The sequence below is a fragment of the Doryrhamphus excisus genome, linkage group LG12, assembly GCF_037039965.1.
Source record: "Doryrhamphus excisus strain RoL-2023G ecotype Guam linkage group LG12, RoL_Dexc_Guam_v1.1, whole genome shotgun sequence".
Taxonomy (NCBI): domain Eukaryota; kingdom Metazoa; phylum Chordata; class Actinopteri; order Syngnathiformes; family Syngnathidae; genus Doryrhamphus; species Doryrhamphus excisus.
Window position 1 is genome coordinate 16,759,833 of NC_136368.1, and position 286,432 is coordinate 17,046,264.

Here is a 286,432-nt window from a genome sequence, read left to right on the forward strand (position 1 = left end):
AGTGTTGAAAGTATGACATATAATGAATTTTTTTAAGTCCCAGAAACTTTTTGTTAAACTTAGTTGAAGTCTCCTAGCTCTTAATACCCGTGACAATGGCTCACATCATTATGTAATTAAGATATAATTTATTGTCATGTGTACAGTAAGTAAATAAGCTTTATGAAACTGTATGTTTACATTAACGACCATTCCAGGGTGCACCCTGCCTCTTGCCTGAAGTCAACTGGGATAGGCTCCAGCATACGGTGACCCTAATAAGGATAGGATGTATAGAAAGATGGATGTTTACATTACACATTCCATTTTTAAATATATTGATGACTAATATATTTTGACTAATCTTTCTCAGATTTCAGACCCAATGGCCTCATGCATGCTGTACATTTTTAATATTTCCATTCCTAAAAATACACCTTGTCTTAACTACTAATTTCTTAAATATACAATACATGTGTACAGGAAATGGCTCACACACTATGTACTGTACTGTAAACATTTTCACTCACTACGCTCTCCTAAGAATCTCTCCAAAGAAAAAAGTGAAATCTGATTGCTTACCTTATAATAATAATAATAATAATAATAATAATAATAATAATAATAATAATAATAATAATAATAATAATTAATAATAATATAGTTAGGCCAGTGAAAGGTCAACCCTCACCATGTGTCTTGTTTTACGTGAGAGGAGCCTCCCACATATAGCGCTAGTATCGATGCAGGGTAGATGCTAGGCAAAGTGCCCGTTGGAAGGGAATACATAGCGATGAGGACCTCTGGCCTCAGTTCGCCCACCTCCCTTAAGCTTTCCATCCCTCACTCCAGCATGAAGTCTTGTGTGAAACTTGTCACTCTTGTAAACACGCTCCACAGTTTCTTGTGTCACGAAATGTATGCAGCAGCAGAATTTGCTCCACGCTTGCTACTCTTATCACCCAAGGGACATATCAGAGTAATTGGGGAGGATTAACTGTTTAAAAGGTCAACAGAGTGCCTTTGCCAGCTGTCTTTTATATCACCTGTTGTATTTTTTTTTCCATGATTGAACAGACTTGAATGAATGAATGCAATAATGACTGCAAGCTGCAAAATATCCACACTTTGATATAAGAACACTTCCAGGGTCTTGAAGATGCAAAGCTCCTGTTACTGCCCTAATTTACAGAGCCCCTCGTGCTCCGTGTTGCATTCAACACCCAGTGTAACTGTAGACCTCTTTCACAACCCAACAGTAATCCTACTCTTTAGCAGAGTCATTAAATCTAAAATAAATATCAGCGAACTATATTTAACACCTTTTACCACTATTTTTGGAGCTGTGATTAGTAGCGCTTTTGCCTGTGTGCAGGCAACTGTTTAGAAATGTTTGGAATTCAGAAAACGCTATAACATTAATTAATTTTACATTGACACCCTTATTTCTTATATATCAAACATTGACAAAGTATACGCTGACAACATTGAAAAATTTCAAATAAACCCTATTTCAATTTTTCTGAATGTATTTCAACTGTAAAAAACTATCAGTTTTTCTAATGTTGTGCTTTCAGTTTAATGCATTGCACACATCCATTAATGGAATTTCTTGTAAATTCATTGTGCAAACATATATACCATGAATGGTGTTTGTGATATTTGAAAATCTACCCATCCCTCTGACAGATGTGACAGGTCACTGTATTTGTTTGTGGTCAGAGTATAGCATATCATCTGGAGACAGGAGGTTTCCAAAATCTGCCCTCTCTCGGCCTCTTTGGAGGAACATATATTCTTCAACACTGTCAGTGTTGTCCCTGGAGAGACACTTTTTGTGGTCTTGAACCCTGGATGACCTGGGGCCACAAGTTTGGAGGGGTCAGGTTAACCCCTCTGTGAAAACAAACACTAACAGTGAGGAATATTGTAAACATATCGAGGAGTGGACATCAACTTTGTCTCCGAACTGATAGTGGCAGAATGGAGTCATTAATCATTCGATGGCTTCCCAGAGGTGACTGTCAGTTTTAAAGTAGGAATAGTGATTCCTCATCGCTAAGTGAAAAAGCAAACAGAGAGGAGACGGGAAGAATAAATCACTCAAGAGGCTAAGACAGGGAGCATTCAACAGCTTGCCATCTGGCCGTTATCATGTCCTGGGTTTATTTTATTGCTTTTCATTACTTTCCGTAGACCCAGGAGAGATTTAAACAAACAAGCTATCAGTCTGGCCTCACGCTCTTCTGCTGCTAGTTTAAGTAGTCACAATGTGCATCATGAACGCAGGCCCCTAAATGATAAAGCCAATTCCGTTGTGTGAGCCGAAAGAGTTCGACTCCTGGTCCCTATGACAATAACAATTATGATCATTGTAAAGACATTCATCTCTCCTTCGAGGACTAGCTTCACTGCAGCTACAACGCCTGCTGCTCATGGTGCCCTTTGTGTTTCATCATCCTGAGCATCTTTAGCTCCCCTAAACGACCGCATTAGTCTATTTTATCTGCACCCCTGCTTCCTTCCTCTGCATCTGGGGTCCAGCCCAAGTCCATGTGCAACTGTTTTTATGCACATATTACAATAAGAAATGTTTTATTAGCTGCATAACTCAAACTGTCAGAACATCAAGAAGGCAGGCTCTGCCGATGTAGCTAATAATTGATGCAATCAGGTAACTGCTAACTGATCATCACCATTGATTATGATTTGTGTGATTGAATGATTTCACATGAATTAATGCTGCAGAATTGATGTCGATTTGTACGTCCCACTTTAAGTTAAATATAATGTTTCACCAAAGACAAGCTGATCAGAGGATCAGAGTGTCATCACCTTCAGACCAACGGCCAGACAAGAAACGTATCGTATCTATTTATTTACTTTATCTATACTGTACAGACTGAATTTGAAACACCTAAATGCAACAGTCTGGACAGCAGTGACGCATACAAGCATATTCAAAAGTCAAATTGCATGCTGAGGATGACAAATTCATACATGTTGGCAGGTCTGCACTAATATTGAAAGTCCTAACTGCTTCTCACGCCCCAACTGACAGTTCACCGAAGCCCCCCCGGGAGGCCCGCTCTACTATTTGAGAAGCGCTGAGCTAAGGCGACAATATGTCCATTGCGTGTGTGTAAACCTCAATTTGTCCATTTACCCAACATGAATTGATGTAACAACATGATGTCAGTGCTAAAAGGAGGCACTGTGTGTGTGTGTGTGTGTGTGTGTGTGTGTGTGTGTGTGTGTGGCTTGAGCAGGATTAACTTCTACAGTGAACTGGGTGGACACAAGTTAGTAGTACATAATTGTAAATTATTGCTGGAATTCCAACAGGCAAGCAGTGTAGATTATGTAGACGCGGCTTCTCTGAGCTAGCTGGGGCGATGCAGTGGTTTGCAGAGCAGGGGAGTCTGCTTCTCCCAGTAGATGTTTCAGTGGGAGCCAGAGGTAGCTCTAACGTTTGTCTAATGACCAGGTTAAAGGTGACTTCAATTCCCTCAGTTCTATCGGTCATTTTGTCTTGCTCTGTGTTGTGTTTGTTTTCTTTAGTTTCTGTTTTGGACTTATTTTGTATCCCAGTTTCCTCATTTGCACAATTTCCAGGGGCTTACTTTGTGTTCTGAGTGGGTGAGAGACCGCAATTTAGTTCAGCTTTTCGCTGCTTCATTACTTGTGTTAGATGTGTTTGTTAAAACCAAAAATTGTAATGATTTCCACTGCTTCACTATTTTTTACCCTTACCCTTTCACCTCCAAATATTTATATATACTGTGTAAACAGTATTTAAAATTTAACCAGGTTCCATACATGCCAGCTCTTTTAATGTTACACAACAAGAATCACGTCCAATAACAGGGTCTCCAGCTGTCTTGGACTACTCTAATAGCCCCTAACATCCTTCTTGCCTGTTCTCTCACTCTCACTTCCTCACCTGTCAGAGGTGGAATGTCGCTGGCGAATGCAATGCCCCAGAGTCCCACCATCAACAGATGTAGTGACGCTCAGTCGAAATGTTTCAAACTAACGAAGAACAAACAAGCAGTTACAAACAGTGCAGGACAGCCTGACACGGAATCTTAGCAGCGCCTATGAGTGTGGACTGCCATGACTGAAGTGTTTTTCATATATCTGTACTGAACAAGTTAATCGTGTCATTTAATCTTAATATCATCCATCCATCACATTTCTCAAAGGCCTATGTCAGCACACTTTTTGATGTGAATAATCATCAAATAAAATATAAATGTAATCATCAATGAAATTATTTTCAAACTACTGCCACACTGAGAAATATACTGTATTTCAGAGGATCCATTTATTCATTCATTCATTTTCTACCGCTTATCCTCACAAGGGTCGCGGGGGTGCTGGAGCCTATCCCAGCTGTCTTCGGGCGAGAGGCAGGGTACACCCTGGACTGTTCGCCAGCCAATCACAGGGCACATATAGACAAACAACCATTCACACTCACATTCATACCTATGGAAAATTTGGAGTCACCAATTAACCTAGCATGTTTTTGGAATGTGGGAGGAAACCGGAGTACCCGGAGAAAACCCACGCATGCACGGGGAGAACATGCAAACTCCACACGGAGATGGCCGAGGGTGGAATTGAACCCTGGTCTCCTAGCTGTGAGGTCTGCACGCTAACCACTCGACCGCCGTGCAGCCCTCGGAGGGTCCAAATATTAGAAATAGTACTCAATATAATGCATAGGAGTGATTCTGGGTGCCTTCACTTCAAGGGGCATGACCATAATCATATAAAAATGTATTGCAAATACACAGGGGAAACAGTTTGAAATATATATATATATATATATAACATGATCTGATGTCAATTTCAGCCCATTTTGCTGCATCCGAAACATGTGTAAGTAAGGGCATTCTAAACATTTTTAAAGCAGCTGACTGAGCACAAGTAAGCCCGTCTTGCATCATTACTAAAGATGGTAGAATCTAAAAATGTTCCCCGATGAAAAGACATTTTGTGGATCTCACTCCACTTGACGTCTGCTCTCTGCTGGGCCGTGGCTCTCATCCAGCTCTCAGCAGGAAAGGAAGTGGCTCTCTGGGCCATTGCTCAATTCGCCATCTACTGGGCGGAAGTCAACTCTCAATGAGGCTGCCAGCCCAAGAGGTCATGCTGTCAGAGCACACTAGAGTTCACATCCTCTCATTAGATTGCAATACCCTCAGCATCCCTAAGTGGAAAATGAATAGCTGAGTCATGGAAATAGCGCCCCTCATGAAGGTTTATGGTGGGCTTGGGCACATGGCATCGGGTGGGTTGAATATGTCTGTTGTCATTTTACTCTCTGCTTACTCACACCACGTTTGTCTGTGTCATTTATCAGTTTACAACATGTGTTGAAGACATAAAGATTCTCAGCTGCTGAGGCGTGATGGGGGCTCTCAGCTTCCCTCAAGGAACACAGGCCAAGTTATTGGTTGAGACCTCAATGTCAAATAATGAGTATAGAGTATATTATATCTTCAGATACTGACTGACTTGTAGATTGTACAAAATTCAGATATGTATCATTTGGACATTCAAACAGGACAAAACTCATCAACAAGCTATAAACTTTATTTGTTGAAGTAGTTATACAGAGTTGCTACATCACATCTGCCATCTTGTTAGACTGTCGTTTATTATTTTTTACCAAAAGCGGTTCAGAAAAGCAACTCCTAAAGGAAACAAAGGCATACAGTATGTACACATTACAAACATATCAAAATCAGTTTTTACAACAAGTTTTTGGTAGCAACCAATTCTTTCTATTGGTGTGCCATAGTGCAAACTGCATTGTACAGATTATTACGTCCACATTCATACGTACTGATAATCTATTTCTATCTTTAACACTGCATTCCTTGTGCCTTCAGTTCAAGTTCTTTGACGCTGTAAATAGGATTTTACGACCACAATACATGTGAGTGATGATCACATGATGTTCTTCTAGACCTGGGGTCGGCAACCCGCGGCTCTCCATCTACCTTGTTGTGGCTCCTTTCGTAAAGCTTGAATACTTACTAAGGGAAAATGCACAAAAATAACGGACTTTCTGCAAGACCATAAATGCATCATGGCTGAGTTCTGATGATGGTGATTGGATGAGTGCGAGGAAGTGAGAGGAAGATGCTGTTTGTCCGGTTGTGTTCTTTGAGTATTTTCCCACCAGCCGTAAGCTAACCATTATAACCATCTATATATGCTTGCTATGTGGCGAGAAAAGACATTTTCAGAACGCCCATTTTCTAAAAAGCAGCTAATAAAGGTTGCCGACCCCTGTTCTAGATGGTAAATAAATGAGCCAGAAAGCTCTTTGGCTTTGAGGAGCATTTGGACTCCTTAAGTTGAGTATTTTTAGGTGGGTGAAAGGGAGAAACAGTATTAAGCACAGACCATTGAGTCGAAGAACTGATCGTTTCTGTCTACATTCATGTGTGTGTATTTTTGCATCCTCCATTAAGCCTGTGTGGCTAACATTTCACCGGAAAAGAAAAAAAAGGAGCTACAGTATGACACATGTCAAAGCTTATTGGGACCTCTAGTGTGGTTCTATTGCACTGTGTTCTGCAGGAAAGTACTGGAATTGGTGTTTAGATCAAAAAGTCTGTAGTGAAGGCCCCTAAATCCTGCCTCCCTTATCAGGCTCGAAGTGGGGGCTCAAGAGCACCCACAACGGTCCACCACCATGGAGGGGATCTTGCCGTAGATGATCTGCTCTTTGCGATTAAAGTAGAGCATGTTGATGGGCGACATCTTGGTAGGGGTGCAGCATGGGCCCGCGTTCCCTCTGGGGTTGGCTTTGTTCACAAGGTGGGTGTGCGGGTACTTCTGCAAATGCATGTACTCACACTCCCCTGAGCAGTAATTGGCCTTGTAACGCTTTGGCGCGATAATCCAGTCCCAGCCAAAGTCTTCAAAGTCTACTGTGAGTGGATAACGGCAGCATCTGGACTCTGGAGAGTTTTCATCACAGTCCAGGCCGGAGTCTCTTTTCATGCGTTTGGGGCCTTCTGAGAGCTTCACCTCCATGAACGGTTGCTGCAATGAGAGTGTGTGTGTGCGCTTGTAAATAGTTCACACAAAGCAGGTCACCAACAACATCTGGCTAATATGCTGAAGTCTGATGCCGACCGCTTCTGTCAGCTGGTGTGCCAACATGGCATAATAATATTATGAAACTTTGATTTCAAGAAATTAAATCAAAGGACGCTTGGTTGAACTCGGCTCTTGAACGCTCTAATTGCCTCAAAGCATGTTCTTCGTGTCTGAGCTGCCATTGATAGTTGCAGTGTACGGGTGCGGGTTCAATTAGTCTGATTTGCACAACCACACACAAAACTTTAAGGAATGTGGTTCTGTTGAACTTATTACCGATGAAATCAAGCATGCAACTGATTTTGGCATTAGCCCAGATGTCCACTAAGTGTTTTTTTGAGTAACAACTTTCAAAAGTGCATGAATGTTTAATCACCCGCTGACTGTGCAGAGTGTCTCTGCATCCTGAAACCTTAAGAACAGAAACCCAACATGGATTGTGAGTCGCTTTTGACCGGGTCACCGATTGTCTGCTGTAAGTTTTTTTTATTGATCAATGAGCAGGCACACAGATTCTTGGCAAAATTGTTGTAAATGTCTTCTAATTGAGGTCGCACATTGAATCTTAGCTAGATAGCTCGATAGACTATTGAGATAAAAAGTGTGAGACATAGATAGATATGATTTTAAGACATGCATATAAAATAAACCTCATAAATTAAATGTATCAGTGTCATAATCCTTAAGTATCTGACTTCCTGTTCCCACCAACTCAACACTACAGCTACAGTATGTTCATCAATTCCGATATTTCCACTCATATGTGACCTCTATCTGATTTTTCCATGTCAGTGTGAACAGTAAATACGACATACATCATCGAAAGGCATGGTTTATCATGCAAGACTTGGATAAAGGTGTTCACCGATGTTCTTCTCATATGAAAATTACTTTAAAAATGGCAGATTTCGTCAATATCTCACCACTCCTGCTTCCGATATCTACCCACATGCTCGCAACAAGTTGCCTACGAACTGCCATAGCCAAAATTATTGCCCTCTTTCTTCTTAATCTCCTACATGGAATCATTTGGTTGTGAAAATATTGACTCCCATTGCATAAAATCCTTGAAGTTGCCCCGAACCTCTAACGATACAGGAGAGCATGCTAGTGATGCGCATATTGATACCGAAATATCGATACTTCCGACTGCTCTAAAGTCGATTCTCAAATCAAAATATTGATACTTTTGATACTTTCAGATATATGATTTTGTCCTTTTGTTTTTTTATGATGTTGTGTATTAGCTTGGCTAACAACTAGCTACCTCAATATACTTCAATGTTTAAAATAAACCAACTAGAGAAGTACTCAGATAGACCTCCGCTAGCCCCACCCCTCCCCCCCGTATATTTGGATCAGTCTTTGATATTAGAAGAACCTGTTGGAAAATTGTGCTGTATTTTTTTTTTTTTTGCAAGTGCTGTGACCATTTTTTGTGACGTTACATGCCCAAATATGGTCCCATTTCGCAATGTTAAAGAATCCTTCAAATTATTCCCGGTGATCCCGATCACCCCCAAAATTGTATCACTTCTTCCATAGCCCATTTCCAACAATTCTTGAAAATTTTATTCAACTCCATTCAGAACATTTCATGTTATTTTGAACGACAAAACAGATAAACGCTGACGAAAACATAACCTCTGTACTGAGTTTACGCTGCTCTAGGTGATGGTAATATATGATTATGTCTTCATTCTTTGTGTTTATGATTTGGGGATGGGATTGGAAATGAAAACAGCGATATCGCGCATCACTAAGAGCACACCCTGCAGAAATATTTACTTTTATAAATTCGTAAACACATGAAAATATGTGTGACATCGTTCTTTTGTGCATGCACATCCCTTTCCGTGTTTGCATTCACATTAACAAGTTACATACATAAATGACCACATAATGAATCAGATTTAAACCAAAAATCCATCATACTATGTGGCTGGAATGTCAGTTTTTTTATTCACCTATTGGACAGTTATTATTGAAATTCTGCCTGGCTGGGCAAATGTCTCAGCCTATAAGGATTCTGGGTATTTAACACAAAATGACTACTCCAATGAAAGACTCTCCCCTACCATGCAAGCTTGTTTGATGTAAAATGACATTTCTCTCAGATACATATAGAAAGATCGCTCACCAGTCCTTCTACTCCTGGCTCAGCGGATGTCACGGCCAAATCATTCCCTCTGTTGTCAAAGGCGTTTATCTCGATGCCCCAGTTGGTCTCCGGCTGACGCAGCCACACGGTCAGCACTTGTTTGACGTCTATACTTTGCCAAGAACTAACTCCAGCATTCACGTCGATCTTCAAGGAGCGGATCCTTATGTGTCTGTTGCCGTCTGAAACCGGCATCAGTCTGGAGATTTGCAGGAACACTGTGGTAGCCTCGTCAGCGGGACGCAGGTGGACCCATAGCTGAGCCCGGAATATACGGCTGGCTTGAAACTTTTGGGTGAAGGAGAAGAAGCAGCATTTTGGTTCTCCTTTTACTTGGACGACAGTCGAAGCTGGAGGGAGAGAGGAAGGAAAGGAAAAAATGTCAGATACATCTCAGATAACGCGGCTCTGTGCGTAACGACCATGCGTAAAGCCCGTGGTCATCCATTCGGAAATCTTATTTCTAAATGAGCCTTTATTCCTTTATTAAATACTTATTTAAGAGCATCGCGTCGTTAACTCGATAAAATAATTCACAAGTTGTCAAAAAATATAAGCTCATCCGTGCGTAAATCGGCTGCCATGCAATTTAAGCGTCAACAAACAGAGCAAAAACAATTACGTTCAGTAGCCATCATCATTATAGTCTCAGTGACTGCATGCTCGTCGTCCTCCTCCATCACCACATCCTTGTTATCGTCTCCCAGTACGTCGTACTGGTCGAGAAGCTGCTGCAGCGGCGGCGCTTTAGGCAGAAGCTGCTTCACAACATCTCGGCTAATGTTTGGAGCCTCTTTCATTCGCAGTTTGCTCAGAATCTGAGATTTGATGGCGTTCAGCCGCATGGTTTTGATTTGCTGGCGGACGTCGCAGGTGGAGCACTGCTCGGAGTCCTCCGGACTGGTGCTGGAAGGCTGCGGGTGCGTCTCTCGGTCGCTCAGGGCGACTGCAGCCAAAAAACACACCAGCAAAGTCAAACACAGGGGTAATTGAGACAGACGCATTGTCTCCAACGTGTGGGAAAAGTTTCAAAAGGATCCCGCGGTGAGGGTTGGACCAAGTGTTTGGAGTTAATGTCCCACGCTGATCACACGTTATTAGTGCGCACGTTTTTATAGTCCAACTTTAGCCTGTTTTGTGGCGTCCAAAAATATGATTGGTTGGGCAGGCAACAATGACTTTTAACCGTGAAAACGTTTCCCCCCTCTGTCAAACCATAAAGGGATTGGGAGCATGTGCTTAAACGTGTCCGCAGATGCAGACTGTGGATAGATTTACTTTCTGCACAAGGATTGTGCAACCGGAGGAACAAACTTGACCTATTATCTATGATCTTGGTCTATGTGCCATGAAGACACGCTTTTGATCACGTCACAGAATGCTTCAAGTTCACATGTTAGCCCCTGCAGACCTACAGATACTTGTTACAACTGGACATTGTTAGTAAGAAAACACAAACCTTGCATGGATCAAAAAACGTTGGCCAACAAAAACATTGATTCATTCAATTTCTACCGCTTATCCTCACGAGGCTTGCACAGGGCATGCTGGAGCCTATCCCAGCTGTCTTCAAGCGAGAGTCGGGGTACACCCTGGACTGGTGGCCAGCCAATCACAGGCACATATAGACAACCATTCACACTCACATTCATACCTATGGACAATTTGGAGTCGCCAATTAACCTAGCATGTTTTTGGAATGTGGGAGGAAACCGGAGTACCCGGAGAAAACCCATGTATGCACGAGGAGAACATGCAAACGCCACACAGAGATGGCTGAGGGTGGAATTGAACGCGGGTCTTGAAGCTGTGAGGTCTGTGCGCTAACCACTGGACTGCCGTGCAGCCCCAACAAAAACATGTTTATATATTGTTGTAACAATGTATAAATATATGCAATATTTGAACAACAACAACAAGTTTTAAAGCTTTTTACTCAACAATCACGACACATTAGGGATGTTCCGATCAGGATTTGATGCTGCTGATACAATAATCCATGAGTGAAATCGTCCGGTACCAATACCGATCACATACATGCAGTGTAAATGTTTAAATGTATTACTGGCTATGTTTTTTTTCTGTGACAGTTTGCCCGCCTCAGAGCTCCTATCATACAAAGTGCAATCTGAGTAAATCCGGTGTAAACTGCTTTTCTGCCATTTTGATTTGAAAAACTATATTGTATTGAAGCACCGAATTCAAAACAATTCCTAAGGGTCCCAGATTCAGACCAAATATAAAAATAATTTAACCGTATATGACAAAATAGCACATTAAAAAGGCATAAGACAGTCAAAAGTGATGATTTTAACTGCGGCAAAGCATGCTGGGAAGTGCTTATCTGCCCATTCCACAGATGGAAACTTTTCCAGGTAACACATCTCATGGATTGTGATTTTTTCCCCTTGTGTTGATATAAAATACTGTAGCTTTTGCCGGACATTAAAACAATAATGAAGAGGTGAATGTTCAACAATCACTTAATTGGTAAGGAACTACGCCAAAACATCCATAGTCGTATATCTGCTAGACATTTCTAGCAGGAATGAATGGACACATTTCCCCCACTATGATGTAAAAAAGGCCATGTTGGCTTTGAGTTTGAGTCAAAACTGTCTGATAATCATAATTTTATTTTTTCTTTTCTCGCTGATCTGGTGAGCAATAACAATATTATATAAGAAAACAATATTGTCTTAAGTTTGAGTCTGTATGTGCAAATGAAACAAGTGAAATTACATTAAATTATTGGTTCACGTGGGGGGGAGTGGTAGTGGGTTTCCAGAAGGCTTATTTATGGGGGCCCAAAATGTGGCAATGCCCCCACCTGCTTCATACAGCTTGCATTATTGTATTATTACTTCAATGCAACCTGCATGAAGGCTCAGCTCTCAGATGCATAATACACGAGTGCCCTCTATCGGATTTCAATTGTAATAACATTAAATATGCACTATAAACAATCCCACGATGGCTACACAACACTTACATTTACTATATGTCATAACCCCACTTAGCAATTTGAAATTGCACAAACATTTCAATAATCACAATAAAACACAGAGCAAGTACTTAAGCAAACACATACAATTGATTGGGCCACCCTTAGCAGCAACAACTGCAATCAAGTTTTAATTTTCCTTTTTCTTCAGCCATTCCGAGGTGGACTTGCTGATGTGTTTTAGATCGTTGTGATCATTATCCTCCTGCAGAATCCAAGTTTCAGCTTGAGGTCACAAACAGATGGCCGGATATTGTCCTTCAGGATAACAGAATTCATGGTTCCATTTGTCACAGCAAGTCTTCCAGGTTCTGAAGCAGCAAAACAGTCTCAGGTCATCATGCTACCACCACCATATTTTACTGTTGGTATGATTTTTTTTTCTGAAATGTTGAAATAAAAATACCAGTGGGATATTATCTTTGCACCGTGATGAACATCGTTTTTTAACATTCTGGGTCATAATCAATGTGATTCAGTGAAATAAGCCCGTCTCCAGAGAGAAAGAGACTGTTTACGTCCAATTATGCTAGAACAAATGCTAAAGCTTCAACTCCTGTGTACTGCAGTATTGTAATAGTCCGCTAGATGGCGGTGCTGCTGCGTGTGCCGTTACTGGCAGGTAGGGTACTGAGCGATACTGCAAATTTTGGTATCAATTTGGTATCAATACGTCGATTTCAAGATGTTTAAATGATTTTTGCTTTTATTCTGTTGCAAGATTGAGCAAAATAAGTATTAAGTAAAATTATTAAAATATTTTAAATCCGTAATTTATTACCTGAGTTTATAAATAGGTGTATACAATATACAGTATTTCAACAGCATAACAAACATATATAGTAGTGTATATTTGTGAAACTGAAGACGTTACTATTATCGAGACATTATCGACATTTGGGTCTTACTGTCAGGGCGCCGCCTGCACACGCGTGTTGAGTTCAAGTGCTCTGCTGGGTTGTGTTGATGTTCGGTGAGGAGCGACGTGTGTGTGTGTGTGTGGTGGAGCTTCTCATCTTTGCTCTGTCGTCTCTTTCGTTCGTGTTTTCCCGCCCCCGGTGGTGAGTATGGCTTCGTGATTTTTCCAATCCGGCGAGCTCAATCTGCTGTTAAGGATTAATTTTGTTGATGTTTATGGTTCATAGCAAGTCAAGTTCACGCCACTGCTTTTGTGTCTGAAGGAGGCGACGAGAAGACTTTACATCACTCTGTAGGACATGAGGATTATTACTCTTTGAAGGACCTTGGGTTATTCATTCTCACAGGAATGGAGAAAAAACTTCAAAGTATGTGTGAGTATGTGTTTACCCAAATCAATACATACTGCTGTTTTGTAGTTTAATTGCTAGTGTTTACTACAGTGAAGAAAGGTTATGCTAGCATCACAACCATGCTGTGTGTTTTTTTTTCCCCGCCCATCTCATGTATCATTCAGTACATGTGATGTGAAGATAGAACATCTTTGTGAATGAAGGACTTAGCCAAAAAAAGGAGCCCTCAGCATGACTCGGCTGTTGTAGTGGAGCAGATGGGAGAAGCAGCTTTTACAATCCAACAGCAGCAGTAGTGCATGACTCCAGACGTCCTTGTGTCATGCAAGCTAAAATAGGCCAAAGGATTGAGTCATAAAACACTCGATGTGCACAAGAGCAGGGTGGCTTTTCAAAAATCACCCTGAGCCGCCCGGCAGCCTTTAAAGCTCGGGTCACGCAGCTGCCACGGCCACAAATGATTGCGTTCTTTCATCAACTCCTCGCCATCTGGTATTTTTAGGCTGGTTGATGTCAAATAATTCAACGTCGTCCTCCCTTTTTCTTTCTGTGCAGCCCAAGAAAGGAGAGACCTGCACTCTGTATCACATACGGACCCACACAGGAATGGGCTTACCCACTAAATTACCCTCTGCTATTGTGTAATACCTCCATATGTGGATACTTCGCCATGGGTGAAAGTGGGAGTGGATGACAGGACCCCTTAGGATGAACCTAAACTGCTTTTAGAAACCAAAACCAAAGACCAGCACCCACCCCACAGTAAATCTATGCACCATCCTCCAGAGTATGGGGTGTGTCAAATCCAAGAGGAGCACCCCTGTGGACCAAAATGTGAAGGAGGACGGTAAAGTCGGGAGGACAAAAGGAGAGAAGGCATACCTGCTTCATTCTGAGGTGGGCTCACCTCAGGTCAACCCAGCGTTGCTGGAGTACGCCCAGAAGCTCTCCGAGGACATCATGACTCGGGCTGTGCAGCAGTGGGTGGAAGTGGACCGCCGCTACATTGACATCCCTTACATTGAGTGTGACGTACCGTAAGGATCATAAGGACCTCAAAGCCTGAAAGCACAGGCGGATGTTATCCTTTTCATCGTTTTTTGTTCTTACCTGGATTAGCAAAAATCACTGAAACTTCCATGAAGCAATTCAACCTGATTCAATTGGTGAGAATCTGGATAAACGTGTAGATATGGGAATTTATTTTCACTTTCTTACGTCCGCAATAGCTGTTAGTCCCTGCCCACTATTTGAAGTCATATTGCCCCGCCTGAACTCATTACTCATGATGTTTTTTATGAATATGCAAATTTATTATAATTAGTGTGGTTCTGTGGATTAATTGTTGCAGCTCTAGTATAATACACAGTACGCATTTTTCCAAACATGTCCAGACTTTAGGGACATCCTTCAGTTCAGAATGAAAATATTCTAACTACTACAACTACTACTACTTTAGGACCTGATTACTGTATTTTCTGGACTATAAGTCGCATTTTTTGCGGATAATCTATTTTACAAACTCATTCATTCAACTTTTTCCTCACGAGGGTCACAGGGGATGCTGGAGCCTATCCCAGCTGTCTATGGGCGAGAGGCGGGGTACACCCTGGACTGGTCGCCAGCCAATCACAGGGCACATATAGACAAACAACCATTCACACTCACATTCATACCTATGGACAATTTGGAGTCGCTAATTAACCTAGCATGTTTTTGGAATGTGGGAGGAAACCGGAGTACCCGGAGAAAACCCACGCATGCACGGGGAGAACATGCAAACTCCACACAGAGATGGCTGAGGGTGGAATTGAACTCCGGTCTCCTAGCTGTGAGGTCTGCGCAATAGTTATTCAGCAACACAAAAAATAAACATAAACAGCAAAGGTGTCCAGTGTTTATGTAACAAACAGTTTTGTCATTAATATGTCACTCTGGAGTATAAGTCGCAGGAACAGCCAACCTATGAAAAAAAGTGCGACTTATAGTCCGGAAAATACTGTACATGTGGGCGGATTCTAGAAACTGGCCTCTCAACAAGACATGGATCCCACCCATGTTTTGGGATTAAGTGCATCAAAGTCGGAGCCTCTGTGAAGCAGAATGACCAGTGTTTGATACCAACTTCCGAAATGAGATTTCCTACACTCAATATTATATGAATATTTGAGAATGGATTTCTAATCATATCCATGGAATGGATTTATATTGCTCTTCATGGTTCTGTTCAGTTCATGTATTTGTATTTACCAAAGTGTTGATGTCATGATGATTTTAAAAGGCTAAAAAGGCAGGACATCAATTACAAGTTAAACTTGCCCCACCGGGGCCACACCGGCCCCATTTCATTTACACACTGCTGTTAAATAATAAAAATGGTAGTTGGGACTTATCTCCTTTATGTTGCCGTAGCTTAGACGCTTGTAGGTGTCATCATGTTGCAATTGAAAACCTGCAACCTTCTAGCTTTGGATCAACCACTGTTCCATCATGGGAACGGCACTGCAGGCAGACCAACAATAACGATGGGACCAGTGCACTAATCCTTGTGGACTGGGTAATCCTAAACATATTGCCAACAAACTAAAGATTAAACTGTTTTTTTTATGCTTGAGAAGCTTGCTGGGAAGTGTTGCACCACAGCGAGGCTGAGGCAAGTGAAGTCATTTCATTTCAAATGATGTAGGCTAAAAAATGCTGTAGTATACCTTCCCACCTACAGTATGTAATAAAGTATGTCACACTTAAATGTTTCAAATCATCAAAGAAATGCAAATATTAGTCAATGACAACACAACTGAACACAAAATGCAGTTTTTAAATTCATCTTTTTATTAAGGGAGGAAAAAAAAAATCAAACATCCATGGCCCTGTGTGATTGTACCCCTGTTAAAACATAACTGAGATTGATTGACATCTATCTGTCTGGTAAAGGTTATTAGGCCATTTCTAAAGGTGTGGGACTCCAGCAAACCACAGTGAGAGCAATTATCCACAAATGCCAAAAAAACATGAACAAAAATTACCTTAAGAGCGCAGCAACGACTCATCCAAGAGGTCACAAAAGACCCCACAACATCCAAAGAACTGCAGGCCTCACTTTCCTCAGTTAAGATCAGTGTTCATGAAAGCCATCACAAGGAGGACACCAGGCAAAAACGGCGATGGGAGATGTTCTAAGACCAAAAAACCACTGCTGAACATAATCAACATTAAGGCTCCTCTCAAATTTGCCACAAAACATCTTGATGACCCCCCGACCCCCAGGGAAAATACTCTGTGGTGTAACAAGGCAAAAGCTGAACATTATGGAGGGTGTGTGTCCCATTACTTAATGTGAAAACATTTGAAATGAAAACATGCTACATCATACCAAGAGTAAAATATGGTGGTGGTAGTGTGATGGTCTGGAGTTGTTTTGCTGCTTTAGGACCTGGAAGACTTGCTGTGAGAAATGTGATGATAAACTGTCTACCACAAATTCATCCACATCTCTCTTAAGATACTCATTGCAAGCTAATCAATACTTGATTGCAGTTGTTGCTGTGTAACTCAACCAGTTACTAGGTTTAAGGGGCAATCTTTCTTCCTTAATAATAAAAGATAATCTAAAAACTGATTTTTTTTTATGCTCAATTGTGTTGCCACTGACTAATATTTACATTTCTTTGATGATCTGAAACATTTAAGTGTGACAAACATTTCCCACCATTGTCCACACTGGAGTTTACTGTAAAATGCAAGTGACAGTGACTATACAACGTCTCATTTAACTACATTTTCTCTCATGATCACTTCTCACTTTCCAACACAATAAGCCATAAAAGCCCAGCCAGAGAGGCGCCACTTACTAGCACTTGTGGTTAGAATGATAAATCAGAATGATAAATCAGAATGATACAGTGTTTGCACAGTGTCCTGTCCATGACACAGGCTTTTTGCATTCTGCAATGCAGTTTAATGATGTGCACATAAAATGACCGTAAATCATTTATGACACGCTGTGAACTACACAGTTCATCTCCATGTAGGACAAAGGGAAGGATTTATAGTGGAGCGATTGTTTCAAGATTTTTTAGTAACTATCAGCATGCAGGTTTTGACAACAGGAGTACTGTTATGTGTACTATGATGCTTTATAGGTCACCTGGTCCACTCTATGAACATGAACTCGCCTAAACAACTCGACTGTAGTCGGCAACTGTATGTGACGTCGTGGAAGAACATTGGGATTTTTATATACATTTATCGAGGAGGGGTGACTTGATATATAAACTGTACTTTATTAATACTGTGATAGAAATTTAAAAGTAAAGTTAAAGATTACCTTCAAGATTTATCTTCGTGTAAAGTCATAAAATGCTGTATATGAGCAGTTTCTTCCAAAGGAGACCTATTATTCTCATTTTTCAGGCCTTTGTATCGAGTTGTGGACTCCTACGCACAATAAGCAGTATAGAAAGCTTTCTAGATCTTCAAGATTCTGCACCTATTCCAGTTGTTTTTCTTTGGATTTTGTGCTTCCATTGAAAACGATCTGTGCTAATTGGTTGGTCACATTCCCAAGTGCCTAGGAGGACTTCTAGTGTTGTGCCGCTAGCTGCGAATAATAAACGGAAAATTATCTTTTTAAAATGAAAATATCCGCTTTTCACATACATATGTGTTGGATCCTGAATCCGATCCGGAAGATCTGAAGTTTCTCAAGAAAAAAAAGACGTTACTTCAGGATTATAACCATTACTGTGCTCTAATAAATATAGTTCTGCTGTATGCTTGATTTTAATGTCATTAATTCTGTTTAAAAAACAAAAATAACAAACAAAATCTTTCTGTTGTTCTTTATGGCAGGTCCCGGAAGGACAGCTTACAGAGGACTTTCTTAATAGAAATGAATAGAAAGACTGAAAATAAACAAGTCAAAAATATGACACACTCACTCTCCCTTGCTAGTACACGCATGCTAGTAATAAATGCAAGTCAAAAGAAAAGTAAATTAATAAAATTGCTCCTCCCGCCAGCTGATTAATGATAAGGCGCCCTCGGCAAGGCTTGCTGAGAGATGGGAAGAGCGAGGAGGAGCAGGAGTCCTTCAGTACAACATTGTGTGTTAAGCCCGTTAAGAAGAATTTTGACAGAAATTTGATTGCATGTCAGGGGTGTCATGAATTCTTGTTTACATTAAAAGAACAGCTCACTTGATGCTTAAAGTGCGTTACCATGATGCAGTGATAAATGGTGATGGGTAATTGAATAGTGTTTCTCTCTTCAAAAAGGAACCCATAATGGAGCCAAATAAAGTTGCAAGATGCAGCATTTTGACAAAAAAAGGTGAGAAACACGACTGAATTCGATAAATAACTCAAACAAAACAAGAAGATGGTGTCTCACTGCCACATCTTGTTTTTGGAAACACATTTCTATGCATGTAGAATTGTTTTATGCATGTAAAACCATGATTATGAAACTATAAAAATGTGTTTTGTGTTGAGAGTCAATGTTGATGACATCACATATTGCATCATACATTTGTTTTATCACAAAAAACTGTATTATCCTTCGCTTCTGATTGCCCTGTTCTCATGAGACAATGTTCCCTAAACGACAAATATCATCGCATTTTAACCGTGTGACACCCCTACATGTTTGTGTTAATCGAGGTTAAGATTTAATATGAATTTTTGTGCAACCCTAACGTGTATGAGGGAAGGTGCTGGTTGATATCAAAAAGACATATCCATCTCTCCAAGCGAGGAGAAACACTGGTCCACAGTCTGGTCACACACCTCCTCCAGAGTTGATGGATTCCATTTGGGATTCTGGTCCTTGTCAACCAGAACTAGAGGAAACGTATATGAACTTAATGAGCATCTCAATGATATAGCACAAACATGAATTATTAGTACTATTCATGTAACATCGGTTAGGTTTGCATTACAATTCTACATGGTGTTTTATTGATCCAACTTACGAGCTCGTACGCCCTCATAGAAGTCACGGCCATGCTGCAGAGCAAAACAATGGAATTAGCTGGCATCTTCTTTACGCCTCAAAGTATGAGAAATTATAGCAACATTGCAGCACTTGACTTTTTTATGTAAACATGTATGGATACAAACAGTTCAAATCTGATGTATTATTTGAAATAGAAAGTAATGTTTGTAACATGCTGATGTGGAGGTCTTTACCACACAGGCCTGGCTCAAGCGATACTCCATGACAAACACATCCTGCAGGCTGAGAGTAGCACCGGTCTGCAGCTGCTTGAAGGTTATTTTCAGGGAAGTGGGAGACATCCGGGATAATTCCTGCAGGAGCACACACACACACACACACGGAAAAACAAAGCTAATTTGATGCATTTCCCTCAAAATAATGTTGCGTAATGAAAACTGTGATGCTACTATATGCATATTACAGATAAACACACAAAATAAGTCAAAACCTTGGTTAGTGTATGTCCTGGTTAGTGTTTTTTGGTAAAAGTCAAAAATGTATTGTGCCACATGTGATCATTTGTTATTGTGGGATGTTTTTTATCAATTGTAAAGTGCTTTTGGATTATTAATTCAGTGTGATAATGAAAACAAAGCATGTGCAGGGGCGGGGCCTATAATCTGAGGTATTTGTATAATCTCTTCTGGCTTAGACCTCAGTGGATGATGCAAATGGATATTAGGTGAAAAACAGAATTAGGGAAATTAGTTTTACTGAAGCTGCTTTGTAAAAAGGCAGCCACTAAACACGGGGGGCTTGTGATCAAGACGGCACAAGACCAGGACAAGACTAACCCCATTAAGTACTTAACTGAGGCAACGGCTAATTACTAACATATGCTGACTTGGCCTGGCTCTGTTCCAGCCCCAGAGGTTTACCAGATGGTGAGAAAACAGAAAACAGGAAAATGTATGGACACCTCCCCCTTTATATAGTATGACCGATGATGATCATTTAATGGCCAAACAGGAATACAATAAAAACTCATGTACCTCAATTTGTTTCTTTGCAAAGTCTGAGCCGTCTGCCTTCAGGTTCTGCATGATGCCCTCCACACTGCTTGAGCTAAACAGCCTGTGGGGATGAAAAGAACAGCGCTGATATGTCAGCTAATGTAAACAATTTTAATTACAGTGATACCTCGGTTAGAGTACAGCCCAGTTAGCGTGTTTTTTATTCATTTATTTCTTATCTTCAATAGGCTGGAGCTTATCCCAGCTGTCTTTGGGGCAAGACCCTGGAAGGGTCGCCAGCCAATCACAGGGCACATATAGACAAACAACCATTCACACTCACATTCATACCTATGGACAATTTGGAGTGGCCAATTAACCTAGCATGTTTTTGGAATGTGGGAGGAACCTGGAGTCCGCATGCATGCACAGGGAGAACATGCAAACTCCATACCGCCCGAGCAGGGAGTCGAACCCGGGTCTCCTAGCTGTGCGCTAAAATTCTGTACACTTATAGAACGTACTGTGTTGTATTATTATTAGTTTGTGGCAACTCCAGTGAATATTTCTGCAGGTTGCAAACAAACCCACGCATGCAAACTCCACACAGAGATGGCCGAGGGTGGAATTGAACTTATTTCTCCTAGCTGTGAGGACTGCATGCTAACCACTCGTCCACCGTGCAGCGCTTTGTTAATTATTCATTCATTCATTTTCTACTGCTTTTTCCTCACGAGGGTCGCGGGGGGTGCTGGAGCCTATCCCAGGTGTCTTCGGGCGAGAGGCGGGGTACACCCTGGACTGGTCGCCAGCCAATCACAGGGCACATATAGACAAACAACCATTCACACTCACATTCATACCTATGGACAATTTGGAGTCGCGGGGAGAACATGCAAACTCCACACAGAGATGGCCGAGGGTGGAATTGAACCCTGGTCTCTTAGCTGTGAGGTCTGCGCGCTAACCACTAGACCGCCGTGCAGCGCTTTGTTAATTACATTTACATAATTTCAGTTAGTGTATATCTCGATTAGCCGGATTGATAATGGCATGGGTAAATAAACATACATGTGCAAGACTTTTAACCATATATGTCAAGGCATGTCTGAGCTGTACTTTTCCTCAGATTTCAGTCTGCAGAGAGCATTCTCCGCATATCTTCCCTGGCACAGAGAAATCTATGACGTCATTGGACCTTTTGGAAGGAATTAATAAATACCAACTAAGGTTCCATTGTATTTTGACAGTATGATAGCATCTATTTGAAACAACTGAAGGTAGAACTGCATCATTACCTGTCAATATCAGACATGTGCTTCTCCAAGACAAACGGTTTGTCAGAATCAAAGCTGCTCTGAGAAAGGACAAAAGCACAAACACCCAAGTCAAACAACACAGTATATCCAAATGAAAAGCATTTGTGTGTCTGCTGGTTTTTTACTTCCTTCTGGAAGGAGTCTAACACTCGGGAAATATTCTCAGTAGAGGCCGACTTTAAGTCCACTAGCTCCTTCTCCAAGTCAGATATCTATTGCAGCAAAAGGAGAGTTGAATGCAAAAAAAATGCACTCATTAATAACATCAATGTGACCACTATAGTGATGATTTCTGTAGAATTTATATTACTTTATAAAAACAAACAAACAAAAAAAAAGCCATATTCCGAATGTAAACAAATCAGAGTTTGACTGTATCTTACAATGTTTTGAGCAGACAACCTCATGTCAAACATTTAGTTCAACAAACAACGACAAACAACCATTCACACTCACATTCATACCTATGGACAATTTGGAGTCACCAATTAACCTAGCATGTTTTTGGAATGTGGGAGGAAACCGGAGTACCCGGAGAAAACCCACACAAGCACAGGGAGAACATGCAAACTCGGAACGTGGAATTGAACTCGACTCTCCTAGCTGTGTGGCCCACGAACAAACCACTTATCCACCGTGCAGCCACTTTCCTTCATGTCAACGTCAATTACGTGACAATTACCTTCTTAGACTCTACAAAGTGAGTGGCAATTCCGGCTCTCTGCACATCGCGACCTTTGAGACGGAAGCCAGTCAAGGCCAGAAAGAGTCCCAATTTTCCTCGAAGCCTGGGGAGAAAATAACCACCTCCCACATCAGGGAACAAACCTGTCACGGTAAAAATGAGAGTTAAGAAGCCGCAGCACATAATGAACATCAATGAACTCCACACTATGGCAGCAGGTAGACTAGCAAACACAATAGAATCCGATCCAAGATGCATGAATGACTGCTTTACATACACTATTGTTAGAACTCCTTTCCTCGAGGCTGATTTCCCTTAAACATGTGACGCAAACAAATGAAATGTTTTCTCGTTATTGTCTGTCAACACAATCCGCATCTCTAATCTCTGAAATGAAGTCTGTGTTTTTGTGAATGTTACCATTTGAGTATTTGACAGGAACAGAAGCTTTAAGGGTCACGGTGGATGTGGCATGATGCTCAGTGAACGGCAGAGAGCAGGATTAGATGAGCTGACCTGATTCACATCTGAAAACGTATTAAGTGTGGCAGATTATGGCAGGGCGGTTAAATCTGTTGAGGTTGTCACAGAGATATTAACACTTTAGTAAAGTGCAAAATAGTGTGACGGGTCATTGGAAGGTTATACATTACATTCGGAATTTTGCCCTTTCTGATGAGTGATAAGATGTGTTGCCATAGCAACAATAGAGCATGATTAGGACTTCATTGTGTAATGTAAACGTCTTCCTTCACTTTCTCCACTTTTTGTTATGACAGACCCAGCCTCCACAGTGCCTGTTGTTTATGTACGTATGTATGTACGTACGTACGTAGGTATTTGTGTGTCCCTGTTTTATGTTATTAAGTCCTGTGGGCGGAGTTAGTTTGCACCTGGGCAATGTCCCAAGAGTACATAAATGGCGCAGCTTTCGCAGCCTCAGTCTCTATCTCGTCCATCATCAGACTAGCACCTTTGTCTTAGTTTATTTTTACATCCTCCAACGCACAGACCAGGGGCGTCACTAGGTTCTAAGAATGGGGGGGGGGGGCTTAGCCCCCTGGAGATGCACAGGATATGAATGAATGTAGTAGACATAAAAAAAATAATAAAAAAACAAAAAAAAAAACAAACAAGAACCGGGATATAACTTTCCCACTTTTGGAAAGATTTAGTAGAGATACTCAATAGTTTTAGGCCACCATTAAATTTACATAAGTACACACAATCTACACTGAAAAACCGCTGCTCAAGCGCTGCGATTAATTATATAATAATAATTATCATATTAATAATTAGCCTATTATTATTACTATCATTATTTTTCTTCTGATTATTACTACTACTAGTGGGCTAGTATTAGCCTGCTTATTGGCTTGCTTATTGGCCTGCTTTTGCCCTATTATATGAAATTTGTCAGAGTTTTTTTTTTTGTAAAAAAATAAAATAAAAAATTCAATAAAAATATCAATTATTTAGGGGGGCTTAAGAACATTTTAATTAATTTTAATTCTAAAATAGGCCTAATGATGCCACTGGTGCAGACGCACTGACATACACAACCAATAATTGAGGTTGGTTTTCTGTTACTTTAAGTAACACATTGCTGATCCTTTAATATCAATATGGTTCTGACTTCAACATAAAACAATATCCCTGAAAGTTTGAAGAGCTCTTCTGAGTACTACCACCAGCATTGCGGCTTACCAATAGCAGTTTCTGGCATGGCAAACAGTGTTCTCTCAGTGGCCACTCGAAAACGTCCATGAACTGACAGACCAACTCCCTGCAGGCAGAGGATGACAAAATAATGACAACATTCCAAGGGAAGGCTAAACATGTTGGAAAGTTGGAATTTTAAAACCTCTGGTGTAAATAATGCTAACATTCCTCACACCAAAGTAAGCCAAGAACCTTGAAGTACCCTGCCAAAACAAGTCCTAGTCAAATTCACACACAAGCGTGTTCTGTCAACGGTATTTGTCGCCACCTAGTGGGCTCAAGGCGTTACTACTGTTTTCAATGGCATCTGGTGCCCCCATGCCAAAGCAAGCCTCACAAAAAAAAAAGATAAAAGTGTGCATTTCACCAACAATAATACTTGGCTACATTCTACCCCGTTGCGGAGCCTGTGTCACTTCAACTACAGCGTCATCTTCCTGAATCCCTGACATCACTTCCTGTCCAAGTCCGGAAGATTACAATAAATATTGTAACACACACAAACGCTGGTGTTATTTGCTCTGATTAAAACGACTATATTGAGTGATATGATTGTAAAAGAGACTATAGGGGTGCTATTTCATGTCTAGAGGGCTTCAATAATATTAAAAATCACATGTAGAAGGTCACAAACAGGTTTTCTAAACTTAAACTACAAAAATATTAAAAATACAAAAATATTTGACTTATAGCGATACATAGCTTATGTATCGCTGTCAGGGAAGAGGGAAGCACACATTATTGATTATTATAATGATATAAAAATCATATTTGCAACACATTCAGGCCATTTGTACCATGCACCCTAAGATCAGTAACAATTGATGGATTTTCCTGATAACAATCATGAAATTTAGTCAAATTCCCACCTCTAGCAGGTATGTCCTTATGTTTAATATCTTAATAGATATTTTGTCATCTGATATTCTCCAATTAAAGCAATATGACTTACCCCTCCCATTGTTATCCCATCAATTAAGGCAATAAATGGTTTCCTGCATGTTCCTGAAAACATCACATGGGTGTTAATGCAAATAAAACGTTTATTCGATTTGTGGGAAAGTGCAGGGGATTTAACATAAATACACATCTGTGTCTAGTGTTCATATAAAACGTACCTATCGCGTTATTCAGCATGTATTCCTCGCGGAAAAAGACCTTTGTAAGTGGATCTCCAGCTTTCCCAGCTTCGGTTATTGCTGAAAAGAAGTATTAAAAATGTTAGTGATTATATAACTAGAATTACCTGTAGAGTGAGCATTTACCTCTGATGTCTCCACCAGCACAAAAGGCTTTACCACCAGCTCCTTTGATAATTATCAAGTCGGTTTCGCTGTCACTTTCCCATTTCTGCAAGACACACAGGAGTTCATTTGGTAAAAATGCTGTAAAAAACATTTTTATTATATCAATTGTATTATTAGTTCCTTGCTTTAATGACACCAGTCCAGACATCAACCAGCATATCAATGTTTTTACAATTTAATTAGTCATTCAATAGGTCAGTCATCATTAAGATTTGGACACACTTTCATATTTAATAACATGAGTAAAGTGTGTCCAAACTTTTGACTGGTAGTGTATGTTTGAAGACGGGCTGGTATGTTCATTAATAGGTAAATTTTTGTCTGGTTTTTATTTGCTGTTGGAACACCGAGTCTTCTTTGGTGATTTGCCTGGAGTTATTATTATACCCTGGAACAGCCATTGCCGGTTTTCCTGAATGACAATGGGTTACGTTTCTCAGGGTCTTGTTCTTGTTCACATGTGAGGCACAGATTTATTGTGAGGCGTCTACAGTAATCCGGTCGCGGTGAAGAAAGCTCTGTACTATAAGCCAAAGCTCTCAATTTACCAGTCCATCTACATTCATACCCTCAATCTTTGGGTAGTAACCAAAACAAGCTTCCTCAAGGTGGTCTGCTTAGAAATGGACTGAGGATTGTAGTCATTCGGAACGGGGTCATAGTTTACATCATTTGGTCTGCATACCAAAACTGTTACATGATTAAAACATCCAAAATTATGTCTAAGAAACACACATACACAATTCCTAGGTGAATAACTAGGAATACCTTGAGTTGAGGGTAAATCAGTCGGATCATGGACATGTTGAGGGCATTTAGGACTTTCGGTCTGTTCATGGTGATCACACCAGCTCTGTTCACCTTCTCCAGGAGGACTTCTGGCTCCACATGACTGGACATCTGGTCCAAAATAACATTGAGAAGGCATCTGGTCATTTCTTTTCATGTATAAAAACAGCACCATGTATCATGTATCACTGTAGTACATAGACATCTTCTAACACTTCACTGGAATACTACAAAGCACTCATTTATTGCAGAAGTATTCCCTCACCATGTGTCCTTGAATTCGATGCAGTCTGCAGATAGTTCTCTGTCTGAAAGAAGCAAAAATTGTTTTGTTATGCACATGCTTTTATTTTATGATTTCCATAAAACTCATATAAACAAGAAACAAAATCGTGACGGTACCAGACAGAATATATATACCTGAGTGTAGACGTAAGTTTTGTTAATAACATGACTACAGATTGACTCCCTGGACCAAAGGATAACAACGCGTTTGTTCTTCGGGTCCGTTTATCTCCCCCCCTGTTCACTTCCTGATGGAGGCGTCCACTTACTCCTAATTGGTCAGTGTTATAGACGTCACGGGCAACGCAGTACAACAACCCAGGATATTCCGAACAACTAAAATTTAAAATGTATTTATGTTATATTTTAAATATATATTAACTGTCCTGTCTTCGTTGTCACTTCTATTATCTGTTTTTCAATAAGGTTATGGGGGAAAAATTATTTTATCTGCCATATGTCCTACAGTGACATCTACTGGACATAAGATGGCACAGCACGAGAACAGGAGGGGAAAAAAGCACAAAAATGCCAAAAAAAATTACATCTATCCACCAATTTCCATACTCATTTGTATCCTCATTCGGGTCACGTGTAAGCTGGAGCCTATCCCAGCTGAGTTTGGGGGTACATTCTGGATTGGGGGCTACCCAGGAAGGAGAGTAAATTTTCTCCCATCCAGTTGGTGGCGGTAATGCGCTTCTAAGCTGGTTTGCAAAGCGCCAGCAATAACAAGACGAATGAAGCCGTGTTCCAGCAGCATTAGCTTAGTCGGGGACTGATGACGTTGGTTCCATTCCTTGCCCTTGTGTCTACGTAAGTTCAGAGTTCTTGTTTTTTTACAGTATAGATATTAAAACGTTATCGGCGGACGCCCATCAGTCATTACTACGATTGGACGTAAATAATCCTGTGACTTTTCGCCATTCGTGGGTAAACATTGGTAAGTCTGTTGTTTATTCAGTTGAACCTTACCTTTTACTGCAAGCTTTTTTCGTTTGATGGTAATTCACTGGGACATATTCAGAGCATATGGAATAATGGCTATAATAAGTGAAAACAGAGTGGTTGTTAAGCGTTAAATGAAGCATGGACCACAATGTTTATTTTACTGCACTGCTACTGAGATGAACCTATGCCAAGTCTGTCCATTGGTGTACATACAAACACACAAGTACTCAGTATTAGGATAGATTCCTTTATATTTTGAATATAACTATGGCAATTTTTGTCATTCTAATCGTGATATGAAAAGCCCATCTCTACTTGACAAAATTGCAGGACATGGTGTTAATAGACAAGTAAACATTTTAACATAATTAATTCATGTGCACAATGGATCTATGAAGGTGCAGTTTTGTGTTAATCCATACATTTTTATTAAACTTTGAACTTGTATGTTTGCGAATGGGTCCTTACTGTCTTGTGTTCGAATCTAACAGATACCGAACAAAAAACTGCAAGGAACCGGAGGATGGCGACAGTAAGTTCAATGTGATGGATGATGTGACTATGATTAAATATCGGATGCAATGCAAGTGGTTCATTAAGTGGTAGATATATTAATAGAAGGCGGTAGATAGTTGCTATATCTTACACATGTGAGTACACTCCACATATTTCAGCAATCACTTTTATTTGATTGAAGTATATTTTCCTCAAAATGACAATGCTATGGAAATTAAACACGGATATACTAGCAGTATAGGGTGACTGTGTATTTACTTAAAAACAGTCAACACGCCATTATTGTCTAAATAGCTAGACTGAAAAGTTTTCATTACAGATCTGTTTGCTTGAATACAGTCCGTCATGGGGGGGGGGGGGGGGGGCAAGCTAATTGTCACTAAATTGTCACTAAATCCCAAAGCAAGGTTGATTAAATTGCTAAACTATTGCAAATGATGTGTACGACCGATTATTTAAAACAATATACATTAACAATGTGATTGTGACTGGTCTCCACATTACACACAGGTCTGTGCCAGGGCTGCTGATAACAAAGAACAAGATGCTGTAGCTTCAACAGAGCAACAGGTGGCAATCACACTCCATTCAAAGGAGCTTGATGCGGATTTCAACAAGATATCAATATTTGTAGATATAAGGGGTGTACTCACTTTTGTGAGGTATACATACAGACGAAGAACACAAGCATTTATTAGCTCAACAATATCAAAATGCTTCCATTTTGCAGAATCAGAAAACAACTCAGCTTTTTTGTGTGAGAATGATTGTTAGCGAAACATATGGTCATGGAAAGGAATGGTTCACAATGTGTATATTTGAAGCTAACAAAGTTTTTGCAATTATGTGCTCAGGTGCTGTACAGCAGAACCAGACTGGCTACATATCTCCCTGGGCTTCAGGCTCTGGTGCATCATATTGCCAGAACCAAGGGCTTGTCTATTACTGGATGCCATAGCTCAGCTGTTCGCCATGTAGCAACAGTCCCTTCCATAAGTGGTACGCAATTACTAGCCCTTGTTACAAAATCTAAATCAGGTTAAGAATTATTGTTGCGGCTGTCTTCTTTTTCAGAACCACTTCCATCGTGGCTGGATGAGACCATGGTGCCATCTGGTGTCAAAAACCAGGTCTCCCTTCTGCCCGGTAATGTAGGTTTTGACTGTAATCTGGAAAAAAATTCCGAGGACAAGATGAGACTCACAAAAAGGACGGTTCCTGATCTTCTGTCTGCCTCACCAAACTGTGAACGATGTTTATCCAGGCTGCCTATGAATGAGTTTTTTGTAAGTCAAATATACAAACGCACTCATGGTTATTCAATCCACATTTTAATTATATATATTTTTTAAATGCAGAAACTTTCAACAGATAATCAAATAAACATTTAGCCAATTTAATCTGTATAAGAATATAAATTATAGTATTGTAATATTACTGTAGATGTGTTGCACAACACCTGCTTAGTCATGGTTTCAAAACCACTAAAATTGTGAGTCATACCGTTTCTATGTTATAAGAGAAAGTGGAGGTCCAGCGTGGCCACTGCATGGAAATACTTTGCATCACATCCTGTGTTATTCCTTGCAGTTGGAATTGGGCTTCAATGTGTTGCCAAAAGTTCATAGCGGCCTCATTTGCATTGAGCTGTGCCGGTACAGCCGCAATGTTGTCGCCGTTGTCGGTTGACATTCACGTCGGGAGTCACCAAATGTGAAAAAAGTTGTGATTCAGTATGAGAAATGATTTGAGGATAAGTGGGATAAACTGTTCATTTTCGACTCAACAACGAGCAACAACCGCTTAACATTGCAGTTTGTGGAAAAGTGTGACATTCACTATGAAATATTAACGTTACATTTTTTTTAATTAATTATGTCGCAACTTGATTGTATTTATTTGCATGTTTTGCCTTTTTTAGCTAAGAAAATATTCTGTTGTGACTTGTTTTGCAGGTATAGCCACGGTAGACTGCATTTTAATTATTTACTATTTATTTAGAAATATTTACATTTATTTTAAATTCATGTTCATTGGCTCCCAGTCTCATTCCGTGTGAATTTTAAAATCCTGGTGCTCACTTTTAGAGCCTTGCACGGCCAGGCCCCTGTCTACATACGAGACTTGTTGCGCCCCTATACCCCCTCTCGGAGGCTGAGATCGTCAGATCAAAATTTACTCATGGTCCCTCGTAGTCGTTTTAGGACCCGAGGAGACCTATCTTTTCAGGTTGTTGCGCCGAGGCTCTGGAATGACCTTCCACCCTCCCTGCGTTCGCTTGACTCTGTCGATGCATTTAAGAGTAACCTTAAAACTCACTTGTTTTTGCAGGCATACCCAGCTCAGTAGATTTAGGGTATTATGACCATCATATATTTATTTAGTCTATTTTATTGTATACTGTTTTTATGTACTGTTTTATGTCTATTTTTATTGTACATTGTTTTATTGTTTTATTGTATTTTTTATGTGTATTTTAACCCTGTGTTTTGCCTTTTGTGAAGCACTTTGTGACTTTTGTCTGAGAAAGGTGCTATATAAATAAAACTTACTTACTTACTTACTTACTTACTTACTTCCACTTCCATTGTGTTATATTATTTGGTTTAATATTGACTTTTTTTGTATTTTTAATAACGTTAGTTCACAACAACACATTTTAGAGCAGTAATTACAATACCCTGAAACTGTAATGTTTGCCCAACATTTTCATACTGTCAGAAATTCATACCAGCCTATGCCTACTCATCACTTAACATTGCATATGTGCATGTCCATGTGTACTTCTATACACAGAAAGAAGATGACTCAGCAGTCAATCAGAATGACAGTGGAGCAGCAAACAGTGGAGTAGCCAAATCATGTGTGGAGTGCGTCATACAGCCATGCCCTGATAAACTACAGCAAGGTAATTCACTGAACAAAAGCGAGTAAATGGTAAGTAAACAGTACATCATGTGACCCTGACAGTGTGTTTTGGTACATTCGATCTTGTAATGTTATTTAAAGCACCACTGAAGAAATGTAATTACTGTAGAAAATGTGATTTCTTCACAATGTGTCACCCAGATCTCCAATGCCTGTTTCCTGAGGCCCCAAGCTCTCAAGTGACCGTGGTCACAGTGACTCAAAAGACACAGAATGATATGACATCATGGTCTTCCGCTGTTGAGGAAGAGAGAGAGCAGATGCTTGACAAGGTTAGCTAGCCGACTAAGATTCTCTTACTGGTTTTTAAATGTTTAGCTTAACGGCCTTGCACCTTCTTATTTATCTGATCTGCTTTTACCATATCAACCCCCGCGGACCCTGTGTGTGTCTAGTATGGAGGGTGGGAGGGAGGGGCTTTCTTCGTAATTGTTTTTCCTTTTAATTGTGGTAATTGTTCTTAATTCTGTTAAGCACTTTGTGTTGTATGTCTTTGCAGGAAAAGGGCTCTACAAATAAAGTTGATTTGATTTGACTTAACACAGTGCTGATGGTTCACAGATCTCATGGTTATTAAACTGAATCTGTGTTTCTACTATGACGACTACTGTCGAATATTCTTAAATACTGGGTTTTTTTATATTCCAATTTTATTCCACTACAGTTACCGCCTCACTCATCCATTTAGTCATTATCTTTATTATAAAGTATTATTGTTCCTCTCTAGTTTGTAGATGGAGCAAAGGACATCTGCTTCATCCTGCAGAGAGAAGGATTCTGGGCTGACTTCATCGAGCCTTCCTCTGGCTTGCCGGTAAGGCCAAAGATAAACTTCCTTCAAAAGAACAGTCTTTGATGAGATTTCTTTACCAGGCACGAGATGTTCAGGGACCATGTCAGAACTCGAGTGATGTACAACAGTGTTTTTGTGACAATGGCAGTGCAACATTTTTATATTGAAATGACCTCTTTATTTACTCCGCAGTTCTTTGGATCTTACACCAACAACACATTCTTCGAGACCGACGACAGGTACCATCTTCTGGGTTTTCAGATTGAAGATCTTGGTTGCTGTAGAGTTATTCGACATCATTTGTGGGGGACGCATGCCTTTGTGGGGACAATATTTACCAATGCACCACCCAGCAGTTTATCATGAATAAATGCAGCAGACACATAATCATAGTTTGGTTCATTTTGAACATTATATAAATAAATAATAAACATAATAAGTAGGCACAGGTCAGGCCTTGCCATTAAAATGTTGCATAAAAAAAACAAGATCCTCAATCTTAGCAGGATTTATGTATAAAATTGAGGCAATGCTATGAAAAAAATACAGCAAGTTAAATCCCTGCTGTTAATAAACTCTTTACCATCTCATGTATTTTCTATTGTATTTTTTTCAGTTTCTCATTTTTTCTGGTCACACATCCAGCTGGGAAGAAAGTTTAGTAAATAATCGGGGTTGTCATCCCTAAAGATGTTTAGTCGGAGTAAAAAAAAAAAAAAAACCTACAAACCTCCACCTTGCATGTTTTTATGCATCTATTCACAACTTTTGAGTTTATACATACTTGGGCGTTAACAAATCGGTTCTTCCTCTCTTCTTCTCTCTCTCAGACGTACACGGTCTTTCTAATTTAGAGTAGATGTTACAGAATAAATGCTTGTGAAATGCCTTATTTTGTGTTGCACAACAGTGAGTCGTAACTTCTAGTCAGTCCTTCGCAATTCTTTCACTTTCCATTAAATTGGCGTTTGTGGTTCGTGTTATTCATTTAGCAAACAATCATAATTGCATGTGTTAAGTTTATGAGACTCACAACAGTCAGCAAGTAAACTGGATAGTTTCCTATTTTAGGATGTGAACCGAAGTGATGGCACTTTTGAAGGTAAAGGTTGCCGTCCCCATTTTTTTTCTTTTTTTTATTTTGTTTTTGAAACTCTTTGTAGCTGCAATCAATCTTACTCTTGTATGGATATGTATTATGACTCAAAATAATCCCCTAAAAATCACATTTTAAACTTCTTTATAAATTATTCTCTTGCTTCAAAGGCACTTATTTGGCCGGTTTTTAAGAAGTTCAGCTACGCCCACATAGGAGGCTAAATATGGTTGTTCTTTGACTTCCTGTTTAGGAACACATCTTGGTGAAGATTACAGCATCTGTAATGAAAATACGTTGGATTAATATACGATAACACTACATTGATTGTAGTAAAATACTACAACTGTTTAGATAAATTAAGTGTTATTACTTCACAAATTCTGATAATTTTTGTGAATTAAATAGCCATAAAGTTGTGTAACAAGCTTTGGGCACTTTAACACACTTTTAGTTGATTCATACTTCCTGCAACTGAGTCTTCAGTGTAGCAGTCAGCCACAGAGGGAAAAGACCACACGCCTCTTCCTGATTCTTGTAAGTCAGACTTTGTAGTTTTTCTTTCGTTTAACCAATTTTTAAAAATGTAATTGGTAATTGATCATTTTACATTTTTTACTTACTTTATTCATAAAATCACTTCTTGAACAACTATGATGAAAACAAAAGCTCTCTGTTCTCTATAGAGGAAGTTAACATGCAGAGAGTAAAGTAAAAAAAAAATGTTGTGGCAATGAAGACTGAATACTTTTTTACTCAAAAGATTTAAGCATCGGGATGCTACTCCAATACCATAGTAAAATAACAACATAATTATTTTCTCTGTACATTAGAAACCTAGCCAAATATATGCTTGTCTGTTATTGTCAGTAATCCATTCCAGAACCAAATACTTTAAAAATAAAAGTGTCTTACAATTATATATTATATTAGTTTTTCATGCATTCAATGCAATACAAAGTGCATATATATTTTACCTTGAAGAGGTTCCACTGTATTCACAAATAATACCTTTTCATGACATAAAAGCAGCACTATAACTGTAAACTGACATGCAAATAGAACAGAACAAGAAATGTGTTTTATTCCCGTCGACTTCTCCATCGGTGTCATAGCTGTCAATTTCACTTTGGTCGAGAGGATGTGGGTCACAAACAAACATAGACAAGATGTTGAGTGTGCGCTAGTAATTCTATCAAGTCATGATAAGAATAAAAGAGATCCAACGCCGGCCGCCTCAGTGGTCACTTGGTAATTCTCATTATTTATCTGTGTATTTAAAAGAACTCATTTAAATGTATAGTCATCAATACATGTATAGTCTCTGTGTGGAAAAAGTGATTGCCCGCCTGTAATAACAAAACAAACTGAGATTAATTGAGATCTATCACTTTGGAAGCGGTTATAATGGCATTTCTAAAGCTTTGGGACTCCAGCAAACCACAGTGAGAGCCATTATCCACAAATGGCGAAAACATGGAACAGTGGTGAACCTTCCCAGGAGTGGCCAGCCAGAGAAAATTACCCCAAGAGCGCAGCAACGACTCACCCAAGAGGTCACAAAAGACCCCACAACAGTATCCAAAGAACTCACTGAGGCCTCAATTGAAGGTCACAGTTAAGATCGGTGTTCTTGACTCCACCATAAAGCCTGTTTAATGCCTTTTGTATCGGCGAGGTCCGCGTCACTCCGTGCGGGTGAATGATGTCATTTTTGCACCCACACCCCTTTAAGTAGCCCCTGTCATGTGAGAAATTTTCGCTCCGTGCTCCTCCAAATTTGATGGCAGACAAGCAGGAGATCCTGTAAGGGCTTATATATTTTTAATTTAGTTGTAATTAGTCAATGTAAATTGGGTGATATGTTCTCTTGTAAGTTAAAGGCAATGCTATTTGATTTCTTCCGTAAGCTTATATAAATCGCTGATGGAGGGCTGACAGTGAAATTATCGATACCAGCCACATTTTTTGTTCACATTAGGCAGGACCAATAAGTTCCAAGTTCTTATGTTTATCTTTCTTACTTTTGTCAGGACATGTGTCGTCATTTCTCATTATTCCTGCTGTTCTTCCTCCTGTCATTGGCTCCAAATGGTAAGTTAAAACATCTTGCCATTAGGAAAAATTGAAAATAGAATTTGGAAAAAAATGTGAAAATTTTAAAATAGCCATACTTAAAGATTTAACAATTTACTGTCTTTCAATTACACAAAACAAACATTTTTTTCATATTTTATGACTCGCTGCATATATTGTAATTTGGTCCTCCATTGTCATGGAAAAGCGAGTATTTGTGCCGTGCATGTGTAATGAGGTGGTTTATTTCACAAGTGCGGCTGCACGGCGAACAAGTGATTAGCGCGCAGGCCTCACAGCTAGGAGACCCGAGTTCAATTCCACACATCTCTGTGTAGAGATTGCATGTTCCCCCCCGTGCATGTGCGGGTTTTCTCCGGGTACTCCGATTTCCTCCCACATTCCAAAAACATGCTAGGTTAATTGGTCACTCCAAATTGTCCATAGGTATGAATGTGAGTGTGAATGGTTGTTTGTCTATATGTGCCCTGTGATTGGCTGGCCACCAGTTCAGGGTGTACCCCGCTTCTCGCAACAAAGACAGCTGGGATAGGCTCCAGCACCCCCTGTGACCCTCGTGATGAATGAATGAATTTCTAGGTGCAGTCAATGAGTTCTCAATTGTGTTATTCTTTGTAGGATGGTGTCAAAAAGAAGAGGTTTGCTCCAAGTCCATAATAAACTCCTGCAGCGACTGTATCAGATCTGGACCATACTGTGCTTGGTGCCAACAGCTGGTATGTTTCTCAGCACCATCCTGTTTCATTTCATTATCTTTCATTATCTCTGATGAGATCACAAGATTTTGACCATTTATTTAAATAACCATGTGGAAACTTTGAAAGCACAATTTTTTCTTAGTTTTTGCTAAAACTTAGTTAAAAACCTTTTTAAAATTCCCATCCAATTCTTTTTTGCATACTTTCCATCAAGAATTTCACCAAGGCAGGTGAACAGGAATCAGCACGCTGCGAAACCCGAGCGAAGTTGATGGAAAGAGGTTGCGCTGAAGAAGAAATGATCTACCCTCGCAGCGTCCAACAAACGGAGAAGAATGAACCTTTATCCAAATCGTTCAACATGCAAGAGCCTGTTCAGCTGAGTCCGCAGATGATCAGTCTAAAATTGCGACCCGGTGAGTTTGATTTCATATTCTCCAACCAAATAAGAAATAATTCACATTTGATTGCATGATGTTGTAGTACTTTTTGCACAACATGCTGTTCTCTAACACGGAACAACAAAATTAGCAACACTTCACGTGTATTTATTTTGCTTCTGTGTTCACAGGGGATCCAACCACATTCAGGGTTTCATTTAAAAGAGTTCAAGGTTATCCAGTTGACCTTTACTACCTGATGGACTTGTCTTTCTCCATGAGAGATGACTTAGAAAATGTTAAAGAATTGGGGCAAGATCTTTTTTCAGCGCTGAATAAAATTACAGAACATGCCCAAATTGGTAATGTATTACAATTTTTATATTACATTTAAATTTTTAAAACAGCGATTGGGACTAATTTCATGAATCTAACTGCAGGGTTTGGTGCCTTTGTTGATAAGACTGTCCTTCCATACACAAACACCAATAAGAACAAACTACAGAAGCCATGTGATGACAATTACGAGTGTCAAGCGGCGTTTGGCTATCGTCATGTGCTTAGTATGACACCAAGGAGCGATGAGTTCAAAAAAGTGGTGACGGAGCAGTCCATTTCTGGAAACTTGGATTCTCCTGAGGGGAGTCTTGATGCCATGATGCAGGCTACCGTTTGCGGGGTAAGGGTTCAAACATTAAATATGAATATATAGCGCATACAGTACTCATTCATTCATTTTCTACTGCTTTTTCCTCACGAGGGTTGCTGGGGGTGCTGGAGCCTATCCCAGCTGTCTTTGGGTGAGAGGCGGGGTACACCCTGGACTGGTCGCCAGCCAATCACAGGGCACATATAGACAAACAACCATTCACACTCACATTCATACCTATGGACAATTTGGAGTCGCCAATTAACATTGGGTTCATTGGGTAGATGATCTGCGTCATGTATGCCAGGTTTGATAGAGGAGTACTCCCCTGTCCTCTTCTCAGGCTTTGGAATGCCTTCCTGGTTTTAGTCAGGCAGAGCTTGATTACAAGTATTTTTCACAACAAACTACTGAAATGTAACTTTTTGCTGAAGATAGGAGAGGCAAACTGATAGGACATCAATCATTTTTATTTGAAACTCTAAATAGGGGCGGCACGGCGGTCTAGTGGTTAGCGCGCAGACCTCACAGCTAGGAGACCAGGGTTCATTTCCACCCGGGTTTTCTCCAGGTACTCCGGTTTCCTCCCACATTCCAAAAACATGCTAGGTTAATTGGCGACTCCAAATTGTCCATAGGTATGAATGTGAGTGTGAATGGTTGTTTGTCTATATGTGCCCTGTGATTGGCTGGCCACCAGTCCAGGGTGTACCCCGCCTCTCGCCTCAATACAGCTGGGATAGGCTCCAGCACCCCCTGCACCCTCGTGAGGATAAGCGGTAGAAAATGAATGAATGAATTCTAAATCGGCCTGCATGTTGGTCGTGTGGTTAGCTCACAGGCCACACAGCTAGGAGACCCGGGTTCAATTCCACCCTAGGCCATCTCTGTGTGGAGTTTGCATGTTCTCCCCGTGCATGCGTGGGTTTTCTCCGGGTACTCCGGTTTCCTCCCACATTCCAAAAACATGCTAGGTTAATTAGCCACTCCAAATTGTCCATAGGTATGAATGTGAGTTTGAATGGTTGTTTGTCTATATGTGCCCTGTGATTGGCTGGCGACCAGTCCAGGGTGTACCCCAACTCTCGCCCGAAGACAGCTGGGATAGGCTCCAGCACATCTGCGACCCTCGTGAGGACAAGCGTTAGAAAATGAATGAATGAGTAATTGTAAATCCCATTTTGTTTATTAGAATAAAATAGGTTGGAGGAACAGCAGCACTCGACTGCTCGTGCTGGCAACGGACGACGGATTCCATATGGCTGGAGATGGAAAATTGGCCGGAATCCTGGAACCAAATGATGAGCAATGTCACATGACAAACAACCTCTACACCAAGAGCAATCAGATGGTATGTGCGAGTACACAAGCAGTACTCCACTATTGATTCTGTGGGAGAGTACTTTATGAAGGAATTCACATAAAGTATACAAACTCCACATGCTTCTCACAATATTTAGAAATTGATATTTGAATTACAGTTACATTACATATGTTTTAATAGTTTTCATGTACAGGACTACCCATCTGTTGGACAACTAGCCATGCAGTTGGAAGAAAACAATATTCAACCAATATTTGCTGTGACAAATGATGTGAAAAATATGTACAAGGTAGGACTTTTTATATCACATATTGTTACCATTGCATATGTATATACTGTACTACTACGGTATTTACAATGTTTTTATTTTAATTCCAGCAACTCTCTAAAATGATTCCAAAATCAGAAGTGGGAGTTCTGTCACATGATTCAAAAAATGTGGTTGAGTTGATCGAAAGTGCATACAATGTAAGTTTTCAACTGTTGCTATTTTCTTTATTTTATTTGTGTATCATAAATTCACCCCCAAAAATAACTGTATTCCAGAGATTGTCATCCAAAGTTACGCTAACCCATGATAATCTCCCTGAAAACGTAAGAATTGTCTATACTCCACGATGTGAACATGCGAGGCAAGAAGGGGACAACAAAGGAGTTTGTGACAATGTTCGTGTGGGAGAAGAGGTTAGTTCATGCTCAAATTCTAAAATATGGTCATTTTTGGTCCATGGACATATAGTTTTATATACAATGTGTGCACAATCATGAGGCAAGTTTACGAGGAAGGAGCTACACAGTAGCAGGTGATGCATATAGTACCTGGGCCTTCCCCTTACGAAAAGAAAATATATTTATCAATATATTACTTTAAATATATTGTATTATATTATAATATATTATTTTTCCATTATATATGTACATTATATATTATAAATACATGGAATAATATATTTTTGTACGTTATACAATATATTACATATTCATGTAATATATGGCAATATATTGCAGAATATACAAATGATTGCCGCTTTCAATATATTGAAATATATTAAATCCAAATATATAATATATGAGTTTATATATCCCAAATTATATGCAATTTTATATATGTAAAAATATAGTCCTTTTTTGGTCTTGATCGCAAGATATTTTTATATGTATCAATATATACACATATATGATCTATGCATATATTGCAATATATTGGAAAATATAAACATAAGATCCCATATATGGAAATATATTTCCTAATACATTGCATTATATTTGCCAATATACTGCAATATATATTTTTCCATAAGGGTCACTACGGACGGAACAGTTCAGTCATATTATTATTCATAGTATTTTATTATTTGAATGACCCAAAAAAAAACATTTTTCCACAGATTTCTTTTGACGTGACTGTAACAGCGGACACATGCATGGAGAATAAGTCATTCTCCATCAGACCGCTTGGTATTAAAGACACATTGACCGTGAAATTATCTACAAACTGTGACTGCCAATGTAAAAATCCCCCGGAAAGTCAACACACGCATTGCACGGGCAAGGGAAGAATAAGATGTGGTATTTGCAGGTGAGTTTTATATCATATCTCTTCCTCTCTCTCGAAACCCATAGTTGCAGTTTCCATATATATTTAAAAATAGTTTTAATATATAAAAAATATAAAAAAATCATTATGGACTGAACCACTGTCTCTCCCATTTATTTGGATTGCGGAATACAATAACAGTAATCACCAAAAATGTAATGTTGATTTAAATGTGATTTTAAAGTGTTTTAGCTGCCATGGGGTTTATTTGTTAATATATTAATGCAATATACTAAGTTCTATGTGAAGTATTTCCATGATGCCTCATATTAACTCACTTTAAACTCACTTTAACTCAAGATCTCAGTGTATAGACTGGTCATATATTTTATCTCGTTTCATATTATCTGCATACTGTATTTGTTTATAACTCTGGGAAAAACTGTTGATTTTGTTAATACTTGTTGTTTATATTGTTTATTTTTCTATATTGTGTATTTTGTACTGCTGGATTTCCCCACTGAGGGACGAATAAAGGCATATCTTATCTTATCTTATCTTATTTGACAAGTTTGTTATGTCCCAGTCAGTGTGGACGTATTTTCCGCACTATAAGGTGCACTTAAAAGCCTTTAATTTTCTCAAAAATCAATGATACACCTTTTAATTCGGTGAGACTTGTGTGCACTGAGTTTAAAAAACTTATAAAAATGTTGCAACTTGGGTAAGTACTCCGCTTGATTGACTGTCTGACCATTTCTCGCTGACACAGGGATGTAAATACGTACGCTGGCAGAGATAGACCAATCAGAGAACATCATCTACTATGTACTAAAACATAGTAACAAATTAAAATATCACACACACAAAATAACAAACCAGAACAAAACCCATTGTCCTAACATAATGGCTGCATTACAGCCTTTAGTTAGAGTACGTTATTGGAATTTTAACACCTTCTGTCATTCTTATGAAGTTGCAGTCAAGGCTTTGTGGGTCAGTTCTGTGAGTGCTCCATCGGCAACAGAGAGGAGCACACCCTGAGAGCCTCCTGTCTGAGGGAGAGTGGCATTGAATGTGAGAATCGAGGGGATTGCGTGTGTGGACGATGCCTGTGCCACACCACGGCAAGTGGTAGCAGTTACCATGGTGAATTCTGTGAGTGTGACGACGAACATTGTGAAAAGTTCCAGAATAAATTATGTGGAGGTAATGTTTCTTCCTTCTAAGTAATATGCATTGCTTTATTGTCTGTATAGTGTCACTTTTAGTTTATGACAACACAAATTATTTTTTATTTTCTTTAACATAGCAGAATATTTTTTGTTGTTGCTGTTTGGATGCTATTGACTGAGACTTTCAATGTGCAATTTTTTTTTTAATCTTATTACAGTATGAGCCCTATTATTCCCAAATCACATACTCTAAATGTACTAAATGTATTTATCTGACGTACCACTTCCTGTTCATTTCCAGGAAATGGCAAGTGCAACTGCGGCACATGTAAATGCTACCCAGGCTTTGATGGCTCAGCGTGTCAATGTACTGTATCAGAGGAAGGGTGTCGTACCCCGAACAACACCATTTGCTACGGCAGAGGGAATTGCAAGTGTAACCGTTGTGAGTGTAAAGACGGATACCAGCGTCCACATTGTCAGACGTGTCTTGGTTGTCCCGACCCTTGTCAAACCAAACTGTAAGGAATGATGATCATTCTGATTTTTTTGTTACATTTGATTGATCTCAAACATTCATGTGAGTTGAGTTATATTTTCTGTTTTGTTTTTTTTTTTTTTTTTTCAGAAACTGCATTGAATGCCTTGGCTTTGACTTGGGTCCCTTGAAAAAAAACTGCAGTGTGGTATGCGGAGACAGCGTTTGGCATGAGATGGTAGATCAGTTCACCATTTCAAGTAAACAGTGCCAGCAAAAGGACACAGAAGGTTGTTGGATTCATTTCAAACTGGATCAGCTGGTTGGAGAGGACAACTACAAGGCTGAAATTCTAAAACAGAGAGGTAAGATTCTATGCTATATTAACGAAATTTTAAATGAAAATATGAAATTTTATAAGAGAGGACCAACATATTACCATAATCACGAGTCATTGTCACAAAAAAAGTCAATGGATCATTGTAACTATTAATAAAAAAAAACTTGTTTTCCCTATTTACTGTATATGGCCACACAGCTAGGAGACCCGGGTTCGATTTCCCTCCTCGGGTATCTCTGTGTGGAGTTTGCATGATCTCCCCATGCGTGTGTGGGTTTTCATTGGTGACTCCAAATTGTCCATAGTTATGTCTATATGTGCCCTCTGATTGGCTGGCAACCAGTCCAGGGTGTACCCCGTCTCTCGCCCAAAGACAGCTGGGATAGGCTCCAGCAGGCGCACGACCCTCGTGAGGATAAGTAGTACCCGGAGAAAACCCACACACACACAGGGAGAACATCCAAACTCCACACAGAGATGTGTTCAGGACCTGAACCCATGTAATTATGGAAATATGGGCCATTATTGTATTCAAAAATAATATACAGTTAGAGATTCCACAGTTTTTGCATGTTTAATGCCAGCACCCACTTGTCCCACGTTGTTCAACGGTCCTGGAAAGTACCATCTAAGGTTCTCCCAGGCTGGACGGGTAGACAGAAAAATTATTTTTCTAAACTTTAATATAATGTGATCATACAAGGAGATATTCCAAGCATTATTTGTTATCAAAATAAATACTTTAATGTCTGCTTGTCACCTTCACATTCTTATATCACTTTTAATTTGAAAGCATGTTATCCATCAATTTGTTAAATATATTAAAAAAAACCATGGGCAATTTTATTCCTATATGTTGACAGTTACAAGTGGCCCTCGATGAAAACAAGTTTGACACCCCCTGCCATAATGTCATTGTTGGCAACTCCGCCCGCCCCCTATACAGTAGTACATCTATCTAATACCAGATGTAAATCTTTTTTTCCCAGACTGCCCAGAACCACCCAGCATCTTGGCTATCATTGGGGGTTCCATCGCATCAGTGGCTCTTATCGGCATCTTGTTGTTGTTGCTTATCAAGTTACTCATTTACATGAAGGATCTGAAAGAGTTCAGGAAGTTTGAAAATGAAAAGAAGAAATCCAAGTGGGCAAACGTAAGATAACATCCACGACTTGTACTTCTCTCTTGTAATGCAGTTATATTAAGTTATATTATGTTTTAAGAGGGGGGGGATTTTTTTCATGTTTCATTTCAAAACTGCATTTTATGTTCAGTTGTGTTGTCAAACGTTAACAAATATTCCAATTTGTCACATTTCCACTTGTCTTCATCACTTGGCCTTGTTTCTTAACAGGCAGACAATCCGCTGTTCCAGAATGCCACCACAACTGTGACCAATCCAACCTTCACTGGAGAATAAGTGCTTTTGCAGTACTGCTTACTCTGATCTAACGCAAAAGCAACATCAAAATTACAACCATAAAATAGTATTTTTTGTTGTTGTTGTTACACAGTCTGAAATGTCCTTAATGTAATTTCTTTTAATAATAATGAAAGATTCCCTACTTTATTAGGCTGAAAAGAAATAATTTGTTGTTTATCGAGTTAACCAGGCAAATTTGTAGTTTGCAATAGATTATGGAGAAATCTGTAGTAAATATAGTAAATTATTGCTCTATTTTATCATTGGAAATTGTAATATATAACATCCCAACCATTTTGTATTGGGGATTGTATGTTGTTAAAAAAAACACATTGTGATGCTCATTCTTTTACTGTAATTGCAAATATTAGCTTAAGGTCTTCAAGGAACATTAGCTCTACATTGCCTACTAATTACATTTTGCCATTTATCCTTGGATATGTATGTAATGTCTGTGTGTATATGTATATGTCGCTGATGGTGGGAAAAAAGAGAAGATTAAGATTATATGTAACCCATGTTAAGTACATTGCAATAAAGTAATAAAAAATTTTTATTTTTATTTTAGCCACCGAATAATAGTGTATAAATGTGCTTTGTTTTTGTTTTTCTATCCCCAAATGTCTAACTCATAGTGATCATTCACATCCGGATGATGGCGGTATTGCGCAAGTCATAGTTTGCATCTGCCGTAAAGCGACAAAGAAGACGTAAATGAAATCCCTTTGACTTCCGGTAAACTGGCTATAAACCGAGGACTATCATCGTTCATCGTATAAGTTGGCTATGTTTTGATTCATTCATACAACAATGTGCGTATTGAGCAGTGAGGGCAGTGGATCCATGGTGGTCGTTGGAGAATGGATCTGAGACTCAACACAGACAACAAGCAATCTGCGTTCTTTATTGTTGGTCCTGCGCTCATCTTTTCTGTCATCTTTGCTCATCTAGTGAGTTGCCATGGGACGTGCAAACACCGTGTCCCTCTTCCGGAAGAGGTAAGATTATTTAACCCCTCCCTTGTGTTATTAGTAAGTATACTTACATCAAATGTCCAGGCTGGAACGTGGAAATCGCCGCCTACAGTGGGGTAAATAGTATTTGATATTTTGCTGATTTTGAACTTTAAACCCTTACGGAGATATGGACAGTGCATTTTTTTCTGATAGCTTTATTTAAACAGAGAAAGAGACAGAATGTACAAGATTCATTAGGGAGAAACAGCCAATCAGAATGTGTACATCTCTTGGTTTGACAGTAGGCGTTATCTCCATGATACTGCAAAAACATGTAAATGACTTTTTTGTTACTTAAAATTGAATGATTTTTCAGAGGAAGACGCGTACACATACACACACACGCTCAGCATGTTCAGAGTCATGTGCTTGTTTGAAAGAAATAATGCTTTTTTATATCATAATAGATTCATTCATTGTTATGTTCTGCTTTAAATAAACTTCCAATCGGCTTTCTGTTTTTCCTGGGAAGTCCGAGGCTGATTGGGATGATGTTGTTGGGCTCAGCCAGGGGCCCTCTTCCATATGGTCTTTTAACAAAAACGAAAAAAACACAGGAAAGGCAGCCTCAAAAGGCAGAATGAGAGAATAAAGTTTCCCATATAAAACCAATGTATGTCAAAATACCAGATAACTTTCAATGCTAACCAAGGTTCCACCTTAATTGAAAATTATCCACTGAGAAATTGAGTAGCCATGCTCTAAAGTTGTTTTTTTTGTGTGTGTCTTGTTTAGGTTGTCCATCATGTATATTTGAAGCCTGAACGTTTGACGAAAAGAAGCTCTGATGACCTTCATCTGAAGATCAAAATAATCTACGACTACAGTGTGGACCAGTGAGTACTGAACTACTACTTTTACAAAATACTGTATGTACAGTATTTTACATTTTCTGCAGGTAAAACTATATTTATTCTCTATGAAATGCGTTTTGTGTTTATATTTTTTGGAGCTGTCTGGACTGATTTATTGGATTTGCATTATTTCATATGGGAGAAACTATTTTGGGTTTTGTGTGACCTTCTGAAACAGATGAATGATTATAACCAAGGTTCCACTGTACATAATTGAACAAAACTAAGCCAGCAATTCCCTTTTCCCCCCTACAGGCTCCCTGCAGACAAGAGAAGACTTGTAAAGGTAAGTTTTCCAGTTTGTTTGAGTAAATTTTATGGCAGGTAAAAACCCCACCCACAAGCTCCTTGTTATAATTATGAGATAAAGAAAAACTGCACTGGAATTTTGCCCAGCACCCAAATTCCTTATTTAGACTTAAACACGCCTTTCTCTTTACTCTGCATTCTAAAGATATAAAAGGTAAAACAGCTTTGTTTGCATACTGTGCATATTAGTTGATGGAAGCAGTTATTAGTTATTAGTTAATGATACAATTATAGTTGGAAAAGTAACAACCAGTGCCATTGTGTTTTTCCTCAGGGTAACCTGTTTCCCCAGGCAATTGACTACTTGCAGAAAGCGTTATTTGTGAGGCAAAGGGTTGGGCCTATTCTGCTCAGCAGGTATGTAACCTATCCACTCAGGAACTTATCCTCATGAGGGTCGTGGGGGGACTGGAGCCTATCCCAGCTGTCTTTGGGCAAGAGGCGGGGAACACCCTGGACTGGCCGCCAGCCAATCACAGGGCACATATAGACAAACAACCATTCACACTCACATTCATACGTATGGACAATGTAATCGCTAATTAACCTAGCATGTTTTTGGAATGTGGGCGGAAGCCAGAGTACCTGGAGAAAACCCACTATGCACGGAGAGAACATGCAAACTCCATACAGAGATGCTCGAGGGTGGAATCGAACTTGGGTCTCCTAGCTGTGTGGCCTGCGCGCTAACCACTTGTTAACAAATAAACAAGCAAAACAAACAAAAACAAAACATATTTTGACAGCTTGTGTGTTTGATCACTCCCTTATCAAACTTAATGCCAATCGACTTTTCTTGCATCTTTGTTACATGCTTTACTGTCATACTACTATAGCTAGAGTTATCCGCCTAGCACAGGGGTGGGCAAACTTTTTGACTCGCGGGCCGCATTGATATGACAAAATTTACGAGGGGGGGCAGACTATATATTTTACACGTAACAGTCCACCTGGTATTATTGTATCTGTGAAATTGTCATGCAATCTGCTATTATTTATTATTTTATATTTATATTTAAATATTTAAAAAATAATAAAACATTATAATAATTACAATAAAATTAAAATAATAATTATTATATTATTATTATGTAAAATATGCAAATATGACAATAATATTATATATAATTAATATAATAATTAGCATTAATATAATAATTATAAAAATCATAATAGTTCTAATAATTATTATAATAATCTAATAATCTAATAATAATAATAATTATTATTATTATTATTATTATGTGCTTGTGTCCCTTTTTTCAGGAGCACTTTGTAAACAACAGACCATGTCAAAAAAACGAAATTGATAAAACCATCAAAAGGTTGGCTCAGGCCATGATGCCAGGTTGTATGTTGAGTTTAAATGAAATACTTGGGATTGGGCGGGCCGTATTCAAACACTTGGCGGGCCGGATGTGGCCCCCGGGCCGTAGTTTGCCCATCCCTGGCCTAGCATCTAGTCTTCAAGGCATGTGGGGAAGTTGAGGACCACTGGTAATGGGATAATATCCGATGTTTATTTGATTCAAATGTGTTGTTGACTCACTGGATGTGTATTACAGACAATGTGCAACTAACCAGTATTTGAAGAGGAGGGACGACCCCCATCGCTACTGTCAGAATGCCTGTGCAGATGTCACCCGTTGTGGCCCTGTCATTATACCCCAACACCACTTGCAGGTCAGAAAATTTTTTTTTTTTTTTTATTGGTTCCCGACTTTTTTTTTCTTTATTTTTCAATTTCTGTGCCAAATATCTTGCATTTATGTTTACTTTTAAAAACACTACTTCTTGTCCGTCACTTGTAATGTGTACCATGTGGATAATCAGTACACAGCTGCACTGAAATGAAGGCAAAAAAATCAGAATACAAATAATGTACCGTTACACCCCTTACACACATACAGTATCTCACAAATGTGAACACATCCCTCACATTTCTGAAAATATTGTATTATCTCATTTCATAGGACAACACTAAATAATTTTGATGAAATGTAAAGTAGTCAGTGTACAGCTTGGATAACTGTATTTGCTGTCCTTTGCTGGCAACAAAGGTACAGTTCTGATAAACCGTCTCAGAGCCCCTCTACCTTGGTTTCCAGCACACATTCATTCATTTATTTTCTACCGCTTGTCCTCACGAGAGGCGGGGTACACCCTGGACTGGTCGCCAGCCAATCACAGGGCACATATAGACAACCAACCTCCAGCACCCATATCAGCTGCATATTATCCACAAAAAGTCAGGTTCATGTGTTCCAAATGTATGCAATCAGATTGAAAAGGACATATTGCACATCTGAGTTTCTGGAGATTGCCTTCTCACAAATAATTTAGTGTGGATTATAAGTACAAAATCAGTTAAGCAGTACAAAAATTCACAATATAAAAAAAATAAACAACCCAAGTATTAACAAATCAACAGTTTTACCCAGAGTTATATACAACTACAGTATGCAGATAATATGAAACTAGATATATATGACCAGTCTGTACACTATAAGATCTTGCTAGTGTGTTAATATGAGGCATTATAGAAGTACTTCACATAGAACTTAATATATTGTTCTATGTTCCATATTATATATACACCTTACCTCATTCTTTTCTTGTGTGTTACCCTTTTAGCAATGCAAGATGTGCAGTGAGTCGGGGAAGTCCTGCGGACCCTCGGGCCCCCCGGATGGCCCAGGTGTGGAGGGTTTTGACTTTGTACTCTATGTGAGCAGTGTCATCACTGAACGTTGTGGACAGGAAAACATTGTTGCTTATGCAGCTTACTGCCAACTGGAGTCAGTACTGGACAGGTAGGGATAAGATACATTCACAATAGTGACACACACAATATTTGAGTTATAAATAATAAATATCCAGATGTGAGAGCCAGAAAAAAGAGTACTGTACTCTTATTATGTTTTTGTTTTTTGTTAAGACCTGTTGCAGGTTATGCCAACCTGTGTCCCACCATGATCACCTCACAGCCGCAGGAGTTTGATGGAATGCTGTCCACCGTCAAACATGAGATAATTCATGCTTTGGTCAGTACATCATCATTCTTTCAGCTCTCAAAGTGAGCTTATATAAATAGAAATATATATATATATATGTATATATAATGCAAGGCTGTACGGCAGACGAGTGGTTAGTGCATAGGCCACACAGCTAGGAGACCCAAGTTCAATTCCACTCTCAGACATCTCTGTGTGGAGTTTGCATGTTCTCCCCGTGCATGCGTGGGTTTTCTCCGGGTACTCCGGTTTCTTCCCACATTCCAAAAACATGCTAGGTTAATTGGCGACTCCAAATTGTCCATAGGTATGAATGTGAGTGTGAATGGTTGTTTGTCTATATGTGCCCTGTGATTGGCTGGCCACCAGTCCAGGGTGTACCCCGCCTCTCTCGCCTGAAAACAGCTGGGATAAAATTAATTTGGGCAGCACAATGATTCCATTGATATGGTCCTTAATGAGCGATCTGTCCATCAGGGTTTTTCTGCAGGTCTTTTTGCCTTCTACCGTGACGATGACGGCAAACCTTTGACTCCTCGCTTTGCCAGTGGCCTGCCTGCGTTCAATGAGAGGTGATTTTCTTTTTTTTTTTTAACTTTTATTGAGGCAAATGTCTTTCTAAATTTGAATAGAAAATCAGTTGAATTATCAGATGAATGTATATATGTAATGTACAGAAAAACATGGTCTCTGCACCTAAAGGGAGTGAAAATATATTTGTTCTCTGGCTGCATGGTGGACAAGTGGTTAGCATGATCTCTGCTTGGACATCTCTGTGTGGAGATGCATGGGTTTGCCACTCCAAATTGTCCATAGGTATGAATGTGAGTGTGAATGGTTGTTTGTCTATATGTGCTCTGTGATTGGCTGGCGACCAATCCAGGGTGTACCCTGCCTTTTGCCCGAAGTCAGCTGGGATAGGCTCCTGCATACCCCCTAATACGACCCTAATGAGGATAAGCGGTATATAAGATGGATGTATGCATATTTAACCCTGTCACTTATATTCATGTGCTATTGTAACAGCCAGGGTCTTTACCAGTGGAGTAAGGCGGTTATCAACAGTGTCAGCAGACTGTGGGACATCAGAGGTGGTGTGATAGTACGACATCAAGTACATCTACTTGTGACACCACATGTTGTGGTAAGTAGCCGTCTCTTTTTGGTGCTGCTTTTGCTACCCAGCAGAATGCAGGCTTAGTTGTTTTCTTTTCTGCCATCTTGGGATGACCTTCCGAGACAACCCAGGAATAACAAATAAAAGCACATACTTGAGACACACATTCAAAAGTTTTTTTTGGACTATCAAATAAAGCTTTGGTTATATTTACGGACATATTTTTTTATATATACGAACGTGCCAAATGTTTTTCTTTATTTTCATAACTATTACATTGTAGATCCTCAAAACTATGATTGAATTAATGTGGAATAAATAATTTCTGCTCAATGTTATGTTATCTTATTGGTGCTAGGAGGAGGCAAGGAAGCATTTCAATTGTCCCATTTTAGAGGGAATGGAGTTGGAGAACCAAGGGGGAATAGGAACTGAACTCAATCACTGGGAAAAGAGACTGCTGGAGGTAAGTACACTTCATTTCATTCTTAATTTAAGTATATAAGCCATTTAATGTTTTATTGTATGTTGTCTTTTATCTTGTATTTTATATTGATGTTTTTTATCTTCTGTACAGCGACCTTGGGTGTCCTGAAAGGCGCTTTTAAATAAAATGTATTATTATTATTATTTGGCCTTGTTTAAGAAGTTTGTCTTTTTTTTGTCTATCCCCAATCAGAATGAGGCGATGACGGGCTCTCACACCCAGAACAGGGTATTTTCCAGAATGACACTGGCTATCATGGAAGACACGGGATGGTACCGGGCCAACTACAGCCTGGCGCAGGCACTCAAGTGGGGTCGTGGACTCGGTTGTGATTTTGTCATGAAGAGCTGCAAGTTCTGGATGGATAAACAGAGACAGAGGTTGCAATACTTAATAATATTGACAATAATAAGAAGAAGAAAGCGGAACCTCTATTTTCATTATTAACTCATTCCAAACGATCAAACAAAAATCTAAGTCAAATCAATCAGTCGCAGACACACAGAAATATGTATTTGTTGTTGCAGAAGACATGCAGTGATGCCTTACTGCGACACAGTGCGAGCTTCTCCTTTGCAGCTAATGTGCAGACAGGACCAGCTAGCTGTGGCTGTTTGCAACCTGCAGAAATATTCACTGGAGTTGCCACAAGAGTACCAGGTACAGAATCAACAACAAACTAATAATAATACAACACAGTATGTTCTATAAGTGTACAGAATTTTAGCGCACAGCTAGGAGACCCGGGTTCGAGTTTGCATGTTCTCTCTGTGCATGCATGGGTACTCCGGGTTCCTCCCACATTCCAAAAACATGCTAGGTTAATTGGTGACTCCAAATTGTCCATAGGTATGAATGTGAGTGTGAATGGTTGTTTGTCTATATGTGCCCTGTGATTGGCTGGAGACCAGTCCAGGGTGTACCCCGCCTCTCTCGCCCGAAGACACCTCTCATCCATCATGATGGATGAAAATTGTTAGTTTATCTAAATAAGAAAATAAAACAATTATCAAATTGTTAGGATATTATTGAAATAGATACATATGTATGTAGTGTTTTCTGATTTTGTAATTTTCGTAATTACTCAGCTTTTATAAAACGCCTCCATCTTTACTAATATTGTTTTCTGACAGTACTTCGAACAGATTCCAAATGTGGCTGCTGACCAGCTGACATTTTTTGGGGGCGCTGTGGAGATTGCTGATTTCTGTCCTTTCAGTCAGGAGTTCAGCTGGCATGTGAGTGGAGAGTATCAGAGGAACTCTAACTGCAGGGTGTCAGAAAACCAGCCAGGTAATTTTCATTATTATATATTTCAGTTTGCTTGTTTGTCTATCTGTGTATTTCTCTCAGCGGATCACGGAGATCATGTTTAATTATGTTTGCAGAATGTTCCCCTTATCTGTTGTTGTTATTCATGCTTATTCAGACTGGTGGAGGAATTATGCAGCGGAGCAGTACGGACCAGACTCTGTGTGTTTGTATCAGAAGTCAGCCTTTGTAATGGAGCAGTGCACCAGGAAGATCGCATACCCCGACTGGGGTTCTGGCTGCTACAAGGTACGATCAACAAAGCACTGTTCAATGATAGCTTGTTTAATGACTTATTAAATGTTTACATTTGGATTATTGTCAATATTACCAGTGAGGAAAAGGTTAAGAATGCATTGTTTCAGACTGAAAATGTAACCATTATTTTTATATTTGATGTAAAATTTGTTATATTAATAAAAATTCCAGAAAGAGCAATTCAGTCTGCACTCTGCTGAATAGATTTTTGAGACCAGAAAAAAAATTGAAATTCTTTGGATTTTCATTAATTCATTCATTCATTTTCTACCGCTTTTCCTCATGAGGGTCGCGGGGGTGCTGGAGCCTATCCCAGCTGTCTTTGGGCGAGAGGCGGGGTACACCCTGGACTCGTGGCCAGCCAATCACAGGGCACATATAGACAAACAACTTCTTTGGAATTTGCACTGCAATTTTGTGCTTCATTCTTGTTTACATTATCCCCCCAAAATGTGACTTCAATCTGTTTGTATTGTGAAGCCAATATGCCCGGGCATGCCCATAAAAAACGGCACATGGGTGTGTGTGTTTACGGATGTAAAAATGGCCTTCGAGTTTTTGGCAATTTAAAGGATTTTGAGCAAATAAATCTTTTGAATAACTCAACCCACACGGACATAATTAAGATGCTATAAAAATTGTTTGACTGGAATCTATCCACAGTGTCCCAACTCAAAAAGAATCACTATCCATTCTTCAAAATGCATGGATGCTTTTTTGAGTGCACCGTTTGGCCTTATCATAACCAAGACAGTGTATGAAAAACGATTCAGTTTTCATTGAATATCAAATTGTATGAAAATTGAGGTTCCACTGCACAATTACTCTGTGTATGAAATTCAAATTCAGTACATGTGATTAATGTTTATTTTGTATTCACGTATTTCTTATTCATTTTCTACCACAGGTGTTGTGCACATCACAGGGTCTGAAAGTGTACGTTCAGGAACATTCCTTCCTGTGTCTTCGTCGAGGTCAGTTGCTGAGCGTGAGTGTGCAAGTCAACGACTGGGTGTACAACGGTGTCCTCATCTGCCCCGCCTGCACTGACGTCTGTGATGACTGCCCTGTCCCCCATGAGGTCTCAACCATAAACACCTCCAGGATTAAGGCCATTGGTCTGTATTCCAGACACAACCATTGGGTGTTGTTTATAGTCTTAAGTAAATGAAAATATGACTAGTATGATATGAAGTAAGCTGAACTCTCTTTTCACATACATTTTCACAGGATAGGATACTGTCCAATGGACCAGCCAGGACAAACAGTATAGTCTGTATATATATATATATCAATGTTATTTTGTTTTGTTTCAGATCCATGCTCCAGGTATGAAGATATCACTGTCACTGTCGAGCTCCAGCTCACCCTTGCTGCTGGATTGCTGTTCTGCCTATTCAACTAACAGATCTCAGAGATAGCCAACTGCACATTAAGTGAAGTTTAATTTTCTTAGCAATGTTTTTTTTCCCCATTGGGCAACTTTTTTTGTGTATGTAATACAATATTATTTATTTGAAATGCACTCAGATAAGATTGTTTTTAATGAAGTGTCGTATCCCGGAGCAGCTGGATCTTGCTAAAGGGCACTTTGGCAGAACTCAGGAAACATGAAAGTGTGCCCCCCCCTCCTCTCCCACAACCGTCCTAAGTTTATGGGCCAGAAATGTTTGGTGCTACAGCCCCAATGTTCTTTACTGCTTGTTTATTTGACTTAAATATAAAAATAAGTAGGGATTAGTGTGTGTGTGTGTGTACAGGTGTGCATGTGTTTGTGTACATGTCGTTTTGACGATCTAGATCAGTGTCAATGATTTGATATTAATATATTTGAGTAACTAGGTTTGCTTGGTATGAAAGGATGGGAGCAGACCATCTGAATGAGGTTTAGATGACAAGGAAGGTCATACTACATTATTGAAAGATGCTATTTGCGCTTCATTGGTTTAGCTTTTTGTACATTTTAATATATGAGATAAATTAATTGTGAAGCACTTCCGTAAGGGTAATTGATCGCACAGTGCTGTATGTTTTTGCTGGATGCATTACATGGCATAAAGAACCGATAAATACACTGGTAGTGATTAACACATCAGTGGGCAATGGGAATGCACCCCTAAACCAGCTCAGTGATGTTTTCGTCCATTTATTTCATATTTGACATGGTATTTTACCAGCGAAATTGATTTGTTTTTTAATGTCTCTTTTGTTACATGTATAGTAGAATAAATGCAGCTTGATTGACGGCTACTTGTCTCCTTGTTTCCTTTCTACCCAAAATGATAACAATTTATGGTATGAGCGTCTTTGCATTTAATCTCCCTCTAAAAACTGGGTTATAACAGGGAGAGCCACATCACTTGAGCTGTTTACATCCATACGTTTAAATACATAGTCTACAAAAAAACATTCAAAACAACTCAAAATGATGTAGTACACATGCCAGGCCTGTGTGTGGCGCTGTAGTCCTACAACAGAAATAACTGGGGAATAGGGAAACACTACGCATGCGTTTTGTGCAAACAGATGAAGACAACAAAAACCAAAACAATAATTCAATATTTTTTGTGGTGTGGAGATGGCGTCAACGTTTTTTTTTCCAAGAAGTTCCTTAAGAATTTTAGAAAAAAAACTCCCATTTAAATCTTGAGTGGAGTCACATGCCGAAATATCTTCATCGCCAGTAGGTGGCACGCTGGAAAGAGATAAGGGGATGAGTTCAAAACAGTGTAGGAAACAAAATATAGAATTACAAACAAAATAAAATGTAATTGATAAATATATCAAGAAACACAGATACAATAAACAATGCAAGAAAACATGACATATTCCTAGTGGGGTGTAGTACCACGGTATATCAGAAGATGGCGGTGATGTACATCACATTGTTTACGAGGCGCTAATAAACCACTGAAGAAGAAGAAAACGCCGAAGAAGAAAACACGTGTTTTGATCGATACGGGTTAGAGTTCGGTTAACTGCAGCATGGGGAAAGTTTCGGTGAAAAGGAGGACTATGAAGGGTCGGAAGAAGGGTCCATGTATTCCGAAAGAAAGTACAGACAAGGATGTGCCTAATGCCGGTGAAGCGAACACGGACGGTGAGGAGGAAGGCAGCGATGACGAACGGAGACGCCAAAAGCTGCTGGAATCTATCAGCTCTTTGGGCAGCAAGAAGAAGAAAAAACTGTTTGAGCGATCCGAGGCGAGCGCCCAAATGTCCGAGTTTACGGTCATCGCGGAGGGAGAGGGCGTCAAAGTTAATATGTCGGATTTGATCAAGTCATTGGACCAAGTCCCCAATGTCTCAGTGAAGGCCAAAAAGCAGCTGAAGAACCTACAGCAAAGCAGGAAAGCCATTACTTGTCCTCTGAGCAAGGAGGAAAGTGAGAGGATCCAGAGGGATGTGGCGTTCCAGAAAGCTGCAACAGAGGTCAGCAACTGGCAAAGTCTGATCCAACAGAACCAAAGGTCAGAGCAGCTCATCTTTCCTCTGAATCAAGAACCCTTCGGCCCTAAACCCCTGGAGACCTTAGCCTCAGGCTGGAAGGCCCAAACTCCACTTGAGCAGGAGGTATTTTCTCTCCTGTCTGCCAACAAGCAACCCATCAACGATCCCCGTTTGACCCGATCTGAGGAGGCTTCGATGACTGCGACGACTCTGTTGGAAGCCAAGATGCGGCGTGCTGAGCTGCAAAAGACCAGGGTCCTGCAATCCTACTATGAGGCCAAAGCTCGTCGAGAGAAAAAGATCAAGAGCAAGAAATACCACAAAGTTGTCAACAAAGCAAAGCGCAAAGATTTCATGAAGAGCTTTGATGAGCTTGTGAAAAAAGACCCAGCTTCTGCTTTGGAGCAAATGGACAAAATGGAGCTTGCCAGGATGCAGGAAAGGATGTCGTTAAAGCATCAAAACAGTGGAAAGTGGGCCATGTCGAAGGCCATCATGGGGAAATACGACAAGGAAGCCCGTAAAGCCATGCAGCAGCAGCTGGAAATCAACAAAGATTTGACTCAAAAACGAGTGCCATCTTTGAACGACGAAGAAGAGATAGCAGAAGACACCGAAATTGTGCCTGATTTTGTAAACGAGGCAGTGCAAGGAGCAGATCCTTCAAATCCCTGGATGAGAGGAAAGCTCTTTGAAGATCCTGCAGATAAAGAGATGCACGATGTCCAAGCAGAGGAGACTGCAGCTGCCATCAATGCAGAAGAAGAAGAAGAGGAAAACGAAGTGGTGGAAACCGAAGAAGAATCACTGCTTCGAGAATTTGATACGCGGCGAAAGATACGGCGGGCTGGTGAAGATGTTCAGGTTGGATTTGGGGATGCGGCTGGAGAAGCAGGTGCTCTTGAGCAAGAGGATGCGCAACGGTTAGAGTTCACTCAACTCTACAAGGAAAAAGTGCGTGTTTGTCAGGAGGCTGAAGTCAATGGCAGCCAGTCGGACACGTCTGCTCAGCTGCAGGAAGGACTTCTGCGTATCCAGACATTGGAGGACATAGACCTTCTCAGTCAAGTGGATTTAGTTGCTGATGAAGCACCTGATGAGCCTCAGAAGTCCTTGGAAGGACCTGACCAGCTTCCTGACACGAACAAAGCACAGAAAACCCGAAAACGGAAAAGGGGGATCCAATTGAAAGAAGTTATGACGAAAGACACGCATGCCATTCAGATACCCCTCGCTCCAACTGCCACATCCACTGAAGACTCAGAAGAAACGTGTGGTCAGATGGGGCTCATTAAAGAGGCTTTTGCTGGAGATGATGTCATCTCAGATTTCCTTAAGGCGAAGAAGAAGCAGGAGGATGAGGGAAAGCCAAAGGTGGTGAGTTTGGCGCTGCCCGGATGGGGGGAATGGGGTGGGGAGGGCCTGAAAGTGTCCCGCAGAAAGCACAAGAAATTCACAATTAAAACCAAGCCGCCCCCTCCCAGGAAAGATCGCAACCACCTTAATGTCATCATCTCCGAGAAGAGAAACAGCGCCATCAGCCTTCACCAGGTGAATTCCCAGCCGTTTCCTTTCAATAGTCTTGCTCAGTTCGAAAGCACCCTGTGCACTCCCGTGGGCCGCACGTGGAACACCGAGCAGACTGTCAAGAAGCTCACCAAGCCCAAGGTCATCACCCGCCTCGGCTCCTTTATTGAGCCCATGGCCAAGGAGCAGTTGATGAAAGTCAAAAGGAGAAGCCGGAACTATGTCATGAAAAAGTAACAGCTAGTGTGATGATAGTACAGGTACATACAACGAATGTACAGCAGCAGGATATTGTAATACCGTAAGATATAATCATCCTGAAGATGTGCTTTGTTTGTGTGTGATTTAGAATGTTTGAATTTTTACTTCATATTATCATTCACCATGAACATACTTTGTATGTTTAAGTAACTCCTTTCCTAGTGCAGGAAATACATGTTTTGCCACACCAGTGTGTTTTTTTTAAAGGACGAATCCTCAAAATTGAAGTACAAAGCAATTACATATAAAGATACTGTACTGTGGCTTACTGAATAAATCTTACAACAGTTGCATTCTGATTTGCATGATTTTTTTCATTTTATACCGTTTGTGGTCGTCGGGGATTCTATTGAATAACTCAATTTGTTGTGTATTTTTAATTCACTTTTTGACCAGTGGGTGGCGGTCTTGAACCAATAATGTGTTTGCTATAAAGGACTGCAAAAGAGTGTGGAAAGCTTTGGATACGGAGTTAAATATGGGAACCCCAATCAGAATCCGTGGTGATTTTTCAACTTAACACGCACATAATGTATGAACAATGTTTGAAATTAAATGGATATTTCAATACTTCGGCGACATGAGTATTGTGGATGTGCTAATACGAAAAAACAATATCGGATAGCTACTTTCACTAAACAAGTTGCGTCACTTCCGTGTTTGCTGTCTCCATTTTGGGTCACAAGTAACATTTCGTAGAAGAAGAAAAAACATCATGTGACCTGTCATAACTCTGTTCAACATGGCTACCACCGTCTCTGCTTTTCATCGAACTAGGCATGGATCAAAATTGGGTGCCCAATTCGATCAAGACGGCAACCTTGTTCAGGTAAAATCTTTTACACCGCAGTTACGCTTGTGTATTAATAATATGTCGGTAAGGCTGTGGGTTAATTCTGCCTTTATTAGCGAAAATAAATTCAACACTCTTGGAAGTGATGTTCTTCAACGCAACGTTTGTATTGACGATTGTGCCAAAAGAAATGAAGGTATTTTGTTTATTTTCATGAGTTATGAGTTCACTTTGACTACATTAATATATTGTATATATTTCAGTTTTAATTAAAACATGTTTACAACGAACATATACAAAATTATCTTGCTAGGATAACTGGCACAAGTTCTATTGTCTAGTGCCGGGGTCTCAACCTTGATTTTATTGGGCGCCATGGATGGGTGAGGCTCAGATACATGCATACTATGTATTTTGAGCCCACTAGACTCTAAAATATTGCTAAGTACACATTGGATATAATGGTATGTTTATGTGTATTGAAAATGTCTTAAAAATAGGGTAAAAACCACTGGTCTACTATCGTCTTCTAGGTGGAGGCTCGGGAAGATGAAGAGCAAGGCATCAAGCTGGCGGAGATCCTTGAGCTGCTTTTGGCTGCAGGATATTTCAGAGCCCGCATTAAAGGACTGTCACCTTTTGATAAGGTACAGTGGTTTAGGTCTGGGGCCAATTGAAATGGTTTAGACTAACTCATCCTCCCTTTTTATTCATCTTGTGTTCACTGGTTGTGCAGGTGGTTGGCGGGATGACCTGGTGCATCACCACATGTAACTATGACATTGACATTGATCTTCTTTTTCAAGAAAACTCAACAATTGGCCAGAAAATGTAAGTGGTTTCCTCTCTGACTCTGTATGCTTTTAAAAGCGTGTACAGTGGAACTTCGGTTAGCGAACACAGATTTTTTTGTTGAATATTGACAATGCAAATTTTGTCTTCATTTACGTATGTTTCCCAGTTTGCGTACAATATGCATGTTTTATCATGTTATTAAAACATCCCTGGTAGCCTGTGAGCATGCTCTTAACTGGAAAGTCATTGTCAAAATACAACATTTCTGCTCACATTTTGACCCTTAAATACGCTTTTATGCTTCCCTGCTCTCAGGTACGCATTTTGTTACATTTTACCAATGTGACGTTCAAGTTCAAGGTCTGCATGATGTGTGGCTCAAAAAAAAAATCCTTGCACTGTAGCAGCACTAGTACGTTATCTCCTGTGTGTGTATACAACTAGTTTCGGATTGACTGACTGTTGTCACTCATTGATTATGTCCACCAACTACAAACACACTCTCTTAGACGTGCGCCAATGCACAAGCTGATGCTTTGGTTTATTATTTTTTTGTTTGCCATTGCTGTAATGAACACTAACCTTCTACTATTCCTGTTTACAGTGCATTGACTGAGAAAATTGTGTCTGTTTTACCAAAAATGAAGTGTCCTCATCACCTGGAGCCCCATCAAATCCAAGGCCTTGATTTTATCCACGTGTTTCCAGTAGTACAGGTATTTCAAATGACCAGAATTCCAATTCAAGAACATCTGAGGTTCTCAGAGCATGGCAAGATGGAGCACTTTTTCATTTGACATGTATATTTATAAGTCCTATGTATGAGAGTGCATGCAGTTACATGTTATTGTTGTTTGTGATGAGCTTTTGCTTTTTTTGTAGTGGCTGGTGAAGCGAGCCATAGAGACCAGAGAGCAAATGGGCGACTACGTGAGAGCTTACTCCATATCTCAGTTCCAGAAAACGTACAGCCTTCCAGAGGTACCGTTCTGTTGGAGTGACATCTGAATGCTCAAAGTGTTTTCAACATATTCCCTTTTTCAATGTGTTTTTTATATCATCATATCATGATATATGCTAATGTCCCAACCCTAATGCGTATATAAAATATGTAATACATTAATTATCTACTTGGGGATGGGTGGAGTAGCCAACAAAACAACTGTACTCATTTAACAATTTTACTAAAGAAAAATATTTGTGATGTTACACGTATCGGTTGATATCAGAATTTGAAATTGTGAGTTGGACAATATCGGCAAAAAAGCCGATATCGGACATCCTTAATCTTAACATGTTTTATCAAACTTTTTGTTATAGAATGACGACGTTTGCCAAAGAGCCAAAGTAGTGGGAGCAGTCTTTGATTTGCTGGTGAGCTGCCAAGTCCAGGGGCCAACTTTAAATTTGAATGTGTCAATGTGTCAGTTCAACAGCAGTATATATTTTTTTCCAGGAAGTATACAAACCACAGAGAAAGTACAGAAGACAGAAGGATGCCGGAGAACTACTGGATGAAGAGTCCAAGGTTCACTCCACATTACTGGAATATGGCAGGTAACATTTGGCTTTTGAGAAACGAACATTTTTATTCCTCATGATTTATTGATTTTGAGTTGATGTTTTATTTTGGCCCTGTGATTGACTGGCGACCAGTCCAGGGTGTACTCCGCCTCTCACCCAGAGTCAGCTGGGATAGGCTCCAGCATACCCCTCCTTTACCCTTGTTTTGTTTGATCTTAATGTATAATAATAATAATGCTGATTCACTTACTTTCTTCCAGGCGACATGGATTCAGCAAACAATCCAAACAAGACAAGGTCAGTTGTTAGCAATTATAGTAATGATAATACAGTTAATTTAAAGATTGTACAATGTCATGTATCTCTGATAAAATGCCAAGTTGTGCAAGAAAATGAGACCAAGTTGAATCATTTCAGGACCCTTTTGACTTTTTAATGTGATCTGTAACATATATCATGCAACTTGATTGGAAAAACACACTGTAGTATTTTGGGTGCTAAGGTAAAGCGTGGAGTGATCTGAAGGAAGAGTGGGGAAAATTGCTGTGCGGATCGAAAAACTTGTATATTGTGTCATCATATCCAAAAGTTGCTTCATATGGACTAAAATGGGACTGAATCTCAATTGTAATTATGGACATGCATTTTTTTTTTAGCTGGATGACAAAAAAGCTATCCTGGCTAAGGACCCTGTGACAGAGGTGTCGGAGGAAGAAGCTCTGTGGGCAGCAGAGGAGGTATGACAATAAAATGTATAACTTTATATATAAGTCAATGTATGATGGAACTCTCAATGCTGTAGTTTGTGTACTAATCCGTATAGTAATTCACTGTTATGTAGACCAGAGATTTCCAACCACCATGCCATGGCAATTATTTTATTATGTACCTCCTATAGAGGTATCTTTGATCATTTATCTGTCCTGCGTATCCACCTGTTGTTCTAATGCAAACTATTTGTCTATACCTATATGATATTTTTTGTTGTGAAAAAGCCATATCTAGATACCGCTAATAATTTGTGGATATTAGGGCAATGTATTCGAATTTTTACTTGCAAATTGTTAGTGTCATTATTAATGGGCATGCTAGTTGCACCTTGAGATTGAACTCTCTTCCTGATGAGTGTATTCTGTACTTGGTTTTATATTTTGCTTATGTATTATTATTCTTTGTTGTTCCTTCTTTTTTTTTTAGAAACGAATCAAAAGCCTAATCACCAGGATGGCTGCCATGGCTGATGAAGAGGTAGACCCCTTCTTTTTTTATGTGTTGATCTATTTAAATATAGTTTATTTCGCTGATTTACAGTTTATACACTTGCAAATGAATTACATTTGTGATGAGCGTTGAATATTAATATTTATAGCAAAAATGAGCTAAAACATACAAAGGCCATGGAGGGTGAAGATGTGGAGCCCTCTGAATTGGTTTTCTTGGAAATTGTAAAGCATTTGTATTTAGATGTCTGGTACCTTTTTAAGTATTTTTAATTTTAAAGAGTTGTAGTATAATGTCCTTAGCTGGCCCATCCCTTCTATTAAGTACTTTTTCTCGATTGACACATGCAGAATTTACTGTATGTACTTGCAGGTAGTGAACAGAAAGCAGGACGGTAAGAGGTTATGCGAGCCTGAGCTATAGGGGATTTTTGGGGATTTAGGGGATTTTTATCACAACACAACAAAATTTCCAATAAAACTACAGTACATGTTTTAATATTGATACATTTTGGGTTTTTAACAAGCATGTATGTATTGTATCTTTCAGGGCCAACTGACTGCAAGCACAGTGGGGCATATAGTTGGACAACAGTCTGAGGAGATCAAACTCATCGCTTCTGCATATGCCGAGAAGGTACGTGACTGTGCCGCCAATCTGTCCATAAGCAAGTACAGTGGAACCTTGCTTAGCATCATTAATTTGTTCCAGAAGGTCTGAGACTAACTGAAATGGACTTTAACTGAATTCATTTTCCCATAAGAAATAATGTAAATCTAGGGATAGGCTCCAGCATACCCCCTCGACCCTAGTTAGGATAAGCGGCATTGAAAATGGATGGAAGGACAACCTTTAAACTGAGAGACAACATCAAATATCTTTACAGTATTGGTATTGGGTTCAGGGTACTCCTAAATATCTTCAAGGTTAGCAGCTCTGAAGTGGTATTGGACTGTACACTGACATTGTTGTCTTTCTGGGTTCATCCAGCACTTGGAGGTGTCCTCAGAGGACTTTACAGAACGCTATGGCCCGTTGCAGCAGCACCTCAGAGCTGTTGCCTCTCTTAAAAAACAAATACAGCAGAAGATTGACCAACTTGGTGAGGTTAGTATCACTTTACCTTAATTGGGGTAGCCGTCACTTTCATCTTCATTACAAGAAATGGAGCCTAGCGTATTGTTCAGGAGACATGAATGCATTAATCATGGTTGGGCTGATAACAATTTATTTACTTATATTCTGAAATGAGTTCAATCTTACATTATTGTAATCACCAGAATAACACACAATAAAACACAATAAAATAGTCCTTGACAAATTTAAATTCCGTAATGTATGTAATATGTAATAGCTGTCAGGTTGTTAAAAATGTGGTGTCTGTTTTTGTTGAACAATAATAGTTTTGTCTTTGGTTAATAGCTACAAGCCAATCTTGCAGAAGTAAAGAGAGGTTGCAACGAGGCCAAGAGAAAACTGCTTGAGGTAAGAAAGATTAACCACCTTTACAAAAAATGAATAGCACTTTTTTCACTTTTCTGATATTTTTAGAGTTTTTTTACGAGTTCTACTGATGTCAGTGCGATCAGGGGCTGCACATTTGCCTGTATTCAGTAAACATAAACCTAAGTATCCGGAAGTCCTCGGGAGCACTTGGGAATGTGACCAATCACAGTGGAGTGGGTGTACCTAGAGGAGGGCCGTTGTTAGAGTAAATGAAACCAACTGTTTGGGTCGGAAGCAAGCTGCCACAGGCCAAGCAGAAGCGATAGTAATTCTGCACTTGATCAAACATTCTTAAAATTTGTCAGCACAAAACACGATCGCTGCATAAGACTTCAAAACGTGTTGTTAGAATCCACTGGACTACTTCCTGAATCTGCACTCAAAAGCATCATGGGAACTCTGGGTCTTTTAGCCTTATGGCTAAGAACCAGGGTTCAAAGTGTGTAAAAAATAAAAACATGATGCTTTTAACAGTTGAATGTTAATTTGCAGTTATGTAAGACAATTGTAAAATTGTCCATTATAGTAGATTAGCTTTATCTTTATGCTAAAATAAATGTAGAATTACTACAGGTTCTGCTTGGACACGAACACCCCGGCAGCGCCAGCGAGTGACGCTGGGAATACTAAGTGCAGGCAGGACTGAAAGGCTTATAGTGTGTGTAAAGCACTTAACGTGCGTCTCCACATCTGCCTCGCACACCGCCACTTCCATATTATGTCTGTTATCATTCACAGTAGCTATGGCATAGCGCACAGTCTGATAATTTAATCTTGAGATCTTGTGACACTCCTACTTTTTATATTTACATTTTTCTTTTATGTGTCCTCCCAGGCAACAGAGCAATCCGAGAGAATGAAGAATGAACTGATGACTTTAGAGGACATGGAAGGTCAAGCTGACAGCAGGTTGTTGATTGCGGATGATTACCTCTCTGACAAACACAGACACAAAGTCTATACTGTAGTTGCTACTTGCCAGTTACATTTGATAATATGCAAATGTAAAGTGTAGCCAAATGTCATGTTAACACTCCTCCTAAATTTGCAGTACACATGCATGCTGGGGGTAAAGAGGATCAGGCTTATGAGCGACATGGGCAAAAAACAGCATTTTGTTTTGATTGCATTTCATCAATAAATGTATTTGAGATTTCTTCATTTGTTAGTTACCACAGAGGCTACATTGTATTTTTTTACAGTAAAGTACAGTAAATATATTGTTCTGCTTAACAGCATGTTGGAGAAGCTAAGGGGTCTGGTAACAATGAATGAAAGCTTGAAGGTACAAGAACAGGAGTTCCGTACCCACTGCAGAGTAAGTCCACATACTTCGCTATTGACCCATATTCTGGACATGTGTGGCTTAGTTTGGGAAAGAATTGAGTTCATATTGTTTTTTTGTCCGGATGCTATATCCAGGATGAGATGACGCTTCTGCAACAGAACATTGAAGAATTGAGGACAGCATCTGGGCAGGGTACAGAGGAGGACAAGGTATGCAGTGGAGGATGTGGGGGGTGTTTATATTGGAGAGCTAATACAGAGCATGCCTTTAATTTGATATTATATAATGATAATCAAATCTACTTCCATCTTTATCATCCATTTATCTTCTTATCTAGGAAAGAAACCAACTGATACACAAGCAATATAACACAGACCAAGAGAAACTACAAAAGATCCGCCTGCTCATGGTAAGTAGAAATAGCAAATTGCCAGAAATTGCTGGGTAAGTTGGCCGCACGGTGCCACCCAAAGTCAGCTGGGATAGGCTCCAGCATACCACTGCAACCCTAATGAGGTAAGTGGTATAGAAAATGTATGGATAAATGTTCAAGTATTTTTTTTTTTTTAAACATACGCATCTCACTTTTAGTGAGCGTGGGGGTAAAATGGCTCTTTTGATAGTAAAGGTTGCAAACCCCTGCTTTATGTGACAGAACCATCAAAATGCCCACTGATTGCATCAAATCAAATGGTCTTATTTTCAGTGCATCATGCAACCCCACACCGCTTAACGTCTCCATGTTTAGGCTCGGAGGAATCGTGAGATTGCCATATTGCAGAGAAAAATTGATGAAGTACCAAGCCGGGCAGAACTAACACAGTACCAGAAGAGATTTGTTGAACTCTATAGCCAAGGTAGGTCCTCCTCAACAGTCAAAACGATTATTTTCAACTGATGACAGAATAAGCTGAAGGAATATTTATCTGAATTTGTTTCTTTCAGTCTCTGCAACACACAAAGAGACCAAACAGTTCTTCACGTTGTATAATACCTTAGATGACAAAAAGGTTTACCTCGAGAAAGAGGTAAGTATGTATGTACAAGTAAGATGGTACAAGTTATTTTTGTTTGTTTTCCACATCTCTGTCCCATTTCACAAATTATAAAGTTATATTTTTCCATTGTAGGTTAATTTGCTGAATTCCATTCATGACAACTTCCAACAGTAAGTAACACGTCGTTCGTCTATGACAGGGGTCAGCAACCCATGGCTCCAGAGTCGCATGTGGCTCCTCAGCCTCTTTGTTGTGGCTCCCTTTGCAATGCTCAAATATTTTTTAACACAGAGTGAGGAAATTGCACGTTCTTAGAAAAGTTAGAAAAGTCCAACTTTGTGTGAGACCATGAATGCATCCTGGCTGAGTTCTGACTGGTGATTGGATGAGCACAAGGACAAGCAGACATGATGCTATTCAGTTCTCTCTCACACAGGTAAACATGAAGAAAAAAAGTTTTAAAAAGCACATTTCATGTTAGAGTTAGTAAGACCTAAAAACGTATATTTTGTGGCTCCGGGCTATTTTTCTTTAGTGGGCAAGGGGGTAAAATGGCTCTTTTCATCGTAAAGGTTGCCGACCCCTGGTCTATGATCATACATGAACTTACAGTATGTTCTCAATGCAAGTTTGAAGGAAGTAATTTGACTGTAGAAGTTGCTTCCATCAGACTGCACGGTGGTTGAGTGGTGAGCGCGCAGAAGACCCGAGTTCAATTCCACCCTCGGCCATCTGTGTGTGGAGTTTGCATGTTCTCCCCATGCACGCGTGGGTTTTCTCCCACATTCCAAAAACATGCTAGGTTAATTGGCGACTCCAAATTGTCCATACGTATGAATGTGAGTGTGAATGGTTGTTTGTCTATATGTGCCCTGTGATTGGCTGGCCACCAGTCCAGGGTGTACCCCGCCTCTCGCCCCAAGACTGCTGGGATAGGTTCCAGCACCCCTGCATCCCTTATGAGGATGAGCGGTAGAAAATGAATGAATGAAGTTTTTGGATTAAAAAATTAATAAATTGTGAATATGCAGGGATCCACTGTAGAAATACAATATACTGTACATGTATTTTTTTTGTCCAGGGCCATGTCATCCTCATCAGATAAGGAGCAGTTCCTCAGGCAATTGGAGCAGATTGTGGAGGGACTCAAACAGAGTCGCATCAAGGTAAGCATACTCCAAATAGGTGCAAGTGTTCGATACTATATGTGTGCTTCCTGCATGCAGATGGAAAAGAAGAAACAAGAGAACAAAATGAGAAGAGATCAGCTGAACGACGAGTACCTGGAGTTGCTCGACAAACAGAGACTTTATTTCAAAACTGTCAAAGATTTTAAAGAGGTAATGGGTAAATACACTTTAAAGGGGACATATTATGAAAAACCCACTTGATTGCTTACAGTTATTTTGCTTGTCTTGTCCGTGCCCACCTAAAAAGTGCATAATTACCCAAGCTGTCCATGCCAGAAAATGTCTATATTATATTGACCCTACTATGACCCGATTAAATAACATCACCTCCACACAGAGGTCCAGTGGGTCTGTTTTCTGGTAGGACAAGGACAGCCCCTGAAAACAACACAAACGTACTATTTAGCAAGTATACATAGTATGTCTCCTTTAAGGTTGACGAAAGCAGAACAATCTGTCCATGCAATGTGTGCTGAATTCCATTTTTGTTTCTCCAGGAATGTCGAAAGAATGAAATGCTGCTGTCCAAGCTGAGAGCTAAAGGAGCATCTTAACTGTAAAGGGGTTGTTTCCAGCACAAATACTGTATGTAATCTGTTTAGAGATTATTTAAAGTAATAATCTCCCATGCTGTTTGTTTTCATCTGTGCCATATGCTAAATGAAAAGCATCTTACAGTTGTCTTACCAGTGTCACAACCACGGTGGTCGTAGCCACAGATTTGCTCAAGAAGTCAGGTAAAATGAAAAAAAAATTGTTAGGTCCTGTATCAACTTGTAGACTTATATTTGTGAATATGATCGCTCACTATTATTGTCATTTTCAGCTTAACCATTTTTTGCTTATTTTTGTTATTTCTTCAAATCCTCTAATTGCTTCACAGAATGCTAATTTCATATTTTCATGAGGCTTCTATGTCTTCACCTATGATTCGCATCATTAATTAATTATAATTAAATAACTGTTCAAATGTGATTTGAGATTGGATGTCAATCAAAATTATTGTGACAAGTGTAAAAAGAAGTTAACCTCAATAAAAATATGACACAACACTGTACCATATCAGATGCTGCTGCTGATGCTGTCACTAAATGGTTAGCTGGTCCAAGGCCTATTTAGCACCTGGTTCCTTGGTTGTAAGCATCTATCATATGTGTATCTGTGCTTCCAATTCCCTGGGCACTTTGAGGACACGCGAGTAGGTAACACTACCTATGTAGTGAGGAGAGTCAGAGTCACTTGATCCTCACTCCAAGCAGGAGCACTCACCTGCTCAGGTGTCATTTGCACCGAACAAGAGGCCAGAGAAAGAAGAACACATGGGGTAAGGGGCATCTTTTTTGTCAGTTTTAGAAAATGTACAATTCAATTTGGACTGCGTCATGATGACGAAGAGCTTTGCTGACATCAGTAAGTTTGGACTTAACTCATCCTTCATTATTTTATTTTTTTACCCAATCTCCATCGCTACCTATCCATATCTGATTTCTGTTTTTGCAGGTTCCGCAACCAACACCGGTGTGAATGAAACCCCAACATCCTCAACAGTAAGACTACGTAATGATGGTGTTATATAAATGAGCTGTGTGACACATTTTAGTTTTATCATTGATAATTGAGATGAGCTAAAGCAGGGGTCACCAATGCGGTGCCCAGGACCACATGAGGCACCTGCAAGCCTCACAAGACAAAATGTTGGCGACCCCTGAATTGGAGTTTCTTAAAACTGAATAAGAATATACATATTGTTACATATTACATATTGTTATTAGCAATTGTAGTAGTTGTATTATTAGCCAACAACACTTTTACACTTCAAAAAGCTCAACAGACAAGTGATGAGAATTCCAGCTCTTTTGGACAGATGGTTCTCAAAGGAGCTGGTTCTTTAGATTTTCATGTTACTTCAATTAATTTATGACCAAAAAATAATGTACAAAACATATATTCTATTATAATGCGTGTCCATGACTTAGAATATATATTTGTTTTATTATACTGGAAGAGTGCTACAAAATTGTACAAAACAAATTTGACAAAAATATAATATACTTGTATACAGTGAAGAAAATAAGTATTTGAACACCCTGCTATTTTGCTATTTCTCCCACTTAGAAATCATGGAGGGGTCTGAAATTTTCATCGTAGGTGCATGTCCACTGTGAGAGAGATAAACTAAAAAGAAAAATCCAGAAATCACAATGCATGATTTTTTAACAATTTATTTGTGTGATACAGCTGCTAATAAGTATTTGAACACCTGAGAAAATGAATGTTAATATTTGGTACAGTAGCCTTTGTTTGCTATTACAGAGGTCAAACGTTTCCTGTAGTTTTTCACCAGGTTTGCACACACTGCAGGAGGGATCTTGGCCCACTCCTCCACACAGATCTTCTCTAGATCAGTCAGGTTTCTGGGCTGTCGCTGAGAAACACGGAGTTTGAGCTCCCTCCAAAGATTTTCGATTGGGTTCAGGTCTGGAGACTGGCTGGGCCATGCTAGAACCTTGATATGCTTCTTACGGAGCCACTCCTTGGTTTTCCTGGCTGTGTGCTTCGGGTCGTTGTCGTGTTGGAAGACCCAGCCACGACCCATCTTCAATGCTCTGACAGAGGGAAGGAGGTTGTTCCCCAAAATCTCACAATACACGGCCCCAGTCATCCTCTCTTTAATGCAGTGCACTCGTCCTGTCCCATGTGCAGAAAAACACCCCCAAAGCATGATGCTACCACCCCCATGCTTCACAGTAGGGATGGTGTTCTTCGGATTGTACTCTTCATTCTTCTTCCTCCAAACACGCTTATTGGAATTATGACCAAAAAGTTCTATTTTGGTCTCATCTGACCATAAAACTTTCTCCCATGACTCCTCTGTATCATCCAAATGGTCATATGCAAACTTAAGACGGGCCTTGACATGTGCTGGTTTAAGCAGGGGAACCTTTCGTGCCATGCATGATTTCACATCATGACGTCTTAGTGTATTACCTACAGTAACCTTGGAAACGGTGGTCCCAGCTCTTTTCAGGTCATTGACCAAGTCCTGTCGTGTAGTTCTGGGCTGATTCCTCACCTTTCTTAGAATCATTGAGACCCCACGAGGTGATATCTTGCATGGGGCTCCACTCCGATTGAGATTGACCGTCATGTTTAGCTTCTTCCATTTTCTAATGATAGCTCCAACAGTGGACCTTTTTTCACCAAGCTGCTTGGTAATTGCTCCGTAGCCCTTTCCAGCCTTGTGGAGGTGTACAATTTTGTCTCTGGTGTCTTTGGACAGCTCTTTGGTCTTCGCCATGTTACAAGTTAAAGTCTTACTGATTGTATGGGGTGGACAGGTGTCTTTATGCAGCTAACGACCTCAAACAGGTGCATCTGATTCAGGATGATACATGGAGTGCAGGTGGACTTCTAATGGGCAGACTAACAGGTCTTTCAGGGTCAGAATTCTAGATGATACACAGGTGTTCAAATACTTATTAGCAGCTGTATCACACAAATAAATTGTTAAAAAATCATGCATTGTGATTTCTGGATTTTTCTTTTTAGTTTATCTCTCTCACAGTGGACATGCACCTACGATGAAAATTTCAGACCCCTCCATGATTTCTAAGTGGGAGAAATAGCAAAATAGCAGGGTGTTCAAATACTTATTTTCTTCACTGTATATAATATACCATGTGTGATATATTAAGTATTAATTATATTGTTAAATAGTCCACAAGTACGATCTTTCAGCTTTTTGTTTTTCCTCTTAGGAATTTAAGGTAGAAGCACCTGAACAACCAGACTCCTCCAGGATCGAAGTGGTCTCTGTGACAGAGGAAGACCTCCCCACTGTTGAGACCCCAAACACAATAAACGTCAGCCCCCTGGGTAGCTTAAATGCTGACTCACCTTCTGAGAACAATTTGAGCAAACCCGCAGATTCCCAGACTTTAACTGCATGTAGTCCAACCATGCCAGTCACCAAGATTCAGCCATTTATGATTGGTAAGTCCTAACCCAGTAACACACTCAGTGTTTGTTCTAGTATTACCATGCTTTGATTACGACTAGTGAACGTAATTATAGGGAATATAACAGTGTTGTTGTCAACAGATGATGATTTGGACAGTAAATGGAAGACAAGACTGCTGGCTCATCGCATGGAGTTGATAATTGCTACATGTATCATCCTGGTGGTCACACTTGTTCTTGGTATTGGCCTTGGGGGTGAGTGTTCTACTTCTTTTATTGTGACATTTTCAATAATGTTGTTTTGCACCGTACACAACTTGAAATTTATGCAATGTTTTATGAAAATAACCCCCTGTGTGTGTATGTCTATAGTGGGTCTCAGCTGTGTGGGGAAGTTTCGTTGCGGCTTTTCCTCCCAATGCATTAGAAGCTCGGCACAGTGTGACGGAGAGGTGAACTGTGGCAATGGGGAGGACGAGCTTGGCTGTGGTGAGAAACAATCATGTTGGCTTTCTATTCTTATCTTATACTTATCTTGACATATCTACTCCTTATGTCAATGGCTTTGTGTCTGCTTCTACTTCTACGTATTTGTGTATATTTACATGTTTTTGGTTATTAGTCGTCAGTCTAGGGGAAAATTTCACCTCAAAAACGCGTTTGTCCAGTACCTTCCATGTTGTTCATTTTGACATAGTGTATTAACAAATTGGACGTAAAATCACACAGTAGGGAAAAAAAGTGATTACAGTACAGGTTCCAGACCCGACCGGCAAAAGTGAGACAAGACTTAGTTAAGAAGTGGAACTCCGTTTTTGCCCGATGTCTTTCTTATGAGTCAAGAACACTGACCTTAACTGAGGAAAGCGAGGCCTGGAGTTCTTTGAATGTTGTTGTGGGGTCTTTCGTGACCTCTTGGATAAGTCGTTGCTGCGCTCTTGGGCTAATTTTGGTTGGCCGGGAGTCCTGGGAACATTTGTGCATAACAGCTCTCACTGTGGGAATGGCTTTATAAGCTTTTCCAGATTCAATGAATCTTGGTTAAGTTGGGATTCAAGTGTTATGATTGTTATGATTCTGAGTGAAAATCACTTTTTCACACACTCTGTGATGGTTGTGAACTGAGTACACAATTCTCATAAATTTCTGTGCATGCACTCTGTTGACGGATGACTCGAGTGAATCGAATACCCGATCGACTTCAGTATACAAGAGCCAGTCATAGGATTCATTAATATTACCCTTCCCTCTCCTCCAAAGCAACCAAATGACCTTTGATCAAAGTTATCAACATTTGCAGTTGAAAATAGGCAAAAAAAAAAAATTTTACATTTGTTTTACAAGCGGATCCATTTCCTTTTGTTCTACACCACACGTGACAACACTAAGTGAATATTATTGATCATAAATCTGGTTTTACTTAACCGGTTTAACTCAAATTAACTCATCTCTGCGTTCTTGACCCATGTGAGATCACTTAGTTTGCACTGACTCTTCCATGTGATGCCCCTCTCCACCATATTACAGTGTAGATGGTATTTTACCTAAGGTTTTACATATTAATAACTGTCTGCTTTTTGTGTCAGTGCGTCTCAGTGGGCGGAGTTCAGTCCTGCAGGTCCAGAGAGGGGGTGTGTGGAGGACAGTCTGCTCCGAGGACTGGAACAATTGGCTCGGAGCGTCGGCCTGCAAACAGCTGGGATACACGAGGTGTTGTCCTCACTGGTCCCATTGTGGGGGTCACAGTGTTGTTCTGCTGTAGCGTGGTGCTTTCAAGATCTCCTTTTGTATAAGTTGTAAAATTTGGAGATCAAACAAACAAAAGGTTTTTGAAAAATATGCCATTTTCAGATTTGACTAAATCTTGAGACTTGAGCTCAGTGACTATGTAAACAATTTACCCTTCAAGGGATGCTTTGATTTTCTGTGTGTAATGCTTGTGACGCTACAGAAAGATTAACACATATAAAAATGTTATCCTACTGGAAATTGTACAATACTCTATCACACACAGACGTCCTGTATCATTTTATTCGACCTCGCCTTGTTGCCTTTTTTTGTACCGAATCACTATAAAACAACAATTTCCCGCGTTATCAAAAACGCATTCTGATTTTGGTTCATTTCAGTAGTATGATTAGATTGTGTTTTTCGTGTCTTTGGCAGTTATGTGGAGTCGTTCTTCATCCCACTGACCACCATTGAGGAGCGCCTTCAGCACCATTTGGTGTCCATCAACCTGAGCCAATCACAGATCATAAAGCTACAAAATGCTCCAATATTCAGGTAAACATCAAATAGTCATTTCAGTCAAACCTAGGTTTTCATATGCCCCAGTTTTTGTCAGTGATTAATTGTTTTTTTGTTGAAAATCATTAGTGTTGCTTGTAACTGGTTTATTTAAGCTAGCTTTCAGTCGTGTCATTGGGATACACCTATTTTGACTGAAGCCCTCTAAAAATAACTAACAACTTTGCATCGTATGATATACATTGCTGTGATCAAACATTAACACGTACACTGATGATAACATGTAATAGTTGCAGTATCTTGCCGTATTTTGATGATTTTATACTCCGCCTAACGCCCGAAGTCAGATGGAATAGGCTCCAGCATACCCCGCGACCCTCGTGAGAATAAGCGGTAGCAAATGAATGAATGAATACTTATGCTAGTTCCTTCAACATCAATAACAGCAGCGACAACACTTACGATGTCCGTTCTCCTTGGGATGGCTGTATGTTCCAGCACATGACGTGTGCTCCAGTCCTCAGGTAAAAAAATGCGGACGGCAAACCAGCACTTTGTTGAGTTTTTGTAGCGAAATTGAGAGTTAGGTATCCACTCTTTCGTATGTGAATGGCGCCGAGACTAGCAATTAGCGACGCCTCGTGTTAGCCCGCGAGATAAAAATAGTTTTTCAGCTGCTACAATAATAATATCGTTGTAACTTGGTTAATATATAAATAAGTATGAGTAAATGGAACACTGTTGGCGTTTTTTGTGAGGGCTTTAGCGTCAAAATATGTATTTCCCATGTCGCCCGTTGCTAGCTAGCTCATATAAACCCGTTTCCACGTGCTAGAACGTGTGCATGTTTCACATAAGGATTATGAATTATGGGCAAATTTCCCCCAGAAAAGTGTCTAAACAAAACATGTTACAGATTCATTGGATTTACATTTATTCCTATAGGAAAAATGCCTCCGTTTTTTTACATTTCAGTTTGCATTGAACCTTTTGGAATTAATTAACAAAAACTGAGGTACCACTGTATATGTATAAAAGTATGGTGACAATACATGATATTCTGAAATCCTAACGAAAAGAAGACAAAGCGAACATTAAAAATGACAGTTTCCTGAGTCCGAACCCTTTTTATCTTCTAACCGAATCATGATTGTGTTTTCATTTTTGTTATTGTTGTACTTCTAGATGGCACCTTTATAATGAATCTTGGGATAACTTTGTCAAACACATGTGTCTGACCATAATCATTTATGGTAATAAAATTACAGATTTATGGTAATATTCTTGATACACCTCCTGTATCCTTTTGTGTCCTGGTAACGGTTTTCATAATCTGTCACTGAGCTCTACTGATATCGCCTGCTTGTATGTCTTGTGTCCCCTCAGTAAAAGCCAATGTACCTCAGGAAAAGTGACAACACTGAAATGTCTGGGTGAGTAAACTGCTGGTTTTGTTTTAGGATTTTAGATTTTCAGGAAAGAAAGCATACTCATTTATGGCCAGAAGAATCACAGTGACATGTGTGTTAGCAACACAATGGATCCGATGCGGCTTTGTGCCCATTTGGGGCCGCTTCGTCATTGTCTTGAAGGACCCATATTCTAATGGAGAAGGGCAGAAACCGTGTTTTCTGCTCAATATGTGTACTTTATGATCTTGAGTTTTATAACCTAGAAATTCCATCTAACCTTTCTAACCAATTCTGTCCATAGAGTGTGGCTTCAGACCAAAGTACACAACACGTATTGTCGGGGGAAACCTCTCCCGGCCTGGCCAGTTCCCCTGGCAGGTTAGCCTCCATTTCAGCAGTGAGCATCTCTGTGGCGGCTCCATCATAACGTCACTCTGGATTCTCACTGCAGCACACTGTGTGTTTGGGTGAGTGGTACATGTAGCTTTATCTATTGGATAAATGTATTCTACCTGGGCCTGTCTCTTGTCTCTCACTGTGAAATGCATCACCGGGGTTGTGGTTGAGTCTTCTAACATGACACTGACACAAAATATACAGCCAAGGCAACAAAGGGGTGCTTCATGAAGAAGCACAAGATGGCATGGCAGTCACTGGATTTAATCCCATAGAAACAATCTCTGGAAAAATTCCCAACCCTTGCAGAGATGTGTGTTTGTTGTTGATACTAGTTGAAATAAATTATTATTATTATTTGAAAAGGTTTAATATAGTTTATATTATATATGATGTGCTATACATATCACTATTGACAGTTACTATGGTACCCATTATGTCATTATATGGTCATATCACCTCGTACTTCGGTACATGATTTAAAAAAAAAAAAAAACTATATTAGGAAAGCAGGAAGTGAACAAATGTAACAGTTACTGATTGTAAAAGTACCAGATGGAGGGGTAGGATTTAATAAGCTTTGCTTCTTCCTACTCCTTTTGGACATGTGGAACTGTGAACTGATTATGTGATGCATTCAATTGTAATCTGGTGCATATTCAAATGAAATAAAACCATTACCATATATTGTTTTTGTTTTAATGTTGACCTGTCCTCTTATTAGGTTTACAGACCCTTCTATGTGGACAGTCCATGTGGGACGGACGGAGCAGCCAGTCCATGGTGCCCAGTCTCTTGCAGTGGAGCAGATTATATTCCACACTCGATATCGCCCCAAAGGCCTGGATTATGATATCGCACTCATGAAACTCGCCAAGCCCCTTGTTTTTAATGGTAGGGATTTTTTGTTGATGGCTGTGTTGGGTTAATAGGAGTGAATGTAAGTGTGAGTGGTCACAGCATTGACCCCTGCAGAATGCCATAACTAAAGAAATCATCCTATTTTAGGATTTGTGGAGCCAATCTGCCTGCCTAATTATGGGGAGGAATTTGAGGAAGGCACAATGTGCTGGATCTCTGGATGGGGGGCAACTGAGGATGAAGGTGAGAATCAACTCATCAAACATATTCACTATCGGCATGAACTAATTTGGAAGTGTTCTTTGGCTTTTACAGGAGAGACCAGCGTCTTTTTACGCTCTGCAATGGTGCCCATTCTTTCCACAAAGACCTGCAACCAGCCTGAGGTTTACCAGGGCCTGATCTCACCGTGGATGGTCTGTGCAGGATACCTGGAGGGCGGAACTGACTCCTGTCAGGTGATATTTTTAGTATTACTATATTATTTTACACCATAGTACTTCTGCAAAATGCATTTGTATAAAGTGTTGACAATATGAACTAAAGTTATAGTTATCCAAAGGCTATATTGATTTTTATTGTCCTGTTTTTGGTGTTTGTAGTTAGTTTTGTCTGTACAATAAGGGTTTGAGCTGGAAGTATTTCCTCAGGGGGACAGCGGGGGGCCTCTGGCCTGTGAGGGCGCCTCTGTATGGAAGCTGGTTGGTGCAACGAGTTGGGGTATTGGCTGTGCTATCAGGAACAAGCCAGGCGTTTACACCAGGATCACACACTCGCTTAGCTGGCTCAGGCAACAGATGGAGGTCAGTGCATGTTTTTGGTCGTGTACCTACGGTATCTCACAAAAGTGAGTACACCCCTCACATCTCAGCAACCTTCTTTTGTCATGTGACAATACAATAGGAAGGAAATGCAGATATACTTTAACTGTAGTCCGTGTAAAACCATTATTGTCTAAATACTATAGCATCGCAATAGCAATACAGGTGAGTAGCAGGATATGTCGTTGCTCTTGGTTGCATGAGTGCTCCTGGGGAGCTGCAGTTCATTGAGGGAAACATTGTGAACATTGGGAAACCTTTCCAAGTTGATCATGAGCACACACCCTCAACGTGAAGTTGATATCGTGAGCACCTGATGGGCATCCTTAAGCAGAAGCAGCATAAAAAAAATACATATTGTCAATGACAACACAACTGAACACAAAATGCAGTTTTTAAATGAAACTTAAACCTAATAACTGGTTGCTGGAATGTGAGGGTGTACTTGTAACTGCTGCTAGATACTGTATAGTATAATATGCATTGACTCAAGTTCATATTGCCCATCGGAACATTAGCGAGAAAGGTAGTTATCGTAATAAAACAAAACAAGGCAAGGCAGCGCAGCTGAAGATATTTTCATCTTGTTTTTCAGAGGGAAGGAAGTCTTAACTCAACCCTCAACTAAGACAACTGAATTCCTTGTTAATGCAGACGGCCACATTGTTAGGAGACAGAAGGAAATGATGCACCAAGGAGTTAAGAGATTGTTTATTCCAAAATAGAAAGCTCTAAGGCAAACCATACAAAGAGAAAAAAATGAATGCTTCATAAAAAGCAAGACAGATATGAGAGAGAACATCTCAGGTTTTTTTGTAACACATTTCGGGAAACTCTCTCAAGTTCTCAAAAATGTATACGAACCAAATTACTGCGACTATTGACAGACAACTGTTGCACAGCACCACCATTCAAAAAAAAGAAGAGGTGCCACAGTTTGTGCAGTAACTGAGCGATTAAACATTTGAAATGTTTCACGGTGTGTAGTGGCAGGGGGGGCGGGACTAACAAGTGACAACTCGAGTCGTAGTGCATGCCAATGAAAAGGGAGCCCAACAGTCAAGTCGGACTGTTTAATGTGGTCACATCTATGTGTACATAAATAAAAGACTGCGTGCTCAATGTAATAATTCCGTGTGTCTTTTTGTGGCCCTTCTCAAGTGAAGAAGACCCTTGTGATTGCATGATCAGCGTAGTGTTTTGGATTGTGCATTTTATATTTGAAAACATCCAGGATACCATTGTAAAATGTTTAAATTACATAATGTATGGTATACACAATGTGGGTAAACTCCTCCATTAAAAAAAAAAAACCAAGACACAGATACTGGAGTCATGTTAGAGACTCAGGTACTGAAAAGAATACAAAGTCAAATTCTTGGTGATTCTTCCGCAATTTAGCATATTTTAACCATTTTGTTTTGTGCTTCTTGGCAACAAGTCTTTAAAAAACACATGTAAGGCCTTGTTAGTATTCTAAGATTAAAACCAATTTAAATAATTTCATTCCTTTTCTTTTTTTTTAGAAAACTTCAAAGAACCCTGGAAAACAGGGTTATTAGCTTTATGAATATGTACATAAATATCCCTTACAAAACAGAACAAAATAATGAAACAAAAAAACACTATTTTCATATGTATGTATATAAAAATAAGCATCTCATTTTTTATTTTAAATCTCCCCCAAAGCTCTGTTCAGCTTGCAGAGTCCACATGAGAGGAGCCAGTCATAAGAGTGCACAGATCTACTCAAAACACAAGCATGCAAAAAGAGACAAACCCTTACAGATACAACCTTAAAATGTTGTCATCCAAACTTACAATCAGCTCAGGATTGGCAACAGGGGTCAAGAAAAAACAATATTAATTATGTCAATATTTATTCATGTAGCATACAAACTTGCTTCGGGTGTTTTAACACTTTTTCTTCTGGTGAATTTTTTTAGCTTAAATATACAAAAAAAGTGCACTCTCCTACATCAACTAAAAAAAAAAAACTGAAATTAAACTCTGATGTACACACGCGCAGCATAAATTGGCATTCAGCAAAGTTGGATTTTAGGACGCGGCAAATCTCATGTGTCCTGTGTTGTGCTCTCTATAAACCTAACGTGTCTGTCTGTACATGACAACGACAGCCAGGAAACCCATGTGGAGACTTATACTACATGTCTTGGACACGTACTGTGTACAGTATGTATTTGTGAGAGGGGAGTGTCCTTTACTGCAACGAATCGCTGTTGTCGAGGCCCAGTCCAGCCATATCTGCATCATCGTCATCATCGCCGCTATCGCCGGACTCGTCTTCGCTATGGCCTCCGAGCATCACTTGCTGGACTGCCAGCGTGGCGCCGTCTGATGTCAGGCTCTGCAGACCCTCGACATTCATTGTCACCAATGTACCTGGCAACCGGAGAGGGGAATTAATGAGCTTTTTTCAATTAAACATTCATTCATTTTCTACCGCTTGTCCTCATGAGGGTCGCGGGGGGCAAGAGGCAGGGTACACCCCGGACTGGTGGCCAGCCAATCACAGGGCACATATAGACAAACAACCATTCACACTCACATTCATACCTATGAACAATTGCCAATTAACCTAGCATGTTTTTGGAATGTGGGAGGAAACCGGAGTACCCGGAGAAAACCCACGCATGCACTCCACACAGATGGCCGAGTGTGGAATTGAACCCTGTGAGGTCTGTGCGCTAACCACTTGACCGCCATACAGCTCTCAATTAAACATGTCCAGCCATAAAATGTGTTGGGACTAATCAAATTCGCATTAAGCTAATAAAACTGCATATGAGGAAGAAAATGATACAAAATTGATTATTTAGGATTAAAAAAAAAAACATGCAGTGGAGTGACACTTTGGGTGGAATGAGGATGATTCCACCCAAAGCCCCCCCAAGACATTTAAAAACGTTTGGATGCATGCATAGAAAATCAATGTATCTATCAATTTTCTATGCTGCTTATCCTCATTAGGGTCGGTGAGGTATGCTGGAGCCTATCCCAGCTAACTTCATGGCATCGAAAATTTTCAGTCAAAATTGACATGCATTATTACCATGCTTTTACTGGACCCAAAAACAAATGTGGTGGGCTGAATGTGGCCCCTGGGCCTTTAGTTTGACACCTGTGCCCTCAACCATTTCTTGCCAGCTCATCATGCCTGAACTGTGCTAATAAAAACTGTGCTGCATACCATCTGGCATTGTAACTTGCTGCGGAGTGCCTCCCCCTGAGGCAATGGAGTCAGGCCAGAAACGCTGAAGTGGTCGGTTCTGTGGAGTCTTCTTTTTTGTTTTAGGTGTTTCAGAGGAACTAGCATCCAACATGGGCTGCAGAATCCGCCTTCGAGCGTTTATAAACCTGCAAAAGCAAAAAGGAAGGATAGCTTTCGAGTAGCTCTTCTCTCATTAATATGCACAATGTTTACTTTTTCCTCCCAGAAGAACATTCCTAATACTCCCACGGGAAAAACATAACTCCGTATGTAACCGATAGACTGCTGCCTGCAGGGTGCCAACCTTGACACCTATTCCAAGCATCCTGCCCTCTTCCTACTTTGAAAAGCCTAAATGTATGCTTTGGGTTCCTGACAATTCGTCTTCATCTTCGGCTTTCTAGTGGAAGGTTGGAGGTTTTGTGCCAAAATTAATTCCCTCCACCTTGACTGAGGGCGTACTCACACTAGGCCAAGTGTACCCTGCCTGGGCCCACCAGCACATTTGGCTCATGTGAGGGCACTCATTCGCGTCCAGGTGCTCCTCGGAAACGAGTGGAAAAGGTAGGAGATTCCATGCACACACATGACAGTAATGTCATCGCTTCTCACGGATTAATAATAAAAAATAGACACCATTCATAATAGAAACAATAGAAATACTCCAAGAGTATAAGACTTATTTGTGACTAAATAATCCATTGTGATTCCTGACACTGACATTTGCTGTGGTGTGTGTGTGTGTGTGTGTGTTATTTTAGCAGTTTATAAACTGAGTTACTGTGAGGTAAACACATGACAAGACAGCAAGCCAATAAAGTGTTGTGCAGTCAAAACAAGCAGAGCAAAGAGAAGATCAGCAGATCAACTTGACTCACCAATTATTGACCTGTAGGAGTGTCAGATTTGTTTGACTGGCTATCTGTTTCTTTTCATCCTCTGTCGGATACGGATGCTGCACAAGGGGAAGGATGATACTTTGTTGTTTTTGTTTTGAGCAGTTCGACATTTACAGACTTGATGCAACACAGACTCACCCCAATGTGCTGAAAAAGCCACGAGCGCATGACATTCGTGGCTTGTTTGGGTAAAACCCCACGCTTGTTTTTTGTTGAGCTGTCCTCGTGATTGAAGAGATTCAAGTCCTGGTGAAACCGCAGCTGAAGCTGGGGAGACAGACGCTAAATTAGCCAAAACAAATAAAAACAACATTCCACTCATTTTCTATCATTTTCTATAGCGCTTGCCAATATGGATACAGAGCTAACATTTCAACTTCCATGGCATTCATTCAAATATATCATGCAACGTACCCCTGGGATCAATACTGGGACCACAACTGTTCACCCTATATACTGTATCAATGTAAAGTCACAAAAGACTTAAGGCTAATATTCTCAGCAGACAATACTACAGCATTTTGTTTTCGGGAAAGCACACAAGCGCTAATAAAAAAGGTCACAGATTAAATGGCTATACTAAAAGGATGGTTTGATAAAAGCAGACCTACACAACACTAAAATAACAAGTATATGAAGTATCACATTGTCTGTACTCAATCATCATCCAACAATGTTTCTCTCAACTATTTTTTTTTCATCAATTATTACATTCATTATTTTATAATGAAGGTTATGCAACTTATTGTAAGTCTACATTTTGTACTGCCTTATTTTGTTATTTCAGAACTAGTAAAGGGTACACAATGAATACTAGAAGTGAACAAATGTCTTAGCAATTGCTCTGCATTTTCCTACTCCTTGACTGTGTAATTGTGATAGTATATGATGTTATTCCAATGTAGCATGCTAACTCCATACAGAGATGTTCAAGCGTAGATTCCCACCCTTGACGTCTTGTCCATAAAGCTACTAATACTACTACTACTACTACTACCACCGTAGTTAGCCACCAAGCGACCTATATTTATTATTTTTTGCTAGCACTGCAAACTGAGAGCCAGTCAAATATGAGAAAGTCATCTACGTACCTGATTGTTTTGGACACGTAATGACCCTGGAGAAATGGCTTGTGTTACGACTTGGCCCTGAGGAGTTACGACTGTAACAGGCTGATACACCGTGCCGCCTGTGATGAACGCACAAATGCACATAATAAATACCAGATTGTGTACAAGCGTGAGCAAGGAAAGCTTCATCACCTTTTCTACATGGCTATATTCCAACTAGGAGAGTACCTGTAGGTGGGGTAGTATGCCATGAAGACATACCTGCGACCACCTGGGTGGGATTGACTGCTGTGACGGTGACATTTCCTTGCTGCAGGGCTGAAGCTGGCACCACAATTTGACCATGAGGACTTCCCGAGATGGAGCTCGGGGCCTACGTACATAAAGAAGGCATGAGATGTTTCCTCTTTTGATCACTTCGGCGTGACCTTTAGTAGACACATGTGTATCTGACCTGTGATTTGGTTGGTGAGAAACTCGGGGCCTGGGCTTGAACGGGTGAGTATGGGCTGCCAGGCTCTCCACTCAACAGGGTCTCACTGTTCATTTTAGTTTTGAGGCAGGCAATGTATCGGCTGCAGAAGTCCTTACAAAGGTCACTCACCTTCTCTAGCTCCAGCAGGTGGATTCGCAATACCTGGATGGCTTTTACCATCTGCAGGGCACAAAAAAAACGTTTTTAATCACACGTTTCGAAAGAAAACACAGCATCAAAGCTAGAGAGGCAAAGCGATCATCAGACTAACAGGAGGTGGTCTTCAGGTGACGTACAAGTTTCCATTCCTAGACTGATGCAAGTCAGATCTTATACTTAAACACATCTAAAAGGGTATGTGTAGTTGTGTTTTGTGATATCCTACTGTCTGTGAACATGACATGTGTGGCTGCTCGCAGAGAGGATGCGCTGTTCGGATTAGTCTTGTGTTCATGGACCGAAAATTATTTTTTCAAATACAGTGACAGATGATGAGGACAAAAGGTCTAAATTGGAGAAATAATGTGAATTTCTATCAATCCATTTTCTACTGCTTATCCTATCCCAGCCTATCCCAGCTGAGTGGTGAAGAATCTACAAACTCATCATTGATGAACCGATGTATCTCACCAAGTTATCAAGTTCTGGGTCTTCACTGAAAAAGGGCTTCCCTTCCTTCTCTTGACAGCGGACAAAGTTCTCAATGTCGACATCGAAGCTCGCCGAGGTGATGCAGTCAGAACTAAGCGTCGACAGCTCACACTTCTCAAACAGCAGAGCCAACAGAGGGAAAAGGGGATGTCTGGGAATGTCACAAAACACACTTAGTAGTAGTCTTAGGAGTGGAACAATGCATGAAACAGGTCTAAAATTCATAGAAATGACGAATGGATGGGATAAATTCAGATTTAAAGTTACTTATTAGATCATATCAAAATATGTAATTTAATTTTACAGTTTTTTTTACTAAATAAGACATCCGACTTGCAAGTCATGTTGCCAGTTTGTATGTTAAAAGTTGAAATGCAACGCATGTGGCCCCCGGGCTGTAGTTTGCCCACCCCTGTCATATCTGGATGACACGGCTGTCTTCCGGTTCCCGGCGTCAATCAAAATTCCACTGTATGTCCATTACCGATACACCCTTTACACCAGTAACTCTACTGGTGAGAAAAGCACGTGGATCAGCATCTACTGAATGCGAGTGGGCAGCACATCAGATATACAAGTCTCAAGCAATTTAAGTAACAACCCAAAGTTAAGAGTCATATATTGAGGATAGTTTGTCTCTGTCAATCTTAAGGCAATGAAAACATACTTTTCTATTTTCATACAGTCACAGATAAAACTCAAAAGCAGGGAACAGAGACTCAGTTCTACCTATATATGGAGGCTTTGTCCACATCCATGGGCGTCTGTGGCTCTGTGAGAGTCGGGCTGGGTGCCTCTGCCAACATCCCCTCAAACTTCTCCTCTGAATCACTCTCTACCTTGGCGACACCTTGCATCTGCAGGAAAAATTTAAATAAAACATGGAAATCAAAGCACGGGAAAAAAAATACAACACTGGAGTAGCAAACACTGAAAAGATGAAAAAAAATAAAGGCGGAGCTAGCTCATCATTAACACATCATGTGAAGGCCCAAGGGAAGCCAGAGGGCAAAGACACAAACTAACAGAGGCTTTCTTCATGATGACACCATCTGGCAACTACAGACTAAATATTTGAAAATAATCGAAATTGGTTGAAAAATACGACCACTGTGAACCAAAATGTCTTGACAGGGGAAGATGTGGGACTTGGCAACAATCTGACAATGAATTATTGTTGTGACAAGATTAAAATGTGTCAAGATTTTCTGAGAAAACAAACTAAAAATCTGTGAATGTGTAGTAATTTGCCGACCTCCATCTATCGCCAACTTTGCAACAATCTGGCAATGAATTATTGTTGTGACAAGATTAAAATGTGTCAAGATTTTCCTGAGAAAACAAACTAAAAATCTGTAAATGTGTAGTAATTTGCCGACCTCCATCTATCACCAGTTTTGCAACAATCTGGCAATGAATTATTGTTGTGACAAGATTAAAATGTGTCAAGATTTTCCGAGAAAACAAACTAAAAATCTGTGAATGTGTAGTAATTTGCCGACCTCCATCTATCGCCAACTTTGCAACAATCTGGCAATGAATTATTGTTGTGACAAGATTAAAATGTGTCAAGATTTTCTGAGAAAACAAACTAAAAATCTGTAAATGTGTAGTAATTTGCCGACCTCCATCTATCGCCAACTTTGCAACAATCTGGCAATGAATTATTGTTGTGACAAGATTAAAATGTGTCAAGATTTTCTGAGAAAACAAACTCAAAATCTGTGAATGTGTAGTAATTTGGCGACCTCCATCTATCGCCAACTTTGCAACAATCTGGCAATGAATTATTGTTGTGACAAGATTTTCTGAGAAAACAAACTAAAAATCTGTAAATGTGTAGTAATTTGCCGACCTCCATCTATCGCCAACTTTGCAACAATCTGGCAATGAATTATTGTTGTGACAAGATTAAAATGTGTCAAGATTTTCTGAGAAAACAAACTAAAAATCTGTAAATGTGTAGTAATTTGCCGACCTCCATCTATCGCCAACTTTGCAACAATCTGGCAATGAATTATTGTTGTGACAAGATTAAAATGTGACATTTTTTTCTGAGAAAACAAACTAAAAATCTATGAATCTGTAGTAATTTGCCGACCTCCATCTATCGAATAATCCAAAATAACTATATATACACACACAGCACATGTACATAAAAATACACGTGCATACACAAAAAAAAAACAAATACAAGATGGCAACTAAAAAGTTACAGTATCATGCTGACTTTCCATTTCATTTTTTTTCCACAGTCATTAACTGTTAAACTAGCTTTAAATTTAAATGGAGTAGAATCTCTAATATCAAATGCCTCTTAAGTAACATAAGGACCCCGGGGCTGAACTGTCATGCCACGCAAATGTGAACACCAAAAGAAGACATCACGCAATTATTCTCCACAGAGAAAAACAACTGTGCAACATGATTGGGTGATCAAGAATTACAGAACCCTCACGAAATCCTAGTCATGGCAGATGCTTTGGGGTGGGGGCTGTCATGTCTTAGCAAATAGACAAGTGCGAGAGTTGCCCCTAAACCTTCAACTACTCAAATGAACAGTCTATATATCCCATTGGGAGCCCCTACCAGGGAGAAGTGTTATATATGTAGGTACAGATACATCCCAAAACACTAGAATATCATAAAAAAGGTTCAATGGTGGGCTTCCTTATCCTCCAACTCTCTGAACTTCATTTCCAAAAGACATACAAAATTGACTTTCATCTGCTTCTGACATTCTCTGGTCAACCAGAAATGTGCCATTTGTGTCCCATGTGTCTATTGGTCTCCAACCTCAGTTGACTTACTGGGAAGCGCCCCCAAATTCTTGAATGGATTTTGCTTCACAATCCCCTCAAGGCCGCGGGTATTCCTTTTCCTTCCACTGAACTTTCTATGAATATGCTTCGACACAGCACTCTGAACAAACGGCTTCTTAAGAAATGACTTGACCCTTCTTGTGGAGGGTGGATGTAGTTTTTCGACATCTCAAGTCAGCAGTTTCCCTCATGATTGTGTAGCCTACTGACCCAAACTGAAACCAAACATAGCTTTTGAGATAATCAGCTGATTACGGCGTGACACCATGATTTTAACATTAAACTTTTTCACAATACTAACATTTTCTGAGACACTGGAATTGTTTTTTTTTTTTTTTTTTTTACTCTGTCATCAAACAGGAACTAAAAACTTAAAATATTTCACTCTGCGTAATGAATCTATATTATAGAATATGGGTTTCACGAATGAGGAAATTCTGGACTAATTTTTCCACAGACTTTGAACCCTGCAGCATAAACAAAGATGCAGCTAATTTATGCCTAAAAGAACCACAGTTCCCATGATGCTCAGAACGCAGATTCAAGAAGTAGTTAACTGAACTCGTGAAATGGACGCTAAAGTTTGATCAAATGCAGAATTATTACAGCTTCTGGTTGAACTGCAGCGGGGAAAAAAGCGTTTCTCGCATTGGAACTGACGAGTGATGTTGGGAACACCGAGTAGGTAGCATTGCAAGGTTTGTGCATTGCAGTGTGTCTTTCTGTGTAAATATCCCATGTTACAACATGGACCCGTGTAGTCTATATACAAGTGTGGCATACAGTATAAATGTATTAACATTTCTTTAAAAAAAATAAAATTGCATGTTAGCTTTGTTTAGCATGCTAATGTTGTGTTCACCATATGGGTTAAGGTTTGTAGCTTTTTATAAAAGACTCAGAATTTATATTGTCTTATCATAACACATCTAAAAATACAATGATATATGCCGAGGTTCATATCGCCCAACATTAATCTGAAGTATCAAAATATCTCTCCTTTAAGCGTTTGTGGCAATCGAGGATTTTATGCAATGGGAGTCAATATTTTCGTCATCTGTTCCAAGGGGCACGCGGGTGGATGTTAGAGGCAGACTGATGAGCTCCTTCACTAACACAGTTGACCTGACAGTTCAGACTGCATTAGCATTGGATATATATTGTATTTACATTTACATGCAAAACATAATGTGAGAAATTATTCTTGTGTCAGAAATACCTTATTACACATTAAATACATTTGCCACACTTTCTCACCCACCTGCTGCTGCTCCCCCTTGGAGTATTTGTCAATGGAAACCGAATGGGCTGCCATCACCTTTACTGCAGATGCTGAAAGCACTGAGGCATTATAGATTGTGCTAACAGGCGGGCAACCTAAACAAAAACACACAATTTTAAGTTTATCAGCCATGATAAAGTTGCAAAGAATGTGCCCAGAGAACAGGGATTTTCAAACTTTTTGGGACCACAAAAGGCATCAATTAGTTTGACCTCCAACAATGATCTGGATGTCCCCGTCAACGTTGTTACTCCACCAATGCTAAATAAATAGCTAGTCAAAGAGTGTTGTTCTGCTGGAGAATTGAAAATCACACCTCAACCTCTGCCAAAGAGCTATAAAAGCCTGAAATCACTGCCAGAAGGGCCGACAACGTATCCTCAGTAAAATGAGCGATTTACGTACCTGCCCAGAGTTTTAAATTCATTAAAAGTAATTTAAGTGAGCATTATTGGCTCAGGATGTGTATTGGCCTAGTGACTCCTACTCATAGTTATTCACTGTTTAATAACCATAAACTAATTCATCTATTGTTATGAGAATCCTTTCTTTAGAAAAATATTGCATATATATATGACTGCACGTTATTCATTTTTTTATATTTATTCTAAAATGACAATGATCTTACTTGTAGAAAAAGACGTCAACAAATGTTGAATGTGCTGTGTGAGTGTAGATCGATTGTTTACTAATCAACACAAAAGGTCACACAAATATGACCACATTCATTGACTTAACGACATTTGCTTAACATGCGAGTCGTCGTGGGTTCCATAAAAAGCCATAAAATCCTGACATCCTTTCCTATAGCGGCCAAGCAGCTTACTCTTTGCGTTACCCTGGAACTTGTTCTAACACACCCACTGGGAGGTTAGCTTGTAGCCTCGTATCGGCTACAGCTACACGGATGTCTTTTGTGGCGGTAAAGGGTGATTCCAAACGACGCAAAAGCCTGTCGTGTATATTTATCTTTGTTATTTTCCATACCAACATTAGCATACAGTAGCGGGGTGACGTTATGTCACAATGCTGCCTGTCGCCTGCAAACATGTCACACATTAGGCTACGGTAAAAAGCCGCGGAGCCGAACCGTAGCTAACATTAGCAAAGGGAGCTAACTGTTATTTTGAAGAGTGCTAGCGTGTTGCTGCAACGAAGCCTAAAGGCAAACCGCCATGTTTATCATGTAAAGAATCACAGCCCAAACCAACTCTTCTAACAAAATAGACAATAGTGCGGGTCGTATGTATGAGAGACCTTACGGGCCGATACATAATGCGGGGGAAATAGGTTTGGAGTTTCCACTGTTGGTTTAATCAGTCATAATGTGTGTCAGTGATCATTTTATCTATCTGTATGTAATAAAGCAGCATCGTAAGTTTAATCGAAAACGTTCAGACGTGAGTCAGTCATTCATGAGACAGCTGCCCTCTTATTCCCTCCCCTCCACGCTAGCAAACAGCTGTCGGGCCTCGTTTGTAGCGTTAGCCTTGTGCTTTTCCACAACCCTCATCTACCCCCTAACGGCGACATATTCCCCCCTTCTTCCCCTTGTACACACAATATATTTTCATGGTGCTCTGTCGCTTGCCTCGCTTATCAAACATTCGCTACCCCGGCGAGGTCCGCGTTTCTCGCCCCGGGCCATTTTAACGTGCGGCTCAGATTGTTTGATTGATAGGGACGGAAAAAGAGGGATTTTGAGTGACAGCTTACCTGAGTGCCAATCTTCGTCACACTGACAAGCGGCTGCAGCAATCGGGACCCGCAGTTGTCGCGATGCGTCATCGCGTACGGGCACGCAGGGACGTTTGGCGCATTAATATTTATAAGGTGGGCGGACAATGACGTTGTGCAGAACGCTGTTCATTTATATCCGGCGAATGACGGCGAATTGGTGTAACGTAGTTGTTTTCGATCTATTTTGAGCTTGGATTTGTATATTTCCGTCGACACAAAAACACATAAGACATGCTAGCGGATAACGCAGCGCATGGAAGCAGAGACACGACAGTCATCTTAACCGCCACATCGACTCAGTCCTTTTAAATATCACATATGGAGGCAGAGTACCTTATCCAAATTCAGATTAATACACATGCTGTACATGTAGCAATCCTATTATTATACTATAAAAGTTAATTTGACCTTCTTTAACCTTTTCAAAACACATGTCCAATAGTACATTTTTTCAGTACTTTCAGTACAAATTGCTGTTCTCTATCATGAAGCTGAACAGCAAAATTCTCAAGTGTGCCAATCAATTTATTTATATAGCCTCAAATCACAAGGCATCTCATGGCACTTTACACATGGAGGTCACGTTCATCAATGAAAATCAGAGAACCAACTGAAACCTCGCATGAGAAAGCGCTTGGTGACCAAGGCAAGGGGGGGGAAAACTCTGGGGAAAGAAATCTTGCACAGAACACAGACTCTGTGGGGGCGGCCTTCTGTCTCCACAGTGTGTGAGTGTGAAAGTACACTTCCTGGTTCACTTACAATTGGTATTTCAAATCCGCTTCGTGTCATTTGCATCACCTAAAAATTTATCAACACAAAGTTCACCTGTGAAAGATAATAGTACATTAAGAATTTTACATGGAAAGTCCTAACTTTTTGTGAGTAGGGGACCATAGAGTACTCAAACAGAACTGATGCATAACAATCAAACTCTTGCGCAAGCTGCTATTCCACACAAAACACATTCCCCAATGACAGACTCAGCAACACCTAACTCCAAACACAAAAGAAACGCATATAAATGCATATTCATGACAATACTTTTTTATCTGGCATTTTATTTTTTTTATGTGTTAATACATTTATAGCTTTTTAACAGATACTGATCATGTGGTAATAGGTTCACACAATCATCTTTTATATTTATTCAATGGTCGTACCCAGCTTTGTTCTTCTAGTGTCGGGGTGATAATCTTCCAGAAGAAGGTTGAGGCAGACGGAATTTGGACATCTCTACATCCAGGTCTGCAAAGGTGTAGAGGGTGTAGTCATGGTGTTGTTTATTCTTGTAAGTGCTGTTATCAAAAGCCTCTTCAGGTTCAGGAGGTGCCACGGATGCAGCTTCTGCAGGAGGCAAAGAATGTATATGAGTGTTATATAAGTATTACAGATATTTCCATACTGTTGTGTCACAAACTGCAATCAAATAATGAAATGTCCTTCTCTGATATGCTTGCTATGGAAGGGAATCTGAAGGGAGCAATCATTTACACATTCACACATTCTGACAAAGGTGTTTTATGGTGGGGTATTTCCTGTGGTGGCAGGCTGCATTACCCCAAAAAGTGTGAAGCCATGCGAGTGACAAGTCATGCTTAAGAGAGTGGTGTTTTGATGTAAATAAGTTGTCAGAATCCCCATTTGTAAAACAATATACACAATAAACTGCAACACGTCTTGTAAACATTTAAAAAGTTTTTCATTAGTCAGTCCTGTGCTTTATAGTGAGTCACCTTGACGAGGAGTTACAATAAAGAAAAGAAAATGTCATAGAAAATGGAGCGAGGGTTGTTTCGATGAGCTCCAGGCCCTCCAAATTAAAAACCATTGAAAGAAGCTGAAAGTTGCATCATGAAGACAGCTGAGAAGAAAACATGCACAAATGACACCAGCAATTTTGATCAGAAATGAGAAATAATGACTGAATGCTTGAAAAGATGACAAGGTACATGACCCGATCTGACCTTTAACTTCAACCAAACCATCGTGTGAACATAATATCGATTTAAAGGGATGCGTACCTTTTAAGTCAATATTGTTCTTGTTCACATGGAATAATAACCCCTGACTGTTAGAGATAATATCCCATAAGAATAAAGTAGATGAGGTATTGCAGTTAGGTCAAAAATTATTTGGAAAAGATAGTTTTATGACTTTGCCTCTGTACACTCCCACAACTGTATAAAAAATAAAAATAAAGCATTCGTCTTCCACTTGTTTGTTTGTCAAGATGACAAAAGTGGAATTACAGCGAGTTACTTTGGAGTATAAGACCAAAATTTCAGGAGAATATTGACTGTGATTCATGCCAGTCGAAATATTTAGACATCATGTTGTTTTTTTGTCAGCAGTACCCAACTGAGACAAGACGGCAGCGTCATCGTTTTCAGAAAGTAGTGTATTGCTTGTACACAATGTTGGCAGATTTTTTCACTCTAGAAGCCGTTTACAAAAAATACGGGGGAACCAAGAAGTCTGTTGCCATGAGGATGAAAGGCTGAAATTATAAAATACTTCACCGTTTCAACCTGAAAGCATTCCCATGTGGATGTGAAAGTTATATTAGAGTTTTATTATATGGGATTATCCCTTAAGAAAATATATATTAGCTTTTGTCATTCACACTGAAACCACTTTTGTGGGACAAACCTGTGTCTGTGTTGCATTTACATAACAATGCGGCTTCCTGGGATCAGATTACAGACGTGAGGACGAATACAGTACTTGCTTTCGACTGGTCTGTCCTGGGTGTTAAACTTCACATGTTTGTGCTGGCAAATCAGGAGCGGTAACCCTTTTCCACACTGCCAACATTGTGATACTCGGAAAATTTGGATGTTGATTTGATTCCGCCGTTCCATGCTGATGCTTTTGACACCGATCAGCCTCAACGCTAAACGATGCAACAGGGGGCACCTTCACTGGTAGTATGAAAGGTGCTATTGACTGGGATTTTCATCCAAGCATTCACAATTGGGATTATAATTACAATTAACTGTTACATTAACTGCAATTCATTGTGGTGGTGATGAAAGGCATGTCACTGTCCAAATAATTCTGGACCTAACACTGAGTCCTGATTAACACATTTACAGTACACCAAATACATGAGAGAAAGGCTAAGAAGATTAATATGGTTGAAAGATCCACAAAGAGTAAAAGGTATAGATTTAGTAGATTGGGTGTTGTAGTGTGTACCCTCAGGTGGTTCAACTGGGGTGTCAGTCTGTAGCGCTTCTCTCACAGGGTCCAACAGCTCACTGGTACTCTGTATTGGAGCGGAGACTTCCAAGGTGGAGGCTGCATCATCACTAACTGCTCCAGGAGGGCCAGCATCATTCACAGGTGATGTAGCAGTTCCGCTGGTGGCTTCAGCTTCAGCTTCAGCGGTTCCTTTAAGGACTACTTCATCTCCTACAAGGGGGTCTACAGTATTTGCAGAGGCTTCAGCACATACAGGCTCAATGGTCTCCACAAGGGCATCACTAGTGGGTTCCTGTTCTGGAAATGCAGCCTCAGTGACAGCTTTGATTGTAGATTCTTTTGCATCAATTGGCAGAGTGGGTGATGCTACATCCTCAGTTAGTTCTGAAGGAGAACCTGCCTGAGTTTTTGGTAATTCTTTTCTCTTGAATGCATCTTCAGACAAGTCTTGATTCAGCTTTAGCTCTTCCAAAGGACTAATATCCTCTGTGGTACTTCTGGATGGTTCTTCATGTGCAGCATCAGTTGGCAATGACACTTTAATGGCCTCTGGAAAACCCCACCTCTTACTTTCATTAGCCCCTTCCTTCACTTTTGATGTGGCTTGTTGGAATTTTGCTTGTGTTTTCTCTGGGAATTCTGGCACCGCTTTCACAGAGGTTCCAGTTTCGATGTTTTTAGACTCTGAGTCTGAGTCTGAGTCAGAATCAGAGTCGGAATCAGAATCAGAGTCTTCACTGGACGATGAGGAGGGACTAGCTTCAGTGGAGGGCATCTCGGTGGATGCTGCCTGATCTACTTCATCTACCACCGGTGGAACTGTAACCACAGCAGCATGCAAAGAAGGAACCGAATCTGAAAAAACCTCCTGCTTTGGAAGAGCTGGTTCAAAATGAGTAATGACAGGCAATGTGTCCACTCCAGGTGTAATTGACGCTGTTATACCTAGATGCTGTGTTGGAACAACTGCGTGGTTTGAAACCCTAACTGGGAAGGCAACCTCTGTCTTGTATGCTAGTAGGGTTCCTCTTTCATCTGGACCATGCGGTGCTGAGGAAGATGATAAATGCGACAACTGTGGTTAAAAAAAAATAATAATGTGGTCACTAATAAACGCAAGTATAATACACATTGTTTTCATATTTGTACTTGCAGCACTTTACTGTAGTGGTAGTACAAATTGCAAACTATAAAAGTTTGTTTCATTTAAAAACAGTGGGCACAGATCCAAAACTGACAGCATGTAGCATTATATTTCTTAAGAAAATGAAAGTTTTCTTATGTTGTCTGAATATTATTTGCATTTATATTTATTTAATGGACATATATTTAAAGATGCTGTAATGAAGGAGTCTTGAAAACAACAAGTTGCTCAGGCTGTACAAAAAAAAAAAACAGTGTGCAGTCAAACTGGTGAAACGCCATGGAAAACACAGTGGGAATGCCCATAAAAATGTTCATTTTTGACACTCACAAAATAAACCCTGGATTATTCTGTTATGTTAAGGCGCCACTGTACGCTACTCCAACTCGCTACTCTGTTCCAAAACCCCTTGCAAGGCTTGCCATTGATGTTCTCCTCCAATTTCAGATCAACATTTGCAAGACAAAACTTTCATGTGGACAAGCCCTTAGTATTTGTTGTGGGTGTGGATTAGACTGAAATCCAACAAATCTAATTATTGATCCTATCAACCCTTTTTTTCCATGTTGGTTTCTAAGACAGCATCATGAAATAAATGGCCATTAATTAAATAAAATACCATTATACCAAAACTCTGTGAGGAAAAGTTGCAAAAAATAAAAATAAAACAAACTGACAGATGCGACAATCAGACAACATAATTTAAACAGATTTTACTTTCTTGCTTAAAGTTGTCTTACTCTTTTCTGCAGTCTTTTTGGGCTCTCCAGTCTGCGTGGTGCACAAAGCCCCAGTGTGGCTTTTTAGGATTCCCCAGGTCTCCAACTGGGAATAAAAACGTAAAATGGGCAAATAACAAAATGTTGTTAGAATCATTACTTTACCAAAATCATGTTTTCCCTTCTAGAGCAGCATCAAGCAAAGAGGCACACCTGCTGCAGCAGAAAGACACCACACTGTTGCTCTTCCTTGTTTTGTACGCTATATAGTGTAAATGGTACCATGCAAGTGGTACCTACGTATCAAGGTGGAGTATTCCTATTCTAGTTTTGGAGCATAGTCCATGGCATCATACAATTTTCATAACTGACCATGTCCACGTTAAAAAAAAAATGCTTATTTTTCTGTGTGTCGGCCTCTTGTCCACGTTTTTGTCTTTAAAAACAGAGCTTTTGGACAATTCAGGCCAGACTGTGTGTGGATGGGTAATATGGAGCTTTTTTTGTTTGTGTTTTAAGAAATGTGTGATACTATCTCATGTTTTTATAACTTATTTAATAGACCAGGGAGCTATTGACTTAGGGGTGTTTCATTTTGTGCAGTAGTAAACATGCGTGTATGTGTGCCTTCTAACAACATAGCCATTTTAATTCATGATGTTACCTGGGCTCCATGTAAGTGTGCGGTGATATTGAAGATAATGTACAGCCTTTGTATAACTGATATATCTCTATGAAGAGATTTGTGACCTAGCAGTTGTGGTTGCTTTTTTCAGGCTTCTGATTGGCCAAAATGAGCATGACACCCGGTGTTTTTATTTGGTGCGTACAGAATAAGGTATGTTAACAAGTAGTTACAGTACAATGCGTCTACTGCACTGTTTATAGTTTGTTTGTTTGTTGGCAAGTACAACACAGTCCTGGTATTTGTAACGCGAATCATCATTAACGCCATTATTACCGATTACCTCTTTTGACCACCACAATCAATCAACAGGACGTTTTTTGCACACGGATTTATATACTAGTATGTTGCCCTATGACCTCCATGAATATTACTTAATCTAGACCGTCACATTTTAGTGGACATGGCTTTGAACATTGATTCAAAGAAGTACTATAACACCAGTCACTGCCACGATTTATAAGCATACAGTTTAAAAGCATAATTTATAAACATGCAGTTTTTCAAGACAGCCGAGAGGGAAATACCTTAAGTGTCCGGAGTCGTCGAAAGAGGAGCAAGGAGGTCGCCATTTTCTTCTTCTTCTTCTTTGGTGTGACAGACTTGACACGACAATAGCAAACTGCTGCCGACCGCAGTCCTTTAGTGGTACTGCACCTTATCCAGATCCATCGATATGTTCCAGTCGAGTTGGAAGAAATACTGTCGTTTCATTGCTCACTAAATTCCGTTTAAAATATAGTCTCACCCAATCCAGGCAGTTCTTTGTACAGCCTCATCCTCTCTTTCATATACCGTTCACACTATAGAATTCCAATGCTGTTGACATTTTCTGTGGTAAATTATAGTATTTTGCCCTTCTTTGGCAGCACGCTCCTGTGTAAATAGTTCCCTTAAACGTCCTGTATTTAGCCTATCCGATGCTGTAGGTCATGGCCCCAATTGGAAAAAAAAATATTATTTTTGTACAATCTGGTATTTTAACAACATATAACATATTCTTGCTGGTGGTGGTACAAAATATTCTTTGGTGTCAAAATTCATAGCAATCAAAGCCAGTTACTCCCGGTCTCTTCAATGTCCGTATTTATTTATTATTCAATGTACACATTTAATGACATCCAGCATGAGGGACATTTGAGTATGGGTAGACACACAGCACAATGCCACAGGGGAAACTATATATATCTTTCAATGGAGCCAAAAGCTATGCCTCTACCCCAAATGTGTTGTAGCAAAAAAAGAGAATGTAAACCGTTCAAGATGGACCTGATGTACATTGTATTTTCCCCGATCGAAAAAGAACAGTTCTAGTGAATCAATAAAGGCCCAAAAGTGATTTGACATTAATTCTTATGATGACTGCATGTTAACTTCGGACTGCAACTGTATGTTTATGACTCAACATGACTGAAATCATGACAGATAGCACATTTAAAAGTTGAAAATAAGTAAAGGATTGCTCAACTTAGTAAGTCTTTTGCTTCACTATAATAGAAGGTGGTTATAATAACCTACACTATAAAATAAGATATAGAAGACTCAGCTAACCATTTCACTTGCATATTTTTACCGCAAAAGACATTGTTTTCTCATCCCCTACAAACACGTTACACATTCCGTTCTTCTCACAAGGAAAGAGATTAAGATTTTGCCACTTTCGATAGTAAACAGACAACGTTCCTCTATAGAGCATACATTTGCAGGGATTTGTCCAGTTTGGTGAGAAGGAGATGATATTCATTTATGGAAAACTTCGTCAAATGTGGGTTCTGAAAAACACAAAGCCATAATTCATTTAATGTAGGAACACATTCAAATATTACAACTATAACAATGTCAAGTAGAGCAATAGTTTTGTCATTTGTACAGCATTTTTGTCATCTGTATCTCATTGTATTAAAAATAATAGATATAATAATGGGGGGAAAATAATATTTAAGTAACATTAGATCACTGTATTCAATCTCAATTGTAAAGTACAATTTAGTGCAATGAAAGTGGCTGTGGTTTGATTGCATGCATGTGTATATTGATTGTCTTACCTGGGAACTTTAACTCTGGGAAAGATGTGAGGTCCCCTCCTCCATAAAGCCTCTGGAGCTTGGCTATCTCCTGTTCTAGGGCCCTCTGGTACTCTGCATCACCATCAACTGACTCTGTGGTAATTCTACAGGAGGATGCACAAGATCAGGAAACTAAAAGGTAAGATGAACTCAACTCTTAAGCCTTTTTTGCACTTGCACGCCTTTTGTCCCCGCAGTGGTATGCATATTTTGCATGCCAATAAATAAATTGGTCATAACCACGTGTGAAGTATAAACTGTGTGGTGCTGAATGTCAGTGCTCAAAGAAAATTATGTTCAAAATTTGTGTTGTGCTTAACTTTCGTGAACTACACAAACGGCAATGGTACCACATTCCATGCCTAACTTCAGAACATTTATATTCAAGGTCAGTGGTTTCATATTCATACACTGGTTGAATATACAGTAGCCCAGTCAGGAATTCATAGTTCATATCATTCAAAATTCAGTTCAGAAGTTCAGAACCCTGATTAGCACCCCAACCACATTGGACTTCATGACACTTACTGGTTTTCTGTTGAATACTGACGTATGGAGTCCAGGAAGAGCCGCTGAATCGGGTCCATTTGAGCTAGGAATCACAGGCAGATACAAAATCATGGATTTACTCTTTCACCATTATGGACCTGAATTAAACTTGCTTTTAACAATCCAAATACAACATAGCCCTCATGTAAAACCCAGCAACAAGTAAAGACAATAGGTGGCTTCAGAACAAGAGACCAGATCAGTGCCATAAGATAAGGACAGCTACTGACAATGGTTGCATGTAGTACAATATAACATATCGTTAAGATCTGTACACTGATCTTAGATCGTTAGACGTAAAGTAAAAACTGCATGCCCAAAGTATCAACTTCAAGGAAGAGATGTGTTAGGAAGGTCAAGGAAAATTTACACACACACACACACAACAATGACAAACAACTGCAGTGTCTTCAAAAAGAGGTAATACGTTTGTGCAATTAGCAGGCAGATATCAGAAAAAAGCCAGAAAACAAGACAGTGTGTCAATACATTAATTAAATACTGTGCAGTCAATACATGCATTAATCAATGAATTGACATATACTGTGTCTGTAACAAAAATTCTTTTGAGGAAAACACAAAAAAATGAATGCCAAGACCTTTAAAAGGGAAGAAATGTGCAACCCTTTCTTACAGTTGTTTCTGTTAAAAAGATAGGGATGAGAATGCCAACTGGTAAACTACAGGATCCACAAAGGGAAAAGAGAAGGATTGTGAGGGAGTCGGGTTAGGAGGTTTTTGTGTATACCCGCATGTGGTTCACCTGGTTTCTCTTCCTGCAGCTTCTCTCCTACATCTTCATGTATAACGGGAGCAAGCTCCAACAGCTCCACTGTGTCATGTTCAGGTGCGGAGACATCAGCTGCAGCTTCGGCAGCCACAGACTCAGCTACAGGTGAAGCACCTTCTTCCACTGCAGCTTCTACAGTGATTGCTTCAACAACGGGTTCTGCAGCAGCTTCCAAGGGGGAATCAGCTACAATTTGAGGAGCGAGCTCTGCCACATCATTCACCAGGGTTTCTTCAATAATAGACTCTGCAACTTTATCCATAAGCTCCTCTACAATTCCGGTAACAGGCTCTGATACATTCACAGGAGTATCTCCGACAACAGGCTCTACATCAGCTTCAGCCTTGACAGCAGCGTCTATAATGACAGCTTCAATAACAGGGTCCGCAGCAGCTTCCACAGGGGAAGCTTCAGCCCGAGGCTCAGCTGCAACTTCAGCAACAGGCTCGGCCACATCTTTCACAGGGGCATCTTCAACAACAGGTGCTGCTGCAGCTTCTACCACGGCGTCTGCAACTACAGGTGGGGCTGCAGCTTCAACAGTGACCGCTTCAATGACAAGGTCTGCAGGAGCATCCGTGGGAGCAGCTTTAGCCACATCTGCAACTTCGGCAACAGGCTCACCCACAGGGATGGCTGCAACGGCAGGCTCTGCACCTGCTTCTGCAGGGGTAACCTCAACCACAATCTCGGTCCTAGCAGCTTCTACAGGGGAAGGTTCAATCTTCGGTTCTGTGGAAGCTTCCATCTGGGCAACAGTTGGCACAGGCTCGGCTGCAGATTCCACATTTATAGTTTCAGCCATAGTTTGCAAAGGGGTAGCTTCAGGTAGAGGATCAACTGCTGATCCAACATTAGCTTCTGAGGGAACAGCCTTGGGCAAATCTTGCACAACTTTGACAGTTGGTTTGGGACCCACTTCAGATAGTGGAGCAGCAACATTTTCGATGGCTGTTTTATCTTCAGCTGCTGCCTCAATTACAGGTTGGACTTCAGGAACAACTGCAGGGACAGGCTCAATAACTGGTCCATGCACAGGTGCAGTACCAGCTGCTGATGCAGGAACTGCTTCAGCAACACGGTTGGCGGCCTTCTCAGGTGTAAGAGTGTAGAGTGAAGGATGTGCTGATGAACTGACTGCTGGTGCAGAAACATCTTTCTTGGGAAACTCAAAGGGCTTGTGCTGAACAAGCTTCTCTATATCGAAGTATGTTTTAACCTGTTTTTTGTCTAGGGTGGAGAAGCCAAGCAAACAAGGTAAAATATTCTCATTAATAAATTCAGAATGAGAAAAATGTCCACCATATTGCAAATTGAACCAAAAGTAAAACATAACCCATACGAACATCTGATACTGAACAAGCAGAATTGCATTTGACAAATTGTACTTGACAAAGTACAGTGAGTACATTATTTACTTAGCACAGCCAACAATATGCATGGAGAAAAGCTACTTAACATAGTTACAAGTTTACAGTGGGGAAAATAAGTATTTGATCCTCAGCTGCTTTAGTAAATGTATCACCGTACAAAGATATGAACAGTCCAGATTTTTTTAAGGTAGGTTTCTTGTAGCAGAGACAACTGTTTTTTTGTAGTTCATCACCAGGGTTGCACACAACTCAGGAGGGATTTTGGTCAACGAAATAGCCCCCAAAGCTGAATGTTTCCACTTCTATGATTGACAGTTGGGATGGTGTTGTTGGGAGTCATACTCAGCATTTCTCTGCTGCCATACACGTTGATCAAGTTGATGCCGAAGAGGTCAAGATTGGTCTTATGTGACCATCTCAGATTCTCCCAAACCTTGTGTGAATCGTTCAGGTGTTGATTGTCAAACTTCAGACGGGCCAGTACACGCGTACTGTAATAGCTCAGTAATAGCTCAGTCCTTTTGTTGGTTCCTGTGCTCCCAACTTCATTGACATCATTAACCAGCTCCTTCCTTGTAATTCTGGGCCTGTACCTTGACTTTCTCACAATCATCCATACCCCACCAGATGAACTTTTGCATGGAGATCCAGAGCAAAGGTGGTTGAATGTTATGCTGTATTTCGTTAATTTCCACATAATAGTGGTCTCTGTCTTGCAAAGCATCTTGTTGGTCGTCTTGATGGTCTTTGAGTCCATTCCAATCTTGTCATTGAGGTCCCTTGATAGTTCTTTGGTGCTGCTCACGATGGTGGAGAGGTTTGAGTGGATGAGATTGTGTCTGTGACAGGTGTCTTTTCTCCCCAAAATTACATTTTGAGTACAAAAACTAATGTATGTACGATCTGTGGGGTCAGAATGCACTTAACACTCTATACAGGTTCTGCACAGTTCATATCTTTGCAAAGGGATCAAACTCATTTTCCTCACTGCACATCAAATTCGAAGAAACTCTATCTGTGTATAGGCATCATTTTGAAATTTTTTTCATCATCAGGATCACTGGAAAATGTCGATGTAAATGAAAATATCTACAGTATCCAAAATTGAACAACTTTCATGATTTACATTGTGTTGTTTTTTGTCAAAGCTGTTGAGTTGTGGAGGCAGCAGAGGCTTATATCAGCCATTAAATATTGTGGAAATGTTTAGTCTCAGAATGGTCTGATGTTAATACATTAGTACGCAAGTTAGTACTGATTTAATACTCCTTCACTTTTTCAACATGGAAGGAAAAATTACATTTGATTTTGGAAAGCTCTAACTCATCATGCAGAAAAAGTGAAGTTGATTGATTGGATGGTGCAGGAATAATTTTTTTTTATGTCTCTCAAACAGATGACACTTTCAACACAGAGCAACTCATGTGAGCATCAGGTCTAGTTGTCTTAGCTGTCCATAAGTCTAATGCGGAATTTAAAAAGAGGTCATTAAACCTACCAGAGTTCTTTTTTGATGACTTTTTTGAGCCCCCGTACTTTGTGCTATAAGCTGCAGCGCTTGGTGCTCTACAGAGGGTACTCCAGCTCTCTGCCTGAAAACACTGAAAATACAGGTATGTAGGTAAGCAGGTAACACGGATAAAAGGATTTAGCTGTACATGTATTTTTCAGTACTTTTTTTTTTTTTAAATTTTCAGTCGTTTGGTACAGAAGCATACTTTTTTTTAGCTTTGAAAAAAATTATAAATATCAAAAGGGGCTATGTTGTCTGTTGTAATTTATTCCACTCTCGGCACGCCCATTTTGCTGTGATAGGTCGCACTCCTGAGGACTTCAGGACCACTGCCAAACCCCACTTTCGTAATAGCAGTTGATAATAAATGAATAAACCCTTTGGAGAAAACTTGAAAAGTGGTTAGGATGAACTACAGTTTGGAAACCCCTGCTTCACCGTGTATGAACTTGAAAAGTGGTAATGTAGGTCCACGTTTACTGAGTGCAGACAATTTTGACACATCGCTATTGTAAACACAGAAATAAAAACTTTTTTTTTGTCAGAGTACCACCGATTGTGGTGGAAAAGGCTATTAGCAACTCCAGACATTGGTAAACCTGTAACTAGGTAAGACGCTCCCTGTACACACCATAATGCTACATGTAGAACCACTTAAAATAAACACAATTAAATAAAATTGCTACTTACAGCTTGCACTTCTAACTCTTCAACATAACCAAGTAATGTTGGAAAGCCATCGAGCTTCAGCAACAGTTTGGCGGATAGTCCAGCTCTGCCCACGTTCACAAAACAGTCCAATATTTTGCTCCAACCACTTCTGTGTGATGTTTGCCTCTTTAGACAAGTTCAAACCTGAACAAATATTTCCTATTTCCTAGCGTTTGTTCCTGCTCTGTGCTAGCAAGGTGAAATCAGAGCAGTGAAACAGTGAAGCAGAGCGGGGAGGCCAGGCCTCCAGCTTGTACCCGGAAACACCTACATGAGGAAGTCTGGCTCACTGTGACGTCACAGTGAGTTAGAAAAAAACTCTCTGAACACTTCCAAGTGCAAACCTCATTATCTGAAACTTTGGCATAGTTTAACACGACAATGCAACATTCTCACAACATTTATAGGTCAGAAAAGTGGAAAAACGCACAATAAGACCCCTTTAAATAATTTACGACTACTATCTCTAGATTATCAATCATCTTGGGAATCACCCATGTGTTCGTCATTCTTTTTATTGCTGCTACTTCGAACTCCCAAGGGGAAATGTAATTAAATTGGATATAGTTCAGCAAGGCTGAACAAACTCTCGCAGTCTTAACACGAACAGGAACAGAGAACTTATGCAAGCCGTCAGGCTGAGAAAATGAATGAATTGAATTACCTTCACACATCGAAGTCCTCCTATTCTCAGCAGCGAAGCAGCCATTTTCACACACGTTAGCTGTGAAATCAACAAAATTAAATAAATAAATTAATAAAAACAACAGCAACGTTCGAGTCTATCGATAGTTTCCACTCGCAATTAAAGCCGACCGATGACGACAAATTCTGTCCTAAATAGACCATGGCGGTTACCAAGGATTTGTTGTTGACGGTCAGCCAATTTATGTAACACCCCCTTTTCTAACAAACGCAGCGTGTTATTATATCTTTGATACTGTACCTTGGCGTTTCTTGTTAACTGTGGTCGTGGATAATGAGGAATGTGCACACTGGGTGGAATTTGTTTTGTTTTTTTAGGTCTGTGGACATTCTGTACCTTCCCTTCGGTGGGCTGTGAGGGGGCGTGTCCAGTTGGGTCAAAAAGGGTGACGTAGATTTTGTGCGACGGTGTCGCGTGCAAGCTGTCGCAAAAACAGGCAAGCATGGCTGCAATTGGCATTTGTAAACAATGGTTATTTCTTTCGTGTGACACAAAGTTAATAGCCGCTCACATACAGCAGGACAGGTGAGAAATGTTTCCAAAAGCTTGCATGTGGGTGTCTTCTGATTCTTGTCGAAATCACGGTGGCATTTCCGGGTGTCAACCAATTCAATTCTGGCAAGAAGAGTCGTCAAAAATGTAACTTCCTTTTTCGTCTACATATAAAACAGTAAAGTTTGTCTCTTGTGTTGGTTTTAACCAGCTCATTTTATTGGAAACTTTCGAGTGGATCGATCCAAACCCAACTGTATCGATGTTCATGGTGGATCGATACCGGTTTGATTCTGATTAATTAATGCAATTGACTCGATTTACCTCAAGCATGATTTTGCACAATATTGCATGTAACAAATGAGTCAGTTTGGTCTGTACGGTATCATTTAATGAAATTTATGACTCACTATCCTTGCATTTTATTGGATTCAACTAATAAATAACCCGCCATGGTGCCAAAGAAAGTTGCCAGCACTTTGATAAAGACGATGAGAAACATTATTGAATTTGATGTTGCCAGGAACATATAAACAATAGGTTCAATTTATTTGTCATTTAGAATTATTTAGCATATTATTGTGATTTAATTTTCTGCTAAACAATAACCTTGGCATCCCTGTGTTTACAAAAGGAAGGTATCCTCCAATTTGAATACATTGTTCTAACCCTAACCCTTCTTATTTACATCTACGTTTATGTCCTCACATGGTTATGTTTATAATTTATCATCTGCATTCATTAGTCTTTAATTTGAATTTGTGGATCAGTTTGGAGTCTTCTATTGTTTTCTGTTATGGAAATGTATGAAATGTAACGAGCCTGCCAATTAATTGGCTTCTTTGTTGCAGGGAGCCATTTGTGTTTGACTGTAGCACTGGTGAGAAAAAGCAAAAACATCCAAAGAGTGACAACAGGTAAAATGGAGAGATGATAAAATGTCTTTTATGTCAACAGTAATAGAATTTGAATATTTATATTGTAGCAATAACTCTCTTTCCATTTCTTTTATCCACAGTCTGGCAGAGGAAACAGAAAGTGATAAAGTGCTGGCATTTACCATTTCACCATCTGGAAAACTGCTGGCACTGACAGATGACTCCAAACGACTGGTCCTCTTTCGGTGTGAGCATTCGTGGCAGTGTGTCAGCACCAGGTACGACTCTGGGTTCTAGCATCCAATAACAGCTATTTGCTAAACAGACACTTGTCGTGTTTTTGTGTTTATGTACGCACTTAATGTAATGTACGTAATGGATTACAAGCACAATGACAAAGAGAATGCTCAGAAAGGGTAGAAAGTTATTATGTTAGATTGCATAATTGTCCATGATGCACGTCCGCTGTAGAAGAGAGGAACAATGTTGTGGAAGAGACACGGAGTCAGTAAAAACTCCACTTCCATCACTGTCATAGGAATGGAACTATTTCATACACTGAATATCTCCTATAGAAAATGATTCGAGGCATGTGTGTGTTTTCCAGGTGGTTGGTGAGGAGGGGAACATCCCTGGTGTTTACCTCGGCAGAAGACGAGGTGCTTGTTGCTGATAAATCAGGCGACGTGTACTCCTTCTCAGTCGTGGACCAGGAGAGAGAGGGCGAGCTGAAGATGGGACACCTATCCATGGTCTTAGCTGTTGTAAGGAACAGCAGAAACACTGGGAAAAATGAGTATAAAATTAGTATGAGGGGGCGGCACGGCGGTTGAGTGGTTAGCGCGCAGACCAGGGTTCAATTCCACCCTCGGCCATCTCTGTGTGGAGTTTGCATGTTCTCCCCGTGCATGCGTGGGTTTTCTCCGGGTACTCCGGTTTCCTCCCACATTCCAAAAACATGCTCGGTTAATTGGTGACTCCAAATTGTCCATAGGTATGAATGTGAGTGTGAATGGTTGTTTGTCTATATGTGCCCTGTGATTGGCTGGCGACCAGTCCAGGGTGTACCCCGCCTCTTGCCCGAAGACAGCTGGGATAGGCTCCAGCACCCCCGCGACCCTAGTATGAGGGTTGAGCAGTGAGTAATAATAGCAGTGCCTTTAGTGCTTTGTTGTTCTTGATTTAGAACACAAACAATAAAACAACAGCAACGGCGACTCGCAAACTTAATTGTTCTGTTACTTGTTAAAGACCCATTTATTGATTAAGTGTGTGTTGCCAGATACTGTCAAAGTGTTTTTCTGATGGATATTTTTTTCTCGTTTTTTTTCCAGACCCTGTCCCTGAATGATAAGTACATCATCACCGCTGACCGAGATGAAAAAATAAGAGTGAGCCACCTCAGTTCTCCATACAACATCCAGTCTTTCTGTCTAGGACATCAACAGTAAGTCATTTATTGAATTGTTACTCTTTTTTTTTTCGTGGATGCATCGCTGTTTCTGCACCAAATGTGCCACTTGGGAAAATTCTCATGATGCAGTCTCTTTCTGTGGGGTGATGTGGAATCGTAACTCGTCTATTTTATTCACTAAAAACTGCACATTAACAAGAAAAATGCTAATGAGAAAGTTAGCTCGTATTCATCCGCAGCTTCCTCGCCTTTATGGTCATGCTCTTCAGGCTCCTTGCAAGCACTTCCGCCCGCCCGGGTGGCTGGGTGGTGTGCAGGGACTGCGGTTACACTGGCAGGAGTGAAGCACAAGAAAATGGAACTGTACTGGTCTAAGCATGGATCCCTGTGGGACACCATGGCTAACTTCTACACGTAATACATGGTCCTGATAGATAGATAGATACAAATTGGAAGACATCCGCTTCTGCATGCTACACTAGCCTGCCCCCTCCCCTCCAAATGTTCTTGATGTAGGTTTTTAATTTATTTTTTCCTTATTTTTCCTATAATTGGATGTTTTTTTTTGATTTAGGTTTGTTAGCTCTCTTCTGGTCCCATCAGGCCATCCACACTGGTTGCTGTCAGGATCAGGGGTATGTTTGTATCTTTTTTTATTTATTAGAAACAGGACGTGTGTGTTTGCAGACATACCTATCAGACAAGACGTGAGTCCAAAAGAACAGGCTGGAGTTAATCAGGAGGAGGAGTTCTTACACAAGAACATACATAGAAACTGGAATGAATAGCTCAAGGCACAAAACCAACGTTTTTTTTGTACTTTTTAAAGTATGCTTGCAATTGTAGGATGGGACCATGAAGCTGTGGGATATTACGTCCGGGAAGAAGCTGCATAGTTGGGACCTGAAACAGCTTGAAGAGGGACTTGGCTCCCAGTCAGAGAACGTGAGGATAAGTACTGTATCTGTCAGGGGCAGCAGGCATGTCTAACGTCACATAGACGTAGGAATTAAACAATACACTGAAAAAACTGCGTATATCTGTATGTACTATTGATATGAATGTACTAATTTACATCCTAATCTATTCTCATGTGTTTTATAATAGAAGCTAACTGTTTGCCAAATAACCAGCTCTCCCGATGGGTGTCACGTAGCTGTACAGTGTGACAGGTGAGTGCATTCGTCTACGTAACCATGGCAATGACCGTAAGGGCTTGCAGTACTTCATCTCAGCACACTATGTGCACTATTCACATTTTTTCTGATGCTTGACGTTTCCGTGTCTTACCTCAGAGTATCAACAATTCAGTTTTTCAAGCTGGACCAGGATGATGAAGAGAAGAAATTTGTACCACACAGCAGGCTTTCCCTCCCCTTCTGTCCTTTGGATATGACCTTTGACCCACAAGGTCGGCTTTGGGTGCTGATGGATTCCTGTGAAACTCCGCTACAAGTGTATGAGCTTGAACATAGCTCTTGGAAGGTACCAACATGAAATAAATGCATCATTTTGCCTATTAAACAGGGAGTAGTCGGGGTGTCAAGATCTTGTGAGATGAAAACATAACAAGATTTCTCGTTACTTAAAGCAGAAGGCAACACATCATAATAATGTATTAAGTCAACATCATAATAAAATAACAATGCTACTGGATATCTTTAATGATGCTTATTAAGGGGCTACATTACTAAGGCTAAAGTGCCAAATTAAGGGAACTCATGAACTGCGTTGTGTTCTGTTCTCTGTCATCTTAGTGTGAAGCTGAAAGCCCTGAACTCAAACGTGTGTCCGAGGCCTTCAAGCCCCACTGGCAGAGTCTTGATGGTGAGTCAATAATCCGACAAATGTTTCCTTCTGTCATTATGAAGCTATAAACCAAATATGAACCAGGTTATTAAAGGTTGCATATTTGAGAAACAAAAAATCAGGAAGCAGGCTGCACGGTAGTCGAGTGGTTAGCGCGCAGGCCTCACAGTTGGGAGACCCGAGTTCGAAAAACATGTTAGTTAATTAGTGACTCCAAATTGTCCATAGGTATGAATGTGAGTGTGAATGGTAGGCTTTGTAGGCGGAATAGGTGTGTCCCATTATGTGCATTAATTAGCTGCCTCTTTTTTTAATATGTCTTTAGGATGTACAGAAAAGGGACGTGTGTTCATGTCTTACCTAAGGAATGTGGATTTTGGGCAAAATTAGAAAAAGAAGTTCAGTTCTCCAGGCTGCACGGCGGTCGGGTGGTTAGCGCACAGACCTCACAGTTAGGAGAACCGAGTTCAATTCCACCCTCGGACATCTCTGTGTGGAGTTTGCATGTTTTCCCTACAAAAAAGACACTTTATAGTTTTACATGCAGAAACAATTCCACATCACATTACCATGTGATTTAACTTGTGGATGACTCGGGCTTCCTATTTATTTTGTTCTGAATTATCAGTTATCATTAAACGGCGAGGAGCAATTACATTTCCATGTATGACTCTCTTGCCCGTATGCGTATCCGTGTGCATCTTATAGCGCTGTGCAATTATCTGTTTTTCTTACCCAATAGCTTCAACTCGGACCAGCAGCCGCTTTGAGCATCTGCACAAGGTGACTTTTGACAACATGACAGAATACCTGGAGAAGAAACAACACAGACTGGCGGCGCAGCAGCAGAAGAGGGGGAACATGGGACAGAAAGAGGATGGCAAGAAGAAGGCCAGGAAAGAAGCTCTGATGGATGTGTCGTCTACATGAAGTGACGATTTGAATGGAGTACTTATTTTACGTGCCATCATGTTGATTGGCTAACATATGTTGTTCATTTCTCAAACATTTGTTTTGATCTAAAAAATAAACTTAGAGCTGAATGGAGCGTCAATGTTTCAAAATCCACAATTCCGTTAAGACAAAACATGTTTGAAATTTAAGTCATTTTTATTATTTTTTTGTAGGAAAGAACAAAGTTGACTAAAATTCTGTACAATCTGTATAAAACACTTCAAATATTACAAAAAACAATGTAAGATATGTATCTAAATAAAGTTTGTTCACCTGTACAAATGAATGTTTCCCTAAAAAAAAAAAAAAAGGTGTCCACTGAGTTCATCAGTAATTGGTAACATGTCGGAATTATTTCATCACTCAAGACTAAATATCGATGATTGTCCAAGATGTGAAGCAGTATTGCTGGTTCTTCCTCAGGCTCAAGTGCGTAGAAGACACTGACGGAAGGCTTTGGAAGGCCTGAAATCACCAACCATGTATGATGAATACATTGTTGTTGTTTTTTTTACTTGCAAATGTTGAAACCACAATGAACAAAGCAATTTCCATCGTGATGAGTTATTTCATTTTAGCTTATTTCATCCAATATTTTTATGTTGGTTTATATTGACTAAAAACATTTAATATATTGTTGATATTGTTCAATTTCCCATGCCTAAAATCTTTGACCTCTGTTTTACACAATCGCAATATTAGTTGATCTTCAGTCAAGTCAAGTCAAAAAAAGAAGTCAATTATGTTGCTATGGTATCATTATCGACAATACTAGCCATATTTACAGTGGTACCTCTGTTTTTGTTATTAATTCCTTCCACACTAATTTAAGTTTTGGCGAAAATTGTAGTGGAAAACCGAATCAACACCAAAATTTTCAACATCGCCCACCACCCTTACCATGACCTACCATTCCACAACTCTCATTTCTTCTTTCCTCCCATCGTCAGGTTTTCATTTTTCTTTTTCTGCACCTGGAAGGAGCATGCAAGGTTAAAGTCTGCGTGATAACACATCATTTGATCCAAAATCTTCCAACCTCATTCATGGCATCGTCGATCTGTTTGAGCTCTTCGTATCGATCTCTCGACTCTCGGAGGGGTTGAACCATTGCCTCTTCTATCTGGGGGAACAGCTGATGCACACAAATGCAGGTATGAGCGTGATCAAATATCGGTCCACTTGTGTCAGCATCATGGTCACTGAGACTGACTGCAAGTTAAATTCAGAAATAATAACATAAAATAAAGGTTATAAATTAATTTGTATTTGATTTGAGTATCTGATTCCAAAGCAAAAGGTGCTTGGTGGAGAATCTTTGGTTGGCAAGCACAGAGGTCAAAGGTCAGAGGTTTCCTGGAGTTGGTCACCAAGAGCTCCAAGGCACCGAGGCTCGTATTCACCATTTCTCTACCTCCTATCAGGTTCAGTCCACTTGATGCCAAAGAGCTCAGTTTGCTTTCCTTGGTGACAGTGCTCCCAACTCCCTTGACATTGTCAACCAGTTCCTCCCAGCTCTTTTGTTTTTTCTGTTTTTTTTAAACATTGTGTCTCTCTGTGCTCTACTAAACCTACAATATCTTATAAATTGTTCATATATTTGTAAGTGGGTTCAGTTACAAAATCAACAGGGATCAATGACCTATTTTCACCACTCTACATACTGTATGTCGAAGCGTAAATAGTGTACCTGTACCAAACCTGTACCTTTTGGACGAGAGTACTGAACTACAATTGTGAACAAATTGTGTGAGCAAGGCACCAAATCATTTCGAGATTTGTAACATGAGAAAAATATATCACCTTCATCACGGTCTCAAACATGGGAATGAGGACGAATTTGATGAAGCCAATCTGAGCTGTGGGTTTGGTAACCTTTTCTCTATCCATGAACGGAGCCACGGGAAGCCCTTCAGTCTTCTCTCTGTCGCTCTGAGCAGTGCAGAAGAACAACATGATCATTAAGAGAAAGATACATTCCAGTAATAAAACAACAGTATCACAGATTGATGTACAGTAAATATAAAAAACTATACTAGCTCGGTGTACCCCTCACCTGCATGAAGTACTCCTCCAGCAGACAGTCAACCCAGGGCTCAGCCACCTCCATGGGCCGCACTTCATTGGAAATGTCACAGCACTTTATTAGCACCATCTTCAGCTGCACAGTTCACAGTGTCAAAAGGTCAAAGGTTGTCCTGTGAGCGACTGTGTCATTTGTCAATAAGCATCATCTTCACTGGCAGAAACGCATCCCGTGCTGCTGATTAATGATTCATTCTTAAAATAAATAGTTCTGCTCTCACGCAAGTGACGTGCTCCTCATCTGTGTAGTCAAAGCTGTCCACTTTTTGCTTGAAGGACTCCAGGATCTCACCGTGTCGTGCCATATCTGTGGCCAGGATCAATGTAATAGTTCCCTGGCACACACAGATATTCATATGATATTTCCATATTTTAATAAGTTATACAGTTATCTGATGGTGGAGGCGGGGCCGGTAGCATACACAATGCAGAAGTGTGTAGTATACCATGGTAGAAATTGTATTTTTATATTTGTTTTAGTGGACTTTTCGTAAAAAGTTCAGTAAAAATCTTGTCTCATCTTGTTCTGGTAGATCCAATATCGAGTATTGTCTCATGTCTTGTGACACTCAGACCTATTTTTCATTGATATTCTGCGTTTGTCTGTCAAATGTTATGCTGTAGTCATTTATTAGGAGAGGAAGTCAGTTATTATGACAGCATGACAACAAAAAGTAACACGTATAGCTGACATTATTGCTGACCTGTCGAATCTGCTTGAAGGCTTCCGGATCAAAGTTTGAGAAAATGTTGCTGTCAGGTTGAGAGAAGATCTGGAAAGCCACAGCGCAGTGGTGATTCTCCAAAGGAGAGATGTCATTATAGCGAACAGCTAACTCGGTTCTGGCATTGATTTGGTAGCTAAAACACAGGAGAAAACAAAAAAACAGAGGAATGAACAAACATAGAGTGGATACCATGATGCAGTTTTAATAAAGGAGACATGAAATAAGGTTTCTACCATTCGTACCATGCTGGAATTGGGGGTGATTCCTTAACATTCACCCCGTTTGCTTGTCATACCAGTGATTAATTACAATGGGTGCATGGAAACATTTCATTACCAATATAAATAAATATTCTCATTCAACTTTTGGCCTTAATCATCTTTGGTTGTGTTATGATGGATGTCATATTATATGTAAAAAAAAAACTTATGCCATTCAAGCTGTGGCTGGGTAGTACCATTAGCATACCACCTCCAGATGCCAAGCTATATTACAGTATTTCTACATACATTTTATGCACAAACACAGCTTAGCGTAACTGAATAAAGCCAAAAGAAAAAAAAGTTGCCAAGATGCTTATTTCTATAAATACATTGTATTTCTGTGTGCCTTACGTGTTGTTATAACCAGGGTGGTCCAGATCATGACACACAGCAGCCGTCATGAGGATCAAAATGTCCACCTGAGTGAATTTCTCCTGAAAACAAACAAATATGCGCTTGTACATCTTTTCGTCTCACACCAAAACTAAAAGTCATCAGGATATATAGTTATGAAATATACATTGGTGTGGAGTGTGTGTTCCCTTCCTGTCTGTCACACTTAAATGTTTCAGATCATCCAAAATAATTATTATGACAATGACAACACAACTGAACACAGTAGATCTGGTATTATTCAAACTAAAGTATAGGATAAAATATATCACCTGTAGGCTGCAGAGGCAGATCATACTGTACATCATCTGGGTGACACAGAAGCAATGACGAAAGTTGTGGAAGGGGTTATTCCTGTAGTTGTCATGAATACAAAGCTATGAAGAAACACAAATAGGTTTGAGGTTTGAGTACCCTAACACAAGAAAAGTGCCATTCCATTCATGAAAGATAATAGCTCATTTTTGAAGGATGATAGTTGGGAGTGACCAGGATGGATAGGATCAGGAAGGAGTACATCAGAGGGACATTACATGTTAGAGGCCAGACTGAGATGGTTCAGACATGTCCAGAGGCGAGATAGTGAATATATTGGTAGAATGATGTTGTGTTTAGAGCTGCCAGGTAGGAGGCGTAGAAGAAGACCAAAGCGGAGGTTTATGGATGTAGTGAAGGAGGACATTAGGGTAGTTGGTGTGAGAGAGACAGATGCAGAAGACAGGGTTGGATGGAGGAGATTGGTTTGCTGTGGTGACCAAAGAAAGCCCAAAGAGAACGAAGAAGTTCAATTGGACCATGGGTAGTGTTTTCAGGTGACTCACCAGCCATCTCTTCAGTGTAATGGGGTTTATGTTGAAGTCTTTGACCAAACCCAGGTCATGGTACATATGTTCCAGACAGCTCAGCATCTGCAAGAGTAAAATAATATGTATTCAGCTTTCTGATCTCAAGCCCAAAAGGAGTAGGCTGAAGCAAAAGCTTATAAATGCCTACGCCTTTTTGCAAGATATAATCATGTCTTGTTTTCCCGTTATTATCATTGTAATATTATTATTGTTATTATCATTATCATTGTTATAATCTTTATCATTATGACCATCATTATAATCATCGTTAATGTTACCATTTCCATCATTATAGTTAATTTTTTTTTATTATTTAATTTTACAGACTTCATTGCTTCTTGTAGAGTGCTGTATCATTCCATCTGTTGTTTTCTGAAACCTGCAGTATTTGTGCTTTTATTGTCAATTTATTAGTTGTTTATGTACTTACCTTTATGTAGTTTACCTTTATGTTTCACATAACCCTTTCTTGCTTCGGTTGATTTTTTGTTTTTGAAAGTACAATCTCACATGCGACTGTATTTGTTTTAACATTTTGACAGTGTATTCACATGTAGGACCTAAAGTCCTATTAACTACAATTTAAATCAATTATCTACACAACAAAGAAGTAATGTTTCTTTCCATCTCTATATAGGTGAATTTAACATCTTGGAACATCAATGGGAGCCAAAGGGGAGCTTGAAGAGGACCTTTCAAAACCAGGATGTGCTTGTCTACATCAGTTGGCCACATGATGGCAGTGTTTACTTACCCTTCCCCCTTTCCTCAGCAGTTCAATGACCTGTTATACTTTGGTTGATTTGGAGCGCTTTCTTTCCACCAATAGGTTGGCGGTGTCATGCTACCTTGCCTGCAGATACTTTCGTTTTCAAGTGGATCCCTTGCCTTTCGTTCTGCACCAAAAGTGCTACCAAATCAAGGTGACTATCACTGATCACAAGTCTGATCTAACTTGAGTTGAAAGGGAGTGCCTGTGTGACTGTGCCACCCTGAACCCAGCATATTAATTTAACGTAGACTCCCAAGAGATGAGCGATCACAGAGTACTCAATACATGAACATTTAGGTTCATTAAGAGTCTGGGTGTCAACTTTGACATGCACATTATCTTTTGAAGCGTATCAGTAAGACATTACATTACTTCACTCACTACAAGGTCACTCCACATCCCTGACCTCATTCATACCTTTGACCTACATTTCACCCGTTGTCTCGCTTTTAGGCGTTTATGCAAGCTCCCTCTACATAATCCACTTTCCTCTATTATTTACAGTAACTTGTGTTCACCTGGCTGCAGGTTTGGAGGTGGGATTGTAACAAAGGTGATTGTGGAAACTAGTGCTTCTGTAGCCACACACAGAATCTTACACTGATGTTGTTACATCATACATGTACGCTGTACATGCTTTATCATCACTTATTTAGATATTACTGACGCACAATGAATAAGATGTCATTCTTTGATTTTTTTTCATTTGTAAAAAAACACTTTAAGACACTTTTTTAACAGCAAAATCTGTGATGGACATAGGACATTATTTTCTAAACAGGCTAAAACCAACTCATGTTGATGTGCAATAATAACACTAATACCGATATTAGTATTTAAAAAAATGGGTCACAGACCATTACCAAAAAACTAATGGTCCCCACGCTGCACTTTGGACACCCCAGATCTACAAGGTCTACATGGTCTTGGTATAAAAGTAAAGGGAAGACTTGAACAGTTACTGCAGATGTGAAAATGTGCATATCTTTGCTACTGGATAAATGTATATGAAGATGTTTTGAGTTTTAGCAGTAGAGGAATACCAGCAACATTGGAAGGCAAATGTTAGCTTTTACGCAATTATGACATGCTGGTGTGCTTGCTTGTTTTCCCACCATGTCCATGTGGTTTGAATTGCCTTCCTAAAATTGATTTTCATGAGCTTTTAAGCTGCAATTCTGCGGGTTACATAGATGTGTATATTGATGTGAAGTGTTGCACAGCGGTTACCACAGCAACACACATGCACCCTGTTTGCCACCGGTATTGCCGTCTGGCCATTTTAAAAGGTTAAGCATACAGTATGCGAGCATACATTGATAATCAATTTGAATTAAGCAGCACGTGACAGTCAGTTTCAAATGTTCAATAAATCAGATAAAACAATCTCACCTCATTGGGCTCCCACTGCCAAGCATCGAATGTAGGCAATCTAAGAGCTTCTACTGTCTCCTTAGATAAATGATACTACACACACACACACACACACACACACACAGGAGCAGAAAGGAGGGGACACAGGAAGAGAAGAAACGGGAGATGAGGTGGGGTCAGTAAAGAAATCTTACCTCATTGGCCTCCCAGAGCCAGACGTCAAAGGCAGGTTTTTTGAGGGCATCTATGGTCTGTTGTGACAGCATGTACTGCAGACAACAGAGCTCCCAGTTAACCCTGATCACCTCTGCCTGGCCTGGGGGCACAGCACTACAAAACACTCAATGATTTCATGTCGCCATCAAGTGAGGGTGTGACTTGTGAGACTGCATGGATCACATTGATTGTACCAGAAGTTTTTCATTCTTATCTCTTTCTTTTGTTTCTTTGTTTTTTCCTTTTAATTGTGGTAATTGTTTTAATTCTGTAAAGCACTTTGTGTTGCATGTCTTTGCAGGAAAAGTGCTATACAAATAAAGTTGATTTGATTTGATTTGAGTATCTTGTTTTACAATTTCTCACAGGTGAATGTGAATGCATCACTCGAATTTCAGTAAATTCCACTAAGTAACCCTGACAAGGCACACCTGGTGAAGTGAAAACCATTTCCCGGTGACGACCTCATGAAGCTCATTGAGAGAACACCAAAACAAAAAGAAAAGGTGGCTACTTTGAGGAATGCAAAATATAAGACAGTTATTTCTCACTTTTTTTGGTAAGTACATATTTCCATATGTGTTCATTCATAGTTTTGATGCCTTCAATGAGAATCTACAATGTAAATAGTCATGAAAATAAAGAAAACACAGTGTCCAAAAATATGGCCTGTACTGTACAGACAGTTAGAATTGGCCCTGTAAGTGCAGTCATGTCTGCAATGTGGCCCTTCCTGAAAAAGATTTTGACAACCCTGCTATGAAGTACAGCCAAGTTTCACCTCTATTTGGATTTTATATGCTATGCAGTGATTTCATAATATAATTCTGTCTGCATGATGCAGAAGCAGGTCAACCTCTCAAAACAGAACATGAAACGGTGACTACCACTTGGCCGAGAGATACAATAACCCTATTCACTGAAGCACTAAGTAAATAATTTTAGCGTCACGTAGCATAATAGCATATTTCCATAGCAGGCTTTGAACTGAGCTGATTATCTTTACTCCTTTAGTCAAATCTATATTTGATCCCTTGCTGATTTGGTCATTTCCCCTTTTACAAAGATAAACAGTCCATGATTTGTATGCCAGGTACACAATAGCAAAGGGACAGGATGTGCAGAAAAATAGAATAAATGAGTATTTGATCCCAAAATAAAGAACAACATGTCTTAGTATTGGATGGAGAAACCTTTGTTGGCAAGCACAGAGGTCAGACATTTGCTTTAGATTGCACACATCTGAGGAGGGATTTCGGTCATAGAAACAGTTCTAATGCAGAATGTTTCCACTTCAAAGCAAAGTGTGTTAATTAATGCTTTTCTTGGTAACTGTGTTACCAAACAATCTTGAAAACATTAACCAGATTGTCCCTTCAAATTACAGGCTTCTCACAAACCGTGAGGAGAGCTCTTGCACAGAGCTCCAGAGCAAGGGCTGTTATGTTGTATTTATGCCATCCATTTATGAAGTACTAGTGGCCTCTTTCTCAGCAAGCCTCTGTCTTGTCTTGTAGTCCAGGCTTGTGCGGGTCTACAAACATGTTCCTGAGATACTTTGACAGCTCTCGTGGACCTACCCGTGGTAGAGAGACTGTTTTTGTCTTCCATCCACATAAGCTGAGTCAAAAGGGACAAGACTGATTTCTGTGCTTCAAGAGCCGGTCTGACTTAAAATGTTAGTTGGATCATATACTTATTTCCCTGAATTAAATACAAATAAACACATTTCTGGAGGTGATTACCAGGAATGGTAATATTAATAACGTGATTAACTCAATACAGAGCACATCCATCCATTTTCTATACTGCTTATCCTCACTAGGGTTGCGGGCATGCTGGAGCCTATCCCAGTTGTCTTCGGGCGAGACGCGGGGTACAGCCTGGACTGGTCGTCAATAGAGAGCCCATTTTTGAAAATGTTATTTGTATTTTAGTGGGGTTTCGTTTTTTTGAGCTATGGTCTTCAACTTTTGACATCTATGCCATTATCACTTGAAGTTATTGTATTTCATTTTTTAGATTATGGAGGTAATGAAGGACAGCTTAAACTCCTTTATCACCCATTCTCCTTTTGTCTTGGCGGAAGTCACAAGTAAATGTGCAAGCAATGTCAGTTTCTTATTCCTACTTTATGTAGCTGTGCTACATTATGTTTTTGCTATGAGCTCGCTCTTATCACTTTCAATAAAAGTGCTTTCAACTTGACTCCACTTGCAAACAAACAGTGAATAAACAGAGTAGGCGGGAGCTTACCTTGGGATAAGAGGGTACATCCCTGCGAGGAGTTAGCTTCTTAATGTCTTCCAAGAAGTTACTACAGAATCAACATACAGGGGACACACATAGATATTAACAACAAAACTGGTAAGAGATTATAACAATTTAATTATTGAAATGCAATGCGATGCACAGCATCTTTCTGCATCGTCACTGGTGATTTCCTCAGAGCTGTGGAGGAGGCAACCAGGATGGTGACGAGTGATGTGAGAACCGACTTAAAAGGTGCAAGCAAGGCGGAAACAATACAAGATTTCATTATGGGGACCGTGAGGTCTTTGGTGAATAAAACAAATGAGCTGGCTACACTGCAGAAAATGCAGTGGGAGTACCAAGCACATGGCATCACATGCTGCGTCTGTATCAGGTCCTAAGAGATGTAAACACAGATGGAGATCATGCAATTTAATTCTTGGTAAATAGAAGGGCCTGAGGCTAACTACTTATCATTGCAGCAAATTCCTCATCAGTGTTAGCTGCCGTTACCTTTACTTTTACCATATACCATATACTACAGTGTTTCTATCAGTTCCCACGGTGGCAAACATAGTGGTTGGTATATGTAAAGCAGGCTTTCTGTGTGAAAGCGTTCACACTTGACCAAACAAAGCGCATTACCGCTCCAAACGCACCATGGTCTGTTTGAACTGTGTGAAGACAGCCTGAGTTTGTGATCTTTTGCCAGAACAGAGTGACAAATGTTTTGTGGTTACCTGTTGCTTCTGGATGCCATCTCCTCCCGGAGCTTCTTGATGTCATTGCGACATTTCTCTATCTCCACCACCTTCATTCCTTCCACTGGAGACAGACACAGGAGGTCACTGAGCATCATGAAGAAGTTGCTTTGCAGATTCATTACCTTAGTTACAGTGTAAACTGAATTTTCATAATTTGTTCCAAAAGCTCCAAAAACCCAAGAGGTAATTTATCCCATGAGAAATACCGTAGATCTAATTAATCACTTCCAGACACCCAATAATGTTACAAAAAATGCATTTTATGGAGATGTATAATTTTCATAGAGAAAACAGTATGAAGCATTGACAACTGGATGGAACTTGTTGATATGGACTTTCCGTACATCCTGGCAAGATTGAATTCAAGAGTTTCCCACCTTTTCAAATATTTGTGGCACTTGCAACTTTCTCTGGCCCCATAGTCAGTTATTTAGCACTCAAAAATGCATGGACAGTAAGTAGGCAACATGTAGAGGGCTTTGTTTGGGCACTTCCATTTTACAGAAAAACATAGTACAGGCCAAACGATTAAGTTTGTTAAATGCAATATTGTACAAAAATGGACAAAATTATATCTAATTTTGGCTAATGTGTCATGATATGCTAATGCTGAGTGTGGTTTAACGAGAGAAGAGGAGGTTATAGTACCGAAACAAGGCATTAAACAAAAGTGCTAGAGGCTCCAATACCCAAATAAATCATACAGCATCCATGTACTTCTCAATCTCATATGGCAGAGCAGAGGTAAGCTCCAACATCTCTTCAAGCTCGCATTCGCAAAAAGGTGACCATAGCGACCAAAGTGATGAGAGGATAGATTTGTGTGTGGGTGCCACATTGTTGCCATAGTGACCAGGTATCTAGGCAATGGCTTTTGCATCAGAGCTGAAAACTACAGCCATTTGAGTCTGGATAAGTATACCATCAAAACATATTTTGTGTGATGAGTGAAAATGACAATAAAGGGAGTCTATCTATCTATCAATTTTTAGCCAGCAGGTAGCTGACAAAAAGTACATCCTCACTTCAGTTCCTTATACCCCTACTGTGCCATCGTTTTTCAGATATTCACACAAAATGAATGCGATTCCTGTTGTGACCTAGTAAAACCCCTGAAAGGTTGAAGGTAACTCTTTGAAAACTGCACTGTAGAATGTTGAATAATTGGAAGTTCATAGTTCTTTAAATCATCATGATGTACCTTTTACCTTGATGGAAATTACCGTATATCAATTCAGTACTGACCATAATCACAGCAAAGAGAGAAGGTCTGGGCTGACGACGATTTTGTGACGGCTATGCAAGACACCCAAACCGCTATTGGCAGCAGCTCCTCCATCAAACTAATGTTGTGCAATTTTAACCATTTTTTACTGCATGCATTTCACAAATAAACACCGATCTGTGGTGCCAATATCATTATCGGCAGAAAAAATGTCACTGCTATAATTTAATATACTGGTATAATTTTCATACAAATATCGGCCCACAGCGGACATTCTATTCTAACTAATCAGGGTTCAATGTTCAAAAAGTTCTAATAGGTTAGCAGACCACATAATCTATGTAGTTCCAACTTATCTAGTACACCACATCATAAAATGTCTTCACAGCCAGCACTGCAATAAAGTACTTACATCATAATACTTTTGTAATAGTGAATAATAATAGTAATAAATGGCTTATTGAGGCCGCACAGTGCCCTCGTGGTTGGCATGTTGACCTCACTCAGGAGCTGGAGTTCAAACCTCTCAGCATCCGTGTGTGGAGTTTGCATGTTTTCTCTGTTGCATGTGGTTGGGTTTTCCTCCCCCATTCCAAAAATATGCATATTAGATTAATTGAGTACTCAATTGTCTATAGATGCGAATGTGAGTGTGAACGGTTTGAACAGGGAGAACATTCAAACTCCACACAGAGATGTCCGAGGGTGGAATTGAACTCGGTTCTCCTAGCTGTGAGGTCTGCGCGCTAACCACCCGACCGCCGTGCAGCCCGGGAAACTGAACTTCTTTTTCAAATTTTGCCCAAAATCCACATTCCTTAGGTAAGACATGAACACACATCCCTTTTCTGTACTTCTAAAGATATAAAAACAGCTAAAACAAAAAAAGGCAGCTAATTAATGCACATAATGGGACACACCTATACTGCCTACAAAGCCTGTTATTAAATTATTAATTGGATTTTTGGAATTAATTAATAATAAACACTAAAGTACAAACGTATAAGAAAAATACTTACACTCTACCCGCTTCTCAAGCATCGCAAGACGGTTAGTGACTTCAGTCTTCAGCTCATTGATCTTGAAAGCCCTGCAATCACATAAAGTTGATTACAAAGCGCAAACAAAATGCACAAAATTCACATTACATTCATCTGATTCTATCACTGCAGTTTATGTGACACACATTGAGGCTGCATGTTTGTTTGTGCAGTATTCTTTAGTCTGATGCCCTGTTGCATTGCAGCAGCCAACTCTCTCCCGTCAACATCAAGTGTTCTTGTTACTTGTACTTGACAATTTTAACAACAGCGATACCCTGTCAAAATCTCAGTACGTTTGACTGGAGAAAATAAAAATGACTGTTTAGGATCAGAAAAAAGGTCAACTCTGCCATAAAAAACACATACACACACACAAATCATCTGCTTACCTTGAAAATTGCTCAGCAACTTGCGTTAGTACATTCTGGAACAGTTCTTCTTTGTCTGAAGCAAGAAAGATCAACATAATACATTTTAATAGTACTGCACATCAAAAGTACCAGTAAACCTTGTAAATTTCCCCACTGAGGGACGAATAAAGGTATATCTAATAGAAATCATACTCACTATAATTTAGACTTAGATGAATGAATAAATTTTTTGGAGTTAATCAATCAAAGCAATAGATGTCAAAACTATTGCGTGAAAGATGTTGGCCCCATCCGATTTCAGATGAATATGGACCATATGACAGTTGGAGAAGCCTCACGGGAATGGGAACAGGCCAAACCCACTAACAAAGGCCTCCCATTGGCTAACGGGCAAGTGTTCATAGTACAAAGTTCAACAGTGCTGAACAATAATCAGCTACGAGAAATTGTAAAAGAAAAAATAAAGTGAAGCGATATTGTCACCTGATCATGGCTTGTACTTTGTGCATTTCTACATTTTGCTTTGGAACCAAGGTCAGGGTGGTGAAGAGTTGTGTTGTTAAAAAAGAAAAACATCAAATGCATGCAGAGGCGGCATACAACATTCGACAAGTTGGTCTATGAAAAGAATACAACTGTAGTTAAATGTCATATTTCTCTGCCTTGATTTCTAAGCCCATGGGTGACCCAGCCTTTTGTTTTGTTCAGACAGCAATTCCACTCTGAAATTATTCCTATGAATATGATCAATATGAAACATTAACATACAGCCTATATTGCACTGTATAAGAATGAACTACAACCAGTGTTGGTGAAATTACCCTTTAATAAGTAATTATAGGTATGAGTTACTTTAATAAGTGAATTAGTAACAGACTGACTCCTATATAAATGGAATTAGTTGCAATTGAAAGTAATTGTCACATTTTTGAAATACCTTTAACTATCTGGTGTGTGCCATTGGGGGCTTACCAAATCTGTTCACAATAGAACGATGCTTGTGTTTTGTGCACTGGGAACGACACATAAATAATGTGAATGTCGTAAAACCAAAACTCACCAGCAAGCTGTCCTCCAGTCATAGGCACTACTCGGTATGGTGACCTTTTAACACATACAAACAGTGTGAAAAGTCCATGCCTGTACAAACTATATCTACTAATTTGGGAATACGGTGCTCAACAGGCCTCTGGTAATTTTCCTTATCAGATGATAGGCCTCTGGTAATTTTCCCTTTAAAGGAAAATTACCAGAGGCCTGTTACCTAATAGTTTTCACTTTTTGTTTTGTTTTGGTTCCTGCTGTATTTTGTCTTCCATGACTCATTGTAACATGGTCCACACCTGGTCCCATCATCAGTACACCTGTGTCTTGCCCTTGCCCCTGTTTTTATATGATTTGGTTTGCAAAAGATTTTCATAAAAATGATTATTTGACATAAAGAGACAAATACAAGTTACAAGGTGGAGCTATTAATGCTTCACTTAGGCCAAAAGGAACTTATGTACTGCCTGGCAGTTATGTCAAGTAAAGAGTTTGATTGGTATAGTGTATTCGACCGCCGCGTTTGGCACAAAAGTGGTTTGAATTTCAGAATTTCAGTCAGGGTCAACGTATGGCAATATATATATATATATATATATATAAAAACCTTATAATATGATCTTAAGGCATGAAAAAAGGTTGAACCTTTCTGTGTTGTGTGGCATAGTCGGGTCAATAGACACCATGGCTCCAGAAGAATCCAGCAGAGACAGGTTTGTGTTCCTGTGAAGAGACACAAAAACTGTTTTACTGGAAGCCCGATGTAGGTCTTTGAGATCATGACAACCCACATCACCCCAGAGAGAAATCTTCAAAAGTGGACTAAATAGGTATATACATTGTCTTGCTTTTTAGTTAACCAGCAATGCACCTGCCTCCTATTCTTATGAAAGAATGTAATGATATGCATTGTTTACTTGGTGTCACATCCTGAAGGAAGCATAGGTCCTCTACATTTCTGCATGAAATCACATCAGAGATAAAGGAAAAGCCAGTGACAGTATGGATAGCCTCTTTGGATTTGAAAGGCATTTGCAGGTGAACCTATAGATGAACACTTGTGAACACTCGTGTGGCACCTTCACCTTTTTGATATAGCCCAATTTAGCAAAGCTTTGTCATGTTTATTAGATATTCTTAGGCAGTGTAGCATTGCTGCTACATGATATGTTTTTTAACCTAGAGTTTGAAACAAACAAACTACAAAAAGAAATGTGAAACTGCTAGCATAGTTTAAAGATAGATACAAAATTGTATTATGTGCAAAAAAATAAAATTAATTTGGAATTGAAAATGAAATTACCTTGGCACACCCAGGGCTGTACAAAACAACTCCTTGATGTCACATGGGCTGCAGAATCTACTGAATACCACCTATGTGGGGGATACACAAAATAATCAATTATATAAAGGAATGAAAGCAAACATTGGGGATATAATAGCTAGTGAATGTATCAAAGTCATACTATCGTCCTTCTACAGGACTCAAAGTATTAAACTTAACTAAAATCACCAAATAAAATCACAGCCAAAGAATAGGTCACAATAAAAATAATACAAAAATGTTGGTGATTAAATGCTTCCATAAATAGTTTGTGAATCATAAACAATATCTCAGGTAGAATTGATTCTATGGCGATGATATTTGGCCAATACTGTCCAAGTGTGTGCAGGAGAAGAGTGGCGTTTAAAAAAGAATGAAAAGCAAAAAGCACTTCTGGAGTCTGGCACTGGCAGTCAGTCCAGGTGAATGTGACAGGCATGGGTGGTCATTGCTTGACAGTCAAGATTGGATGAGGCATCACACCAGCTGCTGACTTGGGGCAAGAGAGATCAAACACCCTGGACTCAAGTGATCAATACCAACATGATGGGATTCATATTGTTCAGTTCTCTATGTTTATGTTGTGTTGTTCATATTATTATACTGTTGATATTATGTTTACACTTTATGTCCAGGCCAATACTTGCATACAACTGAGATAACAAATCCTTTTGGTATCGTTTTTTTTCTGCCAATAATGATATCAACGCACAATAGTTTTACCCTTGGATTGTAATAATCCGATTTGCATTGACTGTAAAGTGTGAAGTTTTGCTCCATCTGAATAGTTGATTGATGATGATAGTTGTTTACTACCTCACTGCACACTATGCCAAACAGGAAACAGACAACTGAAATAAGACTGTAAAACAGCAAACGAGGTGAATACTAAGGAAAACCAAAGTCCAACCTGTCACACAGAACATGACATAAAGTACTTGGTATGTGACGGGGTAGAAAGGTGTCTTCTTTAAGTACTTTTAATCTAATATAACACCAAGGAGGATCACACAGAGCCATGTAGTACAAACCGTATATAAACAGTATTTATGAAATGCATCCAGTGGTATCACAGTAATAGAAGTATAATATGTTCATTACACTACATGACTTTAACAGCAAACTGCTGCCAATGTTAGAATCGGTAATGAAGGGCTGGACACCACACTGCGATTCAAATGTCGCTTCCTGACGATATTGTGTTTTTTCCTGAAATAATGAATAAATAATCACTGTTTCGTGGTTGAATATGGCCTATTGTTGGTCAAAAATATGTATCTGTAATATTATGAGACTTACATTATATTACAGTACCTATCACACTGCATAGAGATTGGCTATTACTGTACTGGCCCTGTATTTACTGTATAGGATTGATACCAAAATCAGCAGTATCGCCCACCCTACTTACCAACTGACCCATTAACAAGGGAGAGGTGAACCCCAGACTGGTCACCAGTTAATCATAGGGCACATATAGATAAAAACATACACCCTCACATGCACACCTATGGACAATTTAGTCTTCAGTTTGCCTAACATGCATATTTTTGGAATGTGGGAGGAAATCAGAGTATCTGTAAAAAAAAAACCCACACAAGCATGGAGATGGACATGCAAACTTCTCAGAGCGATGTTCTAAAGGAGATACCAACCCAGATCTCCAGATTGTGCTAACCACACTGTCACCGTGCTGCCCCGCAACCGAGCCATTGTAATGCAAATAGATCTTCATTGCACAATGTTCTTTCAATTATTAAACACAATTCAATATTAATATCACAAGCGCCATGACATTTTGACCAGAATTTTAATGGCTGCTGGAAGGGACCACGTGGCTAAGCGATTATCAATTGTTAGAATAATATCAGGTGTCTGCAGTGCTTATATAACTGCAAACTTGGAGCTGTAGTCAAAGCATTAACACATTAACAGTCTATCACACACTTGTTTATTAAGTTAGTTAATACACAGGATTTGATGAAAAACGTCCTGTGAGCCAATAGATGGTAGTGGATCTTGAGAGTGGCGTGGGAACTGTATCTCAGCAATGGGAATGACATAAACCAATGAGCGGAAAGTAAATTGTGTGTAATTCTTGTGTGTATATGTAGGTTTTCTTTTGAAAACTGCTTTCTGTACATCTTAGTCCCATTTCTGAGCTTGGCTATATAAACCTGGATCTTGGAAGTCAGATTCAGCAGAGCATAAAAATAACTATTGCACTTAGCTTGTTGCTGATTCTAGTTCTAGCTGGTGCTACAAGTGAAACAATAAAGAAGAAAGAAACAATTACATTCTTAGCCACTGTACCTCATTTAGGGACATTAGTTTAAATGCAGCCAGCACTGACCGCATTGGTTTTTAATGGTAGCCTCTACATGTTGTATTTGTCATCCTCAATACTTGAAGCATAGGTACAGTACATTCAAATTGCTTAATTAACAGAAAGTACACTGTACCTTTTTTAGAAGAGGAAATGCTGAGAGATAAACACTCTTGGTGGAATCCATAAATAAGACCAAACACAATAAATGCATAAAGCACATTATATGGCCTTTTATGAGCTGCCATTGCCCTCCATTGGTTTATAATGCAAACAAGGCACTGGCTGTGCTCACAGCACTTGTGTCTGGTCAATGGATTTCTGGATTGCAAACCTTGTATATCCATATCTTATGTGTCAATGCTCTCTGGGTCATAATAAAAAATCAAGAGCAGGTATGGCATGCAATTCCATAAAATTCAAGTGTTTTGTTTGTTTTTGTGTCCTGCTGAATTGTTTTGAGCTGTTCAAACTTTTTCCACCTACAGGCGAATCGAGATATACAGTATTTATATATTTACATGTACATTTTTTTCTGTTATATGTCCTACCTATGAACAGTTTAGTGCAGGGGTGTCAAAAGTGCAGCACACGGGCCATTTCTGGCTCGCATCTTATTTTTTTATTGGCCCTTGGCATATTCTAAAAATAAATTGCATGAATTATTCACCAGATGCACAGTGGACGAGTGGTCAGCGTGCAGGCCACGCAGCTACGAGACCTGAGTACGATTCCCCGTTTGGGCATCTCTGTGTGGAGTTTGCCGACCACACAGAATTGCCCCAATGGAGATTCAAATCCTTGATCACCTGACTGTAAGGCCAACATGCTCACCACTAGTCCACTGTATAATCATGATTAGCAAATTAGAAGGAAATCATTCAATGAGCTTGATTTTTTATTTTAAGTCAAAAGTGCTGGTATCAATTTTGGTATTGGAGTGGCGATACTAGAATATGTACTTAGTATTGACCAATACCAAAATATGCAGTATCGCAGACTGAAAAATCCAAAGCATGCAGAGAATCTAATGTAAATATGTTAAAAGATTATGTGACAGCGTATTATCAATATTTAAACCTTTACTCATTACTTTTTGCTTTTTTTTACCAATGTTTGCTCATTTTTATTTTAGAGTGAAGTATAAGTATAGTTTGTAAGTCAGCTGGGATAGGCTCCTGCATACCCCTGCTATCCTATTGAGGATAAGCGGCATAGAAAATGAAGGGATGTTTGATACAAACAACTTAAACACTGTATGTGATGTGTCGCATTTAAATATCACAATGATACCAAACATCAGTTTTGGGCCCGCTGTGGTGTAGTGGTTAGTGTTCTGGACTTTGGAGCGGACACCTTGGGTTTGAACTTCCACTAAACATCATTGGTCATCATCTTTGGTATTCGGCAGGAAGGGCATCCGGTTTTTAAACGCTCAAGCCAAAATCAGTATGCAGAGTAAAAAGATCCGCTGTGGTGTCTCCATAATCAGGAAAAAGCCAAAAGAAACAAACAAACAAATACCAGACCTCTGTCTCTGTTCATAGATGACTTCAATTATTCTTAAAATAAACTGTATCACATATTACAGACGTCTTGACCAAATCTATAAATTGCTGAGTGAAACTGTAAATTTTGACCAATTTGTCAAATAATATTTGTAGTATTTACTCGGTGCAGTAATAACAACAACAAAATATGAAATTAATCACTTACAACACCAATATCCAGTCTGCCAATGTTACACTAAACATAAATTGGAAAAACTAAGTAGCCTAATGTGTTAGGTGTTTTTTTATTTTGTCATATCTAGAATACAAAATATATTTTATATTATGTATATTTTATGTATAAATAAACCATATTATACCATGTTAATTTTGGGTTTGCGTTTTGTATTTTTGTAATTCATTACTAATGATGATACAGCTGTGTAATTGGTCTACATGAAGATTGGCTTGTTTTAATCAATATGTCATTGATTGTTACACACTGTTATTTCTTTAAACACATTTTTTGTGATACAGTATTTTAGTTCACACACGTTTTTGTATTTTCTGGACGTATTTTGTCATTTATGAGCACAATAGGTTTCTATGGCAGCCGCGCGTGCTATTGGTCAACTACATGGAACGATTGCTTCGTGATTGGCTTGTTTTACTTCTTCTTTTCATACCTTCTGGATCCTGCCGTCCACGTCCAGGTATATGACCCTGTAGGACGACGAAGCGGAGCCCATGATAGCGTCGCTCCTCAGCGGCGTTGGTGGGTCGCCCCTCGGTCTTTGCTTGGGAGTCTTCGGTCCTCGCCGACGCAGCGCTTTGACTCTGTTGAGGTGACAGTGGAGTTTAGTTTGCCGACATGTGGAACGCAAACAGTTTTAGTTGTCCGCCTCTTTTCCCCTGACTCTCTGCTCTTGTCATCTAACCGCTTCTCATAAAGCTTGACCAGGCGCGTCACCGCCTCCCTCATTTACTACAGACCTCTTGCGCGCTCCCGAACGTGAGCCCGTGCTGCAAACAACAACACATGTGACATTGTATGCGGCACGTGCGCTATACCAGTACTTCGGTTTTCGTTATTAATCCGTTCCAAAGGGTTCGTCGAAAGCTGAATTTTTTCCCCGTAAGAAATAATGCAAATTCCAGACAGACAAAAATAATAACACCACACACATTTGACATAGAATTTATATTAGGTTTATATTAAAAACAATGTGAAATATATATAAATGACGAATGACACGAATAATTGAGCATTTAGGGACTGCTAGCTAGAGGGCACCAACATTCAATTTGCTAGCATTATATCCTGCCTCTTCCTGCTAGCAGACATAACACGCATGCGCACCAGTTAGTTTGTTGTCAGCTAATAATAGCAAACTGGCAAAGTTTAGCTACTGATATTAGCTAGCATTGAATGTATAGTCGTCCCTTGGCACACAATATTGCGACTTCACTGTATTGCACTGTATGTTTTTTTCAAAATACATTAATTCAATCCCAGCCATTTTAGATGATTATGATTTTTAGCTATGTAAACATGGAACCTACCAAAAGAAATATGACTAATCTTTCATCAGAAAATATTTTTTTCCATTCTTCAGTAATTAGGAGTAGAACATAGGTAAGTTAAAGGAAAGGTTTTTGTATAAGATAAATTTCAAGCATCACTTTCACTTTGATACAAACTTTTGTGACAGCTCCAATATCTAAACAACTGCACCACAACATAAACAATACAAGAACGGTTGTTTAAAACCACAATAACACTATATAAATGAACTATTTACATTTTTCACATTTGAAACACAGTTTACTGTGTGTGTGCACGAGTTAAAAGTTTCCCAACAATACGTAACCTTCTGCAGCTACACTCCTCCATGCTCTTCAGCACAGCGTAAGTGATGAACTCGGAGATCAGGAACATAAAGAAAGGTAGGAAAGAAGAAGAAAGAAGAAGGTACGAGGCAGTACATTAAAGAGTATTGAATGAGGCTAAACTGCTCAAGGGAGTACAGGAGTGGTGGGAAGAAGAATTGAGTACAATTTCAAAGACTGGAGTGGTCTTAAGCCACCAAGAGAAGATCAGGAGAGCTGGAAAGACTATTGGGAAAAACTTTTAAATGTAGAAAATTCAAGGGTAGTAGTTGTGGATGAAGTCCAGACCCATGGTGTATCAGCAACAGAAAGGTACAAGTCGCACTAAAGAAAATGAACAGTAAGACAGGACCAGACAGAATATCCTTGGATATGCCTGAGTGGGAATCAGGGGTTGACAAGCTGAGGGATTTTATGCAGAAAATATCTGGAAAAAATATGAGAGGAATGAAGAAATGGTGCTATCATGCCTATCAACGAAGAGAATGGTGAAAGCCAAGCCGGTGCAAACTACAGTGCAACACAGAATCACTTTTTCACACAGGGCCATGTAGGTTTGGATTTTTAAGATTTTCTCTTAATAATAAAAAATAAAGCTCAAATCATAAAATCTCTTGACAGTCCAAATACGTCTAGACTGAACTGTCTGTATTTTAATTCTAGTCTGTCTGTGTCACTGAGTGGGATTCTCTTGCTATTTAGGATGACACCTGCCAACTCCAGCTGAGCCTGAAGTCCACTTCTGGCCATTACTTGATTTATTCAGTCTTAGTAGTGCACTGAAAGCTATCAAAAATACAGTCCTCACAACGGTTATGCGAGTTTCAATCGAGGGGAGTGAACAAAATGTGGGCAAGATTGTAGAGTTTTCATTTTTTTATTATCGACTGCCTGTAAAATGACCAAAAAGGCACACAGTTTCAACAGAAGGCCCACCACTAACATGCATTAAATACAGCTAAGAAACACACTTGTCTCAGTGCTACCACCATTGAAGGCAATTATCCCAAAATTTAACATTCATGTAAGATATTAAAAATAGACATACAGTACCTATCGTCATACAACACTTAAGTTTCATTAAAAGTGTTGTCCGGTTTTCATTTGTTTTAATTCAATAATGTCCATATATAATGGAGACAAATACATATATAGTGCTTTATTCTACAAAGTGACAAATAGGGGTTTTCTTAATGACAATCAAAACTCTTTGGTGAACTTCTTTATACTCTTTTACACATATTCTACATAAAACCTCCAACAACATTTGGGGGCTTGACAGCCTTAGTTCTTACTAGGGTTGGGCGATATGGACCATAGCATATATCACTATATTTTTAGTCTATATAGTGTTATGACAATATAAAATAATCTAAAATTTTAATTCGGGAAAATTAAAAAGGAGATTCAGCTGACGTTTATCGCCAATTCAACTTGTTTCAGTTGGGAGGGGATTGTTCAGTGTTTATAATGATTTTGTCCTCATGACAGCCTTTCATTCACGGTCATCAACTTCAACTTGCTTACGTACATCACTTATACCGTAATTTTTCTTATCATTGATAGAATCTATACTGGTATAGAATATCGCCCAACCCTAGCTCGTACATAGAGTATTTTGACATACCCAAGTACAAAAGAGTTGAACAAATAAAATGTCAGAAACTCCTCTACTCCTCAATCATGCGGGGTGCAACAAGGCTCCATTTTAGGTCCCTTTACTGACTTTCCTGTGTGTTCATTTGGGGATATTGTGCTTAACAGCTTTAGTTCGTACATACTTGTACAACCCCTGTTGCCGTGTGGAACATTTAAATGAATTCAAATGACAGTGAACTGAGATTTGTTTCACTCCAGTCATGTAAAGCAGATACAGTGCATCCAGAAAGTTTTCAAAGCATTTCATTTTTTCACTTTTTTTTTTCCTTCAAAAAGGCAAAAATGTTTCTGTACTCTCCCCAGTCTGATGCCTGGAAACAATCCCGACCAGTGGAGGTTCTAGCGATGGGTCACATAGGCAATTGCCCAGGGCTGGATGTAAGGGGTAAAGAAAAAATAATGTAAAAAATTGTACCATGTATTTGTGGTCAGGGTCATTTCCTCCATATGTGTGGCAAATGGGATACTCGCGTCCCCATTCTGCTCAGACGTGATCATGTGGGGGTGAGTTGACCGCTGGGCCTACCCCAAGGAGGATCAGTGTAAACAGGATGCGCCTAAGCTCAATTTTTAGCATTCAGCAAAGTACATGTTTAATACGTTTGCAAAAACCATGGGTTATTATGTGTTAATGGAAATAAAATTGGAATAAGGCTGTGACATAAAATGGAGTGCTTCGAGTACTGTCTGGATACACCATAAAAACAGGTGACTGATCTGCCATTGAGGCTTTATCTTCATCAAAATAAACACAAATGTTAAAACCTTGTTTAACACTGGTCCCACAGGCACGACAATGAAAAAAAAACACAATAAAACATGTTTTGGTGCCGCCTTGTTTTCTCACAATTATAGTCTATAACTCATTCATTGTACTCTAGTTAGATGAGGTATATAAAGGTCAATGCCAGTAAACATTTGTCACAAAATATGAACAGATTTTTGCCAATTTTAAGTAGGCCACTGCTTGGTTTCATTTTCGAAGAAATCTCAAAGCAAATCAGAGTAGGCAATTTCTGGATAAACAGTGTGTGAATGCTGAAGGGCTGCAAGTCAACTGAAATGCTGTGCAGACAATATGGAATTACAGACAAAGTGGGGAATTTTAATATTGTTAGCATGAATGGTTTGAAAAATTAGAAAAAAACAATAATTTTCAGATGTCTAAATAGATGTCCGAATGAGCTGAATGGTTTGGTGTTGTAATCGTTTGAGAAATGTGGAAGAAGTAATACTTCTCAAACTCAAAGGGGATTTGTGGATTTTGCATCCTGGATGAGCAGAGTAGATTGAAAGATAAATAAGTTAATTTTGGTGCATAATAACATGAAATATATATCTTCAGCATTCACACAATAATGTAAAACTACACGGCTGCTCCCAAAGATTTTGTGCAAATGCAGCCAAAAATTATGAATCTCTATTTTTCAAGGCATATCATCGGAGTGTTCATTTCGGTCAAATGTATTCGGTATTTACATATTTTTCCCTGACTAGAGTTCCCTTGGAGGCAGATCTCATGCACTGTTCTTTAGAACAGATCAGGAACGTAATGAAAATCAGAACACTGACTAACTCACGTCGAGAGAACCAATAAATATAAAGGATTTTTTAAACATACGGCACTTTGTTGAAAATTTGTGCAAAATTTAAATGTGCTAAGAAGTCTAACCCTTTGGGTCGCAAATGCCATGTCAAAAAAAGCGCTCAACCACATATGATGACGCCGAATTAAGTGCTCACTGTTTAGTACTAGGATGAAAACTGTGTTGTCAACATAAAGGGGCCGACTTAAAAAAGGTGTTACAATGTATTCCTTACTTTCCAATTTGATAAGGTGTGGGTTGTTCTTTCAGTGATGACAGTTACAGTATAATCACTTTCATAGAAATAGAATTAAAATTAAAAAACAATTGTTTTAATTATTTCTAGACTTTCAAAAACATTTTTTTAGAAGCAGTAGCCTTGTACTAAAAGAAATCTGAGATTTTGAAATCTCTCTCTTTTGTGTGTATTCTAAAAGGTATAAAAACATAAAGAGACAGCTCATTACTGCATGTATTGGGACACATCTAAGCTGCCTACAAAGACGGCTATTTAAAACACCAACAAGGAGTTATGGTTTTATATACACGCTGTACCCATGTAGTGACATGGTACATTCACTCATGATAATTCTTACAGTACTTTGCCGTATTTTGGTCCTTTTTTAGGCATTATCGGAACTTCCTTCCGAGGAAGGAAATGCCTACACATCGTGACATCTACAAAATGTATCCTTACCTTTTTGGTAGTGGTCTGAGGCACTTGTGAGCAAGGCGGCGAGTAGATGGCCAATGTGGTATAGTGAATTGTCTACTATGTGTCGGTAACATAGTTTGATTGACGTAACAATGTAAATAATAACATCACTGTAGCTTGGTTAACATGCATGTCATATTATATGTTAATTAAGCATTGATGGTTGTTTTTTCAGAAGGCTTTATAGTAATGAGCTGTCTCTTTTTATCTATCTTTAGAACACACAGAAAAGATTAAGACGTCTGTGTTCATGTCTCACATAAGGAGCGTGGATGATGGACAAAGTGTCCTTTAACTGCTCGGAAAACATAACAACCAAGGCTTTTAAACACTGTCCCGAAAAAAGGCAATTATGCTCGTTTTCGCTGCATCTGCAAGATCAATGTAGATGACCTTGTAAGTAAAAAAATTGAGTGCTACTGTAAAATGCCTCTGTGTGTTTGTTTGTTTGTTTTCCACATACACGCAGTTAAGTGCTTAAGGTTTGAATTGTTTTCCGTTTTTCTAAAATTGGTTTTATTGAGCTTTCAGCCGACATTCTCTGTTGCCGTGGATGTATCGTACGTGTTCATCGATCCAAGCACTGTATAGCAGTTACTACAATAAGCAACCCAGCTACACCCTGTACTGTACTGTGATGTACTGCAGTGACTGTACTGACATCTGGTGGTTTTAAAAGGTTAAATGGTCAATACACATGCAGCACAGTTCTGTGAAATTACAGCAAAAAAAGTGAATTTCATAAAAAAAAATAACAACCAAAATGTTTCAATGCTTTGTCCAAAATGGATAATCTCAATTTGTAGTAATGTTGTGAAAATGCCAAATATGTTACCTTATAATTTCAAATTTACAAGTAAACGTAATTTTACATTGAATCCCCAGACTGAAATGAAGTGCTGTTCTGGGTGACTTCAACATAACAAGTGGTGTACGTATTGTATTGTTTTGTTTTGTCAGTTGTTTACAGCCGGTACATGCGCTTTTGTGTTTGGGTACTTCTGTGTTGAGGCAGTGCAATCAGTGGTCAGTGCTCCTTCAACCTGTGAAGTAGAGAAAAACATTAACATCACACTGATAAAGTGTGTCATCTAGTTTTACAGTCGGGAGAACTTTGAGAGAACGTACAATAAAAATCACTATAAGGGAGCAATTATACTGACATGAAATATGCTGAGTAAAGATCATGCTTTTTTATGTACAAATATTTATTTAGCCGACGTGACAATATTGCTGCACAAAGAGTTCATCTTCCAGTTATTGCAAGACAACAAAAGATTCCCTCAGTTGCAAATATTCTTTTCCGAATAATTCAAGTTGTTTGTTGAATTATTCCTGTAACGCATGTGAAGTAAGTACATTCAGGGATGAACTACCTCACCAAAGTTACAGTTACAGGTACAGTTAATTTTCAAACAAAATGATTAGCTTTCATGGAAACAGCTGAAATATGTTTTATTAAAATAGCAAAAACTGCTGGCAGGTAATTCTCCGAAAAAAATCTCATTTTAAAAAATGACTGTAAATTCGGATGCATAAGTCGCTACTTTAACGTTGAAACCAGCGGTGCAGCTAATTTATAATCTATCTAATACTAATTGTTGAAATATTGTTCCGCTTTTATGACTCGCTGCATGTGAAAAGCTACTTACACCATCAAATGGTTGTCTAAGATTGACTCTGACTCCTTGTAAGTCATGCTGTCAGCTTGTATTTTCACCATAAATACTTGAATCTAAATGTGGATCTGATAGGAAACCTGCTGAGTGAAGTGACAAACCAAAGATGGAGTAGGCTATAACTCACTCTACAGAAGAGATTGGTCGGGATTTCGCTGAGGATAACTCCTTCATCACAAGCCTTAGCAAAAGCTGCAAAGTAGCCAGAAGAAAAATATGAGGTTATTTCACTTTAAACGTGTAGATGACTAAACAAGACAATGTAAATAAACAGCCTGACTCATCTCAGTGGATGAGAGGATAATTCCTCTCATCAATGCTGTCTTCACACAGTTAGCAACATGCCACACCAGAGAATATAAACCACTGGACTGTGATAATAATGGCTTGGATTTACAGTGGTGTGAAAAAGTGTTTGCCACCTTGCTTTCTTTTTTTTTTTTGCATATTTGTCACACTCGAATGTTTCAGATCATCAAGCATATTTAAATATTGGCCACTGACAATACAACTGAACACTGCAGTTTTTTAATTAAACTTTTTTATTATTAAGAAGGAAATACCAAAACCTACAAAGCTCTGTATAGAAAAAGTGACTGCCCACCATTAAAACATAACTGTGGTTTATCACACCCAAGTTCAATTTCTTTAGCCACACACCAGGCCTCTGCCATACCTGTTCTCGATCAAAAAAAAATCACTTAAATAGGATCTGTCTGACAAAGTGAAGTCAACCAAAAGATCCTTAAAATCCAGTCATCATGCCGAGGTCTAAAGAAATTCAGGAACAAATGAGAAAGAAAGTACCGTAATTGAGATCTATTGGTCTGGAAAAGGTGATAAAACCATTTCTAAAGCTTTGGGACTTCAGCCAACCACAGTGAGAGAGTGGCATTATCAGCAAATGTCAAAAACATAGAAAAGTGATGAACCTTCCCAGGGGTGAGCGACCAAACAAAATGACCCCAAGAGCACAGCGACGACTCCTCCAAGATGTCATAAAAGACCAAACAACGACATCCAAAGAATTGCAGTCGTCACTTGCCTTAGTTAAATTCTGTGTTCATAACTCCACCATAAGAAAGACGCTGGGCAAAAGTGGCCTGCATGGCAGAGTTCCAAGATGAAAAAGACTCATCTCAATGTTGATGATCCCCAAGACCTTTGGGAAAACACTCTGTGTTCTGAGGATACAAAACCTGAAAAGTAACGCCACCCACATTTTAGAAAAAGAGCCTCACACCAACAGTAAAATATGGTGGTGGCAGTATGATACTCTGGGGCTGCTTTGCTGCTTCAGGACCTGGAAAACCTGCTGTGATAAATGGAACTATGAATTGTGCTGTCTACAAAAAAATCCTCAAGGAGGATGTCCAGCCATCTGTTTGCGACCTCAATCTGAAACAAACTTAGGTTTTACAGCAGGACGATGATCCAAAACACACCATCAAGTGCACCTCTGAATGGCTGAAGAAAAACAAAATGGTCAGGATTGACCTTAAAAAGGCGGTCGATGCTGGAAAACCCTCCAATGTGGCTGAATGACAACAATTCTGAAAAGATGAGTGGACCTCCACAGCACTGTAAAAAGGCTAATTACAAGTTATCGCAACCCCTTGACTGCAGCTGACTGCGAACGGTGGACCTAAGGCAATCACTTTGACTTTTTTCCTACCTTAAGCAGGTTAATTATCCATTATATACATATAGTATACACAGCCATAATAAAAAAATAACATTAATGAAAGCAATGTGAAGACTTCACCTACAAAACTACTAATATTAATGTCTATATAGTTAAATAACCTACCAGTAAAGCAAGAAAGTCAGCAGTCATAAGCATGTAGAACACCTGATCCCAACCGCCTGCAGATAACACCCCAGCCAGCAGGGGTCCCATTGCTGCACCTGGAGACAAATCCACAAACAATCAATAATTGTGATGAAGGCAACATTATCATATTCAAACCAATGTTTGAATTATTTATCCTTTTCTACTTTTGTGGTTCTATGTTAAACAGTAAATGTTTACTACTAAAGTAACGTCAGAGTGTCCCGTTGAGCAGGGGTCACACATGCATTTCACACTTCTGTTTGATGAATTTCAAAAGATTTAAACTTTTCAAAGTTTACAAGCTGTGTAATGTTTTGCAGAATGTTTTCACTCCTGGAAGAGAAGGCAATATGGTTCTTTTGATGGTAAAGGCTGCCAACCCCCAACTTCATGTTTTGTGGTTTTTCTGTCACCCTCATTTACGTAAAAATTTGCAAAGCAACTAGCCATATTTATTTTAAAAGGATTCAAACCAACTTAATGATACTGACCAACAGACCCCGTCCCATCAATAATGGCAGTGACCGTTGACAATGCTCTGGCATTGCCTTTGAGACTCTTGTGGGTTCCCTAATAGAGAAAGGAGAGAGAGAGAGAGAGAGAGAGGGTTGTTTAACAAGCACATTATTGATTTTTTTTCCCTCTAAATAATAAAATCATTTCAGTCTTTTGTATAAACAATAGTTTTGATTGTGAACACTGAACTCGTAGCTTAACAATGAATTCAGCTTGCTCAGCTCCGGAGCTGAGCTCATGAGCTCCCACTGGTGGCCTGGGAGCATGTTAGCCATTAGCCAATGAACTGCTCTGCTGGGAATAAATGCATTATTGTATATTGGGGATATTATTGTATATTTTGGGATATCATTTGGATATTTCTTAGCTACCTTATGAGTGTTAAGTTGCTGTGTGATGATTTTATCCTTATACTGTAATCTACGATGACACCATGAGTCAGACTTATATTGAGTAATGACCTCCTGCGATGTAATAATTACATTAAACATTAATAATAAAATGTCATATTAGCATTATGACCACATACAACAACAATCTATTTTTCCTAAAACATCTAGATCAACCCCAACCCACTATAGTCAATATTGACTCCTCCAACAAGAAAACGTACAAAAAGTTCATGAGCATTATTATTAACCCGGAATGTACTATAATCAATACTGAATTAGAAACTCACCAAATCCGCAGACACAGCAGTCGTGATGAGTGCATAAGGGCCATTAACAAGACCTCCACATACTAAAAGCACTCCTGTAAAACACAAATTGCATATAACTATGAATGTTATGTCTTAGGTAAGTAATACGTTGTTTATCGTGGTTAAGTGGTTCCAGACCCAACCGGGACAAGTCAGTTCCGCCAAGTAGGATTCCTTATTTATTAATGGAATATTATTGTCGTTAGAGCAGAGAAAAACCTGTTTACAACCTTCTCTGCATGTTTTATTTTTTTTTTTTTACATGTCTTGTAGACATGAAATAACACCTCAAAACTCACTGTTGGACTCATATTACCCAATAAACATAAGAATAAATAAGTTATTTAAGACATAAATAATGTTAAAGCTCATTGCCGTTGCTATGGATGTGTTCCCGAGAGGAGCAGAGTGAGCACTGGACAGGAAGTGACATCGGGTGTTCACAGTTGCGTTTCATCTTGCTGTGGGTTACGGTCACAACCGTAGCCTGTAGTTCCAGCGATGTAGTGATTTTGTGCCTCACTGAACATTACAGCAACATTACTGACACCACAGGACTAGTGTAGAATAAATACTACTTCACACCTTTGAATGCGTCTTTCGAATGCCTTGTATTTGCATCTTAGTTTATTCATGCCAGACAATGCTTACTTTATGCCACATAGGAACTTATGGTAATAAATGTCATACTTGGACATGTATGGTGCTATCACAACAAAAAAAAAAGTTCTTGCTCTTACCAATGGTTGGTCCATGACCAAGCTCGCTGATCATCGAGAAGCCATATAGCTGTGATAGAAAAAAAAACACGACAGACAAAGTGAAATCCAATTTTAACATTTGAAATATTATTACTTGACTGGATTTTGAACATTAGAAAAGTCATCCATTTTAATTTCTGACAGTCTGACAATATAATTCAAAACCCTAACCCATTATCCACCCCCACACTAGGCAATCTAGATTGGAGCCAGTGGCAGAGAAAGAAAACGTACTGTAGGAGCAGCAAGCAGCAACATGACTGCACAGGTGGTGGCTCTCTTCCCGAGTTTATCAGAGATTACTCCGGCAAATATTCCTCCTGCACAAGACACAAGATGCTCAGGCACACACAGATATCACGAAAATGAACACAGTCACATTACATTGCTACATTTGAATTTTAAAACAGTGATGACCAGTGAGGAGAACTGCTTGTATTGATGATTCCGGCTATACATAATTATGTCCGTACAAATATACAGTCCTGATCAAAATTTTAAGATCAGCTAATGAACAACATATTTCACTTTAATGCTTGCTTGCCATAAATTGTTTACAAAATGTTTTTCGTCTCTCCCTCATTTCTTCTTTTTGCATTTTGAAGCTCTACTTCGAGATACAGTATGAGACAGGCATCTGACCATTTCTGAGCCTGTTGACATCATAATATGCTAATTAGATGAGTGAATTTACTCTCATCACAAACTTTGGGTCATTATGATTATTTTTCCTCATTTACAGTGTGCCTTTATATGCTACCATTTTCAAGCTACAATCTTTTAAATAATGGTATAAAAACTGAAACATTTCTAAAGGGTTAAGCATTTGATCAGGAGTGTATATGTCAAAACATATGCATATCTTGTAGGTCTTAACACATAGAAGAGACAAGACTGGAAATCACACACACTAGACACTATTTCCCTTCCCTTCAGATTAAGACAAAACATACCAATGATGCCTCCCACGTCAAACAGGGTGGAAAGATCTCCAGCCTTCTTGGCATCCAGGTGAGCTGGCAAACACAAAAAGTTAAAATCCAATATACTGTAGGCTCCAAATGGGAAAATCAGTACTGTGTTTTAGTAGGAATTCACCTGCTTTAGTGATGTAGAGAGGTAGCCAGAAGAGGAAGGTATAGCTGACCAGCTTTGCAAAAAGTAGACAAAGAGAAAACTCAATGACACCCTGCAGAGAAAGACAACAAATTAGTCAAATGAAATCAACATAGTTGTTGAATTTGAATGTGTACAAAATTACTTTCTTCCAAATTAGTATTTTCATGCTCAGTATCAATGCAGTTCAATAAATATGCACAAGTTCACTTGGTGAGGTGACCAACGATAATAGATCCAACAGTACCATGCAACACATCAGGATGGGTCTGTATGTATGCATGCATAACTGACTGGTATACGTAGGGCTCCCATGAAGCTGATGGCAGACGGCTCAGACTCACTCCTCACCACCACTACTGGCTGCACGAGCACACGTGAGCCTTCCTTTGGCAACAAAAGTTCTGTGCCACAACTCTGAAGGAGAGAATGAAAATACATAGACACAGGCGGGGAAAACCGCAAATGAAATGAAGAACAGATACCCTGAATGTCCTCAATAAGGTGAAGGATTTACACCAGGTGGAGAAATGTGGAAGTAGTAAAAATTCTCAAGATCTAATTGCATTTGATCTTCAGAATGTTAGAGTAGAGCAGTGGTCACCAAACTAAGGCCCGGGGGCCGGACACGGCCCACTTCCACATTTGCCCCGGCCCCCTGAACAATAAAGCATGGTCATTTTTCTGTCATAGAACTGGAAATGGTAACCTATTGTGACGTGACTACAACCACACTTTGCCCCAGTCATAGAACATAAACAAACATACGACCCTGACCCTGGCCCCCTTCAGAGGAAAGAAAAGTCATGTGGCCCTCACTGGAAAAAGTTTGGGGACCCCTGGAGTAGAGTGTTAGAGAAAAAGGTGGAATTTGTGGAACAAAATGTTTTGAAATATGAAAAATAGCCTGGATGTCCTGCATGAGCTGAATGTTTTTATGGTGTGTCAGTTAAGACATTTTGTGAAATTTTGAGAAAGACAAAATTTCTCATTTTCAAAGGGAATTTTGTCAAGGAAAATGTGGTATTCTTTGGAATGTGTCAATCGCATTGTAAAAAAAATGATAAACTTTATAAAAGCCTTCCTTTGAACTTGTCTATCGTGGAGATTGTAATAAATAAAACATGATAACATGGAACATACCTGGGCTTTTTTATCCTTATAATGGAGAAACATCTCGGTGTGTGCTTTTATTCCTTTCCAAGTCTTAGTTGGCACCTGCTCAGACAGATGCAAATAACCTTAAACTTCAAATATAATTCCAACTCAACAAATAACATTCATAATCAAATCGTAGGTACACAAAATGAGCGTATTTTCCAGAGTATATTTTCTAACAGAATCATATTTCCCATAAGAAACAATATAAATCCAATTCATTTGTTCCAGAAAGTCAAAAATGTTAACACCAAACATGATTTATAGTATTACAATTATAGCTTGCAAGTTTACTTGCAGAAAACTATTCAAAATGTATATAATTGTATATGAACGATGAATAAACAAAAATCGAGCCAAATAACGTTGCAAGTACAAGCATTATAATAAAGAACGGACGTTTTTTTACATTAAGAACACAGTTGGACTCATACAGTGTACAAACAACATGACAAGTGCACTAAAAAACATTTTAACTGAGCCTCAAATGTGTGTTTTCTAAAAAAGTAAAACAAAGAGTCTACCAACACTCTTTCCTGGAGAGCAACTGTCACTGTCCAAACTTTTCAGGTCATTTGGATCTGGGAAGAAAAAAAAAAGGGGGGGGGGGGATTAAAGCCATTCAAAGAAACAACACAGCATGATGTACTCATAGTCTGATTTTCTGCAAGGAGCGTTGACATTACAGAGGCATACCCATTTCTCACACTTTGCATTATGTGTCGACTCGAAACTATTACAGTGCAGCCTAGCCTGTGGTTGTCATAGCGACCAAAGCCAGCGCTTCTGTCATTCAAATCTCCTGTTTGGGAACACTGGCCTTCCCAGTATAATATGTACACAAAACAAAGACAAGTGGATAAGATGAAAGCTTTGTATTTGTTCATCTCAAATCAATTTCAGTCCTTTATGGCTGGTAATAGCGTACAGATAGTTTGGAAAAAAACAAGCTGCCATGTATGATTGCTCAAATTGATAAAAATATCACCTAAAATTAAGTTTCACTTTTCAGAACCAGTCCCTTGTCCAATCTTTACAGTATGTTGAAGAATTCCAGCAAAGAAGGCGGCTGTACTTACGCTCAATAAGAAAAAGGAAACAGATAACACCCATGGCTGCAATGATGAGGCCTGGGATGATGAAGGACAAGCCCCAGTTGGAGGAAACCCAATAACCAGCGATCAAAGATCCCAAGATGTTTCCCACTGAGGTGTGAGAGTTCCAAATCCCCATGACGAGTCCACGCCTGATTGAGACAGCAGCAAACTAAATAGCAGAATAAAGTTGCTAATGACGAATATACAACAAATTAATTAAAATTGAAAAGAATCCTTTAACTTCATCATTTATCAAACTGAAAAGTAATTGGACCTTACCTTCCCTTTCCAAGCCAGTTGCCAATGCAGGTTACAACACTGGGCCAGCCAGTGGTTTGGACTAACCCATTAGCCACCTGAAACAATCATTAAAGCAGATGGTAAATAGATGAATGAACCAAGCTGTTGTCTGATACCAGACCATACCTGGCCTGATACCAGACAAACCATGTGATAACCTATAAGTATCTCACCTGTACAAAGATATAGAAGCCCAGACTGTGGATGTTGTAGATGTAGCCCAGTCCAAACAGGCAGGTGAAAAGGCCACTAGCCAGCATACCCACTGTCAAGTACAGTCGAATCGGCAGGCGTTCGCCAATGATACCGCTGCAAAGGTGATCAGTGAAAAACACAAAAAAATGGAGATGATAGAGGAGAATTTATGCCAAAGTAAATGTTTTTCAGTCTTACCTTATGTGTGGTTATTTTGTGTCCGAATACAACTTTTCAACAAAGCACTTTGGCTCTCTTTAAAAAGCATGAGGGCTATGTGCCAAAACCTTCTCTATATAAAAATATAGAATGTTTATGTTGCAGTCCTGGTCAGACAGTATTTTACTTTCCACTGTGTTCCTGTTATTGATATTCATTACAAATGCAAATATTTTACGTTTCAGAGTAATAATATTTCAGTATCGATCTGCACATGGAGGAGTGCATGTGATGCAGTTGTCAGGTGGAAGGCGATCGATCTAGCTGCTTTTACTCAAATCTGCCAATGGATTTTGGCAGCATGGAGCAGGGTCGGGAGGTCCACTGTTACCATGTGTTTCGGGGGTTAAACTGCTGCGTTCTGGAGAGGAGAGCACAAGCTCGAAGGCTGATTTGCCTTGGGGAAGGGTTGGCGGCAGGAGTGACAACAAAAGATGGAGAGACCGGAGGCATGTGTAGCGAGGGAATTGTGTAGCTGTTTGGCTCCAACACTTGGCTTTACTGGTTTTAGTTCCCGGCAGGAGGGCAAGGACAGCGATGAATGACGATGAGTGGTAGGCTACTGTTTAACCAGCCGTTTTACAAGCACTGTTTGGCACTTTGGAAAAAAGCATTCTGTGTACCAAATATCCCACGTTAAACGTGGACATCTGCGGTTCATAGATTGGTGTGGCCTCTATACTGTACATATAAATCTTTTTTTCTCTTTAAATTTAATAGGTGCAGCTTTATAGTCCAAAAATTGTGTTTCTCTCCTTTGTCAGACCCAAGTATGTCCTTTTATGCATGCTTCCAGAAAGAAATGTTGGACCCCTTAATGAACACACATTTTCCCCCTACTATAAATATCCACTATCGTAAGAATAAAATGGATCTCACCTGAGATACATCCCCACTGCATAAGCACAAAGGAAGGAGTAATCCATGGCTCCCAACAGCTGTTTGTAATTGTTTTTATCTGGGGGTAAAAATAATGAGGTTCACTCAAACATGACACAAGATCAGATTGTAGCATTCTTATAAAGTGTACCTATCAGACTGAAAGTAAATACAAACTACTATACAATTACAAACATACATGTATGTGTTTGCACCCTTTAAATGAAATTCGGTTCAAGCAAATACTAACCAAAAGGCTTCCAACTACAGTCCATGTTGGTGTGAAGAGCCTGTAGAAAGAACTTCTGTCCGTCACTCTTGTCGCTGCTGGAGACAATCGTGGGTCCTTCAATGACTTGTGAACAGTTTCTGTGGAGCTCGCTCTGTGAAGGTTCACAATACAGCACTCAGTCAACCAGACAATACCAGAGGCCATTGTCATAGAGTGCAGAGAATGGCTCGAAAATGTCATACCCACAATTCTCAAGAATTAACACTAAAAGCAATAGTTAAAGCAAAAAAAAAAGGGAAAATAACCAAAAATGATATTTAGAGCTTCTAGTCAATGTAAAACTTCCGTGCCGACTACTTTGAATCCCACACCTCCATGTATGTTTTTATGTTCCACGGATAACGTACTCCCAATAGCCGTTAAGATGTCGCACTTGGTGGTCCTCATCTGTTTATCAATCATCTTACATTATCATACATCAGTGATGTGTAACTGTACATTTCAGTGTGTGAATCGTCTTTAGGGATTATGTTGCAGGTGAACAATGGCAGGTGGGGTCGGGGGGGGGGCAATGGCGTGTCACAACTAGACATTTTTACGGCCATTCAATTACTTGCAGATTCAACAATTGCTGGTTAGTCTGGATCGGAACTCCTCTCTTGTGTGACCCTGTCTAGCCTACGTATTACAGTGGTCTAATGTAATGTAAACAAAAGGTAGCAGTTTTGCTAATCAAGTGACAAGCATCAGCGAATATGGATGACAGACTGACGCCATTTTGCAATCAACCCACATTATGTTTAAGAGGAAATTTCACAATGCTAACATTTTACACGTTTAGTATATGAGGTATTGCAAGTGTAAAGGTTACTATAGGGGTGTTCGTTCATGTGTACGGGGCTCTAATAACAATGAATTTCACTTATTTTACCTTGACTATACTGATTGGTTTCCTGGAAAGGTGGAAGCTGGTGTAAAGCAAGAAGGTGAGGCTGAAGGTCAGAGCTTTGTACCTAAAGAACAGACACACATGGATGGGTATTTTCTGTTGAAGGTGGCTGTGTGATTTCTCATCAGTTTTAACCTCTATAACAAGACTATAATGAGATCTAAAAAATATAGCAATGATAGAGTACAAAGAACGTTTCATTAAAATTGTTTTTGTCGTAATCATGTGATTTTCTGACAGCAAAAGTGTTTGTGACAAACACAACAGCCAGAATCTGACTCACCATTGGTCCCTGTTGAAAGACACCAGCAGACGGATACCTGGAGGAACAGGTGCCATAACGGTACTCAAGAATGTGAGTGAGTATCAGAGGGAAGCCGGCGTGAGCTCAAGATGACATAACGGTGTGGCGTTGGCATGTCGCCATCTAAGAAAGATCAGCAAGAGGGCTCGACATGGCTCGTAGAAGTAGGACTGGAGTCAGGCATCTGAAGGAATGACAGGAAAAATAATTAGTAGTAGTTCGGAAGTGTCGGAGATGTGACGGGATGAGAATATGACCACATATTAGGCAGAGTTCAAAGTTTGAGAAAAAGGTTGCGACTTATAAACCAGAAATTACGGTACATGCATTTCGAAGTGTTTGGTACATGGAAAACGTTAAATTGTAAAACTATAACTTTTGCGTTGACATTTTTGGCTTTCTAGAAGTTACATAATTATTGTTATTGACGTTAGTGACTTCTGTGTTCATTTAGATATGTTGACTTGCACTAAAAGTCGGCTTCCAACGCTGTCTTAAGAAGGGGACTTATATGTCGAGCGAGAACCTCCTGTATGTATACAAATAGTTATGATCAGCATCTGCTGCAAAACTGCCAAGGCAAAATTAACCTAACATGAAGCAAAACTTTGTTTCCTCTTTGATGTCATTGTGTTCTAACCAACATTACTGAAAATATTATTTTTGTTTGTGGATGTAAACACGCCTTGTCTTCTAAGAGGATATGAGTGCATGTGAATGTAACTGCAGGACGTATTTGCACAATGTATTCACGTCGACATGAATCCCGTTGGTGCAGTTTTCCATATGTTTCCATATGTATATTTAATATCATATCCAGGGATTTGTGTGTTTCACAACCTCAGGGTAACAAAAGTAACCAAGGTCACAAAGCATACAAGTTGAACACATTACATTTCAATGTGTCGACAAAGCTCAAATGTATCACGCGAATGCTTTGCAAGAGTTGGACGTACATTCAGTTTAAATTTATTTATATTAATTATATTTCTAATATTATATTCTATTACCATTTCCCTGAGATGCTGGTTTCATCCATGCTAAAGGCGCCGCTGCTTGCTGCTCGGTTACGGCTGCTAGCTACAACACGTCGAGGCTGTTTCGAGTGCTCGTATCATCGAACATCAGTTTGTGACAGATCTGGAGAATGAATATTACATACCTGGAGAGTAAATATCTGTTACAAAGCACACTACCAAAGCGTCTTGTCTGTTTTGGGTCTTCAGCCCAGCGACGTATCCTCTACTTCCCTGTTGAGCGTTTGCTACTGTCACTACCAAGTCGCACGACTAACTGAAGCCGCTGTGTCCGTGAACGCACCTTTTGTCTCGTGACGTCACTAGCGGCAACTGATCTGTGATCAAATGTTTAATCTTTGCCCTGCAACCTGAATTTGTATTGTTTGGCGATACTGCCAATTTGGTATCCGTACGATACCAAGTAAACACAGGCCCAGCAAACTATTGTCGATACTGATGACAATTTGTTTTCAAGATCCTTGAATGACTTTGCCTTTAATTTGTTAAACATTATTATAATCAGAATAAAACACAAAACAAAGATTTTTACAAGGAAGAATAGATTCTTTTCACCTTGGATTGGCGTAGATCTTTTTGATTTTTATTATTTACTGAATTCATTATTAGTATGTTATTATGATGCATTGTTTGTACTTTTTGTACAACACATAAAAGTACTGTGTACAGTACAACTATTTTAGCAATTAACAATCATATTGGAATAAGGTATTTTGACCCACAAACTTACTACTGACCCTTGGGGCTCATTCTTGTGTTCAGAGCCACTGACCTGCATTCCTTCAAACCACTAAAAGCACAGATTGTTTTAAAGAGAGTTGCCATTACTGGGCGTGGCAGGCGTGCCACACTGACCCCAGTGGTTACTCGCCCAAGTGTGACGCCCTGCACAAACAGACTTGACATGTGGATGAAGGCAATGAGAAATGAGACAGGGGAATCTCCTCACCTCCAGCCTAAGTTAGGAGACTGCAGGTTCTAGTCTGCAGAGAGATTGAGAGCTTCCCCAGACCGCTGTATCTATAAAATCTTGTCATTATTTTTCAGTATTCAAAGTTATGGGGATATAATGTTTCGCTTAGAGCTCTGATGTGAAAGTCTACATCAACCACATATTGATCTATTGTGGTGGTGTTTGAAAATCAAACAATCATCAGTCAAGATAAAATAAAAACTCAAGGCCATTGGCCATATACTTTTAGATCCATATGTTGCTGCGCAAATAGCAAACGTACATCCAAGAATCAATAATTAACTTTATCAGTCGGAGGGAGTACCCTACAAAGGACACCCTATGGGATCATCTGAGCAGGCTATAAATTAGCACTTACCAGTTTAAGCCAATATCCCTTGGAAGTCAGACAATATTCAGCCAGGGGCCATTTGTGGCTTGTAGCTTTTTTTAATATGCCTGTGGCACGTTGTAAAAATATAATTTAAAGACAGAAAATAACAACAGAAGATATGGGAAAAATCTGCAATAATTTTACAACAATAAAGTCAAACTATTGAGAGACAGAAGTTATATTCTCAGAAGAAATAATCATAATCTTTCCAGAATAACATCGTAACATTATGAAGAATAATGTAATTTCAGTGTCATAAAGTTTAAATATTAAAAGAAAAAGTTGTAGTAATATGAGAAAGACAAAACAAATAAAGCTAAAGAAATAAAAATAAAGAAAATTAAGTTGAGAGAACATTATGTTACAAGAATATATATTCTTATATTATTATAATGTATAATATTGTAACGTCGCAGAATGACGACAGTCAGGGTGGCTCGATCGTTGTATGGTTTTTTATTATCCAGTGTAGCACGAGAACACAACTTTCTGGCCTGTTGCAGACTTAACTCTCTCACTCGGCGCACCGCAACCGAACTTCCCCTTCTTCTTCCTCGTTCTTCCTCTTTTGTCCCCAAAACGCCCGCTTCAAAACCGCGAGCTGAACATGAGCGCCCCCCAGCGCCCCTGCATGAACCTACAGCCCGTAATACAACACACACAACGCTACAATATATTTCCATAATATTAAAATATAATGTAAATAAAGTTGAAATTACGAGATCATAGTTTAAAATAATATGCTAATACACCTTTTCACTTACAGTACATGGCGAAGCTGCATTGCAGGTTTTTCTCCAAATATATAGAACTTTAACGTCGGCGAGAATGTGACGTCATCAAATGAGGACGCACACGTGGGGTTAGCTTCTGAGCGACTGTAGTTGATGCCGTGTGCATCGCGTGAATTGTACAACATGGCAACTGTTCAAGAGCAAGAGATTCAGTTGGCACAAAAGTTAGCGTCTAACGAAAAGCCCATCCGAACCAAAGCTTTAAGGAAGCTGAGGAAGTATATCAATCTGAGATCACAGAAGTCGACAGGTAAGTAGCCCGTGTTAGAACATTGATAGCATGGTTAGCAACGCAGACTCCAGTCTTAAGCCACTTAGCATTAGCTTGTGTCAGTCTTAGCTGAGCACTGTGCCAACAAGTCCCAGGCAATCACATTAAGTGTAGGAATATCACACAAGACGGGTTAAATAAAATAGGAATAACAACGACTTCTTCCAATACCTACAACTCCATATGTTGTCGGGCTCTTCGAAGTGCTCAGGACGAATATATGTAGTGTATCGCCTTGCATTCGAACGCACCACATACTCTAATGTTACTTGATTCCAGGATTCTGTTGTTTTCAGTCTGATTTCGTTTCTGTTTCAGATGGTTTTACTAGTGAAGAACTGCTCAAGCTATGGAAGGGTCTGTTCTACTGTTTGTGGATGCAGGACAAACCCCTTTTACAGGTACGTCAGTGAACCCTGATATACTCCATAGTTTAATGTTGTCCTCAGCAGTATCACTATCTGACTTGCATTTCTCTTTTTGTTTACAGGAGGAACTCTCAAACTCTATCTCCACTCTGATCCACAGTTTTCATGATGTAAATGGACGTAAGTTGCAAAAACTTTACCTTATTTTGGTCTAATTCTAAAAGCAAGCAAGTCAAACCATGGCAAAGCCATGCAGTGATGGAAGTATGCTGTTTTGCACAGAGTTCTTATATCTGGAGAGCTCTCTGAAGACTTTCAAAAGAGAGTGGACTGGCATCGACAGGCTGCGAATGGACAAGGTTTTCCAGGTTGGTGTGGAGCATTGCTTTACTGTATTTATTGCACCGAGCAGAGATAGCTACAAGCTCATTTTCTTCTGTTGTCCATGGGCAAAAGCAAAATAGCAACAGGATAAAAAATACATACTATAGGTGAATTTAGAAATGTTTACTGTCCCACAAATTGGCGCTAAACAATATTAACATTTTTGAGACCAAGTAAATCACTGTTATCATTATATAACAATAATAGCTAATGTTGTGTCTAAAGCATGTAATGTGTGGTTCCGATAATGCCTTGCACACGCCAGTCCCACTTTATTATTATTCATAGAAGCGATGCCATAGTTCAGTCTGATTGGCTTTTGGGTGGGAGTGGGGAAAGACAGGTTCTTTGATGGATGTAATAGCTGTGTAATTTGGTCGACATAAGGTAGTAGCATCCTGAAGTCATCTCTTGATGCACGTGCATGAAAATGTGTTTTCTTTGGAAACATTTGCAAGTGATGCCAAACCTCTGAGTGGTAGTGTACCTCATACCATACTGTTTTGTTTTTGTTTTGTTTCCTTTTCTCACAGCTCGTCCGCTTCATGTTCAGGCAAACCTTTGAGATGCTGAAGAGAAAAAACTGGGAATGCAGGTAGCCTTTAAAGAAAAAAAAAAAACTGTTGTTTGTCCAGGGTTACGTGGCTATACAACTTCTATGATCTTTTGATTTTTAAAAACGGCTCATTGCAAGTTATATTCTGACCATTACTCAAGCAGTTGAAGCACCATGATCCATCTATTCTGTGATGTGAGATCGCCACAGTAGTCCTAAAGCCAGACAAATTTTGTAGTACACATAATACAATCAGCAACTGAACTGCAAAAAAATCTAGAGCCTTTTATTGGTGCCTTAGACTGAATTGAACGATATTCCAATTCCAGGGTTTAATATGGCATTCATGCTCATGACGAGTATATGTAAACGTCGAACTGCAGTATATTGAAATGTCATCATAACTAAGGCAAAATTATGCAGTGTACATTCTCTTTCAGTGTGGTTGCAAGATTTCTGGAACTGTTGAGAACAGAGCTGCTTCAGGTTGGCAGCAATGCCCCTACTGGCCTGCAGCTCCATGTCCTTGACCTGTATTTGACTGAACTAGCAGTTGTGGGTTCAGCAGAGGTAAATTTGTCATCATTAACACATTTCATGTCATTGATACTAGTGTCAAATCCTGATGAAACCACTTAAGATAATGACATACAAAGAAAATATTGAACTTGAAATCTTGAATATTATTGCTTGCAGCATTAATATTGTACAGTGAAAATAAGTATTTGATCCCCCCCCCCAACCACTGATTTTGTTATAAAGACAGGAACATTCCAAATTAGTTCTGTCCCTTTAGGAAAAGTACTCCTAACATCAGCTTGTGGATAAAAGGCACCTCTTCCATTCTCACCCATCCATCACTATGGGCAAGACCAAAAAGGACCCACACAAGATTGAGAGAATAGAGTATACATTTTTTGAATCAAATACTTATTTCCTCAATCAAATATATTTTTTTCTAACCTTCTTTTTTCTTAATATACATACTCAGATAATTATCTATAAAATATTATGATCACGTCTTATTGTCTTCCTTCAGCTCACTGCTGATCAGAACCTGATATTCCTAGAGCCGTTCTGCAAAGCAGCAGCCAAAACCAAAGAGTAAGTCCAACACTCACCCCTCGTTTATTGCCATTAATTGCTTCCAGATGCAATCACGATATGTGAATTTCCGCAAAGTAGGATTCAATATTAATAAATTGAATATTTTTGTAATTACAGCAAAGAATACCTATTTGACTTTCTAAATATTATTTTTAACATTATTATAGCCCTATAGACATGAGGTAACACCCCTATAGTCACCTTTACACTCCTATTATTTTTTGTTTACACCACATTGCGCAACACCTCCCCAGTTATCCAGTTATTCTCCCCAGTTTACTCAGTCCATACTTACTAAAGTGCTTCAAACTGAGTGGGGAAGAAGACCAAACTTACCACTTCTACATGGAATGAGAGTAGAACCGTTTTTTTTCACTTGATCAGCCATCGCATGTGATAAGGAATGCATTCCGAAATACAAAGTGTAAGTTTTTGCATTTCTCAGTGTGTGTGTGTGAAATAATATCACTCTAATGCTATCCTCACACTGTTTGACCAGCCGGACACTTTTCCAAGCCATCTGCAGCAGCATCTTCAGCACAATCATTGACCAGGCGCCCTTTGCCATTGAAGATCTGATAAAGGAGATGAAAGAGACAGACTTCTCCGATTCTGGCCAGTCCTCCGAAGGGGACGACGAGGCAGTTGAGCGCAAAGAGCTGGTGAAGCAAATGAATGGTACATGTTCATAGGAAACGATGACTACAGCACCATTCTGCTTCCCATTTTGACTTGGAATATTTGACATATGTCACATAACTTACTTTATACCATCCTACTGTGTAGATTTTTGGTTGAACGCTAAGTACACAGTATCTTTTTCACCCTCCTTTTGGTTTGGGTCAGGGTTTGAATCAGCCTTAAGTGTTGGGCAAATTAGCAAACGAGGAGTTTTGGTGCCAGTTTCAAGATAGAACTACCACTACTACTTAAATCCCATTGACATTTGAATATCATGGTTGAGGTCTGACTATCATAACTTTTGCAGACATTTAAATGATTTATCGAAGAATGATACCTGGGCTTGCTCAGGACAAAACTTCTTGCAAATAACTGCATGCACTTTAAGTCGACTATTTTCATACAATAATTTTGCCCGCATATGTATTCTTTCTTGGTTCCTTTTTTGTAGGTATTAAATCACACGCCCATGATAACGATCATGAGCTTCAGTCAGACGACTCCGACACAGAACTACAATATGATGACGATGATGACACAACACCGGTTTTACAGGTGGGGTTTTGTATTGATTTAATGCACTCCTTTCTCTTATCGAAATAACACTTCAACCAAACCACAATGTCTTTTTCCAGTTTGACTATGCAGCTCTCGCTGACAAGCTGTTGCACTTGTCAAGCTGTAGTAACACACCCAGCCAGAACAGACAGAGACTCTACAAAATCATCAAAGTGTAAGTTTAGAACCTTTTGAAATTTGAGTTATTTTGTAGATTATCAACGCCTTGTGTTGTTTATAGTCATCAGAATAAGCCCATGCTAGTCAAATTAATAAGACATTCGAAACATTAGAATTTAACAAAATCATAAACACAGCGGCCACAACACTTTCTGTAGTAAAGTAAATGCATATTACAATGCTGCAAGACTTGGTTTTAATAACAGTAATTATTTTGTGGCACATTTACATATATATTCACATTTTTTTCTCTCATTAATGGCAGCTTGCGAGATCTCAGTGAAGGTATTTAATTTTCTTATTTGCTTGTTATCTGAACACCATTTTCTTCTTTCCTTCATTATGTGCATTTTATCACTTTATCTCCATTTTGCTGTCAGGCATCTTTCCTCAGGATGACTATCCAGAGGAAGTCTCCACGGATGAGGATGATGACAATTTTGGCAGCAGAAAGAACCTGAATAAACGTCGACGTAACACAGCGGAATCAGGTAAGAATCTTAAGCTAAAGGCAAATAGTCACATGTACAATGTGCCTCTCATATTAAGGAAAACCGATGTGAGCGAATCTTGTGATGATGGTGGCAAGTAGGCATGGGTCGGTTACCAGTTTCAAGGTATAACATGGTATGAAAAAGTCACGGTTTCAAAACCACTAAAATGTTTGTCATAACGTTCTTGCCATGAGAAAAAGTAAATTCAGCTTTCTGCGTCTCAATTGCCGTTGTTCCAAAGCTAACAACTTCAATGCATAAAAGCACAATCCAGGTTTAAACCCTAAATATGAGAACTATAATTCCTTCATGTAAAAAGAGAGTTTTTCTTTTTTTTCTTCAGGGGAAAAAAAATCTAAACTTCAAAAAATGGAGGACTCGATTAAAGATGGCATGGAACCCTCCACTGTAGATGGCATGGAACCCTTCACGACAGACGGCATAGAACCGACAGATCCTGTTATCAAAAAGCAAAAGAAGAAGAAAAAGAAGGCACGCCGTAATGGATGTGCAAGCGGGGATCTAAATGCAAGCACCTCCAATGTGGAGCACACTGAAGAACCAACTCTAAGTAAAATTGACCTCAATGGGTCAGCAGACGAGGCAAAGATGCAGCCATCTGTTTCTGTATTGGATGAAGCCGACAAACCAAATTGTTGCATGACCAACAAGAATCAGCTGAAGAAGAGGAAGAAGAAAAAGAGGCCAGCATCGGCGCTTAAAGTGGAAGAGCGAGGGGAGAATCCGACTTGCACTACACAGGAAGTTGGCACAGGAATCGGAGGGCAAGAGAGCGCCTTAAAAGCCAGTCAAGTGTTTTTGGTGAAGACGGACGCAAAATTGAAATCACACAATGACACGGTGGAAGATCCAGTAAACTGTGGAATGTCCCAAAACTCTGAAACCGAACCCCAGGCTAAAAAACCTACCAAGAGGAAAAAGAAGGGTCTGAAAGTCAAAGAGTTAGAGGGTGACTCACAGTTAAGCAAAATTCCGTTTCTATCAATACCGTGTGATAACGGCACGGTCATGAAGAATGATGCTACCGCCTCAGGTAAGAAGCATCAGAGAGAGAGCGTTAACATAGATAAAGCCCCAAGTTATGAATCCGCTACAAAAACCGAGCTCACGATGAGAAGTGAGGATGTATCCCAACAACCCACAGCAGTGTGTCATAAAACTAAGGCAAAGACAAACAAGAAAGAAACAATCATGGAGAAAATGGATCAAACAACTGAGGAAAAGACACCAGAACCTGTACTTTCTGAAAGTCAAAATCCTGCCAACGGAAGTGCAACCACAAAGAAGAAAAGACGAAGGAGCCGGAATAAATTGAAAGCTGCAGTTCAAGCGGAAAAGAAAGTTACAGTGTCAAAGACATCGCAGTTGTTGGATGTTGATCAGTTGTCCTCTGACCATCACATGGGACCTTCCCCGAAGAAGAAAAATATGCTACCATCAGCACAGGTGAAGGAGGTCCAAGATGAAACCCAGTTCCTATTGAAGTGCAGTGCAGATGATGAGCCCATTGTGTGTGATGACATACCCTCATCCTCTGAGCCGAGCAAGAAGAAGAAGAAAAGGAAAATCCCGGTGGTGTTTGAGTTTGAAGCTGATGAGGTTGAGACCGCCACACCAGTCAGCAACATTACCAACAGAGCAGTTGGTGTCAAGAAAAGAAGCGTGAGTATTAAAGGAGATCTTTGATTGATCTGATTAATTTTGTGACCTTTGTCAGATCAACTGCCCATGTATATCTGAAACCAGTTCTCCACCTTAGGGACTTGATGGTTTATCTACACCTCAAATTGCTAATAATCCACCAAAGTTGAAGGTGAAGACACCATCGTGTGCCTTGGTCACTTTTCAGGCAAACGCCAAAGTTCCAACACCACTCTTCTACAGGGCCAAAGGAAGCCCAAAAAACACACAACTTGGTATATCTAAGGTATATCTTTGAAACTTTTAAAACCACCAGACCTCGATACTAAGAGTTGCAGGGTTGTCTGTGTTGCTATGGTAATTGCTCAATATTAAGTTGTCTATCATAAGTAGTTAAACATAATTGCAGTTAGGAAATTATTAGACTATTCAAACCACAAATGTTGAAAACGAGTAAAAACCTGCATATGTCATCAGTAATTTCATAAAAACAAACACTAATCCCACCTGCACCATTGATCCTATTTTTCTCTTTGCTTTGTTGTTTCCATAGACAAGCCAAACGCCCACATCAGATTCCAAGAAGGTGACCTTCCATCTAAAGAATAACAAGACAGCTGGTAAGAAATTGGTCAAATAACCACATTCTGTGGTCTTTAAGTACATGCACACACCTTGATTTAACACATATTTGGTTCGTTTTGGCTCTGTTTACAACAATTTGTATTTTTATTACCACAGCAAATACCAGTAAAACTCCCAAAATGAATGTGATGCATCAACAGCGTCCATTACAATCGCACATGCGTTATGGCTAATTTTGCAAATTACATCAATTTGAAGTCAAATTTTTGCAGCCTGGCTTGAAGGATCTGCTTGACTGTTACTTCTTTTTTTGTTACAGAGTTCAAGAAGAATGATCGCAGCCTGTTACTGAGCCCAGAGGGGTCAACAAAAGTACCCTTTGACCCAAAACAGAAACCGAAAACTGGGGTCTTAAAGTCCTCTCCCAAGCCACTCTCCACCAGCATCAAGAAGACCCCCATTGCCAACCGGAAGAGGGGTCTCAGTACTCCAAATAGCACGCCTAAAAAAAGACGGCCCTCTGCAGCAGACTTTTTTTGAAATCCTCCATTAGTTATACTGTGGATACACATGTAAACTTGTCACGTTGAGTGTATTTTTATTATGGACCTTTAACACAGTATTCCACAATATATCTCCATAACGAAATTAAACATTGTCACACCATATAAACCTTCTAAGATTTCCCCCCCTTTTATTCTTGCAAACCCAAAACTGAAAAACATTTGAGAGAACTTTTGAGGTACACTCTCAGAAGGTGATGATTGGTCATGTTAAAATTAATATGTGCTGATTTTGTGGCTTGTCTGACATTGAAAGTCAGTCTCTTTATGTTTATTATGTCAACAAAATAAAACTCTGTACAACACAATTCAGATTGGAGTAACAATGACTCACTCCAGTGTCTGCTTGTCCAGGAGACAAACTTTACTAAAGGAGAATTTTATGCCATAAGAACACATCAATCCTTCAAATGTGCTAGAATGTGTTCTATACAGCTTTGCACTCATTAGTTCCCTCAATAATGTATTTCAGGACTTTTTTTTTTTATTGGCCCTCAGCATATTGTTAAAATACCATTGATATTGGATGTTACACTTTTTGTCATCTGTGACAAAAAGCTAAGATATGTTTTGACTTTTATTGGATTGTAGCATTTTTATAATCCAAAATGTATCAACGTAACCCTTCCTGTGTCCTCTTTTTAAAAAATTTTCGGTGGAAAATGTTGATTATATAGGACTCATTTGGCGCCATTGTCAAGTGACCAACCCTGAATATGGCCACCCCATAATGGCGTCATGTCTGTTAAGCTAGCTCAATTTAAAAAGCGTATTTTCTGCTATTGAAGCTAATTTAAAATAGCTAACAATTCTTATGCCTTAATAAGGTGCCACATATTACAATTAAACGTATTACTATATTAATACATTTGTGGAAAGCAACTCGTGAAATACTCTATGTATTTCTGCAAATAAAATGCTTACATTTATTTGTAAACATCTGTTTTGAGTTATTTTAGCGTAGATGCTAGAGTAGCAATATTAACATTAACGGGGAGATGTATCATACGAGGCGTGCAGTACCTTTTGAAAATTGGTGCTGCTGATATGGTGAGGGTTGACTGGGTAGACTTGCTGCATTTCACCGAATGGTGGGGAAGAGGAGGTACTGTACAAGAGACCATTTTCTTTTCTACCCATCTTTAAAAGAGGCGCTTTATTTTTCATCTTGACGCGCGTCGTGTTTGTCTTCATCAAATGACGACGTTCAGATGGAACCAGGGTGGGATACATCTCATCGTTGACGATCTCTGATTGTGTTTGTTTATTAACGAGGAGACAAAACCAAGGTAAGTACAGTATTACTCTTAAATTACATTGGATTCATTTATTTATTTCCAATCACGGGCGTCGTAAGTGTAAAAATATATATATATAAACGTGTTCCTATGAACAACACAGTAACGTCGATATGTGGAATGAAATTATAGAATAGAATAGAATGCCTGGAGATTTAAAGCAGCTCCTCCGTGCAGACATGTAAACATAAACATGGGGGGAAAAACACAGTATTTACAGCACATGATAAATGCAATAACGTGATATGTTAATTAATATGCAATGGAGTGAATAAAGAACTCTATGAGATAAGCTAATGATATTTACATGGTACAAGGAAGAACAGTGAAGACTGTGTGATATTATTATTCCAAACACTTACAAGACACAAACTATTCTTCTGAACCTTTGTTTTTATTTATGAAACTTTTTTTTCATTTAATAATTTTTTTTAAACTTTTATTTATGTTTAATTGCCTTTCATTATTTATTAAATGATAAGGCATTAACCGTCAACTAATATATACTTACTTGTTCAGTTATTTGATCCCCTGCTGATTTAGGTGGGCGGATTGGTCCAAATATAACAAATAAAACAGAGTAGTATTGGTATCGAATGGATACCAGTAGAGCTTCAAAATGTAGGAGGAATAAATGGGAGTGAGAAGATGGATGGATATATTTTTAAAACATGCTTGAGTAAAATTTTTGTCAATATCGGTATCGGATTGCGACCAGTTCAGGGTGTACCCCGCCCTGCAACCTGCAACCCTTCTGGGGATAAGCGGTACAGAAAATGGATGGATGGAAGAACTCAATACGGAACACACAGACTGTACATACAAACATCATATACATTTCACATCAATCTGACTGGGATGTATTCTCTTACAGGTTTCTGTGCAATGCTGTGTACAGTTGCCACGCTCGACCAGACCTGTGTAAAATGTTAGAGAAACATTTCTTCCCTTTACCATCTCTTCTTGTCTTCTATGTGGCATTTCACGCTGCATACTGTAAGTATTAGCTCTGCTTAGTTCGGAATTTTGGTGACCTTGAATGATCTCTTGCATAAAACGATTATTAGTCAAAAAATATTGAAGGACAAGTTATATGTAGTATTCTGTTCACTGGACATCTGTAATGTTACTTTGATGAGACATAACATGACGTGACCGGAGTAAAACGGAGAAAACCCATGCACACACATGGAGAATATGAAAACTCCACATCGAGATCCCCAAGAGATTCGGAGATTCGAGATGGCCCAAAGCCCGCATCCAATATCAGTGGTACTGTCTTGCAACGGAAATTTCCCATTAGTTTGACTGACAACTGTCACAAGCTCCTCAATTTTCTCCTCTCTGCTACTCACCTTGCCCTTCCAACTTCAATGAGAGCCGATCAGCTTATGCTAAATAAACCCAAACACAATGACAGAAAAACTACAGTAATACAGCAGTAGAAAAGTCCAACAAATGGTCATTTTATTGACATTTAGCATCCCCATGTTGTCACAGCATGCTAACTCTCAGCGTTTCTGATTCATTGACGCACACACATAGACAAACAACCTTTGTCTAAGACCTCCTGACTGTGTGGTCGCCATGCTAACCATTAGGCCAGGGTTTGAGAGCCATATTGGACCAAAAAAAGAAATGTGTCTGGAGCCGCAAAAAATTCAAAGCCTTATAATGAAGGCAACACATGCTGTATGTATCTATATTAGCTATATTATCCTACTATCAAAATGACTAAGTTGGCTACAAATACATAATGAGCCTTCGTGATTAAATGTTTATTTTCCCTGCAGCACATCCTGTAGGGAATGAAGCATCACGTGACTACTTTGTTGTATGATGCCGCCTCAAGTTTAACTTCATTACAATATTAATAAATTGAAATTAAAGAAATGCGATGAAGAAATCCGATTTTTGATGTAATTTTTATTTTGAGGATTCGAAAAAACAAAAAAATGGAACGTGTATAACTCACTGCCCCTTATCTGGGCAACAAACAGTGCAACAAAACGCAGCCTGCATTTATAAAAATACAACAGCAGCCTTTAAAAAAGGTCAAATATATAAAATCTAATTAAAACAGTTTAAATTTAATTTCTGTGCAAATGCCAAGTAAGTCTGTGCAAGGGTAAAACGCAGCAACTGTCCTCTTCTCTTTTGACACGCAACTAACTTAGCTATCCTCGTGTTAACTTGTCAGGAAGGTAGGTAGATATATGAATAACGTATCTAGCTAACCAACGTAGCTATCCTCGTGTTAACTTGTCAGTTTTTGTCATCTCTGAACCGTAATAAGGGCGACCTGACTTCAGAAGAGAAGGAAAATGTTACTTGTTGCTTCCAGCCAACTTTATTTTAACATTTCAGCCCCGAGGCGTTTCACGGCGGACGAACTTCCTGGTTCAAAGTTCATGCAAGTTCACCCTACATAGCTGTCCAAGGCAAATGCCTGTAACACTCGGACCCGAGCAACAAAACACAACAATGTCGCCAAGTGTAATTCCAAATACATACTGACGAAAATCTGAAATCATGAATAAAAACAGCCACTTTGTTACGAAATATGTGCATATGACAGGATTGTGTTCTTACCCGTTTAATGTGACTTCGGTTTTCGGACATGACTTGTCAGCTTCTCAACATCGGGCATGTAAGATGAATGTAAATGATTCGGTCCAAGAAACGTTTAATCTTCTGTTCTCCCGGTTATTTTTCTCTTTTTTCCATTTGGGATCCATGGCCCATCACACAGACGCCGGTTTGTTTACAACAGCCACCTGCCTGGCATGCCGCCCTGCTGATAGAAACGTGTGTCGCAGGCTATGACGTAAATCTTCGGTGACAGAAATGTTGACATTTAATACTTATGGGTCTGGTCAGAGAAATAGCCGCCTATGTTGCCTTTGTGTCTTGTTGATGTTTTTTTTTCGGCTCAGCCATATCACCTTATTAGTTTCTTGCTTGGTTTTTCTGCATTTAGGTTTTAGGCCTTTTTAAGGCTTGGTTTAGGTTTCATGAGGATATATGCTAATGTCTTTTGTGTGGCTTTGGTAACAATTTGCAGCCCTACGAGGTAACACTGAACTTCCTCCCTGTGCCTGCAGGCAAAACTATCAGTGAACCTGACAAGCACCCAGCAGTCGGGGAATTTGACAAAATCAGCACGGGGGGCCTCAGGTCCATCTTGGAGGATGCTGTTTCACCAGCTTTCGGGGCTACCATCATCATCATTCTGACGGTGGTTGTGTCTGGCAGCGCGTATCTCTGCTTTCTGAAGTACGTCTGTGCTGGCTGCTGCACGCCCATGCAGGTTGTTCCTACTGAGGACTTGGAGTCAAATAAAGTGGAAGAGCAAGTGTAGTCGGCGGCACAGCATATTGGAAAGACTCACTTTGGGGTAATGGATGTAGACAAAAACAATGTTCATAAAAAGTCCATCTAAAGTGTATTGAGTGGGATGGGTGTGTTATTAATTGCCATTAAAGAGTATTCAATAAAATATTATTTATTTTTCATTCACTTGAAATAATGTCACAGGTAAAAAATAATAATGCAACTGGCCATACTTTAATTCCTACAGCACTGTAAATCTGATTTCTGACTGTTCAGAACAGTGCCAATTTGTTGTGGTCTTGTTGGAAACATTGTCAAAAAATGGCTTGAATTCTAAACAAAAAATAATGAACTTGCAAAAGAGAAACTAAACTTTGTGCACCTTAAAATACCCTCTTCGGTGATTATAATAACATTAAAAAAAAAAATTTCACAATGTTTTCTTGATGTCTCTGACCAAAGTCAAAAGTAAATGTAGAAGCAATAGTTTCAATTTCAGTGAAGTTGACTGCTAATGTTGAGGGCGTTGACTTTAAGGATGCTACTTTATCTTTCCGGAATTTTTGATACTGGACAACAATTGTGACCTATAATTAGATATCTAGATAAATACAGTAGATACTGTAATAATCCCCTTAGGGGAAACCCAGGTATACCTCATAGCTCACGCAATCAGACAATATACACAAAATACAGACTAAAAATACAAACAATAAAATTAGAATGAGATAAAAATGTTACAGTTCCATAAAACAGTGTTGCGGTGTGCTTAAAACCTCTGCCTTACACAGAGTTGGAAGGAAGGGCCTCCTGTACCGCTCTGTTAATTAATAATTAATTATTAACGCTGCGCTGAAAAGTGAGTGAAATTACAGGAGGTCCTCGATCAAAGTACACGAGTCCCGTTCCAAGGACGGCAATGTAAGTTGAGTTTTAGTGTAAGTTGGAAATTATACCTAAATTATTGCTATATCAACATTTACACAGTATATAGAACATACAGAGGATATATAAAGTACAGTACTAAAAATTTCAGAATTAAATGAATAATAAAAAAAAGTAATACAAAACTCCTTCTATCCTTGCACACTGGAAGGGTCGTTGCAAGTCAGGGAGAGACACGCATATCGGGAGGAGGATGTCTCAATAACGAGACACCAGAGTAGGCCCTTTCACATCCCTCTAAGGAAACCATCTTTATCCTTCATGACGGGCTGCTGTTGCGTTTGAGTGGCTTAGCCAATGTTGGTCAGGATTTCTCCACTTTCTGAACATTTTACAACGCCTTATTTCACTTCTCTTTTCTTTCATTTGATGCAGAGCCATCAGAAGAGTCTGCCTCATGATGAGAGGGCATAATGAAGGGGAAAATACTGTCCTATCTCAGCGAAGGGGCACATGAAAACTGGTTATTTTTTTTTTGTACAGAATGGGCAATACAAATATATTTTTACCCATTCGTTGTTGTCAAACAAAAAATCTCAGCGGCTGACAAAATAGCTGTGTCCTATGAAGATGAACGCTTCATGTAAACAAAGTGTTCATCTGTATCACTTGTTTCAATGTAATCCTCACTGGGCGACACTGGCGAGGTTTCATTCTCTTGTTGGACAAAGCAATCCACATCCGATTGTTCAGAAAGGCTTTTTTCCTCCTCTTCCTGCACAAACCTGCCCAAAATTAACGTGTGTAGGTTAACATTCAGGTTGTCCGTCTCTCCAACGTCCTCATTCTCCTCCTCCATCAGCTCTAGCCTTCCTTCGTGTGCAAGTAGACCGTGGTCTGAATTCAAGATTGAGGCTCCGTTTACCGTCATGTGTTTTGATGCTGCGTTCAAAGATGTATCATTCCAAATCCAGACTTGAGGCTGTGGACTAAAAATTCCTACAGGGAAAGACATGGAATATAAGTTTGACGAGCTGTTCGGTAGTGGTTCCGAGAATGACGAAGACGACGGCACGGAGGCACAGAAAAGTTTGGAAGCCTGGCGCATTTCATAACCGTCACTGCTGTTTTTTGAAGAGTCCATCTCTTCGTCTGGAGAGTGCAGAGGTGCTTTGATGACGAGGGAAGACAATGATGCTTTTTGGGGCACAAGCAGAAGGACCTCTTCAGTGTGAGGGATGGACATCTGGCACACAGATAAAGGAAACCATTGAGACATTCAGTAGTAGGTTGGTCTCATGTTTTATGGGTCCTACGGTTCACGTTGTTGCAGCTGGACTACCCAGCATGCCTTGCGGCATTCGTAAATAACAGTTTTAAGTTACGCGTTTTGTTTAGCACTTATTTGTTGATTTATGTGATGTGTTAAATTACTGTGGAAGTATTGTGTTTTTGTTTTGTTGCACCATGAGCCAGTATGTCGTAATGATTCATGCCCCTCCATCAAATTACTTTTTTCCAAAGTGGTCTGCGAATCAAAAAGTTAGTCAGGATAAAAAGGTTAAATTATTAATGGCCTGTCGAGTGGAAGAATAAATAATTACCTTCAATGAACGAATTAAACATTTTAACACCAGAGAGATCTGTTCTTACTGAATAAATGAACTCTTATTCTGAAGAAGAACGCTAATCAGTTACTTTGTACCTTAGTAGAAGTAGATTTGCGTCCTCTTAAAGACAGACACACCTCATTTCATCAAACAACTGAACATCTGAACAAATATTCCTTCCTTAAACTATTGTTGCCAGTTTGGGTTTATCCAATCGTGTTTTCTGCTATGCATATTCTGACTTCCAGCGTTCCAGTGCCTCCCCATAAAGTGCTAGAATCCATATCCTCCAGGTTTCTACTGTGGCGACATACAATTAAAATCTACCAACTAAAAGTAAATCATTTTACAACTCTACGTTACTTCCTGAAAATAATAATTGTGTATGAATAATTCTGAATCCAAATCAGAAACTATGCGTTTAACTGTTATGACCATCATCAAGGAAAAATATGGCATCCTTAAACATCTGAAATAATCTACAGTAATCCCTCGTTTATCACTGTTATTTGGTTTACAGACCCGGCCGCTAATAGTAGTAATAGTCTCATTATTGCAACATTACATAGAATTATTTCACATTGTTTCTGAATGTAAAAGTATAATTATAAAATTATAATTATACACTAGTAAATGTATTTTTTGTTAATATTTTAGGTGCCTGGAACAGATTTTTTTTTCTTTATTTTTTTCAATTGTTTTTTTAAAAACAAAACTTCTATATTAATACAAACAAACTCAGTTTACATGTTAGGATTTCACATTCCTTGTCATGGTGTAATTTGAGTCATGACCTTGGTTTCTGTCCGTGAACAGTGTCCATTTCACCCATTTTTCTCCGCATATGTCTTCTTCAGTCCTCAATCTATGTGTTAATAGTTCCATATTGTGTATTGTATTCATCACACAAAGCCAGTCCTCCAGTACCAGCGGTATTGGATTAAGCATTTTATTTTTAGTAACGGCTTTTTTACATGCTACCAACATGATTATATATACGTAAATACCTATCTTCCCTTAACACAAGGTCTCCTGCCAGGTGGCCCAGATACAATGTCTCGCATGAAAAAGTCACATTGTAACCCAAAATCTTCTCCATAGTATTACAAGTCATCTTCCCAAAAATGGTAATATTTGGGCAGGATTTACATTATTTCTTATGGGAAAAATTGCTTTAGTTTTCATATGTTTTGGTTATCGTCGACATTTAGACGGCATCAAATTGAAATTTGCATTTCATTTTCACGCAGAACCCCTTGTTAGCAACAATTTTTAAATGTATTGCATGGATTTATGTTTCATTTACAATTACTGTATGGAATGAAATATGTTCAAACGCTCACTGTGAGCTCACTTACCAGAACTGCGGGCATTGGCGTTTTCCTCAGACAGATGAATCCGGTATTGCCCAGAAAGATGACAATGAGGAGAGCAGCAATCACCACGACAAAGAACACAACTAAGATGAGTGACTCTTGGAAAACAACAAAAGGTGAGAAGATGTTAGCCAGTATTACAATAATAACCGTTAGATGACTATAATAGTGAGATAGCCATACTCCAAAGCAAAGGAAGTACCTGATGTATAGATGCTCGAGGTAAAGACGCATTGAGGTTGGCTGTAGTTGGACACCCTTGGGACTACCTTGTCAAAGAACTGAACTGAGATGCAGTAACCCCTGCCGGGAGCGAGGTTCTTCACTATGACTCTCTTCAGAGATTTGGTTTCCTGAAGGAACTGTGACCACAAACAGAAATCAGATACAGTAGTAATATCAATTCAAGACAAATACAAGCTCTCTTGAATGCCAGCATTCAGATGATAAAATAAATTACCTGGGCTCTTTCGACACTACTACTCTTAATCCTGAGTTGGTAAGAAAGGGATTCATAGAAATCTAACAGATGCTGCCTTTGAGGATGAAGGTCCACACAGAGATTTAGGCCACAAGGAGTCACAACCATTAACGGCAGGTCCAGGTAAGCTAAATCACAGAAACACATATAGTAAGGGTACTTCAACAGAAATCTGTAAGGTCCCCAGTGACATTTTCAGGTTGACTTATTGTAGCCGGTCAAGCCACAGACCCAAAACAAATGTCCTTTTCATTCAAAATAATAATACATACTAGAATAAAATAACACTTAAAATAACACTTAAAGCAGTCACAGAGCAAAATCCAAAACGAAATACCCTCCACCCACCGCTGAGCTGCAATACAGTATAGTAAAAATAACCATAAAATCCTAAAAAACAACAACTGTCAGCATAGTTGAACACAACCTACTTTGTGTCAATGTACTTTTAGTGTTTGATTTTGTCAATTACTGAGTATTTTCTACCTCACAAAGATCATGGGTGTGCTGGAGCCTATCCCAGCTGTCTTTGGGGCGAGAGGCAGGGTACACCCTGGACTGGTCACCAGCCAATCACAGGGCACATATAGACAAACAACCATTCACACTCACATTCATACCTATGGACAATTTGGAGTCACCAATTAACCTAGCATGTTTTTGGAATGTAGGAGGAAACCAGAGTACCCGGAGAAAACCATCTCATAATTTGGTAATAATAAGTTGGTCATAATTTACTATAAATACATAGATATATACACAGTGATGCAAAAGTGTCCCCTTCCTGATTTATGATTTTTTGCATGTTTGTCACAGCTCATCAAACACTTTTGGGTATTAGTCAATGATAACACAACTGAACTCAAAATGCACTTTTTAAATAAAAGTTGTGATTATTAAAAGGAGAAAAACCTAACCCACATGGCCATGTGGGAAAAAAGTGATTGTATTTTGGAATTTTGGCCCACTCCTCTTTGCAGAATTGTTGTAATTCAGCCACATTGGAGGGTTTACCAGCATGAACCGATCTTACGGTCTTGCCACAGCATCTCAATACAATTTTGGACTAGTTTGAATCCTTTGGTCTACTTCACTTTGTCAGGCCGGTCCTACTTAAGTGGTTTCTTGATTGAGAATAGGTGTGGCTGTCATCAGGTCTAGAACAGTTCCACAGTTCTCCCTTAATTATACAAAGTTTCATTTAAAAACTGCATTTTATCTTCAGTTGTGTTGTCATTGATTCATATTTACATTTTCCATTCATTTTCTATGCCGCTCATCCTCAAGAGGGTTGTAGGGGTATTCTGGAGCATATACTGGTTGCATATTTACGCATAATTGCTTGATGATATGAAACAGGAAGTGAGACAAACATGCAAAACAATAAGACATCAGGAAGGAGGGAGACATTTTTTCCATGCCACCGTATCTGGGGAGTTGAATCGGAGCATTTGCACATGGACCTGAATGAGAAGTGAAACAATAACTTAAAAATCAAGTGAGTCCGGTTGCTCTGATATAACACTCAGTAGTTAAGTTTAATATAACTTGAGGGAGGGGGGCGCTATGACTAAAAATCATTAAGTGACATGTGGATTTCTCCAGGGTGTCATCTTCATCAAACATATTTATGATTTCATCTTAATCTATGATTTTCATCAAATACTTTAATTTTGATGATGTAAAAAGACAAGGGCTGTCAAATTAATCACACTTAATTAATTGTGATTAATCATCATTTGCAACTATGTGTGAAATGTGCCCATTTTTATGAACAAAAAGATAAATGTGGTCGAGTGGTTAGCGCGTAGACCTCACAGCTAGCAGACCAGGGTTCAATTTCACATCTCTGTGTGGAGTTTGCATGTTCTCCCCGTGCATGCGTGGGTTTTCTCCGGGTACTCCGGTTTCCTCCCACATTCCAAAAACATGCTAGGTTAATTGGCGACTCCAATTGTCCATAGGTATGAATGTGAGTGTGAATGGTTGTTTGTTTATATGTGCCCTGTGACTGGCTGGCAACCAGTCCAGGGTGTACCCCGCCTCTCGCCTGAAGACAGCTGGGATAGGCTCCAGCACGCCCGCAACCCTCATGAGGATAAGCGGTAGAAAATGAATAAATGAATGAAAAATATAAATGCTCAAACAGATAAATGACAACACAATGATACACACATTTGTATGTCTTAAATGAACTCAAAATCTAACTCAAGTGTAACCTACTGTCTTTGATGGGCTGGAATCCAGGGTGAGTGGTTGGCAGAGAGGCCTGAGCCCCCAGCTTGGCTACAACTTGTGTTATGTACACCTGACTTGGGTCGGAGAAGGCTTCCGTCATGTTGCAAACCAGTGGGTACTCCACATGCTGACAAGCAGCCACTGGAACCCAAGTAGTCCCCCTGCAGGTAGCACGAACAGACTCCTTTGATTTGTATCATTTATACTGTATCATACTAGAATATCATTCAGGATAATGATGACACTCACGTGTCTGTAATGGTCATTATTTGGTAATAAACATCCATGGGTGTTGCAGGTCCAGACTCCCATTTTAGCATATGAAGGAAATTAAGGGAAGTCAGGGTAATGTTGACTGGTCGGGGAAGTTCACTCACAACTGCAAAACAGACACAACAGACATTATTGATATGTAGGTTAATGCTGTTAAGTGTGGAAAAGTGAAAATGTGCAAAAAGTTATGACCATTTCCTACGTTCTCTATATCTCCTACCTCTACATCTGAACATGCTGATGGTGTCAAAGGTATTTATGATGTTAGGTGTGCTGTTGTGTCATCCCAATCCATATTACGTTACTAAACAGTTTCTCTTTCTCTTTCTTCCCACTTCTGGCATAGTCCCATGTATTTGCTTCTCACTAGGTGTCCATCTACCCTTCTGTTTTTTTTTTGGTGAATGTAAACATAATATAACACGACAATAAGCAAACCTGGGAGAATCCGGGGAAGTGTTGTGATAAACATCAAGACAACAATCATGTCAGCCACTTTCCCTCCACTAGTTGCAGCCCTCCATGATTTTCACACCATCACTGGACTCTTCTGGCAGCTACAGGACACAGGATAAGCACAAATACATCTAATTCTATACAGTACGTCATTTATTATAGCATTGTAAGAATTAGAAAGCGTAACTTTAGTAAAGTGAATGGACATACTGTGTCTTCATTAGATGTTTCACTTCTTCGGTTCACCCACAAAGTCCATCGTCGGGATCCAACACATACAAGGACTTGGAGTAAAAGTGTTGCATTTAAATCAAAATAGAAAATTCTATGTCGCTACTGATTACGTCAAACCATAAGTATGTTGTTTAAAAAAAAAACAAGTTTCGCAATTTCACACAATCAACGGTGACTGTGTACGAAGTGTACAGCAAAAAAACACCAATAACTGACCGTACAACGTACTTCGTTATAATTATATTTGGAAATGTCCAAATTCTTTACTTGAGTCCTGAAGGAAGCCAGTTGATGTCAGATGATTTCATGCAGTAGTGTCTCAGCCCCAGTAAGTAAATGGTACGGCAAGACCAATGGGACAAACTTCAATGTCTCTACGCGATTAGCGGCGGGTTACTGCCTTTTTATTTTCTTTTTCAGAAAATGTAATCATTATCAATACTTTTATCATAACATCTAATAATATGAAGCAATACATTTGGTGGTGTATCGGTGACTATCCAAACTTGTGAAGCTATAGAATTATTTATATCATCAACACCACATGTTTTAATCTTACATTAGGCCTTTTTTGGTCATAATTAACTATTACCAACCTCAGTCAAAATGTTACTTTGTGTTAAAAAATGAAAGGAAATTGCTCATCATCCATAATCCTTATTTGCTTTCTAAAGAGGGGGAAACAGTAGCGATTAACAATGCACATAATGGGACACACCTATTTCAACTATAAAAAATGTGTCAATTACATAACTGACCTGTACCTGTGCTTCATGTATCACAATCAATATCATGGCGACTTACATGATTGACAGTTGTCCATCTGGTCCAACTGGCTTGGGGCATTTTTTTCCAGTTTATTTTGGGTTGGTGGAAAAACGTTTCAATCTCTGTGGGGTTTGTTAGCTAACAATTCTTTGTTCATTGTGATTCAATATGTCGGAGTAATGCCCACACACGAAGCCTTGGAAAATCAATGAAAATATCAATAATATCGATATCAAGTATGGAGTGGCGAGTCTTATTGAAAACAAGAGAGCTGGTCCTTCCAGGTCTTCACAAAGTAGGATTCATTATTTATAAATGGGCATGCAACCTTCTAAATATGGGTTTCAGCTATATTGGAGCCCTCTACACAGGAAATAACACCCCTACAGTGCCCTCATTCTTGATATTTTTCAAAAATTAATAAATGATCACTGTTTCTAATAATGTTATGTATTCTTGGCATAAATTAATCAATTTCAAGCATAAAACTGGAAATTTGTTGATCAAATGTAGAATTCTAAACTGTTCACTCTGTGTCACTAGTATCACACGCACCAGCCTTGATGGTTCCGCCCAAAACATGTTTTTTATGCTCTCAGTGCAAATATATTTTTTATAAGTAAAGAATATAGTGGTAGGGTCCAGAACCAATTCACGGCCATAAAGAAGGAATTATTGAACTTGGCCAATGGACCATAGTTTGCTCGTCTGCTTTAGAGGAAGACAAATGGCTTAAGTCAAAAGTCTTTATACATCATACATTCATTCAAATTTGTGCTGCAAAAAAATGTGACACTGCCATTTGCAGCATTTATCAGCGTCTCATATATCCTGCTAATTGCTCCTCTTCCCCCTCCTCTTGTGTACTGTTATCATCACAACTGCTTTCATTGCAACTCTCATCTCCATCTGCAAATTGCAATAATTTCATCTCATCTGAGTCGGTTTCCATGTCTGTGTGGCACAAAATCCGTTTTGTGCGTGTGGACAGTAGAAGCTCCTGATCAGACAGTTTCAAAGATTCCGCAACAGAATCTGTCTTTTGGAAATGGTCTTTCTCAGAAACAGCCAGTGCAGCCAGAGTGACCGTGAATAGATTGACGTTGTCGGAGATGTTACAGATGTTCTCCATCATTTCCTTGTCAAACTCGCATTTATCAACTCCAGTTTCTTCTTCATCAACGCCCCCTGGAAAAGTCTGAAGCGCTGAGTCAGATGTATCTGCTTTAGCTTGTGAACTTGTAGTGGAACTCTGGGAATCTTGCGATGGAGCTAATTGGTTAGTCCGGAATATATCATAGTTCTGGCATGAACTTTTCCCTGAAGAATTTTCAGCATCTCTGTTGATGTAGACATTCCTCTCTTCATCTTCCTCCTCCTCTTCCAAGCTTGTGGTATCGGTGGCAGGATACACTGATCTGCTGCTGGTGGTGGTGGTGGTCTTTTTGCATGTCTCGGAGGAAATGGAGATACGGTCAGGGGTAGTTTCCTCTATTGGCAGAGATGTACTATGGGACAGGGAAATCTACAGCGAGGGAAAAAGGTTAACAGATGTTATTACAGTACCTTGTCTTCATAGCCAACATTCAATTTTTAACCAAAGGAATACCAAAGACCTCCGAAAGAACAGAAAAGTGACATAGGTGGTTAGCACAGAGGCCTCGGCAAAAATATTTGGGCTACAGTATTTGACTGTCGGCATCAGTAGTCCTCCATTAAATGTTTTAATTGATGGCCCATAAAATGAATAAAGTAGTTGTCTATACTTACAATTAGTGCACTGGGCACCGTTGTCTTAGGCTTCCAAAGGAATCCGGTATAGGAGAGACTAAACAACAGGGCCAGCAAGGCACCAATGCAAAAAACCAACAGACCAACAGTTGTACCTACAAGAAGAGGAACTGAAGACACAAACACCACACACATACAAAGAGAGGATACTGAACGTTAGTTTGCTTCTACCGTCTCTGGCAGGCAGTCTACATATCAAACAAGCTGTTGGGCAAAACCGCCAGTGGAAACACCTGCTTTTTGCTGATCTGATTTTTACATGAGGATATTTATAGAAGGCCATTTCTGTAGCCACATTCAAGAGTTCAAGCTGAACTCAAACGTGCAATTACAGGAGTAATGAGCATTTTTGGAATGTGGAAAATTGTTAGCCTGAATTGCCTAAGTGGTTTGAATTGTCGGAGTATCGACATATCGTATCAAGATTGATCTTGCTGTGGTGGTAGTGGGTATTTAACGCAAGTTAAAACAGGCAGTGATGTGCAGTCAGGAGAGGCCAAATGTAAAAAAAATGTTGTGCATTGTTTGAGGGTCTTACTCAAGCCATTCCATAGTTTGATTCCACATACTGAAATGCTATGGTTTGAAGATTAACTATATCAGCAAGTTTAAGTATTTGTGATTTTAGAAATAAGGAGTTAGTATGTTCTTTATAGGCGGCATAGCTTTTGTTATGTGTGACAAAGCAAATCAGTGTGATATAGCTCAGTAAAAATATGCTGAGGGCCGAAAATGGCCCCCAGACCGCACTTTGGACACACCTGAGTTACACAGATTGACAGGTGGACATATACAAGTTTACAGACATGTATTATACATTGATACACTAATAAACATGACACGATGATGATATGACACAATAATTTTATATTTTTAATATTGGTTGGTAATTAATAGCACAATTATCAACCGGGAAAATTTGTTTTATCACGTGTGGAGGAGTGATCGCATTCATTAAATGACGTCTTCATTCTAGGCCACCCTGAAGTATTTCTATCACTTTCTATTTTGAAAGTATGAAAGGATTGATTGCAATACTGTACTTGTGTATGTGTGAGAGTGCGGATGTGGGTTTCATCAACATGTGGAGTCATTCCTTACCTCTGATTGGTTCTGCAATACTGGTGTGAGTGCACACCCAGGCTGATGGCTGCGTATTTCTATTCATGGCAATCTCAGTGTGAACCTGTACACAGTATTCCTTGGCTGTCTCTAAGTTGCCAAGAGTAACACTCTTCTCGTCTGTTTTTAACTCCTGCAGAGCAAGTACAGAGAAAAAACAATAGGTGAAAGTATGTTTTACAGGGCCATTGCCAGCATCCTTAACATTGTCTCTTTATTTCTCACAAAGTCATTGAAATTCAATATCCCCTAACAGTGCTTTGCTGATGACATGGACCTCTACCTTTCCAGAAAACCAAACTACAGACTGAACCTCCATCGCCATTAATATTTCTCTCCCTCCGGTAACGAGTGACAAAAAGTGCTTAGTTCCACCTTCGTAACAACAACTGACACACTCACCGTCCATGCTGACTCCATCTTTGTTCATTCTGGTCATCTCCCTTTTACTTTCTATGTTCTGATAATCATGCAAAATATTGAATAAATTGAACGTAAACTGCTTACCACTATTCCTTTAGACGTCTTCCACGAGACTCTAAACTTAGCTTTGTAGAAGGCTAAGATGTCATCATTTGGTATTTGTGAGCTTTTGTCAGCATCAGGCAGCGATATGTTGACTTGAATGCTGTTGCTATATCCAGCCAGTGTTACTGTTGGAGGGCCGATGATAGCTAGTAAGGAGAAGAGGACATACAGTATAGTTCATTTCATAATGGCTGGCTTCTCCTCCTACAGATACGTACTATGAAAAATTTGCACACCTTAAATAAAATGGATGGGACATGAATGGCACACAGGTTTATGCGGGGTACTGGAGCCTATCCCAGCTGTCTTCGGGCGAGAGGCGGGGTACACCCTGGACTGGTGGCCAGCCAATCACAAGGCACATATAGACAAACAACCATTCACACTCACATTCATACCTATGGACAATTTGGAGTCACCAATTAACCTAGCATGTTTTTGGAATGTGGGAGGAAACCGGAGTACCCGGAGAAAACCCACGCATGCACGGGGAGAACATGCAAACTCCACACAGAGATGCCCGGGGGTGGAATCGAACTCGGGTCACTGTAATTATAAAACTATAAAAACGTGTTTTGTGTTAACATTTTGGGCTTTCTATTATACTATTTCTTATGGGAAAAATTATTTGGTTAGCATCTGTTTCAGTTAGAGTTAGTTAACACTAACCAAGGACCCACTATTTTTTACTATCCATAACTTCACATTTAATGAACTACAAAAAAAAGACTTATGCTTACGTACTTTGTTCAACTGGATTGAAGACGACTTCTTCAGACATTGCAGACCAGGTTCCATTATAGAACGCTTGGACAGTCAAGTAGTACTTATAATTGTCTAAGTTCAGCTGTAAATATGTTGCAGTTGTTGTGTTGTTCTCTGGTTCTCTTTCCTTACTTCCAGTTAACCTGCACAAAGACAAAATTGCATTTTACTTCATGCTTGGTCTGATGCCAATTCAATGGTGAATTACCTTGTAAAGACCTTGTACTGAGTTCCTGGTGGGGAGCCAGGCGCAGGATCCCAATGCAGGATATGGAGGAAGTTAACGGACTGTACAGCTAGATTACACGGAGCAGGAAGTGAACCAAGCACTGCACAAAAATTAAAGAAGTGTTAAAAATCCAATACGTATGCCACTACACTTCATTAAGTACACTGTGAACAATGTTACAGGGTGCGCAAATGGCATTATTTACCACACTTCTTCTTCTCTCCTTGGTGAATGGCAACCACTCAACTGAGCATTTGCACCAACATTTGGATCTTCTGATCTCGTTGCATTTATGTGATTGCAGCGTCTTAAATTTGCAGTATTTTCCAGTTGTGTGTGTTTTGGGTTGTGAGGAGGGTGACCCAACAACCTGGGTTACATTGTTTTTCATTAAGCCTTTGCAATGAGCGACATTAGGGCGTGTGACATAGTCAGTTGGGTGGATTTTTGAATTTGTGTTTTTGCCATAGAGTCAAAGAAAAAGTCCTTCAAAATCCTTAACTTTTTAACGCTTGCTGAGTCGAAGTTTCATAAAATTGGTTCATAAAATGTGCTTCAAATTCCCAAGTTCTTAAGACTTTAGAAGGCACATTTACCTTAAAATATTCCAAACCGGCGCAGGCCTCATACTAGCTAGGAGACCCGAATTCAATTCCACCCTTGGCCATCTCTGTGCGGAGTTTGCATGTTCTCTCTGTGCATGTGTGGGTTTTCTCCGGGTACTCCGGTTTCCTCCCACATTCCAAAAACATGCTAGGTTAATTGGTGACTCCAAATTGTCCATAGGTATGATTGTGAGTGTGAATGATTGTTTGTCTATATGTGTCCTGTGATTGGCTGGCCTCTCGCTAAATGATAGCTGGGATAGGCTCCAGCACCCCCGTAACCCTTGTGAGGATAAGCGGTAGAAAATGAATAAATGAATGAATATTCCAAACAATGAAGTATTTGATCTCAATTTCCTGTGTCGTTCTGTTTGTTTTTGAATTTGTGTCTCTGGTTATAGGTAGTACTCTATAATATAACAATGTTCTATCCATACAGATGAGTCACACTTTAAATGTATTGTAATTATAAGACATTTTGAATAACTGTGTCATTGCTGGGGCGTTGCTATACGGGTTTGTACCACGTCAAGACAGACATAGACACATTTCCGCTCAAAGGCAAAGCTGAACTATCAATGCTCACCACAGTCAAGCAGGAACATCACATGAATAGAATGAGACAGCCAGTTCCTCCTCTTATATCCTGACGGTACCATAACCTTGTTGTCACTTGTCCTGTCGAAAATATGAAAAAAAAACACATTAATTGAGCTATCTTGAACTGAAACTGACACAATAGCCTACTATTATTTTACCTTATGTTATCGTGAATTCTTACGACCATGCAGCGGAGGATGTTATAACATCCGGAGAGGGCAAACTTACACTTTCGTTCCGAGAAACCAATGCCATTCGATACGTTGATGTTAGCTTAAAGCTAAAAGGTGAACACACATTCAAGCTCATAACAATAGTCGTTTAGTATCTCACCCCAAAATCGTTTCGTATTCAAAGATAGCAAAAAGTCTGTGAAATAATTCTGTAATACAGTACTACCAAGTCGTCGCACAGCAAAGGTCTTCAGGACAACAACAGCAACTTCCGGTCACACTTTCAAAGTAAATTAACTAGACTAGCATGCTATTGCGAAGACGTTCGGCGCATTGTTTAGCTATTTTTCCAGGCATGGTCCAAATAAAAGACTATGACTATAAGACTATAAGAAAGAATGAGACAGCACGAAGGTATGTGCCATTTCAGAAATGAGTTGGAGTGGCATTCCCATTTATAATCACTGTCAGTAAAACATTATTCTAAGTATAGTTGTCTTATTACTTATTAATGTGCTGAAACAAACAAACGTATTGGATTGTATCCCTGTGCAAATATGAGAATGTCGCTTTTAACGACCACAAACGTTTACGATGAACGACAGACACAATGGTGTATGCTGTAGTTTATGTTGAAAGTACTGACCATGGGTTTCCGGTTTGGTGATCCTTAAACACTTTCCATACGTCACTCGGGAGTTTCCGTCTTCGAGCATCACACCCGAGAGGCTGGTAAGGTAAGGTGGGGGGTGGGTTATGACTTGGGACCAGCGTTGCCAGACGTACAATAAAATAAAAATAAATTTGTACAATTTACAAATTTGTTCCCTCTGTACGATAAAACTTTACAAAACATACTAATTTGACCCCTTACAGCCTCATCCTGCACTGCATATTACAGCCAGGTAGGGGTGCTGTTTTACCAGTGGCAGGTTTCCCCCCCAACAGTGCATTTATTTTATTTAAAACAGAATGTCCAAAGTGTGGCCCGGGGGCCATTTGCACACAGCACACAGCACATTCTAAAAACATAATTAAAAAGAAAACTAAAAAAAAGCAAAACAAAAATCTGGAGTAATTTTCAAAGAATAAAGTCATGATATTCAGAAAAAAAGTGGTAAGCTAACACAAAAAACGAAAAAGAAACCAACGTCTTCTAAGACAGTATGTCTACAGTATGTCTATTTATACATATAATTAATTTTTCTATCATTTTTCATTCGTCTATCATTAGATGTTGGATATTCTTTAGTCCATACGGTTACATTTACAAAGTTAATGCCATTTTTTTTACATTATATACATTTCTATAATATGTGTTATGTTATTTTGAATGTATCTATATTTAGTTTTAATGTACATTATTTCAATTCATGCAGTTATTTTCCATTAAATTAACTCTATTTAAGTAGCATTTCATTCATTTATTCCATTTTCTACCTCACAAGGATCGTGGGTGTGCTGGAGCCTATCCCAGCTTCATACCTATGGACAATTTGGAGTCACCAATTAACCTACCATGTTTTTGGAATGTGGGAGGAAACCGGAGTACCCGGAAAAAACCCACGCATGCACGGGGAGAACATGCAAACTCCACACAGAGATGGCCGAGGCTGGAATCGATCTTCGGTCTCCTAGCTGTGTGGCCTGCGTGCTAACCACTAACCGCCGTGCAGCCTAGGTTATTCATTACCCCTATTACTTATATGTTATTTATATACAATGTTGATTTTAACACATTTTCCTCCCTTATAAAATTTCCTTTTTGGACATGTTGAATTGTGCAAATGATGTTCCTTAATGCAACTTTGCAACAAATCAAACCCATAATATGACCTGGTGCCAGTAGGTGGTGCTAACGTTAAAGCAAAGGCCTACTGAGGGCTCCCTGACTTTTGAGTCTCAAAAAGAAATTTGTCCAACTGTGAGTGACTCACTAAACAAACTCATCAATGAATCAAAATATAAAAAACAGACTGTTGATCAAATATTTGGTGGCATATAAACGAGTTATAAAAACGGGTCAGTCAGCATATTTGTGAGACTCCCCCAACTGGAGGTTCCCATGTCCCATGTTGGGATTAATCCCTGAACTTCAAGTGTTATAATCCACAACACAATGGTCCTGCTAAACAATGGATTGACAGGAGTGAGGCCCCATTTTGCTTTGATCAGATGAAAAATTGAAGAGGAAAAACACTAAACTGTTAGGAAGAGACTTTCTCTTCTTCACCTTCAAATTTTTGTTTGTGGAAAACTGGTATACTGTACTGACTATGACGATCGATGTATTAAATAAGATACATGCATTAGGTGAATTGCTTTTCACTTTCATTATCATTGTACAACATGTGCATTAAAATAGTTTCTGTTGTGGAGAAGTAAAGTGTGTTTGTGTGGGAGTGTGCTGCAGGTGAGACTGGGAAGTCCTGTGGTTGTGCTTTCCCACACAATTCTGAAGTCACAAGTGTTATAAACTCCTTAATTCTCATCTGTGAATGTGTTTTGTTTCAGCCGACTGCTTCGATAAGGCTGGACTGGTTGAGAGAAAACATACAGAAGATACACAGCGGGGAGGTGAGGTGAAGAAAGAACAGCCTGTATCTCAGCTTTGTGTTATTAATGAGTTTATAGTGTATTTATAGCAAGGGTCTCAAACTCAATTTACTTTAGGGCCACTGGAGCTCGGGTCTGGGTGAGACTGGGCCGCATCAGGTTTTCCAAAAAAAAAACGCCTTTATTAAAAACAAAAAAAATTTAAAAACTTCACTTTGGTTCCAATTTTCTACAAGAAAAGCTCTGATAAAACATTCCACTGTTCTCAAATATCTTACTTTTTATTTTTCTACACAAAATAAGATGACAAATAAATAAACAAATCAAGAATAAAGAAAATCAATCAATCAGTAATAAATAAATATAATAATAATAATAAAACAGCAAATAATAAAAACTTAAGAAACCACATATAGTTGGTGGGTAGACAAATTATTTTTTTCAGATTAAAATGAACAAAGCATTATTAGAGCCCTGTAGACATATAGTCACATTTATATTATTTTTATTTACAACATATTGCGCAACTGCAGGGTCTTGAGACACATGCTAACTTGCAAATGAGAGAGCTAGCGACCTAAACGGTAGCCTTCAAGTTATTTCCTTTAAACTTAAATAGCCAAAAACTTACCACTTCCACACGGATAGGGAGGATAACTATTAACAGTTATTTAACCTTTAACATGAACATTAATCAAACGTAATAATTTTTTCTGGGTACATGATACCATACAGCATCCATATCAAACTTGCGCGGGGCGCACTAACACTAAAAGAAATAAAAGTAATAATGATTATAATTAGTACTGTCCACCAACAGAGGACTTGTGAGACTGTGATTGGTCAGTTTATTGTACATTATGTATATGTTATGTGTGTATATGACTTATTCACAAGCCTTCTCCTCCGATTTGGAATCGACCTTTGCTCAATATTCGCAATAAAAGTGACTGATGTAACACTTTGATGAGTTCCAGCTCCATTAACTCTCTGTAGCTCTCGTTAATTACCATTGTTGGCTTGCAATAAAAGCTAACAAGCCACTAAACAGTAGGCGAGTGTCATGGTTGTTCACTCGTTGACTCAGTGACTCGTTGACACAGTGACATCTGTACTACAATAGTTTTCCTGACAGTGAACATTATATTATATATATTATATTAGCCATGTCATCACACAAGTTGCTTATCCTTGGTGCTGTTCATCTTTTTACGTCTTCCTACATAAACAAAAATAAGACAGCCTTTTCCATATTCCATGAATTCCATATTATTTTGGCACATTGTTTTTGCCAAAACATTTTTTTGGGGGGATCTTTTTATTTTCATCGTCTCAGCTCGCTCGATTCAGGTCTTTGTCATCTTCTTCATCAATTTGAGGTTTGAATATGCACTTGAAATTGTGTAAAATCTTTGGTAATTATGAACATTTTTGGAGGATTTTATTTCCTATTAATGAATTTCTCACTTGGTTATTCATTAATTTATTCATTTTCTACTGCTTATCCTCACGAGGGTCGCGTGGGGTGCTAGAGCCTATCCCAGCTGTCTTCGGGCGAGAGGCTGGGTACACCCTGGACTGGTGGCCAGCCAATCACAGGGCACATATAGACAAACAACCATTCACACTCACATTCATACCTATGGACAATTTGGAGTCGCCAATTAACTTTGCATGTTTTTGGAATGTTTTTGGAAACCCGGAGAAAACCCACGCATGCACGGGGAGAACATGCAAACTCCACACAGAGATGGGTGGAATTGAATCCTGGTCTCCTAGCTGTGAGGTCTGCGCGCTAACCACTCAATCACTGTGCAGCCTCACTTGGTTAGAATTGTATTAATATTATTTATTTAAGTATGTAGACTTCAGTCTAGGGTGCACTTAGCTTCTCGCCCCTTGCCAGCTGGAATAGGCTCCAGCATACCTGTGACCCAAGTGAGGAAAAGCGGTATAGAAAATGAATGGATGGAAGTATTAGCTATAGATTTCGTTATTTTTTCCACTTTTTAAGTAGTGGTTCAGACACCGGTATCGTCCTTAGGAAAGACATTTCACCCAAATTGCCCCAAGGTTTTACCCACACATGGATGCTTCACTGATCAAGATGACCTACGACCCGGGTCCAGTCCCCAGGCGCTGCACCATGACTGCCGACTGCGCCTCAAGAGGATGTTTAAAGGTTTCACTGTATATTGCATATGTGACAAAAGAAAGCTCTTTCTTTTCACCTCCTTTCCCCAAAGGCACCCCATCACCCTGAGGCCCAGAGCAGTCATGTGCGGAGTAAGGAGGTGAGGCAAAAGGAGGGACAAGCAATTAGGGAGGAAATGTAGGAATGTAAGTTTGATGGGTAAACAAAAAATGAGCTTATTGTCATGTACGGAGATAGCATGATAGCACTATAAGATACTAGAAACAAAACATTCAATGTATCTAGATTTATAGATACTGTCAATATAGATTATTATTATTCCTGTGAGGGAAATTAAGGAGTCACAGCAGGACATATATTTACTGTAAATACAATATATGCAAGCTCCCTGAGCAAACATTTAAGAGAAAAATTAAACATATATACTACTATAAATGCAAAACAATACTATTTTATACTAATAAAATGTAAAAAGCTAGTTATCTTTTTTTTCCTGACAAATATGTTGATAAATGGGGGGCCGCTAGGTGGCCGAGTAGCGTGCAGGCCACACAGCTCGGAGACCTGGGTTCGATTCTATGCTTGGGAAAAAAAGTTAATTAGCGACTCCAAATTGTCCATAGGTATGAATGTGAGTGTGAATGGTTGTTTGTCTATATGTGCCCTGTGATTGGCTGGCCACCAGTCCAGGCTGTACCCCGATTCTTGCCCAAAGCTGGGATAGGCTCCAGCATACCTGCAACCAAAAAGCGGCACAAAATAAATGCATGGATGTTGATAAAGGGCTGAAAGATGGCTGATTGGTTAGCATCTTGGCCACACAGGTTCGAATCTCCACTTGGGCATCTCTCTATGGAATTTGCATCGTCTCCCCGTGCATGTGTGGGTTTTCTCCGGGTTACTCCACATTCCAAAAACATTCCATGCTAGGTCAACTGGCAACTTTAAATTGTCCATTAAGCTTGTTTGTCTATATGTGCCCTGGGATTGGTTGGCGACCAGTCCAGGGTGTACAAAGTCCAAAGTCAATTGGGATAGGCTCCAGCATACCCCTGCGACCCTGATGAGGATAATCGGTATATAAAATAAATGGTCATTGCACCTATGCCTCCTCCTCGCCAGCCGTTTGTGCATAACACGCCAGTTTGCACCTGCCTAAATGTGCAAAATATAGGGGCAAAATTTGCTGACTATGAACAGTTTCAGGTATGATAAATCACCTTGCAGGGGCTAGATCATTACTGTCATGATCCTGTTATGTGCCCTGTGCTGCTGCTCTCTTTTTCCTGCTCTGCACAGGGACTGTTCTTCTTGTGCTCGTCCATGTTCTTTGTCAGTGGTTTTTCTGCCTGCGCTTTCTACCCTTGTAGCTTTGCTGCCTTCTGCTTTAGTTGAGGTTTTTTTTTTTTGGCTTTGCACAGTCTTTTGTTTGTATTTGCGTTTTTTGCTGTGAGCATATGTCGCAGTTGTTTGGTGTTCTTGGTAATAAGTGAGCTTTTTGTAATTAAACTTTTATATTTTCGTACCTTTTGTGTCAGTATGCATTATTCATTAATTCCTTCATTCATTTTCTACCGCTTTTTTCCTCACAAGGGTTGCGGGGGTGCTGGAGCCTATCCCAGCTGTCTTTGGGCAAGAGGCGGGGTACACCCTGGACTGGTCGCCAGCCAATCACAGGGCACATATAGACAAACAACCATTCACACTCACATTCATACCTATGGACAATTTGGAGTCACCAATTAACCTAGCATGTTTTTGGAATGTGGGAGGAAACCGGAGTACCCGGAGAAAACCCACGCATGCACGGGGAGAACATGCAAACTCCACACAGAAATGTGGAATTGAACCCTGGTCTCCTAGCTCTGAGGTCTACGCACTAACCACTCGACCGCATATATCTTTTTGTTCATAAAAATGGGCACATTTCACACATAGTTGCAAATGATGACTAATCACAATTAATTAAGTGTGATTAATTTGACAGCCCTTGTCTTTTTATATCAAAGTATTTGATGATGTTCTCTGCAACTTGGCTCTACAAGATCATAAATCATAAATATGATTGATGAAGATGACACCCTGGAGAAATCCACATTGCATCAAGTTTCAAAAATACCAAAGTTTGCTGAAAAAACGCACAAAAACACAAACCTTTAATAGATTTTAAAGTCCTTTAAGAATAGTTGATGAATGAGGCCAAAGGTCCTAACCTGGTGTTTTACAGTTGGTACAACATTCAATGTGGTCATGACTTGATCGTTCAGTGAGGCAGCAACAGGAATTTGTTCAGCACTGTCACACAGGAGCCCAATAGGTCTCAGACATGCGAGGTGCGTTACGATGTGGATGAGAAAATAAGGGGTGGGGGTGAGAAAGGATGTGGTTGGGGTTGGCAAATGGAGAAAATTTGGAGTTGGGGATAAAGATAAGTGAGAGGAAGGAAACAAGAATATGAGATTGTGTGGGCAGGAGTAGATAATAACCCACTGAAATCTACTCAACTTGAGTGTACAATCCTCTCGAAAAGATAGATTGATAAATGGCTGCTGAGATGGATGAAGTGTGGCTCCAACAGGCCTGGGAAAAAGCAAGCTTACTTGTGTGTGTTTTAGTGTCGGCCTGAAAGCCCTTTGTCCTTTTGTTGATCCCACACTGATAACGTCAGCCTTGACAGGAAGCAGCACAATGCCACATGGGCCCTGAGGAAAGGCTGAATCAGATCCACTCAGACACAAACGTTTTCCCTACTTTAGACATAAACAAGAACAAATTCATGGACTTACTTGTCCCATATTGTATTGTATCACACAGTAAGTTAAGCTAACACTTTTTCGCTGAGATGCTGATGAACTTTTAGGCGTTGCAACTTTCTCTCCTGCAAAAACATAGAGCAGTTACCAAACATGGAGTGACAATTTTTAAACAGACATGAAAATGATCGATATCATTATGCTGTCATTTACAGGTTTTCAAGGAGGTATAACATTCATTCATTTTCTACCGCTTATCCTCACGAGGGTCACGGAGCATGCTGGAGCCTATCCCAGCTATCTTCGGGCGAGAGGCGGGGTACACCCTGGACTGGTCGCCAGCCAATCACAGGGCACATATAGACAAACAACCATTCACACTCACATTCATACCTATGGACAATTTGGAGTCGCTAATTAACCTAGCATGTTTTTGGAATGTGGGAGGAAACCGGAGTACCCGTAGAAAACCCACGCATGTACGAGGTGAACATGCAAACTCCACACAGAGATGGCCCAGGGTGGAATTGAACTCGGGTCTACTAGCTGTGAGGCCTGCGTGCTAACCACTCGAACGCCGTGCAGCCTGAAATGAAATTAAATATGGTAAAATACTCAGAAAGTCAAGAAATGCCAATCAACATTGGCCGAATGCTTACAATCATTATCAAGAATAAAGAAGGCATCCTTGAACATGTTAAAGGATTTGCTCCAATGAAATGAGCAGTGAAAATGCTGTACCTATCACTCAAGCACATCAAAGCAACCTATTAACCTCTCTTTTGGACAATGTTTTCATGGGCTGAAAAAGATGACCAATGGTATATGCCATTGGGGTTGGAGTAGCAGGTCTTAACCAAAACAACAATGGTAGCTTCTCAAACAACACATACATTCACTACAATGACAATGAGTTGCATTACTTACATGACGCAGGCGTAATTTGGCGGTGATTCCAGTTCAGGAATGTGCAGCGGCATCACTTGCTGTATCGGATATAGATACAAATACAGAGTCAGAAGTAGCAGAAAAGAAATGAATACAAAATGTCATCAACTGCATTGCTTCTTACTCTGACAATACAATATGGCGTCTGTTCCATCACACACATTCAACATAGTGTTTTTCAGTTTGGATTTCGTAGGGGAATAATGGATATAATGGAGACGGAAAACCGGTGGACAAATGAAAAGGGGAAGCACAAAAAGATGGTTTACAATGATCCTCAGGGGTCGCCCCCCGCCCCCCTTTCACCAGCACTCTGATAGTGAATCCACTTTTGTGCATTCGGGCCTGATCCCTTTTTGCACCTCAAGCCATCATTATCTCAGAGTCCTTTGGTATTTAAATGATATCTCATTAGCTGTTAGTGGACTGTAACAGTCCTAGGATGTTTTGGGTGTTTTGGGTGGGGGGGGTTGCTGTGAGATCAATAAAAGGGATACTGTTGTCTGGAAGGTTCATCTTGAGTGTGCTTGCATTTCTTTCTTTTTCATCGAAATTTGTTTTTATTATGTATTTTATACTACATGTACATGTGATTATGGTCTGCGTCCTCGTCATGCTTATATTTATTTTTTTTTGTGGTTGGGAGTGGAGCACCCAGGAGCATGCCAGATTGTTCCTCCGTGCTGCGCCATCTACTCCCACCTCTCATTACGCCTTGATTTCAGTTTCCATACCTTGATTTATTTTTGTGTTTTTTATTAGGCTTATCTTTTCTCACCCTACTGGGTTTTTATTTATACTGGTTTTTCTGGTAGTTCTTATTTCCAGCCACAAGGTTTTCCTCATTGGACACTTTTTGTCTTATGTCTCTCTCCTCAAGCCAGTCACCTCCGGTCCTCTGAAGGCGTACTCACACAAGGTCACTCGTACCATGCTGGACTTGGGTACTCATGGACTCAGGTGCTGAAGATCCTCCTCTTGTAGCAGCTAGCTTACAATTTCTGATGGAAATCAGCTACGGGTGAGCCGCTTGTTGCCGCCTCAAGGCAGCGCCCCTGGCCAGGAGACGCAACAGAATCACAATGGAAGTACAAAAAACAAGACAAAACAAAGTACAAGCACATAACATCAGTATCAAATAAATAAAGGGCCAGTATCACCTCATTTTTCAACATCATTGTCATTTTTTGATCAAGATGTGTTGATCATTAACTCATCACGGTCAGGACAGGAATCAATTAAAGGCAATAAACAAGCGATTACTTCATATGTGTGCTGAGTAATTTGTGGAATTTGGAATACAGTAATCTGTGTGTTTTACTCCTGATAATTTAGCTTCACTGCAATTTAAGTTTTTTTTTGGCAGAGATGTTTTTAATTATAAATTTTTCATTTTTGCCAGTCAACTTGTAATATGCAGACCATTGCATGTTTTTGTTCCTCATATAATAATATATGCAGTCCATTACTGAGTTACTTCGGCATAACGAGCACATTTCCTCCCAGGAATCAACTTGTTGTGACAAAACAGAGTGTTTGACGTTGAGTCTTTGTTTCTCTCCCCAAGAGATCTGTTGGATTTAACACACGGATTCACCCTTTATACCGTTTATTGTCTCTGGGAGCTGATCCCAAAAGCTGCTTTGTGTTTTTGGATGACTTGCGATCCTCGATGAATGTTTGCATTCCACCTCTTCCGTCGTTTCTATTTTCTTTGGGTTTTCTACTAATCCTTTTAATGTGTTGTGCGGTTTCAATTAGAATTCAGACTGAAATACATACAAAAAATGGATATGTCTGATAATTGCCTCTAATTTGAAAAAAACACACACAAAAAAATGCATACCCATTTTTACTTCAAGGAAAATTATGGGTGAAAAAAGACAATTATGATTTTGAAGACTACCATCTATCCATCCATTCATTTTCTATACCGCTTATCCTCACCAGGGTTGCGGGTATGCTGGAGCCTATCCCAGCTGTCTTCAGGCGAGAGGCGGGGTACATCACAGGGCACATATAGACAAACAACCATTCAATTTGGCAATTAACCTAGCATGTTTTCGGAATTTGGAAACCCGGAGAAAACCCACACATGCACGGGGAGAACATGCAAAAACTCCAAGCGGGGAATCGAACCCCCGTCTCTTAGCTGTGTGGTCGGTGCGCTAACCACTCATACACCAGTATGATCAACACAACAAAATCACAGAAAAGAACTGAAAAATATTGATCTCATCCTGATTTATCAATCAATATTAACACTAAATGTTATACCTCGGCTGCACGGCGGTCCGGTGGTTAGCGCGCAGACTTAACAGCTAGGAGACCATGGTTCAATCCCACCCTTGGTCATTTCTGTGTGAAGTTTGCATGTCCTCCCCGTGCATGCGTGGGTTTTCTCCGGGTACTCCGGTTTCCTCCCACATTCCAAAACCATTCTGCCAAATATTTTTCTTTTATCACGAGAGTCCACTACAAATTCTACATATTCTTTCATATTCACATTTTCACCATGAGCATGTAGCTACGTAGTTCTCTTTTTGTTTTTCTACAGTATTAATAATTCATGGGAGTATGTCATAACACAAAATAACACATACATCTCAATGTTTTCTGGAACTTTGTACCCAACCAGAAGAAAGTTGGCTTTCGACATTCCAGACCAGTGCCTGAACCTTTGTCTTCCACCCCCATCACACGGTCAACACAACAATAGACACCCTCGCCCTCTTTCTGGTCCCCAACTGTTTGACCACAGAAAAGTGACTTCCTGTCAGACCATTGCTGAGTTAGATAATTTACTCCACTTTCACTGCTGTTCTTCTCATCTCTTTTCCATCCAACGCTCTTGAATGTTAGTGCCTGATAATAAAAACTCATTCTCACATTCAAAAGGTTATCTGTCGACACAGAGTCGTATCAGGAAATATGCGGGATTTGTGCCTAACCTTTGAGAAACAGGGTGGAGGTTTCAGGAAATGTGTCTCAGCTATTGAGAAAACCTTTACTGTCTTATTAAAAATGATATTGCACAATAGAAATAATTGCTGCAAAGAACTTAAAACTTATTTATCAAAGGAACAAGACATCCATTCATTCATTTTCTATACCACTTATCCTCTCAGTGTCATGGGTGAGTTGTTGCTTATCCCAGCTGACTTTGGGCAGCGGTGCTACCGGGAATTCTGGGCCCCTTGGGAAAAAAAAAAACTCAGCTGTTGACACTCCATCTCTATTCACCCTGTTTTGGGCCACTGACGGGGAAACTGGACCGGCTTATATTTATTCCTAACAGGTATGGTGTCGGTTAACGTCCCTTTTGATTAGAGTCAGACCTTCTAGAACAACGTAAGGATGGTAACCCATGTTCCACTGTAATAGGATTATATTTTAATATTTAATCAACATATAAGTCATTACAACAGTGAGTAATACTAGAGAGTATACATCTTTTTTTATATTTATTTTTAGGGTCAAGAAAATTGCTACATGTAACGTTGATGTTGATATTTATAAAGAACGAATTTAAGTTGCACAACCGTATATATTTCATAGCATAATTATGTCTTATTCCTCAAGTACATATTGTATGGCTTAACAATAGCTAAAAGTGTTAAAATATTAACTCACTCCACCTCATTAAAATGCTCTGCGACACAAAAACCATTCTGTGAGGGAAATCCCAGCTGTGATGCACTTCAGGCTAAAGCGCCAGCGGGACGCCTCCTTCCTCCTGGTGATTTAAAATACGCCGGTATGGCATCGGTAATGGTGCATGTCGTCTTAAGGTTGACCGGCAGTTTAGTTGGAGATGGTCTTCTGCAGAACCCACAGGGTGCACTGATGATTTGTGTGGGTGACCTTTATGTATTATATACAGTATATATATATATATATATATATATATTTCATGGCAGCACTTGTAGCCATGGTTAATTGACAATGCTTGTCCCTTAAAGGGACCTTTATGAAAACAACAATTACACATAACGCATGACAAAGACAAAAAATTATTGACTCTATGAGTGAGAATGTTTATCAAAAGTGGTGGTGGGGACTGGGATGCAGCGTGTACATAACTCCAGGTGGCTCCATGTGTGCCGTGTTAACCCATGACCGCTGCTTGGTACCATTTTTGAAAACCTAAACCGGAAAAAGGCAGCAATTGAACGTTTATTTATTCATTTATTTATAGTTTACCGCTTCAAAAGCACAGTTGGATGCCAAATTTTCAAACAGTCATTCGGTTATATCCAATATCCAATTCTGCTTTACTTTATGATAACTAGGGACGTCCGATATTGGCTTTTTTGCCAAAAACCAATTTCTGATACTGATATCAGCCGATACTGATACCGATATGTGTAACATGATATATGTCCTGTTGTGGAATTAACACATATATAGCATCGGTTTTCATCATCGGTTCTAAAAATCTGATACCGATATTAACCTGCCTACACGCACACGTAAAACTTTAAATAATTATTATTTATTCAAAATTATTTACATTATTTGTACAAATTACTGTTTACGCTGTACATTGTTCATATTTGATGTCATCTATTTATTCTCCACATAATAATAATAATAATAATAATAATAATAATAATAATAATAATAATAATAATAATAATAATAATAATAATAATAATAATAATAATAATAATAATTATTATTATTATTATTATTATTAGTATTATTATTATTATTATGCTAATAATAATACTAATAATAATATGGTAATAATAATAATAATAATAATAATTATTATTATTATTATTATTATTATTATTACCATATTATTATTAGTATTATTATTAGCATAATAATAATAATAATACTAATAATAATAATAATTATTATTATTATTAATAATAATGATAATACTAATAATACTACTACTACTACTACTAATAATAATAATAATAATAATAATAATAATAATAATAATAATTATTATTATTATTATTAATATGCAGGAGCCAGGCAATGACATTTCGTTGGCAATTTCACTGCTGTGATATTGTGCAATGACAATAAAGAAAGTCTATCTATCTATATATCCATTCATCCATCCATCCATCCATCCATCCTCCATCCTTCCATCCATCCATCCATCCATCCATCCATCCATCCATCCATCCATCCTTCCATCCATCCATCCATCATATTTTTATGCTGATATCATCCCTAATGATAACTTCTCTCTATGCCGAGAGAGGCTCACGCTGACACCTGACCAATCACAACAAGGAGCAAGGGAGCTCCACCCAAATATCCAATAAGTAATCACATTTCCACAGCCCTTTGTCATATAAAGCATGTATACGTTATGCAGGCTTGTGTTCCTTTGTAAACAAACCCTCATTCTGTTTTGTATCAAATCCTCGTCTTTTCGAGGCTGCTGTGACCTAATCCATTGGATTACTGGAATGACATCACTATAGATGCAGATCTTTACTCTGCATGGTTATATGAGATGTGGGTGTTGATTTTTTTTTATTTGAATTAAAAAAATACAGAAGTGATTGTGTTGAATGGAATGAGAAGGCTAATTGTGGAACCGCATCACCTTAACTAAACGTGTAGCATTTTTTCAACCTCCTGGTGATGCGTCCCCCAAAGGCTGAATATATGTCGTAAATCCTCCCAGCATGGGCCTGTACACTGTTGTTAATGCAACAGCTGTTTTTCTCAAAGAAAGCTGTCTTATCCCCTCCTCCAACTCTGTTTTGACTTCGCCCTCTCTCTCCTCCGGAGTCCTCCTCCTTCCTGTTACTGATGCTCGCCTTTGTAAGACTCCTTCCTCTCTCAGCGAGTCTTTGTTAGGGCATTTATTCCTCAATCAGTGCTGTTTTCTGCTCCATTTTTTTTTTGCCTTTTCCTCTGCATTCGGCGCATTTTTCCAGTCATTAATATGATCATTGAATTTCAAAAACATGCCTGACTTTTCCATGAAAGAATACCTCTCCATCTGTGCTCTGTACCCTTCAAGCATCAGACAAAAAAAGCAAGGTAGCAAACCAAGCTATTGATAGCATGCATTAGTCCACAGAGTTCTTATTTACTTGAGCCACTTGTCACATGTGCAACATGTGGCCCCCGTGAGTCATTGGGCACCCTTGAGTCAGCAGGCTGAGTGAGTGAGTCGTTCGTTTGCGATGCAGGCAGAAATACAGGCAAAAAGTAGCATAGCATGTTATTAAATTAGCATGTATATTAATGTAACAGCCTATTATTAGTACAAATATTGTAAGACAAGTCATATGTAGCATTCAGTAATGTTCCATTGATGAGACATTACCTTGAGGGAGAGATGTTTAACGTTGTAAGTACTACATCACGTCAGCCGTGGATGCAGTTCTCCCATTTCATGTGGAAGTGGTATGTTTTTTTTAACCCTTTTATATGTGAAAACACATATTTGTATTTTTTTTCATGGGGCTAATACATTTATACAAATGCTTTTAAGATTTCTACAACACATCATCAGTAGAATGAGTAAAAACATATACCAACATCTGAAAATTTATAGTACTCAACATGCAATTTGACTCTTGAATACGCTTGTATGCTCTCCATTGTGTTGCATCTTCCCGATTTCAGTTTCAAGTTCAATTTTTGCAGTACAGATGTAAGAAAAATCGATATATTATGTTGCACATATCAGTATCGGTTGAAAAAAAAATATATACCGATTGAGAGTTGTATGATTTTTTTCCAAAAGTTGACCACTTCCTATTTTCTTCTGGGGAGCTAATAAGAGAAAGTGAAAAAAAAAACAAATACCAACATGGTTTATCAACTGTAATTGAAAGGTTGAACACGCAGCTGATTCTAATCCCCAGAACCCTGCCTGCTCCACGCGTACAGGCTATCCAACACAGTTAAAAATCAATAGCTCAATCAATACATGCACCTGTGGATTGATAATGGCTTGTGAGAATAATTCATGATCTAAACATGAACTCGGTTGTATGCATAGCTGAGGAGAAGCTCAAAGGATGGTCAGAGAGTTCTAGTTTGTAGCTTTAACCTTTGGCATTTTAGCCCATGGGGTCTGCTGGGTTGTGTCTGTGCTACGATGGTAATTGCTCATTATCAATAAACACATAGCCACAAAATACACTATACACTAAATTCATTACTTATATTGAAAAATATAACATTTTACATTTAAAATTACCTTTAATTTCACTTGTGGCTGGCAACATTCAGTATACAACGGTATAATGTGACATTTTTTGTCACTCTTTTTTTTTGGTTTGATTTATTACAAACAAGCATGCATTGTTACATTGAAGTATACATGGACTCAGACAGGTTTTTGTGAGAATGGGAAACAAAAAATGAGCTTTTTGGCATCAAGATTAAGATCTGGGAGTGGCCTAGCCAATTTCCAAACCCTAGTCCCATAGAAACATTGGTTTCCAAGCGACAGCCTCAAAGCCTTCCTGATTTGGAGAAAATTTGTGAACAGGAGTAGTCCAAAACCTTTAGCCTGAAATATTATATATAACAGATTCTTTTTCAGTGTAAGTGTTTAGATGATCTTGATTGTGTTTGAATCTTGAAAAAATATTGAATTTAAATAAATGCTTATGAGAAATATTCATGTATTTGTGTTATACAAGAGTGATTATATTTGGTAATTAATTTGGTAGTTACGGTTATGGCGGCACGGCGGTCGAGTGGTTAGCGCGCAGACCCCACAGCGAGGAGACCAGGGTTCAATTCCACCCTCGGCCATCTCTGTATGGAGTCTCCCCAGTTTCCTCCCACATTCCAAAAACATGCTAGGTTAATTAGCGACTCCAAATTGTCCATAGGTATGAATGTGAGTGTGAATGGTTGTTTGTCTATATGTGCCCTGTGATTGGCTGGCGACCAGTCCAGGGTGTACCCCGCCTCTCGCCCCAAGACAGCTGGGATAGGCTCCAGCACCCCCTGCAACACTTATGAGGAAAAAGCGGTAAAAATGAATGAATGAGTTATGGTTATTCATTTAGCTACTGATCATCATTATTATCGGTGTAAATGTACTTCTAAAGAAAGCGAGACTTGTTGCTTGGTCCTGGAAGGGAGCCACATACTGGTATAATTAGGTAGAGGACAAAACAACAAAACTCTCTCCACTAATGGAATCTAAATTTGGATTCAAGCATGACCTTGAAAGTATACTTTTAAGTGCATTACAACCTCAGAATCACATGGCACTAAAATAGAGTGTGTTGAGATAAAGGGCAGCATATTGGCAATGGCAACAGTGTCATTTGGTTGCAGCTACTGTGCATGACCATGCATGAGAAAACAAGCTCAGAGCCTGAAAGGATTATTGGATCTGTTAAAGTCAGTGTCAAGGGTCAGGCCAGGGACAGGCAGAGGACGTTTTTTGTGCAGGTGTGCTAAATTCTAAAACTCAATTCAGTAGGACAAGCAGACAAATGTAGTAAAAAATGAGGTTGAGATTTAAGATTAAAATGTCTCAGAGAGAGAAATTAGTCTGGGGTCATTCTCTCACGTTGCAGCCATTATACACCACTTAGAACATAAGACCATAAAATCATGATGCCAAAGAGGGCATAAACAAGGTTCTGTCCGTAAGCACTGTATATGTGCAACAATAAATCTACTAAATAATAAATGCATTGGCTTTCTTGGCTGCTGCCCTTTTGTTTTTATTCTTTGTTATTCTTATTCTTTTTTTTTGCTACTTTTGTCCTTTAGTTACCACATCGTCATTCTCATCAGGCATTTATCGTCATTACATCTACTCTAGGTTAGCTCCTTCTGTGTTTTGTCACTATTTTTTTGTTCTTTCTTCAGTATTGCTTTGTTTTTCATGCTTTGTAATAATAAACTGACCATTGGTGCCTCTATTGTCTGAGCTTATTTAAGCAAATTCTATTTATATTTTGCCTTTAATTATAAAATGACTTAATTATAAAATAAAAATCAAGCATTATTCCATAACAGGCATAATAACACAATCATCCTAATAATAATCATAACACAAGCCACAACGGCGGCTGTAAACCACAACAAGATGAAACTCAACTCTGAAGTCCGTACATCACTTCCTGTCCTCCACACATCCGGAACCCATTAGAAGGGAAAAGCCGAAATAAAAAGAAGAAGATGATTGAGAAAAAAATGTGATACCGATATCAACCGATATCGCATTTTAATGCTGATATAGGGCCTATATTTATCGCTAAGGATAATTATCAGACATCTTTAGTTAATATGAGTGTAAAGGTGACTGTGGGGATTGTCTTGAGGGTTCTAATAAGGTTTAACTAAGTTTAACTAACTAACTCTAAATAAGGTTAAACAGGTTTTCTTTGCTGTAACTGCAAAAATGTGATTTTAAATAAAGAATCCTACTACGCTAATGTCAATAGCATGTTTTGCTATTTTTTTGGCTATTTTTTTTTACCCCGATAATTATTACCTATAAATGATATTACTGTCAACATTATTTTGTAACCATTTTTTCCATTAATGAAATGATAATATATGGCATAATAATGTGAGTAAACTGTATCAACAGCAATAAACATTCACTTCACTTTATTTTTAATTGTTCATTCCATTCATTCATTAATTCATTTTCTACCACTTTTTCCTCACAAGGGTCGCAGGGGTGCTGGAGCCTATCCCAGCTGTCTTTGGGCGAGAGGCGGGGTACACCCTGGACTGATCGCCAGCCAATCACAGGGCACATATAGACAAACAACCATTCACACTAACATTCATACCTATGGACAATTTGGAGTCGACAATTAACCTAGCATGAGTACCTGGAGAAAATCCACACATGCACGGGGAGAACATGCAAACTCCACACAGAGATGGCCGAGGGTGGAATCGAACCCTGGTCCTCCTAGCTAACCACTCGCCCGCCGTGCCGCCCTTGTTCATTCCATTTAAAATCAAAATATTCCTACGCTGGGACGGTGGCATTTGCTTTAGTGCCTTCATTCATATTTGTGTTTGCTTCCTTGTTACTCCACAAAACTGTGTGCAAAAAAAAAAAATTAAACATCCTTTTTATTTTTCAGTATGGAAAAAGTTGGGATTTCACTCTCAGTTTAGTAAAACGTGGGCTTTGCTAAACACTTTACACTTTCACTGCAGGCCAGACATGGATTGCAAAGTAAAACAAATGCTTTAGTCCATGTCCATCACTATAAAAACAGCCATGAGCATTTCCGCTCCTCGTAATGACTGAATGACAAAACAGGGAGGACACTTCCCACACTTTGTTACACTTTGCTCCACAGTGGCTTAGACACGCCTGCTGGTCAGCTTGCATGTTTTTTTTTGTGTGTGTATGAGTTTGTGTGCACAAGCAGCTCATGCAAATGCACCAACTCTTGCAGGGGGAAAAGCCTCTTATAAGCACGTATACATGCACATAGAAAACATTTCATTCACACTCTCTCCGCGTGTCAATAGATTCTGTGGCCTCAGGCCAATGGCACACATGGCACATTCTCATGGGAACATAGCGCTCGTCTGAATCCAGAAGGAAAACAATTAAGTCATCAGCATTAGCTCTGTGGGGAAAGGAAAGGGAAATTGCCGGTAATTAGGTTTAAAGAGGGAAATTGCTTTGCAGGTACCCAAGAATATATACCATTACTTTATCTTTAACCTTTGAAAAATGAAATATGCTTTACTCATTACCATCTATTCATCCATTTTCTATGTCTCACCACTAGGATTGCGGAGTATGCTGGAGCCTATTCCAGCTGTCTTTGGGCAAGAGGCGGGTTACACCTTGGACTGGTCGCCAGCCAATGGCATTTTTCTATGCTATGTCTATGAAAATATTCTATTTATTAATATTGAATCCTGAAACCAACTAACCACGATAAACGAGGGGCAACTGTACATGACATGTCTCGATTGGTTGATTTGTGTGTTTGTGTTTCTTTCCTCTATCCCAGTGGGAACCAGTGTGAGATTGACTCCAAGGTCATTTCTCATCCTTATGACCTCAATCTTTTCTCAGCCCCGAGCCACCATAATATCACTTCCTCTTCTTGAGACAAAGGACTATTTTAGACTACAATGATCTTCCTTTGACAGTGACAGTGACTTAGAGCTCATATGCTCCATATTTGTTACTCAATCTGAGTAAGGATGCCACTAAATATATCATCATGTAATATATATGAAGAAAAAAACTATACTGTAGAGTTAGAAGCTTAATTGGATGGCTCTCAAACAGGCAGTAGCATCTTTAATCTGATCCAGAAGGTCCTACTCAAACTAAAACGGACTCTAACCAAAGCAAATTTTCCCATAGAAAAATGATGTAGCCCAGAAATAGATAATAATTGTAATATGACTTGCAGATGATGCAAAAATAATAACATACGACAAATAAATGGACAACTGAACATTGAACATCAATTTTACATAATTTTGTAAAACGGTTCGCTTCGGTTCAAAGTACATTTGTGCTACACCAAAAGTGTCAAGTTGAGTTATTTTCGAATAAGGAATACATTTACTATGATAAATATATATAACATACACAGTCATCCCTTGTTGATTGTTGTTAATTGGTTCCAGACACAGCGGCAATAAGTAACCTCAAATTTGTATTCAATATAAATATTTTATATGAATATTTTCATTGTTAGAACAGAGAATACCTGACTTTCTAAATTCATGTTTTAACATCATTGGAGCCATGTAAACATGAAAAACATGAACTTTTAGCTATTATTCTTTATTTACATCACATTGCGCAGGCTATAGTATCACTGCTAGCAGCCGCTAGCATAGCAAAGTGTTTCCAACAGAGTGGAGAAGAAGGGCATAGAAGAATAAAATTTACCACTTCCACACAGAATGAGAGGAGAACCTTTTTCACTCGATCTCCACTTGTACAAGTCCACATCCCTGACTCAGTAAACCTGTGAACCCACGTTAGATTCACGATTCACTTGATGGCACCCATGCTGGTGTTGGTGAGTGAGTGTAGTTTCGTGGGTTCTTCAAGTCCTCGGCTTGGAATTAGCAAGAAATGAACAGGAAGAGGAAAGGAGAGCTGATTTGACACAAGGAGTAGATCTGTTGCTTTTTCCAGTAGCACAATTATTGCCGTGTTACCTGGTTTTGTTATTAATTTATCTAGCGTCAGCAATGTTTTTTTTTTTTTTTGGGTTAGAGACTAATACCCACGAGTCCTGGTTCAGTATAAAACTCGTGGGATTTGAACGCCTCGGTCAATACTCGGCTATCCCTACAATAAACTGCTTCAAAGGTGAAAAATAAAGGTCAACACACGTAAAGAAAAGCGGAAGATCCTGCAATGTACTCCAACACCTCAAGCTGTATTGATTCACAGCTAAATTAGCGCCTGACCTGCGTATTGGCAGCTGTTATGTGAAAGACTTACTGTTTACGGATGATTTCATTAATCAAACAAAACGGGGCCATCTGTTTGAGAAATCCAAAGAAAAGATTAAGACCTGAAATGTTGTGTGCATTTCAGTGAGTGACAGCACATCGTGATGCAGTTGGCAACTGGCTGAGATGAACTGCGGGGGTAGTATCTGACCCGGTGGGGTGTAACCTTTTGCTTCGGTATCTCGTAGCTTCAAAGCCTCAGTGGTGCTGAATGTAAATCATCAGGCGGCAAGCATGCAATGAGGCCCACAGCCGTCAGCCACAAATCAGGTGTGTGTCAGAATAACGAGGGGATGACACAATTTGGTGTGGTTCGACTTCATTTGTTTGTGACGGTACCGTGTTCGTGTTAGTTCATTAACCCATAAGAACCCCCGACCCATTTGTGCCGAGGGGAAGAATCATGCATGTAGACCAGGGGTCTCAAACACGCGGCCCGCGGGCCAAATGTGGCCCGCAGGACACTAGTTTGAGGCCCCCGTCTTGATATGAAAGTTTAAAGTTTGATATGGATGCTGTATGGTATCATGTACCCAGAAAAAAATATTACGTTTGATTAATGTTTATGTTAAAGGTTAAATAACTGTTAATAGTTATTCTCCCTATCCATGTGGAAGTGGTACGTTTTTGGCTTTTTAAGTTTAAAGAAAATAACTTGGAGGCTACTGTTTAGGTCGCTAGCTCGCTAGTTTGTGAGTTAGCATGTGTCTCAAGACCTTGCAGTTGCGCAATATGTTGTAAATAAAAAGAGTATAAATGTGACTATAGTCGTGTTTTGTCATGTCTACAGGGCTCTAATAATGCTTTGTTCATTTTAATCTGAAAAAAAAAATTTGTCTACCCACCAACTATATGTGGTTTCTTAAGTTTTTATTATTTGCCGTTTTATTATTATTATTATATTTATTTATTTATTTATTTATTACTGATTGATTGATTTTCTTTATTCTTGATCTTATTTTGTGTAGAAAAATAAAAATGAAGATATTTGAGAACAGTGGAATGTTTTATCAGAGCTTTTCTTGTAGAAAACCGGAACCAAAGCAAAGTTTATTCATTTTTCCGTTTTTAATAAATGCGTTTTTTTGGGTTTTTTTTGGAAAACCTGTTGCGGCCCAGCCTCGCCCAGACCCTAGCTCCAGTGGCCCCCAGGTAAATTGAGTTTGAGACCCCTGATGTAGACCTTTCAAAGTCGTCCATGTGGTGGCAGTGTTTACTTACCCGTCCCCCCACCCCCTCAGCAACCAAATGGCCTGTAATGTTTCATAGCCTGCAACTATTTCAGGTTTGCAAGGAAAATCCCGTCTGTAGCAAAACACTATCAACTCCTTTGAGGGTTTGAAAATAATATGTTAAAATATACAGCACACATACCACATTAATATACAGCGATTAAATGTAGAGTACAAATAGATCATTTTCAGACATAACATCTCAACTTGAAAAATATGAATATTTAATCATATGAAATATTAAAGAAAATTCATGTATGGGTGGGTGGAAGCACATAGTTATGATCCTACGCTCTATATCTATATACACTGAGATGCCAGATTGTCTCCCATTCTGCGTCACTTCACCACCATAGTCTTGCTCCTTCTCTTTCCACTGTATACTTTGTATTTTTGCCTTTCTTTGTTATTTTTTGTGTGGCTTTTTTTGTTGTACTTTTTTTCTTCACTGCAACCTTATGTTGCAGACACCTTTTGTTCTGTATTTGCATTAAAAAAAAACATGCTCCTCTTGTTACATTAAACCTTTTTACTTTACTTCCATGCCTGTCAGCTTTGGGGTCCAAACTCACAGCTGTGCCCCCCTTGGGACATCAAGGGGATGGGGGTTCCGTTTCTTGCCTACCAGTGAATAAAAATATCTCTTTTTGTCTTTTTGAGACATGCTCCTACCACTCCAAATCATACTGCTAGGTTGAAAGGGACATTCTCTTCTGATTTTGGATCAACATTTGCAAAAAAGAAAAAAGAAAAATTATATTACATTCAGCTCCATAACACTGTTTCTTCAATTGTCATTGGTTACTACAAATGAAGCTGACAAGCTAAATTCTAAACGTACAGACCAGGTTAAAACTGGGGCATGACACCAAAGAAAGGTTTGTGGATGAAAGGCTGAAATAATCAAATATTTACTTTTTTCGACACCAAAGTCTTGAAATCTTGTACAACACAGTTTATTTAAAATATACACAAAACTACAAAAGTCCAAAAAAAAACAACACATACAGATACTTTTTCCACTGTGGCTCTTTTCTTTTCCATTGTCAAGGCACCACGGGGGTGCCAAACTGGAGGTGTTTTTTGTGGTTCTCACCTGGCTCACTTGCTGGGTAGAGTGCTGAAACGTTTGCATAATGAAGTGGGAGAAGCGTTATTTCAAGTGAATACCCGCCTGTTACCTCCCATTTCAACATTACTTGTTTTTTTGTTATAAATATGAAAGCCAGAGCACATTTGTCCAGTTTTTACTATCCTATCATTAAAATGTCCAACAACGTTTTGCACCGTTGAACGAAATATTATTAAAAGTGAAAATTTTCAATGTGATAATGAAAGTGACTGTGACAGTCAAAGGATTCATTAAGTCTTCCAGCTGCCTTAATTTTTTAATCATGATTAAATTATCTCCGTGCATCGGGCAGCATAGGTCAATAGTGAAGCAAATCATTAATATACAGAGTGAACAATGGAACTTTGCAAGTCTGTGACGGTAAGAGTTTCCCATGTTTTTATATATAATTCTGAAATTGTTTCAAGGCAACCAAAGCAAACACTTATATAAAGACAACAAAATGCTCTAGAAATGATGTGTGATGTGTACGTAAGTCAACCTAAATTAACTTTTAAGTCATTCACATTGTACACGGAACACATGAATGGCATGAAAACAATAGTAATCACTCAACACAATACGAGAATGAAAGGCGGCTGCACGGTGGCCTAGTGGTTAGCGCACTGACCTCACAGCTCGGAGACCCGAGTTCAATCCCACCCTCTGTGTGGAGTTTGCATGTTCTCCCCGTGCATGCGTGGGTTTTCTCCGGGTACTCCGGTTTCCTCCCACATTCCAAAAACATGCTAGGTTAATTGGTGACTCCAAATTGTCCATAGGTATGAATGTGAGTGTGAATGGTTGTTTGTCTATATGTGCCCTGTGATTGGCTGGCGACCAGTCCATGGTGTACCCCGCCTCTCGCCCGAAGACAGCTGGGATAGGCTCCAGCACCCCCGCGACCCTCATGAGGATAAGCTGAGAGAGGAGAAGCTGCAGAAGGGTACAGGATCACATCCTGAGTCAACATAACACTCAATGGGATCCCCTGTTCATTCTGGTCTTCCAGTCAGACCATAAACAGCCTTTCCATCCCAACAATAAATTGCTTTTATAGGAGCAGAGCCTTTTTTACCAGTTCAAGGACCCAATCTTTATCCTTAATTAATGTCTGTGATGGCTTTTCTTTTTCTCAGCGCTGCCTTGGTTGGCGTTATGAAGTGCAAAAAGTTAATAAGTGACATTATTCATGTTGTGTAGCTGTGAATGAGACACACACACTGTACAGTATCCACCCACATCACGTAGTAGACCCGCCTGGCAGCCTCTTGGCACTGCTACAAGCATGCAATGCTTATTTCAGCTCATGTTTATGGACCAAAATTAACTAATAATTGATTTATTGGGGTGCACATGTAAACACAAAACAGTGACAGCTGGAACAACATAACCAAAGGACCACTTGTTTAGAGAAAGCGTATATTTATCGGCTAAATGTTGCAATTTCAGTTGCAAAAAAAGATGCGACTTTTACTGCGGGGCATTGCTGGCTATGGACTCATACTAAAGCAAAGTTAAGTTGGGAACTTCTTGGCTTCAGAGTACAGGAAAACACAGGACTGGGCGTTGATCCCTGTAGCAGGGATGGGCAGGCCATTTGTGTTCTTTTTCCCAGAGACTGCTATATTTATTATGTCTATTGTTTGGAACACAGAGCAAGTCCATGTCTCTGTGCATGTCCATGTGTGTGTGTGTGTGTGTGTGTGTGTGTGTTTGTAGCCCCTGTCTGTTTGCTTTGCAGTCTCTGACTTGCCAGCTGGACTTAGTCCAATGCTGAAAATAACATTCACGAAAGGCTGAAGATGGCTGAGGAAGAGGCTGAAGATGAAAATTGTGACCCCCTTGAGTCTAAGAGTGAGAGTCCCCATCATATGTCACCAAGGCAATAGTAAGGCAATAGTATTCTCATGGCACCTCATTAAGTACACCAGCACATACTTCTCTTCTCATAAGATCAAATGTTTGAGATTTACAAAAAGTTAAAGAAATGTATTCTTCTGTCATGTCATGCTTTCTTCCTGTTTATGCTTTGCAGGCAGCTTTGGTGCTTTGTGTGGCGGCTGGGAGGCGTGGCAAGGAGGCAGGTGGAGGCAACTGGCAATTAGTCTGATTCAAAAAGCCATGTCCACACCAGGAAGATGCCAGATTGTTCCATGCGGTTGCCCCCCCCTGTTGATGTGAGCTCCCTATTCTATGACTCTACTTCCTTCCTTCTTTCCTTCCTTGTTTGTTTCCTCTCCTCCAGTTTCCATGCTATGTCTTGATTGTAGTTTTTTGTATGTTTAGTCATTTTTTACAACAGTGTCTTAGGGCCATATTGAAAAAAAAAAAGTGACATTTTGACAATAAAGTCGTAAATTTACAACAACAAAAAAAGCGCACTGACCTCACAGCTGGAAGACCCAAGTTCAATCCCACCCTCGGCCATCTCTGTGTGGAGTTTGCACATTTTCCCCGTGCATGCGTGGGTTTTCTCCGGGTACTCCGGTTTCCTCCCACATTCCAAAAATTGTCCATAGGTATGAATGTGAGTGTGAATGGTTGTTTGTCTATATGTGCCCTGTGATTGGCTGGCCACCAGTCCAGGGTGTACCCCACTGAAGACAGCTGGGATAGGCTCCAGCATACCCCGCGACCCTTGTGAGGATAAGCGGTAGAAAATGTAATGTAATTTTGGGGGAACAAAGTCGTAATTTTACGTGTAATCGTTTCCATAGCTGTCTCAGGCAATGCCTGTAACATTACTTTTATTTTCTCTCATAAATTCACGATTTGTTTGTTCTCAAAAGTTCGTATCATTTTAATAGTCTGTCGTAATAGGAGTTTGTGCGCAACATTTTTTAAAATTTGCCTTGAGATTGTTGGCTGTGATAATAATCGCAATAAAACACCAGATACAATTAAACAAAAGCAAAAGCTACTATTGCCTCATTCAAGTCCTTTGGCTTTTTGCCCCAAAAGCCTTTTATCATCGTCCCCAGAGGAAGGTTTTTGTTTGTAAACAATACAACAATATCAACAACAAAACTAAAGACACACCAATATTTGTGAAGAATGGAAGGAGAAAAATGAAAAACATTGATCTCTCACTTTAGTATCAATCCAATACTGATACTACACTTGATACTTCACTTATCGATATTTGGATCGAGCCGTCCACCCCGAGTCCTTATCCCTATTTCATGGACATATATGGGAGGACTTTAACTCTCCTTAAAGATGCCAGCTCAGCTTCTCAGAATTTGAGCCATCAGGCATTGAGCCAAAATATTCAGTCTGTGACTTAAAATAGAATCAGCATTGGGAAAAAGGAAAAACATTTATGGGTTGCAGGGCATTTCCCTGTCTTGTTTAAGGGTCTTAAAAACAAGAAGAATATATCACTCAACACTGCAAACTTTTCACTACTCCCAGATGAAAATTTAGAATTGTGAATGTGAAGCGGCATCACATGGGAAACTCCGACATATCTCCTGTTTCTCCTTTGTAGCTAATAATATATTTAATAATATTTTATTTAATTTTGGACCTATTAAGAAGTAACTGTATTTACAGGGAAGTGACATTCCTGTTGCTCTCTGTAGGCTGATCTTGGGTATCGGCAGCAGGTTGTGTGTGTGTGTGTGGGGGGGATTAGATGTTTTCACTGGGGTGATCACAGTCGACTCCTGTTGAGGCACAACATGCACGCTAGATTGTTCCCACGCAAATGACTGGGGGAGGCAAGGGGGTGGGAAAGGTAGATGAGATGCAGAGCACACATTGATTGACAGCAAAAGATACAGTAGGCATGAGTGATCACCTGCCACACTCATTTAGAGGCTCTCTGTTTGTTCATGTGCTGGTCGGCATCAACACTGAAGATGGATCTTTGGCAGCGTTTGCTGGATGGACCCATAGGATGGACCCTAATCCTAATGAAGATCTAAAAAATAGAATTGTAGAAGAGAGAACTGTAGTAGAACGACAAAAACCGGGACGTACAGAAACTTAGGCTCCACTATATACTGGCTTGATGGACAAATAGAAAAGTCTGGTTTATGTTTCTGGTATCCCGGTGCTTCGAATGCATCTTAAAACTGCAGGACAGGGCCTTAGTTGCTCCCTAGAGTCGGAGCAAATGCGCCATAAGAATGCAAATGAATGTAAATTAGGGTGGAGAACTACCCGGCCTGACTGTTTTGATTTAAAGGATAGGTTGTCTTTCATGGCCTGATGTTAGCAACCCTCTGGGTCTTTTTTTTTTTTTATCAATCCTGCATATCTCTCTAGAAGTGCAGGGCAGGACTTTGGAACATTAAATGCTCTAGGCACTTCCAACTTGCATAATACTGTAATTAAGATCCAAGAAAGTGAGGGAAAGAAGTATTCGGTTTGCAGAACATGACTGCGTACATGATAGAGAAACTTTAGTAGGAAGGAACAGAGGTTAGATGTAGTTTGTTAAGACCATAGCTAAAATAAAATTTGACATTGGAGATGAGGCCTTTTTTTTGTTCTTAATGCCAGATGTCATCTGATCAACCTTCATTTGGGCTGAGGATCCTCTCGTGTCTTGACAAATAGATATGATCGGATCAGATCATCAGGGCTGGGGACATTTTTTGGGTCTACCATTGACTTATTTTTTTATTCCATAACACCCAGGATATTTTAAGAAGTTTAAAATGACTGTCTTACTGCATCCAACCACAGTAGCAGTGGCATGCTGCGAGACACCTAGCTTATAAATCGTTACAAATTACATTAAATCAATTTTTTTGCTGTCACGATACACCATAATCACCATAGTCTGTTTTAAGGTTCACTTCATTTTGGCTACAGTAAGGGAACAAAGCTGTTAACAAAGCTAAGTAGTGTTGCATGTTAATAATTTTTTTAAAATAGAAAATGGAACAAACTTCTAGCAGGTAGTTTGTCAATTTAATTAGTAAATATTAAGAAATAATATATAATATTTACAACAGGGGTGTCGAAAAGCTAAAAGGGTGGACTGAACTGTATTTGTTTACAAGGTAGAGATAAACACTTCCTGTTTGCACTCACAATAACTTACAACTCGCACATGCTCAGTTTCTATTTTCCATTGATAATGAATTGAGTGGTTCACCTTCACAATTATGCAAATCATCACTAATATACCCACACTCAATTGTCCATAGGTATGAATGTGAGATATTGATACCGTGCTTTTTCAGCGATAACGGACGATACCGATCCACGGCCGATTGATCGGCGCACCCCTAATATATTAATATTTTTGCTGATATTATCGCTTCTAAAGGCCGTGGTCTTCAACTTTTGATCAGCTGATCAACAGCCTATTTCACTTTAATTGTGGTTTGCAAAAAATTGCAAATAAATCGGAGCTCAAATCCAACACAAGAAAAATGGTGTGTGCTTGACAGGTTAAGCCAACTGTGAACAATGGTACATCCTGTGTGCTCAGAAAGGCGACCATTTTGGCAGCGAAAGACTGTTTAAGACCAGTGACATCTTTGGATGCACACATATTGGGCCATTTTAACCATGCCATACTTGGGCATGATTTCGCCTCCCCTGACACAGCACTGCTCTCCAGCGCTGTCTTACAGACCAATGTCTTACCTTTTTTTTCTGTTAAATGACAGAAAAATGACTTTTAAGAGTCACTGATTTATTGAGTATTTAAGTCACAATTCAAAATGAATTCCAGTACTTAGTCAACACAAGTTTATGTTTTCTTGCAGCTTCAGACAAAGTGGAATTATGACCAAAAGTCTCCACAAACCCAAAATATATAAGGGATTTGACGCAATGTCTTGTTTTTTATCTTGCTGTGAGTAGAAATGTGTTTGCACAACGCCACATCACGTCATGCCCTCTCCATGGATCTACGTCTCCATAGAAGGTCAATCCAAAGTGACTCATGCATGCGGCATATATATTTAAAGACCCTTGATTGCATTTTCCCGGTGGCTGCAGTCACTTCTGATGAAAACCAGAGTGCAAAAAAGCAGTACTTCATAGAAAAGGAGGCTGGAATACTGGAAAAAGTATATATGGAGGGCACAGCAGTGGTGTAAAGAAAATAAATAAGAATGATTGACAGCACATCTGCTGTCCTCGTTGTTTGTGGATGTTGGTGCACTTTGCTCAAATTGAAGATTACGAAAACATGTAATATCACAGCCCGACTATTGATACTCACAGCCAAAGTGAACATAAACCACGCACACACACACACGTATGCACACAAACACACACATTCTTACATAACAAAGTTCTAAAATGTGGAGGGATGACACCATACTGTGCGCCAGACAGGCACAGTGATGGATCAGATGGATCAATCACTCTCTTGCTGTTAATCTGGACATCAATCACCAGAACAGTTGCCAGTGATGGGTAAGTGGAGCAGGGGTTGAGGAGAGCTGAAAGGTTGTTTAAACCACATTGAACACATGATGGGAATCTGTATTGGTTGATGGAATCATTGTACTATGTATACTATGAGACACGTGGTGGTTTCATCCGGTTAACAAAAGGAGGACAGACTGAGCAGAAAATGCGCTTTTCACATTATACAGGCACGTTCACTCAATTACAATATCGTGCAAAAGTTATTTGATTTCAGACAAAGGCTTCGGGCATTTTTACAGTTCATTTACTGATTAAAGCATATGACAGTGATAGCACTAGTTACCAGTGTGTATATAATATTTGACTTTATATATGTAGAATAATATATAGAATAATGAATTCATACAATATAAGATTTAGATTTAGATTTTAGATTTTTGAACTACTTTAACTTTAAATTAAATTCCAATTTATTAAGGTGCACACAAATCGCCATCGCCCGTAGGGTGGGGGTACATGTATGGCAAATGGCTTTTTTAACAGGTTCAGCTCACCACCCCCTGTTGATCCTCAGTGGGAGTTATCACCACCGCCGCTTTCACCATCAACACCCCCCACCCCCTCCTCGAGCTGCCCTGTGAGGTCCCTTAACCCACCACAGGATAGTAACAGCTGGCCAGGTGAAGAGGCAGCATCTAGTCTGTGGGACCTGCTGCAATAATGAAAGATTAATTTGCCTGGTAACAAACCATCCATTCATTCATTTTCTACCGCTTATCCTCACGAGGGTCACGGGGGTGCTGGAGCCTATCCCAGCTGTCTTCGGGCGAGAGGCATTGTACACCCTGGACTGGTCGCCAGTCAATCCCAGGGCACATATAGACAAACAACCATTCACACTCACATTCATACCTATGGACAATTTGGAGTCGCCAATTAACCTAGCATGTTTTTGGAATGTGGAAGGAAACCGGAGTACCTGGAGAAAACGTGCAAAAACATGCAAACCCCACACAGAGATGACTGAGGGTGGAATTGAACTCGGGTCACCTAGCTGTGAGGCCTGCACTCTAACCACTTGGCCGGTAACAAACCATTGCTGTCAAAATGCTATTTTCACTGCATGTACTCTATAAGAGATTTTGAAGGTTTTTTGTGCTGTTTTAAATCCATATTATGTTTACATGATGTAAATGACAAAGATTGACTGAGGAAATCCTGTATGAATTTGAAACAGCCCGTTTTGTAACCTCTTAGAAAACACTCTCGGGTAAGTTTGCGGTTTTGAGTAAGGCCGGGGCTCCTTCCTATTCCTCAGCTTTCTCACAGTGGCGGCTCATCGCTCACAACGTCACCATGACCCCAGTCATCAGGAAACATCCATTGTTGGAGAAAAGAACAGGGGCAAACAAGTGATGTGAATTGTACACCGTAGGAGTGGATATGTCATTCTTCCTGTTTGTAGGTTCTCAGGAGTGCTCCTTTTTCCCCATGTAGTGAATCTCTCATACACAGACATGTTGACAATGCTATTCTTTTCTGTGTGAATTCTTAAAGGTAAAAGTGGTGGCAAAAGGGGGGGGAGCTGCAATGAAAATAGACCAAATCAATGGCACTTCTAGCAGGTAGTTTGCCAATGAATAAATTACATTAAAATAAGTTAATAAGTAAATATTAAGAAATAATATATAATATTTACAACAGGGGTGTCAAAAAGCTAAAAGGGTGGACTGCACTGTATTTGTTTACAAAGTAGACGCATGACTTCCTGTTTGCACTCACAATAACTTACAACTCGCACATGCTCAGTTTTTGTTTTCCATTGATAATGAATTGAATCATTCACTTTCACAATGATGCAAATCATCACTAATACACACTCAATTGTCCATAGGTATGTGAGATATTGATACCGTGCTCTTTCAGCGATATCAGACAATACCGATCGGTGGCCGATTGATCAGAGCACCCCTAATATACAAATATGAACACACTTATTTGTTCATATAACGCACCCATGCTAACTTTGAGTGTTAGGGAACAGACTTTCAGAAATCAACCAATCAGAGGACGGAATGTTGATGCCACTTTCGACCGGCCATCCAGCTGGCCTTGTGACATACTAAGTCTGAAATCTGGTTAAACGAACAGCCCCATTGCTAATGTGACATGGGCCAGCACTCCTGATTCTGAAGGCCCGGGTCAGATTACATTGATATGGGAACATATAGAAGCTTAAATTGGATTGGACACAAAAAACATACACATACACTAGTGGAAGCAGTGCAGCAAAGAGACAAAATGAAGATAATAAAACTGTTGGGAATATATTAATACAATGTCATTGAACATATACTAGAGTTTACGTTGTGTTTGACAGTGTTTAGGCCAGCAGAGAAGGCCTTGCTGGCCCTGCCTGCAGACCGATTACAGTTTTGACTGGCACGAGGCAGAGAGAGAAGATATATATATATATATATATATATTATATTATATTATATATTATATATTATGCATGATACACTATGTCCACTCACTGAAAGTTACAGTGTTTCGGTTCATCTTGTGTTCTGTGTTACTAAACAATAGAAGTACTACTGTTGTATAAATACCATATTTATTGGAGTAATTTTCTTTTGAAGTAAAACCAAAACTCATATTAATAATATGATCGTGAACAGCTGTACTGATTGTTACAAAAGAGTGTTTCGACACCCTTCCCCCTTCGTCTCCATCCCCTCACATCATGCCTGAGGGGGTGTTCTTCAAAAGTGTTCTTATTCAGCTGTGTGTGTGTGTGTGTGTGTGTGAGAGGGCTCACTTGCAGGTCCCCTTACCCAATAGCATTTTATGGCATGACCGCTGGGCTATCAACATGACAATGTGACAATAGCAGGTCTTTTTAAAAGAGATCCTGTGTTTGTTAAGTGTTTCCCCCTGCACAACAGCCACGGGGCAGGGTCAACGGACCTGTGAAGTACCCATGAAATAGGAGGACCAGGCTGAAAGGCCTAAATAGCATTCATACATTTTTATTCTGAATTTAAACACGAAATAAATGCTATGTATTAGGCCTACTTGCTTGTGCCATCACTGGTAGATACCTAACCTTTGCAGGAAATTGCTTTGTTACTGCAGCCATATTTAAATTATGAATAAAATTTAAGAGTATTAAACTAAGCCTAATTAATGTAGTTAAGAAAATGCTCTTTAAAGCATTAAAAATAATGTAACCAAATTATTGCCAAATTTACTTTCTTATTACACAGCAAGACCAACAATATTGATAGTTTTTTTAAACAAATCTCTGTGAGTCAGGTCCCTAATCCAATTAAAGTCCATCATTTTGTTCATGCTACATCATCCTCATCTACTCGGTTTCACACTCAAGGCAATAGTAATTTATTGGCGTCCGTAGTATAAATAACCAGCAGTTAGAGAGGCAATTCCCGCACCATGACACAGCAGTCCTGACACAGTGAGGGGGAACTACCGTTGTAGCTACGAAGCCTTATATCTAAAGTCCAAAGTGACCGCATCTACCGTATCGTACCGTGTTAACAAAACAATGTTAAGTCAACATAAAAAGGCCTTTTTGATCTATTATCACCAATTGCTTTTAAAGTATACTCACATTACCTTCCTAGCACAACTGCTCATCAGCCAATAGTCCTTTTCGGCTAAAATTAGACTGTGACATGCTGTAAGCTTCAATTATTTGGAAAAAAACAAGTACTTCTGAAACAGGAATTTTTAGCTTGATTGGTGTGACCTCGTCTGATTTACTGAACCCTGCTTTTCTTAAATATAGCCCGTCTATTTTTAGTCCTGTAGTTTGGGAAAGTGATTACAATTGGTCTAATTTTGTTTGTGCTAAGTGAATTATTTGTGATAGTATGATTGTCTTTTTTCTCCTCTGTCTTTAAGTGTTTGTTTTCTTTCTTGTGATAGTGTACCTGAAAGCAACATTTTAGTCCTGGATATCCAGATTTGTAAAACAGCACAAGGGACATAAAAACAGAGGTAAAGGTTTGGTGCTTTTTGTGACTTTAAAGTATTGTATTTGGTGTGCATATACAGCGGGGAAAATAAGTATTTGATTCCTTGCTGATTTTGTAAGTTTATCTCAGTCATTTAATGAAATGCATCACCCACCCAATGCCCTTTTTATACCATTGTTGCAAAAAGATCGATTGGTTTCTAACTTTTATATAACAGCAATTCCACAGGGGAGTATTGTGTGGGCTAGTTATGTTAGCAGATTAGTCATCAGTATAATAAAACTTGCTTGTGGAAAGAAGAAAGTTTTATGGGTGTTTTTTAAAGCCAAAATCACATAAGTATGAGGCTAATTTCAAACATATCAACAAAAAAAGTTTAGCTTCTGTTCTCATACACTGTCTCAGTTATTGCACAATATTGGCGTAACAATCTGTTGTCGCCCACCAAATTGTGTTTCAAATTTTGCGGCGATACTTGCATTTTCCCAAACTTATATTAATGAATCATGCTATTTTATGTTTTAATACGACCTCTTATTAAAAAAACACACATTGAAGCAAATTTTCCTTATTTTTGTTGCATGCCTAAAACAAGCATTTAAGCATAAACATTGACTAAAATACTGGTAATGCTGGTGTTACCTAATAAAAACAAAAGCTACTGTTGCTCAACTCAACTCAACACTGAACCCATGACATCACTTCCTCTCCACCTGGCACTAAGCTCCTCTAAAGATTGCATTTTTTAGCGACACATGGCTCTATTTTTGTCTTTAATGGCTTATTTACTCTTATTACATATACTTATGTCTACTATAATGCGAGTATAAAGGTGACTATTTAACGTCTAGGACATTATGTTCACGTTTTAGTTGCAGTTTGACTGACTAAATAAAATCTTTTAAATGTGGAACCCTGCAAGATATTGTCGTAGCATGTTTTTTTTCATTTTATATCATTCTCACAAATGGCAGGTAAGTTCCACACGGCAGACATGTTTGTTTTGGCTTTGGCACGGCTACACACTGTGAAGGAAAGTGGGTGGGGGAGGCTTCTCCAAGACATGGAGCAAGACAATGCACACAGGGATGGCGACAGGCTGCAGTCTGCAATAGTAGGAGCCAGCGGTGGTCAGCTTTTGTGATCGGCATTGAAAGGCATTTATTAGCTTAAGCCAATCGTTTGTTTTTCCATTAAAATAGGCTGATATTGATTGGTGGCTGATTGCAGCATCCGTAATTTTTACCGTCATAGCGTAGATGCCAGATACTGTTCAAGCAGTTCAAGCACCCCCACACAAATACATAAATTATTTTTAATTGCTGGATGACATCTAAATTGTTGTTTATGTACATTCCAGTCTTACTTTAGCTGAGAACAGCTGTACATATTAAGTAATTACAAAATAGACTTTTACTATACTATACTTTTACTATAATAAACTGTTTGGAAGTTTTGCCTGCACAGGCAGTCACTGTTGGTTGCGCAATCCCGAGGACAGCCGAAACAAACCGAATGCCGCTATGCATGACGGGAAAACAGTCATCGTCAAGTCGCCATCTTGCCTTGATGTAAGCTAGTAGGACGAACAATCTCGCTCTGTGATAATTCATGCTAAATAATAACTGTTAGTGAATACTAGTAATAGTTTTTAATAACAATTTCACAAGGACCTTGTGCGAACTTAAGGTACTGAGCACGGTCAAGCGACAGGTCTTTATATTTGGTTACGAGTGGTCAACATGGGCCGCTCTCGGAGCCGAAGCTCATCCCGGTCGAAACACTCAAAAAGCAGCAAGCACAGCAAGAAGAGGAGCCGGTCGCGATCGAGAGATAGGGAGAGATCAAAGAAGCGGTCCAAGTCGAGAGAAGCGAAGAGGAGCAGGCGCCGAAATTCTCGTTCCCGGTCTCGGTCTGCTACAACCTCGTCTCGCCGGGACAGGGCTGCTTCCCCTCCGGAGCGCATCGATATCTTCGGAAGGACATTGAGCAAGAGAAATGCCCTCGACGAGAAGCAGAGGAAGGAAGAGGACGAAAGAAAAGCTGAAATGGAACGGCAAAGAAAGATGTGAGTATTTTGAACCAGGTTAATGAACACGAGTTTTTCACCCACATCACACCTCCACATGCTAAGCTAGCATATTGGGTTAGCTTATGCAGTGGCAACCTAGGCTAGGGCTATCCAAAGGGAGGCCCGTGGACCATTTTGGGCCCTCAGCTTTTATAAATCGGTCCTTGTAATTTGAAAAATAAGATCAATTCATTAGTTGTGACATGTTATTAGAGGTTAATATACAATTTTCAATGTTTTGTTCTGATGGCACAGCATAATGAGCAACTAATGATTATTTTCTTAAGCAATTAATCTGAATAGTCCAAAACAATATGAACCAAACAGTTAGTGGCTTGGTCAGAAAACAGGCAAACATGTTAATCACTGTTTTTCCAAAACCAAAATCTTCCTTTGCCCAAGAAACAAAGATAATACGTCTACTTTTATGGATGACTAAGGAAATAAGCTGTATTCAAATTTCGAGAGGTTGAAATACCAGAACGGAATACCAGAATAGTTGCTGATTAAATGGGTAATAACTATCAAATAACTGTTGCAGCTCTGTTGCATGTTATTACATTTTACATGTAAACTAGCATCTAAATAAATGACTGAGCCCTAGTTTAATGCTTGCATCTCAGTTAAGGGCATAGCATAAATTGGTTAAGACTGCTTCTGTTGATAACAAATAATGTTAATAAAAATTTTGTGTAAAAGGTTTAAAAAGTTGACTGTACAGTTCATAAATGTTTTGGGGGAGCGACAGTTTGTCTTTGGAATGGTTTTGTATTTGCATTGTTTTTTCTGGGCAAAACCATTTTAAGGCAGTTATTTTACTGTGTGATGAGCAACAAAAACATATCGAAGGCTACAAATGTAGTTTTCCATTGGGAATCACAATGGCAAATCAAATTTAAACATACCTCCCTGTTTTTTTTTTTTAACCAGTCGTCAACAGGAGATTGAGGAAAAACTTATAGAAGACGAGACAGCACGGCGAGTGGAGGAGCTGGTGGCCAAGCGAGTGGAAGAAGAGCTGGAGAAGCGTAAGGATGAGATAGAGCGGGAGGTGCTGCGACGCGTTGAGGAGGCAAAGCGCATCATGGAGAGACAGTTGCTAGAAGAGCTGGAGAGGCAACGGCATGCTGAGCTGGCAGCACAGAAGGCCAGAGAGGTAACACTCGGTCGTTTGGAACGCAGTCCCTCCTTTCCCTTCATATTTTTCCCGATCCTTCCAGTCTCCTCTGCAACTTTGCGGAGACGGTTTAGTGGCCCACCAAGTCCTTATCCTCTGCTATGGTACAAGTCTCACTGCCGATGGGGCAATTGAGCCTAATTTCTACCAAGCAGTCCATTCGGGCTCAAATTGGTAATTTGTGTGTTAGTTGTCAAAGTTGTGAAGGATGTCTAGCTGATGTGTGCCATGACATCTTGGAAGGAGACACCAAAGTTTGACAGTGGACAAAAACTCATTCATCCCAATCATCAAATACAGGGTGACCCAAAAAACTGTGGAACGAGACACTACAGATTGACAGTGGACAAAAAAAATCATTCATCCTAATCATCAAATACAGGTTGACTCAAAGAAACAGGGATTTTTGAATCGCGTATTGGCAGACATGAGCAAGTGGCAGTACTGTGACACAGTGACCTTGAGCAAGTAAACACTCCGCCATTTTAGTAACCATGGATCAGTGGAACGGTCATCACCATGTGTTAGCCATCAAATTTTTTTTTTATAAAAAGCGTTGATGGTTTGACAGCTGTGCAGAGTGAGTTCTTAAGTTTTTACAACTTAGGACTTAACCAAGAACTTTGGCTGAGTTTCAGGATAAAATTCACAGTATCCCAGCTGAGATGTTGCATAGGAATCACAACAGCAGATTTCAAGAATGCATTCTTACGGGAGGACACCACCTGTAGGAAGTAAAAAAAAAAATAAAAAAAAAATGGCATGTTTTAAAGTTTCAATTACAATGAATATAATTTTCTTCCATCACTCTTGGTTTTATTGGAATGTTAAGTTTTTTGTGTCATCCTGTACCTCATTTTTAGTATATATACATACACACAAGTCGTCCAGAGGGCCTACAGCCCACCCTTTCAAACGCCTTCCCATCCAATATCAGATCACATTTTCAATAAAAGTTCTTTTTAAAACTCTTAATTTCTCTGCAAGTGCCATCTTTTACTATGAAGTGGGAAACGAATCAGGGGAACAGCCATGTTTACTTATTGAATTGACTGACAGTGTCTCTAACTGTTTCTAGTGTTTTGTTATGGTACATTTTCAACCTTTAAGCTTTCAAAAGGTTTGCAACGGCAGAGGGCATTGGGTTTCTGTTCTAAACCACACAGTGGCAAGATGAGTTCATGTACTGCTTGGTGGAAATGAAATTGTGGCTTTGAACTCCTTGAAGTTGCATCACACAGAAAGTATTAGCTCTCAAAGTGAAATGTACTATGCTGCGCACTGCTCACTTAATTTGAGTTTATTGGAGGAAATGAGACATATGAAATAATTTAGAAAAGAGTCATTAAATCCTAGTACCTGCAATATATATGTGTATAATACAGGAATATCTGAAAGCTGTGGGATTAGCCCAGAATTACACCGGATGATCTTGGTAATAATATCAACTGAGTTGGGAGCAAAGGCACCAAGACAATTAGTAACACACTCGCCATAATGGATTGAGATCATGAAAGGTCCTTTTGGGAGAAGACTAGGGAAGTTGCTGCGTTAGGGGGCGGGGAAATGCTGAATATGACTACCCCTTCTCTTAAACTCTGAGGTGGAAACATTCTCCATTGGGGCTTTTTCTCTGCTCAGGGTACAGGAAGATATCACCATATTGGCAACAAGCTTTTGGAGACGATCAAATCTAGTATCAGTATCTGAAACCGATAGAGTGGAATTCACATATAGGAAATTGCCAATATCACCTGCCATTTCTGATCTACAGGCCATGTCTATGCTTAAATGTTGTCAGCAAACATTGCCAAGAGTACCAGCGAACTTCTCTCTCTACACATTCAGTGCAGCCAATGTCCTCAGTTTTGTCTCACACACTTCAGTGCTCCGCCTGGCATATTCACAGCCGCACAAAGCAGGCAGACATTTGCACAACACAAAACTTCTGGGTCGCTCCAATATCATACTTTTGCCGGTAGAGGGCTTTATCACAGCCTTATATAAAATCAACAACGATAATGCAGTGATGTAGAAGTTATGTGCAATGTTAAGTTTATTTAATTTATTTGATGTGGACATCACCATTACATTGGACAAACCAGATCCATTGTTTGAGTGTTTTAGCATGTGCTAATTCGCAACACTTCTGTGTTGTCAGACTGTCTGTGAAGCCCTGAATGTGTCACGTTGAGCGCTTGTGTGGGGGTTTGGGTGTGTTCTGCTGCATGTGTGGAGACAGCCTTTTGCTGATATTCTCCAAGCTCAATTCACTAATATTCTTTTTTTTGTGGTATATATTAAAACAAAAAGAGCGCCGGCATCGTTAATTATCCATAAAGTATCTGGATCAGATCGGAAGATGACCTAGGGATCGGTGCATCCTTAGTTTCTTCAAGTACCAAGCCATGTTTGGTTTTGGATCAGATCCTTATTTTGCTCAATCAAATAAAAATAAACGTGTATATATTTGTAATTTTGTATTTATTATCAACGGGATGAAATCATTCCCGCAGCTGCATACAAATTGTCACCAGACAGCACCACACCTCCAGACATATTCTTTTTACATACCTGGCTAGCCAATGTTACTGTTTCATGCTTCAAATATCACAATTGCTGTATTCTTACGTTTTGGTTTGACCTTGACAGTGAGGATTGTACCATGGTACGAGTAGCAAATCGAATGGAACTCCCATCTATTTCCTACATTGAGCTAATAGACTACTCTATTACTGTTAGTGGCCCAGTACTTCTAGGGTGAGAGATGTAGACCATGCACCTTATTTGCCTACTATAACCTTTTCCAGTAACCCCAAATACATTTCCAGTTTTCCTATTACAGGGCTGACGTACATTTTTCCTGTTTGTATGCACTTATGACAGACCACTTAGCCCCTTTTCCACCAAAAGTCTTGGAACCTTTAGTTTTCAATAATCTGTGTTGCTAGAACTAAAATGCACCGTCTTACAGAAGCACAAACAAAGTGCAGCATTCCTAACCGCCACTACTGTTGTGACTCGCACAGTTACTTTCCTTTACTTTGATAAAGCGGACTTGTTGTTGTTTGAGACAATTGCGCTCGTACTACAGGCTTAGCTTTCTGTGTCAGAAAAAAACACATTTTATTTTTACTCACATAGACGACATGGACATGGTCTTTGTCATACAGAATGGCACATTCAGCCAAACAATCTAACAATAACACTATTAGTAGTTAGCAAACAAGCCAAATGACTTACATTTGTAGCATTTAAGAAGTTACAGGAATAAGTGATTTACATTTTGTCAGTCGTCCCTCTCACCAAACTTTAAGCATATCTTGAAGTAAACAGAGCCAGAACTTCACCAACCGCTCACATGCTTTTTGTCTGAAGCACAATGTAAAAATGTTAACTCCAACAATGGTAAGTATGTGAACATCAATTTTTTATATGTGGCCAGTAAAATAAAAAGCTCAAAGTAATTGTCCAGTTCTATACATGTGTTCAATGCTGCAAACTCCACTTACACTTAAAGGTTCCAAATTTGCCAAACACGCACACTTCCAGGCTAAAGTTTCTGCTGTGGAAAAGGGGCTTTTGTTCTGTACAGGTCATCTTGAACAATTCCAAGTCTTTTTTTAACAATCTTTTTTTCTCCTCTTTTGATACAACAAACAAATGTATAGCAGTAATTTTGGTATGCCATGGTTCACTAGCTTAGGTTTTACATGTTTGTTTGTATTGACTATTTTACACAAGACAAGATAATTTGCCTTCTCAGAAAACAAAATGTACTTTGTGTTTTACTCATGACTTCCTTCTTCTATAGGGCTGATTGTAAAGATTGATATTGTTATTTTGTAACCACCTTCCTAACTAGCACTTGACCTGAGCTGGCCTGCAGCCTTTCAGCTCAGCTGTGACTTGTGTCCTGTTCTGTAAGTGTTACCGTGGTCCGGTCCTCCTCGAACACACACAAACACCACTTTGTGCTGTACTCTCTCCTTCACTCTGCTATCATCTGGGGCTGTGACACTGCACAGAAACTTAAAAACTAAACTCCAATGCGAGCTGTGGCTGCAGGCTAAGCAGTGCAGATATCAGTTATAAAGAGGAATTCCTCGGGTGCGGTCTGGCAGAGTTCCCCCATACCTACCTACACACCCCAGGAGCGCTTCTCTCTCTGCAGGGGCCACAGTCCGGACGAGACAGTAAATATTCAACTGTTTTATGCTGAATGCTTTCACCAGTTGTGTAGGTACACAGGCAAGGAACATGCGTAGGTATACGTGCATCGGTGAGCCAAAATTATTCCCTATTTTATTTGTATCTTGTTATTCTTGTTTAGGACAGATATTGCATAATTGTTTTTCTAGATTGTCACTGATATGTGTTCTTTGAGTGCGATGAGTGGGTTCCCCCTGAATCGCTGTGTGAACTTGCTAATTATTGCACAGTACTAAAAAATGCGTCAGATGTGGTTAAGCTTTTCAGCATTATACTGTAGCGTGGGTGGGGCGGGGCGGGGGGTCCGCACTCTATATTTCAAACAATGTGAGCTGATTGCAAAGAGTGCCACAGTATGGTCTTGTGCAAGAGAACAAACTTCTCTGGTGTATTAAGTCAACTGAGTGCGTCTTGGTGGTGAGTGCGTGTGACAAGGGCAAGCATGTGGATGTATGTGCACAAAGTATGGTGCAGCTGTAGCCTGTTTGTGCGCTAACATGGCACCGTGTCACCCCTCTAGGAAGAAGAAAAATCTAAGCGAGAGGAACTCGAAAAAATCTTGGAGGAGAATAATCGTAAGATCGCCGAGGCCCAGGCCAAACTGGTATGCCCTGCTCTTTTATATTTTTTTGTACTTTTAATGTCCGGATCCCATTCATTGATAAACACTTCAACTCATAACTTCACATATGGGGCATGCACAGTAAAACGTAAACATCAACATCATGTGATACCGGCTTCCCCGAGTATTTCTTTCACTTGTTGGAATAACTCCATATGGAGTTCAATTCTTTCCATTTGAGCAAATAAACCGAATGCAACTGGAATATTTGGGTCCATGTATACGTGGCTAGTGTCATTAATGTTTCTTGTTTCGTACTTTTTTTAAGTGGGTTCTATGCCTCCATACCACAACACCAAACCCTGTCTCCCGATACCAGCTCATCCACATGTCTGATCACTTATGATACCTTGTATGATACCTTCCTTAGCTCTCAAGCAAATCCAGCCATCATCATAGGTATCTTGTGCCTGTGAATATTATCATTCTCAGGTCTAATCTATCAATTAGCAGTACATTTTTTGCAGAGGACTCTACCGCGGAACCTACTGAGTATGCCGCTATGCCCCCCCTCATGTAGTATTAACTGCATGAGGCACCATATTTGCTGAAATGGCTTTTAAAATTGAGCAATTTTGCTACTTTGTATTAGGTAATATGAGTGTAAAAGTGACTCTAGGGTGTCACGTCTGGCGAGCTCTAATAATGTTAATGTTAGTTTGCAGAAATTCACTATCACTGTCTGGTCTGGACCAGTTAACTGCGACAAGGGATTACTGTTGTATTGTTTTGAGGTCATAAGCCAACAGCTCTTAACCGTCTCCTTGCTCTTACAGATCCACTCTTTGTAATGTACAGTGCAATAATTGGCTAAAATGCAGTTCTTTAAATAGGCAACTTACCCATGGTCGACAGAAACCTGTCAGAAGTCTGCTTTAACCTCTTGCCCTTTTGATGCCTGTTGCTGTTGAGCATCGACAGATATACAACATTTCAGGATAGCAGTATAACTGCAGGCTCGGTAAACACTGTTAGACCAGTCACAAACAAACATTAAGCAACCTTCAACACCTCACAGTATTTCAACAGCATATAAAAGTCAAACAAAAATGGTCCTGTTATAGTGGCAATGATCTAGTAAATCTAATATAGTTGAACCTCGGCTTTCATTCATCCATTTCAAAGGGTCCGTCTAAAACCAAATCGTTTGAAAACAAACAGTTTTCCCCCCATAGGAAATAATGTAAATCCAAATGATCCATTCCAGGTGCACATAGATGCTAAAACCAAACGCTTTTACTGTAGAACAGTTATAGTTTACATGTAGAAAACAATGCAAAATGCAATTGTTCTTACAATTTATGCCTTTTGTGACTGCACTTATGTCAGGCTGAAGATCAGTTGCGCATTGTGGAGGAGCAGAGAAAGATTCACGAGGAGCGCATGAAACTGGAACAGGACCGACAGAAGCAGCAAAAAGAGGAGCAGAAAATCATCCTTGGCAAGGGCAAGTCTAGACCGAAGCTCTCCTTCTCCTTGAAGGCCACTGAATGAAGAACTGCTCCCCAACATCCCCATCCAGCTCTGCTTCTCATCAAGTACTCCAAGGTCGGCTGTTCTTCGTTTTTGGAAGTGCTGACAAAAGTTCGAGGAAAAAGGTGTGAAACATTAAACTTGCTCGCCTCTGGGAAAGTTTACTAAAGAGGAGAAAGACCTGGAAGGACCTGCCCCACTGCATCTTTACAAAAATAACTCAACTTTGTGCTTTAGTTTTTTTTCCATTTTTTTTTTTTTTTTTAGCAAAAGTGAACCTTTGCTGTACAATGCGCTGACATGCCCCTCCCTATAATGAGTCTTAACTTTGTATGATGACTAATTGCCCCTCTGAAATCCACTTAGCCAGCAACTGATGTACCAGGCCCGTCCCTGATGAAGAGGAATACAAAGCTAAGGTAGACCATCTCATGTGCTGCTTGGGAGTTGGTGTTAGGTTTTCCTGTTTTGTTTTGTCAAACTGTGGTAACACATCAAAGTGTGCCTTGAAAAGCACAGTGATTTCCTGTTAAGATGACAGGCTTCTTTTGTAAGCCCTGCCTCCGTTCACCCCGTTTCTCTGCATCCTGAATCTCATTGCATTCGTTATTGAAGTTGTAACGACACCCGATTTACTCCCAAACAGCCCATGACTGATCCACAAATCCATGCAGGACTTTAGGTCCCTCCTATGAGAATGGACCTTTCCTGTATGATGTCATGTTTTTTGTGACATATCAACTCTCCCAGTCTTCTCTCACGGTGTTGATTTTTTGTTAAAAAAACCAACTTATTTCCACAACCACATAACAGATCACAGCGACAACTACAAAAGGTGTTATTTTGTCAAGTTCAGTGGAGAACTGTGTATGCTTTTTTTGTTTATTTTTTTTTTAAACATTCTTTAGCCTTGTAATTGCAAATTAACATGGCAAGTTGCATCCCATGGTAAGTCTGGAAGGGTAGTGGATGACCAAATTCAGGTAAGATACAATTTGAGGTGTGTGTGCGTGTCTGTGTGTGTGTGTGCATGTGTGTGTGTGTGTGTGACAGCTGACTTCAAGTGGGTGTACTGACTTCATGTAATTTTCCTTAATTGTCAAAAATATGAACAATAAACCTGTTGGGACATCTTCAATCACTGACAGGTGCTTTTTTTGTTATCATACTTTGTCACATGAAGGGATATCGCATGAGTACATGTCAATGGAACAATATGCAGTCAATGTATCACCCAAGTTTTGATTTTGATCGATTTGACACCTAGTAAATAAGGCCAGTGTTGCTCCCATAAATTTATATGAACCAAAGTTGATTTTATTTTTTAACTTATTTATGTAATTTAAACTTAATTTTGGTCAGTAAACATGACTTTATAATCACAGACTGTTCAATGAATTAATGCAGGAGATGAGCACTGCCTTATTTGCAGCTATACAGAGTGGATAACATCACTTACTAATTACCTTTTTGCACGTCATTATGTCACCAATCGTAAGGCTCTTCTGGTGGAAATAAAAAGTCATCACCATGGAAGTGAAAATAAACATCAATAAAGCTCCAGATAAAAGAAACACCCACCAATATTGTCCACACTCATAGTCTAACCGTTCGACTGTTGCGACCATCATTACGGATAAAGATTGTATATACTTGAGCATGTTAAAGCATCTGTGGCAGTAATAAAACAATGAGGTGGTCCTATTATTGACAGGATGACCAGAATCAATAGCCTTATGTTGATTCAGGAAAAGGCTAAAGACTGTGTTGTTTGTCTTCTGCCCCTTCTACTTCCTTCTCAATGAAACAATGCATAAAGCACTCCAGCATCTCCAGTTGCAGTCTGGTTTATTAGGTTCCAGCAGGAAATGTGACATCATGGACACATCACTCCTAAACTGAGGCGACTTTTGCATGTGAATGTTTGTTTTTTTTTCTACAATGAAACCCCAGCCAGCAGGGCGCGGAACAAATCAGGCCTGTGAATGACAACAGACCGACCCTCAAGTTAGGGGGCCAAAATTTGGCAGCGACCAACACTTTTGCAGCAGATTCCTAAAAACAACAGGTTCTTGTGCACAATATTACACATTAGGCCGCATGGTGGGCGAGTGGTTAGCATAGAGAAGACCATCAGGAGATCTCCACTTGGGCATCTCTGTGTTTTCTTGTCACTGGCCCTAATCCTCTTTAGTCATTTACTGTAATGTTCATTCATTCATTCATTTTCTACCGCTTTTCCTCACGATGATCGCAGGGGTGCTGGAGCCTATCCCATCTGTCTTTGGGCAAGAGGCGGGGTACACCCGCAGCGCACATATAGTCAAACAACCATTCACACTCACATTCATACTGTAGAAATCCTCCCCCTGAGGACTCTAAGTGGGTTTCGAATAGAGGATAAGGGAATCTTAAAGAACCAAATCATAGAATGAGAACCAGATTGTTTATTCCTGACAACAATACCTAATACAGACGTCTGGGCTTATCTGCAGTCCCTGTATGCCTACAAGTAAGCGGGTCTTATTACAGTGCAGCTGCAAAAAAGCACCCTTCCTTTCACTGCCCGTTTTATACACTCAAGATTGTGTAAGAGGCTGGAGTCCTGGACCAATCAGCTTTCGCCACTGCCATTGCTTGAACCGCTTTCACTGTGTTTCTGCTTTCGTTTGTTTGCTGGGGCACCAAGACATCTTTTTCTTTTGTTCGCAGGGGCTTCAAGGCATCTTTTCCTTTGCAGGGGGCATCAAGGCATCTCGAACATTTTGCTTTTCCATTGTTGCAAAGCAAGCTGACATATGCGTACTTGATGTTTCCACCTTAACTGTCAGTTGTCACGTTAGTCCTTTTTTGTGTATAAGTATCTTTTGTCTGTATTTGTGAGACTATGTGTTTGTTTTAGCGTTTATCTTTAGCTAGCAAAATTGAGCAAATACCTTCAATACCTATGGACAATTTGGAGTCGCCAATTAACTTAGCATGCAAACTCAACACAAAGATGGCCGAGGGTGGAATTGAACCCTGGTCTCCTAGCTGTGAGGTCTGCACGCTAACCACTCGGGCGCCGTGCAGCCCCGTCTTGTAATGCTATCTGTTAAAATCTGTGGACCAACATCAACAAATGTGCAACAAATGGCCCCAAGAGCCACACTTTGGACACCACTGCTGTAAATCGATGCTGGTCTGGCGCCAATACAGTTGAAGTAAAAGTGTTTCTGGTGTAAATTCAATAATCTAATCCAATTGTTGTTTTTATTGAACCCCATAGAGAATGAAATTCACAGGTCGGCCAAGTAAAGAGACACAATAAACATCCTCTCTTGTGTCTGCGACAAGTGAGGGTCTCCCCGGTGTTATATCAGTTTATCAACTAACCAAACAGACCTAATCCACAGGCGCTGCCTTTAAACAGGCCTGATCAAATTAAGTCGTTAAAGAGTGCCAAGTCTTCACACGGAGGCCAAGAAAGTCAAGTGAAGATTAGTGAGTGTCTGTCAGAGAGACTGTCAAATTAGAGGTTAGGGGTGAAAATTCAGTGTGAACTTGGGTGGTTTTAACCTGCCTTTGAAGAAACATTATTGTATAACACTATGTAAAAAGGAAATATAGAATTTTCTTCTATATTTGGTGTCCCTAAAGTCTGAATGCATCAGCAATAGCACGTCTTTATTACAGATACATTTATTAAACACAGTTGAATCAGAGCGGGCCAAAAGTAGGTAAGGAGAATGACTTTTTGAATATTGATTTAATTCTAATATATGTTTTTTTTTTTAAACTATTGTTTGTATTGTACATTTTTTGCACCAAGTCTTCAAAGCGTCATGATTACGCACAAAATTAAACAAGCTGAGGCCAGGACATATACGTACATACATCATACATTATATAATAAGTTTAATTCATGTCACATAATTAATGAATAGATTCAAAAAAATCTACACAAATAACTGATTATTTAAAACCAATAAGTAGTACAAATATAATATTACATATAAATAAAATATATTCCAGTTTTATTATTTTTTAATTTTAATTTTATACATTTATTTTTGACACTCTCCCGGGCAAAAATAGATATATTATATGAATGATTTAAAGAATTATAATGTAATTTATTCCAAATTATTTTTGTGTGTGTGTGTACAAGGCATGCAGTAAATAAAATGCGTATATTACCTGTCCAGACGTTAAGTTGTACGCTGTATTTCCGCTAGTGGGCGCTCTTGCCTTTCGGAAATAAATAGAACTCATTCAGCTCAGTCGCCCTGTTTAACAGACAGCTGCCTGGCGCTGACTTCCCCGCCCAGGGACCAATCGCAACGGTAAGGGGCGGGGCCTGAGTATAACCTCATATCTCTACTCGGGGGGTCTCTGACGCTGACTTTCTATCCCGGCTTGGAAGCTGAGCGGCGGCGTCGTCTCCTCTCATCGTCCGCGGCCGCCTGGGACGGATCTGCGTCATTCAGCCACTGCACCTCTACTATGATAACTTCCATCCCAGCTCTTTTGTCATTGATTTATATGCCATGCTTGATCATATTCTCCATTTTGATTGTTTTTTCCTTTTGATTATTGTTATTATTATTCTTGCTTGTCACCACTAACGCCGTCTATACTCATTTGCATTTCACAAACCCGTGTGTGCCGCCGCTTTTGGATTTTTCCCAACCGGACTCAAACAAAGGGGATTTATTTGTGTATGTACGTTCTCTGTGAGGAATGTATAAGGACGGAGAATATTCCCAGTGAATCAACTACCGCTATGCGCCTTTGCTTGGCGGCGCACGTCTGCCTCCTGTGCGTCTGCACAGAATAAGAAGACGCACCACTTTATTAGGATACAAAGGGAAGACGACACTTTCTTTTTTCCTCCTTGAACACACTTTTTGGGGACAGACGTTTATTTATTTTGGTTAAAGTCATGGGGAAGTCGATGTGGAGTTATTATTTTGGAGTTCTCTTTATCACCTTCAGAGCGGACTTTTGTCGAGCGCTCATCTTGGAGTCCATCTACTGGAACACAACAAACACCAAGTAAGTGCGCGCATACGCAACACAGCACATGCTTACACGGATTGTGGAAAAATTTATTTTAATGAGGTTCACATTTGCTGTAGTGTCCAAAGTGCGGCTCGGGGGCCCTCTGTGTACCATAGCTATTTTTTATTGGCCCATTGTAAAGAAAACAAGCAAAAAAGCACAGTGTAACAGAACAAAAGTAGAATGTTGCTAATACTATTAATATTCCTGTAGGCTTTGGAACGGACAATGCAAAGCTGATGTATGCATTTAATACATTGGAATATCATGCAAAAGGCCAGTTTTTTTCATTTTCTGTGCAAACCGGTAACTTTTTTTGGTCATTTTGAAAACTTTTACAAGATCCCGAGTGTTTTTTTAATAGCTCTATACTATTAATTACCATTGACAATATGAAGAAAATAAAATAAATTCAATATTTATTCATTTATGTATATATTTATTCAATATTTCACTTTGTATGTAGTGAACCTGGAGAACTTTTTGAATTGAACAACTGAAATGTACTCATATTTATTCATTTATGTATATATTTATTCAATATTTCACTTTGTATGCAGTGAACCTGTGGAACTTTTTGAATTGAACAACTGAAATGAACTAACTTTTCAAGATATTCTGATTTATTGAGTTGCATCTGTATAAATGATAAAATTAAAATAAATTTTAAAAATACATTTTAAATTTGGTTCAATTTCGGTGTAAAGAAAATAAGAAAAAAAGTGGAAAAAATATAATTAACATTTAGGAATTTTTTTTTAAATAAAGAAAAAAGTGCTATTAATAAAATGGAAACATAAAAATTCATACTTGCAATACAATGCAATTGAAACCAAACTTGGCATGCACCTGCTTTGCTTTGCTTCTTCCTACTCCTTTTCAGACATGCTAAATGAGATGTACTTCAATGTAACTTTCTTTCACATGCTGGAAATAATCCAACACATCAAAAAATGCACAGCTCCAATCACCACATACAGAAAGTAGAACAAAGACTGTCATTGATTTAACAATACGTCATTAAATTCCCTATTGTCCCGCTCTTCCAATTAGACTTCATGTTGCAAAGCGCAACTTTCTCATTTTGTAACTCACTTTACTATGAAGAGTGGTAAAAAATAAACAATATTTTGTAAATAAATATAAGCAAAAATATGCATTTAAGATGTATTTGTAAACAGGCATATATACTTTATAAATGACATGTATCTATATTACACTTACATTTACATACAAAAAGTATGCAAATGAACAAATTTCAGCAATTTTTTTGCTCGTATGAAAATGACATCCAGAACATACTGTATGGGTTTAGTATGTTTCCATACTTGTCCCCGCTGTAAAAAGTTTGCATACCCTCAGAATAGACCAGGACAAGTTACAGTTGAATGACTTGCTTGGAGTTTTTATTTGTATTTTACTGTATTAATTCCCAAGTTATTGCTTTACTTACATTACTATATTACTTTAATCTAATTTATTTTCTATTTATTTACATAATTTATATATATTTTAATTCACATACTTATTTTAATGAAATTTATAAAATATAACACATTTATTTTATTACATTTTTTATTACATTTGTTACATTTAGTGAGGATAAGCGGCATAGAAAATGGTTGGATGGATGTATATTTCTACCCCCCGAAATTATTATGCATGTCTTTGTCTCTATATTAGAAAATGGTAACATTTAAGCACACAGGAAGTGAACAAACTATTATACAAACTATTATAGTAATTGCTCGATGAAGTGAGCTCGGCTTCTTCCCACTCCTATTCGGATGTTGGTCACAATGGATGATCACCACTAAATACAACTATTTTAGAGACTGCAGTGTCCTTGGGGGTAGCCATTTGCATTTTGCATTACATTCTAAACACAAATTTCGTACTATTTTGTAGTGATTTTTACACAAAGCTGAAACGTTAGCCGTATTTCTTTAAATGCATTTAACTACTTTTCATATAATGGTTATATATTCTATGTTACCACGATTTTCACGGTAACTGTTGAAATTTGACCAAAATACGCTCATACTTTGACCGCAGTCTGCTTTTTAGATGCAAAAATCATAGTTTATCAATAAATTCTATACTGTTTTGTTTGTTTTGTGTTTATGAACATCGATAAAGTGCAATAATGAAGACATTTATTGTGATCTATCCCGCATTTGTAGCTTAGTCATAGTAAACATAGTAAATACATAGTAAAGTATTGCCCAATTTGAACATGGATCCTAATCATCCACTTGTAGAACTCACTTTATTGATTCACAAAAAGGCCAAGAGACATTGTCAAGAGTCCAATTCCCATTTAAACTTTCAAAAAAGGTGTGTGTTGATGTGTGATGCTGTGCACAAAATAACACATGAACAGTTATAGCGTGTTGCCTGGATGGCCGTCACGTTTTTTGGTGTTTTTTTTTTTTTTTTAAAGATTCACAGGACTGAGCTTTTTGGCTTGCATGTAGCACCCTTTGCCTTCAGCCTAAACTGCCACAGCCATCTGTGTACCTATCTAGGTTGCCACCTGCTTGTCTCTCTACTGCTCGGCTGTAGAGGGTGGAAAGTCAGGACACATACACAAAAAGGCATTATATTGTACTACTATACATATATATGCTTTTGTATTAAATATATTTCATTTATATTAATATATATGCTATTGGATGTTATATTTTATACTTATTTCATTGTATTTTTAAACAATTAACTAGTTATTGTTCATGTATTGTCAATTATTAATTAATGAAACTTTGAATTGGAATGTATGCACTTTCTAAAAATAAAATTACTTTATTATTAATGAGATATGTTATTAGATATTGCACTAAATTGCTTTGTCACCAATAACTAAGATCTGTATATGCTATAGGATGCTATATTTTATACTTATTTCATTGTATTTTTAAACATTTAACTAGTTATTGTTCATTTATTCTCAATTATTAATGAAATGAAACTTTTTGTATGTAATGTATGCATTTTCTAAAAATAAAATGACTATTATTAATGAGATATGTTATTAGATATTGCACTAAATAACTAAGATATGGATGTTTTGTTCAAATAGCTTAGCATATTTAGCATCTTTACAGCACAAAATGTAGCCCCACATTCCATGAAAGCCTTGTATGACTGAGAATGACAAGCGCTGTAGTAAAGGAATGGATTGGAATAGTCGTAAATCTGTTTTCAATCCAAGCAATAGTAATGTTTCGTGTGTATTATAAAACCCTGTTAGATTGAAGGTCAGGAAATGCAGCTTCTAAAATTACACGTGGCCTGTCAACTTTTATTTTGAAAATGGTGATACTGGTCTGACCTTGGGAGATTTTTGAGCTGCCCCCCCCCCGGGCTGCCGCAAACGCAGCAACATTCCATTGAATTAGTGTGTGCATGTGTGCATTCTTTGTGTTCTGTCTGGTGTTTGGGGGTGAAGTGATATCATTGATGGTCGGGTTTGTTGGGAAATCCCTTCATGAGTTTTTGATACCTAATGGAGACGACACAGCCAATCCTTCTTATTGTCCATGTTCATAGGTTGCAAATAGATGAGAACACATGACCAGCATCATTGACAAATGCTGGGTCCTAATAATGATAATAATAACCAGAAAAGCACTTACAGAGCGCAGACCCTCCGCCAAACGCCGTAGTTCCCCCATATTGTGATTTACACCACAAATATGAGTCCTACATTTATTTTATTTTTTACCATGAGAATAGTTTCTATAGTGGTGAATTTCTTCTGGATCTAGCGCCATAGCTTTTTTTGTATTTTTTGTTAAATGTTGGAATGGTTTCAGTCGATCGAGATGTGGAAGTAGTAACAACTCCCAAGATGGAAACTGTAGAATTTGAGTAAAAGTGGCTATTCTTATGAGTTGCAAAATCACTAGCCTGAATGATTTGATGCTGGAATGGTTTGAGAAATGAGGGGGATTTAAAAAAAAAAAAAAAAACAGACAATGAGGAACTCCAGGAAAACTGGGAATTTTGGGAACACTCATTACAGAATTTTGAAGATTACGCTGAATGCTTTGGTGTTGTGATGGTTTCAGACGGTAGAGAAAAGTGGACGTAGTGCGAATTTTCAAGATCAAAGGGAGGTATTGTTATGGAAAAATTTGTATTTTTGGGAAAAGCCAGCATTTTTGGAACATCGAACATGGATAGCCTGATTGTTGTGAATGAGATTAATGTATTGGCGTTCCAATGGTTTCAATCAGTTGTAGAGAATTGTACCATTCATGTTATGGATAACGTGGAATTTGGGGACAACTGGGAATTTGGGGATTTTTGAGCTGAATATTTTGATTCTATCAGATATCTGATTAAAAAAAAAATATCAGCCTGCATCTCAACTCTCCGATTTTGGCTATCCGATCCTAGACTCCAGCCCACAGCATCTACCCAGCAGTCACCGGATTGAGACCAACAGCTTCTGCTAGCGTGCTAACAAACTGGCAAGGAGCAAAAATAATGTCAGCCGTGTGGAAGTGAAAAAAACAACAACCTTGCAGCTGAGTGCAACTCTTGTCATGTCAAGTTTACCATGGTGGCGCAGAACTGGGGAAGTTTTATACAACCAACTTTATCGCAACCTCAAGTGGCATCAACACGGTAAACTCCCACGGGACGGCGAAATGTTATTACTTTTAACAGAAAAGAGCGAGCCCTGTTGGTGGTGAGTAAAGTTGGTTTGAAAGGTTTCGTATAAATAAAACTAAATAAATAAATAAAACTCAATAAAACTAAATAACTAAAACTAAATAAAACTAAATAACTAAAACTAAATAAAACTAAATAAATCAAAATTGTCCTCATACCGACTGTTGCTGTCTAGTATTCTCTAAGTATGATAATATTCCACATTACAAAATAAATAAAACTATGTATGATTTGTGTTGATATCGGATCATATCTGCTGCAATATCGGTATCGGAACGGAAGTGAAAAAACTGTATCGGGACACCCCTTGTTTTGAACAAGCTCAATGTTTTGATGGTTTGAATCGGCTGAGAAATATGGAAGTTGTAAGAACTCACACAATAAAAAGGGCATTTTCGGGAAGTGAGAATGTTTGTTGTTACAGATCGCCAAGGGTTTGAATCAAAACTAAAATCTAAAATCTAAACGCTCCATTCCCATTGGGAATGTTGTCGCAGAAAATGTGGGATTTTTTTTTTTTTAACGTCGTCTCCCGAATGAGCTGAACACTTTGATGTCGGAATGTTGGAATGTCTTGAATCGGTAGACAAGTGGGAAGTAGTTAAGTGTCAAAAATAGCAACATTCTCCGCTGCCACTGCGTCTCTTTCTTAGTTTGTGTTTGGACTCTTTGACTGTTGAAGGACAAACGTTTGAAATGTGAAGGCTCCAGGCCGGTCGGTCTTAATGCCTTTGTAGGTGGGGGCAGCAAATAAAGGAAGGCTTTCTCCGTGCACATACGACATGTGTGCATCTATGGAACAAAAAAAAAAAAAAATCTCTCCACAAGGCCCACGGCTGTGTCGATTAAACCTCATTGTTGTGTTCTCTTTACTCCTTTACTGCCCTTATGCATGCAACCCCTAAGAATCTCCACATTCTCCTCACCCCAGTCTAACACACACACACACACAAGCACACACACACACAAATACACACACGCCTACTTCCTCTGCTAATCCATTTTGTATTTAGAAGGGAGAAACAAAAGAGAGGCCTGCTTACATGGTTAATGTTAAAAGAGCGCTCCCTCTCCTCCTCTGCAGTTCATTAAGAGATTACAGAGAAGCCCAAAGGCCCTTTGTGACCGGCCAGTGACGGGGGCACCTCTGTGGGTTCTTTTGTTCAAATAAGGGGCTGTGGTGGGGGGGTGGCATAGAGATGCAGGTCCATCATGAATGAGTGACAAGGTCTTGTGCGGATGTGTGTAACTTTGTGCCCTTTATTTTGTCTGCATCTCCGAGGTCAGCGTGGATGATGTTAGCATGGAAGTAAAATTGTACACTTTAATGGTTACTGTGGATGTGAAAATGTATTTTCAGTGTTAAAGGAATGAAAGGAATGATAATTGTAGCATTAGAAGTTGCATGAATATTTTGTTTTATGAAATGATTCATGACGTATTCTGGTCTCAGACTGCTTCCAAGCCCCATTTCAGCGTTGGTGATTTGAATTCTTCTGTGTTCCGAAAATTGTCAAATTTTAGTTGACGTTCTTCCGGTTCTGCGGAGGTATACGTATATGTAGCAATTACCGAAGCAACACAAATGCAACCACACGTCCTCGTGTTTTAAAAGGTGAGTTAAATTGGTTAACAAAATGGTCAGATTACTGGCGTTATAAGGTTGGTGGTCAAAGATGATTACCGGGGTCATGCATTAGAAGGTACAAGAATGAAACAGAGCTGGGTGGAAGAAAGCATCGGGGTCCCCTTGTGAGAAGAAGGGTAGTAATTATATGGAGGGCTGCTCAGATTCCATAGTCCTGGATTACTGCTTGAAAGGTAGTGCCGAAGGCGGCAATTGCAGGCACAGCCAGAAAGAGGACAAAGAGTATAAGGTGACAGTCAGCATAAAGACCTCCGTCCCCTCGGCCGACAGAGGGCAAAAGCCGGAGCGGCGCATAGAAGCGAGGGTGGATTAACCGTCACCGCTATTGCCGTCTTTGTATGCTGCCTTAATGAAACCTTGCATTGCAGCTGGGATTCAAACACTTGCTCTTGATGGGTGGCAAATATTCCCCACTCGGATGAGAACGGAGGAAAGATTGTGATAGCGATACGCCGCTGTGGCTCTGTTTCATCACACAAACAACCACTGCTTCAAATTGGAAGCCTGAAATTGAGACAAGGGTGATAGGAAGCAAGTACAGTGACAGGAGGACAATGGGTTACATAGTTGGGAAAACACACTGATATCGGAGAGGAGAGAAGTGGCTGAGGGAGATTTACTCTTTGTTTGGAGACGTCAGCATTCTCCTCCGCTTTAGCTTTCTGTTCTCTTTCCCAAACAACTTAACACACAAACGCATACACAAACCCAAAGGATGAAAAGTTAGTGCGATTAAACAAAAAAAAAAAACAGATGAGCAGAGACCCAACGCTCTTTCAAGGCTGCAGTGTCACACACCAGTGCACCCAAACCGGCAAATTGTCCATTTTCATCCCCACTTGGCAGGCAAACCTTGAGCGGGGGTGGGGGGGGGGGGGGGGGGGGGCTCGTCAGCGCATTTTGGTCAGATTTACAACCTTCTCAGTATTAATGAAGCATTTTCTAGGCAAAGGACATCAGTGATTCTTCAACAGTCAAATGAAAAAAAAATACTCCCATGATCGCCGATGTTGGATCAACATTTGCAATAAAAGTGACATTTCATTAGATTAGCTGCAGAACTCTCACTCGCGACAGAAGCTATCAAGCTAAATGCATAATTCAGGTTTAAGCCGTCACACACACATTCAAAGTATAAAAAGTACTCATCACTATAGAACTGGAGTCATAGCACACAACTATGGTGCGTTCAGGGGCCGCCCAACCAAGTGTGAAATCTAAAAAAACATTATCGATACAACCTTCTCAGTATTAATGAAGCATTTTCTAGGCAAAGGACATCAGTGATTCTTCAACAGTCATATTTATTGTTTATATATGGACAAAAGATTACTAGCTTACTAGCAACTGGAAAAAAAATCTGCGAGTAATCGCCTATGTTGGATCAACATTTGCAATAAAAGTGACATATTAGATTAGCTACAGAACACTCACTAGTGACGGAAGCTATCGAGCTAAATGCATAATTCAGGTTTAAATAACAATTACTCATCACTATAGAACTGGAGTCATAGCACACAACTATGGTGCGTTCAGGGGCCGCTCAACCAAGTGTGAAATCTAAATACTTGAAGAAAAAAATTACCGGTGAAACATAAAGACATAAATATTTAAAAATGTCAACCTTTTTAAAATGTTATTATTTTATTATCACATATTTTTATTATTACATATTTTTATTTAGAGTGAAAAAAAGTTTTTTTTCTGAGATTTTTTTTAACCAAAAATCTGCGAGGATCCACTATACAGTATATTAACTCATACATGTTTTTATTTTCAATCCGACCGATTCGTCTTTTATGTTTTTTTTGTGCGAGAAGTAAAAGAGATGATGACACAACTGCACAACAGAAGAGATCATGTTTGGTGCATTTTTAAGCCGAAAAAAACCCCATCCACAAGGTGGCAGAAGTGCATTTTTATAAAAAAATTGTTTTGTATATATAGCAGATTATATAAACATGCTATATAGCATGTCATAGCCCAAAAATACAAGTATGGCGTATATCTTAGAGTATATCTTCTTGATATATAGTATTTATGAGAATGCACAAGTTAAACTTGACTATCATCAACACAAACACGTCACACATGTGCTCATGCAGCCCAGCGGACTTTAGTGCGATTGCGACTCTGCAGTAACGTTTGGGTTGCACACAATGGAATATTGTGTCGGTGGTCAATGATGTTTTTAAGCTCATGCTTATCGTGTTTTGCTTTGCTTCTGCATCATCGCTGGAAACGTTTGATCTCCTGCAAGTTGTCCACTTCCTGCAGAGATAACATTCATGGGGTCCTGACACCCTTATTGATAACATTGTCAGAAATGTGCTTGCACACCTCGTGTGTAAATAGGATGTTGGTCGATATCCAGACATATGCATGTCAGTGTCAGAAGGCTGTGCCTTTTTAATAATATGAATCATCTCAGTTTGATTAGGACTCAAGGCACCTTATTATTTTCTTTAAATATACAACCTTTATCTCATTGGTGTCCATCTTTGCTGGACATACAGCATTACCGTCGAGTGTGTGTCCTCAGGGGTAAAAAAAAATATCCACTCGACCTATTTAGCTGTTGCGCATGAGTTTGAGTGTGTTCGTGCTTATGAGTGTTACTGTATATTGCGTGCATGCACGTTTGTTGAGCACATGCTATTTGCTAGAGGCAAAAAAACATGATGCATTCACTTGGAGAAAAAAAAAAAAAGATGTTCCGTATGTGTTCATTTGATAGAATAGCTGCATAATCTCAAAGCCTTGATGTGTATTTAAAATGATTCTGCACTGATTTACTCCCCCTTTTTTCCATTTAATTGTGTGCTTGTCGTTAATTATGAATTGTCTGTGCCTTACCACAAGTCCCCAGCTGGAGGTCTCCCCTGACAGTCTGCGGTGGCTGCTTTTGTAGTCAAAGAAAAAAAAAAAAAAGACATAAGCCTGACTCTGCCGCTCAGTCTGGGGGGAGCTGAATATGTCCAAAACGTGCTCACGTCATGCTTTTCCTCATTATTTCTTTCAGGGATAGGGTTCCAAGTTAACACATGATACAAACTTGTTATATTTGTAAGTTATTTTGGAGTATTCCTATTGCTTTCTATTATAAAAGGTTGTGAAATGTGACTACGGAGGAGCGATAGCGCTTAAGTTTTTTAATTGAAATTGACATTTAACACATAACTCTTTCACAATGTTTACCACAACTTAACAATTACATTTTAAATAGCATTGCAGACGCTGTCAAATCACATACATATTTTATGTTTAGCCAGCACCATTGTCTGCGTGGCTGTTCTCCACCTGTCATTTCTTGAATATTTCATGTTCATAATGTCAGTTAACCGCGTCAAATACGGCCGAACACCAACAAGTATGCACACATGCACGCGTACAACAGCGTAGCGGACATTTGCTAAGCATCACCTTCCACAGTAAAAGACAAGTGACTGTCGCTTCACCATACGTGATACCGAGGGCAGATCAGTCATTCGGACAAAAAAATTGCAAATACATCAGTGGTGATAGACCAGGGTTCAATTCCACCCTCGGCCATCTCTGTGTGGAGTTTGCATGTTCTCCCCGTGCATGCGTGGGTTTTCTCCAGGTACTCCGGTTTCCTCCCACATTCCAAAAACATGCTAGGTTAATTGTCGACTCCAAATTGTCCATAGGTATGAATGTGAGTGTGAATGGTTGTTTGTCTATATGTGCCCTATGATTGGCTGGCGACCAGTCCAGGGTGTACCCCGCCTCTCGCCGTAGACAGCTGGGATAGTCTCCATGGCAGCATGCTGCTTTTATCGTTTTATTTCCCTCTCTCCATTTATGATGTTGAATCGTTCAAAAACAGGTGCACCGCACCTCACCGGGCACATAGTTGAGCCGAGCCGCCTCTGTTTGGCGATCCATATGGGTGGATTGTCCCGTACCGAACGGCCCAAGCGGTACACGGTTTTACATCCCTAATAAAAAACACAATAGAAAGGTTCTTTGATAATCTACAAAGATACAAATGTGATAAATTATAACGCCTTTAATGTGAGACAGAAATGACATGCTGTCATGTAAATTAGATAAATAAAATGAGGCAATTTCATTATTGTTAAATTACGTCTGTTGTGATCTTGCACTGCATACAAATCTAATATAATTATATTCCAATATAATTCATTAAAATTCAATAACTTTTCAGAGGGCAGAGGTTGCTTCTAATAGAACGGTAGGGCTAACACTGTGAGATGATTATTCCTCTTATTCCTCTCGGGCATCTGTGGGTATATTCCACATTGTAATAAACTTGGGACACACTGACTCAGCAAATACAATTTTCACCTTCATTTTGAGCGTAATCTGGTATGCAGTCAAAGGAATGCTGCAGGGCCTCTCGAGTTGGAGACTAAACTGCAACATTATTTTCCTTTTGGGAAATATTTAGGGAAATTCAATTACACTCCCAGACAAAGCCCTATAGGCGTTTGGAGTTTCTGCTCCTGTTGCTGTTGTTGCTGGTGTTTCCTCAACAAGCTAGATTCATCTTATTATTTGTAAACCTCGTGAAACGGTGTTCTATATACTGCTTCCAAATCTGTGAAGCACGCGGTTTTCTTGTCGTTAATCTGCTGAATTATTTGCTCTGAGCACCGTTTCCACAATGTGGTGCAGGAAATCTATGCAGAATACTTGGATGTAATGGGTCTTGCTTTGTATGAGGCAAATTCACTCACATAATGTTCCAAACTACAGCTTCAACCTTGTAAGTCAGGTTTTTGTGTAAATATGAACTCATACCCAAATTACCACTGTATACATAGAACAAAAGAACATAAACTATGGGAATAAAAAAAAACCTAAATACATGAATTAAATGAAACGGTAATAATAAAAACGATAATAATAAGAGCACCTCTTTTACCGTGTTAAATGAAGCGCTCCCTCTCTGGCAGTAATGTTAAATGGTTTTATGATTTCAGACTGTCTGTGAACAGGACGCAGAGCAAAGCTTAGTTTGCTGATGTTGTTTAAGCTCGGTTCAATCGCTAACATTGAGAACCACCTATGTAAAACTAATAAACTGCAGCAATTAATCAACGGTTAATCCATTATCCAGTTATTTTGGTCATTTGAACTGTGTCGGGGCGGCACGGTGGTGAAGTGGTTAGTGCGCAGACCTCACAGCTAGGAGACCAGGGTTCAATTCCACCCTCGGCCATCTCTTTGTGGAGTTTGCATGTTCTCCCCGTACATTCCAAAAACATGCTAGGTTAATTGGCGACTCCAAATTGTCCATAGGTATGAATGTGAGTGTGAATGGTTGTTTGTCTATATGTGCCCTGTGATTGGCTGGCCACCAGTCCAGAGTGTACGCCCCAAGACAGCTGGGATAGGCTCCAGCAACCCCCATAGGTGAGGAATAAAAAATGAATGAATGAACTGTGTCAGTTTAAAACTGTAATAATTGGTTATTAAAGTAGTTATTTGTCGCAACCGTACTGATATTCATAAACACTACAATATCTGAACAATTTCAGTGACACACTAAAGCTGAAGCACTAAAAGATTGAACAATAACGGTCTTTCCCCAAGGTTTACAGCTAGTAGAAAGCACTAGATCACAAAGTGAACACAAAGCCACGCTGTCGTGAAAATAATAACACATTTAGTCTGAATGTTCGGTCGGGGAAACACTGCATTATGAATGTGATGTCTTGTGTAACACCAAGATTCTTCTCCTTCTTGCAGATTCGTGCCAGGTCAAGGTGTGGTACTGTACCCCCAGATTGGTGACAAATTGGACATTGTGTGCCCGCGTGTGGACGGTGGGGTGGGCGATGGAGTGGAGTTTTACAAGGTGTACATGGTGCCCAGGGATCAACTGGAAAGCTGCACCATTACCAAGGCTGACACGCCACTCCTCAACTGTGTCAAGCCTGATCAAGACGTAAAGTTCACCCTCAAGTTTCAGGAGTTTAGTCCCAACCTCTGGGGCTTGGAGTTCTTCAGGGGAAAAGACTATTACATCATCTGTAAGTACATATATGAAATCTGTTCATTCATTCCGCTTATCCTCACCCTCTTTGGGCGAGAGGTGGGGTACACCCTGGACTGGTGGCCAGCCAATCACAGGGCACATATAGACAAACAACCATTCACACTCACATTCATACCTATGGACAATTTGGAGTCGCCAATTAACCTAGCATGTTTTTGGAATGTGGGAAGAAACCGGAGTACCCGGAGAAAACCCACGCATGCACGGGGAGAACATGCAAACTCCACATAGAGATGCCCGAGGGCGGAGTCAAACTTGGCTCTCCAAGCTGTGGGGCATGTGCGCTAACCACTTGTCTACCGTGCAGCGTGGAAAATCCAAATACTTTTAATTCTTCACCAGTGAAGTTCATTCATTCATTTTCTACCGCTTTTCCTCACAAGGGTCGCGGGGGTGCTGGAGCCTATCCCAGCTGTCTTCGGGCGAGAGGCGGGGTACACCCTGGACTGGTGGCCAGCCAATCACAGGGCACATGTAGACAAACAACCATTCACACTCGCATGCACTCCAAACTCCACATAGAGATGCCCAAGGGCGGAGTCGAACTTGGCTCTCCAAGCTGTGGGGCCTGTGCGCTAACCACTTGTCTACCGTGCAGCATGGAAAATCCAAATACTCTTAATTCTCCACCAGTGAAATGATGTGGCTAATTTACAGAAATGTGGGAGGAAACCGGAGTACCCGGAGATGGCCGAGGTTGGAATTGAACTCCGGTCTCCTAGCTGTGAGGCCCACTGCGCACTAACCACTAGTCCACCGTGCAGCCTAAATACTACCCCTCCCCATCACTATCCACCATGATAGGTGTGGCTACTGCACTTTTGTCGATTAAGCGTCATGTGCTAACATCCTCAGGGAAGTTTTGACAAGGTTTAGTGAAGACCTCCCGTGTTGTAAAACGGGGAGGTGGACCGAACCATCTGTGTGGTGTAGAGGGGGGGTGCATCGAAGATAATACCATCTGTGAGGCTATGCCACCACCATCTGTGTGCTTGTCACTGCAGAGGAGAGCCATATTTCTTATTCTCTAGAAGGAAGGGGGTAAAAGATAGGGAAATAGTTGCAGGAAATATCATCTCATCCAAGCAAACAAATCAATGTGCTAGTCGTCATGTTTGATAAACGCCTTGCAGCAACTGGCTAGCGCTACCGTTAATTTCCTCTAAGTGCTTAGCAACATGTGCGAGGACATATGAAAAGCAGCTGCTTCCGAAAAAAACATGTTCATGGCACATGACACAGTTCTGCTTTTGATAGCTTCAAACCAAGCAGCCAACTGTAATGCTTCCTCGTGATATTTGCATAGGACTGTAGTGTTTGTCTTCATGTGTGAAGGTTGGTGGTCCTGCTGGTGAGATTTGCATCATGCAAAAGATGCCGGTGAAAATTATGCAATGGTTGAAAGTTGCACACATATAGTTTCACACATATATTTAAGACAACCGTGCACATCCACAGAAGCTGAAAAATCATTAAGAGTATTGTGTGTGTGTGCTGAAAGACTACAAAGGCTTCTCACTACAAAGACTCCATCACCCTCCTCTCACCTCCTCCTCATCTCCCTTCACTGAAGCACTGCTGTTAAATATTAGTCAATTTTTCGCCGTAGGAACTTTTCTCATTTACCTGATATTTTTGAAAAACCTTGCTGCATTTACGGGAAAAATTACCCAGGTAAAAAAAAAAAAAAAACTCTCCCCGGAGCACACACTTTACAAAGTAGAGAAGAGGGACTTTTTCATAAGCGTAAGACCTTTGAGAGAGTGCAGCATTTGTGTTCATATCCCAAATGAGCTGGAATGACCTAGACAAACTGAGTCATGTGTACTTGGGAAAAGTTCTCCATTGATTTCAATTATTGATTATTGGGGGCTGGAAAACACGGAATTCCAGCAATTCTATCTTGGAATTTAAAAACCCACCCTGAACATTTGGACGTTGGAATGGTTTGAATCAGCTGAGAGGTCGATTTCACTGAATAAGATGATTTTTTTGACACTGCAATGAGATGAACTGGTTGACAAATGTGGATTTTTGGGTTTGAAGGAAAACATTCACTCGTCAGCATTCATACAATAAATAACTTCATAAGTAACATAATAACATTCTAACTGACATGTCATCATCATCTAATTGTTATAATGATCTGTGACACACATGCATGTCATTTCTATGAATTTTCCTGATTCGTGCATAAACGTGTAAAATTCGTAATCGATTTCATTAAGAATTGATTTGTGGCTCTCAAAATTAATTAGTGGCGTGCCACCAAAGATAAATTAATGTATGGGACACGCTGAATAACACAGCGGTAAGTATTGACTGAAGCATTATGTAATGAATGAGGAGATATAGAGTTGTGTAGTTGTGTATTTCATTAACCTTACAATCCAACTGATATTCAAGATTTGTCCAGTTCCTTAGTGTTGGTATGGTCGGGAAAAGCTAAAGTGATTTTCAAATATGGAATAAATTTACCATGGACAAAGTAACATAAAATGATCAGTGTTTTCGTGGCCTATTATTAGTAAAAAAAAATATATATATATTGAACAACAAGTCCTCAGTAGTATTTTGGTTACTATGCATCAGTAAAGTTTCACTGATGAGATACTTCCTACATTGTTCTTCTTCCACCACTCTGTTTCACACCCAAGTTTAGAATAAATAAAGTAATTGGAGGCTAACTAGTTAGCTTGGTAGCTAAAGTAGTAGCCGTCACTTGTCTCCCTGCAGTGATCCCGTAGCCTACACACATAAGAGTTGCACAATGTGGTGTAAACAAAGAATAATATGAGTTTAAAAGGCACTATAGGGGTGTTATTTCATGTCTACAGAGCTCTAATAGTGGTAGAAATTCACTTATCGCGGTTGGGGCTGGGACCAATTTGCCGCGGTAATATGAAAGTGTTTCACCATTTTGTTTGTGGTATATCCCCTCCATCATGCCCCCCTACGCAGAAATAGATGTGGGTCCTTATGGCTGTAAAAGCCCCAAAAAAACTGGAGCAGTTTTTCTTTTGGAGTGAGTAACATTTTTCTGTTAATTACATCTTTTTGACTTTGTCTTGCCTCAGTTCTGCAGCCGAGCAAGCTCAAGTAAAGCAGAAGCAAAAAAATGTGCAAAACAGTACATTTTGCATGGATGAAGTATGTGTGATATTAAAACGATACAGATGGAAAAACTTGAATTTGGGGGTTCTGTACATGTGTGAGTGTCCCTTCCCTGTGACTCACACACAAGGTTTGCTGCAAGGATGTGATTAGTCTTTTGGAGTGAGCACTTGATACATAATTAATTAACCACCGTTTAATCCTCCATGTCCTCTCACGATTTCCAAGGAACCCGCATCAATTCAACAAATCTGGGTCTCAACCAATTGGATTAGTGCTGCTTTATACTGATAACCGTACAAAGGCGAGACTTACATTTCATGGATAGGCCCACACCATAGTTTCAAACATCTTTTCATGTATATGCAGTATTTCATTTATTTTTAACATTATTTGCAAAGAGTGACAAACGCGTGTGTGAGGCGCCTGTTTGACACACGTTGGGTTGTATCTGTCCGACAGGCAGCTTTAAAGTCTGCAGATATTCCCGTCAGTGCATGTGTTTGTCACACATGCCCACATGCAAGTGTATGGGAAGTGGCTGCGCATGATGCTCCAGTTGAGAGCAAATGAGTTTGATGTGATCGTTTGCGGCAGCATGGCCTCAAGATGAGGGCCTTGTACTCAAGAAGATTACATGAGCAAAAAAAAAAAAAAAAAAAGGAGCAAGGGAAACAGTGAAAGACAGATCAAAGTAGAAAGAAAAAATGGATGTTATTGTGGTGGAGACAGAACAGACAGAAGAGAGAAGTAGATTTAAAAACAACAAAAGAAGATATATTGGGTGCACAATATACACATATAGAGTACATAGCATAACATATGCTGTGGTATGTATTCATTTTTTTCCAAAGTGAAAACTGAAACGAATGAAAACCAAAGATTTTTTCTCTGTAGGAAATAATGTGAATCCAATAATCTGTTCCAGACACACAAAAATATCAACAACAAATGCAATTACAGTCAACTGACAAGTGGAATTGATCATTTTTACGGAGAAGGAGCGGAGAAGAGCGGAGGGGAGCGAAGGGGATGTACTTTGTGATGTGTTCTTTCTTGAATTTAATAGTGTTTCTCACCATCTTTATGTAATTGATGGTGGTAGCAACTTTTCTTTGGCCCCATGGGAGGTTATTTAGCAGTTGGACTTAAAAAATAACAAAAATGAAGAATTAAAAAAAATTAAGAATGCACAGATTTGGGTACTCCAATCTACAGAATGATATAGTACGGGTTAGTATTGTACAATAATCGAGACTGTACGAAAAAAAAAAACCGATGTTTGACTGCAACCCACTGTGTTGCATAATGTCTTAACTGGACAATGCCAATCCATTTTGATGTATAGTTACTGATGATAATCAAGTGCAGCCAGTATGCTGGGCGAATAAGGACAATAATAATTATAAAAAAAAATACAGTATTTTGATGCTTTTGGGTCAGCATTCACATAATTACGTAAAATTCTAACAAGATTACAGTAAATGTGCATTCATACCATAATGTCATGTTATGCAAAAATTGTGCCAATATAAGTACTTGAATACTAATTGTTGAATAAATACCGACAATATACTTTTCGAGGTACCTGGCAGTAGTAATTTTTAGACAGCGCTGGTATTTGGGGTGACCCAGCTCTGGCCTGGCCTTTTTGTAAGGGTCACTGGAATCCCTGAGTGCTAAGGCGCCCCCTGTCACAGGTGATTAGACAAACTGTGGTGATGGGCATTAACCAGCCTACAACTCCAGCACTGAGATGATGGCTTCACGCTTCACAGCAACCCGACGGATGTTAATTATGCTGAGTATTTAGATCATAGCTGCCTTTGTCTCTCTTGGATTGCTCAGTCTTCCTCGTGCTTATTCTCTCATTGTGTGCATCACAATTTCTCTTTCTTCTTATCTGTGTTTCTTGGATCCTTCCATTGTCCCCGGATACTTGAAATTTGTTTTCTTCCACTATTTATGAGGGCCACAGCCCTGTGTAGTTATTATAACCACACCAAAATCAACAATTGCCATCAAAGCAGATTGCAGTGTACAGAACAAGATTTTCATTGTGGTCTGCCTACAAATTAAAAAAAAAACACACAACAAAAACAAGACAGTGACAAGATGCAAGTGAGAAAATGCAATTATATTTTAAATGTGAGCTTTCCTGTCAGCCCCCGCAGTAAACACTGAGCTATCTGTAATGTAGGAGTTTTTTTTTTTATACATGAGAACAGTTTCAGTTGGCTTCATTGCAGCTCGCCATTGAGAAAACGAGTGTGAGATGTGTTTAAAATGGCTTTTCATTCTGTGCTGTTGCTAGTTTTATAGTGGCCCTAACCGAGAGAAGGAGACAGAAGAGGGAGACGCACAGGATTACCTTTCTGTTTGTTGTGATGTGTGACGTGACTTGTGTGTGTGAGACTATCTCCAAAGGAATTTGAGCAGTAGGGGTGCCATAAGATCTCCTCATTCCTCAAGCTTTAAAGAAAAAAAGTATTGTGATGGGTGGCACCCTGTCACTTGGGCTTGTGATATAAAAACATGATGAAATAAAAAGAATAGGGTAGCCAGAAGAGACTGTGAACTACGGTGTTGCTACTGTATTTGCTAATACAGTAATATGGAAGTGACAGTGCGCAAGGCATGATTGGAACTGTAAATAAATTGCTCTACGCACACCTTGCAAATCAACCTACCTCGGTGTTCCCAGTATCAGAGAGTGACATTTGGCTGTTTTTTCTATCGGACTTGAACAGCCGTGTTAATTTTCAAGCAGAAGCTGTAGTAATTCTACATTTGATCAAACACACTTAAGATTTTTCAGATCAAAACATGTACATGTTCATACCCGTCTGTACTGCTAACCATCGAGTGTTTCTAATCACGCTAGCTCCATTTCAACTTCATAACACACCTCAAATATTGAAGAGATCCGTGTTGGCACTTTTATAGTTAGCGAGTAGGGTGCATATTAAAAATGAAAAACAGTAAGTGTTCCTTGCGTCATGCATTGATTTGGTAATTAAATACAAGCGGTCAACTGAGGTGAGTATCTGCGATCGGGAGTGGAACCGTTGTGCAGTCCGCATCTAAAAGCTGCATAACCCCCGCCAAAATGCAACCCAATCCCTGACCAGGCCCTGCACTCCTCCGTAGCCTGACAACATCTCACATGCATGGGTGTCCAGAGTGTGATGCAGGGGCTTTCTGTTGAAAGAAATAAACAGCAAAAGTGGAAAAATTGTGCAAAAAGGCATAATGTTGATACTAATAATGAATAAAAACACAAAGATGTTGACAATGTTGACAATAATATTGTTTAATATCATTTTGTGGGTCATTAAAGATTTATTATTGAATTTTGTGATGAAAACATTTGTTTTTCCGGTCATATTTTACATTTATTTTACTAAGCTTATCTCGTGCTGCCCACACTAGTGTATGAGGAGAGGCCTTAGGTGCGAGTTGGTTTCCATCAGACTACCCCAGGGCAGCTTCAGCTCCAGATGTAGTTACCATCACCAGTGTGTGACTGAGGAGTGAATGAATAATGGGGTCCACTTTATTGTGAAGCACTTTGGGAGCCTTGCAAATGCATGGCGGAAGTCACAAGTAAATGTGGTTATTTTTGGTTATGTCAACAGCTTTTTTTTGTCAACATGAGTCAGCCAGTCCAAGGGATGTCGACTTCAATAGGTTTTACTGTATTTCCTGTTCTATGAATTTCTGAATTGTCCTTTCCCATAATTACTGGATGCTGATCACATCTGGATAAAGTATTAGTATCCTTTGTAAGCAAACACTTATATCTGGACGGTTATGACAGTTACAGTGTTTCTTCTTGTTTCTACCCTTATATTTTGTATGCATATGGTAGATATTCTTCTCACTCATTTCTTTGCCAATTCTTACGCTTACGTCTACATCGGTCCCTCCTGATTTAGCTGCGTGTCTTCCCAGTCAGGGTAGACTTTCCACTTATAAATCTTTACCTCCCAAGGTGCCTGGGTCGAGTTAAGAACCAGCACAGGAGATCATATTACTCATGTTCTAGCTTAGCTGTACCGGGTCCTTTTATAATGTATAATTGAATTTAAAATCCTCCTCCTCACCTACAAAGCACGATATAGCCAGACACCATTGTACCTTATCAACCTAGTCCAACGCTACACTCCCAGAGCTTACATTCACTTGTGGTTCCAAGAATTATGAAAAGAATGTAGAGGTAGAGGTTCTTCTCCTGTGGAACCATCTTCCTGATTCAGGCCGGTGGCAGAATAAAAACATAACAATTTTGATACGTGAAAAAGGCTGACTCGTCTCTTAGTTATGCTGCCATAGGTCGAAACTGCCGGGGGAGTTCCCTTGATGCAGAAGAACACACACACGTGCACACATTTCCGTGCACGGCGGAGACGATTCATGAGATTTCTTTCTCTACATTTACATTTTGGGTGCACACTTAAATCTGTGCTGCTTATGTGTGGATTGTGTGGTGTGGAATCGGGCTGGTAATCAATACACTGTGCAAACGTACTGCAATTGCCCCTCTGGTTCACAAACTTTTATAAAAGAAAGCACTAGACAGTGTTCAAATTAACACACAAAAAATGCTCTTTGATGCATGCGGTAGGAAGACGGTGAGAAATTGTAAATGTGTGACTGTGTAGAGATAGAAATAGCATCCTGTTTTGTAAATAAAATAAAATAAGCATATTTAGTTTGTTTTTGTATATGCAATGTATAGACCTGTTCTACATAAATACAATTAACTTCACCGTTTTGTGAAAAGACTGCTTTACTTGAGCTACTTCAGCTGTCACTTTAACCTCAAAGCATCGCCTTTTTAGAACTGCTGAGTGATTTTTCCTGGTGGCTTCTACCTACTGTGAAGGCTGTTTACACAGTTGTGTGTGATTGTACGTGTGTGTAATTTCAAACCACCAAATTTCCAATCATGTCGAAAGGTCAAAAAGCATTGAAAATACATTCATTCATGCCTGCAGACTCTGTTCTATTTTTCCCTTATTTGTTTGATACATCCCTGTCCTGTCCTTTCTGTGAGTCTTGTAGGGTTATCTATCAAGATAAATGATCATATCTGAGTTCTTTGTATGAATCCAACTCGCCAAACATGTCCAAGATAGAATGAGTAAAATGATGATTAGCAGGTTACCTATCTGTCTGGTTTGTATTCTAGTCAACCCAGCCTGGCTGTGTCTGGTTTGGTTCAGAAGAGACCAATCAATAATCACATACAGTGGAACCTTCATTAGTGTCATTAATCCGCTCCGTAAGGTCCGACTCAGATCAAAGCATACCCGAAAATTAAATTTTTTTTCCAGTAAGAAATGTGAAACCACCTTCATATTATTATTTAGGTAGGTAGGCATTTCTTTATTCATCCCCATGGGGAAATTTGCATAATTTATTTCTTAAATTCAAATTTCTTCATAAAAATGCTGGTACTCCACTGTAGGATATTTTGCAGCTGCGACCAAAAGAAAATCAGAGATTTGTGTTGTAACTGTGTTAGTTAGTAAAGAACCACAGAGTCAACCTTTGATGACATCATAGGCGGGCAACATAGATGGACCCATGTAGTGTGTTAATTACAAGAGAAGACAATATGTTTGTGAACCGAATCACAAAATTGGCGTCAGTTTTGACTTAAACCAAAAAAAACGCTACCCGGGGCGTACACTAACCGAGGTTCCACTGTACTGTTTAACCTCTCATTCTATTTATGCTCCATGTTATTTGTTTTATTAAGTTATTCACGACATACCTTTTTTTGACAACATCGGCCATCTATACAGCTGGATTATTAGTGTACAGAAACAAGGTAATGAAGAAAGATGACCCTCTGGTAGATGAGCCCTAAATACTTTACCAACACAGTCACTGCCCCGCACCCGGCCCCCTACACACCACAAATGGATCGTGCTGTAAACACAACTGTAAAAACATGCCCTCGTGGTGGTCACTCACAAGTCAACGTGTTTAGGTGATTAACCTCTTAAACCTTGGGCATAAGAGGGACGTTTTTCTCCCAAAAGACGTACAAAATAATAACATTTTTCTCCATGGATGATCTTGGTGTGTTTTAGTGATCATTTAGTGATGATACTTGTTCCCTTGGAATGGCTTAGCTTTTAAATGGGGCCAAGTTGCTTGTTTGTTTTATGTCTTATTCATGTCAAACGCTGGTCTCCGACTCTTGCATGTTTTCCACATTTGACCATTTAAAATTCATGTAGTTTGACTTGTCTTCCATTTTTCTTTTAATTGGTTAAATTTAGACTCTTTAGCTGATGTTTTTTCCAGTTACATAGCTGGATAGTATATGGGTATTGATACAAGTTATGCAGCAATTACCATAGCAACACAGAAACAACCCAGCTGCCCCCAGTACCGGGGTCGGGCGGTTTTAAAAGCTTAATGATGTCCAACAGGATTGTTGAAATCATGTGTGTTGCGCTAACAGGTTTATAAGACACACGTAGACACACACAGGAGCACAAGCCTTTAAGGAGCTTTGTCTGTAATGTGCTTTTCGGCCTCTACTGGAAAGCCATAGGTCAGTAGAGAGGGAGACGGAGCGAGAGGAGGCAGAATGGAAGGAGGGAGGGAGTCCTTGTTAACATGCTCTTTGTGTCTGCTCCCATCGCAGTCTCATGGAAGCCAGGGGATTCTGATCAAAATCATTAGTTCCTGGGAGGGAGACAACAAAGAGAAAAGGGACAACGAGGAAATTGAGCTTGATTTTTTAAAGACAATCTCGATCAGCATCTTTCTGCCAGAGCTGCCAATGTGTTTGCAGTTGAAGGAGAATCTCCGTAAATGGGAGGGGAACCTTAAAGAAAGAGGTAATGGCTGGAAGGTGGGGTGTTGTTCATAGGAGAAACAGAGGAAGGGTGGGGTCCCGGGAAGGTGGGGGCAGATGTAGTGAATGCGGGCCACTGCGCTCTGGCAGGAAGCCAAGCTGCTAAGCCCCAGCAGCTCGTTAGCCTCTGTGTTACTGACCTGATAGACCACAAGCCCCTGCTCCCCACCCCATTTGCTTCCCCCCCCTCACCCAGTCAAACCGCCAGACGGCTGCAGTTCAACTTAGCAGCCTCCAGAGGCATGTCGTTTTTCGCTCCTTCGCTTCTACTTCTTATTACAGGATTGGACCTTTTAACATAGTGCTTGCGTTTATGTTGCTATGGTAACTGCGTCAGTTGTATCAACATACACATGCTATATATTCACATAAATACAAGAACACTAGCTGTCAGCTCAGCCAAAACCAATTCAAACCACAAGCACTTAAATTGGGTCAATGTCGAAAACAAGCAAGCAATCCAAGACCAGCATGAATAATTTCGTACAACAAAATATGAATGCGACAAACAGATTTATTTTGGATGACTTTTCTAGCAAGCCTGTCAAGCCCAGAGTTTATGAAATTAGGCTTGGTTCTACATAGGCACTTTTATGTGCCCTTTTATCCCTTCTTTTACCGCTCTATTATATTTCAAGTGCTTCAGGTAGTGTTTTTAAAATCCAAGACCGCATCCCTATGATTAATATCAACATCTTCACATAGCCAGCTCAATCTTCTTGTGGTTACCAGGTTGTCAGTATCAGCAAGGGCATTCATTTTGGTTGAGGGTAGGTTTGTATCTTCACACACAGGATTCTCTGGCTTTGTACATGTGACATTTTTGGAGGGTCTACCACTTTTTTTTGTCCCATAACCTTTGATATCTAAGAAATTTAATAGTGGAAAATTGATTGATTCATTCATTTTCTACCGTTCAGCCTCACGAGGGTCGTGGGGGTGCTGGAGCTTATCCCAGCTGTCTTTGGGGCGAGAGGCGGGGCACACCCTGGACTGGTCGCCAGCCAATCACAGGGCACATATAGACAAACAACCATTCACACTCACATTCATACCTATGGACAATTTGGAGTTGCTAATTAACCTAGCATGTTTTTGTAATGTGGGAGGAAACCGGAGGACCCGGAGAAAACCCACACATGCACGGGGAGAACATGTAAACTACACATAGAGATGCCCGACAGTGGAATCGAGACTTGGCTCTCCAACCTGCGGGACCTGCGCGCTAACCACTCTACAACCGTGCAGTGTGGAAAATCCAAATACTTTTAATTCTAACATTTTTCCACTCTTTGTGTTGTAGCTACTTCAAACGGCACAATGGAGGGTATCGACAACCAGGAGGGCGGCGTCTGCAAGACCAAGTCCATGAAGATGATCATGAAAGTAGGACAAAGTGAGTATTACAGTCTGTGTGTGTCGTGCTAGGAATAAACTGACTAAACAGTCAAAATTGTCCACGCAACAAATGTCATGACTAGATACAAGTGATGGTACAACATGCGGCTTTGTCGTGTCTATGACACTTGGGATGTGGGAGGCAGGTGATGCGCTCTAACGTTCACACAGTTGAGCAAGCTTGCATGCGCTGTTATTCTCATTGAGATGCAGACACACACACACACACAACTGTGACTGTTACCACATGTCCACACACATACACACACTCCACACAACTAATAAACCACATCCTAATTTAAATGACTTCAATAATTATTCCCGAATGTGCTGCTTAGGTGCTTTCTAGTCTCTTAAGCTCCTGAGGCTGGCTCTTTCATCAGGGAAACAGTTTTGAAAATATCTTAAAGTTAATGCTCAAGACTCAAAGCAAACGACTATCAACTCCCGTCAGTGTACCCCGTCTTTATTTGGACCAGGTGGACTTATTTTGAATCTTTATGGTGCTTTCTATCGTGGAAGTTTAAGTGGAATGGTGGGGGAGTGATTGCATTACGATCAGATGTCAGTATGTGGTTGTTTTATTGATCATCAGCCCCCTCGAACCCCCACACATACACACACTGTGCACATGCGTGTTTGCACCCCAAATATAACCTCAGGGAACCGCTGATCAGTTTTGTGCAAGATGAAAAGACTCAAACTTTGCATCAAACCGAAAAACAAGATGAGACCATTAATATGTGTGCATTTTATTTTCTAGACCCGTCAGACCCTGTTTCACCCAAAGACAACCCCACCAAGGTCCCCAACTCTCCAAAACACCCAGACAGCAAGGACACCCACAAAACAAATGAAGTACTGGAGAAGCCAGGTGAGCCACTTGAAATCCTCTCGAAGTGCTAAATGAGTGGAGAATTTATGGAAACAATTTGGCTTTGTGGGTGAAGTTCTGGATAGAAAGAACCACCAATTAATCAGTAATTTAATGCCAGCTATTAAAACGTTACACATCTCTGACCTACCTGCTCTGAAGGACTTTAAAGGTATCACCATGGCTGTCCCACACCATTTGATACATGGCTTAACTCGTCTGTGTCTCAAAACATTCATTATGTAGCCAAATTATTTGCAATGCTCTCACATAAAATCCCACTTGTCAGCTGCTAGCAGGAGCATACGGGCATCTGTGCAGATGCGTTGTTGTTTTTGGACTCCCTGCCATCTTCTATCAACCCTTAGCTCAGTGCTGCAACAGATAACGCACTTCTCATGCCGCAAGAGATCAGCACAGAATAGGGAAACCATGGAGCACCTGTTCCGTGAAGATAACAGCACACCTAGCCTTCAGTGCTGGATATAAACCATCTCTGGGAGTTATGAATTTTGTTCCATATTGTCAACCATTCCCGCTGTCGAATTTAAAAATATAATTCATCAATCGTGACTGCAATTTGCCAGATTGACCCCATCTATACAATTACGTACTGCATGTGCTATCAAGCTTTTGCTTGCCCTACTTTCAAGGTTGCAGTCTTCATATGCTGAACGCGAATGGCCACTGAACGAATGTGACATTTTCACAAAAGCCCTCTTCTCTTAGTCATGCCTCCCCATGGAGAAGACACGATAAAAGATGTTAAAAAAAATAAAAAGCCGAGGATGACTGTACTTTTTTCCTTGAAACCTGATGTGATTTTTTAAACACCTCCTCTGCACCTCTCTGATTTTAGAATCATTGTGGTTTGTATTGTCTAATCAACAACAATACATCACAGCACCACGTAACATATAGGGAATATTTTGGAGTGATTGTAATGTGACAGTCATGTTACAAACGCAAGATATGTCTTCTCCAAAATAACAAAGTAAGCTAGCTCATTACCAAAGGCTAAAACAAGCAATGCTGGGAGTAGTCCATTCCCATCTTGACTAATACGATAACATTGAACATGCCAAAGAGTAATTCACAATATTGTACGATTACTAAGAAAGTGTACAAGAAGTTAGGCAACATTTCTTTATTATTACGATTGCAGATAAACTAGTGATAAGATACTTATGACAAAAGTTACCCATTCACTTGTAGCAGCTAAAAAGTTTGCTAGTTAGCTAGCTAGCTAGTTGCTAGCTAGTTTGCAGAAAAAAAGTCTAGTGTTTTCTACAAGCTAGCTACTATTTCTTGATTGAATGTGTCCATGATTTCTAGTATACAGTATCTGTAATGTTTCTCGCAGTTTATAGTAGTTGTATAGGTAGCTAGATCTCTGGGACATAGTCATATTAAAAATAGGCCACGGCCTTAAAGAGTGCTATATCGATACACGTGCGTTAGCCTATTGTTTACATATTGACCACAATTAGCGCCTGTTGGCACTTGACGGGTAAAAGAGAGAAAATGAATGCATTTTGTGTTCAAGCCTATAAAAAGGACACTAATGGGACATTATTACTGACAGTAAATGTAAATAAATAAAATAAAAACTTGCCATAGCAGCAGCAGGACAACACAGTGGTGACAATCTGACTCCAATGCACGGGAGCTTCAAAAAATCTTAGGGAAAACCGACGTAAATGTGACTATTGGGGGCTTATTTCATGTCCAAAGGGCTCTAATAATGTAAAAAAATATATTTAGAAAGTCCGAAGCAGGTTTTCTATGCTTAACTATTCCACTTATTTACCATAAATGAATTCATCATGGTGGGGTCTGGAACCAATTAACCGCTCTAAATGAGGGACAACTGTATCTGCAACACAAGCTAGTAAACAAACACCGCTACGGTCATGTGAGACACTCACGTATTTGTTCCATGTCTTGTCAGGTGTAGCGTCCAGAGAAAGTGAACAAAACAACACAGGTGGAAAGTCATCCAATATCATCGGTTCCGGGGTGGCCATCTTTGTCAGCATTGCCTCCGGCAGTGTCATCTTCATCATTATCATCATCATGCTGGTCCTCCTGCTGCTCAAGTACCGGCGGCGTCACCGCAAGCACTCGCCACAGCATGCAGCTACGTTGTCTCTGAGTACTCTGGCCACGCCTAAACGAAGTGGCGGTGGCGGGAACAATAATGGCTCAGAGCCCAGCGACATTATCATCCCGCTCAGGACTGCTGACAGCGTCTTCTGCCCCCACTATGAGAAGGTCAGTGGCGATTATGGCCACCCGGTCTACATAGTCCAAGAGATGCCACCGCAGAGCCCTGCCAACATCTATTACAAAGTCTGAAGGAACTCTGAAAGCAAAAAGACATACAGGAACAATCCCAGGGAAAAAGAGGGCCAGTTCTTGGTTTCAGCCGCCATCATGGCTGCAAACAAACTCCCTCGCTCTTTCTCTCTCAATCTGCCAACTCCTCCCCTCTATGTTGTCGATATTTTCTTCGTGAAAGGTTGCTTATACCAACTTCCTCTGGTATTTCACAGTCTGGCTGGGATTGGCAGATTGGCTACTGTCGCCGCTGTTGCTACTTTCCAGGACTTCTGGGGGTGGAGGCTAATCCTACCCCCGTTCTGGTTTGTGTACGTGTGGCCAGTATGTTAGGGGAGCTTAAGTAATGTGAGATCAAAGAGTTTTGAGGTATGCAAGTGTGTCTCCCCCCCCCCACTTCACCCCTGTGCTTGGATTGGATGAACATATGACTGTGGACGTGGAGAGGCATGTTTGCCTTCACCATCACAGAGACTACCGCCTCAAAACGAGCTGGAAAGATGCAAACATTTGAGTCCGGAGGATGAGTAACAGGATGTGCGATGACCATCTTGGCATGGATCATGTGGTAAAGCGTTCGTCTCCTTGTCTGAAGGTTCTGGGTTTGATCCTCTGTCCCCCTCCCCGTGACCAGTCAAAGTATCCTTGATCGCTACGTCATTAGTAGGTGAATGGGGTGACGGTGTCAAAGCACTTTGAATACCTCCAAGGTATGAAAGCGCTTTTGAAGTGAAAGCCCATTTTACCTTGAACCAAAATGGCTGCTCTCCCTTGATCTTCACTGGCTGCAGAGACTTCTTGGATGTCCCGGGTGAACGAGGAAAAGGGATCAGTTCTTGCACCAGTCCTGTCTGGGACTTTGACTGACTCACACACACACACACACACACACATCACCACCACTTTGTCAAGTGTTTGGCTTTTAGTGAGGGTTGCACCGTTTCTCCTGTTGCTACATACTTGTTACTTGAAGGGTTTTTAAAGAGAAATGCATCCCACCCTGTGTCAAAATGTACCGAGTGTCCACAAAGTCTCTTTACAATTAAAACATGTATTACAACAGCAATTGATGAGATTTGTTAATCAGATTTGTTTCATGTACTCAGTGGTTATTGAAGATTTTAAAATCACACTGCATGACACAAAACATTTCCAGATTGGAACACTGGCCCGATGGACTGAATCGTTCACCAGATATGACTCTTCTGGACAATGTTAAAGATACAGAGTCATGAACAAAGATCACTGATACCATTGCCACCAGTGATGAGCTGATTCTACAGGTAACATGGAAAAGAAATTGGGTACCATTCAATTATTCTGCTCAGTCATGGGCCTTTTGAGGTTGCAATTCTCTACCCAAACACAAGGGGAAAGGTTTTCCAGTGAGTCGACACAGTGAGCTACCTTGGCACTCATTGGCTGCTTAGCTTGATAGCCTTGATTGAGTAATATTGGAGTGTTATTGGCTTGTACGCCCCCTGAAAGTCACACACGGGACATAATGTACTATAAGCCACCATAAAGTCGATGTTGCTACAACGCAAGCAGAGATTTTTGTGGGGAGATCCGTGTCAAGCTACGCAAAAAGGGTTTGGAGTGGGAGGAGCTACTCCGCGTAGCTTAATGGCGCCCATAGAGGTTATTAACGAGTCGAAAAAACTTCACATTTTTATTTATCTATTCATTTGTAATCAATTGTTCCATTGTAAAGAGACTTTAGGGCACCTTGTGTTGCATTTGATTTGAAATGTAGTTTTATAGAGATTTAATTCATGTCATACAGGCACATATTTTTCTCTGTAACATTCAAATACAAGTGGAGTAACGAAGTTCTTGTTTTTAAAAAAAATGACATGTCATCGGAGCGGACGACTTTATAAACATAGAGCAGCACTTTCAACCCCATTTTGGTACCTCTTCACAGCAGTTCGCAGACAGACCACGAAAAAGGAGAGATGCTCTATCCTGGCTGGAGGAGTCTCTTTGAAATCAGAGGCGGGAAAGCGTTAAGGGCAATAAGAAATCCAGTTTGCCTTAACAGTTTTTTTGTTTTTGTTTTTGCATCAGGTGAAGACAGGCTGAGGTTAATAAAGCTGCGTGAAACAGTTCGAGGTACTGTTAAGTTTGCCCTATGGATCAGAGAGCCCAAATAAGCATGACCTGAGCTCACCTGTTTTTTTTTTTTTTTTTTAGACATGCTCTTGCGCTATGTCCACACAAATATGGATACTTTGGAAAAAAAAAGAAAAAAGATTTTCTCCATGTGCTTTGGTCATTCGTCCACACGCAAATATAGATCTTTGTCTGTTGTAAAAACCGTTAGCATTTTGAGTATGAAGCGACTTTCGTCATAAGAAATGTGCAACATGAGCCCAATGAATTTTAACAACGCGAGAGCCTTGCTAGAAGAAGACATATGCAAAATAAATACCATTTGTTTCTGCATGTACAAGGTCTAAAGGGACGATGTTGGTATGAAAGTAAAGCGGAGACTTTGATGGTTCCTGTAGATGTGAAAATGTACATATGTTTGCTACTGCGTGAATTTTAGAAGGCGAAGAAGAAGAATACTTGTAGCGTTGGAAGGGCTGAGCGTTAGCTTTCAAATGGTGCTAAGTCGGTGGCATTAGTGTTCTGGTTTATGATTCATAACATATCTGCTGGTCTTAGACAGCTTGCTTGTTTTACACATGTGTCCATTTTAGTGCTTGAGGTATAAATTATCTTCCGTTTTTCTAAAATTCGCTGGCGTTCGTGTGTACGTGTATATTGATGGAAACGTCACGTAGCAGTTAGCATCGCAACACAAATGCAACCACAAAGCCCTCGATTATTGACTTATGGTGATTGGTTTAATTTTATGCAGTGCGTGATTAAAAAAATGTTTCCCGGGTGTCATAATATGAATTTTTCCAGGCTTCTGATTGGCCAAAATGCATCCGTAATAGGTATGGAACACCGGAATAGCAGAAATGCGCATTTTTGAAAATATCCATGTTTGTGTGGACATGGCCTTACATTATCAGTGTTGTTCCATCTCCATCATTTTACATGTTTTGGGTTTTGTAATTTGAGTAAGTTGATGTACATTTTACAGACAAATATGAGAATTTATTTATAATAGACACTACAGCACAGATGTTGGCACGGACAAGAGGGTAATATTTATACATAGAATATGGTATCAGCGCACATTATGCAACCTAGATGTTTTTATTATTTGATATATTCTCGAGTCCTGTGATTTCACGAGCTCTCCAGAGGAAGCTTGGCCAGGTGGGGTATCAGGGACCCTTGGCTCTTCTAGAGCAGAGTAGCTGTGTCTCCCCATCTCGCTCAGTGTAGCAGTTCCCAAAGCATATTCATACTGATTCTCTTCACACACACACACACACACACACACACACACCCTTCATGTTACCTGTGCATGTGCGTATGTGTGTGACTATTCGGGTTGGTATTTCAGTCATTTCATATTAATATCTTGCTTTTATTTTGGCTGTTGTGAGTGTATACCACCTCATCTGGTCATTTCCTCATTAACAACATCAAATTTCACCCAAAAGCCAAGCCTAGTATAATGAGGTTTGTGCCTCTAAGAGGCTACAAAATCTGCAAATATGCAATTGTTATTTATTTTTTTAATCAATTCTGATATTAAAAAAAACAAAAAAAAAAAACATATGGAAAGTGTTCTTAACCACTGAAAGATGTTTCAAATGACACAATACAAACAGTGTATGTCAAAACAGGCTGTTAGCTTTATTCTCCATTACTGATAGTATTATTTTAACCCATAAGAACCCATTGATTGACTCATTAAGTCCTTAAGTTATGGATAGGAAAGATTTTGGACTCCACAGGATGTGTCTTACCTAAAATGTCAAGTCAGCGAGCCCATTTTTTGCCATTAAAGCTCATTTGAAAGCAATTTAACAATTGTAATGCTTTAATAGGGTGTCAGATATTCCAATTTAACAGATCTTACTATATTGCTTCGATTAATTCATATAAAACAAGCTATTAAAATATCACTCTTGGGCTCACAGCCTGATGTGACAGAAAAAATGCTAATAAGACAATAAATATCACCATTTTGATGATTTGTAGTTCTTGGCAAGGCAAAGAACTTCAAAATACAGTACATTTGTGGTATTAAGCACAAAAGGTATCAAGTTACATTAACCATAAACACCAAATGTAACATATTTTACTTCACAATATTTATTAAAAAAAATTAAGAATGAAATATCCCCTATAAAACAGAAATGGGTCTGGTTTCTTATGGGTTAAATTGCAATGGTGCGAAAGGGTAGCTTTGAAAATTCTAACCATTAAAAATGTCTGACAGACAACTGGTATTAATAGAAATAGAGAAAATAACACACTCCTAGAACAAACAAATGGTTTTGTTGCTGTATAATTGCAGCAGAATATGACAATCTTATTTGTTTCTTTGAATCTGGCATCTCTTCTTTCGATGTCACTTGACTAACTCTCTCCCAACATGGACCAGATTTGGTGTAATGTTTGTTTGAAACATTATTGACAGGTCGTGAGAGTCTTAGCAAGCGGGCGAGAAAAAGGCACGTCAGGTTCCTGTAAAAATAAAAAAATAAAATAAAAAAAGCCTTGCTCGTATGGTCAGCCCTTGGTCACTCGACACAGTAATTTTGCACCATTCTTCTGTCGGTAATAAACTGTAAATACATTAATGTTTGTATTGTATATGGACCCTGGGTTGTTACAATAGCCTTATTCACATTTTTAGGAAATTAAAATGGAAAAATGTTCAGAAAAAAGATGGAATACACTTCAGCGAGAGCATACTACTTTTTTGGTAAATAGCTTGTAAATATTAATGAGAACACAATAAAAAACATTTTTATAAACTCTTCAAAGTCAAATGTTTTGTATAAAATTTGAAGTTTTGCTATGTATTTTAGCTAGTGCTCAATGGAAAGCCAGTGTACTCCCCACTTCCTTCCCCGTTGCACTGTTTCCATGGTAATTTGGTTTGAAAAAATAAGCAAAAATTTGCCAAACTGACTGCTGCATATTTGTGCCATAAGTGTGTACCATAAATATTTATTGAATTTCTTTCTATTTGGATCCATTTTTGATTTAATTTCAGTCCAGTTTGTAAGTAACACAGTATTATAATTGCATTGGAATTCTTTTTGTCCCTTCTTTTTTTTTTTTTTTCCTCCTCTTCTCTGTCCTGTCATGTCTACCGGGTGGCTGTTGTCCCGTCCTGTCATGAATGAGTTGGACAGGTTGTGAAAGATGGATTCAGCGTTCAAAATCTGAAGTTCAAAGTGAGGATATACTGTATAACACACATTCCACCAGTCTGTTACAAACTGAAAACTTTTTTTTCAATAAAATGTTTTTCCTATGGACATGCTGTCTGCTTGATTTCCTTGGACGAACTGAATGACCCCAATTTGGAATACCATTGAGAAACTGATGCATGTTGAGTACGATGAATTCGTACATGTTGGCAGGTCTCCACCAACACTGATGGTTCACCTCGCCCATTTGTACCCAAAATAAACCAAACCATGACCTTAAATCCAAATTATCCACCGAAAAGTGACAATGCCATCACTATGTTAATATGAATGAAAATGGGATCACAATAGAAACCTCATATTACAAATATACAACATAAGGTGACCAGAAATATTTCAGTAGTGAATAAAGCAAAACTTGTTCTCAATCAGAAATCACTCTACACTCTTTATTGCTCTCTGGTTCTACCATATCTTACTTATTGTGTGGAAATATGGGCTAATAACTATAAAAGCAATCTCCACTTGCTGAATGTACTGCAAAAAAGGTCAGTAGGGATAATTCATAATGCCGCCTACAGAGAACATACTAACTCCTTATTTCTAAAATCATAAATACTTCAACTTGCTGATTTAGTTAATTTCCAAACAGCTAAAATAATGCATAAGGCTAAAAATAACCAATTACCTAAAAATGTCATCCAATACTTCTCTACAAGAGAGGAGAAATATGATCTCAGGGAAGAACTACATTTGAAACACTTCTATGCTAGGACTACGTTAAAAAGCCATAGCATTTCAGTATGTGGAATCAAACTATGGAATGGATTGAGTAAGACCCTCAAACAATGCACAACGATGAGCCAATTCAAGAAACAATACAAGCAGTTGATGTTTGCTAAATACAAGGATGAAGAGTCTTGAACCAGTCATGATGTGCTATACATAGCACTATATTGACACTTACTATGGTACCCATTATGTCATTGGATGGTCATATCACCTCATACTTTGGTACTTGAAAAAAATAAAATGTAAAAAAAAATAATAATAATTATATTAGGAAAGCAGGAAGTGAACAAATGTAACAGTTACTGATTGTAAAAGTACCAGATGGAGGGGTAGGATTTAATAAGCTTTGCTTCTTCCTACTCCTTTTGGACATGTGGAACTGTGAACTGATTATGTGATGCATTCAATTGTCATCTGATGCATGTTCAAATGAAATAAAACCATTACCATTACCAAAATATCACCTCTGAAGAGACCAGGTCGTGTTTATGAGAAGTCTGACAGGCTACGATTAAAAAAAAAAAAAAAAAGCTAATTATCAGACTAGCTCTCACAGCAGTACACCATCTTCTCACATCTCACTCACATACTTTGATGAGGAATATAAGCAGTAGGGGAAGGCAACTTTCTGTTTTTCTTATTTAACATTTCTGTTTTATCTCCCCTGCTTTCATGACTCGGTCCATGCTGTTTAGAAGTGACAAGGTTTTTATGTTTTTTTTTTTTTTTTATACTTGAGGAGGTTGGGAGTTCACCGCTGGCAAATATTTGGGATCATGTTGTGTCTTCTCCGCCTTGGTTGGTATCACTTCCTGAACATGTTTTTGTTTGTTGTGCGACTCAATTGACTGCAGGTTAGGGTGGGGACTCCAGTGTAGTTTACCACGGTAGACCACATACAGTACCATAAGGTAGTTAACATTACACATTGTTTCTTAGTACATAGAAAACACACCTAAATGATGCAGTGACTTGGGTTTCATTTGTTAAATAACCACGTTACAAGAAGTATTCTGTTTTCCTGGCGGAGGAAAAGATGTTGATCTGTTTCAGAAAGGTCAAATTATTGGCATGCATCAAGCATGAGAAAATATACGAGATTGCTGAGACTACTAAAATGCAATTTCACACTCCCAAATCCAAACTTATATAAATCTATGGAATGTTCTACTCATACATGTTGTGCATGGTTTATACATAAATTATTATTATACATAAACAATAGACCTTGGCATTACAGGCTTTGTGGTGGGAAAAACGCATTACAGCTCCCCTCAACCCATCGGTAATGCTGAACACGCAGGCCTCACAGCTAGGAGACCGAAGTTCAATTCCCCGCCCGGCCATCTCTGTGTGGAGTTTGCATGTTCTCCCCGTGCATGTGTGGGTTTTCTCCGGGTACTCCGGTTTACTCCAACATTCCAAAAACATGCTAGGTTAATTGGTGACTCCAAATTGTCCATAGGTTTGAATGTGAGTGTGAATGGTTGTTTGTCTATACGTGCGCTGTGACCCTCGTGAGGATAAGCAGTAGAAAATGAATTAATTTCTAAATCTAAATAGATACTGCTCAAGAGGTAAAGGGAGTGTTTTCATTCAAAACTCATAAATCAACATTTTGGTCTACAGACTGTTTTTCCTGACTGTATCTTTACTAGCAACATACATTGACACATTAAACTCTATATAGATATAAATCTGCTTGGGAAATACATGAAAAATCATTCCATAATTCATCAATTGTATCAATTCATTTCCAATTTTAGCCTGAATAATCTTTTCCCACATTTTCATTTCCACTCTTGTCCTTATTTTCAAGTTATGTATTAGCTTTCTTCTACATAAAATCTGGTCCAATGAAATGCGGGACAGGTGTAATATGGTTTATAGGTCTGACATTTTCAAAAGAGACCACCTCCTCATAAATATTCATAAGTCTAAAATTGACCTTCCTTGGCAATATTTTAAAAATTGCAGTCTTTGTGTATGTGCATATACTGTATTATAGATTTCATAAATTTATTTATTGTTGTATATTTTACAACTTCTTTGAGTAATGGGCAACCTGAAAACTGGGATCAGCAAAAGCAGAGAAGATGGAGGAGGACCTGGAAAACAAAGCCAGTTCTGTCTTGCTGGCAGTGATGGCAGCATCCTTGCAGTCAAAGACCTGGTCTGTCTCGTTTTACTCTCTTTCGAGGCGTAGCTAATGACTAACAGCAGTAGACAGAATGGAGCAGGATACTACAGTGTCACATATACCTCATTAGTTAAACTACATTATTACGTCATTCGCTGGCTTTTTCTACTCCAGTTTGCCTCCACATGATTTTTGGAATTGAGAACCAACATTTTTATATCTTATACTGCATTGTACTACATCATTAATTTGTACTGCAATAAGAATGATAGTACATAAAATGATGATTTCAGTTCACATTAAAGTTAAGGATAGTCAGTTGAAATTTTTGTGTGAACCTAAAATGCACTATAAACCCGTGTTATGCTTTCCACATCGGCTCCCCGTGGATGAATTACGTCATTTTCACACTCCATGCACCTCCAAAATTTGTCTAACTACACGGACGGAGAGACGTGGGAAAAAATGGCAAGTGAGCAGGAGATCCTCGCGGCTGAAGCATAGAAATATCGTCAGTTAAAATGAGGCAGCCTACCCTGACGCATTGACACTGAAACACTGAAGCAAGCGGTCAATTTGTTTTTTTTTATTTTCTTTTACCGTGTTTAGCATGCCTTTTGTAAGCGCATTCCCCTGCTGGGCTACTAGTCCCTGTGGCGAGAAGAATAACGAGCAGCGATTGCAGCACTCCTCCCATTCAAAAGGACGAGTGGACCACCTTCTCTTCCTTTTTTGTTGCAGCATCAAATAAAAACACCACACAATTCCTCTTCTGTAAGAAGTAGATGGCCGAGTAAACGATGGCAAACTTCTGCTTTAGTTTAGATGTTTGTTATCCAAAAGTGGATTTTTGTGCAGGTCTTTTTCTACACAAATAAACCGTACGGAAAGTATAACCCAGCTTTTACCTTTACAGGTTAACTTAATTTGACCTTTTCTAAAACTTGCGTATGCACATGTACAATTGTTCAGTGTTTCAGTACGTTTTGCACAACTCCAAGAAGGAGCTACAACATTCACAAAGGTCTACAAGCCATAAACTCTCTGTTGAAGCTTACAGACGGCACTCTGTATAAACATATACATAATATATGTATACCCAATATTTGGGTTAGAAAGGGAGTAATCCAGGGGTAGTATTCAGGGTAAATTGTGCTGAAACATTGGATATATGCATTCAAACATTCAGAGAAGGTCATATAAGTACTAATGCTTTTATCTGTTGTTACGAGCCAAAGGTGTCTAGGGCGAAATGGGGTGTAACAAAATTGCAAAAAGAAAATAGGTCAAAGTAAATCAAGTATTTAATTCCAGGTCAACCGAAAACAATCCCCACAAAAACAAAACACAATCCTCAACACCGGGACACAAACAAAACTAGCTGAGCACACAACAAACAGCATGGCCACTTGATCACCCACACAGCAATGCTTCTAGGGGAGCAGCACGACAGATAAAGCTGCTTGCTGTCTGCCTCCTATATGCCAGCTCCACCTGATTGGTAATCAGGCACACCTGGGATGCACCTTGCAGGTGTGTCACCACTCTGCAGAGGACAGTGGGTGGGTGGGGGTGGGGGCGGGGGAAACACACAAAGCATCAAAACACACTATGGGACGTAACATTTGTACTCCCAACTCCATTGACATACATCATTAACAGCCACTTCCTGTGTAGCTTTAGATGGTCCCTCACCTTTCTCACAATCATGTTAACCCCACCAACTGAACTCTAAACCCGAAATGCGTAACTTGTGAATAGTTTATGTGCAATTAGGGACAAACTGGGGCTAAAAGTTGTTTCACATTCTAAACTCAAAACAATGAAAATCCATTTATCATTCATTCATTTTCTACCGCTTTTCCTCACAAGGGTTGCGGGGGTTGCTGGAGCCTATCCCAGCTGTCTTCAGGCGAGAGGCGGGGTACACCCTGGACTGGTCGCCGGCCAATCACAGGGCACATATAGACAAACAACCATTCACACTCACATTCATACCTATGGACAATTTGGAGGAAACCGAAGTACCCGGAAAAAACCCACACATGCACGGGGAAAACATGCAAACTCCGAGGGTGGAATCAAACTCGGGTCTCTTAACCGTGTGTCCTGCGCGCTAACCCCTGGCGGCCATGCAGCCGCAAAACAAAACAAATAAGAAATAAACAAACTCTAAACTTTTTTGACAAAAGCCACAAGAATTTAAAAGCACAAACTAATTCCAAGATGAATTCCATTGTTCTCTCTGATATCTAATCAGCTAATGAGACCATCATCAGATACGACTGTTTCAGTAATGACAACATGTCAGAATGATGATCTCATCCTGAAAATCATATAATTCCCATGTTTCTCGCATCCTGCTCCTCCCTGAAGCAGCAATTAGCTAGCAGTATTTCAATTGTTGTGCCTCAGCGTGACTCGGTGTGTTACAGAACAAATGGCGCTTCATTTGTCTGTCTTTGCCATTTCTGCCAATAGCTGACAAAGAAAGCTGTCTATTCCTTACAAAATGTGTGCTCTCAGCAAAACCAATTAACCATCCATTTATGCAATTCGGTACAACAATGTACACACACATATACTGCATCTAGAACACACATGATCGCATTCAATGGACAATTTGATTAAGTGTGCCATGGGAGATGATCGGATTTCCCCACACCAATATTGAATTATTCCCATTTACATGGGGATTCCCATATCACACCAATTCATAATACAATTAATAAGAGCTCTCTGGTCTCCGCAATGTTCTTTAACTAAATTTGGCAGGAATTTATCATAAAATGGGATTCTATGAAACAAAAATATTGTACCTCTATCTAAGTATTTGCTTCTTTGAATTTGTAAGCTTATTCCTTGCTAAAGATATGTAGGTTTATTTTCACACACGTTATATTTTCACAGAATATTAAAAAAACCCCAAAACAAAACAGAAAACAAGACATTTCTTGTAGTTGGGCAGAGTTGCACACATGTTGCACACATGTCAGTAGGGATTTCTGTGAGTCAAAGCAGAATGTTTCTACTTTTGACAGCTCTTTGGTCTTGCCCATGGTGGTGGTGGGGGTTTCAATGTAAGAGACTTTGTGTTTCTGTGACAGGTGTCTTTTATCCACATGATGAGTTGAGATTAGCAGTACTTCCCGAGAGGTACAGGACTAATTTGTGTGCTTCACGGGCACGTAGTCGCTGGTCTCTGGGGATCGGAGTGGTTTTTAGTTTGGTGATCAAACACTTATTCCGCTTTATCAAATGAAACTTTATTTCTAAAGTTAGGGCTGTCTACTATCTAGCTGGGCACCATACTATGCAGTGTGAACTCACCTTGGATACAGCAGTGCTCTGGGGGAAAATACCCCCAAAATACTGGCCCTGTATTTACTTAACTTGATATCAGATTGATACCAAACTTTATCACATACTACAGTATTAATTGGCCCTGTACCCTAGAAACCGCCCATGAATGATACGGGAAAAGGCCGAAATGATACTGTGTCAAAGCCCAGGGCGGTGATACTGATAAAATATAGAGTTTAACCATGTCCAGTATCAGCCCCCGTAGCTGTCCACTCAGAGCGCGCTGCTCTGGTATCGTGCCCGTGAAACAACCAATCAGAGAACAGCGCACGAGAGTGAACACACAGCGTTTGTTTTGCTGCCCAAACTTGATTAATGGAACTTTAATTGTCAGACATTGATAAGATAAGACTGTTGATAAAATATTATTGTTGAAATATTTGTGCAATTATTGTGTTTACACTGTTTAGATATGAAGAGCTTGCAACCAAAAGGTGCAAAATCCAATTTTCACTAAGTTGCATGTTTTTCTCGAGTTTAATAGACCTCTGTCATGTGTATCCAAATCACATATTTTGGTCTTGAAATAATTTTTAAAAATATGAAAAAAAAATGATATGAAATTTATGCTTTCAACCAAAAGGCGCTATTTCCATTTCAGATTTCAACCAAAAGGAGCTAAATCCCTTTCTTTATTCTTTATACTGATTGGCCCAAGTTTCCCATCTATTGATAATCTGACCAATCAAAGAGAAGAATACAATTGGCACTGCACATACAGAAAGCCAGTATCAGTGCGCATCCTGTTTTGTTTGTGTACATTGTATCATGCCCCCTTCGATCTCGGGCTGATACTGACACTTGGGGGCATGATACCTGGCCTGATACCAGACAAACCATGCGATAACCTATAAGTATAATATCAACAATCTCCTGTACCAAGCAGAAAAACATCAGTGCAAAACGTCAGTGCAATCCAGATTCCCTTATATAGGATGCGGATTCCCTGCACCCACAAAACACGAACCTACGTATTCAGAAGTTTTCAGAAACCTTGGGAGTGTGACCAGTCACAGCGGAGTGGAGGAAGAGGTGCAGAATATGGAAGATCTAGAAAGCATTCTGCGCTGGTTATTGTGTGTTGATGCTTTATAGGAGTCAATAACAAAAATGAGCACAATAGGTACCCTTTAGGTAAAAATAGGTCTTGGCTTGTTTTATGTACTTAGACAAAGTCAAATAATAAAAATAAGGAGGGAAATGTTTGTATGCACAGCTTGCGCTATTGATGCTAATTGCTGAGCGATATGCATACCCAGTATCGAAGGATGTAAGGGTGTGTGGGTGTATGTAAATGTGTGCAGGCAGATGAACTTTGGAGAAGATTTGTTGGGAGCTCAATGTGACCATATGCTTTGCACTTCCTTCTTCTGCATAACTCCAGCAACATCTTTAAACATCAGAGTCTCAGTGTGACTTTTTTCACTATAAATAGTATGCTCCATCTGTATCCAACCCACGTTTATATATGCGCTTAAAGTGTAACCTGACATTTTATAGGACTGCTTTTGTGTCGTGGGAGTGAGTTTCTGGTGGTGGAGAGATAAGGTACTCTCTAAACAATGAACCCCAATCTGCGAACTGATTGTCATGACTCCTGGAGAAAATGCCTTCCGAGTCTCAGAATAAGTGAAGCAAAGTGACTCCAGACATGCTAACAAGAGCCAGAAGCATCGCTACATGAGCTAGGAAGGGACAGATGGAAGAGCTGGGGTCAGTAAAAGGGTAAAAGACAGTGGTATAGCTCTATGTGCCTCGAGATTTACCACAAATATGACAAGTCATCATGTTGTACAAATCCCGCGACGCCGTACCAGAGCTCAGTCTTGCAAGTATCACAGAATCAGCTCATCATACGTTGATATTTGTGATTTATACGACTAATTTCAAAACAATGGCCGGTCTCAGAGAAGGGAGTGATAAAAGAACAATTTTCATTTGCAAACAAAGTTATGGTAAATAGGAAATGTCTAAGGTGCAGTATACAGTATGCAGTAGATACTACACAGTCAGAGCTTTCTATGCGGTCCCTAGAATAATATTTCATAATTTCAAATACAGAATTACATAATTCTTAATAAATGACCACTGGTTGACTATGTACTAATAATCAAAATATATTGAAAGACGACTTACATGTAGTATTCTGGTTACTCGGCATCAGTAATGGAGTCAGCCATGGCATGTCAGATATAACATAGTGAAAAGAAGTTATCCTTCCATTTCATGTGGAAGTGGTACATTTTTGGTTTATTTATTCATCCCTCTTCCCCACTCTGCTTGAGACGCTTTCTTACGTTTAGAATAAATCAATTTGAGGCTAACCAGTTAGCTCAGTAGCATGGTATATTTAAAGTGACAGCTGTCACTTATGTCCCTGCAGTGATCCCGTAGCTTGCAATGTGGTGTAAACAAGACTAATAAAGGTGTAAAGGTGACTATATGGATGTTATTAAATCTTTACAGAGCTCTAATAATGGTAAAAATCATATTTAGAAAATCAGTAAAAGCTTTTCCATGCTGTAACAACAAAAATATTCAATTCATTAATATTGAATATGATTTTATTATCGCTGTCGGGTCTGGAACTAATTAACTGGGACTACTGTAGAGCCCTGCGTTATAAAAGTAAAACATGGGCGACACTAAATCAATTGCGGGTGGGTCATTTTATTGCAAAAATCGAAGACAGCCCAACATTAGCACAGATTTCCTTGAGCTTGCTTTGCAAACACAGACGGCATTCAGAGTGAGATCACAGAGGAGATTACATTTACGATAGTAAGCAATATTTGTGTCATTATTATTATTTGTAGGGAATAAACTATCATTGGACACTTTTAATGCTAATGCTATTTGATGTCATGTTGTATTTCCACTGATCTATTTAACATACGAGTTGTCTGATATCGTTTCAGGTGGAATAGTTACGGTACGGTATTCACGTAAAAGATCAAAGTGTTTCATTGATTGCATGAGAGCACAATTTGATAGGTTAGTTTTGGTACATTGCATTACATTTTTTTGCACTTTGAGTATCTGATATTTATTTGTTTCCTGCCACTTTGTGTAGTATATTTTTTTACATTTACAGTTCATTTTATTATCTACTGTCCCCTCCCATACATAATGCTACTGTCTATGCTATTTGTATATTTTCTGTGTTTGCGATTTTTAGTCTGATTTAAGTTTAAATACAGTTGATATCAAACATTTTTTTTTGTGAATCGATAATATGTTCATTTGAATTGGCACTTTTCTTTCGGAATGAGGTGTATACAAAGGTTACATTTTTATCCGTTTGAGTAAATAAACCGAATGCAATTGGAATATTTGGGTCCATGTATACGTACAGGTTAGCCCCCCAAATTTTAGATGACAGACATGATAGAATTGATCATACTTGGACTGCAACACCTTGGATTTTTTAGTAAATGTACAATAATCCCTCATTGATCATGAAGGTTCTAGACTCAACCGTTATAAGTGGAGCATAGAAACCTGTACAGACTTTCCAAATACATTCTTGAACGTGTCTTCTGAATGTATTACAGTATTCACAAAAATATGTAGAACAGAGGTAGGGAACCTATGGCTCGGGAGCCAGGTAGGGCTCTTTTGATGACTGTATCTGGCTCTCAAGCATTTCTTACCACAATAAAAATTTATTTTTGCTAACATTTTAAAGTAAACAATCACAGAAATGACTGTTAAAAATAATATTCAAAATCAACAACTTTCTTATGCATTTTAATTCGTCCATCTATATTCTGCTGCAATACGGCCAACCATATCTATCTTTCCTGATGATATTTTCCAGGTCAAACACCAAAACTTGATTATTACTGGGTAATGCTGTAGTCTACCTCGGTCATTGAGATGTCAAAAAAACATGTAAATGTAAACTTTCCTCCTTTAGTCAAATAGCTAAAGCTGCAGAACCAAGCCTTCTGACGAAGATGGCCAAAAGAATGAAATACGTCTACGGAGTACGGTGCAAAACTATGCAGCAGCAGAAGTTGTATTAATGGCAACAAGTATTTGATTTATTATTAGACACTGCGCTGCTCACGAAAGTGTGCTGGCCACACCCCATTGGCGTGGGGTAGTGTGCCTGGTCTACGTAATTAGAGCCCATTATCTAAAACTGTTGGTCTTACATAAAAATGCACACATTTTATTGCATTCAATGTTTAAAAAAATGTATATGGCTCTCACAGATACACATTTTAAAATATCTGGCCTTCATGGCTCTCTTCGCCAAAAAGGTTCCCGACCCCTGATGTAGAATGTGCTTAAATGTGTATATTTTTGACTGATAATAGGTCGGCATGCACCACCATCCGTTTTTATTTTTGTCAGTTCTTCTATGTTTTCCCCTGAATTAAATGCAATGGTGTAATCTAGCTAATTGACTGTTTTGGTTTTTTCCATCATTTTGACTTCTGCGGTCTTGGTTTGTTTCCTGGTTCCTGCTGCATGCATATGCTCTCCACCTGTCTGAGTCAGCGCAGCTGTCTGTGATGAGTAATCAGGAGGGCTCTTAAGCACAGTGTTGTCGCTAGGACGCCGCTGCTTCACTGTTTGACTACTCCCATGGCTTCCTGTATGTTCAATGCATTCCGCTGCGTCTCCTCAAATTGTTGATGTTGCCTTTTGACCTTCACTTCTCTGTCTTTAAGCACTTACACCTGCTCGTGCTGGATTAAAAGTTTTTTTTTCTGCATGTCACAAGTTGTAACATACAAATGTATATATCAGATAAACTATTTTGGTTCCAGGATTGATTCCTGTGGTATGGTGCAAACTAATGTACATCCAAACATGAAGATGTATGTTTTGTTAGATTCACAAATGACTTACTGTTGGTGAAGTAGCTTTTCATGCAGTTCAGAAACATTGAGGAAATGTGCACATTTGTAGTAAACTATTATGTTTTACATATTTAGTCTTATTTTCTCCTTAACTCTTGACATCAGCCCTGGATAAAATGTATCAATAAATGACTAGACTTTAGTTTAAATAAAGTCCTATTACTTATTGGTGCTTCCCAAATGGTGTTAGGAAGCAGGAACATCATGGCTTCCTGGGTCGGGATTAGCCCCCAACACTTGTGAAGGTGTCCCAATGGTTCAACTAGATGACCAAATGTAATGATTTTTTTTATTGCCATGAACTGGAATGCATTCATTTTGTACCGCATATCTTCACGAGGGTCGTGGGGGTGCTGGAGCCTATCCCAACTGTCTTCGGGCGAGAGGCGGGATACACCCTGGACTGGTTTATGATTAGTGGTAGCAAACATGCGCTCAATGCTGTTTTTTTGCGATGCGTTTTGTGAAATCAATGCATCCATTGGAATGAACTTCTGGTAATGCTTAAAATGACCAAAATATGGCAAAAATACTGTAAAAGTATGACATGCTATCATGAATTAGTATGTTCATATGTTCACACTTTAATATGTACATCTTTGTGATGAGGAGCGTCACTCGCAGACTCAGCTTCATCCCGAGAACTAACTTCCTGTCTGACACTGACAGCAGTGCTACTGTCAAGAGCATCTGACTCTTGTTGTGTGTCTACGTTTGTATTTGGGACTGTGAAAAAGGTTGATGCCCCATCGGCAGTTTTGATTGAATCGCGTTCTCCGCTCAACTTGTTTTTCCGCCATCTTAGTAAATCAATCTGCACATGTGCCGTTACATGGAATGAAAAGGGAGGGGAGAGCAGCCGAAAAGATCATGATAGGTTATGCATTTTGATGTTGTTAAAGACCTCAATTAAGACTAAAATAGTAATATGTACTTTAAATCAGCTCCTGACTACAAGAACAGGAAGGAAGTATGGGCCTTTGCTGTCTGCGACAAAATCGTCTGGCGTCTTCCTGGTTTCACGGCTGGCATTATATCGGGCATTACAAATGAGGACCGGCTGTGCCCCCGTTGTTTTGTGCAGAGCCTCAGCCACCAAACCACAGGAACACGGAGGGGTAAGGAGGTCAAAGTAACAAAAAACCCCTCTCATGTCTTGAATTGCCATCAGTGCCAATGTTTAATCAGCTATAATGGACAGGCAACAATGAATGTTTTATATGAGGGCAACAGTCGTCTCATATTGTTGGGTAGCAAGGATATTGAAGGCGCTATGAAGCATTTTTGAAGATACAAATGTTCATGTAGAAAGTAAAAGGCATTTAATTAAGCAGTAAAATGTGTCGTTTGTGTGCAAACCCAAGAAAAGTAGGATTAAAGAGTGACGTTATGGCAGCATTTGAGATGCAGTTGCCAGCCAGTAGCATTAAAGGGAATAAAAAAAAGAGCATTTTGTCCAAGTAGACATTCAGCAAGTAATGAAAAAAAACATTTTCATGATTACATTGCGCTTTTACAATATGACTTTTGGGTTTTGATATGAAGCACAGAGCCATTTTCATTGTATCAAATTGCTCCGGATGCCTTTTAGATCAGTGTAATGATAATGACTTTTTTTTTTTAAAAGGTTGGTTGAAAAAAACACACCATATAAAAAGTATTTATATACGTCAAACGTTTGATTGAATTGATGAGATTCAAGTATTACTGTGCAATCTAGGTCAAAAGATGCAATTCATGGTGTTTTGAAGTTCAAAGCAGAGGAAAAAGTCCCCAGCTACTATCAGTCATTGAACTGGAACTAACGGCCCACAGGGTGAGCTATTTCTGGATGTTCTAACGGGGAAAGTCGCCATCTTAGGCGGCATGTGTTTGTGAGAGGGGTGGAGTGTAAAAAGAGCCTGAAGGGACATCTGAGCTGGACTTTTCCAAGGCTTTAGTGATGCCTTTTTTAGTGACTTGTGAAGTTGATGTAAAGTCAGGTTGATTGCACCAAAATTTGGTATGGCTGAGTTATTTATTTATTTTTTTCCCACATTTTGATGAAGGGAAATGCAACGTGTACAAAATGTAATGTATGAAATCAGTTACAGGGAGCAGGAACGGGAAATTTTCATGTTTTTCTGTGACAGAGGGAAGTTTGGTCAGTGATCTCGTCTCTGTCATTCAAATGACTTCAGCCTGGAAATAATGTAAATAATGTAAAAAATGTACAGAGAGGTGCCCGCAATGCTGGCAGAACCTATCACTCATTTAATTAAACAACTAATTGGATTAAGGATGCATCATAGAACACGGCGCTAGTGAAAGTTAACAGTTTGTTGCTATAAAGGCTTGTTTGACACATTTCTATAGTATAATTTAGTATAGTATAATTTTATATGCAGAAAATAAAGCAAAATAAAGTCATCTGTTGTTTGTTAGTTAAAGAACCCACTGTGATGACTTACTACCTGTGAGGTAGGATTATTATTATTTTTATTCATAATGGAATATTTCCATAGTCGGAGCATAGAGAACCTTTTTACAAACTTCTAAATATGTTTTTTTTTCACATTAGAGCCCTCTATACATATAATAACACCCCTATAGTCACTTTTATACCGGCATTACCCAATATAGTAGACATAAAAGTAAATAAGCAATTTAAAACAGTGTTGCTATAAATGTGTTACCTGAATGTCTTTTAATGTGTATATTTTTTGTTGATTTAGCCATTTTTATGGTTAAAAATGCTTCAGGCAAAGAAAATACATAACATTTTCTTAATTTTTTTTAAAAATAATTGACCATATTCAACCACAAAATATATTAAGTAATATATATTTGAAAAGATAGGTTATAGTGAAGGAAAAGGTGACAAATTGTCATTGGCACTAAAGGCACCACATTAAATTGGTTTGAATCCCATTTGTCAGATCACTTAGTTTGTAATTTAAGGCTTCACTTTTACTCAACTTACAATTTCAGCAGGGGATCAAACACTTCATTTCCTTACTGTTTCTACTATCCATAGAGTTAGTGACTTGAGAATGAGGATAAAACAGAATTACAATACAATTAAAGGAAAAAAGGGCAGGGGGGGGGGGGGGGGGAGTGTAGGTGGGTAATGTGATGCTGGGTGTCTGGGTGTTGGTCAAAAAGAAGAGAACAGTAGGTGAAGACAAGAAGAAAGGAAGGCTGCTGGTGTCTTGCGGTGAGCAAAAGACAGACGTTGAGATGAAAGAGTGGCATCTGCAAAGGGGGAGGACATCTTAAAAGGCCAGGGTGGTGGACTGGAACCAGTGCAGGATATAATTGAGAGGAAGCCCCTGTACTGATTTAGCATTCTGCACTCAAAGGGAAAAACATCCTTGAGGCAGAATGTTGGTATTTGGAGATTATTATTGGGAGTCACCAAATTCAAGAAGGAAACTGAATTGAACAATTTCACTGAACATGCAAACTCCACACAGAGATGGCCGAGGGTGGAATTGAACTTGTGTCTCCTAGCTGTGAGGCCTGCGTGCAAACCACTACTCCACCATGCAGCCTGCGCACAAACAAAATATAAAAAGTTTTCCTCACTAACACTAGTCAATCTCGAACAGTAACTACTCTAAATGCATGTACCTTAGTCATTAGTTATTTAATAGTTCTCCATTAGTTCCACTGTAACTACTCTAAAACAAACACAAATGGCCACCCAGTTCACTCCAATCTATGAAAAATATAGTGGCCATGTAAATTAGGGAAGGTCAGGCAAGGCCATTTATCCCTCAAACGTTGATTATTATTAATACTTTCATGACTGAAACATTTAATTAACTTTTTTCATAGATGGCTTTATAAATGTAATGAAAAAAATTTAAGTAGTAATGAAGTTATTATTATTATTATTTACATCAACACATCTCTTGTCTGCTCCTCCTGCAAATGACACTTCCTTAGTGTTACTAGACCACAAGTTGCATTCACTACCACTCCGAAAACCAAATTTACAATGTGTATATGTGTAGTCTAAATAAACAGAAAGACAAAGAAACAGTAAGTGGCTATTCTTGTCACTCGCTTTGTAACTCTAAATGGGGAAGCATAATTTGTTGCATATTAGTATGACTGTAAATCTCATGACGATAACATGATTCAAGTGTGATTCAAAGAGACTAGTTTTGTGTTTTCTCGGTTTAAGTCTTTCTTTGTGCAGTGAAAATAATTAAAGGCATTGATACAAAGCAGAGCGGGGATTTGTTTGCAAAGCAGCGTGAAGAAGCAAGCTTCATGTCAATGTTCTGCAGAAAAATGAGATTTTATTTGTCATCTGGTTCGTTTTGCTGTGTTGCTAACATGTCGAGGAAGTCACGATAATTTAATTTTGAGAATTGAGAACAGCAGAAGAGGGGGATGAGGAGGTGGAGAGATGTTAAACAATAACTCCACGGACATGTCAAATCACCTACCCCACCCAACACAACGCACACCCACGTACACGCATGGAGTGACGCGTGCACACACACACACACACACACACACCGGTTGCCATGGGGACTGGTCAAGACTGCAGATTGCTCCTCAAGGGTGGCCGTGGGTCCAACTGAGATCAGAAAGACTGGCCATCATCATTTATAATCAATATTCAATTATCTATATATATATTCACCCATTATCTAATATATATGTAATGTAATAATGAAGAAATTCAAATAAACACATACAATTTGTTACATTTGGTGTTTCCATCCTGCCTTTTATTTTGTGTAGGTTCCCCTACGTGTTCTTCTTTTTATGTACAGTTGCTGTAGTAGGAAGATGCTGGATTGTACATCATTATTTACTTCCCAGAACTGGAAGAGATATTTCCTTTACTTAACCTCCTCTTTCTGTCCCTATGCCTACTCTACATAATAAACACAAATACTTTATTTTTGGTCAAGAGGTTGCCTCTGTCTTTGCCCCTGAGGTTCAGCCATTACATAATCTAATTGTTGTTTTTACACGTTTCTCAACTGAAAACGATGTAAAACATGACACACACAAACAAATGGAAACTGCTTGCTTTTAGGGTGCGTTCAACTGTACCAAAACACCACATAGGATGTCAGTAAAAGCAACCAAAAGGAGCACATCCTTGCCGAACATTTTTAGCATCATTTATATCCACTTACTGTTACATCTCAGCTGGTAAAAATTGCACCACAGAAATAAAAGCCGGACGAGCGTAAGTAACCCAGAAGATGTTTGTTTAAAAAAAAAAAAAAATTAATACATTAGATCTATTGCATGTTGTCGTGTACATGTCACAAATGCTATGTAAACAAGGGACAACTTTATGGTTATGCTTAACTGAATATTATTTGGTCCGCTCACAAAAAAATAGTCATCCCACGCAATTAAACGGTTAAATTATCGCTGCTTGGCTTTATTACTGTGAAAAAATATATTTATGATTGCTGTTTTGTAGTAGACTAAGGTCTATTTTTATTCAAAACATATTGAAATACAAGTGATATGTAGTATTTTGGTCACTAGGAAATATTGAGACATTACCTTACATTGCATTACCTTGACAGTACAAGAAGCCATGATGAAATCTGACATGGTAGACAGAAAATAAAATCTTCTCCCATTCCATGTGGAAGTAAGCTTGCAAACTCTTGCAGCTCTAGCTAGCGCTACTCTCGTGTCCCTGCAGCATAAAAGTTGGGCAATGAATAACAAGACTGTAAAGTTGACTATAGGTGTGTTATTGCATGTCTACAGGGCTCTAATGATAAAATTATATTTAAGATAAACACTTTTTTTATGCTTTGACTAAGAAAATATTCCATTAATTAAAATTGAAGGCTATATTGCGGAAATTTTGTATTCTATTAACCGCTAAAAACGAGGGACGACAGTATAAAGTGTGAACGCTACACTCACTTAAAAAAAATAATGGTCTGGACCAGAGTACCGGACAGGAAGTGTGAACACATCCTTAGTGGATTACCAAGTTTAATCACAACAAAACAACAAATTTAAAATAAACATCTGTTTCCTGTCTGTGTTTCTGCAGATCCATTTTGATAGTCCACTCGTCCACTACGCATGTACATGGAAACTGCAGAAAGCAGCAATAAAGGGAATGAAAGAAAAGCATAAGACACCAAAGATATAAAAATAACTTATCTTGAAAAGACAAGCACTGCAATTCCAATTCATTTCCAGTTTGGTTCCCAGGGGTACCGTGTGTTTGATCCCAAAGGCAAGCGAGCGGGGAGGAGGTTTGTAGGCATATGTATGCAGAGGGGAAGCGAGAGCGAGGGGAGCAGGGGAGTTGCAGAGAAGCAGAAAGCCATTTAATATTCCAGACCATGAGTTGAGATGAGAGACTGCTCTCATACCTACAGGTTCATGAGCATAATGAGATTTTTATTTCACTGAGTGCAGTCTGGGTGCTCGTGTGTGTTCACTTTCTTGTGAGGGTGAGTGCTGAAAACTCTCCCGTGGGTTTATATGCTTCAATTACTGTATGTCATCACATCAGGCACTTTGTATGTATTTATGAGACACTGATTCAGACGCCAATAAGAAAATCAACCTCATTACTCTGAATGCCTCCTTAACACCTCAGATAAAGTTCACTGATTACCACTGACAGTAAATACGCATATGATTACCCACCGTATTGCTTAGCGCAACCAAGATCCACTTCGAAAGTTGCACGCCTGTTCAGATCTACTAGTGCATCCATAACTTCAATTACAGTAGACAATAGTATTGTTAGCAAAGTATCTTTTTTGTGTCATTCATTCATTTACCGCTTCATAAGGGTCGCGGGGGTTGCTGGAGCCTATCCCAGCTGTCTTCGGGCGAGACTGGTGGCCAGCCAATCACAGGGCACATATAGACAAACAACCATTCACACTCACATTCATACCTATGGACAATTTGGAGTCGCCAGTTAACCTAGCATGTTTTTGGAATGTGGGAGAAAACTCACACGTGCACGGGGAGAACATGCACGCTAACCACTCGACCGCCGTGCAGCCTAATCATTTTTGTGTCATATGATATTTATATATTACCTCAGAAAATAAGTCCAAAGAATATAAATTATAGCCAATAGTATTTTTTAGTGTAAACTTTAATTTTAGTTTTATTTGGTACTATTGACTTTATTTTATGCAGTTATATGCGCTATATGATAAGTAGAAATAATTGTATTTTGTAAATTGCATGATCTTACGTATGTTGCTACTTTGTTCATAATTTCTTTTTGTTTGCCTAAAATCCATGGTTATGTATTTCATTGTGATTATAAGCATGATAAACATATATTTAAGCGCTCAGACATCATTTAATTATACTGAAAGAGTTCAAGTAATACACTTTTGTAGTTGAAATTTTGTGGCTTCAGTCAGTTTTTACAAATTTATATTAACAAATCATGCTGTTTTGTAGTTGAATATGGCCTATTATTAGTACAAAAATATGCACATTGAAGGAAATAAAGTAAATGAAGCATTTTCAAACATAAAAATGGACTAAAACACAAGTATAAGGTATTCAGAAGACACATTCAAAGACACTGTGAATGGCATGAAGCATTCTGCGCCGGTCACAAGGTGTCAGTAATGTTACCGTGATGTTGGTAGAGACAACCAAGCGGCAGATTTGATCGGCGGAAGAACAGGCTGAATAATTTCCCAACAGACACAATAATCGCTAACAAAAATACCCAATAAAAACCCAAGCTTTGTTGCGTCCATAACCCAAATCAAACTAAAACTGTCACTTCCTGTCTGCCCGCCACTCAGCTCCCTGATAAATTTAAAGCGACGCACACGAGCACAAGTCTTATTTATGTCTTAAATTGCTCTTGTGTACTATATTGGGTAATACGAGTGTAAAGAGAGTCTAGGTGTCCACAGGACTCTAATAATGTTCAAAACTCTATTTATAAGGTCGTAAACAGGTTTACCTGGTGCGCACAAATGATACATGAGTTGCGGGTGTGTGTTTTGTAACTGCAGAGTGTGCTGTTGAGCGGCGCTGTGTACGATCCCACTTGGGCACACTAGAGCAATCATACCGTGCCTCAGCCCGCTTCACACTTGACGTCCGCCATGTTTGGATAGTATGAGCGCACTGATCTGTGCCCAGGCACGGGATGCTTCGGCTCCTCTGGCATGATTGGAAAAGGAAGGCCCAGCCCGTGCAGGCATGATGCGGATTGTTCCTCACATGTTCATAATGATAATTATGACAATTCATAATATAGTTAAACATGTATATAGAATACAAAGATTCAAAAGTCAAACCCACAGCACGCTTGCCAGCCCGCAGCTACATTTGTGTGGATATAATGATGTGCCGTTTAATTACTAGGATCACTCCTCTTGCATGTAATTGACAGTGGTAACCTTGCACAAAATAATCACATCCACTCAAAAAAAAAAAACCTGGAAATAACCAGCGTCAAAGTAAAAGGACAAGAAAATGTGCTGTAGCATAAATGTTCAGTGTACACGCTGGCCAGCGGGGGCCATAACAGGGGACGAATGGACTTGTGCGAGTACGCCCTTAAAATACTCTTCCAGCGGGTGCTTTCCCAAACCAGCATTTCATACTATTCTCTACTACTCAGGGAAGAAAAATGATCATTTGAACAATGCAGGACTGCAATGCAGAATCTCTCCAACATTCAATACTATTATTTCTGCACAAATGGGTGTTGAATCACTCAAAACACTGGACCCCACCCAGTGTGTCAATAGGGGAAAAGCAGATCTGCACACAAGCACTCAAGTGTCCTTTGTTTGAGACCTTTGTGTGCAATAGCAAAACTGCAAACAGGAATCGTATTTCTGTATAGCCAAGCTGTCCGTAGCGCTGCCTGGGGCCTATTTGGGGCCCACTGATATTTTTACATAACATATTGTAAACGGCCAACATCAGTACATTACACAGAAAACTAATAAAAACAGGTAATATCCCAAAAATACTCTACTACCTGTTTGTTTTGCAGTATATGGTCTTTGATTAGTTTTGTGCGTGCCGTCGTGATGATTTGGCTTCCGATGCAAATTTTCACAACATTCTTTCATTTGTTTGATTTTCGAATATTTTTAACTGTAGTCTTGCCATTCCTTGGAATCAAGTACCCAAACAAAACACTCCATGCTTGGTTGGTGACTCACTGTGCATACATATTTGAGTGTGACAGCTAAATAACCCATCATGGTACCAAAAAAGCCTGGACCAGTGATTTCATAAAGATGTTGAGAAACACTATTGAATTAAAAAAAAACAACTAATTGCAAAGTACACATATGGCGTCCATTACTGTCCCTTTCCGCTCATCACCGTCTTTGTTAATACTCTTCAGTAAAAGTGTTCATTCATCGGGCGCACTATTGGGAGCAGTGCCACATGGAAAATGATACGACAATACAGCGGACAAGGGCCGAAGATCCTTAATACAAGAGGGACATCGGTGGATTATTGTAATGCGGCAACAAGGAGACTGTACAAAATGAGTTGAGAGTAAAGTTGTTTGTCTGAGTACCATTGAATATGTTTTCCAAGCCCATCCAGCCTATTCTGCTGGGGCAAGATGGAGTAGACAGAGATCCTTCCATTTATTATTGCAATACTGGCCAACTTTGTCCAGTATTTCAGAAACGTAGGCATCTTGGCTGACATTTCACTCAGAACTTCCATGACATCAGCAAGCATAGTAAGACGCTTGTTTGCATTAACAGGCACACACAACCACACTAGCATTCGCTGCTAAACTCAGCAAACCCTTGTAGCTTCCATTCACGCTCCTCAAGAGACGAGTTCGGAAGTTTTTTCGCAGCTCAAAATTCCAGGAACTGCTGAAACAACACAAAGGCCAAGCAGCTAGTCCTCCTACAGCTAACCATCTCCTACAAGGACCGTATCGAGGATGATAATGAGAGAAAGACGACAAAGTATGCCGAGCTGGTAAGATAAGGTAAGGACCCATCAAGGTCAGCTGCAGAAGGTTCGCAGGTCAGCCTACAACATGCGAGGCGTCACCAAAGCTACTGAAGCAGCAGAAGTCTCTTCAAGGTGGCTGTGAGTGATCAGAGTAGGACATTAGTGGATGAGATAGCTTCACCCGGACACAAGCTGGGGCCTGATCAACCTCGGGTGGGTCGCCCGGGTGAGTGCTTGATGCCTGACAGACCCGAAACACTTAGTGACCCCAGGTAACCTCATTGATGATGTGTCCATGTTGCACCTTAAGGTGTATGTTACAAAAAACCTGCTCATCCGGTGAGTTTTAGGAAAGTGTTTGCTTTCAAATGTTTAGGGTCATAGATCATCCATGTAGAGATTAAGGGTATTTGTGGATTCACCTGAGATTGTCTGAAATCAAACAGGACTGTTGAAACACAGCCCGATTCAGCTCTCTGACCCTGCTGGTTTGTTTTAGCTCTCTGGGTTTCATATCTGCTGTATAAACACAAATCACTCACGTGGAAGGAATGATATTTTTTGGTTTCCTTTTTTCTCCACTATGGTTTGACCTTGTGGTAAGATGGGATGCTAATTATGCATTTCATTTCTGCAAGTGTGTGTGTGTTAACCTCTTAAACCCTGGACCATTTTGCGAGAAAAAACATATTCAAAATAGAACTTTTTATCTACAAGGTCTACATGGTTGATCTTGGTATCAAAGTACAGGGGAGATTTTGATGCTGAGTGCAGATATGAAAATGTAGATGTCATTGCTACTGGGAAACCAAAAAGCAAATGCTGCTTGTGAAGTGAGTTTTAGCAGTAGAGCAGGGGTCAGGGCTCAATTTACTTGGGGGCCACTGGAGCTCCGGTCTGGGTGAGACTGGGCCACATCAGGTTTTCCCCCCAAAAAACAAAAAAACGCATTTATTAAAAACAAAAAAATTAAAAAAACTTTGCTTTGGTTCCAATTTTCTACAATAAAAGCTCTGATAAAACATTCCACTGTTCTCAAATATCTTACTTTTTATTTTTCTACACAAAATAAGATGAAAAATAAATAAACAAATCAAGAATAAAGAAAATCAATCAGTAATAAATAAATATAATAATAATAATATTAATAAAACGGCAAATAATAAAAACTTAAGAAACCACATATAGTTATATGTTTTTTTTATATTTTTTTCAGATTAAAATGAACAAAGCATTATTAGAGCCCTGTAGACATGACAAAACACGACTATAGTCACATTTATACTTTTTTTATTTACAACATATTGCGCAACTGCAGGGTCTTGAGACACATGCTAACTCGCAAACTAGAGAGCTAGCTTAAACGGTAGCCTTCAAGTTATTTCCTTTAAACTTAAATAGCCAAAAACTTACCACTTCCACACGGATAGGGAGGATAACTATTAACAGTTATTTAACCTTTAACATGAACATTAATCAAACGTAATAATTTTTTCTGGGTACATGATACCATACAGCATCCATATCAAACTTGCGCGGGCCGCACTAACATTAAACTTTCATATCAAGGCGGGGGCCTCAAACTAGTGTCCGGGGGCCGTGTGTTTGAGACCCCTGCAGTCGAGGAATACTGCTTGTGCTGTTGGAATAGTTATGTTTGGCTTTTATTTGACAATATTGAAGTTACATGTGATTATTGCGATTGAGCAATTACCATAGCAACACAGACTCAACCCATGCACATTTTAAAGGTTTAAATACGCTGCTCTCCAGGTTGCCTGCAGCTAGTATTATGTGCTAGTTTGTGTACAGATAGGGACTTTGGAATATGCCTGATTTGGACTAGCGCCAGTGTCTGATTGGCATTGGGCCACACACGCACACAATAATGCAATAAAATACGATAGGAAACATCTCTCCTGTCTCCTGTACCTCATTATTTATATTACACAGAGAAGTTGGTCCTTACTCGAAGCATATATCCACACATACACATACCAAATGAGGCAAAAATGAAACTAAGGTGCCATGGAAACGCAAATCACTTGCATTCCCTCGCTGCAAAGATTCTTTCACTCCAATGTTCCACCAGCCCCAAATTCTACTTATTTCTGTATGTTTTTTTCCTGTTTTGAAATATACAAATACCTTTTATTTAAAGTTTTCTATTTCCCACTAATAGTATTATTCATTTCTGTTATGTTCTGTTGTTTTGAATTTCTCCTGTAGCGAATAAAGTATCTACACTATTCAACAAAATGGACAAATGGATCTGCAGCAGTATTACCGGGGGAGGTCTTGAGGGGACTGGAATGCAGAATGGCTCTGGCCAGGTTAGGGGATTACATGGCTCTCTGAACAGGCAGAAAAACTAGACCCAATGGTATTCCAGATTTAGTTAGTCCAGGATAATGCAGCCACCTGTAGAGCTGGTTGTTTGGTTGGCCTGGCTTTGTGGAAGGTCAGTTTGCCCCCCTTGGATGGAGCTTGATCTATAATTCAGACAAATAGCGTCCCTTAAACTAAGGAGATCCCCCCCCCCCCCAACAGTTAATCCTGTGTGTGTGTTTGGGCAGGTGATCTAAATGAGTGCGCTGCCCCAAAGCAGTTGGGGGTTTAGTGCCTTTCTCAGTGGCAGTGCTTGGGAAGTGAACTGGATTTTCTCCAGCAACAATTACTGCTTTTTGGTTTTGGTCCACAAAAGGTGTTGATCCTAAATCCCTTGCGTTCTAATCCAACATGCATTTGTCTGTTTTTTTCTAACACTACAAGTACATGTTCTGTTTGTAGACTGTAATGTACAGTAAGTCTACTTTTATTGCTAAATTATATGACTATACCTAAATTAACTCCTATGTTATTTCCTGTATGCAGAGAACCCATTAGCACAACCCCAAATACAAGAAATAAGAGAAACAATCAGAACGGGAAAACAATTCATTTCATTTATCCTGGGGGGTCTACAAGCAGTGAGAGGCAGGCTGATTGGGGGGGATGAAGTGTCAATAATGAGACCGCTTATGGTGTCTTCACTGTCCGTTTCTTACAATAGAAGCAGATCCTTTCACATGTTTATCCTCTGCTTTAGTATAAATAGTTGACTAAAAGGAACAGAACTGATAATGTACTTCCTTTTAGTGTAGTGACGCTACTGATTGTTCCTTGAGTTAATCCACCAATCTGCCATTGTATTCATCCGCTAATGTCCACATAGAGATAAATAGAGATAAACATAGAGATAAATTTAAAGGGAACCTATTATACTTGTTAGCAAACTTTAGTATTGCGTTGTGGAATACTATAGAACAGCAACACACAATAACCCACATAAAAAGCTTTCTAGATCTTCGAGAATCTGCACCTTTTCCAGCTGTATTTCATTGGCTTTCCAACACTGTTTGTTTTAATTTTAATTATTCCACCCACGACCCATTTCCGGAGTCAAGTTGTCTGCACAGCGTTGTGCACCGCGAATATTACAAAGTAATATTCGAAGTTTACCAAGTAACGCAGTTTGCCAAGTAACTTTAGATATAAACCATTAATAGAGGCGAGCTGAAGAAAACCAAATAAAGTGGAGCCATTATGACAAACATCGGGTCATTTGCAACGTGTACACAAATGAGTGTCAGCGCAGATTCGGTCTCGGGAGAGGCAGTCGCTGTATGTGACTGGCCAATCACAGAGCGTGATGAGTGAATACATAATGAGCATTTTCGAATACGTATAATGGCGAGATGTACTCGTATCTAGAAAAAAAATGCATTATCCGTAATGGATACTTGTTATGGATACTCGGCTCATCTGTAATACACACAAAATATTTATTACTGATTTTTAAAAATGGTAAGGCTTCTGAGAAATAGGATGTCAATCAACATAACACATCGAGATGTCGTTATTATTACTCACGTCGTAGCAAAGACAGGTATGGTAAAGGGATGGTTGGCACTCTCTCAGAGCTTTAAGGCCTGTCAAGCAAAATGTAATTTCCAAACCAATTGAACTCACCGTACAATGCACAGAACACGCGAGTCTCTCTTGTTCTCTCACTCAACATGTCAAAAGCTTTTGTTAAGACTGCGGACGAATTACACCAGACAGGTTGAATCGACAAAAAGGGAATGCTGCAACATTTGTTAGATAGACATACATTATGTACAAAGGGGTAATTATGCAGGGATTCAGCTGACTCAGGTCGGCATAAGTGGTTGTCAACATTCTGTAGTACATTTACTTCTTCTTGACACATAAGGAGAATGGGCGATTTTTTTTTTTTTAAGCAAAATGTAAATGGGTGCATTTTGTTAGCTGTGGAAAGGATGAAAGAATGGCTGACAAGTCTACCACGGTCCGATGTCAAAGCTTTGAAGGTCAGTTCCTTTCCCATATGTGTTGGATCCCGAATCCGATCCGGACTGTGCCGTCTGAAGTTTCTCAAGAAAAGAAGCTTTACCATTTTATCGTTTTCTACAGCATCTGTAATGTGTTTTGCGGGACTACCAGTGTGTAAAACACTGAACGATGACGGCATACTGTGTTCGTCTTATCTTATCTTTATGTATTTCACCGGGAAGGCCAAGTGTTCCCAAACAGGAGCTCTAATGACGAAAGAGGGTTTTTAAAGCTTTGGTTCAACTTAGCACTATCACGAGTCTGGACTGTGTTTGTTTACCGATTAGACATGTGACACGAGGCACACTTCCGGTCCCTCGCTCACTGCGAGACATCACGCCGTTCCACGCCTAATGGGTAAGAATGTTTATTTCTTTTCCAGTGAGTGTGAGATGAAAGTGACAGTTGGCAACTGTTATGGAGCATAAAATGTTGTCCAGAGGATGGTGACTGAGCAGAATCCTGGGAAAGGTTAAAGGTGGAGTTTTGGACCCTCAGGGGGGGACATTAACCTTTGAGCCCCATCTTGGCAAACGGTGTGTGAAAAAGAGATTAGGAAGGAGGACAGACAAGGTTGGTGCGTATTTATGTATGAATTACAGGTACGATAAATTGCATGTACTGTATGTTATAGATTTGTGTCTGAAAGACCGTATATACAGAGGCTATTTTACTTGTGGGACTCAAAAGGCTGATAGTCGTTCAAACTGGAATGTCATGATGAGTGTATTGGGTTGGCCGTGAGAGCTTGAGTGTGTGGAGGCTGTGAAACATCTGTCAGCGTGTCTGTCGTCAGGTGAATGACCTTCATTGTGTTTCAAAGAGCAGATAACTGACAGAACTAAATTGTTTTAAGTGCACTCTCTCTCTTGGTTCAGATGTCTTATCTTGATGTTTGTCGGTCCATCAAAGCAGTAAATATAAAATCATAAATTAGAATTAGAGAAAGAAACTGAATCCAGGTCTTGTGCCAGCATGTCGGCAATGGAAATGAGCCTAATTTGTTTTGTTGTGGGAGGAAATGGGAGCACCTGGAGATAATCCACAGAGGTACGTAGACAACATGCAAAAGCTACACACAAATGCCCCAAAGATTTTATGAATGGACCATGTTAGAAACATCTTGCTGTGAAGCTAACCACTCTATGTAATGGTAATGGTAATGGTTTTATTTCATTTGAACATGCATCAGATTGCAATTGAATGCATCACATAATCAGTTCACAGTTCCACATGTCCAAAAGGAGTAGGAAGAAGCAAAGCTTATTAAATCCTACCCCTCCATTTGGTACTTTTACAGTCAGTAACTGTTACATTTGTTCACTTCCTGCTTTCCATAATAAAGTTTATGTTTTTTTTTTTAATTTTTTTATTTTTTTGTCCCATACCAAAGTATGAGGTGATATGACCATCCAATGCCATAATGGGTACCATAGTAAGTGTCAATACAGTGATATGTATAGCACATGATGACTGGTTCAAGACTCTTCATCCTTGTATTTAGCAAACATCAACTGCTTGTATTGTTTCTTGAATTGGCTCATCGTTGTGCATTGTTTGAGGTCCTTACTCAATCCATTCCATATTGTTGATATTGAATTTACACCAATCAAATGGGTGATTGCAGCTATTTTGATCGAGCCAGCATGTCGACTTTCATTCCATCCATCCATATTTTATCCAGCTTCTTCCTGTCATCTGCAGTGATGCTGCTCCCCCAGCAGACCACACCATATAAGATGGCAAAGGCCACCACAGAGTCATAAAGTGCCCCCTGTATCCCAAAAGACCTCAGCCTCCTGATCAGACAGTGTGTTCTGACCTTTTTTGTAAAGTGCTGTTGTGTTGTTAGTCCAGTCCACCTTATGGTCCAGATATATAAGATGTCACCGGTCATGAAGGGTGTGGAGGCACTAACGAAAGTCCACAACCAGTTCCTTGGTCTTGCTGGCATTTATGAGGAGGTGGTTTTGCTGACACCAGTTCAAGTTTGTAGTGCTTGAAGTTTATAAGACCAACTTCTGTCACATTTGAACTCTTTTGGCTGCACAGAAAGTATAAATGTAAAAAAATATCCAGTTTGTTGATGAGCAGGCAATGACCAGCACTCAAATCAGCAACATCAATTCAGGAGGAACAGTCGGCGTAAAACATGAGCGTTTTTTTATTCAGGACACACAGAAGTACAGGCTAAGTCAAGAGCACCAATGAACAGTGGAAATCAAGTAGCTGTTGCTTAAGGCTGTAATTATCACAACCACAACGACTGTCTGGGAGTAAATGATAAATAGGGTTTGGTGTTATGTTGACGATTTGGAAATGAGAGTAAAGTATCCGGCATCACGTGAGAATTACTGGATATGTACTGTCATGTACAAATGTGTACGACAAGCCTTCACTGCACTGCGTACTTGAATGAGGCACGGCTCCTCTCTGGCTGGAGCCTGCAGTAAGTCTGTCTGGGGAGGTGTGGTCGTTGTTTGTGACTGGCCAATCACAGACTGTGAAGAGTGGAAACATAAGTTGTTAGCAACAGGATTTTTTTTTTCAGCACGAGTACGCATAATGGATATTACATTTTTTTATTACAATTTTACTACATCAATGATTATTTTGGTGGTCAGTATGGCACATCTTGATTGGCTGCGGATGTTATGTGTATAGGGCGGCACGGCGGACTAGTGGTTAGTGCGCAGACCTCACAGCTAGGAGACCAGGGTTCAATTCCACCCTCGGCCATCTCTGTATGGAGTTTGCATGTTCTCACCGTGCATGCGTGGGTTTTCTCTGGGTACTCCCACATTCCAAAAACATGCTAGGTTAATTGGCGACTCCAAATTGTCCATAGGTATGAATGTGAGTGTGAATGGTTGTTTGTCTATATGTGCCCTGTGATTGGCTGGCGACCAGTCCAGGGTGTACCCCGCCTCTCGCCCAAAGACAGCTGGGATAGGCTCCAGCAACCCGCAACCCTTGTGAGGAAAAAGCAGTAGAAAATGAATGAATGTTATGTGTACATATTTCAGATTCACATTTGGATTCAGTCTTCACCCATCACAATGTTTTCTTTAGTTCATTCGGATATAGGCTATTGTAGTTAACTGCTCTACCAGACTACCCGTATGTAGAACTGCTGATAATTCCCTCAACGTTGACCTTAGGCCAGCTATAAGCAACTATTCAACTATTATCTCCAACACTGCATGCAGTAGGTTGACAAACAATAGTTCCACACTGGGGTTTAAACGCAGACAACGCTACCATACGAGACAATAGAGTTATTGAAGTGTTCAAGCCTCCAATGTCATTCACACCGTGACAGACACATTCTGCAAGTTTCACACATTCCATAGCCGTCAGCTAACACTACATGATTTCCCGGCTGTGTAAAACATTAGTTTCCCATTATCCAAAGACAAGAGAAAATAATAGAGGCTGTCTTATTAATGAATTACAACATCTGATGACATTCCTTTTGGGGAGGTCTGATAGGGAATACATTTGTGGGAATCTGGGTCTAAACATCAACATTGACAGCTACGGTTTGTTTCTTGTCTTGTCTACAAAATGGAATACTATGGTGGTTATATGGCGGTAGAGTAACCTCAGTGTAATGCAAAAGCCTAAATAATAATAATATAGTAAATAATAATAGCAATTGCAAACTAATCCTGTAACCTGTAACACTGTCTGTATACAATAACACCTTAAACACCTATTGTGCTTTTTCCACTTTTCTGACCCATAAATATAGTTACAATGTTATATTCTTGTGTTAAACAATGCCAAAGATTCAGATGATGAGGTTTGGGACATTTGGAAGTTGAGCTGAAAGAAGTTTGGGATGGCTCAAAACGCTCTGTTTCAAAAAAGTATCATAAAACTGCCCCTTTGTGATGTCACAGAGGGGTGGACTTGTCTGTAAGCCAGACTAGCCAAGCCACAATTTACTGAGCAAGTAGTAAGTAACAATTTATCAGCGTCATAACTGTTGTGCTTGCATACAGGGGTCGGGGTTGCACAGAACACATATGTTTGTATGTTAAAAGCCGACATTTTAAAAAGATAAACAACGTTTATAATCAACGCCTATACTGTTAATCGCCACAAACCGGAAGTGTTTCTACGCACGTTGGAGTGTGACCCAGCAGTGGGCGTGTCTGGAGGCGGGCCGTGGGTGAAATATATTAAAAATGAAACCATGAAATCCAACTGTCTTGTGCATTTGGTCCTTAAAAAAAGCAACCACAAGGATGCATTATATACTGTATAACATATATTATATATATAGTAGTATAGTATATGTTCCAATCCTGGCACTGCACATGCGGTGAACCGGGATAAAAGGCATGTAGGCTGCTGACTTATCCATTCGTCAGTGCTAATGAGACATGTTTGCAAAATGTGATCATACTAACTACTATTTTTTTTTTCAGCATGGATAATTGTGATGTCCTGTCGTGTTTGCAACTTCAAACAAGCATCTGCCTGTGTGAACAGATGATGCAAATGCGTGTGCTTCATCCACCGATTATGTTGGTTACAAGGACAAGAAGGCTGAAATATTTTTAAATACTTTAAATATGCAGAAATATAAGCATTAAAAACATCAGGATAAATAATATGAAAGGTAATAAGTTGGGGGCATCGGAGCTGGGGGAGGGTAATGTCCAGTTTGGCCCACAACCTTAAAGTAGGTTTTGAGTTCTGGCCCCATGTACGATTGAGTTTGACACCCCTGTTCTAAATAATGTGAGAAGTCAAAATGTTAATTCATGCAATATTGGTGCTATACAGAGTCAAGGCTATTTTACAACCTGTCTTGAGCTTGCAGACAGGAAGTCTTATATTGATCATTAATTGCCGGGCTCAGTGTTGGCCAAGCTCTCACATCTATTGATGCCTTTGGCTGTAATCTTGTGACAGCAAGCCAAATAAATGTCATGATTTAATGAGGCACAGCTGTCAACAGCACAAACAAAACTTTTTCATCAATCACACACATTTACACTTAAACTCAATTGTTTGGTTTGTATTGTAAGAGAGGAGAGCTTTCAGCTTGAACACCCGGGAGGCTCTCTAACAGGGACAACAGTTTTATTGTAGTGAAGTGTCACTTTATGGAGTCAAGCAGTAGTGGAGTACGGCTTAACTAGGGCACATAAAGAGGGTTTGGATGGGGGAAAAGGACAAGCAGGTGAGCTCGACTGGTGCAATGGCTCTAGGGTTGGAAGTATCTGTCAGGTTGATGTCAGGCAGCAGAAACAAGCCTTTTTTCTTCAAAGCCGTGGGATCACAGGCTACACACGGCACACATACACAAACACAGATACAGGTTTGAACACACATCCTTCAGTTGCCTCTTCCTGCTTCTCGGCTCACCTTTCTCGGTCTATTGTAAACAAACCTGTTCAAGTGTTCAAAGAATGTTTGTCAAGGGGCTGGGGGGAGAAAACTTGGTGTTTGTGTTCAACACCACAATGAAGTTAGAATAATCTTTCTGTGTGTTTCGTTACGCATAAACAAAAAAAAATCATAGCAGGAGCATTGGAAACGCATTCTGGATTTACTGCATAAAAAAGCCCACTTCTATATTCCTTGGATTGTAAAAGTCAGTGGGTCATCTAGAAATGTGAGGTTTAGAAACAATAAAGGTAAACACAGTGGATACCCACATACATCGCTCCCTCACTCTATTGTGTTTTTTCTACAATATCTACTACACCATTCACTAATAAAGTTAAGTCAATTTTATTTATATAGTCCTTAATCATAAAAGATTGTAGCCACACAAGCTGGCAACAATCAACGACTTCCCCTGATCTGAACCCCCAACCAGGCAAGGAAAAACTCAATGCAATGGATGTCGAATGGGCAACTTATGTCACATAATAAATATATACAGTACAAAACATCCTGTGATTGGCTGGCGACCAGTCCAGGGTGTACCCCGCCTCTCCCCCGAAGACAGCTGGGATAGGCTCCAGCACCCCCGCGACCCTCGTGAGGAAAAAGCGGTAGAAAATGAATGAATGAATGAGTACAAAACATGCCAGAAATAATATTAACTAAATGCTAGTCTTAAGTCAGTGGTGTCCAAGGTACGTTTATCAGCCTGTGGCACAGCCCAGCAAAAATCATAATATATAAAAATCACATTAATCATAATACATACCTGTACACTTTTTAAAACTACAATTTGTAAACTTAACAAGCTTAATAAATAAGAAGTCCACTTCTAGAATTCTATTTCAGAACTGGTGGTCTCACCTGAAAGCAGCAGTACAAACAGGATAATGGAGACAAAACTGGCTTACTCGCATACCTCAGTGGATTCAAACAGAAAGAAAAACCACAATCCACAATACAGAATGTTTTTTTTTTTCTTCTTTTTCAAATTCCAGGTATTACGCCTGCAGGATGTTTGGCAACCAGTTCTCAGCGGCTAGACGCCGAGAGAAGGAATTCCCTTTGGTATTCCCTGCTGTTGTAGCTCAAAAGTAGAGCATTGTTAATGGTGTCGCTGAATTGACAATAAAAAAAACATTTATGTAGATTATTTCTTTATTTATTCATGTTCGTGTGCAGTCAAATATTGTGCAAAATTCAATATATGGCTCAAGGTAACGGCTAAAAAAATGTTTTCATTCATCATTTCAAGTACAAAATGTCTGAATGTGTTCTTGTTTCATTTGTTTGGCAACAATCCCGGTGGGAATTTTGGGTGGACTTCAGTCAGCTGGCTGTCCCATGAGACATTTGGTTACGTCCTCAAGTCCCCAGCTGTTTGAACAAGTGTAATTGCTTGTAGTGTGTTCCCCCGATCACAAACATTGCCAAGATCGTCGTCACAATTTTTTGTAATTACTGCAAACTTGTTGTGGCATTAATCTAACATGCAATTTAATACACACAGGACAAAAATACAGGCAGTCCTGTTTTGTGGTAACATACCCACGCCCATAAATTATTAACACTGTACAAAAACAAAATCACAACTAATACGTGCAGAGTCTTGCATTGCTACTCTCAGAAATGACATCATCATTGTTGTTCTTTTTAGTTTGCTTTTTTCCCTTTAATTATGTTTCATGAGGTAGACTCTTCCAATGGCAAATGGTGTAAAGAAGAGAAACCCTCATCAACAATGGCTGTCTCCCCGGTCCAAGCCCCTCAAATGCCATGACCATCATCAAGGATAAAGATGGTTTCCTTGACCAAGTCAAAGAATCTACTCATAAGAAATGGATAGTGACAACTACAAAGTGTAAGGTGTCCACAGGCATAATAGTAGTTGTTTTTTGTCATCAGTTTCATTTAATTATTTTATTTAATTAAATTGTAAGTGTTCCCTTGCCACATTCTGGTTCACCTTTCGTGGATTCATTGCTTTGCGGGTTATTTTAAGTACGATTTTGCATATATTTTTTAACAGCATATGAATGTGTATTATGTTCTACATCATTGTGGTGTATTGGAGTGATCTTGTCAGTACTCTTTTGTGTATTTACTACAGCTAACCAGTAGAGGGTGTTCTATACTATCCTATGTGAGATTTGAAGACATGTCCTGTCTGTCTCAGTATGTGTAGCCAGCAACAACAGTCCCAATTGGTTAAGGCAGAATCCACTTATTGTGTTCTGCGTTCTGATTGGCTATCAACCAATCTCCTTCGTGCACCACGGCAATGTTTCCTCTTGCTAGGGCGCCAATATTAAATTAATCTTCAGTTCATGGAGGACTATGAACTGGAGTACAACCGTAACACTATAACAGCAGCAATATGATTTAACAAGGATACAAAAATGCTGCAGCGCAACGGTGCCATGAGGATTTGGAGGAGTAAACATGGCGAGTCACTTCATAATTTCTTGTGTCCAAGAGATTGATCATTAAAAAAGCATCTGTGTGGTTACATTATTATGCTATGTCACATATTACAGAACGTTGTGCTTGCATTTTAAACATTTGTGAGTTCAAATGAATTGGAATTTTGGAAAAATAAAACATCAGAAATGTGTTCTATGTGTTCCACTATGTCTGTGGTGCATGCCCCATCATTTTACTTGAAGCACAAGTGGCTTCC

The 286,432-nt window shown here is 39.5% G+C and overlaps 20 protein-coding genes and 1 long non-coding RNA gene across 31 annotated transcripts; 12 read left to right on the forward strand and 9 right to left on the reverse strand.

Moving 5' to 3' along the window:
• Positions 1-5,607: 5,607 nt before the first annotated feature.
• On the reverse strand, positions 5,608-10,388 carry mstnb (myostatin b). Its single transcript, XM_058081422.2, has 3 exons — positions 9,888-10,388; positions 9,245-9,615; positions 5,608-7,047 (listed from the first exon to the last, which is right to left on the reverse strand). The coding sequence occupies exons 1-3, from the start codon at positions 10,267-10,269 to the stop codon at positions 6,667-6,669; spliced, it is 1,134 nt and encodes a 377-aa protein (XP_057937405.2). The 5' UTR covers positions 10,270-10,388; the 3' UTR covers positions 5,608-6,666.
• Positions 10,389-13,188: 2,800 nt separating this feature from the next.
• Positions 13,189-15,029, forward strand: akap19 (A-kinase anchoring protein 19). Of its 3 annotated transcripts, none has more exons than XM_078795351.1 (3): positions 13,189-13,330; positions 13,415-13,555; positions 14,096-15,029. In XM_078795351.1, the coding sequence occupies exon 3, from the start codon at positions 14,330-14,332 to the stop codon at positions 14,579-14,581; it is 252 nt and encodes an 83-aa protein (XP_078651477.1). In that variant the 5' UTR covers positions 13,189-13,330; positions 13,415-13,555; positions 14,096-14,329; the 3' UTR covers positions 14,582-15,029. The 3 variants fall into 3 exon arrangements, with proteins under 3 accessions (XP_078651477.1, XP_078651478.1, XP_078651476.1); XM_078795352.1 differs by having other exon boundaries at positions 13,451-13,561; XM_078795350.1 differs by having other exon boundaries at positions 13,451-13,555.
• Positions 15,030-18,372: 3,343 nt separating this feature from the next.
• hibch (3-hydroxyisobutyryl-CoA hydrolase) lies at positions 18,373-26,867 on the reverse strand. The gene is made up of 14 exons (XM_058081420.2): positions 26,733-26,867; positions 26,578-26,620; positions 26,292-26,423; positions 25,482-25,566; positions 25,335-25,415; positions 25,169-25,221; positions 24,202-24,280; positions 22,492-22,637; positions 21,935-22,021; positions 21,789-21,847; positions 20,530-20,611; positions 19,729-19,848; positions 19,512-19,545; positions 18,373-19,379 (listed from the first exon to the last, which is right to left on the reverse strand). The coding sequence occupies exons 1-14, from the start codon at positions 26,762-26,764 to the stop codon at positions 19,264-19,266; spliced, it is 1,149 nt and encodes a 382-aa protein (XP_057937403.2). The 5' UTR covers positions 26,765-26,867; the 3' UTR covers positions 18,373-19,263.
• Positions 26,868-27,430: 563 nt separating this feature from the next.
• On the forward strand, positions 27,431-32,373 carry mmadhcb (metabolism of cobalamin associated Db). 2 transcript variants are annotated; one of them, XM_058081423.2, is made up of 9 exons: positions 27,431-27,540; positions 28,040-28,080; positions 28,575-28,634; positions 28,919-29,063; positions 29,139-29,350; positions 30,861-30,972; positions 31,134-31,264; positions 31,720-31,806; positions 31,978-32,373. In XM_058081423.2, exons 2-9 carry the CDS (start codon positions 28,072-28,074, stop codon positions 32,149-32,151), a joined length of 930 nt encoding a protein of 309 aa, XP_057937406.2. In that variant the 5' UTR covers positions 27,431-27,540; positions 28,040-28,071; the 3' UTR covers positions 32,152-32,373. The 2 variants fall into 2 exon arrangements, with proteins under 2 accessions (XP_057937406.2, XP_057937407.2); XM_058081424.2 differs by lacking the exon at positions 28,575-28,634.
• A 917-nt stretch (positions 32,374-33,290) lies between these two features.
• itgb2 (integrin, beta 2) lies at positions 33,291-43,554 on the forward strand. The gene is made up of 16 exons (XM_058082918.2): positions 33,291-33,418; positions 34,915-34,975; positions 35,597-35,694; positions 35,891-36,092; positions 36,248-36,418; positions 36,497-36,735; positions 37,898-38,056; positions 38,223-38,318; positions 38,408-38,497; positions 38,576-38,713; positions 39,418-39,608; positions 40,543-40,775; positions 41,043-41,262; positions 41,370-41,584; positions 42,549-42,715; positions 42,917-43,554. Exons 2-16 carry the CDS (start codon positions 34,918-34,920, stop codon positions 42,980-42,982), a joined length of 2,343 nt encoding a protein of 780 aa, XP_057938901.2. The 5' UTR covers positions 33,291-33,418; positions 34,915-34,917; the 3' UTR covers positions 42,983-43,554.
• Positions 43,555-43,707: 153 nt separating this feature from the next.
• lmln (leishmanolysin-like (metallopeptidase M8 family)) lies at positions 43,708-53,596 on the forward strand. Of its 2 annotated transcripts, XM_078795167.1 has the most exons (17): positions 43,708-43,983; positions 44,737-44,837; positions 45,111-45,141; positions 45,439-45,521; positions 46,730-46,847; positions 47,799-47,977; positions 48,103-48,208; positions 48,656-48,750; positions 49,205-49,322; positions 49,654-49,761; positions 49,975-50,162; positions 50,310-50,442; positions 50,916-51,075; positions 51,212-51,342; positions 52,259-52,469; positions 52,668-52,787; positions 52,903-53,596. In XM_078795167.1, exons 1-16 carry the CDS (start codon positions 43,846-43,848, stop codon positions 52,754-52,756), a joined length of 1,989 nt encoding a protein of 662 aa, XP_078651293.1. In that variant the 5' UTR covers positions 43,708-43,845; the 3' UTR covers positions 52,757-52,787; positions 52,903-53,596. The 2 variants fall into 2 exon arrangements, with proteins under 2 accessions (XP_078651293.1, XP_057938018.2); XM_058082035.2 differs by having other exon boundaries at positions 52,668-53,596.
• A 658-nt stretch (positions 53,597-54,254) lies between these two features.
• Positions 54,255-56,882, forward strand: LOC131135548 (U3 small nucleolar RNA-associated protein 14 homolog A). The gene has a single exon (XM_058081582.2). It carries the CDS (start codon positions 54,337-54,339, stop codon positions 56,563-56,565), a length of 2,229 nt encoding a protein of 742 aa, XP_057937565.2. The 5' UTR covers positions 54,255-54,336; the 3' UTR covers positions 56,566-56,882.
• Positions 56,883-57,326: 444 nt separating this feature from the next.
• ccdc93 (CCC complex scaffolding subunit CCDC93) lies at positions 57,327-66,641 on the forward strand. The gene is made up of 23 exons (XM_058081583.2): positions 57,327-57,418; positions 57,916-58,029; positions 58,119-58,213; positions 58,782-58,893; positions 59,060-59,158; positions 59,498-59,551; positions 59,634-59,734; positions 59,962-59,998; positions 60,358-60,438; positions 60,899-60,949; positions 61,472-61,558; positions 61,913-62,029; positions 62,345-62,407; positions 63,264-63,337; positions 63,665-63,746; positions 63,851-63,925; positions 64,054-64,125; positions 64,465-64,573; positions 64,662-64,744; positions 64,847-64,884; positions 65,796-65,880; positions 65,941-66,054; positions 66,402-66,641. The coding sequence occupies exons 1-23, from the start codon at positions 57,332-57,334 to the stop codon at positions 66,456-66,458; spliced, it is 1,887 nt and encodes a 628-aa protein (XP_057937566.2). The 5' UTR covers positions 57,327-57,331; the 3' UTR covers positions 66,459-66,641.
• Positions 66,642-66,786: 145 nt separating this feature from the next.
• tmprss3a (transmembrane serine protease 3a) lies at positions 66,787-77,125 on the forward strand. Its single transcript, XM_078795319.1, has 13 exons — positions 66,787-67,451; positions 69,663-69,897; positions 70,006-70,119; positions 70,237-70,353; positions 71,451-71,574; positions 72,031-72,150; positions 73,501-73,547; positions 73,828-73,993; positions 74,647-74,816; positions 74,931-75,026; positions 75,099-75,241; positions 75,434-75,586; positions 76,200-77,125. The coding sequence occupies exons 1-13, from the start codon at positions 67,287-67,289 to the stop codon at positions 76,230-76,232; spliced, it is 1,683 nt and encodes a 560-aa protein (XP_078651445.1). The 5' UTR covers positions 66,787-67,286; the 3' UTR covers positions 76,233-77,125.
• Positions 77,126-77,471: 346 nt separating this feature from the next.
• Positions 77,472-87,890, reverse strand: pknox1.1 (pbx/knotted 1 homeobox 1.1). Of its 3 annotated transcripts, none has more exons than XM_058081587.2 (11): positions 87,752-87,890; positions 86,018-86,130; positions 82,661-82,788; positions 81,911-82,082; positions 81,260-81,460; positions 81,034-81,178; positions 80,827-80,924; positions 79,874-80,002; positions 79,715-79,791; positions 78,816-78,982; positions 77,472-78,007 (listed from the first exon to the last, which is right to left on the reverse strand). In XM_058081587.2, exons 2-11 carry the CDS (start codon positions 86,066-86,068, stop codon positions 77,826-77,828), a joined length of 1,350 nt encoding a protein of 449 aa, XP_057937570.1. In that variant the 5' UTR covers positions 86,069-86,130; positions 87,752-87,890; the 3' UTR covers positions 77,472-77,825. The 3 variants fall into 3 exon arrangements, with proteins under 3 accessions (XP_057937570.1, XP_078651447.1, XP_078651446.1); XM_078795321.1 differs by having other exon boundaries at positions 81,067-81,178; positions 86,015-86,130; XM_078795320.1 differs by having other exon boundaries at positions 86,015-86,130.
• A 916-nt stretch (positions 87,891-88,806) lies between these two features.
• Positions 88,807-91,774, reverse strand: ndufv3 (NADH:ubiquinone oxidoreductase subunit V3). The gene is made up of 2 exons (XM_058082429.2): positions 90,977-91,774; positions 88,807-89,122 (listed from the first exon to the last, which is right to left on the reverse strand). The coding sequence occupies exons 1-2, from the start codon at positions 91,755-91,757 to the stop codon at positions 88,953-88,955; spliced, it is 951 nt and encodes a 316-aa protein (XP_057938412.2). The 5' UTR covers positions 91,758-91,774; the 3' UTR covers positions 88,807-88,952.
• Positions 91,775-94,599: 2,825 nt separating this feature from the next.
• On the reverse strand, positions 94,600-101,643 carry LOC131136039 (uncharacterized). 2 transcript variants are annotated; one of them, XM_058082505.2, is made up of 7 exons: positions 101,479-101,643; positions 101,197-101,256; positions 99,807-99,909; positions 96,909-98,165; positions 96,125-96,188; positions 95,576-95,700; positions 94,600-95,302 (listed from the first exon to the last, which is right to left on the reverse strand). In XM_058082505.2, exons 2-7 carry the CDS (start codon positions 101,239-101,241, stop codon positions 95,271-95,273), a joined length of 1,626 nt encoding a protein of 541 aa, XP_057938488.2. In that variant the 5' UTR covers positions 101,242-101,256; positions 101,479-101,643; the 3' UTR covers positions 94,600-95,270. The 2 variants fall into 2 exon arrangements, with proteins under 2 accessions (XP_057938488.2, XP_078651154.1); XM_078795028.1 differs by lacking the exons at positions 94,600-95,302; positions 95,576-95,700; positions 96,125-96,188 and adding an exon at positions 96,201-96,787 and having other exon boundaries at positions 96,894-98,165.
• wdr4 (WD repeat domain 4) lies at positions 101,496-107,271 on the forward strand. The gene is made up of 11 exons (XM_058082510.2): positions 101,496-101,763; positions 102,582-102,647; positions 102,749-102,886; positions 103,216-103,372; positions 103,943-104,055; positions 104,597-104,657; positions 104,869-104,967; positions 105,130-105,194; positions 105,318-105,507; positions 105,780-105,849; positions 106,574-107,271. The coding sequence occupies exons 1-11, from the start codon at positions 101,681-101,683 to the stop codon at positions 106,759-106,761; spliced, it is 1,230 nt and encodes a 409-aa protein (XP_057938493.2). The 5' UTR covers positions 101,496-101,680; the 3' UTR covers positions 106,762-107,271.
• Positions 106,943-126,293, reverse strand: pde9aa (phosphodiesterase 9aa). 3 transcript variants are annotated; one of them, XM_058082508.2, is made up of 19 exons: positions 125,988-126,293; positions 121,465-121,535; positions 120,807-120,884; positions 120,178-120,221; positions 119,136-119,190; positions 118,723-118,793; positions 116,455-116,539; positions 115,718-115,778; positions 113,440-113,514; positions 111,076-111,162; positions 110,527-110,631; positions 110,213-110,295; positions 109,575-109,731; positions 109,092-109,205; positions 108,842-108,946; positions 108,589-108,717; positions 107,825-107,920; positions 107,696-107,759; positions 106,943-107,250 (listed from the first exon to the last, which is right to left on the reverse strand). In XM_058082508.2, the coding sequence occupies exons 1-18, from the start codon at positions 126,048-126,050 to the stop codon at positions 107,709-107,711; spliced, it is 1,530 nt and encodes a 509-aa protein (XP_057938491.1). In that variant the 5' UTR covers positions 126,051-126,293; the 3' UTR covers positions 106,943-107,250; positions 107,696-107,708. The 3 variants fall into 3 exon arrangements, with proteins under 3 accessions (XP_057938491.1, XP_057938489.1, XP_078651156.1); XM_058082506.2 differs by lacking the exon at positions 113,440-113,514 and adding an exon at positions 113,264-113,338 and having other exon boundaries at positions 125,988-126,292; XM_078795030.1 differs by lacking the exons at positions 113,440-113,514; positions 120,807-120,884; positions 121,465-121,535; positions 125,988-126,293 and adding an exon at positions 113,264-113,338 and having other exon boundaries at positions 120,178-120,461.
• A 1,762-nt stretch (positions 126,294-128,055) lies between these two features.
• On the reverse strand, positions 128,056-144,509 carry slc37a1 (solute carrier family 37 member 1). The gene is made up of 20 exons (XM_058082741.2): positions 144,253-144,509; positions 143,070-143,274; positions 142,769-142,850; positions 141,856-141,988; positions 141,606-141,684; positions 140,486-140,621; positions 140,292-140,368; positions 139,995-140,161; positions 139,444-139,496; positions 138,901-138,975; positions 138,052-138,174; positions 137,740-137,830; positions 137,595-137,657; positions 136,876-136,961; positions 136,621-136,669; positions 135,860-135,933; positions 135,156-135,234; positions 134,641-134,738; positions 132,958-133,022; positions 128,056-132,194 (listed from the first exon to the last, which is right to left on the reverse strand). The coding sequence occupies exons 2-20, from the start codon at positions 143,123-143,125 to the stop codon at positions 132,179-132,181; spliced, it is 1,602 nt and encodes a 533-aa protein (XP_057938724.2). The 5' UTR covers positions 143,126-143,274; positions 144,253-144,509; the 3' UTR covers positions 128,056-132,178.
• Positions 144,510-146,307: 1,798 nt separating this feature from the next.
• rrp1 (ribosomal RNA processing 1) lies at positions 146,308-154,561 on the forward strand. 2 transcript variants are annotated; one of them, XM_078795440.1, is made up of 16 exons: positions 146,309-146,517; positions 146,857-146,939; positions 147,029-147,086; positions 147,189-147,274; positions 147,824-147,885; positions 148,287-148,416; positions 148,886-148,950; positions 149,453-149,631; positions 150,086-150,189; positions 150,270-150,367; positions 150,638-150,657; positions 150,753-150,863; positions 151,210-152,549; positions 152,647-152,814; positions 153,082-153,148; positions 153,433-154,561. In XM_078795440.1, exons 1-16 carry the CDS (start codon positions 146,361-146,363, stop codon positions 153,651-153,653), a joined length of 2,949 nt encoding a protein of 982 aa, XP_078651566.1. In that variant the 5' UTR covers positions 146,309-146,360; the 3' UTR covers positions 153,654-154,561. The 2 variants fall into 2 exon arrangements, with proteins under 2 accessions (XP_078651567.1, XP_078651566.1); XM_078795441.1 differs by lacking the exon at positions 152,647-152,814 and having other exon boundaries at positions 146,308-146,517.
• Positions 154,562-154,687: 126 nt separating this feature from the next.
• Positions 154,688-158,704, forward strand: LOC131135642 (uncharacterized). The gene is made up of 3 exons (XR_009131637.2): positions 154,688-154,965; positions 155,849-155,970; positions 158,079-158,704. It is a non-coding gene; the product is annotated as an uncharacterized LOC131135642 (long non-coding RNA).
• On the reverse strand, positions 158,320-166,343 carry crfb2 (cytokine receptor family member b2). The gene is made up of 8 exons (XM_058081774.2): positions 165,837-166,343; positions 165,609-165,727; positions 165,147-165,276; positions 164,883-165,058; positions 162,639-162,787; positions 162,381-162,540; positions 162,161-162,276; positions 158,320-160,438 (listed from the first exon to the last, which is right to left on the reverse strand). Exons 2-8 carry the CDS (start codon positions 165,655-165,657, stop codon positions 159,815-159,817), a joined length of 1,404 nt encoding a protein of 467 aa, XP_057937757.2. The 5' UTR covers positions 165,658-165,727; positions 165,837-166,343; the 3' UTR covers positions 158,320-159,814.
• Positions 166,344-167,302: 959 nt separating this feature from the next.
• Positions 167,303-172,700, reverse strand: crfb1 (cytokine receptor family member b1). The gene is made up of 8 exons (XM_058082326.2): positions 172,427-172,700; positions 172,255-172,346; positions 171,043-171,163; positions 170,814-170,977; positions 170,049-170,215; positions 169,521-169,674; positions 168,399-168,529; positions 167,303-168,153 (listed from the first exon to the last, which is right to left on the reverse strand). Exons 1-8 carry the CDS (start codon positions 172,453-172,455, stop codon positions 167,443-167,445), a joined length of 1,569 nt encoding a protein of 522 aa, XP_057938309.2. The 5' UTR covers positions 172,456-172,700; the 3' UTR covers positions 167,303-167,442.
• A 34,812-nt stretch (positions 172,701-207,512) lies between these two features.
• Positions 207,513-216,677, forward strand: arglu1a (arginine and glutamate rich 1a). Its single transcript, XM_058082660.2, has 4 exons — positions 207,513-208,045; positions 208,979-209,204; positions 213,958-214,041; positions 215,389-216,677. Exons 1-4 carry the CDS (start codon positions 207,720-207,722, stop codon positions 215,551-215,553), a joined length of 801 nt encoding a protein of 266 aa, XP_057938643.1. The 5' UTR covers positions 207,513-207,719; the 3' UTR covers positions 215,554-216,677.
• A 3,253-nt stretch (positions 216,678-219,930) lies between these two features.
• On the forward strand, positions 219,931-252,963 carry efnb2a (ephrin-B2a). Its single transcript, XM_058081690.2, has 5 exons — positions 219,931-220,569; positions 232,643-232,926; positions 244,250-244,342; positions 245,108-245,218; positions 247,170-252,963. The coding sequence occupies exons 1-5, from the start codon at positions 220,457-220,459 to the stop codon at positions 247,574-247,576; spliced, it is 1,008 nt and encodes a 335-aa protein (XP_057937673.1). The 5' UTR covers positions 219,931-220,456; the 3' UTR covers positions 247,577-252,963.
• The last annotated feature ends 33,469 nt before the right edge of the window (positions 252,964-286,432 follow it).

Excerpts from the sequence above, each read along its gene's own strand:
- rrp1 (XM_078795440.1), top strand. The coding sequence starts at position 146,361 with ATGCCGTGTGCATCGCGTGAATTGTACAACATGGCAACTGTTCAAGAG. Across the intron at positions 147,087-147,188 it reads TTTTCATGATGTAAATGGAC|AGTTCTTATATCTGGAGAGC; the intron begins GTAAGTTGCAAA and ends TGTTTTGCACAG. Across the intron at positions 150,368-150,637 it reads CTCTACAAAATCATCAAAGT|CTTGCGAGATCTCAGTGAAG; the intron begins GTAAGTTTAGAA and ends CATTAATGGCAG.
- pknox1.1 (XM_078795320.1), bottom strand. The coding sequence starts at position 86,068 with ATGGCAGCCCATTCGGTTTCCATTGACAAATACTCCAAGGGGGAGCAG. Across the intron at positions 78,983-79,714 it reads CTCCTACAGGTCAATAATTG|GTTTATAAACGCTCGAAGGC; the intron begins GTGAGTCAAGTT and ends TTGCTTTTGCAG. Across the intron at positions 78,008-78,815 it reads GCAAGTTACAATGCCAGATG|GTACATTGGTGACAATGAAT; the intron begins GTATGCAGCACA and ends TCCGGTTGCCAG.
- pde9aa (XM_058082508.2), bottom strand. The coding sequence starts at position 126,050 with ATGGGCTCCGCTTCGTCGTCCTACAGGGTCATATACCTGGACGTGGAC. Across the intron at positions 120,222-120,806 it reads ATGCCACACAACACAGAAAG|GTCACCATACCGAGTAGTGC; the intron begins GTTCAACCTTTT and ends ATGTGTTAAAAG. Across the intron at positions 108,947-109,091 it reads ATGAGGAGCACGTCACTTGC|CTGAAGATGGTGCTAATAAA; the intron begins GTGAGAGCAGAA and ends TGAACTGTGCAG.
- LOC131135548 (XM_058081582.2), top strand. The coding sequence starts at position 54,337 with ATGGGGAAAGTTTCGGTGAAAAGGAGGACTATGAAGGGTCGGAAGAAG.
- efnb2a (XM_058081690.2), top strand. The coding sequence starts at position 220,457 with ATGGGGAAGTCGATGTGGAGTTATTATTTTGGAGTTCTCTTTATCACC. Across the intron at positions 220,570-232,642 it reads TGGAACACAACAAACACCAA|ATTCGTGCCAGGTCAAGGTG; the intron begins GTAAGTGCGCGC and ends TCCTTCTTGCAG. Across the intron at positions 244,343-245,107 it reads GATCATGAAAGTAGGACAAA|ACCCGTCAGACCCTGTTTCA; the intron begins GTGAGTATTACA and ends TTTATTTTCTAG.
- wdr4 (XM_058082510.2), top strand. The coding sequence starts at position 101,681 with ATGGCTGCAATTGGCATTTGTAAACAATGGTTATTTCTTTCGTGTGAC. Across the intron at positions 104,056-104,596 it reads TTCTGTCTAGGACATCAACA|GTTTGTTAGCTCTCTTCTGG; the intron begins GTAAGTCATTTA and ends TTTTTGATTTAG. Across the intron at positions 104,968-105,129 it reads TTGGCTCCCAGTCAGAGAAC|AAGCTAACTGTTTGCCAAAT; the intron begins GTGAGGATAAGT and ends GTTTTATAATAG.
- hibch (XM_058081420.2), bottom strand. The coding sequence starts at position 26,764 with ATGTTATTAACAAAACTTACGTCTACACTCAG. Across the intron at positions 26,621-26,732 it reads AAACTTACGTCTACACTCAG|ACAGAGAACTATCTGCAGAC; the intron begins GTATATATATTC and ends TGCTTCTTTCAG. Across the intron at positions 19,546-19,728 it reads GCTTGAGCCAGGCCTGTGTG|CATGGCCGTGACTTCTATGA; the intron begins GTAAAGACCTCC and ends TTTGCTCTGCAG.
- tmprss3a (XM_078795319.1), top strand. The coding sequence starts at position 67,287 with ATGATGACGAAGAGCTTTGCTGACATCAGTAAGTTTGGACTTAACTCA. Across the intron at positions 67,452-69,662 it reads AAACCCCAACATCCTCAACA|GAATTTAAGGTAGAAGCACC; the intron begins GTAAGACTACGT and ends TTTTCCTCTTAG. Across the intron at positions 69,898-70,005 it reads GATTCAGCCATTTATGATTG|ATGATGATTTGGACAGTAAA; the intron begins GTAAGTCCTAAC and ends TGTTGTCAACAG.
- arglu1a (XM_058082660.2), top strand. The coding sequence starts at position 207,720 with ATGGGCCGCTCTCGGAGCCGAAGCTCATCCCGGTCGAAACACTCAAAA. Across the intron at positions 208,046-208,978 it reads ATGGAACGGCAAAGAAAGAT|TCGTCAACAGGAGATTGAGG; the intron begins GTGAGTATTTTG and ends TTTTTTAACCAG. Across the intron at positions 214,042-215,388 it reads CCGAGGCCCAGGCCAAACTG|GCTGAAGATCAGTTGCGCAT; the intron begins GTATGCCCTGCT and ends CACTTATGTCAG.
- lmln (XM_058082035.2), top strand. The coding sequence starts at position 43,846 with ATGGATCTGAGACTCAACACAGACAACAAGCAATCTGCGTTCTTTATT. Across the intron at positions 45,522-46,729 it reads GGGCCTATTCTGCTCAGCAG|ACAATGTGCAACTAACCAGT; the intron begins GTATGTAACCTA and ends TGTGTATTACAG. Across the intron at positions 49,762-49,974 it reads GGGAAAAGAGACTGCTGGAG|AATGAGGCGATGACGGGCTC; the intron begins GTAAGTACACTT and ends ATCCCCAATCAG.
- crfb1 (XM_058082326.2), bottom strand. The coding sequence starts at position 172,455 with ATGGTCGTAAGAATTCACGATAACATAAG. Across the intron at positions 170,978-171,042 it reads CAGTACAAGGTCTTTACAAG|GTTAACTGGAAGTAAGGAAA; the intron begins GTAATTCACCAT and ends GTCTTTGTGCAG. Across the intron at positions 170,216-170,813 it reads CTTCAATCCAGTTGAACAAA|CTATCATCGGCCCTCCAACA; the intron begins GTACGTAAGCAT and ends TCTCCTTACTAG.
- mmadhcb (XM_058081423.2), top strand. Across the intron at positions 29,064-29,138 it reads AACAGTCCCTTCCATAAGTG|AACCACTTCCATCGTGGCTG; the intron begins GTACGCAATTAC and ends CTTCTTTTTCAG. Across the intron at positions 31,807-31,977 it reads AGCCTTCCTCTGGCTTGCCG|TTCTTTGGATCTTACACCAA; the intron begins GTAAGGCCAAAG and ends TTTACTCCGCAG.
- slc37a1 (XM_058082741.2), bottom strand. The coding sequence starts at position 143,125 with ATGGCACCTGTTCCTCCAGGTATCCGTCTGCTGGTGTCTTTCAACAGG. Across the intron at positions 136,670-136,875 it reads TGCTGCTTGCTGCTCCTACA|CTATATGGCTTCTCGATGAT; the intron begins GTACGTTTTCTT and ends TTTCTATCACAG. Across the intron at positions 135,934-136,620 it reads TGGTCATGGACCAACCATTG|GAGTGCTTTTAGTATGTGGA; the intron begins GTAAGAGCAAGA and ends TGTGTTTTACAG.
- LOC131136039 (XM_058082505.2), bottom strand. The coding sequence starts at position 101,241 with ATGGCTGCTTCGCTGCTGAGAATAGGAGGACTTCGATGTGTGAAG. Across the intron at positions 96,189-96,908 it reads GCTGCAGGAAGAGAAACCAG|CTCAAATGGACCCGATTCAG; the intron begins GTGAACCACATG and ends TGTGATTCCTAG. Across the intron at positions 95,303-95,575 it reads CCCAGAGTTAAAGTTCCCAG|AACCCACATTTGACGAAGTT; the intron begins GTAAGACAATCA and ends TGTGTTTTTCAG.
- mstnb (XM_058081422.2), bottom strand. The coding sequence starts at position 10,269 with ATGCGTCTGTCTCAATTACCCCTGTGTTTGACTTTGCTGGTGTGTTTT. Across the intron at positions 9,616-9,887 it reads AATGATGATGGCTACTGAAC|CTTCGACTGTCGTCCAAGTA; the intron begins GTAATTGTTTTT and ends CTCTCCCTCCAG. Across the intron at positions 7,048-9,244 it reads AGCCAGGAGTAGAAGGACTG|CAACCGTTCATGGAGGTGAA; the intron begins GTGAGCGATCTT and ends CTCTCATTGCAG.
- ndufv3 (XM_058082429.2), bottom strand. The coding sequence starts at position 91,757 with ATGCCCTCCACTGAAGCTAGTCCCTCCTCATCGTCCAGTGAAGACTCT. Across the intron at positions 89,123-90,976 it reads CCCAGTTGAACCACCTGAGG|AAGCTGCATCCGTGGCACCT; the intron begins GTACACACTACA and ends TGCCTCCTGCAG.
- itgb2 (XM_058082918.2), top strand. The coding sequence starts at position 34,918 with ATGTGTCGTCATTTCTCATTATTCCTGCTGTTCTTCCTCCTGTCATTG. Across the intron at positions 41,585-42,548 it reads TGAAATTCTAAAACAGAGAG|ACTGCCCAGAACCACCCAGC; the intron begins GTAAGATTCTAT and ends TTTTTTTCCCAG. Across the intron at positions 42,716-42,916 it reads AGAAATCCAAGTGGGCAAAC|GCAGACAATCCGCTGTTCCA; the intron begins GTAAGATAACAT and ends GTTTCTTAACAG.
- akap19 (XM_078795351.1), top strand. The coding sequence starts at position 14,330 with ATGGGGTGTGTCAAATCCAAGAGGAGCACCCCTGTGGACCAAAATGTG.
- crfb2 (XM_058081774.2), bottom strand. The coding sequence starts at position 165,657 with ATGATTGTTGTCTTGATGTTTATCACAACACTTCCCCGGATTCTCCCA. Across the intron at positions 162,541-162,638 it reads GTAGTGTCGAAAGAGCCCAG|TTCCTTCAGGAAACCAAATC; the intron begins GTAATTTATTTT and ends TTGTGGTCACAG. Across the intron at positions 162,277-162,380 it reads CTCGAGCATCTATACATCAG|AGTCACTCATCTTAGTTGTG; the intron begins GTACTTCCTTTG and ends TTGTTTTCCAAG.
- ccdc93 (XM_058081583.2), top strand. The coding sequence starts at position 57,332 with ATGGCTACCACCGTCTCTGCTTTTCATCGAACTAGGCATGGATCAAAA. Across the intron at positions 64,885-65,795 it reads ATTCATGACAACTTCCAACA|GGCCATGTCATCCTCATCAG; the intron begins GTAAGTAACACG and ends TTTTTTGTCCAG. Across the intron at positions 65,881-65,940 it reads TCAAACAGAGTCGCATCAAG|ATGGAAAAGAAGAAACAAGA; the intron begins GTAAGCATACTC and ends TCCTGCATGCAG.